The sequence below is a fragment of the Zychaea mexicana genome (genome assembly GCF_025766255.1).
Source record: "Zychaea mexicana strain RSA 1403 chromosome Unknown BDB00scaffold_25, whole genome shotgun sequence".
Lineage (NCBI taxonomy): Eukaryota > Fungi > Mucoromycota > Mucoromycetes > Mucorales > Lichtheimiaceae > Zychaea > Zychaea mexicana.
The window spans coordinates 261,480-482,798 of record NW_026516688.1 but is presented as its reverse complement, the minus strand read 5'-3'; the positions used below and the strand labels follow the sequence as shown (position 1 = coordinate 482,798).

General features: G+C 43.7%; 59 protein-coding genes and 2 non-coding genes across 61 annotated transcripts; 27 read left to right on the top strand and 34 right to left on the bottom strand.

Moving 5' to 3' along the window:
* Positions 1-9,291: 9,291 nt before the first annotated feature.
* On the top strand, positions 9,292-9,762 carry BDB00DRAFT_738137 (uncharacterized protein; the record flags this gene model as incomplete). The annotated part of the gene is made up of 1 exon (XM_053118419.1): positions 9,292-9,762. A coding segment is annotated over one exon (471 nt), but the record flags the coding sequence as incomplete, so codon positions are not given.
* Positions 9,763-22,550: 12,788 nt separating this feature from the next.
* On the bottom strand, positions 22,551-22,621 carry BDB00DRAFT_t42. Its single transcript has one exon. It is a non-coding gene; the product is annotated as a tRNA-His (tRNA).
* A 28,519-nt stretch (positions 22,622-51,140) lies between these two features.
* Positions 51,141-53,594, top strand: BDB00DRAFT_817312 (glucosidase II beta subunit-like-domain-containing protein). Its single transcript, XM_053123061.1, has 9 exons — positions 51,141-51,297; positions 51,382-51,504; positions 51,619-51,714; positions 51,803-52,048; positions 52,121-52,513; positions 52,657-52,779; positions 52,875-53,034; positions 53,105-53,179; positions 53,261-53,594. Exons 1-9 carry the CDS (start codon positions 51,210-51,212, stop codon positions 53,538-53,540), a joined length of 1,584 nt encoding a protein of 527 aa, XP_052981116.1. The 5' UTR covers positions 51,141-51,209; the 3' UTR covers positions 53,541-53,594.
* Positions 53,595-53,795: 201 nt separating this feature from the next.
* On the bottom strand, positions 53,796-59,999 carry BDB00DRAFT_761240 (uncharacterized protein; the record flags this gene model as incomplete). Its single annotated transcript, XM_053119252.1, has 21 exons — positions 53,796-54,013; positions 54,093-54,581; positions 54,674-54,806; positions 54,872-54,955; positions 55,176-55,205; positions 55,344-55,561; positions 55,671-55,991; positions 56,072-56,107; positions 56,172-56,207; positions 56,283-56,321; positions 56,517-56,564; positions 56,629-56,685; positions 57,205-57,295; positions 57,375-57,595; positions 57,713-57,999; positions 58,090-58,319; positions 58,525-58,872; positions 58,968-59,034; positions 59,122-59,202; positions 59,301-59,824; positions 59,955-59,999. 21 exons carry the CDS (start codon positions 59,997-59,999, stop codon positions 53,796-53,798), a joined length of 3,603 nt encoding a protein of 1,200 aa, XP_052981115.1.
* Positions 60,000-61,992: 1,993 nt separating this feature from the next.
* On the top strand, positions 61,993-63,815 carry BDB00DRAFT_786947 (uncharacterized protein; the record flags this gene model as incomplete). The annotated part of the gene is made up of 6 exons (XM_053120656.1): positions 61,993-62,162; positions 62,255-62,339; positions 62,435-62,711; positions 62,792-62,887; positions 62,980-63,181; positions 63,257-63,815. The coding sequence occupies 6 exons, from the start codon at positions 61,993-61,995 to the stop codon at positions 63,813-63,815; spliced, it is 1,389 nt and encodes a 462-aa protein (XP_052981114.1).
* A 91-nt stretch (positions 63,816-63,906) lies between these two features.
* Positions 63,907-65,905, bottom strand: BDB00DRAFT_293394 (Alpha/Beta hydrolase protein). The gene is made up of 4 exons (XM_053116817.1): positions 65,682-65,905; positions 65,101-65,557; positions 64,562-64,963; positions 63,907-64,469 (listed from the first exon to the last, which is right to left on the bottom strand). Exons 1-4 carry the CDS (start codon positions 65,690-65,692, stop codon positions 63,999-64,001), a joined length of 1,341 nt encoding a protein of 446 aa, XP_052981113.1. The 5' UTR covers positions 65,693-65,905; the 3' UTR covers positions 63,907-63,998.
* A 548-nt stretch (positions 65,906-66,453) lies between these two features.
* BDB00DRAFT_786945 (uncharacterized protein) lies at positions 66,454-67,593 on the top strand (the record flags this gene model as incomplete). Its single annotated transcript, XM_053120655.1, has 1 exon — positions 66,454-67,593. One exon carries the CDS (start codon positions 66,454-66,456, stop codon positions 67,591-67,593), a length of 1,140 nt encoding a protein of 379 aa, XP_052981112.1.
* Positions 67,594-67,842: 249 nt separating this feature from the next.
* Positions 67,843-70,574, bottom strand: BDB00DRAFT_882690 (uncharacterized protein; the record flags this gene model as incomplete). The annotated part of the gene is made up of 5 exons (XM_053128171.1): positions 67,843-68,436; positions 68,503-69,252; positions 69,351-69,452; positions 69,521-70,033; positions 70,134-70,574. The coding sequence occupies 5 exons, from the start codon at positions 70,572-70,574 to the stop codon at positions 67,843-67,845; spliced, it is 2,400 nt and encodes a 799-aa protein (XP_052981111.1).
* A 922-nt stretch (positions 70,575-71,496) lies between these two features.
* On the top strand, positions 71,497-73,552 carry BDB00DRAFT_817290 (cytoplasmic protein). Its single transcript, XM_053123060.1, has 5 exons — positions 71,497-71,792; positions 71,865-72,012; positions 72,182-72,303; positions 72,371-72,950; positions 73,041-73,552. Exons 2-5 carry the CDS (start codon positions 71,868-71,870, stop codon positions 73,262-73,264), a joined length of 1,071 nt encoding a protein of 356 aa, XP_052981110.1. The 5' UTR covers positions 71,497-71,792; positions 71,865-71,867; the 3' UTR covers positions 73,265-73,552.
* Positions 73,553-73,554: 2 nt separating this feature from the next.
* On the bottom strand, positions 73,555-75,010 carry BDB00DRAFT_973935 (uncharacterized protein). The gene is made up of 6 exons (XM_053129892.1): positions 74,834-75,010; positions 74,416-74,722; positions 74,177-74,299; positions 74,066-74,096; positions 73,773-73,968; positions 73,555-73,700 (listed from the first exon to the last, which is right to left on the bottom strand). Exons 1-6 carry the CDS (start codon positions 74,972-74,974, stop codon positions 73,632-73,634), a joined length of 867 nt encoding a protein of 288 aa, XP_052981109.1. The 5' UTR covers positions 74,975-75,010; the 3' UTR covers positions 73,555-73,631.
* Positions 75,011-75,906: 896 nt separating this feature from the next.
* Positions 75,907-80,149, bottom strand: BDB00DRAFT_292994 (uncharacterized protein). The gene is made up of 15 exons (XM_053116816.1): positions 79,765-80,149; positions 79,510-79,566; positions 79,328-79,426; positions 79,173-79,245; positions 78,906-79,076; positions 78,703-78,806; positions 78,368-78,595; positions 77,787-78,281; positions 77,559-77,701; positions 77,196-77,463; positions 76,979-77,107; positions 76,766-76,915; positions 76,543-76,674; positions 76,296-76,460; positions 75,907-76,183 (listed from the first exon to the last, which is right to left on the bottom strand). Exons 1-15 carry the CDS (start codon positions 79,909-79,911, stop codon positions 76,010-76,012), a joined length of 2,535 nt encoding a protein of 844 aa, XP_052981108.1. The 5' UTR covers positions 79,912-80,149; the 3' UTR covers positions 75,907-76,009.
* Positions 80,150-80,459: 310 nt separating this feature from the next.
* On the bottom strand, positions 80,460-82,313 carry BDB00DRAFT_817279 (uncharacterized protein). Its single transcript, XM_053123059.1, has one exon. It carries the CDS (start codon positions 82,209-82,211, stop codon positions 80,652-80,654), a length of 1,560 nt encoding a protein of 519 aa, XP_052981107.1. The 5' UTR covers positions 82,212-82,313; the 3' UTR covers positions 80,460-80,651.
* Positions 82,314-83,714: 1,401 nt separating this feature from the next.
* BDB00DRAFT_817276 (26S protease regulatory subunit 7) lies at positions 83,715-86,403 on the top strand. The gene is made up of 9 exons (XM_053123058.1): positions 83,715-83,890; positions 83,953-83,997; positions 84,125-84,162; positions 84,262-84,343; positions 84,443-84,534; positions 84,638-84,780; positions 84,894-85,518; positions 85,605-85,841; positions 85,937-86,403. The coding sequence occupies exons 1-9, from the start codon at positions 83,863-83,865 to the stop codon at positions 85,952-85,954; spliced, it is 1,308 nt and encodes a 435-aa protein (XP_052981106.1). The 5' UTR covers positions 83,715-83,862; the 3' UTR covers positions 85,955-86,403.
* A 2,955-nt stretch (positions 86,404-89,358) lies between these two features.
* Positions 89,359-89,837, bottom strand: BDB00DRAFT_817264 (uncharacterized protein; the record flags this gene model as incomplete). Its single annotated transcript, XM_053123057.1, has 2 exons — positions 89,621-89,837; positions 89,359-89,559 (listed from the first exon to the last, which is right to left on the bottom strand). Coding segments are annotated over exons 1-2 (402 nt in total), but the record flags the coding sequence as incomplete, so codon positions are not given.
* A 41-nt stretch (positions 89,838-89,878) lies between these two features.
* Positions 89,879-90,383, bottom strand: BDB00DRAFT_817261 (uncharacterized protein). Its single transcript, XM_053123056.1, has 2 exons — positions 89,996-90,383; positions 89,879-89,934 (listed from the first exon to the last, which is right to left on the bottom strand). The coding sequence occupies exon 1, from the start codon at positions 90,371-90,373 to the stop codon at positions 90,200-90,202; it is 174 nt and encodes a 57-aa protein (XP_052981104.1). The 5' UTR covers positions 90,374-90,383; the 3' UTR covers positions 89,879-89,934; positions 89,996-90,199.
* Positions 90,384-92,575: 2,192 nt separating this feature from the next.
* Positions 92,576-93,508, top strand: BDB00DRAFT_786937 (uncharacterized protein; the record flags this gene model as incomplete). Its single annotated transcript, XM_053120654.1, has 5 exons — positions 92,576-92,937; positions 93,049-93,153; positions 93,223-93,337; positions 93,401-93,445; positions 93,476-93,508. 5 exons carry the CDS (start codon positions 92,576-92,578, stop codon positions 93,506-93,508), a joined length of 660 nt encoding a protein of 219 aa, XP_052981103.1.
* Positions 93,509-93,776: 268 nt separating this feature from the next.
* On the top strand, positions 93,777-94,269 carry BDB00DRAFT_871109 (uncharacterized protein; the record flags this gene model as incomplete). Its single annotated transcript, XM_053126791.1, has 3 exons — positions 93,777-93,917; positions 94,024-94,124; positions 94,251-94,269. The coding sequence occupies 3 exons, from the start codon at positions 93,777-93,779 to the stop codon at positions 94,267-94,269; spliced, it is 261 nt and encodes an 86-aa protein (XP_052981102.1).
* Positions 94,270-96,497: 2,228 nt separating this feature from the next.
* Positions 96,498-97,752, bottom strand: BDB00DRAFT_817259 (uncharacterized protein). Its single transcript, XM_053123055.1, has one exon. It carries the CDS (start codon positions 97,576-97,578, stop codon positions 96,802-96,804), a length of 777 nt encoding a protein of 258 aa, XP_052981101.1. The 5' UTR covers positions 97,579-97,752; the 3' UTR covers positions 96,498-96,801.
* Positions 97,753-99,374: 1,622 nt separating this feature from the next.
* Positions 99,375-100,765, bottom strand: BDB00DRAFT_292696 (uncharacterized protein). The gene is made up of 5 exons (XM_053116814.1): positions 100,693-100,765; positions 100,478-100,628; positions 100,288-100,372; positions 100,024-100,166; positions 99,375-99,937 (listed from the first exon to the last, which is right to left on the bottom strand). Exons 1-5 carry the CDS (start codon positions 100,693-100,695, stop codon positions 99,741-99,743), a joined length of 579 nt encoding a protein of 192 aa, XP_052981100.1. The 5' UTR covers positions 100,696-100,765; the 3' UTR covers positions 99,375-99,740.
* BDB00DRAFT_292829 (uncharacterized protein) lies at positions 100,531-101,723 on the bottom strand. Its single transcript, XM_053116815.1, has one exon. It carries the CDS (start codon positions 101,582-101,584, stop codon positions 100,955-100,957), a length of 630 nt encoding a protein of 209 aa, XP_052981099.1. The 5' UTR covers positions 101,585-101,723; the 3' UTR covers positions 100,531-100,954.
* Positions 101,724-103,064: 1,341 nt separating this feature from the next.
* BDB00DRAFT_292692 (NUC185 domain-containing protein) lies at positions 103,065-108,609 on the bottom strand. Its single transcript, XM_053116813.1, has 21 exons — positions 108,560-108,609; positions 108,436-108,500; positions 108,236-108,348; positions 107,833-108,155; positions 107,700-107,747; positions 107,445-107,612; positions 107,041-107,365; positions 106,712-106,946; positions 106,518-106,624; positions 106,303-106,434; positions 106,086-106,233; positions 105,694-105,981; positions 105,556-105,621; positions 105,407-105,488; positions 105,251-105,345; positions 104,636-105,161; positions 104,444-104,562; positions 104,267-104,360; positions 104,048-104,181; positions 103,257-103,919; positions 103,065-103,173 (listed from the first exon to the last, which is right to left on the bottom strand). Exons 1-21 carry the CDS (start codon positions 108,570-108,572, stop codon positions 103,165-103,167), a joined length of 3,753 nt encoding a protein of 1,250 aa, XP_052981098.1. The 5' UTR covers positions 108,573-108,609; the 3' UTR covers positions 103,065-103,164.
* On the bottom strand, positions 108,595-111,591 carry BDB00DRAFT_817251 (uncharacterized protein). Its single transcript, XM_053123054.1, has 8 exons — positions 111,078-111,591; positions 110,835-110,899; positions 110,596-110,751; positions 110,471-110,530; positions 110,104-110,316; positions 109,905-110,031; positions 109,469-109,827; positions 108,595-109,370 (listed from the first exon to the last, which is right to left on the bottom strand). The coding sequence occupies exons 1-8, from the start codon at positions 111,539-111,541 to the stop codon at positions 108,778-108,780; spliced, it is 2,037 nt and encodes a 678-aa protein (XP_052981097.1). The 5' UTR covers positions 111,542-111,591; the 3' UTR covers positions 108,595-108,777.
* A 666-nt stretch (positions 111,592-112,257) lies between these two features.
* BDB00DRAFT_786932 (S-adenosyl-L-methionine-dependent methyltransferase) lies at positions 112,258-113,774 on the top strand (the record flags this gene model as incomplete). Its single annotated transcript, XM_053120653.1, has 4 exons — positions 112,258-112,341; positions 112,376-112,810; positions 112,888-113,002; positions 113,077-113,774. The coding sequence occupies 4 exons, from the start codon at positions 112,258-112,260 to the stop codon at positions 113,772-113,774; spliced, it is 1,332 nt and encodes a 443-aa protein (XP_052981096.1).
* Positions 113,775-117,520: 3,746 nt separating this feature from the next.
* On the top strand, positions 117,521-118,636 carry BDB00DRAFT_938124 (uncharacterized protein). Its single transcript, XM_053129270.1, has 2 exons — positions 117,521-117,914; positions 118,020-118,636. Exons 1-2 carry the CDS (start codon positions 117,593-117,595, stop codon positions 118,361-118,363), a joined length of 666 nt encoding a protein of 221 aa, XP_052981095.1. The 5' UTR covers positions 117,521-117,592; the 3' UTR covers positions 118,364-118,636.
* A 2,238-nt stretch (positions 118,637-120,874) lies between these two features.
* On the top strand, positions 120,875-125,524 carry BDB00DRAFT_761374 (uncharacterized protein; the record flags this gene model as incomplete). Its single annotated transcript, XM_053119262.1, has 18 exons — positions 120,875-120,986; positions 121,055-121,160; positions 121,258-121,537; positions 121,611-121,901; positions 122,037-122,168; positions 122,259-122,818; positions 122,892-122,988; positions 123,071-123,279; positions 123,400-123,550; positions 123,610-123,729; positions 123,825-123,971; positions 124,068-124,205; positions 124,297-124,415; positions 124,491-124,593; positions 124,676-124,834; positions 124,946-125,079; positions 125,159-125,228; positions 125,399-125,524. Coding segments are annotated over 18 exons (3,054 nt in total), but the record flags the coding sequence as incomplete, so codon positions are not given.
* Positions 125,525-125,948: 424 nt separating this feature from the next.
* BDB00DRAFT_817248 (cofactor of BRCA1-domain-containing protein) lies at positions 125,949-128,326 on the top strand. The gene is made up of 6 exons (XM_053123053.1): positions 125,949-126,221; positions 126,352-126,496; positions 126,587-126,747; positions 126,826-126,997; positions 127,086-127,222; positions 127,316-128,326. Exons 1-6 carry the CDS (start codon positions 125,971-125,973, stop codon positions 128,082-128,084), a joined length of 1,635 nt encoding a protein of 544 aa, XP_052981093.1. The 5' UTR covers positions 125,949-125,970; the 3' UTR covers positions 128,085-128,326.
* Positions 128,327-130,612: 2,286 nt separating this feature from the next.
* On the bottom strand, positions 130,613-133,537 carry BDB00DRAFT_871100 (uncharacterized protein; the record flags this gene model as incomplete). The annotated part of the gene is made up of 6 exons (XM_053126790.1): positions 130,613-130,652; positions 130,741-132,298; positions 132,415-132,587; positions 132,750-132,877; positions 133,023-133,223; positions 133,364-133,537. 6 exons carry the CDS (start codon positions 133,535-133,537, stop codon positions 130,613-130,615), a joined length of 2,274 nt encoding a protein of 757 aa, XP_052981092.1.
* A 487-nt stretch (positions 133,538-134,024) lies between these two features.
* BDB00DRAFT_817237 (thiazole biosynthetic enzyme) lies at positions 134,025-135,567 on the top strand. The gene is made up of 4 exons (XM_053123052.1): positions 134,025-134,273; positions 134,352-134,878; positions 134,950-135,034; positions 135,161-135,567. The coding sequence occupies exons 1-4, from the start codon at positions 134,086-134,088 to the stop codon at positions 135,276-135,278; spliced, it is 918 nt and encodes a 305-aa protein (XP_052981091.1). The 5' UTR covers positions 134,025-134,085; the 3' UTR covers positions 135,279-135,567.
* A 2,553-nt stretch (positions 135,568-138,120) lies between these two features.
* On the bottom strand, positions 138,121-138,471 carry BDB00DRAFT_292411 (uncharacterized protein). Its single transcript, XM_053116812.1, has one exon. The coding sequence runs from the start codon at positions 138,432-138,434 to the stop codon at positions 138,243-138,245; it is 192 nt and encodes a 63-aa protein (XP_052981090.1). The 5' UTR covers positions 138,435-138,471; the 3' UTR covers positions 138,121-138,242.
* A 1,180-nt stretch (positions 138,472-139,651) lies between these two features.
* On the top strand, positions 139,652-141,608 carry BDB00DRAFT_817226 (ATP-dependent protease La domain-containing protein). The gene has a single exon (XM_053123051.1). The coding sequence runs from the start codon at positions 139,940-139,942 to the stop codon at positions 141,464-141,466; it is 1,527 nt and encodes a 508-aa protein (XP_052981089.1). The 5' UTR covers positions 139,652-139,939; the 3' UTR covers positions 141,467-141,608.
* A 1,056-nt stretch (positions 141,609-142,664) lies between these two features.
* BDB00DRAFT_817219 (tubulin beta-1 chain) lies at positions 142,665-144,813 on the top strand (the record flags this gene model as incomplete). Its single annotated transcript, XM_053123050.1, has 5 exons — positions 142,665-142,695; positions 142,833-142,849; positions 142,947-143,086; positions 143,151-144,277; positions 144,351-144,813. The coding sequence occupies 5 exons, from the start codon at positions 142,668-142,670 to the stop codon at positions 144,389-144,391; spliced, it is 1,353 nt and encodes a 450-aa protein (XP_052981088.1). The 3' UTR covers positions 144,392-144,813.
* A 1,111-nt stretch (positions 144,814-145,924) lies between these two features.
* Positions 145,925-147,111, bottom strand: BDB00DRAFT_817218 (Golgi transport). Its single transcript, XM_053123049.1, has 5 exons — positions 146,993-147,111; positions 146,798-146,889; positions 146,520-146,698; positions 146,274-146,355; positions 145,925-146,199 (listed from the first exon to the last, which is right to left on the bottom strand). Exons 1-5 carry the CDS (start codon positions 147,009-147,011, stop codon positions 146,158-146,160), a joined length of 414 nt encoding a protein of 137 aa, XP_052981087.1. The 5' UTR covers positions 147,012-147,111; the 3' UTR covers positions 145,925-146,157.
* Positions 147,112-147,952: 841 nt separating this feature from the next.
* On the top strand, positions 147,953-149,593 carry BDB00DRAFT_817214 (uncharacterized protein). Its single transcript, XM_053123048.1, has 2 exons — positions 147,953-148,413; positions 148,496-149,593. Exons 1-2 carry the CDS (start codon positions 147,992-147,994, stop codon positions 149,553-149,555), a joined length of 1,482 nt encoding a protein of 493 aa, XP_052981086.1. The 5' UTR covers positions 147,953-147,991; the 3' UTR covers positions 149,556-149,593.
* Positions 149,594-149,745: 152 nt separating this feature from the next.
* On the bottom strand, positions 149,746-151,516 carry BDB00DRAFT_871094 (uncharacterized protein; the record flags this gene model as incomplete). Its single annotated transcript, XM_053126789.1, has 6 exons — positions 149,746-150,004; positions 150,116-150,398; positions 150,504-150,551; positions 150,651-150,860; positions 151,053-151,204; positions 151,350-151,516. 6 exons carry the CDS (start codon positions 151,514-151,516, stop codon positions 149,746-149,748), a joined length of 1,119 nt encoding a protein of 372 aa, XP_052981085.1.
* Positions 151,517-152,628: 1,112 nt separating this feature from the next.
* BDB00DRAFT_817192 (ras family-domain-containing protein) lies at positions 152,629-154,446 on the bottom strand. Its single transcript, XM_053123047.1, has 5 exons — positions 153,964-154,446; positions 153,377-153,473; positions 153,220-153,272; positions 152,750-153,125; positions 152,629-152,650 (listed from the first exon to the last, which is right to left on the bottom strand). Exons 1-4 carry the CDS (start codon positions 154,019-154,021, stop codon positions 152,869-152,871), a joined length of 465 nt encoding a protein of 154 aa, XP_052981084.1. The 5' UTR covers positions 154,022-154,446; the 3' UTR covers positions 152,629-152,650; positions 152,750-152,868.
* A 4,840-nt stretch (positions 154,447-159,286) lies between these two features.
* On the bottom strand, positions 159,287-160,835 carry BDB00DRAFT_786921 (uncharacterized protein; the record flags this gene model as incomplete). Its single annotated transcript, XM_053120652.1, has 6 exons — positions 159,287-159,692; positions 159,800-159,876; position 159,948; positions 160,003-160,343; positions 160,617-160,790; positions 160,824-160,835. 6 exons carry the CDS (start codon positions 160,833-160,835, stop codon positions 159,287-159,289), a joined length of 1,011 nt encoding a protein of 336 aa, XP_052981083.1.
* A 189-nt stretch (positions 160,836-161,024) lies between these two features.
* BDB00DRAFT_291904 (FAR-17a/AIG1-like protein) lies at positions 161,025-162,493 on the top strand. The gene is made up of 5 exons (XM_053116811.1): positions 161,025-161,329; positions 161,404-161,426; positions 161,523-161,598; positions 161,677-162,241; positions 162,339-162,493. The coding sequence occupies exons 1-4, from the start codon at positions 161,204-161,206 to the stop codon at positions 162,082-162,084; spliced, it is 633 nt and encodes a 210-aa protein (XP_052981082.1). The 5' UTR covers positions 161,025-161,203; the 3' UTR covers positions 162,085-162,241; positions 162,339-162,493.
* Positions 162,285-164,481, bottom strand: BDB00DRAFT_817181 (uncharacterized protein). Its single transcript, XM_053123046.1, has 8 exons — positions 164,313-164,481; positions 164,187-164,235; positions 164,022-164,102; positions 163,928-163,945; positions 163,484-163,846; positions 163,237-163,372; positions 162,815-163,166; positions 162,285-162,726 (listed from the first exon to the last, which is right to left on the bottom strand). The coding sequence occupies exons 1-8, from the start codon at positions 164,340-164,342 to the stop codon at positions 162,454-162,456; spliced, it is 1,302 nt and encodes a 433-aa protein (XP_052981081.1). The 5' UTR covers positions 164,343-164,481; the 3' UTR covers positions 162,285-162,453.
* An 861-nt stretch (positions 164,482-165,342) lies between these two features.
* Positions 165,343-165,942, bottom strand: BDB00DRAFT_761332 (uncharacterized protein; the record flags this gene model as incomplete). Its single annotated transcript, XM_053119258.1, has 3 exons — positions 165,343-165,454; positions 165,536-165,669; positions 165,778-165,942. Coding segments are annotated over 3 exons (411 nt in total), but the record flags the coding sequence as incomplete, so codon positions are not given.
* A 1,712-nt stretch (positions 165,943-167,654) lies between these two features.
* BDB00DRAFT_741753 (uncharacterized protein) lies at positions 167,655-169,367 on the top strand (the record flags this gene model as incomplete). Its single annotated transcript, XM_053118465.1, has 6 exons — positions 167,655-167,794; positions 167,878-168,104; positions 168,290-168,442; positions 168,527-168,935; positions 169,059-169,110; positions 169,338-169,367. Coding segments are annotated over 6 exons (1,011 nt in total), but the record flags the coding sequence as incomplete, so codon positions are not given.
* Positions 169,368-170,604: 1,237 nt separating this feature from the next.
* Positions 170,605-172,600, top strand: BDB00DRAFT_817177 (uncharacterized protein). The gene is made up of 9 exons (XM_053123045.1): positions 170,605-170,672; positions 170,755-170,835; positions 170,938-170,988; positions 171,071-171,294; positions 171,404-171,508; positions 171,610-171,756; positions 171,839-171,971; positions 172,075-172,193; positions 172,262-172,600. Exons 1-9 carry the CDS (start codon positions 170,648-170,650, stop codon positions 172,589-172,591), a joined length of 1,215 nt encoding a protein of 404 aa, XP_052981078.1. The 5' UTR covers positions 170,605-170,647; the 3' UTR covers positions 172,592-172,600.
* Positions 172,601-172,689: 89 nt separating this feature from the next.
* Positions 172,690-173,534, bottom strand: BDB00DRAFT_761271 (uncharacterized protein; the record flags this gene model as incomplete). Its single annotated transcript, XM_053119254.1, has 2 exons — positions 172,690-173,356; positions 173,437-173,534. The coding sequence occupies 2 exons, from the start codon at positions 173,532-173,534 to the stop codon at positions 172,690-172,692; spliced, it is 765 nt and encodes a 254-aa protein (XP_052981077.1).
* Positions 173,535-173,783: 249 nt separating this feature from the next.
* BDB00DRAFT_291636 (uncharacterized protein) lies at positions 173,784-175,324 on the top strand. Its single transcript, XM_053116810.1, has 3 exons — positions 173,784-174,088; positions 174,161-174,253; positions 174,424-175,324. Exons 2-3 carry the CDS (start codon positions 174,197-174,199, stop codon positions 175,129-175,131), a joined length of 765 nt encoding a protein of 254 aa, XP_052981076.1. The 5' UTR covers positions 173,784-174,088; positions 174,161-174,196; the 3' UTR covers positions 175,132-175,324.
* On the bottom strand, positions 175,290-178,022 carry BDB00DRAFT_817165 (uncharacterized protein). The gene is made up of 3 exons (XM_053123044.1): positions 177,346-178,022; positions 176,773-177,277; positions 175,290-176,703 (listed from the first exon to the last, which is right to left on the bottom strand). Exons 1-3 carry the CDS (start codon positions 177,931-177,933, stop codon positions 175,400-175,402), a joined length of 2,397 nt encoding a protein of 798 aa, XP_052981075.1. The 5' UTR covers positions 177,934-178,022; the 3' UTR covers positions 175,290-175,399.
* Positions 178,023-178,762: 740 nt separating this feature from the next.
* BDB00DRAFT_817163 (nucleoporin complex subunit 54-domain-containing protein) lies at positions 178,763-181,557 on the bottom strand. The gene is made up of 10 exons (XM_053123043.1): positions 181,319-181,557; positions 180,940-181,194; positions 180,512-180,814; positions 180,348-180,404; positions 180,142-180,278; positions 179,943-180,055; positions 179,749-179,842; positions 179,568-179,678; positions 179,260-179,493; positions 178,763-179,162 (listed from the first exon to the last, which is right to left on the bottom strand). Exons 1-10 carry the CDS (start codon positions 181,380-181,382, stop codon positions 179,016-179,018), a joined length of 1,515 nt encoding a protein of 504 aa, XP_052981074.1. The 5' UTR covers positions 181,383-181,557; the 3' UTR covers positions 178,763-179,015.
* Positions 181,558-181,898: 341 nt separating this feature from the next.
* BDB00DRAFT_871081 (uncharacterized protein) lies at positions 181,899-182,190 on the top strand (the record flags this gene model as incomplete). Its single annotated transcript, XM_053126788.1, has 2 exons — positions 181,899-181,988; positions 182,065-182,190. 2 exons carry the CDS (start codon positions 181,899-181,901, stop codon positions 182,188-182,190), a joined length of 216 nt encoding a protein of 71 aa, XP_052981073.1.
* BDB00DRAFT_291358 (Alpha/Beta hydrolase protein) lies at positions 182,052-183,525 on the bottom strand. The gene has a single exon (XM_053116809.1). The coding sequence runs from the start codon at positions 183,206-183,208 to the stop codon at positions 182,231-182,233; it is 978 nt and encodes a 325-aa protein (XP_052981072.1). The 5' UTR covers positions 183,209-183,525; the 3' UTR covers positions 182,052-182,230.
* A 279-nt stretch (positions 183,526-183,804) lies between these two features.
* Positions 183,805-185,012, top strand: BDB00DRAFT_871079 (thioredoxin reductase; the record flags this gene model as incomplete). Its single annotated transcript, XM_053126787.1, has 3 exons — positions 183,805-183,853; positions 183,953-184,438; positions 184,567-185,012. The coding sequence occupies 3 exons, from the start codon at positions 183,805-183,807 to the stop codon at positions 185,010-185,012; spliced, it is 981 nt and encodes a 326-aa protein (XP_052981071.1).
* Positions 185,013-185,932: 920 nt separating this feature from the next.
* BDB00DRAFT_786910 (uncharacterized protein) lies at positions 185,933-187,600 on the top strand (the record flags this gene model as incomplete). Its single annotated transcript, XM_053120651.1, has 4 exons — positions 185,933-186,979; positions 187,066-187,152; positions 187,243-187,258; positions 187,347-187,600. The coding sequence occupies 4 exons, from the start codon at positions 185,933-185,935 to the stop codon at positions 187,598-187,600; spliced, it is 1,404 nt and encodes a 467-aa protein (XP_052981070.1).
* A 572-nt stretch (positions 187,601-188,172) lies between these two features.
* BDB00DRAFT_786909 (uncharacterized protein) lies at positions 188,173-189,078 on the top strand (the record flags this gene model as incomplete). Its single annotated transcript, XM_053120650.1, has 3 exons — positions 188,173-188,317; positions 188,409-188,503; positions 188,584-189,078. The coding sequence occupies 3 exons, from the start codon at positions 188,173-188,175 to the stop codon at positions 189,076-189,078; spliced, it is 735 nt and encodes a 244-aa protein (XP_052981069.1).
* A 304-nt stretch (positions 189,079-189,382) lies between these two features.
* On the bottom strand, positions 189,383-191,176 carry BDB00DRAFT_882674 (uncharacterized protein; the record flags this gene model as incomplete). Its single annotated transcript, XM_053128170.1, has 2 exons — positions 189,383-190,676; positions 190,800-191,176. 2 exons carry the CDS (start codon positions 191,174-191,176, stop codon positions 189,383-189,385), a joined length of 1,671 nt encoding a protein of 556 aa, XP_052981068.1.
* Positions 191,177-193,013: 1,837 nt separating this feature from the next.
* Positions 193,014-194,789, top strand: BDB00DRAFT_871076 (uncharacterized protein; the record flags this gene model as incomplete). Its single annotated transcript, XM_053126786.1, has 1 exon — positions 193,014-194,789. One exon carries the CDS (start codon positions 193,014-193,016, stop codon positions 194,787-194,789), a length of 1,776 nt encoding a protein of 591 aa, XP_052981067.1.
* Positions 194,790-195,128: 339 nt separating this feature from the next.
* On the bottom strand, positions 195,129-196,400 carry BDB00DRAFT_786907 (MT-A70-domain-containing protein; the record flags this gene model as incomplete). Its single annotated transcript, XM_053120649.1, has 6 exons — positions 195,129-195,202; positions 195,281-195,510; positions 195,620-195,765; positions 195,830-195,910; positions 196,025-196,095; positions 196,199-196,400. The coding sequence occupies 6 exons, from the start codon at positions 196,398-196,400 to the stop codon at positions 195,129-195,131; spliced, it is 804 nt and encodes a 267-aa protein (XP_052981066.1).
* A 370-nt stretch (positions 196,401-196,770) lies between these two features.
* BDB00DRAFT_927986 (Gar1/Naf1 RNA binding region-domain-containing protein) lies at positions 196,771-198,096 on the bottom strand. Its single transcript, XM_053128910.1, has 4 exons — positions 197,939-198,096; positions 197,782-197,844; positions 197,402-197,680; positions 196,771-197,269 (listed from the first exon to the last, which is right to left on the bottom strand). Exons 1-4 carry the CDS (start codon positions 197,991-197,993, stop codon positions 196,944-196,946), a joined length of 723 nt encoding a protein of 240 aa, XP_052981065.1. The 5' UTR covers positions 197,994-198,096; the 3' UTR covers positions 196,771-196,943.
* On the top strand, positions 198,050-199,145 carry BDB00DRAFT_817142 (uncharacterized protein). Its single transcript, XM_053123042.1, has 5 exons — positions 198,050-198,207; positions 198,279-198,320; positions 198,413-198,475; positions 198,611-198,747; positions 198,862-199,145. Exons 1-5 carry the CDS (start codon positions 198,180-198,182, stop codon positions 199,066-199,068), a joined length of 477 nt encoding a protein of 158 aa, XP_052981064.1. The 5' UTR covers positions 198,050-198,179; the 3' UTR covers positions 199,069-199,145.
* On the bottom strand, positions 199,146-201,843 carry BDB00DRAFT_817127 (general substrate transporter). The gene is made up of 10 exons (XM_053123041.1): positions 201,692-201,843; positions 201,524-201,628; positions 201,317-201,435; positions 201,207-201,230; positions 200,983-201,127; positions 200,717-200,887; positions 200,358-200,570; positions 199,755-200,260; positions 199,441-199,641; positions 199,146-199,373 (listed from the first exon to the last, which is right to left on the bottom strand). Exons 1-10 carry the CDS (start codon positions 201,786-201,788, stop codon positions 199,332-199,334), a joined length of 1,623 nt encoding a protein of 540 aa, XP_052981063.1. The 5' UTR covers positions 201,789-201,843; the 3' UTR covers positions 199,146-199,331.
* Positions 201,844-202,049: 206 nt separating this feature from the next.
* On the bottom strand, positions 202,050-208,266 carry BDB00DRAFT_817115 (uncharacterized protein). The gene is made up of 22 exons (XM_053123040.1): positions 208,139-208,266; positions 207,659-208,024; positions 207,390-207,526; positions 207,237-207,294; positions 207,000-207,131; positions 206,701-206,928; positions 206,569-206,629; positions 206,102-206,481; positions 205,815-206,035; positions 205,223-205,705; positions 205,049-205,147; positions 204,947-204,970; positions 204,759-204,870; positions 204,515-204,681; positions 204,240-204,443; positions 204,072-204,149; positions 203,813-204,014; positions 203,426-203,748; positions 203,048-203,349; positions 202,780-202,956; positions 202,420-202,671; positions 202,050-202,345 (listed from the first exon to the last, which is right to left on the bottom strand). Exons 2-22 carry the CDS (start codon positions 207,888-207,890, stop codon positions 202,285-202,287), a joined length of 3,933 nt encoding a protein of 1,310 aa, XP_052981062.1. The 5' UTR covers positions 207,891-208,024; positions 208,139-208,266; the 3' UTR covers positions 202,050-202,284.
* Positions 208,267-209,586: 1,320 nt separating this feature from the next.
* BDB00DRAFT_938098 (uncharacterized protein) lies at positions 209,587-211,522 on the bottom strand. The gene is made up of 4 exons (XM_053129269.1): positions 211,127-211,522; positions 210,980-211,029; positions 210,523-210,829; positions 209,587-210,396 (listed from the first exon to the last, which is right to left on the bottom strand). Exons 1-4 carry the CDS (start codon positions 211,206-211,208, stop codon positions 209,879-209,881), a joined length of 957 nt encoding a protein of 318 aa, XP_052981061.1. The 5' UTR covers positions 211,209-211,522; the 3' UTR covers positions 209,587-209,878.
* Positions 211,115-211,789, bottom strand: BDB00DRAFT_290895 (uncharacterized protein). The gene has a single exon (XM_053116808.1). The coding sequence runs from the start codon at positions 211,652-211,654 to the stop codon at positions 211,205-211,207; it is 450 nt and encodes a 149-aa protein (XP_052981060.1). The 5' UTR covers positions 211,655-211,789; the 3' UTR covers positions 211,115-211,204.
* Positions 211,790-212,564: 775 nt separating this feature from the next.
* BDB00DRAFT_786900 (uncharacterized protein) lies at positions 212,565-213,568 on the bottom strand (the record flags this gene model as incomplete). The annotated part of the gene is made up of 5 exons (XM_053120648.1): positions 212,565-212,601; positions 212,732-212,771; positions 212,953-213,121; positions 213,399-213,499; positions 213,559-213,568. The coding sequence occupies 5 exons, from the start codon at positions 213,566-213,568 to the stop codon at positions 212,565-212,567; spliced, it is 357 nt and encodes a 118-aa protein (XP_052981059.1).
* A 1,878-nt stretch (positions 213,569-215,446) lies between these two features.
* On the top strand, positions 215,447-215,528 carry BDB00DRAFT_t43. The gene has a single exon. It is a non-coding gene; the product is annotated as a tRNA-Ser (tRNA).
* Positions 215,529-221,319: the final 5,791 nt, after the last annotated feature.

Here is a 221,319-nt window from a genome sequence, read left to right as displayed (position 1 = left end):
TCCCCAATAATTAATCCCAATAGAACTTACCTTATCCACACCTTCAATCCGCACTACTACATAGTAAGCGTAAATAAGTAGCGTTGACCATATAGTTATTGAGTGCCGTATACTGAAATACTGTGTAGATGCCCACAATAGGAGAACGCAATGCTGCCAGACAGCAACGCATCGAAGAACGTCGGGTTGCTGTTGAGCGGGAAAATTCCGCCAATGCCATGTTGGCGATGGAAGATCGTATAAGAACGCTGGAGGCACATCGCGCCACGCAAGAACACCAACTGCAGGCTATGGCAAACGTGGTTGCTCGACAGGCGCAGGTGCAACAACAAGCAGCAACACAAGTTGCGGATAACCTAGCTGTGGTCAGTACTCATGGCCAAGGCGCGCAAATGACCCGTGCACCAGATATTTCTGTAAGAAAGTTGATAACATCTTCTTAATGGAAGTAATTAGCATGATATCCTGATATAATTATATAAAGGATGCGATACGCCATCATCACAGCGTTTTGAAAGAGGAAGGCTTTCGTTGGAACGAAGGTTTTCGAAGCACCCATAACCGTAGCGTTCGTGCCAGTATCATCGAGTACGTACTAGGCCTCGGTCAGTTTGAAATCACGTATGATGAACTGGCCAAAAAGGTGTACACGTACTTTGACAATACGCGCACGAGTAATCGTCAGTCAGCTGAGCGTACAGCACGAAGAAATGTGATCAACCGCCGCAATGGTCGTCGTCATATGGTAATAGATATAGTATGTATGCTGTTAGTATTTGTCTCATGATATATGTTGAGTAGAAGTTCAAGCGACGTCTCGCAGTCTTCCGACGGCATCAGGTCCAGTTGGAGGCGTCCTACGCAGGAGGGGAGGCATTACTCCAAGTTGAGTTTATGTCTGAAGAAGAGACGGACGGTGAATACACTGGTGAAGTAGGGAAGCGCGTTGTGGTCCGTAAGCAGCAATGGCGCAATGAAAGGGTATGTATTTTGGAATGGTTCGTCGTGGCTTCTTTGACAGAGATCTTGACAAACTGTTTGCAGGCCAATTTGTTTTTACAGCATCTCGATGCGAACAGTCCTGCTACTGAGGCCAACAAGTTGACGAGAGTGGACGGTGTTGATCCTGTTGCCTTGCCTGACAGCGCTCGTGAGAAGCTGGCCGGTTGGGTAAAAGATGTTTAAAAAAATAAAAAGAATAAAATGGTCGCATGGCTGTATGCCGTGTGGGTTTGGGGTGGGCACAAACACAGTGATTTTGCAATTGGGGGTAAGCAAAGAAACGCGGGACAGATTGGTTGGGGTACTGATGGTACACTTATTTTTCAGCCACTTCGAAAAAAAAAACGGGGTTTCCCTTTTCACCTTTCATATTATCCACGCGTTGTTTTCTTACACTTACTCACATTCGCACCATCAAACTGATCACTTGCAAATGCTGGTAAAAAGGCTACTTGCTCTTCCCATCCGCAGCCCCTGGAAACAGATCATAGTCGTACTTTGTATGGAAAGCGTATGTCAAGAAGAATTTTTAAAACGAAAAAGATGAGAAATAGAGGAAAAGCAGTGAGTGAGATGATTACGCTAACATTTTCTTTGGCAAAGGGATAACAACTGTTCTTGCGTTTGCGCTTGACTGTGCGCCGAGTTTCACAACAGCGATTTGCCCATACAAACGATGAACAGGTAGAATGCAATCCCACACTGGAGCTCGAAACCGACTACGCCAAGTTTCAATGAAAGGGTCTGAGAATCGTTGGCCGTCGTTGTCTCCGTGGATGCCGTACCAACGGACGTACGCAAAAATATGCTCAGTTTGCTGACCGTGAACAAGCTGCATATGGCGAAAGAAAAATTGGATTTCGCAAGGCCAAGCCATTACTTCCCCACGGTCGTCAGCATGGAAGAGAACCTGCGCATATGCACCCCGTCGCGATCTCGCTTCGGTACTGCGGTAGGTCTGTCCCATCATTGTTATTGTCTTGATTTTCCAGTATTGATCACTGACAAAACCTTGCCCATCACCAGCTTGGTTATGACGACGGAAAGGCACACCATATGCTACTTGGTAGAATTCGAACAAGAAATCATACAGTTGAGCAGGCATATATGCTATCCGTCCGTAATCCAAAGGATATGCGTCTGGCGGTAGCGGCTCGCTTCCTGTGACAGAAGTGACTCTAACATCGGTAGACAAAGCCAGAAACGCATGGACATCGAACTGATGCTGCATAACATTGACGGCTTGTGGGATCGGCTGCACAAGGTCCAGAAAAGCATTCAGAAAGCTGAAATGGTGTTGGCGATTTTCGAAGAGGGCTTCAAACGATCGGACAAAATCGCGAGCTCCGGTCTTCTGCAAGAACTTCTTCATGAACGTCACCTCAAAAGCATCCTTCTGGTTGGTATCAATCTCCTTTAGATACCCGTTGTACCGTTCAAAAGAAAAGAGCCAGTAAGCATACAAGGGTCCAAAATCTTCAATCGTTGCGTCCAAATGCATGTGGAGGTGCATGTTAGGTGTGACTTCCTCCGCGCCGTACAGTCGCTCAAAACCGGTGCAAAACTGCTGGAGCAGAGTGCTTGCTTTTGCAATTTCGTCCATAGTTATTGACGGCTTAACCAACAAACGACATGCGTCCACGAATATCAACCAGTTTTGCAGATACATACGCGGGAGATGGCCATCGAGCACCAAAGGCGAGTACACGATGCACCACGATTTCCAATCGTCGGCGGTCATGAACGAGAATCCACTTTCGATTTTACGCTTCAAGGTAACATAATCGGGCGGGAGGACGATGCCGTTTGCGAGCACTTGCATTTGCTCCAAGTCGGCTCTTGTGAGCAGTTCTCGATCGATCCATATTTTGGTCATCCGCTTTGTCGTGCCAAGGAACAGATTGTGCATTGGATCGATGATCGTGCAACGGACTGGATCAAAGTAGTGAAGTCGGTGAAGCTCGGACCATCGTGTACCATTCTCACGTTCAAGCGACCGCCTTGCCGTCATCGTCGGCGCAGCACGCCACTGCTCAGCACAGGCTCTATTTCCCTCGTACGTCCTCAATGCCCAGTTGTCGACGTCGAATCCCGAGTAATCGATGTTGGTCGTGGCCGGAAAAACATTGAATCGACGATCGCATTTATGGCAGGCACAAAGGCTGGCATGAGACGTGAAGCCGCTTGTTTTCCGTGCAGCAGGGATATCACAAGCATTGATGAGCAAGGCCAAGCGGACCAATGTCCCTTGTCGGTGCTCACACGTCCTGATCAATTTGCCATTGTACCATTCCAACAATTCATCAACTAATGGACGGAGAAAATGATTCATGTCAGATGTACTTGCTTCTCGTGGGCCCGGCATAACACCAACGAGAATGACGTTTTCAGTTTTGAAGCGCTCGGACCGGGGAAGATTGTTGACAGATAAGTAAATGGCACCGCATGAGTATGTTGAGTTTAGGAATGGGCCGAACCAGTCTACATTCAACGTCAACAACAGGGAGCGAAGCTGCTCAACAAACGGTCTGCCATCACCGTCTCGAAACTCTCGCCACATATCACCATCAAAGATGTCAAAAAATGTGTCTGCAACTCGTCTGCGGTTTCGCCATTCCTCGATCTTTGCTTCAAATCCTGGTCGCATAAAAAGCCTCTCGATACTCGCAGATAAGGGCTGGTACGCATACACCTTTATGGGAACCCTTCGATTGCCACTGATCTTGAACAATGCATTGCCGCACAAATTACCATAACGGATGTCATCGTTGGTGCATGTTGTTGGGCAGACAGGGTCAGATAAAAGGTACAGGCTATGACAACGAGAGCAGCACACATAAATGCGTAGTCGGTCGGTCAGCGCAGAGAAGCCAGTAAGGCGACGGAGAGTTGCAAGTGAGCCAGGAATGGAAACATTGGGTTGCAGATCACCAAGAAGTAAAATACAAAAGTCAATGATCGTGCACGACAGATGCTCCGAGACGAAGTGTAATTGGAACAACACAAGGAAAAGAATGACAAAGATGAACGGATGCGGATAAGTATGGAGCTGAGGGACGGTAGGAGGAGGAGGAGGAGGATGATCAAGGTAAGTGTCTTTTTTTCGGGAAAAAAAAGCATTAATTTCTGTCATTTCGTACAATAAAACCGTTCTTTGCAAAACCAACCTTGTTCGATATTGCCATTTCCAATGTTGGCTTCATCATCGCCATACTCAACATCGTCAGCATGTACAACAAGATCATCGTCGAGATCTCTCTCGGAATCGTCTGTTTCTTCAAGCGAGAACACATTGTCCTCGGCAGAAAAAGGTGTGAAACGGCGGCCTGCAACAGTATCTATTTACTTAATGATAGTGAATCGTCTATTCCCATGTTTATTGCATTTACAAATCATCGTCATACCAGGGGAGGAGGGAGGATCATCGATCATGTCTATATCCATATCCAAATTGTCACCTAAAGGTGATGGCGATGGATTTTCTTGCTGTAAAGTACTCTCAATATCGGCAACGATAGCACTCACTGTATATACAGCACATAATAATGAGACTTATGACATTTCAATACTATGAGACGATTCTGTAAAAGTACCATTGTGCGAGTGCCTGTCTCTGGCTTGGTCAAAATCGCGGTTTCGGTGATATTCGCGTATTCTGCGGCTCACCATTTGATAGCCTCCACCAGCCGAAGAACACCGCGTGCAAAGACACGCAACTAAAGGCTCGTTGCGATCATGCTGCATTATGAAAAAAAAAAAAACGAAATGAAGACAAATGAGCGAGCAGCCAGCACCAGCACTAAACCGCTTATATTCTCTCAAGTGCACCCTTAAGTTTTTCCCTGGTATTTTTTCTAGTTGCTACTATAGTTATTGTCCTGCACTTTTCCGTATGTGAGTTTGCTATCTTTGACATTATGCACCGACAATAATGCATCAGGGGATCTAGTTGCTTTTTTGCTTTTCTTTTCTGTCTCCATAGTTTGTGTATATGCAAAAAATTAAGGAGATAAATTAAAATCATATATGGTCATTGCATAGCCGCGTAGTATTGATGCATGGCAATCCTCATCCCCCAGAAAAAGGATGATGAGGGGACTGTGTATGAAGAAATATTTTTGAGGGGGACTATCTTGAGGAAGCTAATGCCTTCATAAAGGATGCAGTGACATTCACTATATGATTTTATGCATCAACTTTTTTTTTCCCAATTGCATATCAGGTTGCTTTGTAAACTTTTGCACAGAACTACCGAATGTGGCAGCTGTAGGTGCCATAAGGTACATATCTGTTTTTTTATTTAATCTTGCCCCTTGCCAGATAATTATCAAGCTGTTTTTGAAGAACTTGATAATTCGTTTTTCGCGCAGTGGTCCCTACACTAACATATCCCATCTTTCTTATGCATGACTTTGGCTTTAGTAATATATAGCGTACAGCGGGCAGCATCTCTTTTTGGTACATATAATTTTCTCTCTTTCCTCCAAGCATCTATGTATTCTGTCATGTACTACGCACTCATGGATGTTATACAACAGACATGCCCCGAATCTGACAATGCTGTCTCACTTACTTCAAAGCAAAACTATATCTGCATCACATAGCTAAGAAAGAGAAACAACAAATACCATCCTCGTGCGATTAGATGCATCCCTGTCTATAATATATGTCTACTTTTCCTGAGACTTGTTTACAGATTTTACACATCAAGGCATATCATGCAAAAGTGTTCCGGATGGCCTGTACCGAATAGCTCATTCAGAGAACGGACATCTCAACTTATTTGGCCAAGACTTTTATCTAGCAGAGAGCTCGGTAACTTGGTGTCTGAATCAACCAAAGTATAAATAGATGGGCCATTCTCTAGCATTGATAGGCATCATAGCAATCTATATCGTCACTACTTTCTCTACTACCATGTTCCCAGCAGGTCAATTCCACCAACAAAGCTTTTCTCCAGTCAATAACAATGAAATCCAGTCATTACGCCAGCAAGTAGGACAGCTAGAACAGAGAGTTGCGGCATATATTCAGAGCCACAATACAAGCAGTGCTAGAAGTGATACCAAGAGCAATAGCAGTAGTAGTATGATGGTATGTATTTGTAGAAGCTTTACAAATCGACAGTTATTTTGCATGGGCTATTATAAACATCTCATCAATTATGATATATAGAGTCTTCTGCAAGAAGCCTATTCCTCTGTATCCAGACACCAAGGTCTCGCCTGGGATTACAGCCTACGCATCAATGATGAACCAAACTGTACCATCATAAATCAAGTTCTTAGGACAGTGACGGAGAGTCGTGATTACCAGCTTTTTAACTGGAGCACCCAGGCTATGAAGAGGGCGCTCAGGGTTTCTTTTTACAATAAGAAAAATTGGGAAACACAGCTGGACCATATAAAAGAAGCTCGCCGACAAAAAAGCAAGAAACGAGCTGCACGTGCAAGTGTAAGTTTATTTTCAACTTCTCTTTACAGCATGGATTCGCAATAACATACAATATATATTCGGTTGACAGTTGGCGAACAAGCGTAAGAAAACGTACAACGCAAATAAGACCCATCCGGCACTGTCCTTGTATCAAGATCCCGGAGACATCTTTGTTGCAGCATGCATGTCCGATATTGAGGATAGTGAAGTGATCTCTCGTCCAGCTTGGAGATCCGATAATGTAAGGACTAGCATGAGATCACTCGTACTCTATTCATCTTGATATATGCAGCATAGTCTAAATCAGCTTTATAGGCAACACGCTTTCTACATGAGATAGACAAAATCCGCGAACCCGGCCACACATCCTCCCGTGAACGACCTACAATAGAACTTAACGATCGAGCATTAGATGAAAAAGTTCGTCATGGCCTTACGCTCTGGACATATAAGAATTGAATAAAGCAGTTTTTTTTATATGAAAGACGTGTTTCTTCAAAAGCTTCTTCTGCGTGTATCTTTTTTTTTATGACTCTTCTTCTGGGTGTATCTTTTTGCCCCTCTTTTTGATTATTTAGTATTCCGCTCTGCTCAATTCAATTTCGTCACCTTTTTCTCTTCTACCCACTTTTTTTTACGTTTGCTGTGCATCTCCAACTTGTACTTTGAGCTTTTTTACTTGAACGGCCTCATCAGATTGTCACATCTTCGTGCTGAATGTGTCTTCCTTGAAGTCCTTCATACTAACACCGTCGCCTGAGCACCGTCACTTGAGCAACTTCACTTTCTTTCACTTCTGCCAATGAGATTGAGTTCACTTCACCAGCTATTCCTTCAACCTCTTTCATGTTACTAACCAGCTCGCTATAACCTCATCTATCTCATCCCTCCTTAGGCTACAGTGGTCCATGAAAACCAGACAAGATGATGTACTATAAGGTAAGTTTAAGGATGGGGGCTATAATAGCATAGAGCAATATAGTATAGGACGTATTCTAAATGATCATACTTTTTCTCTTTTTTATATATAGGAAATCTCTATGTACATCGCTGTAACAAGAATCCCTTAGTACTGCTGCTTTTTGAATACCATCAGCATGTGTAGTTTATAGAATAGTTTCTAAATGGCTCTTCTTTTGTATTTTTTTCCCCTACTATTTTTTGTATACTATTATTCCATCCTTTTTTTTACTACCTGTGCTGACGCGTCACCGTCAGTGCCGTGTGGTCTAATAAAGCACTATCATTGGCTATATGCACGTATGAGCAATATACTATATGCATGTGTGAGCAATTTTGAGCAAATGAAAAGGGGTGTATGAGTGGTTTTTGAGCAAATAGAATTGGATAAAGGGAATGGAAGTTTGTTTCTCCCAACGAATCATTAGCAAGCCTTAATGCACAGGAAGCCACGAACTCGCCAATGTCACTGTGCCGCTTAAACATCTCCCCAACCAGTAAGAAGCTATGAATGGCATGCAGGAGACGTGTATCACCCATAAACAAAACGGTCATTCAGTGTACTCTGAAAGTACTCTGAAAGCCATCATGAAAGCACTCTGAAAGCACTCTGAAAGTACCGCTTTCAGTGTGCTTTCAGTGCCTCTGAAATCGCTTGCCAACTCCAGTGTTATTATTTTCGCTCAAAACTCTTAAGAAAACTACAAAAAAACCCCCCAAAAATCAGTAAAAATAGCACCCTCAACACCTATACCACTGAACAGTACCAGCAACACGCCCACTAACAGCCAAGTGTCCAGCGACATTTCGCAATTGCACTCATCCCCATCTGGCGAAAACCATTCAGCATCAGCAGCCCCCATTCCATCACGCCCGAAGCGATTGCGCCAATCTCACATACCTGTGCGGCCATCAACAATCCCCGCATTCAAAAAGAATCGGACATCATCTCTGCGCTCAACAATTGTAAAAAATTGTCAAAACGAAATGACCAAAGCGCCGAAAACGAAGACAACAGCAGTAACGAGCACTATTGGTAAAAAAGGAGCTACCCCTTACAAACAGCCTTTGAACCCCGAGTTCATTAAAACTGTGGAACAGAACTTTGCCACTGGAAAACCCTATATTGTGTGCCCGAACACACAATGTAAGGACTTTGGTACCATTAACATGTCCGCTGACCTTAACACAGCTTTTGACCCCCCAGCCCCCACCTTCCACTGCATGCAATGCCGCAAAAAATTCACCCATAGCATCATGCTGGAACCACTCACTGTTGCAGCCCTTGAAGCAGGTATGTATCAACGCCAACAACCAAGGGTACAGAATGCCTCTCCTTTGCATAGTACCAAAAAGCCTATACAAACTACAGCTGCTACTGAAATGGAAACCGAACACGAGGAACATATCGACCTACCTGTGCCCCAGCAACAACAACAACAGTTTGATGAAAACAACTGGGCCGAGCATATTGAACGCCTTGCTACAGAAACTGCCAGAGAAGATAGTGATCAATATGACCACCTTCACCCTAATATGCCACAATATGTTATGGACATCCATAAGCGTATTGATAAAACTAACAAAGTGGTCGCACAGCTGGCAGAGGCCCTTGCCGAAAACAGCAAACTAATAAAAGAAAATGCTACACTAACACAAGAACTCCAAGCAGCACGAGCAGAGATAGCCAAGCTCCAGCAACAACATCAACCGCAGCAAAAAGAGCACGCAGCTATCACCAGTTCGGAGGACCCAGCACCGCAAGGATCGCAGGCATCCAAATATGCACCTGGCACTGAAAACCCCTCTTCACTACCAGCATCAAAAACTACCCCTAGCTACGCCAAAGTAGCAGCTAAAGGTGTCCGTGCACCCAAGAAGCGTGCAGTTGCAGCAGCAGCCCGCCACTTGACCGAAGTTCCAGCGAACCAGGGATATCAATTCATCTATATCCCTTGCCGCCATCGTATGACGATCACCAACATGCGTGGTCTTTTGCGCACGCTCCGGATCGAGAATTCGCGTGTTTTAGACATCCATTTTCCCGACCATCAAACTGCAGCTTTATTGGTTCATAACGAATATGCTGGTGCTATAGCAGCTCGCCTACTCAAGCTCGGTGTCAATGTCAAAGATGACTTTAATCCCTTGGATCCCAACCTACTAAAAGATCCAAAACTAGCTGAACTAACCGTGGAAGAACGTACACAGAAAATCACAGAAGTCCACCATGGTCACATACTCAAAGCCCTGGGTTTTATCCATGCACCGGTAAAGTATTCAGTTGCTCGTTCTTTCTTTCTGGAAAATTTGATCACACAGGAAGAATATGATGATGTCCGTGGATCAACTCGCTCTCGACAAACCACTCCAGAGGCCGAAGCTGCTGCAATTGCTGCTTTGCAATCGCTTGGCAGAGGCACTGATGATGACGGTGATGCCCCCATGGGTGATAGCAGATCGGCTAGCCCGATCATTGGTAACGAACAGCCTCAAAGTGGCAGCACAACAACTAACAGCGCTCATAACGATTCCCAATAATTAATATGACAAATACAAATAATATCAGATTAACATTATGGAATGCAAATGGTATGGTCCGTCAGGCCATACAACCAATTACTACTTTATTTTCAGATTCATCATTAATATTTCTAACAGAAACCTTTCTACTTTCCCCACATCGCTACCCTACTGACTGGATCCAACATCACACATATGGCCAACCGGTTAATAATAATAATCGTGGTCAAATGGGCGTTGCTCTTCTAGTCAATCCCTCCTTCCCCTACCCCGTAAATGTACTCCCTTCCACATCCTCTTATGTATTATCATGCCAGGTCATTGACCTCCTTATCTATTGTGTCTATCTTCCCCCCTTCCGCTCTTTCTCTGATACCGAGGCCATTGCAATCCTCCATTCCCTTCCTTTAGATCCTAATAGCACTTGCCAAAACACAATCATATGCGGTGATTTCAACGCCCGTGATATCCAACTACTTGGCGACAGCACTACAAATGGCCGTGGTGTGCTCTTCCGTGATTGGATCCGTGCACGACAACTGCATTGCTGGAATGCTGAACTCACCTTTGGCGAGAACACCTTTGAGCGGTTCCGAGAACGGACCGACATCTATGAACAAAGTATCATTGATTTGTTTGTGAGCACTAATACTTTGGATAATGTGGATTTGACTATAGCAACAGAGCAGGACCTTGGCTCTCCACATAAACCAGTTCATCTCTCCTTCACCACCCCGATCCCACCACCCGACCGCCTCGACCACCCACGACAACTATGGGCCCTCAGTAAATTACAAGAGACTAACAAACGACAAGAATACCAACAAAACTTTAAAGATCATGTCGGCAGTATTCATGAAAGTCTCCAAAATGCACTAACCCTTGATGTTGAGCCTGATATCGAACAGCTGGCCAACAGCCTCACCACAGCCATCCACAACGCGTTGGATGAGACTTTGGGTCGAAAAGCTCCGCGACTTCCAAAGGCCACCTGGTTTTGGAACGATAAATTGCAGCAGGCCTTCAATCATCGCGAACATTGTTATCAGCGCAGTCGCACAGCAACAGGTATACAAAAAGGAGTGTGGCTCACCTGGCACCAAGAAGCAGTAAAACGCATGAAGTCCTTGATCCAAAAACGGCGACGTCAAACCTGGCGCACCTTTTGTCACCAGCTTGCCACTGATGACTTCTCAAAGACAACCGCATCCACCAGGCATATTCGCCAAAATCATAAAGTACAGCCAACCTTTACAGATACCGCCGGTCCACAAGTCGCAGCCGAACGCATGAAACAGCACCTAGAAATGGTATATGCCGGTGCCAACTTACCAGCAAATCGAGATGAAGCACCCCTCCCAGCACATGGACCACATGAAATTGAGGATGATTGCCCGTTCACTCACCTTCAAGTAAAAACTGCCATTGAAACTGTTGCTCGCCGTAAAGCACCTGGTGTTGATCACCTGCGTGCTGAAATGCTCTCACCGATCCACAATGAACTGCTGCCACCATTAACTGCTTTGTTCCAACTTTGCTGGAAATGGTCATTAACTCCTGTAGCATGGCGTGTAGCATGGCGTGTAGCATAAGTCATTCCTATATTCAAAAAAGGGGATGCTACTATGCCCAATAACTACCGCCCTATTAGCCTGACATCAGTATTTCGAAAAATAATGGAAATTTGCTTATCCGACAGTCTTCATGCTGCTTCTCCCCCTCTTGATATAGCCCAAGGTGGTTTCCGTCCACAACGTAGTGCCCTCGACTAAGCCCTATGTCTACAAGAACTTGCCGAAAGAGACCGCCGTGCTGGTGGACGTAACCGATTGCCTGTCCTAGTTTTCCTTGACATCAAGTCAGCTTACGACACTGTTGATCGTGCGATTATTTGGCGTGCGCTTGCTCCTATGGCCTCTCCTGCTCTACTTGGTCTCCTCCGGAATCTGTTCGACGAGGTATCCATAGAGGTTATTCTCTCTGGTGTCAAATCCAGTTCATTCAAGCCAACAACCGGTGTCCTACAAGGATCAATTTTGTCCCCTCACTTATATTCCCTCTACATTAATTCTCTTCCCGCCTTTCTACGTACCCACATTTCTTCCTTTCCTACTTCTTCTTCATCACCATTAGATGATTTTGTTTCCTCTTCAGTTCAGCCTGTGTTTCGACCGGTAGGTGGGCAGTGGGTTAACTGCTTGTTGTATGCTGATGATGTAGCTCTTGTGGCCAACGCTGCAGAAATGCCACGCTTACTTGCCAAGGCTGAGGAACATTCCTACCAGCTTGGTTATCGATGGAACCCAGAAAAGTGCGTTGCCTTGTATCCCCATAGCTCCTCACCAAATTCTCAGCCACTCCACTTGTACGGCCAACCGCTTATTACCCAACAACAGTTCACATACCTGGGCGTCCCTTTCAACACCAGCAAGAAAATCGACACCAAGGCCCTGATCCAACGCAATACGGGTTCGGTTCGTGCAGCAATGTCCACCCTCAAAACCATTGGTTGCAATCCTTCAGGGTTTCCGCGTCTCCTTTCTACCCGCCTCTACCAACAGTTCATCCGCCCAAAAATGGAGTATGGCTTGGCACTCTGCAACTTTTACAAGTACGAAACGAAAGCCCTCAACACAGCACAAGATGAATGTTTACGTATGATCTTTGGCGGGCATCGCACTTCCTCAACAACCGTTTTCCATCATATGACTGGGTTACCAACTATGGCCGAACGGGTGCAGATCCTTGGCGTCAAATTCCTCATCCGTGCCCACTTCCTGCCTGCCGATGCTCTATTGTCCAAGCTTCGTCCTCTCCTCTGTGCAAAAGACCATCTTTGGTGCAAGCTTCTTAAGCACAACCTGCTATGGTCCCAGCTGCCTGACCCACCACAAGACGCTGATAAACGCGCACTCAACACTGTCATCCGCACCCACCGCATGGAAAACCTGTAGATGCTTCGCAGTGATCAGCACAGCGGGAAACTGCTGAAGGCCGCACATCCCTCCCTCGGTATCGATCCCATTCTTTGGTTACCAATGACAACCCGTGACAGGAGCCGCCTATTGCGCTGGCGCATAGGTTGGCTACCAGGTCGTCCAATTTCTTGCCTTTGTGGCACCACTCGCACAAGTCGCCATCATCTGATCGACTGCCTCCAAGTGGCGTCGTGTCTTGGGGTGCCTGCTGACGCGGAACCAAACCCGATCGACTTTCTGTTGAACAAGCTGCCTCGCCGGAAACCGCGCTCCCCCACCATCATCGACTATTGGCAACGCCACTGGCCAAAGCTCATGGCAGTAATGGCGGATATCGACCGAACATGCCACCCGGATGATGACTGGCCGGACTCCGACGACCTCGGACAAGAACTGTTGGACTGGTTGTCCCCAGAACCACCACCACGACTCGACCCCGACACGCTTCTTGCAACAGTCGATCGTCTCTTTTCATAATGAGCGCATTTCGTTATAGTGTTAAAAATATACAAAAACTGAGAATAAGAAAAAAAAACAAAAAAAAAACAAAAGAACTGAACCATAGACAAAAATAACCAAAGAAACAAAAAAAAAGAACGCAAAACCGAAAAAAGTCAAAAAAAAGAGACAAAAAGAAAACAGTCAAACAAGACAAAAAAAAAGATTTTCCCGCATACACCCCCTTCTCCCCACACACTCTCACACTAACGCTCACACTCGTATTTCAACTCAGATTGTACTAACCAACTGTGCACGGACCATCGAAACACAGGCTGCTGAACTTCTTTATTTTATACTTCTTTAGCGCACTCCTACACTTACTTTGAATTTCGCTTGCACTCTCTTCCCACCTACTACTTTTTTCCCTGGCAACTTGCAGGGTTTTTATATCTCTAGACTGTTACATAATTTATTTGTATATAAGCACTTCAGGGCGACCATATGCTCCATTGAGCGCGGGTCTTCATGCTCTTTAATAAACAAACCCTTTCATCTCGGCTATGTTACCGGCTTCTTCCACTCTCCATCACTTTTTTTGGATAGTGACCTACATACTTTTTACACTAGAGTTAAAACCCGATTTCAGAGTGCTTTCAGTGTACTCTGAAATTTTTCTTTCAATGTGCTTTCAGTGTGCTTTCAGTGAGAATTTACTTTTAGAGCACTTTCAGTGCGCTTTCAGAGCTGTGATGCAGCAAATAAATTAAAATTGGCTCCCCCACTAAAATCCTTCTCCCCTAAAACCATCTGGGATGACCCCTTTTTTACACCACCTGGACTGCTGTGCTTCTTCCCACTTTGAGACTTTTACTACCACTATGCTTGTCTCCACCACTTTGCTTTTTTCTCCTTTTTTTTTTTTTTTTTGCCAATTACTAAATCAAATTCTTCTATTGATATCGACTTTGTCTTCTATTCATATCCAATCAGAGTAATATATAGCATCCCCTTATTTCACCCCAGTTGAGTTTGAAAAAATTGGAGGGTAGGTGGCTGAGGCGGGAGGAAAGAGTGGGGTTCAATAGCAGCAGTAGGGAGGGAAAGAAGCAATAACCAAAGATTTTTTTTTCTCATCAACAACCACTATGGCAAATCAACAGCTACGAACACACTTGTATATGACTTTTTACTGTCTCCATGATGAATAGAAGAGAAAACGAAAACAAAGCGGCACAATCCACGGATTTGACAAAAAAGGGAATCATGGTAATTGTATTTTTTTTAAAAAAAAGCATGTGCTCATTTGTAAGGTGTAGACCGCTGTTACTGTAAAAAAAACGATAGCCTTTCAAAGCTGCATAAGTGATCAAGGGAAGGAAAAGGTTGTCGGTTGTGCTTGGGATATAGCTTTGGTGGATACTTGCTCATTCAGAATTACTGATTCTTTCTCTTTTTTTTTTCTGTATATACTTAATGCAACATCTTACACCATTCCAATGTCAAAATTACGTATGTATTACAACATCGTCTTCTACTTGCACATTCAATTCGTACTCACAACAACAACGACGCAACAATCTTCTTCTCCCTTACTCAAACACAATCGTGTACAATATGACGCGGATTCGCCATTGACTTGCAAAACATACAACCTGATGCAATTACTACACAAACATCGCCGGTCTTAATGGATGAAGGGGCTAAAGATAGCAGGAAGGACAACTGATCAGTTTTTCTCATATTTGTAAATGTGGATTAATTAGAAATAAAGAGCGATGACAGATATACAAAGAAGACAAAAAAAGAGGTTCTATGAGTGTTATATAAGTGCGAAGGATGTTGTTGTGTGGGGATGTGTGGACATTGTAATTATTGACGTTGTGTAGCAGAGCGTCTGATGTGATTGTACTTTCTCATGATGTCTTCATGGAAAAGAGCTAATTCTCTTAAACGCTGTGCATATTGTTCAGCCACTTCTGGTGGTATTGTAGAGAGCTGTAATATGCTGTTTCGCTCATGATGCATTGATGTTAAGGTTTGGGCAATACATTGCAGATTGTCGCGAAGGTCGTCAACAATATCTACTGTTTCTTCAACAGCTACGTTCTCAACAGTTTCAGCAATTTGCAACTCACCTTGCTAGTTAGGAATCATATGTGGAATCAGCTCAAGTGCTCTAGTCTGCTCTGTTTCAAAACCAAGCATCATATCTGTGAGTCGCTTTAACAAATACAAGTACTTGCAAGGAGCTTGTCTATGTATAAAATCTTCACAGGTTTAAGATAAAATAAGCTTATTAGCATTGACAGCTATCTTGTATACCTCTGTTGATTGAGACTGAAATGAGTTCACTTCACAAGTGCCCATCATTGGAGTACTGATATGTTCCCCCTCAGGATTGAGGATCATTGTTGCAATAGCATCAGCAGGTACTAGAGATGCAGTATATCGGCGCAGTGATAGTTGATTTTCGACAGGACCCATACGACCGTTGTTGCCTATAACTCATTCGCGTTCGCATTTAAAGTAAAACTCGACTTCGTGCGTAAGAACAAAAAATAAGCGGTCAAGTCGTTTGTTGCGGATGTGCTTGTGATAGACAGTTTTTAGCTAGTTATGCCATGATTCGATAAAGTTGTTGGTCGTCATAAATCTGTTGTTGGGATGGACGTACCCCGTTGACCAACGCTGGATGATGTTCTCATGCAAATAATGCCGTTCCAAATAATCCTGGAATTCCTCTTGCTCATAGTACTTCTCCTGAAATTCCTAAATGGCATGGTACAGATCATCGATATCCTATTTGTGCAGCATTGCTTTTAATGCAGTCATCATTTCGTTACGATACTCCTTAAGGTCATCGGCTGTCTTCGATGCATCTAAGCAAACTTTGGATTTCAGGTTGCGGTTCCATGCTTGGATGACATGAAACGCGCAGTAATGGATGGCTGCCGAGGGGAATTGGGATTGGATGGCATTAACTTTGGGAATGCTGCAATCAACGGTCATCATCTCAATCACCATGCCACAGGTATTGTGAAGAAATTGTAACCATTGAGTGATTGGACCACCAGAGTGATCGTTCGTGAATATATATGCAATGGGGTAGCCAGTTCCTGTGTGAGGATCGCGTGTTACAATGGTATACATAATATCAGCAAGACGACTTGTGATGCTATGGGTAGCATCCATGCAAACAGACGTTGAGTTTTGGAGCTGGGCAAGCTGCATTTGGGATAGGAACCCGAAAGAGTAAGTGTCGATGGAGGTGGTGTATTCGGATGTATTGCCATTGTATATAAAATAGTTCTCATTGGCAAGGCGTTGATCTAGCCAGACTTTTGCTGACAGCATATCATTTGGGTTGAACTGGTAAAGGTCAGTTTTCAACTATATTAAAATGTTTTAGTAATGTAAGATTACTAGATTGATGTGTTTAAAAAGTACATCAATCTGTTGACATACCTTCAGCATCATGTTATATACATCCTCATTATTCACACGTCGTTGCCCAGTACTGTACACAACTTGGGGTCCTTGCTGTGTTGACGAGCTCGCATTAGCATTGTTTCGTGCCTCATTCACAGTGTCAAGTTGTTGCAAGATGGACATACGGATATCCCTACAATTTCTTCTGTCCTGCAGCTGCCAGGTGATGCTGTCGACTGTCAAGGACGTCAACGGAAGAGTGCGCACGTCATCACGATCTCCAGGAACGTGATTGATGTGAGGACTTGTCATTTCGATCTCATACGTGGTTGGAAGATCGCGCCAAATGGTGACCTTCAACTTGCTAGTACAGCCACACTTCTTACTATCCTTCTGGGCAAGTCGTATATTACGCTTTAGGGTATAGCTGCTGAGACTATGACAATAGAAAGTCTCGCTATAAAGGACTCTGGTGCCATTCACAGTCTTGCGTTTGTGGACCCATTTGTAGCCACACAATTCCGAGATGCGATCCTTGAAGATTTGCCATTGAGCAGCAGGAACGCGCACAACTTCGTTAGGAACGAGTGCAAGTACGCCAGGTACAGTCGAGTGCGAGAGAGCGTAACGAATGTTGTCAAGGGTAGTAATGTGTTGGTTGTTCATAGTTGTTGGTTTTCAATGAAAAAATAAAGTTGCTGTTGTAATAGCAAAGAAATCTTCCTCCTTTAAAACAACAAACGCCTTTTCTTCTTTGTCCGTGCCATATTATCATCACCGCTCATAACCATATCTATAGTTTTTATAGAAGCACTTGTAATAACATACAATCCCATCTCACACCCGTTTATGCAGACAACTGAAACATAATGGCGACATAAGGTATGATCTTTTACTTTTATTTTTTTTATCCCAACCATAACATCTACAGTGACAATAATAAAGCCCCACATTCCATCTATCATCATATATAACTACCTTATCCAGCAAGACCAGCGACATTTGTATTAGCATATGCAAAAGGAAAAAGGTAATCGTCCTTGTCACTGTGTCTGTGCAAGTACAGCAAATTGCCGAGGAGGATTATTGCTGTGGTGGTGTGTCATCATAGTAATATAACTACCATCGCATTGATGCATATACATACAGCAAAGAAAGAGATGCCTGTCATTAAGATGATTTTGATATGCGTGTGCGTTCAATTATAAAAACAAAAGACCGGCGTCATAGTCGTCATCATGTAATATAAGTGTACATGATAGTGGAAGGTAATTGCGTCAGGTTGTATGTTTTACAAGTCAATGGCGAATCGGCGTCATGTTGTACATGATTGTATTTGAGTAAGGGAGAAGAAGATTGTTGCGTCGTTGTTGTTGTGAGTACGAATTGAATGTGCAAGTAGAAGACGATGTTGTAATAGACACGTAATTTTGACGTTGGAATGGTGCAAGATGTTGCATTAAGGTTGCTCTCATTTCGCTCCGAACAGAGAACCCAAGATAGTTTTGCAAGAATTCAAAGTCCTCTCTACTCGGATCGAACATAAAGGCGCACCGCGCCGAGAAACTTCCTTTTCTGTACATACCCCGAGGTGTTGCATGAATAACAACGCGATTGCCATAAGAAACTTTGTACCCGACTGTATATATATATATATATATACGCTGTGAATATAGTAGAAGCTAATAAATAAAATTCTCTATTATTTACTTCATCCATTGCCTCTCTATTTTTTCTAATACCTATTATGCCAAACAACAACAACAACCACAACAACTTTCAAATCTTGATATGGACACCCGCCAGTTCATCATCGGATCCTCAGCAACAGCAGCAGACACAGCAACGGCAAGATTCAGAAGCACCGATGTAAGCATAAGAATCCCAAGTTCAAGATGCATTACCTGCATCAGCGGCCATTGATGGTGATGACAATGATGGCAGCAACGACATGACATCAACTCCACCCGGTTCGTAGACACCTGTTCGTACTTCTACACGACGCCATACATGGGACGAGGCTCACATCGACGCTCTCATTACTACTGTTAGGACTAGATATGATAGACTGAGGACTGTCATTGAAACATAAGTCAAAGACCGCATCTGGAACGAAATACTTTCTGAATATGTTGCAGCTGATTTGTTGGGTCGAAGTAAAGAAGCATTGCAGAAGAAATGGCAAGATCTGGTCGATGAATATCGCGATGTTAGGGCTATAATTCGCAACAGTGGTGAGAACGGCCCTTCAGGTCAGGAGCGATGGTACTACTACGACGCTGTAGACAGAATTGTGGGAACTGACCCTGCAATTGTACCTCCTGCCACGATGGATTCCCTCGATGGCCTCGTTGTCAATAGCACCTGACGAGAAAGGGATAACGATAACGATGTCAGCGAGCGGCCCACACAGCAACGACGAACAGCGGCATTTCAAGAGCTTGTCCTTGAGAATGCCGATCGGCAAACCGATCGCCTCATTGCCAGCATCAGCGAGGCATTCCAGCGGTTTGAGGAAGCAGAAGACCGGTGTTCGCGAGAGGCGTAGGAAGCAGAAGACCGCTGGCATGATATGTACTTGCAGACACTAAGAGATTTGTTTGGTAGCCCTACAAACACAAATAGAAGTAGAGAGCCTAGTAATTATAACGAAGAAGAACAATAAATTTTTTCATATTATAATATGACATTTATTCAGAATTGTTAAAAGTGTATCTAGAATACCCTGTGTGATGATTAATATCTTCTAATATAGCACTTTACTGCACTTTACAGAATGTGAAGAAGAAAACTAGTCATGACATTACAGACAATAACTGCTACGAAAAGATGCCCAATTATTTTATACGCGAACGTTTAATACTAAGCAGCACTTCATGTCAATATCTAAAAGATATAGAGTAGATATACTGGAGCAATGTATAAGGTATTGCATTTATTGATTTGAGGACAATGATTCTTTAAGCATATCGCGTTTCTGACGCCCTTGTGCAAACAACCTTGTACTGTCTTCTCTAGCACTAGACTGTCTATCAGTATCTATTATTGATATACGTCTGGTTTGTTCATCCTCTTCTGTGTTCAATGGAAACAGTTCGTCAGAGTGCGGATCGAGCTGCTCGATACAGATATTATGGAGTATGCAACAGGCATAAATCACCAGCGTCAGGTTTGTATGATCCATGAGGTACATGTAATGTCGCATGAACCTCCACCGGGAAACAAGACGACCGAATGCTCGCTCAATAGCCATTCACATTGAAGAATGGACTTTGTTGAATCGCTTTTCCGCTGGATCAGTTGATGAGCTAGGATACGGCGTCATGATTGTTGGCCGCAGAGGAAAAGCAGAATCTATGAATAAGTTCAAATGCAGAATATAAGCAAAGCTGTAGAACATCAAAAGTACAGGACTACTAACCAGCAAGAATGTATGTTCCATTAGGACACCATTGTTCAGGATCACTCAGCAGTCTGGTATTGAGCGCACTGTTATTGAAAGCGCGGGCGTCGTGAGTTCGCCCTAGTGAACATATATTTGTGATGCAGTTGCAGTCAGCAACGTGTACGTTAAAGACATTAATAAATCTCTTGTAGATTACTGTACCTGATTGACCCACGTCAATAAAAGTAAAGCGCCCATCTGCAGCACACACAGCAAGCAAGTTTATCGAGTGATGCAGTTTGCGGTCAAAGTACCGTTGACCTTGCTTCGTTGGTTTGTGGATCACCACGAGCTTGCCATCCATAGCTCCAATCGCCCCTTGCAGCCTTGCTGAGGCATCTCGAGAGGTAGGTAAACCAGAGGGCAAAGAAAAGGCGTTAGAAGCTTCACAGGCTTCTTCTGGAGAGTGTGGCCACTTGATCTTGGAGCCATGGATGTCGCAAATAGCTTTTATGAATCACACAGTAAAGTTGTGGTACGATCCTTGAGAAAAAGCCAAATTGCGTCTCAAACATTCTGTATCCAATGTGAGTATTTGCAAAACGCCATAGTATGTAGCAGACTTGAATATAAACCGGTGTCATTCTTGATGACTCTGACACAAATTCCTGATGCACAGACAAAGTATTGACAAGCCATTCCAATGTGGATTTGCGCATGCGGTAATGATATTTATAGCTGCCAGGACCGTCGTCATCGCGAAGATTCGAGTGGGACAATGTGCAATATTCCGTGCTGTGAATTCTTAGGATCTTGGCTGCTCGAAAATGATGCAGCGAACCAGCGTAAGCTGCGACGATGTTCGCATTGACCGAAGGAAGCATTCCTATGGCAGGTGCTACAAGTTGCGTCAAGAGCTTGATAAATGCTACTCGACGACGTTTTTTTTCTTCAAGATGATTGTGCGTTGGGCGGCGAATAATGGCTGATGGTGGAATATTGTTCATTTTTATGATAAAAGCAGTAAAATAGATAAAAAATAGAGGGTGTATTTTTCTTTCAATACTTTTATTATTCATGAAAGTGATAGTTTCCTTTTATATCGATCCAAGCGAGCCACCACGGAGGCCTTTCCATCGGAGAAGCCACTACCAAAATTGGAGGCCTCCGAGAAGCCCTCTTTTGGAAGGAGAACGGAAAATGTATTTTCCATTACTACATTAGGGTATAGTGTTCTCTGTTCGGAGCGAAATGAGAGCAACCTAAGTATATATAGAAAAAAAAAGAGAAAGAATCAGTAATTCTGAATGAGCAAGTATCTACCAAAGCTATACCCCAAGCACAACCGACAACCTTTTCCTTCCCTTGATCACTTACGCAGCTTTGAAAGACTATCGTTTTTTTTACAGTAACGGCGGTCTATACCTTATAAATGAGCACATGCTTCTTTTTAAAAAAAATACAATTACCATGATTCCCTTTTTTGTTAAATCCGTGGATTGTGCCGCTTTGTTTTCTTTTTCTCTTCTATTCATCATGGGGACAGTAAAAAGTCATATACAAGTGTGTTCGCAGCTGTTGATTTGCCATAGTGGTTGTTGATGAGAAAAAAAAATCTTTAGTTGTTGCTTCTTTCCCTCCCTGCTGCTGCTATTGAACCCCACTCTTTCCTCCTGCCTCAGCCACTTACCCTCCAATTTTTTCAAGCTCAACCGGGGTGAAAAAAGGGGATGCGTAATATATATGTCCACTCTGCCTAAGATTAAATCCCTTCTGCCAAATTAAAAGCTCAAATGTCTGCTATGAGATGAAAAATCCTATATATACTTTATAATATGCATATAATATTTACTATAATCCTTATTTTACTTCTTCTTCTTTTTCTCCTGTTTTTACTCTCACTTATTAGTTATTATTATTAATTTTATTAAATAAAAAGCACGAACTCATATATGCATAGCTAAATATAAAAATCAAAATTTTTGAAAAACTTTTTATATTTTAAGAAAAAGCAAATATGAAACTGATCTTGATGTACCAAACTTCAAATGTTTTGTTCTCGCCTTCTACTGGACACTAAGCCACAAAATTAACACTACCTGATAGATCACGAGTCAATGTTCTTCTATATTAATTTGGGGCCCCGATGGTACATATGATCACAGAAAACTGGATTGGTTCTTATAATGTACGATAACCCTCCCTTCTCCCAGTATAAATGCCCCCCTCAAATCCTCTTTTCTCCCGCTCAGCAACCAACCTCTACTTTTTTTCAAACTCAACCAGGAAGAAATAAGGGGATGCATGGTAGCTCTGCCAAAAGGATTTGACACCACCAAAAAGCAACTCAACACTCTTTTTTACTAAAAAAGTTCTTTACTTATATGTTTACAGACTGCCGTGACCTGGAATCGAACCAGGGTCAGTGCGGCCACAACGCAATGTACTGCCACTATACTATCACGGCATGCTCTCTTTCCCCTATTCCTCACTTTTTTGAAAAATTACCAAATTGAGCGAAAACAACACCAAAACCACCCAAAAACCACCACTTTCACCAACAAATTCCCCAAAACTTCTAGCAACGATAGCTCCAGCTACACGCACCGTACAGCCAAAAGCAATACAGCGTCATACTCCCCAGCTCAAGCTCGACACGCTACTACCTTCATCTGCGAGTAAAAAGCGCATTCGTCAATCGCTCATTCCATCTCGCCTATCTCGAATCCCCTCAGTCAAAAAGAACCGCCTCAACACCTCACGCCCCTCACCACCAAATTCACCCTCCGACATGGGCGCAGACCTGCCAGTCAGAAAAATACGCCAAACAACGAAACCAAAGCCCTATTCAGCAGGCAATACAGCTGAAGAAAAAGAAAAAACCATGGTCTCAACCAAACAGGCCTTTTGCAAAAAGAACAGCTTGCTACTAATTTTAGTGTACAGTTCGCAGCTGATTTCACTAGCACCCAGGCCAATATTGCCTGTCCCACCTGCAAGACTCTAGGTAACATCGTGCTTGCACAGGATACTAACGCCTTGTATGAGCCCCCTGCCCCAATGTTACACTGCAATAATTGCAATGGCCATTTCGGTCATCTCCCCTTTGTAGCCGCCATTGCTGATGCTAAGCAACAGATGGTACAGGAACCCCAACAGCAGCAGCAAGAATGGGCAGAGGATATGCCCGAACAGGTAACAGAAGGCATGGACACCTTCATCCATGACTTCCCCCAGTTGCCAGAATATTTGCAGGCCATCCATAAGCACCTTGACAAGCATGACGAGCAGTTTGCGGAAATTGCTACCCTCCGTGAACAGGTATCACAACTGACCGATACTAACAAAAAGTTGCAGCTACAGAATGCGGCACTGGAGCAAGAGCTTGCACTTTTGCGCGGTCAAAAAACAGCCATAGCTAGTGGATCATCAGCATCCAAATACGCCACTACTTCACCACCCGCAGCACCTAGTGATAAGCCTGCTTCCACCACACCCTCGAACCCCCAACAACAACAACGATCATCGCCACCTCCAACATCTACCACCACTACGGTATCCTACGCACAAATGGTAGCACGAAAGGTTGGCCCTAAAAAGCCTTCCACTCGCCAAGTGCGCGCTGCAGCTCGTCGCCTCGCCCCCACGTCTGAAAGTGGATTTAAATTTCTCTACCTTCACAGAAGCACCGTATGACGATTAAACAGCTGCGTAATACCTTGCGCCAGCTGAAAATAGACAACTCGCGCGTGTTGGATATTCACTTTCCAGACCGTGGTGTAGCAGGTATCCTGATTCACAATGACTATGAGGCTGAATTTGTTGCTGCCCTCAGCCGTAGAGGAGTAGAACCATTTGACGACTTTGATCCCAAGAGCCCTTCTGTTGTGCGTGATCCTGCATTTGCAGAGAAAACGAATGAAGAGCGTACTAACCAAGCTGCCATCATTTTCCGTAACACATGTCTTCGTGCTATTAACTTTGTTAAAACCCGCCACATTAAAGTAGCCATCGCCCGTAGCTTCTGTCAACAGCAATGGATCACCGAAGAAGATGTTGAGGAGTGCTTAGCATCTCCAAAAACAGACGATGATGCCACCACCTCTCCCGCCACCAACAATGCAGCAGCATTGCTGCAACCACAATCTCCCTCCTCTCAACAAAAAGATGATGAGGATATGGATGATGCATCAACAACCTCCGAATCCAACACCACCCCCCAATAATAATAATCATGAGTAATATTAACAATATAGACAATAATATTACGATTACATTATGGAATGCCAATGGGCTCGAAAAACAACTCATTAATACCGCCACCTCCTTACTCTCAACATCCACCCTCATCTTTTTACCCGAAACCTGGCTTTTGTCACCAAGCAGGTACCCCACAGACTGGACGCAGTATCATATATATGGTAAGAAAGTAGATAACTCCTATCGTGGGTCGATGGGCGTGTCTCTTTTAGTTCATCCCGATTGCCCGTACCCTATCACCGTCCTCCCCAACTCTTCCCCTTATATATTATCTTGTCAAGTCGCAAATACCCTCATCCACTGTCTCTACCTCCCTCCCGATGGCCATGGCACTTTAAGTGACTCTGCTGCCATCGATATCCTAAACGATCTCCCACTCACTACTAACACCTCACAAAACACCATCATTTGTGGTGATCTCAATGCTCGTCATGAGTTATTTGGTGATCACACATCTACTAACCGAGGATACGCTCTAAATAACTTTGTAATTGAACACGGCCTTGAATGCCTCAATAGCTCTTTATCGTATGGACAGTATACTTATATTTCACGAGATGCAGCTCAATCCCGCAGAAGTATCGTCGATCTTTTTTTAGCAGATAGCCCTTTGGATGATGCAACTATGTATGTAGACACCGACATTGACCTCAACTCGGATCATAAACCAGTCAGTCTCTCTTTCCGCCTTCCCTCTTCTGTCCCCTAATTCCGCCACCAAATCATCCAAGACAGCTATGGAAGCTCAGCCGTCTTGCTGATTCAAAATACCTGGAAAAGTATCTAGCCAAATGCAGTGCTAACCTTGAACATGTCCGACAGTCCATCCAGCTTGCTTTGGATAATGATACTATCCAACCGGATTTGGATCAACTAGCAGTAGATTTGACATCAGCAATCCACTCCTCACTAAATCAATCTGTGGAGGTGCAAACCAAAAGCAAAATAGGTAACAAATGGTTTTGGAATGATGAGTTAGAATCAGCTTTTCAGGATCGAGAGCATTGTTATCGCCAATGGACACGCAGCAACGGCCTCACACGAGCAGCATGGTATGAAAAACACCAAGCAGCCGTAGAAAAGTTCAAATCCCTCGTACGGCAACGTAAGTATCAGACGTGGAAGGATTTCTGCCACCGTCTTGCCACCGATGATTTTTCCCGCACCACCGCAACCATCAAACGGATCCGCCACCACCGCACCAAAAGTCCCACTTTCACTGATCCAGCAGGACCTGAAGTGGCTGCCACTAAAATGGCACGTCATTTAGAAACGGTGTATGCTGGTCAATTTCTCCCGAACGTGCGTGCTGGATCACCACCTCGTTCCCCTGGCCCCCATGATATAGATGATGATTGTCCATTCACCGTCCAATCCGTAGAAAGTGCACTAACCTCAGTAGCTAGAAGAAAAGCCCCTGGTCTTGACCATTTACGAGCAGAAATGCTGTCACCCATTGTTTCTTTGCTTTCCCCCATCCTCACACAGCTCTACCAACTCTGCTGGCGCTGGTCTCACACACCGGTGGCATGGCGAGTTGCTCAGGTAATCCCGTTGCACAAGAAAGGTGATACCACTGACCCTGCGAACTATCGACCCATTAGCTTGACTTCGGTCTTGCGAAAGGTCATGGAAATCTGCCTCACACCCTCCCTACACACTGCTTCCCCTCCGTTGGATTTGGCTCAAGGTGGTTTTCGTCCCCAGCGCAGTGCCCTGGATCAAGCCCTCTGCCTGCATGAACTTGCTGTCCGCCATCGCCGTGCCACTGGCCAAGATCCGGTTATTGCCTTTTTGGATATCAAATCTGCCTATGACACAGTCGATCGTGCTATTGTTTGGCGCGCTCTCGAATGTGATGCTCCCCCTGCTCTCCTTGGATTGTTGCAAAGTCTATTTGATGACGTATACATTGAAGTCCTCATTGCTGGCTCTGTTTCTCGCCGTTTTTCTCCTCGAACTGGTGTCCTACAAGGCTCCATCCTCTCCCCCCACTTGTACTCTTTATATATTAACTCCCTACCAGCTATGCTGCGTGACCCTCTATACACATCCGATTCCGAACACGAAAGTGATACTGATTTCCTCCCCTCTCCCCCTCTCTCTTATAGTCAAGCCTCTCGTCCAATTGCGGGCCGCTGGATCAATGCACTTCTTTACGCCGACGACGTTGCCATCATTGCTACTCCCGATACCATGCCTCGACTTCTTGCACGCGCAGAACGACATTCCTTGCAACACGGATATCGATGGAACCCAGCTAAATGCATCATCATCAACTCGTCATCAACACCCGCCACTTATCACCTCTACAACCACCCGATCGTCAACGCCGCATCCTTTGTTTACCTAGGCATACCTTTTAATGTCCATGGTGCAATTGATGCTGGCATGCTAATCCAACGCAACACCAGCAGCACACTCACCGCCATGCGTGTCTTACACCAACTCGGTTGCAGTCCTGCAGGTTTTCCTCGCCACCTCGCCGTCCGCTTATACAAAACATTCATACGCCCAAAGTTCGAATACGGTCTCGCGATCACCCGCTTCCTCAAACGCGAAGTCGACCAACTGAACCGCGCACAAGACAACTGCCTACGAATGCTCTTTGGTGGCCACAGCAAAGCCTCAACCATTGTCTTCCGCCACATGGCCGACCTCCCCACCATGGGTGAAAGGATCACCATCCTCGGTACCAAGTTTCTCCTGCGCTTGCAGTTCTTGCCTGATGACGCACTCCTGCCGATTCTTGCACCTGCTACCACCAACAAACGTTTCCACTTGCTTCCTAAGCTTAAACAAAATAAGCTATGGCTCGCTCTTCCAGAACCACGGGACTCTCTCCCTGCTGGCGCTTATAAATCAGCTGTACGGGATATGCGCTTGGAACACTTGTCTCGCCGCCGCAATGCCCACCACGGTGGTATCCTCATCTCTGCTTGTCGTTTGGATCTTGGTGTTGATCCTATCTTGTGGCTTCCCATGACTTCAAGGGAAAGGAGTCGACTCATCCGCTGGCGGATGGGTTGGCTGCCTGGAAAACCTCAGCAATGCTTCAATTGTTTCGACAACCGCACCAGCCGCCACCACCTCATCTATTGCTTGGACGCTGCAACACGTCTTGATCTCGATCCACAAGTAGAGCCAAACGTCATCGACTACCTCCTCAACCGTCTTCCTCGCCGCCAACCCCGCGCTCAAAAACACGACGCACCACCACACCCTGCTCTCACCTTCTGGTCCACTCACTGGCCTGCCCTTGCCAAGTTGATGTTGGATATTGACATCCTCTGCCATCCTGAAGAGGATTTCACAGCAGCAGCAGACGACCCAGAACTCGGCCAACAATTTTTGAAATGGCTCGACAACCGCCTTCCACCACCATCACCGCCATCCGATTCCGCCTCCAACATTGTCACCGATTCCGCCGATTTCACCGATCTCCATCTTGATTCCGTAACCACCTCCACCAACATTCCCGAAGTGCTTGATCCTTTGGTCCCTCTTGGCGAGTAGGTAAGCTCCATTTATTTGTATATACTATTATTTATATCAACAAAAAAAAAAAACAAAGCAAAAAAACCGAAAAAGCAGAAAATAACAAAAAAAAAAAAAAGAAAAAATACAAAAAAAAAAAAAAAGATTATATTTTATCCCCCCTCCCAACGAATTTTCTACCACTCTTCCGTGACACCGCTCACTTGTCTCCCCCCTTCCAATACCCCCTTAACCTTTTTCCCTCTCGTCCGTGCACCCAGAGGTTTTTATGCAGCTAGCTGTGACACCATCCATTGTTCTTTCGTTTGGGCGAGCATATGTCAAGTTCTTGACGCGGCTCACTATTGCCCTTTAATAAAACACTTTCAACTATACTATCACGGCATGCTCTCTTTCCCCTATTCCTCACTTTTTTGAAAAATTACCAAATTGAGCGAAAACAACACCAAAACCACCCAAAAACCACCACTTTCACCAACAAATTCCCCAAAACTTCTAGCAACGATAGCTCCAGCTACACGCACCGTACAGCCAAAAGCAATACAGCGTCATACTCCCCAGCTCAAGCTCGATACGCTACTACCTTCATCTGCGAGTAAAAAGCGCATTCGTCAATCGCTCATTCCATCTCGCCCATCTCGAATCCCCTCAGTCAAAAAGAACCGCCTCAACACCTCACGCCCCTCACCACCAAATTCACCCTCCGACATGGGCGCAGACCTGCCAGTCAGAAAAGTACACCAAACAACGAAACCAAAGCCCTATTCAGCAGGCAATACAGCTGAAGAAAAAGAAAAAACCATGGTCAACCAAAAAGGCCTTTTGCAAAAAGAACAGCTTGCTACTAATTTTAGTGTACAGTTCGGAGCTGATTTCACTAGCACCCAGGCCAATATTGCCTGTCCCACCTGCAAGACTCTAGGTAACATCGTGCTTGCACAGGATACTAACGCCTTGTATGAGCCCCCTGCCCCAATGTTACACTGCAATAATTGCAATGGCCATTTCGGTCATCTCCCCTTTGTAGCCGCCATTGCTGATGCTAAGCAACAGATGGCACAGGAACCCCAACAGCAGCAGCAAGAATGGGCAGAGGATATGCCCGAACAGGTAACAGAAGGCATGGACACCTTCATCCATGACTTCCCCCAGTTGCCAGAATATTTGCAGGCCATCCATAAGCGCCTTGACAAGCATGACGAGCAGTTTGCGGAAATTGCTGCCCTCCGTGAACAGGTATCACAACTGACCGATACTAACAAAAAGTTGCAGCTACAGAATGCGGCACTGGAGCAAGAGCTTGCACTTTTGCGCGGTCAAAAAACAGCCGTAGCTAGTGGATCATCAGCATCCAAATACGCCACTACTTCATCACCCGCAGCACCTAGTGATAAGCCTGCTTCCACCACACCCTCGAACCCCCAACAACAACAACGATCATCGCCACCTCCAACAACTACCACCACCACGGTATCCTACGCACAAATGGAGCACGAAAGGTTGGCCCTAAAAAGCCTTCCACTCGCCAAGTGCGCGCTGCAGCTCGTCGCCTCGCCCCCACGTCTGAAAGTGGATTTAAATTTCTCTACCTTCACCAGAAGCACCGTATGACGATTAAACAGCTGCGTAATACCTTGCGCCAGCTGAAAATAGACAACTCGCACGTGTTGGATATTCACTTTCCAGACCGTGGTGTAGCAGGTATCCTGATTCACAATGACTATGAGGCTGAATTTGTTGCTGCCCTCAGCCGTAGAGGAGTAGAACCATTTGACGACTTTGATCCCAAGAGCCCTTCTGTTGTGCGTGATCCTGCATTTGCAGAGAAAACGAATGAAGAGCGTACTAACCAAGCTGCCATCATTTTCCGTAACACATGTCTTCGTGCTATTAACTTTGTTAAAACGCGCCCCATTAAAGTAGCCATCGCCCGTAGCTTCTGTCAACAGCAATGGATCACCGAAAAAGATGTTGAGGAGTGCTTAGCATCTCCAAAAACAGACGATGATGCCACCACCTCTCCCGCCACCAACAATGCAGCAGCATTGCTGCAACCACAATCTCCCTCCTCTCAACAAAAAGATGATGAGGATATGGATGATGCATCAACAACCTCCGAATCCAACACCACCCCCCAATAATAATAATCATGAGTAATATTAACAATATAGACAATAATATTACGATTACATTATGGAATGCCAATGGGCTCGAAAAACAACTCATTAATACCGCCACCTCCTTACTCTCAACATCCACCCTCATCTTTTTAACCGAAACCTGGCTTTTGTCACCAAGCAGGTACCCCACAGACTGGACGCAGTATCATATATATGGTAAGAAAGTAGATAACTCCTATCGCGGGTCGATGGGCGTGTCTCTTTTAGTTCATCCCGATTGCCCGTACCCTATCACCGTCCTCCCCAACTCTTCCCCTTATATATTATCTTGTCAAGTCGCAAATACCCTCATCCACTGTCTCTACCTCCCTCCCGATGGCCATGGCACTTTAAGTGACTCTGCTGCCATCGATATCCTAAACGATCTCCCACTCACTACTAACACCTCACAAAACACCATCATTTGTGGTGATCTCAATGCTCGTCATGAGTTATTTGGTGATCACACATCTACTAACCGAGGATACGCTCTAAATAACTTTGTAATTGAACACGGCCTTGAATGCCTCAATAGCTCTTTATCGTATGGACAGTATACTTATATTTCACGAGATGCAGCTCAATCCCGCAGAAGTATCGTCGATCTTTTTTTAGCAGATAGCCCTTTGGATGATGCAACTATGTATGTAGACACCGACATTGACCTCAACTCTGATCACAAGCCTGTTACCCTATCTTTCCGCCTCCCATCCACAGTTCCTATTATTCCGCCACCTAATCATCCAAGACAGCTATGGAAGCTCAGCCGTCTTGCTGATTCAAAATACCTGGAAAAGTATCTAGCCAAATGCAGTGCTAACCTTGAACATGTCCGACAGTCCATCCAGCTTGCTTTGGATAATGATACTATCCAACCGGATTTGGATCAACTAGCAGTAGATTTGACATCAGCAATCCACTCCTCACTAAATCAATCTGTGGAGGTGCAAACCAAAAGCAAAATAGGTAACAAATGGTTTTGGAATGATGAGTTAGAATCAGCTTTTCAGGATCGAGAGCATTGTTATCGCCAATGGACACGCAGCAACGGCCTCACACGAGCAGCATGGTATGAAAAACACCAAGCAGCCGTAGAAAAGTTCAAATCCCTCGTACGGCAACGTAAGTATCAGACGTGGAAGGATTTCTGCCACCGTCTTGCCACCGATGATTTTTCCCGCACCACCGCAACCATCAAACGGATCCGCCACCACCGCACCAAAAGTCCCACTTTCACTGATCCAGCAGGACCTGAAGTGGCTGCCACTAAAATGGCACGTCATTTAGAAACGGTGTATGCTGGTCAATTTCTCCCGAACGTGCGTGCTGGATCACCACCTCGTCCCCCTGGCCCCCATGATATAGATGATGATTGTCCATTCACCGTCCAATCCGTAGAAAGTGCACTAACCTCAGTAGCTAGAAGAAAAGCCCCTGGTCTTGACCATTTACGAGCAGAAATGCTGTCACCCATTGTTTCTTTGCTTTCCCCCATCCTCACACAGCTCTACCAACTCTGCTGGCGCTGGTCTCACACACCGGTGGCATGGCGAGTTGCTCAGGTAATCCCGTTGCACAAGAAAGGTGATACCACTGACCCTGCGAACTATCGACCCATTAGCTTGACTTCAGTCTTGCGAAAGGTCATGGAAATCTGCCTCACACCCTCCCTACACACTGCTTCCCCTCCGTTGGATTTGGCTCAAGGTGGTTTTCGTCCCCAGCGCAGTGCCCTGGATCAAGCCCTCTGCCTGCATGAACTTGCTGTCCGCCATCGCCGTGCCACTGGCCAAGATCCGGTTATTGCCTTTTTGGATATCAAATCTGCCTATGACACAGTCGATCGTGCTATTGTTTGGCGCGCTCTCGAATGTGATGCTCCCCCTGCTCTCCTTGGATTGTTGCAAAGTCTATTTGATGACGTATACATTGAAGTCCTCATTGCTGGCTCTGTTTCTCGCCGTTTTTCTCCTCGAACTGGTGTCCTACAAGGCTCCATCCTCTCCCCCCACTTGTACTCTTTATATATTAACTCCCTACCAGCTATGCTGCGTGACCCTCTATACACATCCGATTCCGAACACGAAAGTGATACTGATTTCCTCCCCTCTCCCCCTCTCTCTTATAGTCAAGCCTCTCGTCCAATTGCAGGCCGCTGGATCAATGCACTTCTTTACGCCGACGACGTTGCCATCATTGCTACTCCCGATACTATGCCTCGACTTCTTGTACGCGCAGAACGACATTCCTTGCAACACAGATATCGATGGAACCCAGCCAAATGCATCATCATCAACTCGTCATCAACACCTGCCACTTATCACCTCTACAACTACCCGATCGTCAACGCCGCATCCTTTGTTTACCTAGGCATACCTTTTAATGTCTATGGTGCAATTGATGCTGGCATGCTAATCCAACGCAACACCAGCAGCACACTCACCGCCATGCGTGTCTTACACCAACTCGGTTGCAGTCCTGCAGGTTTTCCTCGCCACCTCACCGTCCGCTTATACAAGACATTTATATGCCCCAAGTTTGAATATGGTCTTGCGATTACCCGTTTCTTGAAACGCGAAGTCGATCAGCTCAACCGCGCACAAGACACCTGCCTGCGCATGCTCTTTGGCGGCCACAGCAAAGCATCAACAATCGTATTTCGCCACATGGCCGATCTTCCGACTATGGGCGAACGGATCACCATCCTTGGCACCAAGTTCCTCCTGCGTTTGCAGTTCTTGCCTGATGACGCGCTCTTGCCGATTCTTGCACCTGCCGTCACCAACAAACGCTTCCACCTGCTCCCCAAACTCAAGCAAAACAAGCTTTGGCTCGCTCTTCCCGAGCCCAGAGATTCCTTACCTGCTGGTGCCTATAAATCCACAGTACGGGATATGCGCTTGGAACACTTGTCTCGCCGCCGCAATGCCCACCACGGTGGTATCCTCATCTCTGCTTGTCGTTTGGATCTTGGTGTTGATCCTATCTTGTGGCTTCCCATGACTTCAAGGGAAAGGAGTCGACTCATCCGCTGGCGGATGGGTTGGCTGCCTGGAAAACCTCAGCAATGCTTCAATTGTTTCGACAACCGCACCAGCCGCCACCACCTCATCTATTGCTTGGACGCTGCAACACGTCTTGATCTCGATCCACAAGTAGAGCCAAACGTCATCGACTACCTCCTCAACCGTCTTCCTCGCCGCCAACCCCGCGCTCAAAAACACGACGCACCACCACACCCTGCTCTCACCTTCTGGTCCACTCACTGGCCTGCCCTTGCCAAGTTGATGTTGGATATTGACATCCTCTGCCATCCTGAAGAGGATTTCACAGCAGCAGCAGACGACCCAGAACTCGGCCAACAATTTTTGAAATGGCTCGACAACCGCCTTCCACCACCATCACCGCCATCCGATTCCGCCTCCAACATTGTCACCGATTCCGCCGATTTCACCGATCTCCATCTTGATTCCGTAACCACCTCCACCAACATTCCCGAAGTGCTTGATCCTTTGGTCCCTCTTGGCGAGTAGGTAAGCTCCATTTATTTGTATATACTATTATTTATATCAACAAAAAAAAAAAACAAAGCAAAAAAACCGAAAAAGCAGAAAATAACAAAAAAAAAAAAAGAAAAAATACAAAAAAAAAAAAAAAGATTATATTTTATCCCCCCTCCCAACGAATTTTCTACCACTCTTCCGTGACACCGCTCACTTGTCTCCCCCCTTCCAATACCCCCTTAACCTTTTTCCCTCTCGTCCGTGCACCCAGAGGTTTTTATGCAGCTAGCTGTGACACCATCCATTGTTCTTTCGTTTGGGCGAGCATATGTCAAGTTCTTGATGCGGCTCACTATTGCCCTTTAATAAAACACTTTCAACTATACTATCACGGCATGCTCTCTTTCCCCTATTCCTCACTTTTTTGAAAAATTACCAAATTGAGCGAAAACAACACCAAAACCACCCAAAAACCACCACTTTCACCAACAAATTCCCCAAAACTTCTAGCAACGATAGCTCCAGCTACACGCACCGTACAGCCAAAAGCAATACAGCGTCATACTCCCCAGCTCAAGCTCGACACGCTACTACCTTCATCTGCGAGTAAAAAGCGCATTCGTCAATCGCTCATTCCATCTCGCCTATCTCGAATCCCCTCAGTCAAAAAGAACCGCCTCAACACCTCACGCCCCTCACCACCAAATTCACCCTTCGACATGGGCGCAGACCTGCCAGTCAGAAAAATACGCCAAACAACGAAACCAAAGCCCTATTCAGCAGGCAATACAGCTGAAGAAAAAGAAAAAACCATAGTCAACCAAAAAGGCCTTTTGCAAAAAGAACAGCTCGCTACTAATTTTAGTGTACAGTTCGGAGCTGATTTCACTAGCACCTAGGCCAATATTGCCTGTCCCACCTGCAAGACTCTAGGTAACATCGTGCTTGCACAGGATACTAACGCCTTGTATGAGCCCCCTGCCCCAATGTTACACTGCAATAATTGCAATGGCCATTTCGGTCATCTCCCCTTTGTAGCCGCCATTGCTGATGCTAAGCAACAGATGGCACAGGAACCCCAACAGCAGCAGCAAGAATGGGCAGAGGATATACCCGAACAGGTAACAGAAGGCATGGACACTTTTATCCATGACTTCCCTCAGTTGCCTGAATATTTGCAGGCCATCCATAAGCGCCTTGACAAGCATGACGAGCAGTTTGCGGAAATTGCTGCCCTCCGTGAACAGGTATCACAACTGACCGATACTAACAAAAAGTTGCAGCTACAGAATGCGGCACTGGAGCAAGAGCTTGCACTTTTGCGCGGTCAAAAAACAGCCGTAGCTAGTGGATCATCAGCATCCAAATACGCCACTACTTCACCACCCGCAGCACCTAGTGATAAGCCTGCTTCCACCACACCCTCGAACCCCCAACAACAACAACGATCATCGCCACCTCCACCATCTACCACCACCACGGTATCCTACGCACAAATGGCAGCACGAAAGGTTGGCCCTAAAAAGCCTTCCACTCGCCAAGTGCGCGCTGCAGCTCGTCGCCTCGCCCCCATGTCTGAAAGTGGATTTAAATTTCTCTACCTTCACCAGAAGCACCGTATGACGATTAAACAGCTGCGTAATACCTTGCGCCAGCTGAAAATAGACAACTCGCGCGTGTTGGATATTCACTTTCCAGACCGTGGTGTAGCAGGTATCCTGATTCACAATGACTATGAGGCTGAATTTGTTGCTGCCCTCAGCCGTAGAGGAGTAGAACCATTTGACGACTTTGATCCCAAGAGCCCTTCTGTCGTGCGTGATCCTGCATTTGCAGAGAAAACGAATGAAGAGCGTACTAACCAAGCTGCCATCATTTTCCGTAACACATGTCTTCGTGCTATTAACTTTGTTAAAACCCGCCACATTAAAGTAGCCATCGCCCGTAGCTTCTGTCAACAGTAATGGATCACCGAAAAAGATGTTGAGGAGTGCTTAGCATCTCCAAAAACAGACGATGATGCCACCACCTCTCCCGCCACCAACAATGCAGCAGCATTGCTGCAACCACAATCTCCCTCCTCTCAACAAAAAGATGATGAGGATATGGATGATGCATCAACAACCTCCGAATCCAACACCACCCCCCAATAATAATAATCATGAGTAATATTAACAATATAGACAATAATATTACGATTACATTATGGAATGCCAATGGGCTCGAAAAACAACTCATTAATACCGCCACCTCCTTACTCTCAACATCCACCCTCATCTTTTTAACCGAAACCTGGCTTTTGTCACCAAGCAGGTACCCAACAGACTGGACGCAGTATCATATATATGGTAAGAAAGTAGATAACTCCTATCGCGGGTCGATGGGCGTGTCTCTTTTAGTTCATCCCGATTGCCCGTACCCTATCACCGTCCTCCCCAACTCTTCCCCTTATATATTATCTTGTCAAGTCGCAAATACCCTCATCCACTGTCTCTACCTCCCTCCCGATGGCCATGGCACTTTAAGTGACTCTGCTGCCATCGATATCCTAAACGATCTCCCACTCACTACTAACACCTCACAAAACACCATCATTTGTGGTGATCTCAATGCTCGTCATGAGTTATTTGGTGATCACACATCTACTAACCGAGGATACGCTCTAAATAACTTTGTAATTGAACACGGCCTTGAATGCCTCAATAGCTCTTTATCTTATGGACAGTATACTTATATTTCACGAGATGCAGCTCAATCCCGCAGAAGTATCGTCGATTTTTTTTTAGCAGATAGCCCTTTGGATGATGCAACTATATATGTAGACACTGACATTGACCTCAACTCTGATCACAAGCCTGTTACCCTATCTTTCCGCCTCCCATCCACCGTTCCTATTATTCCGCCACCAAATCATCCAAGACAGCTATGGAAGCTCAGCCGTCTTACTGATTCCAAATACCTAGAAAAGTATCTCTCCAAATGCAGTGCTAACCTTGAACATGTCCGACAGTCCATCCAGCTTGCTTTGGATAATGATACTATCCAACCGGATTTGGATCAACTAGCAGCAGATTTGACATCAGCAATCCACTCCTCACTAAATCAATCTGTAGAGGTGCAAACCAAAAGCAAAATAGGTAACAAGTGGTTTTGGAATGATGAGTTAGAATCAGCATTTCAGGATCGAGAGCATTGTTATCGCCAATGGACACGCAGCGACGGCCTCACACGAGCAGCATGGTATGAAAAACACCAGACAGCCGTAGAAAAGTTCAAATCCCTCGTACGGCAACGTAAGTATCAGACGTGGAAGGATTTTTGCCACCGTCTTGCAACAGATGATTTTTCTCGTACTACCGCAACGATCAAACGGATTCGCCACCACCGCACAAAAAGCCCCACATTCACAGATCCAGCAGGACCCGAAGTGGCTGCTAATAAAATGGCTCGTCATTTAGAGACGGTGTATGCTGGCCAATTCCTCCCAAACCTGCGTGCTGGATCACCACCTCGTCCCTCTGGTCCACATGACATAGATGACGATTGTCCATTCACCGTCCAATCCGTAGAAAGTGCACTAACCTCAGTAGCTAGAAGAAAAGCCCCTGGTCTTGACCATTTACGAGCAGAAATGCTGTCACCCATTGTTTCTTTGCTTTCCCCCATCCTCACACAGCTCTACCAACTCTGCTGGCGCTGGTCTCACACACCGGTGGCATGGCGAGTTGCTCAGGTAATCCCGTTGCACAAGAAAGGTGATACCACTGACCCTGCGAACTATCGACCAATTAGCTTGACTTCGGTCTTGCGAAAGGTCATGGAAATTTGTCTTACCCCCTCCCTCCATACAGCTTCCCCTCCCTTGGATCTGGCCCAAGGTGGTTTCCGTCCCCAGCGCAGTGCCCTGGATCAAGCCCTCTGTTTGCATGAACTTGCTGTCCGCCATCGCCGTGCTACTGGCCAAGATCCGGTTATTGCCTTTTTGGATATCAAATCTGCCTATGACACAGTCGATCGTGCTATTGTTTGGCGCGCTCTCGAATGTGATGCTCCCCCTGCTCTCCTTGGATTGTTGCAAAGTCTATTTGATGACGTATACATTGAAGTCCTCATTGCTGGCTCTGTTTCTCGCCGTTTTTCTCCTCGAACTGGTGTCCTACAAGGCTCCATCCTCTCCCCCCACTTGTACTCTTTATATATTAACTCCCTACCAGCTATGCTGCGTGACCCTCTATACACATCCGATTCCGAACACGAAAGTGATACTGATTTCCTCCCCTCTCCCCCTCTCTCTTATAGTCAAGCCTCTCGTCCAATTGCAGGCCGCTGGATCAATGCACTTCTTTACGCCGACGACGTTGCCATCATTGCTACTCCCGATACTATGCCTCGACTTCTTGTACGCGCAGAACGACATTCCTTGCAACACAGATATCGATGGAACCCAGCCAAATGCATCATCATCAACTCGTCATCAACACCTGCCACTTATCACCTCTACAACTACCCGATCGTCAACGCCGCATCCTTTGTTTACCTAGGCATACCTTTTAATGTCTATGGTGCAATTGATGCTGGCATGCTAATCCAACGCAACACCAGCAGCACACTCACCGCCATGCGTGTCTTACACCAACTCGGTTGCAGTCCTGCAGGTTTTCCTCGCCACCTCGCCGTCCGCTTATACAAGACATTTATACGCCCCAAGTTCGAATATGGTCTTGCGATTACCCGTTTCTTGAAACGCGAAGTCGATCAGCTCAACCGCGCACAAGACACCTGCCTGCGCATGCTCTTTGGCGGCCACAGCAAAGCATCAACAATCGTATTTCGCCACATGGCTGATCTTCCGACTATGGGCGAACGGATCACCATCCTTGGCACCAAGTTCCTCTTGCGTTTGCAGTTCTTGCCTGATGACGCGCTCTTGCCGATTCTTGCACCTGCCGTCACCAACAAACGCTTCCACCTGCTCCCCAAACTCAAGCAAAACAAGCTTTGGCTCGCTCTTCCCAAGCCCAGAGATTCCTTACCTACTGGTGCCTATAAATCCACAGTACGGGATATGTGCTTGGAACACTTGTCTCGCCGCCGCAATGCCCACCACGGTGGTATCCTCATCTCTGCTTGTCGTTTGGATCTTAGTGTTTATCCTGTCTTGTGGCTTCCCATGACTTCAAGGGAAAGGAGTCGACTCATCCACTGGCGGATGGGTTGGCTGCCTGGAAAACCTCAGCAATGCTTCAATTGTTTCGACAACCGCACCAGCCACCACCACCTCATTATTGCTTAGATGCTGCAACACGTCTTGATCTCGATCCACAAGTAGAGCCAAACGTCATCGACTACCTCCTCAACTGTCTTCCTCGCCACCAACCCCGTGCTCGAAAACACGACGCACCACTACACCCTGCTCTCACCTTCTGGTCCACTCACTGGCCTGCCCTTGCCAAGTTGATGTTGGATATTGACATCCTCTGCCATCCTGAAGAGGATTTCATAGCAGCAGCAGACGACCCAGAACTCGGCCAACAATTTTTGAAATGGCTCGACAACCGCCTTCCACCACCATCACCGCCATCCGATTCCGCCTCCAACATTGTCACCGATTCTGCCGATTTCAACGATCTCCATCTTGATTCCGTAACCACCTCCACCAACATTCCTGAAGTGCTTGATCCTTTGGTCCCTCTTGGCGAGTAGGTAAGCTCCATTTATTTCTATATACTATTATTAATATCAACAAAAAAAAAAAAAGCAAAAAAAACCGAAAAAGCAGAAAATAACAAAAAAAAAAGAAAAAATACAAAAAAAAAAAAAAGATTATATTTTATCCCCCCTCCCAACGAGTTTTCTACCACTCTTCCGTGACACCGCTCACTTGTCTCCCCTTTTCCCATACCCAAATTAACTTTTTTCCCTCATACGTCCGTGCACCAGAGGTTTTTTTATACAGCTTGCTGTGACACCACTATTGTTCTTTCGTTTGGGCGAGGATATGTCAACTTCTTGACGCGGCTCATTATTGCCCTTTAATAAAACACTTTCAACTATACTATCACAGCATGCTCTCTTTCCCCTATTCCTCACTTCTTTGAAAAATTACCAAATTGAGCGAAAACAACACTAAAACCACCCAAAAACCACCACTTTCACCAACAAATTCCCCAAAACTCCTAGCAACGATAGCTCCAGCTACACGCACCGTACAGCCAAAAGCAATACAGCGTCATACTCCCCAGCTCAAGCTCGACACGCTACTACCTTCATCTGTGAGTAAAAAGCGCATTCGTCAATCGCTCATTCCATCTCGCCCATCTCGAATCCCCTCAGTCAAAAAGAACCGCCTCAACACCTCACGCCCCTCACCACCAAATTCACCCTCCGATATGGGCGCAGACCTGCCAGTCAGAAAAACACGCCAAACAACGAAACCAAAGCCCAATTCAGCAGGCAATACAGCTGAAGAAAAAGAAAAAACCATGGTCAACGAAAAAGGCCTTTTGCAAAAAGAACAGCTTGCTACTAATTTTAGTGTACAGTTCGGAGCTGATTTCACTAGCACCCAGGCCAATATTGCCTGTCCCACCTGCAAGACTCTAGGTAACATCGTGCTCGCACAGGATACTAACGCCTTGTATGAGCCCCCTGCCCCAATGTTACACTGCAATAATTGCAATGGCCATTTCGGTCATCTCCCCTTTGTAGCCGCCATTGCTGATGCTAAGCAATAGATGGCACAGGAACCCCAACAGCAGCAGCAAGAATGGGCAGAGGATATGCCCGAACAGGTAACAGAAGGCATGGACACTTTTATCCATGACTTCCCTCAGTTGCCTGAATATTTGCAGGCCATCCATAAGCGCCTTGACAAGCATGATGAGAAGTTTGCAGAAATTGCTACCCTCCACGAACAGGTATCAACACTAACCGATACAAACAAAAAATTGCACCAACAGAATGCGGCACTTGAGCACGAGCTTGCACTTTTGCGTGGTGGAAAAACTGCCACACCCCCTACTGGCTCATCAGCATCCAAGTACGCCCCAACAACAACAGCAGCACCTAGTGATAAGCCTGCCAGCAGCACAACACCCTCGACCCCTCAACAACAACAAAAGTACTCGCCACCCCCACCATCTGCCACCACCATCTCCTACGCACAGATGGCTGCAAAAAAGGTTGGCCCTAAAAAGCCATGCACCCACCAAGTTCGTGCTGCCGCTCGTCGCCTCGCCCCCACGTCCGAAAGTGGATTTAAATTTATCTACCTTCACCAGAAGCATCGTATGACAATCAAGCAGCTGCGTAATACCTTGCACTAGCTAAAAATAGACAACTCCCGTGTTTTGGATATCCATTTTCCAGACCGTGGTGTAGCAGGTATCCTAATCCACAATGACTATGAAGTAGAATTTGTAGCAGCCCTCAATCGTAGAGGAGTAGAACCCTATGATGATTTTGATCCAAAGAGCCCTTCTGTTGTGCGTGATCCTGCTTTTGCAGAGAAAACGGTTGAAGAACGAACTAACCAAGCTGCCACTCTTTTCCGTAACACTTGCCTCCGCGCTATTAACTTTGTTAAAACCCGCCACATCAAAGTACCCATAGCCCGTAGCTTCTGTCAACAGCAATGGATCACCGACAAAGATGTTGAGGAGTGCTTAGCACCCCCAAAAACAGACGATGATGCCGCCAACTCTCCCGCCACTAACAATGCAGCAGCATTGCTGCAACCACAATCCCCCTCATCTCAACAGAACGATGATGAGGATATGGATGATGCCTCAACAACCTCCGAATCCGACACCACTACCCAACAATAATAATCATGAGTAATATTAACAATATAGATAATAATATTACGATTACTTTATGGAATGCCAATGGGCTCGAAAAACAACTCATTAATACCGCCACTTCCCTACTCTCAACTTCCACCCTCATCTTTTTAACCGAAACCTGGCTTTTGTCACCAAGCAGGTACCCCACAGACTGGAAACAGTATCATACACATGGTAAGAAAGTAGATAACTCCTATCGCGGGTCAATGGGAGTGTCTCTTTTAGTTCACCCCGATTGCCCTTACCCTGTCACAGTTCTCCCAAACTCTTCCCCCTATATAATAACTTGTCAAGTCACAAACACCCTCATCCACTGTCTATATTTACCCCCCGATGGTCATGGCACTTTAAGTGACACTGCTGCCATCGATATTCTAAACGATCTCCCACTTACTACTAACACATCCCAAAACACTATAATTTGCGGTGACCTCAATGCTCGTCATGAGTCATTTGGGGATCACTCCTCCACTAACCGAGGCTATGCCTTAATAACTTCCTCATTGAACACGGTCTAGAATGCCTCAATAGCTCCTTAGCATGTGGACAGTATACTTATATTTCACGAGATGCAGCTCAATCCCGCAAAAGCATCGTTGATCTTTTTATAGCAGATAGCCCTCTAGATGATGCCACTATGTTTGTTGATACCGACATTGACCTCAACTCGGATCATAAACCAGTCAGTCTCTCTTTCCGCCTTCCCTCTTCTGTCCCCTAATTCCGCCACCAAATCATCCAAGACAGCTATGGAAGCTCAGCCGTCTTGCTGATCCAAAATACCTGGAAAAGTATCTCGCCAAATGCAATGCTAACCTTGAACTTGTCCGACAGTCCATCCAGCTTGCCTTAGATAGTGATACTATCCAACCGGATTTGGATCAACTAGCAGCAGATTTGACATCAGCAATCCACTCCTCACTAGATCAATCTGTAGAGGTGCAAACCAAAAGCAAAATAGGTAACAAGTGGTTTTGGAATGATGACCTAGAAACAGCATTCCGGGATCGAGAGCATTGTTATCGGCAGTGGACCCGTAGTGATGGCCTAGCACGAGCATCATGGTATGACAAGCATCAAATCGCCGTAAAAAAGTTCAAATCCCTCGTACGGCAACGTAAGTATCAGACGTGGAAGGAATTTTGCCACCGTCTTGCCACAGATGACTTTTCTCGTACCACAGCAACCATCAAACGGATCCGCCACCACCGTACCAAGAGCCCCACGTTTACCGATCCAGCAGGACCTGAAGTGGCTGCCAATAAAATGGCACGTCATTTAGAAACGGTTTATGCTGGTCAATTTCTGCCCAATATACGTGCTGGATCACCGCCTCGTCCTTCTGGCCCACACGACATAGATGATGATTGCCCCTTTACCATCGAATCTGTAGAAAATGCACTAACCTCGGTAGCTAGAAGAAAGGCCCCGGGTCTTGATCATCTCCGTGCTGAAATGCTGTCACCTATTGTTTCTTTGCTTTCCCCCATCCTCACACAGCTATACCAACTCTGCTGGCGCTGGTCTTATACACCGGTGGCATGGCGAGTTGCACAGGTAATCCCGTTGCATAAGAAAGGTGATACCACTGATCCTGCAAACTATCGACCCATTAGCTTGACTTCGGTCTTGCGAAAAGTCATGGAAATTTGTATCACACCTTCCCTTCACACAGCTTCCCCCCATTGGATCTGGCCCAAGGTGGTTTCCGTCCCCAACGCAGTGCCTTGGATCAAGCTCTCTGCCTGCATGAACTTGCTGTCCGCCACCGCCGCGCAACTGGTCAAGACCCGGTTATTGCCTTTTTGGATATCAAGTCTGCCTATGACACTGTCGACCGCGCTATTATCTGGCGTGCTCTTGAGTGTGATGCTCCACCTGCTCTCCTTGGATTGTTGCAAAGTCTATTCGACGATGTATACATTGAAGTCCTAATTGCTGGCACCGTCTCCCGCCGTTTCTCTCCTCGCACTGGTGTCCTTCAAGGCTCTATCCTCTCCCCCCATCTATATTCTCTTTATATTAATTCTCTTCCAGCTATGCTGCGCGAACCATTATACACCTCAGACTCTGAACACGAAAGTGACACTGATTTTCTCCCCTCTCCTCCCCTCTCTTATAGTCAAGCCTCTCGTCCAATTGCGGGCCACTGGATCAATGCACTTCTATACGCCGACGACGTTGCCATTATTGCCACTCCCGATACCATGCCTCGACTCCTTGCACGTGCAGAACGACACTCACTACAACATGGATATCGCTGGAATCCAGCAAAATGCATCATCATCAACTCGTCGCCAACACCCACCATCTACCAACTCTATAATCAACCGATCACCAACGCCTCATCCTTTGTCTACCTGGGCATCCCCTTTAACGTCCATGGTGCAATTGATGCAGGCTTACTCATTCAACGCAACAACACCAGCACCCTCGCCGCAATGCGTGTCTTACACCAACTCGGTTGCAGTCCTGCTGGTTTCCCCCGTCATCTTGCCGTCCGTTTGTACAAGACATTCATCCGACCAAAGTTCGAGTATGGTCTCGCCATCACCCGTTTCCTCAAACGTGAAGTCGATCAGCTAAACCGTGCACAAGACAACTGCCTGCGCATGCTCTTTGGCGGCCACAGCAAAGCCTCAACCATTGTCTTCCGCCACATGGCCGACCTCCCCACCATGGGTGAAAGGATCACCATCCTCGGTACCAAGTTTCTCCTGCGCTTGCAGTTCTTGCCTGATGACGCGCTCCTGCCGATTCTTGCACCTGCCGTCACCAACAAACGCTTCCACCTGCTTCCCAAACTCAAGCAAAACAAGCTTTGGCTCGCACTTCCCGAGCCCAGAGATTCCTTACCTGCTGGTGCTTACAAGTTTGCCGTAAGGGATATGCGCTTGGAACACTTGGCCCGCCGCCGTAATGCCAACCACGGTGGTATCCTCATCTCTGCTTGTCGTCTGGATCTTGGTGTTGATCCAATCTTGTGGCTTCCCATGACTTCAAGGGAAAGGAGTCGACTCATCCGCTGGCGGATGGGTTGGCTTCCTGGCAAACCTCAGCAATGTTTCAATTGTTTCGACAACCGCACCAGCCGCCATCATCTCATTCACTGCTTGGATGCTGCTACTCGCCTCGGTGTTGATCCAGCAGTTGAGCCCAATGTCATCGACCACCTTCTGAACCGTCTTCCTCGCCGCCAACCCCGCGCTCAAAAACACGACGCACCACCATCCTCCGCCACTATCTTCTGGTCCACTCACTGGCCTGCCCTTGCCAAGTTGATGTTGGACATTGACATCCTCTGTCATCCTGAAGAGGATTTCACAGCAGCAGCAGACGACCCAGAACTCGGCCAGCAATTTCTGAAATGGCTCGACAACCGCCTTCCACCACCATCACCGTCACCTGATTCCGATTCCACCATTTTCACCAATTCCGCCGATTTCACCGATCTCCATCTTGATTCCGCTACCACCATCACCAACATTCCTGAAGTGCTTGATCCTTTGGTCCCTCTTGGCGAGTAGGTAAGCTCCATATATATTATTAATATCAACAAAAAAAAAAAAGCAAAAAAAACCGAAAAAGCAGAAAATAACAAAAAAAAAAAAAAAACTATCTTTTATCTCCCCCTTCCCAAGGAATTTTCTACCACTCTTCTGTGACACCGCTCACTTGTCTCCCCCCTTCCCATACCCAAATTAACTTTTTTCCCTCATACGTCCGTGCACCAGAGGTTTTTTTATGCAGCTAGCTGTGACACCACCATTGTTCTTTCGTTTGGGCGAGCATATGTCAACTTCTTGACGCGGCTCATTATTGCCCTTTAATAAAACACTTTCAACTATACTATCACGGCATGCTCTCTTTCCCCTATTTCTCACTTATTTGAAAAATTACCAAATTGAGCGAAAACAACACCAAAACCACCCAAAAACCACCACTTTCACCAACAAATTCCCCAAAACTTCTAGCAACGATAGCTCCAGCTACACGCACCGTACAGCCAAAAGCAATACAGCGTCATACTCCCCAGCTCAAGCTCGACACGCTACTACCTTCATCTGCGAGTAAAAAGCGCATTCGTCAATCGCTCATTCCATCTCGCCCATCTCGAATCCCCTCAGTCAAAAAGAACCGCCTCAACACCTCACGCCCCTCACCACCAAATTCACCCTCCGACATAGGCGCAGACCTGCCAGTCAGAAAAATACGCCAAACAACGAAACCAAAGCCCTATTCAGCAGGCAATACAGCTGAAGAAAAAGAAAAAACCATGGTCAACGAAAAAGGCTTTTTGCAAAAAGAACAGCTTGCTACTAATTTTAGTGTACAGTTCGGAGCTGATTTCACTAGCACCCAGGCCAATATTGCCTGTCCCACCTGCAAGACTCTAGGTAACATCGTGCTTGCACAGGATACTAACGCCTTGTATGAGCCCCCTGCCCCAATGTTACACTGCAATAATTGCAATGGCCATTTCGGTCATCTCCCCTTTGTAGCCGCTATTGCTGATGCTAAGCAACAGATGGCACAGGAACCCCAACAGCAGCAGCAAGAATGGGCAGAGGATATGCCCGAACAGGTAACAGAAGGCATGGACACCTTCATCCATGACTTCCCCCAGTTGCCAGAATATTTGCAGGCCATCCATAAGCGCCTTGATAAGCATGACGAGCAGTTTGCGGAAATTGCTGCCCTCCGTGAACAGGTATCACAACTGACCGATACTAACAAAAAGTTGCAGCTACAGAATGCGGCACTGGAGCAAGAGCTTGCACTTTTGCGCGGTCAAAAAACAGCCGTAGCTAGTGGATCATCAGCATCCAAATACGCCACTACTTCATCACCCGCAGCACCTAGTGATAAGCCTGCTTCCACCACACCCTCGAACCCCCAACAACAACAACGATCATCGCCACCTCCAACAACTACCACCACCACGGTATCCTACGCACAAATGGCAGCACGAAAGGTTGGCCCTAAAAAGCCTTCCACTCGCCAAGTGCGCGCTGCAGCTCGTCGCCTCGCCCCCACGTCTGAAAGTGGATTTAAATTTCTCTACCTTCACCAGAAGCACCGTATGACGATTAAACAGCTGCGTAATACCTTGCGCCAGCTGAAAATAGACAACTCGCGTGTGTTGGATATTCACTTTCCAGACCGTGGTGTAGCAGGTATCCTGATTCACAATGACTATGAGGCTGAATTTGTTGCTGCCCTCAGCCGTAGAGGAGTAGAACCATTTGACGACTTTGATCCCAAGAGCCCTTCTGTTGTGCGTGATCCTGCATTTGCAGAGAAAACGAATGAAGAGCGTACTAACCAAGCTGCCATCATTTTCCGTAACACATGTCTCCGTGCTATTAACTTTGTTAAAACCCGCCACATTAAAGTAGCCATCGCCCGTAGCTTCTGTCAACAGCAATGGATCACCGAAAAAGATGTTGAGGAGTGCTTAGCACCTCCAAAAACAGACGATGATGCCACCAACTCTCCCGCCACCAACAATGCAGCAGCATTGCTGCAACCACAATCTCCCTCCTCTCAACAAAAAGATGATGAGGATATGGATGATGCATCAACAACCTCCGAATCCAACACCACCACCCAATAATAATAATCATGAGTAATATTAACAATATAGACAATAATATTACGATTACATTATGGAATGCCAATGGGCTCGAAAAACAACTCATTAATACCGCCACCTCCTTACTCTCAACATCCACCCTCATCTTTTTAACCGAAACCTGGCTTTTGTCACCAAGCAGGTACCCAACAGACTGGACGCAGTATCATATATATGGTAAGAAAGTAGATAACTCCTATCGCGGGTCGATGGGCGTGTCTCTTTTAGTTCATCCCGATTGCCCGTACCCTATCACCGTCCTCCCCAACTCTTCCCCTTATATATTATCTTGTCAAGTCGCAAATACCCTCATCCACTGTCTCTACCTCCCTCCCGATGGCCATGGCACTTTAAGTGACTCTGCTGCCATCGATATCCTAAACGATCTCCCACTCACTACTAACACCTCACAAAACACCATCATTTGTGGTGATCTCAATGCTCGTCATGAGTTATTTGGTGATCACACATCTACTAACCGAGGATACGCTCTAAATAACTTTGTAATTGAACACGGCCTTGAATGCCTCAATAGCTCTTTATCTTATGGACAGTATACTTATATTTCACGAGATGCAGCTCAATCCCGCAGAAGTATCGTCGATCTTTTTTTAGCAGATAGCCCTTTGGATGATGCAACTATGTATGTAGACACCGACATTGACCTCAACTCTGATCACAAGCCTGTTACCCTATCTTTCCGTTTTCCATTCAACATTCCTATTATTCCGCCACCAAATAATCATCCAAGACAGCTATGGAAGCTCAGCCGTTTTGCTGATCCCAAATACCTAGAAAAGTATCTCTCCAAATGCAGTGCTAACCTTGAACATGTCCGACAGTCCATCTAGCTTGCTTTGGATAATGATACTATCCAACCGGATTTGGATCAACTAGTAGTAGATTTGACATCAGCAATCCACTCCTCACTAAATCAATCTGTAGAGGTGCAAACCAAAAGCAAAATAGGTAACAAGTAGTTTTGGAATGTTGAGTTAGAATCAGAATTTCAGAATCGAGAGCATTGTTATCACCAATGGACACGCAGCGACGGCCTTACATGAGCAGTATAGTATGAAAAACACCAAGCAGCTGTAGAAAAGTTCAAATCCCTCGTACAGCAATATAAGTATCAGATATGGAAGGATTTTTGCCACCGTCTTACAACAGATGATTTTTCTCGTACCACCGCAACAATCAAACGGATTCGCCACCACCGCACAAAAACCCCGCATTCATAGATCCAGCAGGACCCGAAGTGACTGCCAATAAAATGGCTCGTCATTTAGAGACAGTGTATACTGGACAATTCCTCCTAAACGTGCGTGCTGGATCACCACCTCGTCCCTCTGGTCCACATGACATAGATGATGATTATCCCTTTTCCATCGAGTCAGTAGAAAATGCACTAACCTCAGTAGCTAGACAAAAAGCCCCTGGCCTTGACCATTTATGTGCTGAAATGCTCTCACCCATTGTCTCTTTGCTTTCTCCGATCCTCACACAGCTTTATCAACTCTGCTGGCGCTGGTCTCATACACCGGTGGCATGGCGAGTTGCTCAGGTAATCCCGTTGCACAAGAAAGGTGATACTACTGACCCTGCGAACTATTGACCAATTAGCTTGACTTTGGTCTTACGAAAGGTCATGGAAATTTGTCTTACCCCCTCCCTCCACACAGCTTCCCCTCCCTTGGATCTGGCACAAGGTGGTCTCCGTCCCTAGCGCAGTGCCCTGGATCAAGCCCTCTGTTTGCATGAACTTGCTGTCCGCCATCGCCGTGCTACTGGCCAAGATCCGGCTATTGCCTTTTTGGATATCAAATCTGCCTATGACACAGTCGATTGTGCTATTGTTTGGCGCGCTCTCGAATGTGATGCTCCCCCTGCTCTCCTTGGATTGTTGCAAAGTCTATTTGATGACGTATACATTGAAGTCCTCATTGCTGGCTCTGTTTCTCGCCGTTTTTCTCCTCGAACTGGTGTCCTACAAGGCTCCATCCTCTCCCCCCACTTGTACTCTTTATATATTAACTCCCTACCAGCTATGCTGCGTGACCCTCTATACACATCCGATTCCGAACACGAAAGTGATACTGATTTCCTCCCCTCTCCCCCTCTCTCTTATAGTCAAGCCTCTCGTCCAATTGCGGGCCGCTGGATCAATGCACTTCTTTACGCCGACGACGTTGCCATCATTGCTACTCCCGATACCATGCCTCGACTTCTTGCACGCGCAGAACGACATTCCTTGCAACACGGATATCGATGGAACCCAGCCAAATGCATCATCATCAACTCGTCATCAACACCCGCCACTTATCACCTCTACAATCACCCGATCGTCAACGCCGCATCCTTTGTTTACCTAGGCATACCTTTTAATGTCCATGGTGCAATTGATGCTGGCATGCTAATCCAACGCAACACCAGCAGCACACTCACCGCCATGCGTGTCTTACACCAACTCGGTTGCAGTCCTGCAGGTTTTCCTCGCCACCTCGCCGTCCGCTTATACAAGACATTTATACGCCCCAAGTTCGAATATGGTCTTGCGATTACCCGTTTCGTGAAACGCGAAGTCGATCAGCTCAACCGTGCACAAGACACCTGCCCGCGCATGCTCTTTGGCGGCCACAGCAAAGCATCAACGATCGTCTTTCGCAATATGACCGATCTCCTAACCATGGGCGAACAGATCACTATACTCCTCAGCACCAAGTTTCTCTTGCGCTTGCAGGTCTTGCCTAATGACGCACTTTTGCCAATTATTGCACCTGCCACCACCAACAAACGCTTTTACCTGCTCCCCAAACTTAAACAAGATAAGCTTTTGCTCGCTCTCCCTGAGCTAAGAGAATCCTTACCTGCTGGTGCCTACAAGTCTGCCGTAAGGATTATGCGCTTGGAACACTTGGCTCGCCGCCGCAACGCCAACCATGGTGACATCTTGATCTCTGCTTGTCGTCTTGGTCTTGGTGTTGATTCCATCCTCTGGCTACTAACGACTGCACGTAAAAGGAGTCGACTCAGCGACAATCTATTGAATCGTCTCCCTCGCCACCAACCACGTGCTCATATACATGATGCCCCAACTCATTCTGCCATTATCTTCTGTTCCACGCCGGTCTTTGCCAAATTGATGTTGGATATTGACATTCTCTCTCATCCTAAAGAGGGTTCCGCCGCAGCAGCAGACGACCCTGAACGCCTCCCCCACCGTCACCACCACCCTATTCCGATTCCAACACTTTCACCGATTCCGCCGATCTCCCTCTGATTCCGTTACCACACCACAAACGTTACTGAAGTGCGTAATCCTTTGGTCTCTTTGGGAGATTAAAAGAAAACAAACAGAGAACAGAGCAGAAATACGCCCCTCCTTTATTAATTTTTTTCCTCTACGTCCGTGCACCTGAGGGTTTTAAACAGCTAGCTGTGACACCACCATTGTTCTATGTTTGGGCGAGCATATATCAAACTCTTGATGCGGCTCATCATTGCCCTTTAGTAAAGCACTTTCAACTATACTATCACGACATCTGAATGGTTTCATCTTATACTTCAAAAGCGCTGATATATTTAACTGTTGAAAATTGACAAATCACATTGTACTGCAAGTATCGTTCAATTCACTCTGTAAATTATATTTTTATAATTTTATCACAGATCGACTAGAAAAAATAGTTGGCAAAACCTAATTTCTGTTATAAGCTATTGAAGAAGAAGTCCTATAGTAGCAGTGGCACTACTTAGCTAATAATGTGTTGTTACCAGCTGAAAAAAACGCAATGTATAAATTGAAAAGCATTAATAAGCAAGAGGTAGAGGAGGTTCGTTGATTTGACTACTTCATAAACTGCACTGAACTATTAATTTTGAAGAAACTGTCAAAACAGTATCCTTCCAAACTCTTTTTGTAAGTGGAGATCACTAGCATGGGTATAAAGCGTACTAGCAGGCTGCTAAAACATGATTATTTAGAGGAAACGGTAGTAAGGAAAGGATTGGAAGGTTGTACGAATGTGTGTGTTGTCCTGCTCTCATGCGTCGATTATTATAGTTCCCGCAAAAACCGGTTCGGTTGTTCAAAGATTAGCAGACAGTCATTTACGCTTTTCGTTCTCCAAGGGAAAAAGCACGCGTTATTCACCTGATGGCACCATTGCGATACGCACTTCCTTGTATCCTAGCAGCTATAGCAGTTGTACAGGCTTCAGAATTACGAGGCGTTGCGCCTGAACGTATGAATTGAGTTTTGCATTTGGAAAGGTATCAATTTAAAAGAGCACACTGACGGTTTACTGTGTTTGCTTCTTCCTTAACAGAAAAACCTCTCTATACACCTCATTCGGACGGCCACTGGGAATGTCTCGACAGTTCGAAAAAGATTCCTTACACAGCAATCAATGACGATTATTGCGACTGTCCTGATGGTTCGGATGAGCCAGGTAAACACTATTTTGGCTGGAAGAGAGCTACAACGGTTTACAAAGGAGGCAGGGGACTGATATTCACACGTATACGCATGTACACACCTGTCTGTTTGACTCACTACTCTTTAGGCACCTCGGCTTGTCCAAACAGTTTGTTCTACTGCAACAATGAGGGTCATATTGCTGCTTATATCAAGTCGTATGCTGTCAACGATGGTGTATGCGGTACGTTTATAGCTCAATTGCCTATGTATATTTAATGTGTGGGAAAATGAGTGTTTGTTCTAAAAAATATATTATATAATTCTGATAGATGATGCTTGTTGTGATGGTTCGGACGAGACAAGTGGTTTAATTTCTTGTCCAAATCGATGCAAAGGTTTTGCTGCCGAATATGCTCGTGAACAGGCGGTACTACACAAGATTCATAGCGCAGGCATCGCTGCTAAACGCAAGTTGATTCAGCAAGGTCTTGAGACGGTCAGCGGCTGGCAAGAGGAAAAGTCAAAATTAGAAGATGCACTGGCCATCAAACGCGCCGAGCTTATCCGCCTCCAGCGTAAGCTATTTTCTTCAATTTATCAAATTTATTTTATTATTAGCTAAGCAAACAGCTTGCACAATTTCTCAGGTGAGGTCGAAGCAATTGAAGCCGATGTAAAGAGTCACTCGAGCAAAAAGAAACCATCGTCGAAAAAGATCAAATGCCCACCTTGTAACTCTCTCACTCTTCGCGACCATATTGAGACGCTTGAAGACGAGATCGATACATTGGTTACGATTTTGAAAGACATGAAGCGCGACCACAACCATAACTTCCATGACATGGCTGTCAAAGCTGCTATCGCTGGGTACAATGATTTCATTGAAGGTTATGACGAACTCAAGGCCGATATAGACAAGGATTTGGCCAAGTACAGCAACGATGAAGATAGCGGTTTTGATATAGAGCAATATGACGATAATGGCGAAGAAGGTGGTGATGTGGAGGAGGATACACCAGAGGAAACGGCCGAAAAAGCTGGTAAGTTTATACATTCTGAGCGAGCATCATCATCTTTCGATCAGCTACGATTCTAATGGTCATACCAATCTCTCTGTACATATTTACTTCCATTTTGCACTTTGCTCCTACCAAAACATCCTATGACCGCTCACCATCAAAAGGTAAAGTATCCTTTATTCAAACATGGCTTCAAAAGCTAGCTGCTGTAATCCCACCTGATTGGAGAGGCCTGGTTCCATTGGAAAAAGCCGAGAATAATGGCAGTGTTAAAAGCGGGGGCTCAGGTGGGACTTTTGGGATTTTTTATTCTAAATTTTTAAATGATGGCGTTAAACTTCTAATCAATTACGATACGATTATTCTTTGTCTTTCAATGTAGCTCTGGAAGCAGCCAAGAAAGCACACAGCGATGTCAATAGCGAGATTCAATCTACAGAAAAAAAACTCAATGCAATTAACGACGACCTCGGCAAAGATTATGGCAAACACTATGAATGGCTCAGGCTTAAGGATGTGTGCACGGAAAAGAACGAGGGCGAGTAAGTACAGTAATATATTCTCTCTACCTTCATGTTAAATATGGTTTAACAACTTGATACCTCACTATAGATATACCTACTCAGTCTGTATTTTTGGCGATGCCTACCAAAAGTCCAACAAAGATGGTGCTCGCGTGAAATTGGGGTAAGCAGAATTGATTGATTTACTGCAGAGAAACACCATCATTGCTAATATCTGTCAATATTCCATATTGTCAAATTCTAGTCGCTTTGAAAAGTTCCTCGATGATGACCACATGAAGCAAATCTATCCTCGGGGTACCAAGTGCTGGAATGGACCAGAACGAAGCGTTCACGCTGCATTCGAATGTGGTGGCGAAACCGAAATCCTTGAAGTGACCGAACCGGAGAAATGTGAATACCGATACAGAATGAAGACTCCCGCTGTATGCCCTATACCAGAAGAAGCAGCAAAAGATAAGCCTGTGGTGACACCCGTCAAAGGACCTACTAAGCCAACCACGCGTGTTCACGAAGAATTGTGAAAGGGGCTTTCATAAAGAGTAATAATAAATAAAACAAGAAAGAATGATATACATACAACTTCGTCTCTGTTTTATGTAATATTTTACTACTGGACAATGATGATGGTATTTGGTCATACTGTTGAAATAAGCAGCTTTACAATGGATGTATGTGATGACGGTACGGGTTATTTATAGGAGGAAAGGGCAATAATGTTAAAATGTGGTAGTTGTAGTTATTATTAATATTCTAACGCAAAATAATTTTATGTGCATTTAGTCAGACTGTAAGCTTTTCAGCAGATTCTCAGCCAACATATGATCATCATCCTCTCCTTGTTCTGGAGACTCAGTTTGCTCTTCCTCTTCAGATTGGTGATGTTGTCGCTGACGTCGCTTTCTTCTTGCTCGTGGTGCTGCTTCTGCATCTCCAGCACGCAGCTTGGCGAGTAAGTTGTCCATCATGCGTCGATCATCCTCGGTACCAGTAGTTGCTTCTAAACAATTCAAAAAGACGCATAAGTAAATATATATTACCCTCCCCAAAACACACACGCAAAAAAAACAGTTGACTCCCATTACCTTCGCTAAGATCAACGTTTTCGACACCGTTTTGATCATCCTTGGCAGCATTCTTTTCAGCTTCCTTTGCACGTTTGGCACGTAAGCGTTCTTTTCGCAGCTCTTCCTCTTTACGGCGACGCTCTTCACGTTCTATCTTTTGCGTATGCTTTTCTTCTGCCAGAGCTGCATCTTTCCAGTTGCTAGCAAATCTGGCAAACGTACCAAAGAAATCGTCAGGACGCATCACCTTGGGATTTTCACCATAATACACCATGACATCTTTCCATTTGGCATCCATATTGATATACACTGTTTGCAAATCTTCAAACTTGTTGGCAGCCTTATCCCGGTACTCGGTCATGACTTCTGCAAATCGATCGCCTTCTTCCAGCTCAACATCTTCAGGCTGCCATTGTGTGCCAAGTTCTAAATCGAGTTGCTTTAAGCCCTGACGTATATCGGTATATTGCTGTACCATATCATTGATACTAGCCATGACTATATTGAATAAAGGTATACCCTTGTGGTGAATAATCCAAAGATAAATATTATCTATTTATTATCTCTGACAAGAAGGCAAGATCACTTACTGCGCGCGACTTGGCCCACATCCTTCAGTTCATGTAGAAATTCGGTCAAGTGGGGAAACTGTCGTCTTGTGACACCTGTCAACACATGCAGTAATGTCAAAGAAGAAACGTTCGATGCCTTGGTATCCGCCAGCTGTGGAGTAAAAAAGTTAGTAAAGTTTTATTCTATTGTGATAAACAAATAAAACTCGTAATTACCTTATTGATACTAGAGATGCGCATGCCAAATGCGCCACCTTGTAAACTGGTTGCGTTCATGTAGTTACCAATAAGCAAAATCAACTAACAATCACCATCATGATATTTCAGTCAGCAAAAAATAAAAATGTTTCAAAGTGTGTATATGTAAGAACATACTCCTAGTAGTTCTTTGATCGATTCAGAAGATCGAAGCCTTTCCGATACTTCGAGTACAAGCGTCATATTCTAAGTGAACATTTCAAAAGAAAAACATTGAGAACTAGTAATCATACAGAAAAACTGGGTTAATCTGTTTGCTTACCTTTAATAACTGCTCGTACTTATCCCCGAACTGGATACGGAATAGCATGAATTTTAGACGTGCTTCATAGCGATAAATAGTCATCATCTATATATACACAAAAGGAAAAGACGATGTTTTAGCAGCGCGGTAAGAGATTCGAACTGCGATACAATATTAAGTCTTTACCTCAACCGTGAATTGTTCAGGATAATCAAGCTCTTCACGTTCTTCATCCGAAGCATCAAGGTACTTTTCCATCTTTTTGAGGTCGTCGTCCTTGCTAGGGGTATATTGGATTAAATTGCTCACAAATATTTCTGTACAAAGCTCATCATCCATAAACAGAATCTGCCTTCGCACTTCTTTATAAGTCATGTGTTTAATCTTGGAAAGAATTGCAAGATCTACATTAACAAGTTTATAAAGGTCGTTAGCATCATGTTTTATCTCTCTATCTTGAATATGCCAGTCGATAATCGAGGCAAAGAAGATAACAAGAGGGGGTCAACTTACTGATACTATGACTCTTTTCTTTTGTCAAGAACTTGATAGCATCCTTGCGTTCTTCAAGTTTGGCCTTCATGCGTTTCTCAAAGAACAAATTAATCTTGGCTGGGAAAAGGTCTTCGATCTTGGCAAAAACACCTGTTTCGCTGAGAACATCTTCCAGCTCGTCTTCGTTGACACCTTCAAGCACCCAAATCGTCTTGTCAACTCCACGATGGTCCAGTTTTTGCCACTGTAAATTCTTGAGCTTGACTTGAGGATAGTGTCTCAGTTCTTTACGGACAGGGCCAGCCAGAGGTGCAACAGGAGCGTTTGGTCCTCTTGCTCCTGGAAATACACGATAGACAAGTTGTTTTTGTGTGTCAGGGAAACATACGCTTTCGTTCTCTATTTCTATCCGAAATTACCTGGAGGTGGTGGAGGTGGCGGTGGTGCACCAGGTCCTCCTAAAGTAATAGGTGGAAGATTAGTATCTTGATTGCTATCCAACTTTATCAATATATTTACCTGGCGGCGGGGGAGGTGGAGGTGGAGGAACACCACCTGAATGTCATTTTATACTTAGTATCTAACACTGTATATATAAATAGCCGACACAAGGAAAGAAGTACAACTTACCTGGGGGAGGAGGTGGAGGAGGTGGAGGAGGAGCACCGCCTAATACAATACAGCACGGAATAGATTAATGCCAAGGGGGTAATATTATATGTATTTTTCTATCTTTTCTTTCTCTGGATTATTATAGTTACCTGGAGGTGGCGGTGGAGGAGGTGGAGGAGGAATACCTGCAGAACACTTGCAAAGTTATTATCCAGTTTAATAACAGCATCGCTATATACATACCAGCTGAACCAGGCGGAGGGGGCGGTGGAGGCGGGGGCGGAGGTGGAGGAGGTGCTCCTAACAATGACAAAAACTGTTAGCGACTAAGCCAAAAGTGAAAACGCATTTGTTACAGACTTACCAGTTGATCCTGGTGGCGGAGGTGGAGGCGGCGGGGGAGGCGGCGGGGGTGGTACATCTATTTCGTTTTGAGGATGTGAACAAGCATGTAAACGATTGTGTATCATGTTTATTCACTTACCAGAAGTTGATCCTGGGGGTGGAGGTGGAGGTGGTGGAGGTGGCGGAGGAGCGGCAGTATCTGCTTCGACATCGTCTACAGAGAATGTGCTTTAGTTTTGCAGGTTTGCACATTCGGATTTTTTTCGAGAACTTATATACCTGACGTTGTATCTTCTGTCGATAACGGTGTGCCATCTAAGAGAAAGTTTGTAAACATCTACAATAGTTGAAGCGTAAACATTGCTGAGCTGATCTCTATGCTTTTACCTTTCATATCATCCACTTTTTGTTCATCCTGTTGTTCGTCCGATCCTTGCTGTTGCGATGGAATTGGGGAATCGGGTGCTAATGGTCGATGGGATGTATGAGTAAATATATAAAGCCAGTGCTTTACTCCTCGATACTACGTTTCAAATACCTGTAGGTTCAGCGGGGTCTGTAAGCTCGATACCAGTAGGCTCACCACCAGCACCACTATCTGGCATCATCGTTCCAGGAATAATAAATCCTCCTGGCTCACCGGGTATCATACCACCTGGAGGCATGTTTTGATTCGCGGATGGTGGCTATAAGGTCATTGTGTTACTTATTTACTAACAGGTCATACACGATTGAAAAATCTACAAGAGACACATGTTTACATACCATCATAACACCATATCCAGGAGCAGGTCGAGATCCAGCAGTTGTCTTCCAATTTCCACCTAACACCAGGCCAGATGATTGAGGCTGACCTCCAGCAGCTGCCTCGGCATTGTCATCCTTTTGTTTCAGTTGCTCTTGCAACATCTCAATTGTGCTTCTAGACGTCTTGAGAAGGGCACGTAGCGCCACAACCTCCATTTTGTATGTGTTTGCCATCGATCCTATATTTTTCAACGCAAAAACAAAACAGAACATTGTGTGAGATCCCGTAGGGTTTCTACGTGGACTAGAGGATTAGTTAGAAAGAGAGCACTAACGACGAGACGATCTGCTTAAACCGACATCCGAAGAAGGTTTGGTTGATGCTGGCTGTCCCGCTTGATTTCGCCAATGCTCCAACTCTAACTTGAGCTCTTTGTTTTCTGCCGAGAGTCGAATCAGCTGTTCGCGGTTCTCTGTCGCTTCTTCCTCGAGTTGATGGAATCGATCCAATTCACTGAACTTTTCGATCAAATTGCCGACTGATACACCATATGTAGATGTAAAGTCAGAGGCAGTAACGCTCCCGCGTCTATCCATGACAACTTGGCTCACAAGCTCACTGATCATGCGATGGTAGTGTGTCCTGATTTTCCACAAGAATCAAAGTAGAGGGTTTCAGTCCAAGAATGTGTCGCGATCTAAAGTATTAAGAAAAGCAACAGATTTCGCTTACTTGTTTTCTGGATCGCCCTTAATCAACAGCATGCTCCGTAATGTCGATACCAGGTTATCCTGTGCGCGCGGTGCATCCGCAATGCTATCCAAAACCATATCGAACAATTCGTTGGGCTGAGACACATCTGAATATACCGACAGCTCGTCACCGAATGCATCTTCCAGGTCATTTTCAGCAGCAATTTTGTACGCATCAATTTGAATATTCAACAGCCGATAATCAAGTCGCTCCAGTTTAGGAAGCACACGCAGTAGACCAGCAGCATTGAATTGGTTGCGAAGATGTATACGTTCGTGTACATCGCTGGGTACTTTGGTTATGACATTAATCAGCATCATATTGGAAAGCTACACGGCAGTCATTATAATCGTTATTTCGAAAATGCTTATAGTGTCCCCCCCCATGATGAACTGGCGCTCGTCCTATACAAACTGCCTCCGAGCTTACCACATATTCCATCAAATGATTATCGGGAGCGCTATACAAGCCCATACGCTTCAAGTCATCGCTTGCTCCAACGAGTGAGCCCATGCGACCACGGCCATCCACTGTTTGGTCCAGCTGCTTGATCCATGCGTTGAAAGGTCCCATATCCTCATTATGCTTTTGCAGTGCTTCAAAGCCTTGCAAAACATGCTTGTGACCGATGGGTACTTCACAATGGCAAAAGAAAAACAGCATATCGCAAACGAGTTTGCGTGTTTGCCAATGGGGACAGACAGCAGAAAATACGAGCGACTCAATGTAGTTGGGATTGGCAATAGCTTCTCGGACACCCCACTATTACACGTATTTAAAAAGAGTAGATTCATTAATCACCTTAAAGCAAAGAGATTGTTTAATAAGCAGGGTCCGCATCTTATCAAGATACTTACTCTCGTGTTAATAAGGACTTTGACACACTTGACAATCTCAATTTCGAGCTCCAAAACTTTGTCCTTTCTACACCGTGATTTCAGTTTATTAGCTCTCTGCCTTCCCGTCTTTTTTTCAATGTCTGGTTTAGAGTCAGGACTGATTATCCTTTACCTTTCTGGTTTACGGTTTACGAAATTTAAGCCGTTACATAGTACATAAACGCCCTTCAAATCAATGAATTTGATGACCCAGCTATTTGCCATGGTGTTAAGTTTTTAGTGACATCATATGATAGTAATTGTAGTCGATATCCAGTTTGCACAATCGCCACCATCGGCACAACAACATACTCTAAAGGTCTTGTTCTCAAGTTCACCTCGAGATGTCCCACCAGCGTTGGTGTCACTGCCCGCAAATCGGCCTCCATGAATTTCCGAATGAAAAATTCAGGTGCATAACGATCCTGCTCGGGCGCTGTTGTCACATTGATTCCTGCAGGCGGAACCACACCGCCACCTGCAGCTCCACCAGTACCAGCGCCACCAGTAGTGGTCGACGCTGTGCCTGTGCTTGTTGACGGACTGATTGAGATAGATGGCGCGTGTCGATGTGGGGTTTGCTGCATACGTTGTGCGTGCTTGTCGAGTTTTCGAGCACCTGCATCCCATGTTGCTGTCCACATTTCACCTGCCTTTTCTGCCAAGATATTGATAAGAGGCGCTGGCGCGTCAGGATCATCAATATCCAACGCACCCTTTCGCCCCGAAGCAAGCTGTTCAGCTTGTCGATCCTGTACCAGCATCAACCATTTCTTTTCAACGTCCCACGCAAGCATGACAGCTTTATATTGTTCGTCACGGATACCTCGTCGTCCCTATCAGCCGCAAGAAAAATAAAACTGGTCAAGTAAACATATAACGTAGAAAGATACTTTTCTTATGCTGTGTCGGTCTCCTTTGTTTCAAAAAAAAAACACCAGGAAGCTGACACTCCCTTTTTCCTACCAGCATTTGTTCAAACATATCATTGACTTGCTCAGGTGGAGGCATAGCCTCACGTCCAAAGCCAGGAGGTACACCGTCTAATGACGATCGAACATCATGAGAAGCTCGCCTTGGCATATCGATAGATCCGCGAGCTTTGAGATGCTTTTCAATTCAGTAACCAGGTACCCGAACAATATTGTTTCAGAACTGAAAATGAATTGTTCCGTGTTTTTGTAAGTGAAAAAAATACCTGTCGACAAGTGGTCGTTACCACCTATACCTCGAGTCGTTGCTGCGATCGTATTGTTAATACCAGTACTGCCGGATGACGAAGCCGAGGATTGCGATCGTGTAGGTGAACCAGGTCGAGCAAGCGAGTCTTCAGGTGGCCGTGGTGGTGTAGGTGAAGGCGCTTTAGACCAACGCCTCCCGATTTTGTCGAAAAAATCAGACATGTCAATGTTCTTATGGAAAGGAAAAGTAAAAGTGCTACCACTAGTAGTAGAATAGCATATGAAAACGAGAGAGAGGAAGAGCGGGCGTGGGAGCAGCAGCAGTAAGGCATTGCATCTCAGACCCGAAAAGCCTATTATCCTCCATTTGGTTTGGTTTGCGACGCCACCACCACCAGCCTCACTTTAGATCAGGTCCAGCCTCTTCTCTTCTGATCTCTGGACTGCTGTGTCTGCTTTCAACTCAACCCACAGCTCATGGCACTATTGCAGTGTGCATTCTACCGGCGACAAGGGAGAAATAAAGTTTAATGCTGGCACGCGCTGCTCTCTCTGTGTCTCTCCGTCCACTCTGACTATAAATATACTGTTATTCACCCGGTGTCGTCTTATTGGGGCTGAGTCGCGTGGATGCGTGTGCACACAGTAGCTACAGATGAATGCACATAGTTGAAGTATCTTCTTTGCACGACAACAAACTGGGCTTATTTATATACTCGGCGGAAAAAGCCATTAAAAGCCGCGCATGCGGTGTGCGTTATATGTCTCGCCATATTAGGCTATTTTAAATTTGTTTTTTTTATCCATCTTGGATGTGCTGCGATTAACGAGAGAAAGAAGAGCCGGTGAAAACATTTACCACCATTAAGCTGTTGCTGTTAATAGGTCCCCGCACCACCTTTTTTTTTGGTTCTTGCCCGTGTTTGAATCAAAGTCAGCCATGCGTCGTTGACGTTTACGGTTCTGGATTAAAACATAAAGTGGCGCTCCAACAGTAATAAGCTAGCAGAGAAAAACGGTAGCATTTCTAGTTAGCTTGCAAATTTCTGCTGAATTAAGCAAGGGCCGGGACAATTAATGATCTTATATGATATTTCCTCAATACCTTTTACATGCTGCTATTATACTCACGCCACACTTACTACTGGCCATGATGATGATGACGACGGGTGCAAGGAGGCACAGACCCGGACATTCATTAATTCATTATTCTTCCGTGAAAATGCGAAAATCGATAAAAATAACATCTGGTGAATGAAATGGAAGGTTGCAAAACAGCGTGCTCTCGTTACAAATTAGATCGCGAGTCATGTTAGCTGTTCTCCTACTGCTGTTGGAGTAACCATAGTATCGCAAGTGAAAAGCAGCATGCTGTCTATCAGTAATCGCCCTTACCTCTCCCTTTTTCTATTCAATTTAATAGCCTTTTAATGTTACGATAACGAGCAGCAATGATCATTGGGAGAGAAGGAGACAAATGAACCTAAAAAGCTTAATGCGCCAATATAACATCTAAAATGCCCTTTTTCCATTTACTCTCACTGTGTGCGTATGTAGCACAAATACACATGTCGTACCATAAGGGCCTTTCTCTCCACTGTCCATGTTGCACAGCGTAGCACAGCAGAATATTGACCCTGCTATTGACGACAACAAAAGAGTCCCCTCTCTTTTCTTTCTCCCACTCTCTTTTTTTCCCTTCCCTCCAACCCTCTCCTTCCCTGATTCTTGTTAATTAGTGTCGATTTCTATCGACTTCTTTACTTGGCTTTCCCCTCCCACTCCCTTTCTATCTTTTACTCAATTTTTTTTGACTTGATCCCATGGCTGGCCATGCGGCCAAACGTGCTAGTCGTTTGATCCAGGAACGAACAAACGACTTTATAAAATCACAATCAGGTCCAAAATGGAAGCGTGAACTTGTCCCCGATCACAAGTGGGACTATATCGACGTGGAAGAATTCCGCAAGCACTCATGCTATGTAGGCTTAAGGTACCATCGCCACTCCTACTAGTACTACCGCTGCTGTTGCTACTATGATTACAATCGAAATTGTACCCTAACGCATATATACAATCAAACAGATACCTGTTACTATACTGCGCGATCATATTGTCCGCTCTCGCCTACTTTGCCGATTTATGGACTGCAGGTCTCTTACTCTCCGACGTACGTTTTTATATATTTCTATACCACCACAACAATCTACCACGCACCATCAGCAAACACCTTGATTGATGAAGCGCTCATACTCTATATAATAGACATGGTCGTTAGCAGAAGAGCCAAAGATCCCATTCTACATTAGTAAATGGATTTTCGTCGCATGTATCATTCTTTCTTTCCTGCTACTCGCTTGGGACGTGTACAAATGCCGGGCCGTACTAGCAACGCGCGATATCTCGCTTGGAGCAACCAACACCATGGCGTATCGTTATTATTCAGTTCGGAACTATGCAAAGTTCTGCTTGTTTCGCAAGATCAACGACTCCAGAAAGGCCAGCGACACATGTGCGTTTTTTGTTTTCTACACTCTGAAAGGTATAGCATCTCTTGGCTAGTCTCAAGCTTTTACTTTTTCTTACTAAACCAAAACAAAAAATATAATTAATCGCATAAAGGTTGGAAGAAGCTCTTGTTTGCTCAAGGTCCTCGTCAGATCATTGCCGGTGTGACACTTTATGCCATGTTGCGCTCAGCTTGGACAGCCCAAGGTGGTAAGTATTACAGACCGATCCACATTACAGGAATTCTTTTGTGCTTGCATAAATACCCTCTAGCTCTTATTGACACGAATACATGCGAATAGGTGGATTCCAAATCAGTTCCGACTGGGAAGTCTATGGTAAAAACTGGCAGCAGCGTGTCGCATTGATCTCCATGAGCTTCACATGTATTCTTTGGATCTTGTCCATGTTGGAATTACTTGCTGCCATTATTCTGTATATTCCCGTGTTCTGTCAGATCCAAGGCAATCTAAAGGAGTACTGCTGTCATAAAATAGATAAGCGGTAATTGTTCTTCAAATTAGACTTAGCACAAAAGAATATAAGAAAAAGATAATTGACGCTGACCGCTTTACATAGCATCGCTGAACTACTTGAAAAGCAACGACGAAAACGGATGCGAGACCAAGAAAGACGACTTGCCAAAAAGAATGGTGGCAGTAAAAATGGCAAGAACAACTACAACAACAGTGCAAAGAAAGGCGGTGACGAGTATCAAGACATTTACGACGAAAATCTACCTTTGCGATCCGCTGCCGCACCGCCTTCGTTAAGCGACCAGTACATAGATGCAAAGAGCGAGATGGCACCTGTATATCACAACGGTTATCCGGCATCACCGCGAAGGCCTGCTTATCAGCAGGATCCATATTCTCACTATCCCAACGACCATCAGTCGGGCTATTTTGAGATGCAATCCTACCGTTCTCCAGCTCCTCCATCAGCACCAACACCAGCTTTGACCCCTCAATGGAGCATTTCTACACCTTCCAGCTACCATACGACACCTCATACTCCCATGACCCCCGCACAGCATCATTACAGCCCCAATCAAGCAGCCGGTCCTGCTCCGCCACTGCCGAGAGCTCCGTATGGAGACGGTGGCTATCAGCGAAACAACAGCAATTCATATTTCTAGTGTATAGTTTTCTTTTTCTTCTTACCCTCTTCTATCCCCGTCACCTTTTACATTCGATAATCCCTGCCTTTTATATATACAAAAACTTACTACTACCCCGCACGAAAGTATAACAACTATTATCTAACAATCCAAACAGCAAAGAAGAAAGGACAATTCGCTCTTTCAAGTTTTATATATTGTCTAGTCCTGATTTCCAAGCTTCCTTGCACTTGTGCTAAGCTCGTCATCATCACTAATAATTCTACTGCTGCTACTCGTACTGTTGCTGTAGTCGAATACTTTGGCATCGAGTGGAGGAATAGGACGAGGGGTGACAGTGCTATTGGCTGGGCTATTGAAATGTTGCAACAGTTTTAAAATATCAGGAAACACAATATCTTCGATCTTTTCTGCCCATAAAAAGTCAAGATGCTCCCATCGTTTGATCGCCTTTACGTAGGCAAGTGGTGACGGCAGGTCAGCAGAGAGCACGTCAAACTGAACTAGAGAATCAGAGCCGCCATAGAATATGGCGATAGGAGTAGTAATCTGTTTGGTAGTGAATCGTGGAGGAAGATGGTCTGCAACAGCGTTGGAAGTGTGATAAGGAAGGCGGCTTGGTAGCTCATCATACATCTGGAATCGGCCTGTACGGATGATTTGGAACCAGTGCTACATACACGAGACAGTTAACACACACAAAACGCAGCCTTGCGGAAGTGCACAAAAATAGGAAAGAGAGAGAGAGAGAGAGAGGCATTTACCACGAGCGACTTGACACTTGTCAGACTATAAAGATGTTGATAGCTAACCAGCTTTTGATCGGCAGTCATGTTTCGTCCAGTCCATCCGAAAAGGAACCCGACGCTGGCGTCAATCACTTTAACAAACATGGGCGGAGATATAATGCGTTGCCAGAACAATGCAAGTTTTAGCGGCGTTTTCCTGCCAAACAAGAGGTAAATGACAGAAGGCGTTGCCTTGACGAATGCGTCAATCAGCGGGTGATGAAGCCCCTTGGGCGTAGTAGCAGGCGCCATGGCAATAAACAGGTTAATTTTGCGGTTCAGAGCCGGGTTGATGGAAAGACCCGCAAACGCTTGGGCAGTGCCTTGCGAGAATCCAATGTACGTCAAGTTGGGAGCACCTGTATGATCTAGGATATACTGTGGTAGTACATCATCGACATGTCATTATTAGCTCACGTGAGAGGAGGAAGCACCTACTGTACCACCAAAACAACAAGCAGCTGCCTTCCTCTTGGACGCACATTCTCGCTGATACTAAAGAGACCAAGACTTACATCCACTACGTTAGGAAGATCGTATATAGCGTATTCGTTTAGAGAAAACTCCCAAAACTCGTGGTACCGTGGATTACGCCACAGATGGTTCTGGCTGTACTTATTTCCACGTGCGTTTCCTAGCCATACGTCATAGCCCTTTTCTGCCAACAACAGTGGCAAGTTTCGGTGCTCGTCTACATTGCACACCCACACTTCGGACGACATCAGGAAGCCATGATAGAGCAAGACAACGGGCTTGTAGGTTGCATTGTCGGGTACGGGTGGGAATTGCTTGTCGAAATTATCGAGATTGTCTATCACATGAATTTTCGATGTCGTGTCCGACGATTGTTTTGACGGTTTCAACGTCCGTTGCTTTGTTGTTGTTTGCTGCTTTACTGCTGGTATCCGATGTACACATAAAAGATAATCGTCCTTTGTTCGAACCACGTGCTGTTCAAAGTCATATTTTTGCCTATACACAGCGTGAGCAATTCAAGACTGAAGTGTGTGTGTGTGTGTATACTGGAAAAAAAGGCTCGAGAAGCTTGACGTTGGGGGTTTAAGGGAAGCTTTTCCCGTCTCGGTCATACACTTACCAAATTCGCATCAAATGGTCGAAAGATTCAGCTTTCTCTAATGGACTGACATGAGGGTGGTCATCATTCTTGGAAAGCCATGGGAATACGCTTATTTGTATATAAAAGGTATAGTTTGAGGTGATTAGCAACAACAACCAAAAGCTTGAACATTGTATGTTCTGAAAAATGTTAAATGGGGAATCATTGGAACTAACGTTGCAATAAAGGCATCGATACCTTGAATTACAAAGCTGGGAAGAATAGTAACGATTACGCGCACAAGACTTTCAAAAGCAAAGAACAGGACAGTGAGGATAAGCCTAAATGAAGACAAAGAGAATTGTTCGTGTCAGAGTGCCTGCAGTAGTAGTAGTAGTAGTAGTAGTAGTAGTAGTAGTAGCATGCAGCGAAAAGACGGACCACGGTGGACATACCCTTGGTAGTCACGAAACGACAGTCGATCAAGGATAGGTATCGAAAGCATGTTACCAAATGTAGAGAAGGTTAAAAGGAAGAAAGACGAAAGAGAAGGAGGGAGGAGGTGTACTAACAAGTGATTATCGATCGGACAATAGAAAAAAGACGCTGTTGCATGGATTTTTTTGGTCGTCGGGTCGACGATCCAAGCGTTGGTGCGTCTCTCGGGGCGCTTGCATTAGCTGCTTTTGTATTTTTGTTCATTCGTGGTTATACCCTTCCTAGCACTCTAATTTTTCGCACATAACCTTCTCCTTCTTTTTTCTCTCTCTCCCTCCTCTTCCTACAGCCTTTTTCCCTCTCTCTGTCTCTCATGCATATATTTTGGATCCCTGACAAAAAACCCAGCAACACAAAAGTACCACCGCTGCCACCAGAGCTGATATCGACCATACTCGATCACACACCGCGATCTGATTTAACACAGCTCGCCCAAGTGTCCAAATCATGGTACGCCGAGGCCATGCCACGACTCTATCGCCATCTCTATGTTTCCACACCGCACCACTGGGATTGTCTCGTCCGTACCATGGCGAATCCCGACTTCACCATGGGCCAATACGTCCAATCGCTCGTTCTCCGGCCGTCACCGAAACTTGCTCCGTCTTCTCGATTCAGTAAGGTGTGGAAGCAGCACGGCGCACCACCCGGCTACGTTCGAGTAGAAGCTATTGATTTCAATCGTACTGGCTTGGAACATATCGACGACAATTACCCAGAACTCGACACGACTCAAAAAGAGGCAGAGTGGCTGGGCAGTAGCGTATCGCCTAAAGATATAGCCGTCGTTCTTGGCCGGTGCGCATCTTCGATTGCCTATATCGACGTGGGCGGTTGTGAACGACTCGGTGATCAAGTTTTAGAATATTGCAGCAAAAACGGACCACCATCATCATCATCATCTTCTTCTTCTATAACACAACTCAAGGGATTATGGGTACCCTTGGTGCGTGGTATCACGCCGGCGGGCCTATCTCACCTGGCCACCAAGGTCAATCCACATTTACGCCACGTGGATCTCTCGTTTTCTTTGAAAATCACGGACGATGCGCTGATTAATGCCGTGGAATGCTGGCCCAACCTTACACACCTACGCCTCAACTCGCTGTATCATATTACGGACGCCAGCATCGTTGCTATTGCACAATCCTGCCCAAACCTCCAGCTGTTATATCTCGTCCGATGTTGGCACGTTACCAACGACGCACTTGCGGTGATTGCACAAAAATGCCCTGAACTGGTCTATGTCTCGGTGGCCTTTCTCAATAGGACAACCGAGGAAGGCGTCGGACAGCTTATCAAGCAGCTCCCAAAGTTAAGATGGATCGACATTACCGGATGCGGGATCAACTCTTTGTTCAAGCCAATGTTTATTGGATCTTGGACAAAGGCTAGACAGGAACGCGGGTGGGATACAATCGAATTTAATGATTCAACAGTTGCTCTACTCTAAAGGATAATACTGCATTTTTTCCCTACTACATCTACAACAGCAAAATGTCTCTCTTGATTCTATTAACTACATACTGCATAAGATAGAAAGAGGCAACATGGTATTAGTGGGTGGGTTGTCGAAGGATAGATGCAAAAGAAACAACAGTTGTGTACAGTATATATAGATTATGTGTAGTGAAATGGATTGTATGTGTAGAAATAGAACTTGTATGTATAAAACTTGCGTTTGAGTACACCTCCTATTTTTTTACAATCCAACGCGCAACAAAACTTGCTTGTTCTTCTTTCCCTTCTTTTTCTTGGCCATCGTCTGCTCATCTGGAGCTTCGGCTGGAGATTCTGCTTCAGAGGGTCGTTCTCCTCCCCAAGCGTTCAACCGCGGATTGGAAGCGTTGCGACGCATGCTGACCAGGGGTTGTCGCTTGGATACGGTTGGCAAGGATGGGAAATGGTTTTTCGGGGTCGCTGCTGCTGCTGCTGCTTTGCTGGACGATCCCCCCAGAGATGGGAAGCTCTCACCCTTCTTGGCAGCAGCCGAGCTAGTCGAACGGCCGCCGGCCCATGCAGTGCGTGGGCCAGTGATGTTTGGTGTCGGGAATAAAGCCGGTGCGGGTGAGCTAGGTCGTGAGGTGTGTGGAGATGACCGTGGTGATACGCCACTTGATGCGCCACTTGCGGCTGATGCTACTCTGTCCCACACACCGGCCTTGGACTTGCCTGTCGAACGGGTACCACCAGCTCGGGTGTTGCGCGACTTGATAACGAGCACACGCGAGGACGTACCGTGACCAGCAGGTGCTGCTGCTATTGAAGGCGAATCCAAGACTGGAAAATTCTCCATCTAATAAATGCCATATACACATGAGCTATCATTCTACAGAAAGTGCCATTTTTAACAACAACTTACCGCTGTGTGTTTGTTGCGCCAGGCACGCACGACCTCCCATTTTTTCTCCTGGTTATCCATCAAATCCTCTACACCCTTGAAGATCTTGCCCGCATGTTCCGCGTTGGAATCGCACAAATCAACCACTGAGCTGACATAGGTATCCACATCTATATTTGAGTTTCGGTAAGCGGTGGTCAGTGCGCGGAATCGATCGAGTTTGTCATGGCTTTTGAACATATCAAAGACACGCTCCATAAATGCTGCATGACGAGAAACAATTTCGGGCGGTGCTGCTGCTGCTGCTGCCGCTGAAGAAGTCGAAGATGAAGAAGATTGTTGTTGTTGGGTGTTGTTGGAGGTAGAACTTTGACCTAAAGTAGGCCAGTTGTCAGACAGTGCGCCAAAACCTGCTGGCTTTTTAAATGTCGATTTTTGTTGTCGTTTGCTGCCACTACTATTGCTTGTAGTGTTACTACTTGATCGTGTTTGTTGTTGATGTTGTTGTGGCTGAGAACTTGTGTGAGGCTGACCGCTGATACCAGGGAAATCGGCGTCATTCAAAACATTGTCACGCGATGAAGGTTGGGCTCTTGTTGGTTGTGGTGTCTCTAAATCCTCATCTCCACGTGGTCTATTTCTTCTATTTCGTTCGTTGTGTTGATGGCCTCTTGAGCTTGAGCTTCCATAATCAAAACCGACATCCACCCGACGTGCTTCAACTTGCTTGGAGCGAGGAAGACGGTTCATGGATGCACCATGTTCCTCAACCTAATTTTTAACCCAATCCAAAAAAAAACGCACCCATCAGTTGCCGTTCCCATGGGAACCAAGCGCAATTTCTCCTTCTCCATAACCCTGTGTCGTACCTCGTGCGCCTTCAGATCAATATCCGTATCAAAAACTACAAACTTGCGATCCAAACATTCTCGATAGACACACAGAAAGTGTTCCTTCTTGAAATGTTTTTCCTAATAACCGAAGAATTTGGTTTAGTTATAGTCCACTACTACACCATAGAGCTCTCGTTAACCCTTACCAAGGCATCATAGTCATCATAGTATTCATGACGAATACCTTGACGAACACAGATATGGCACTGTTCGTGCTTATCGCGACAATGTTCATAGAGTTCGTCGTCACCGTAGAAGCTCACACGACAGAAATGACACTCGGGATGGCCCTTAAAACCTGTATCATCGTTGGGGTTAAAGGACTTGTCGCCGTACTTGCAATGCTTCTGATAATGTGTATAAGTATACAGGGTATGTTCATGAGCAAAGATCTTTTTGTGTCGAGTGCACAAGTCGCACAAGAATCGGTCATGGGCCTTCTTGACGTGCCGTTTCAACTCGCCCCATCCACCATCGCAGGCTACATCACAATCTGGATCAGGGCAGTTGTACTGCAACAGCAACTTTGTGTCCTGCTGAATCTGCTTGTCCTCGAAACGAAGGCCAAGTTTCTTGTCCACAAGAGGAGCATCCTTATCGCTGTAACTTTCAAATGGCTTTTCGGAATCTTTGGTAAGGATCACAGTCGTTTGTTCGGACTACAATGATATATCAATCAAATATATTTGTTTAAAGTTTAACAAGTCTATCAATATACACACACACATAAGAAAAGCACTATTATACAAACGCCCATACCTTACACAAAGCACAGTTTTTCGTCTTGTATAAAGCTCGTAATCGAAGTGCGCAAAGGTGGCAAGTACGGTGATCGCAGTTACCAACGGCATAGGTGACAATGGGTTCGGTACAAATGAAGCACAGATCGCCACTGGCTTCAGACGACGCGTCGTCACTATCATCGTCATTGTCACTAGCAACAGAATCCTTTTCCTTTTCCTTTAAAGAAGCAGAGGCTGGCTCTGATTCCTTTTTGCCCTTTGCTTTGTTCGCCGGCTTGCGGTTATGGTGCTGCTTTTTAGCAGGAGCCTTGCTGCCGCTTTGTGAAGGTTGACGATCCTGGCCATCGCCTAGCTGTTGCTGTTGTTGAGGTCGACGACGATGTTGTTTAGGACGATTGTTCTTTTGTTTACCGTCCTTTTGATCGTTATTGTTGTTGTCCTTCTTGTCAGCGTCCATTTTGAATGTATCAGACGGGGTGTGAGACAAAGAAGAATGTTCTATATATCTGAAGGGTTTTGAAAAAATATATACTTGATATCAAAATTGTTGTTGAGTTACTCCGCAAATAATGAAAGGGTTGGTCAGCAAAACCATGTTGGATTCCCTTTTGTATACGTACTGTGTAGAAGAAGTGGCGAGCGGATAACAAAAGGATGTATGAAAAATCTAGTGAAAGCAGGCAAACGTCCCTGCAACAGACTGGTATTTATAATCCTCAAAGATTTACCCGCTGTTGCTGCTGCGGTATCTTTAGCATGTTTGCGCAGCCCTTACGAATCTGTATTACTGCTTTTGTGCCTGGAGTTGCGTCTGTTTATGGAGCACAGCAGCACTACCAAGGCCTTTTTTTAGAGCTATCATAATTGTCTGAACATGCTACGAGGTACTCTTCTCAAACATTTCTTTAATAGTAGGTAGATCATCATCTTCATTATGTCCATAGATAGCTTATTACTCTATAAACACACAAGTAGCGAATATGTGCACTGATGCCAGCTACTAGGAACCGAGGTTTTATACGTAGCAAGCGGAACATGGTAAGGAGGAAGGAGTCCTGTTACAATTATTGTTGCTGTACATCATCCATCTAAGGCCCAGAGTAGGATAGCAGAGATTATAAATGTGTTATAGAAGGTTATCTCAATCATAAATAACATCTTTGTTTTTGTTTTGATCGACAAGATCAACTACTGCCGTTCCATCTGATAGTAGCAAGGTGATTGATTGTCTCATGAAAGTCTCTGACGCAAACAAGAAGGGTCGGTCCCGTTGATCGGAGTCGTCACGTAGTGCGAACTTTCATAAACTTTTTTTTTTGTGACGGTGCAACACGTTGGAGAGGGGGGGAAAAAGATTCGCGTCGTTTCAAGAAGCTTTTCTCACTTGACAAACTCGTTGACATTTTTTTTTCACCTCTTCTCGTCCATCTCTTCCTTGAGCGACCTGTCACATTCTCTCTCTCTCTCTCTCTCTCACTCTCACACACGTCCTTTTTCTACGCGTCTCTCTCCTCCACTAGTTCCGTGTTCCTCTTTGTAGCCTTATATACACACCACTCTTTTATTCCTCTCTCTCTTCCTTTTCAACATACACATAGTGTAATTTCGTAAAGTCACTATCGTCTACCACTGCTTTCTCAATTCCGACCTTACTACTAACATCTACTGAATTACTGTAAGTAAATTAAACTGGAGAGATTATTAAGAAAAACACGAAAACAATGGTTCTCAATTATAAATCAAACAGATCATGTCTCAACCTTCTAACGGAAGCATCGAACATATTGATGATCACACAATTGAAAACGTTGATAACGAAATTCAACAAGACGATGGCCAGCTCACTTTACGTGCTTTAGTATCGACCAAAGAAGCTGGCGTTATCATTGGCAAAGGTAAACACTAAACTCACCCAAAACCAAACGATTACAGGAACAGAGCATATGAGAGAGTGTATGGGTGTGAGGAAGAAAGAGAGAAAGGGATAGTGGTAGAAGAGGGATATATGAGGGATACATGAACTTGATGGCCTGGTTGATAATTTCTAACAATAACAAAAAATAGCTGGCAAAAATGTGGCGGAGCTGAGAGACTCCACCGGCGTCAAGGCTGGTGTTTCCAAAGTGATCCAAGGAGTCCATGACCGTGTCCTGACCGTCAGCGGCTCACTTGAAGGTGTTGCCAAGGTAAATTTGCGGACTGGTTAAAAAACGTGCTATTGCTATAATCGTAACTAAAACCCTCATTTGACAGGCCTATTCTTTAATCGCCCAAACACTTCTCGACAACCCCATTTCGCCCGCCACTCCCCCTACCTCTCCCATCTCCCCGTCGTCCAGCAACAATGGCAGCGGCGGCGTGATGGCCACAATCCGTCTTTTGATCTCGCACAACTTGATGGGCACCGTTATCGGCCGTCAGGGTGCAAAGATCAAGCATATTCAAGACACCTCTGGTGTGCGCATGATTGCCTCTAAAACGTTGCTTCCCCAGAGCACGGAACGTGTTGTTGAAGTCCGTGGTACTGTGGAGGGTGTCAACTTGGCTATCTTGGAGATTGGTCAGTGTCTCATTGATGACAAGGAGCGTGCCTATGGCACCATCTTGTACAACCCCACCAAGGTCGACACTGCTCAGCAACAGCAACAGCAGCAGCAACAACCTCAATCCCGTCGTACTTCCATCACACGCACCGGCAATGGTACCGACTTTTCCGATTACCAGCAGCCCCGTCGCACCTCCATCTCTTCGCAGCAACAAAACTTTTTGAACAACCCTAACGTCCGCACCCAACACATCTCCATCCCTAGCGACATGGTCGGCTGTATCATTGGTATGTGTATTCAATAACGCTGTAGTGGGTATGTAGGAGTGAGAGAAGGCAAGAAGGGAGGACTCACGCAGAAACGTATTGGAATTCTAGGCAAGGGTGGCGCAAAGATTTCGGAAATCCGCCGACTTTCTGGATCCCGGATCTCCATCGCTAAATTGCCGCATGACGAGAGTGGAGAAAGAATGTTCAGCATCACCGGTCCCAGTGAAGCAAACGAGCGTGCCCTGTACTTATTGTACGGTCAGCTTGAAAACGAAAAGGAGCGCCGTCTCAGAGGAGCCTTGCAAGAAGATGCCATCCTTGAAGAAGAGTAAATCAACAAAAGTATCGCACACACACACACCACACATAGCACATACTAGCTCTAACCCTACTGTACTTGTTCTTTTACACACACCTTTTAAAAAAAACACAAACCCTCTTCTTAACCTCTTTCTATCTACTTGTCGTGTTGTTGTATATCTTTGCCACCCTTTTTCTCTTCTATTATTCTCTCTATCTTGTCGTTTTCCCCCTCTTTTTTTCTGGATTTCATTTTCCACAACAACAAAAAAAAAGTTCTCCATTTCCAATGTTTCTAAAAGTATTACTATTACTTGATATGCTTGTTTTTATAAATGCTGTGAGTTGTTATTGTCTAATAGGAATGATGATGCTTTTTGTAAAGTTAATGCAAATGGTTTATATGTCGTCGCTATCACAAGATCCTCGTACTGGCAAGCATGAGATATATCGGCAGTATGGACAAAACTGTACGGATTCAGAGAAAGATTACCTGGGTTAGCATTTCTTCCAGAAGACATACACACAAAGTGGAATTACCTCGTCTGGTTCATCTGCTGCGTAGAATCGTCTTGACATGATGATAAATAAGCATAGTAAGGTTCCAAAGGCAATCGTGCGTGTAATCCATAGACAGAACATGCTCCGTCGACTTTTTCGTGGCAACGGTGGTACTACAACTATTCCCAACAATAATCCAGCGATAAAACCACCAATATCAGAGTAGTTATCGGCCCTATACAAAATATAATGCAAACAATTAGAGTTAATAAAACAATAGAGTGGTCCTAGCAGACAGTAATACTGCCGTTGCTATGTAGATGCTATGTTACCCTGGCAATAGTCCCAGCGTAAAGCATAAGGCTAATATAAAAGCCTTTAATTAGATTTCTGATAGAATAAGCAGGATAACGCATGTGAGAAGATGAAAGCTTATATTTTACCTGTCAAAACAATAACTTTGGCAAGATGTCGCACAGGTTGTATCAGCTGCTGCCACGATAATATGAGATCAACGAACAAACATGCTGCCATACCGAGAATGGCGCTACTGCATCCCGTTGACTCTATAAACAGTTTAGTATGAAGAGATAGGTTGTATTCTCTTGCAGGTACAACTATGCATGATGGTTCATCATAATAGTGATAAAGGTGAGGTTTTTTTTTTACTATTTAAACTTACGTGATGTTATAGGACCAAAGTTTGCACCAAACAAGTTCCCGAACACTCCAGAGACAAAGAAAACAAGAGTCAACTTTAAGCTGTTGATAAGACGTTCCAGACGTACACCGATCACTGCATGGCCAATCATATTGCACCCAAGTTGGATGAGACCAGAGTTGACAAAGAGCGGGGTAATGAAACGGAAACCCTGATCAGGTATCGTGTCGATCAAAAACCCACCCATGCCACATACATCTTGCAGCGAACAGGTTGAGCGTACAGTGACTCTGCGGTTCGATAATGCAAATGCTGGATTGATTAAACTCTTCAGATCTTCCTCGGGCTCGTTATCATCATCTTTGCTTCCGGCAAAGCCGTCCTGTGCTGCTCCGTAGGGTTTGCTAAAGCATACATAGCGTTCGTCTGGTGGCATGACTGTGGTGTTTTTCATACAAGGGATGTAGCGAGCACCAGACTGTATCATTGTTTGTGTCGAAGGTCCCAGCATTGGATTGAATGGATCAAACTCGAAAAACTCGCCAGACAGTTCACGATTCATGATGAATTCACCCGACATGATGGCTAGCGAGAAAAGAACAATGATGTATGTAAAGACGACAGGCCATTGGCGTTTTCGTGGAACGGGGGCAAGACGGGTGCTGAAAAATATCGTATACCAGTCTCCCGCATTTCTGTCATAGTCTTGTCCTGTTCCTCCTCTTCGCTGCTGTTTTTGTTGTTCTTCGTCGTCGTCGTCGTCATATCCATCTGATGTGGTGCTTATGACTTTGGTCGCACGATCCCAGTAAGCTGCATGTGGAGGTTCGCTTGCTGACGGGTGGCGCCATGAAAGACGAGAAGATGTATGGATGGCAGGGTTGGTTTGGCAGCACGATGACGATGGTGGAAAGTCCACAATAGAGCTGCTGTTAGGAACGCTGGTTTTGACGGGGTCAGAGGTTTTGCCATAGTATAGGAAAGAGGGTCGATGATGTGGATCCGGGTAGGTTTTTGTCTTTTCAGTGTCAGGGTTGCTGGTTTTGAGCATCACGAAAAGAAGGAAAAAGAAGAAAAAAGCAGGAAAACTTAAGGTGGGAGTAAGATGAAGGGGTGGTGGAAGGTGACGGGATTCTCATAATAAATCCCCCTTTTACACACAAGGAGTGCATAAAAGTCACTCGTAATATATACACATGTCGCGGCTAATAGAACTACTACATGGCACCAATCCGTAGCAGCAGCAGCAGCAGCAGCAGCAGTGAATTTTCAGTATCCAAGGATGTGTGCATGCTGCAGCTAGATAGGTCTTGGGATTATCATCATTGTCACCAGATACTTCGTACTAACGTATGTATAGTGACAAGAAAACGTACTATATTGCTGTATATATCTATAAGGATACGATGAAGGAATTAAGGGTAATGAACATAGAAAAAAAATAACGGAAACAAACAATAGGGGGTGGGGGAAAGGACACAAAGAATTTACAGCGATGATAATTCATAATAAGCTAGAAAAAGAAGGATTGTATATACACGAAGATAAAAGAGAGAGAGAATGTGAAGAAGGGACGGAAGGAGAGGGGATGATCTTTTTTTTTAAGGATAGAAAATTAAAAATAAAACTGCTTGACGTCGTTGACACCAAACGATTCGCCGCAAGAAGGACATCGTCGTTGTCTGGTTTCGATGCGAGCATCCAGACAGTTTTTACAGAACGTATGCATGCAACGCATAATTACGTGCGACTTTAGTGTTTGTCCACAGGAACCGCAATATAGCAGTTGCTATTACGAAAATAAGAGTTAGTCACTTATCATCACCCCATAAGCCAATTAGACTACCTGCTTTTCTCCACACCACCTCTCACCCATCATCTCCCACCAGAAAAATACTTACTCTATATTCCTCTTGTTGTTCACGAAGCTGGATTTCAGCTGGCCTCTCCACCCTGGTTGCTGCTTCAAGTTTCCGCCGCAATAACTCACTGTTCTCTTCTAATCGCAGACGCTCGTGTGCTCCTTGTTCTATCAGACGTATCTTTTCCTTGATCGACTTTTCAAACTGGGAAAAAAAAGCGTATTTATAGTGTTAGAACCACATTCGCCTAACCGAATGATTAGCAAAAACAACGTTGGGTTCATACCTCAACAGCCTTTTCCTTGGCAAGATTCGTCTTTTCTTTGAGGTCTTTTAATGTTTCATCAAGTTCGTCTCCTTTCGACTGATAAGTCTCCAATGCCGCGTTGCTTGCTGTCAATTCACGTTCCAAAGTGGTCTATTTTATACGCATTGCATACTTTAGTCACTCATCTTGTCCACCAGCTTTGTCACTTTTTACATAGTCTGGATATATAAGGTTGACTTACCAGCTGACTGTTCATATTCTTTTCACGCTCGTTTAACTCCTTAATATAAGCAAGTTCCTTGTCGATCTGTTTTTTAAGAGCAACGGCGACCATGCCATTTGAATCCTTGGCCTTGTTCAGATTCGTAAAAGCTTGATTATATCTAGAGCGCTGTTGATACGTGTTAGATATACTCATTTTAGAACCAATCCAGAAATCAATATTACTACATACCTCTGATCGCAGCCTTATGATCTCTTCCTCAACATCCACCAAGTCTTTAATTTTCGCCATATTCTGCTCGTCAAACATAGTGCTGCCTTTAAATGCATCTGCGACCACACTCGCTGACTCACTCTCACCCTATTAAATAAATCGGTTCATTTCGTCAGCATACACTCTGTACTAAGCATCTTTTGCCTAACTTTTGCTTTTCCGCCTTTACCCTTACCAGTTCCAATGATTTTAAAGTCTTTTGTGTTTCACTGATTTTGGCTTCTGTGGATTCGAGCGTCGACTCCAGTATCTTCAACACCGCGTTTTCGTCCGAATTCATAACATCAAAACCGTATTTCTTTTGAAACTCTTGTACTTTGTTCTCCACGTTTTGAATCTCTAGCATCTTCTCAATTTCCTTGTCCAAGTTTTGTTGTTGATCGGCGGCATCGTCTTGTCCTGCAAGCTGAGCCCGTAATTCGTCGATTGTGCTTTCTAAAGAACTGCGTTTTTTTTCCAAACAATAAAAAGGGTGTAAGTATGTCGATCAACTAAGTGTTAGTGGTCGCAAATCTGTTAATATCAGTGTTCCTGTTACCTTAATTCCCTTTGAGCCGGTTCGATGGTGATATCACCTTCGTTAATCGACATGGCCATCTCATAGAACGCACGGTTGCCGGTCAATGCTGCACATTTTTTACGCAATTGCAATAGTTGGTTCTCCATAATAGATCCCCGTTCCTAGAAGAACCATGTCAGCATAATCATAGTAACAAAATTATACACCCTTCTTTTTACATGCTATAAAACAAGGCTTTTTTCTTACCCGTCGTGTATCTGCAATCAGCTGTAACTCCGGTAACGACGCTCTTCCACCGCTTTCACGTGTCGACTTGTACTCATCCACCACAACCTGTAACGCATCACGTTGGCCACGCACATCATTCAATTCTCGGTCTAATTCACGCAGCTGCTTCTGCAGTTTTTTGATATGATGTAGCTGATCCGCATCATGTTCTTGAATAAACGGCCGTCGTTCAATTTGGAGACGATCGCGTTCTTGTCGCAGTTCTCGGCATATTTTCAACAAACGATCGCTTTTTTGACGAAAATACGCAACGGATTCTTGCGATTGGTAGATGTGTGGCAACTTTCCGATGCGTGCTTCTGGTAAGATGATCAGATCAATCTCGGCTTGCGCAATCCTTTGCTTCAAAGTTATCCGTTCTTCTTTGATAGCTTCGATTTCTTGCAGTTGCCGATCCAGCATACGCTGGATTTGAGTGAGCGAGTTTTCTTGTTGCTGCTCTGCAGCAAAGTTCTAATAAAGAATGGCCCTGAATGAGTTTGATAGTGCCCAAATTATAGACGCTCCCTTCCCTTTTTTTATTTTCATGCAAAATTTACCTCGTCAGTTGTTGCTCTTCCGGAGGATCCGCTAGATGATTGCTGTTGCTGATTGCTACTACCACCTATATCCAGGCATTGTTCTTGCCAATTACCGCCTGATTCGGCGTTCTTTGGCGCCAGCCGATTTTCGGCATTCACTAGCTCAAGACGTGTATCGCGCACAATAGCATCAACCACTTCCAATTTCCGCGTTAAAAGCTGTAACTCTTCGGTCAAAACAAGATACTAACCTCATATAACTTTTGTTAATTTCCTTGTTGTTACATAATATTCTTTTATGGGCAAGTGACCAATCCACATTTTTTCTTAAAAAAAAAGAAAGCCAAGTGTACCTTCATGGTGTGTAACTCGAGGTTATCCTTAGCTTTATTAATTGATTTTTCACCAGATTGCCAACGAGAAAGCGCGTCTTGATATTCGTCTTGCAGCGAGGAGTCTACAGGGTGATTTATGATTCCATGTCAGCAAGAACAAAGAAAAAACCATATTAGACTTTTCCAGTAAGTTCCTAACATGATTCTTTGTCATAATATACCTAACAATGGCTTGATTTTTTCAGCAAGTCTTTCTCGTTTATATTTGAATGATTGTGCAGACCGCGTTACTTCACACGCTGTCACCTTGGAAGCTGCTTTCATTGCAGTAGCCATAGCAGGAGCATCGTCAGCAATCGAATCTAATATGCTTTGATACCGGCTATTTTCATCTAGAGTTATTGTACATAGAGGGAAAATAAGCTTTTATTCTTCGTTTCTTGGTCACACGCCTAAATTATTTCTCTCTCTATCCTCCTTTTACTTACCACGCTGGTGCATCGCTGCTTTTAATGATTCGGCATGTTCTTCTGAAACAAGATCACTAAGTGCTTTTCGTAGCTATGACAATTTGGACCGTTTAGAACCTCTCATAGTTTTCTTTATCTTCAGCTTTACGTAGTTTATTGAAATATTCCGTTACCTGCTGAAAATGAGAATCCCACACACTCAAAGAAGCTTCGTCTGCTTGTTGTCGCTTTTCTGCAGATATTTTGCGCTTTTTATATCTTTTTCCAAAGCGCTACGAATAGTAAGAATAACAAGTTCGCTTTTTGCTCTTTCACAGTGTATAAGAAAATTACGATGGTTAATGAACAAGCATACCATATATTCTTTCCACTGCCTAAAGATCGCGTCCCGCCGAAATTCCTCAAACGGTTCCTATATTTTTTGATTCAATAATTTCAAGGTTAATTATAAGTAGCTTTTGTTATATATACACAGTAATTGTTATTGTACGTCGATGAACGAACATGTAGGGTATAGAAAAAGAATTATTTTCTTTATTGCTGTTACGTTAACAACAACAATGCAGGCTGATAGAGATAATAGTAGTAAGAGAAAAGCAATAAAACTCACCATGAGAGGATCGGCAGCATCTTCTTCAGAGGAAGCAAGGTCTTCGTCAATGGATCGCGCTGGAGACGACGACGAAGATGACGCTATGAACCGCTTTTTGGGGGGACGAGGGGCAGAGCTTGGTTCCTCAGACTCTCTAGTTGCCATCTCACACAAGATTACAACGTTGCAAAATTTATAGTAGACAAAGACGCTCGGATATGTGCCAAAAGTTTCAAACGTTGGAAGGTGGAAAAAGGGGGGGGGTGTGGGAGGGTTTGGTGATGGAGGTGGTAAGCCGGTTTAAAGTTGTAAAGTCGAAAAATGAGCCAAAGTGTTGTTCACCGGCAGCGGGCTCAAACTCAACGTCACATTAGTCACGTGCTTAAATAAGTGTGTGTGTGGGTGCTGTTCGGCTGGTGCTGGTTGTAGGTGTGTGAGAAGACCAACAGTAATAGGCTAGGTTTTTGAGTCGTTAAAATAGCTCTTTCTTTCTCCTCTTTTAAGCTCTCGCTTCTTTTTTAGCCGAGACAAATGAGTTGTCATGAGTGTCGTCTTTGGTTTTCATTGAGTTTGCATATAGATGAGAAGACTGTGATAAAATAGCTGATGCTTGGTCGAAGTTGTTCTTTTATAATTGTGGTATGATGGAGACGACCAGGAAAAAAAAACCGGCTCAAAAAAATAGAATTTTTTATACTCTTATTCAAGGTTCACTGGCCCCTCTCCAACTCTCCCGCGTTGAGTGGGGTCACACACACAAACAGCTCACACATCCAGATTCACACACACGCAGCGACAATAAAGCTGTGCTGTAAAGAAGCTCTTTTTTGCAGGTATCTTTTATGTTTGTTGAGTGCAGGCAATTAAATTACAATAAAACGAAGGAAAAATCAAAAGAAAGAGTTCTAGTCGCTATCTTCAAGCTCGTCCTTGGCATCTTCAGGTAAGATTGTAGGTCCTGCCTTTGCAACCCTCATGTCTTCATCGATGTCGTCTTCACTACTGCTCCCCAAACTCTCACTCCCTACATCATCGCCTTCCTCCTCCTCTACGTCGTCCTCGGTTGCAGCGAACTCTTCTTCTACTTCTTCGTCACTTTCATTGTCGGTCTTGGTGATATCTTGCTCACCATCCCTATCGTCATCGTCCTCCTCAGTGACTAGGTCTCGATCGCTGGCGTTGCTCGTCAGCCGTGACCCGTCTATCTCGTCTTCGCCGGTTTCTTCTGCAATATCTTCGCTTGCGTTGCCATTGTGTTCGTCATCATCTTCGTCCATCATCTCTTCGTCCTCGTCCTCAACACCTACACCATCTTGTGAGCTCCCAGCATCGGAATCGTATTCAAGTGGATCATCGTCACCATCGCTCGGTTGAAAGTCGGTATCGTCTTCCTCGTCGTCGTCTTCCTGGTTATGGTCGTCTCCAGGTGCGGCCGCCGTTCCATCATCATGGCAGTCAGCAGCAGCAGCCATTCGTGCTTTTGTTTCTGGTGCCATGTTTTCTTCGCTCATGCTCTTGTCGTTGATTCCGACCTTTTTTATATATGCATCGATACCGCCATATTCCGACTGTTCTATCATTGAGAATTCTACCGTCGCCTCTTCGTCATCCTTGATGTTGAAGCCTGTTATTGTCGAACCAAGTGGCCGTCGTGACTTGCGCAAAACTAATGACAGATCGAACGTATGCTGTGTGATGCCGCTATAAAATGTGGAGGCGAGACACGATAAGGGAAAGAAAACGATTGGTTTCTTGAAGCCGAACAGGATTCCTTCTGGTAAGAAGTAAAGGCATCCCTCTTTATTCTTCAAATGCACGTTCGCATAGAATCGATCTTCATCGAGCCGTTTACCGGTGGTAGCCGATACAACAGTTGATAGATACACCTGTTTAGACGGACTCATCGTCCGTAATCCACATTCTTGAAGCAATTGCATGATGGCTGTGTGCTTGTTGTCTTCTGATACGGGCTGCTGCTGTTTCTGATCCGGTCGTTGAATAAGCATGTCACCCTTTTGCTGGACTGCAAAAACAATTGGATCCGTGTCTGGCTGGTTGAAAAAAAGGGCAAAGGTATGACCCTTGGCAGGCGCCGGACTAGGCACGCAATAACATGACTGAATATTGCTTATGGCAAACTTGAACTCGCTTTCATTGTTCTTTGGGTTTATAAGCACCAATTGTGTTGATGTAAGCAAAAGATTGAACTTTCTCCGTCCTGGCGATTGAAATGAAATGTCTGAAACGGTGGCTATAATGTCGTCTTGTAAAGAATCGATCTTGGGTTTTTTGCGTTCGCGTTCTTCCTCTTCTGTTGTTGATCGATCAGCGGCGGACGCGAGTTTGTTGTTATAATAGGTTATCAGGTTTTGGACGACCTGTAAACTGTCGGGATAGGCTGCTATTAACTTTTCGACAGATTCGCGTAGTTTGGCATTGTCAACACTGCTAAGCCAAGAAGTCATTATGTACAGTTGCGAAGAGGAGGAGAGGGGTTGTGTGGGAAGGGAGCTGTGTGTTTTTCTGATAAAGGGATGCGCGATTTCAATGTTGGGTTGAGTAAAAAAATGCTCTCGATGTCGGGTTTTATCCATAAAAAAATGTATTAGAATTTAGGCATATACACGTATGCATCCAAGAACACGATATTTCTTTTAAGCAGTCTGTCATGTTCTCTCTGATAGAAAAAACTTCCATTGTAAGCTGTTGACATTAGAACAGGAATCCAACAGTGCATGTAGATACAGAGCGTAGCTTAAGGTATCTTGGGGACATTGGTAATTCTTCTATGGTCAAATATCTAACAGCTCTTTGTTGTTTAGGAACGCGTTTCCAAGAGTTCAGGGAAAACCTAAGTGTAGCCTTGGCAACAGCATTCTATTCTTTGTTTTACGTTGTCAAACTCTTCCCGCCACTTCTTCTGTATACTCTTTTGCAGAATGCCGCGCAGCGTTGATAATGCCTCGTTTTACGTACACGGCATCCGTAGAAACTCCAAAAGTTCTACAGCGCTAGACGAGAGTTAGCTTGATTGTTACGTAAAGATCTTTCAGAGTCTCCAAGGATCTGTGTCAGCCTTTCCTTTAAAGATTTCTAAACATTCCCTTCGTTTATCACCGCTGCTATACTGTTCCATCAGTGTATTAGGTTCTGTCTCCAAGCTTTGCGTCACTTGTTAATATTGCTAGTATATCAGTTGATCGCTCATACTTTGCCAAACTCGTTTTGTTATAATTAATTTTGTTAGGGATAATTTTATTTACTATTGGCCTTCTTCGGTATGTTTCAAATGATGATTTGATCCTGACAAAGATGTATAAGTAGAGTTAAAACCTGCACCAAGTAGATATTTTGTATACTACACATCAACAAGCGTCAGTAGAAGTGTTTCAAATCACATCGACAGCGTGACAACAAGGGATTACAGAATAAAAGATGCATTAAATTGCTCCAAGAGTCATAGTATAGATGGAGGCGCATAAGTTCTCATAAGCCAGCATTAATGTATTATTATCATTGTCACTCCATTATTGACTCTTAAGAGTGTAAAAGGTGTACAGAGAAGGATTGGTTGCATGACCATTTATTTTTGACAATTCACAATCAAGGCGAGGTGACACAGCTGGACTACATGGTTGGTTAAGCAATAGTTTTTTTCCTTTTCCTAAGTTGTATCATTTCTTGTTGTTGTATGCCCCATCAGCGTCTCTTCTATCTAACAAATTACATAGATAATGCTACCAGAAAGAATCACGGAGAAAAGGTGTTTCCTAATAATCACATCATCAATAAGTATGATACCAACTTGAAGCCACTAAGAGCATATGATAGTCTTTAGGCTTACATCAGAGAAAATCCAGTGAAGTTCATGTCGAGTCAGCTATTATCGTTACTATGCACAGCGATTGATGGTAGGCACACCCCGCTTGTGCTGCTACAGGTACCTGCAGAAACGATCAGCCAATAATATTTTAGGTGACGTAGCCTCTCTCCGTCTTTCTGTCATGAACATATATTAGTGTCCGCGGTACGCGTACGCAGGACACACTTTTTTCCATCGATCCGAACCTTACATCCTTTTCTTTCTTTCTATCATTTTTACAAATCAACGAAACAATGCCTCCAAAACAAGACTGGGAAAAATGTAAAATGTCTACAATCTGGGTAAATTGCCAATGGAAACATCACTGACTATTTTTTGTTCAGACGATAAACCTCTTGAAGATGAGAACAAGGACGAGAAAATAGTCGGTAAGAGCAATTTTTGGCTTCGACCATGGACGACGATAGTGAAAGCAACAACAACAGCAGCAACTTTCGGTACACATACGCTTATATTAATCCACTTGTCAATTGCCTCTTTATGTATATCAAATAGCTCTTGACGAAGGCGATATTAAGCTTCTCAAAACATACGTATGTGGTCTTGTCAGGAATTGAGAGAAAAAGAGCGATCGGGTATTTAGGTGTAAGAATGCCGTAATCAACAACTGTACTGTCTACAAATATTTATAGGGCCAAGGTCCATATGCAAAAGAATTGAAAGAACTCGATCAAGACATCAAAGATATACAGAAGCGTGTAAACGAAAAAATTGGTAAGCGGTTGCGAGAACCATATACGTGTCAAATGGATTTGTTTTATATAAAAAAGACAAGTACGGTTGCTAATAGCAGGTCTAACTTTATAATTACAGGTGTCAAGGAGTCAGATACTGGACTTGCAGCTCCAAATCTTTGGGATATTCCTGCCGACAAGCAGCGAATGCAAGAAGAGCAGCCATTGCAGGTAATAGAATGGAGAAAACCGGGGTGGGATGAAATATATCCAGGGACATATGCAAGTGACCGATGAAGGGAATACGATCTGATACGGGTTCAATGTATTTTAGGTCGCTCGCTGCACTAAAATCATCCAAGGTGGCGATAACGAAGACGCCAAATACATCATCAACGTCAAACAAATTGCCAAGTTCGTTGTGGAATTGGTTCGACACGTATCTCCCACCGATATCGAAGAAGGCATGCGTGTTGGGTGAGTCGTCAATTTTTGTTTCATCGACAGCGACTTTGCCCGTGTTGTACATCTTACTTACACCGTGTGTATATATCCATGCTTACTTATACTATCAACTTACGGATGAATAGTGTGGATCGTACAAAATACCAGATCCAGGTACCATTACCTCCTAAGATTGATCCTTCAGTAACAATGATGCAAGTCGAAGAAAAGCCAGATGTGACATATAGCGACGTGGGTGGGTGCAAAGAGCAAATCGAGCGATTGCGTGAAGTTGTTGAACTGCCACTGCTGCAACCCGAACGATTCGTGAACCTTGGTATCGATCCACCAAAGGGTGTTTTGCTGTATGGTCCACCTGGTACTGGTAAAACCTTGTGCGCTCGAGCCGTCGCCAACCGAACAGATGCAACATTCATCCGTGTCATTGGTTCAGAACTTGTCCAGAAATACGTCGGTGAAGGTGCCCGCATGGTCCGTGAATTGTTTGAAATGGCCAGAACCAAGAAAGCATGTATCATTTTCTTTGATGAAGTCGATGCCATTGGTGGTGCTCGTTTCGACGATGGTGCCGGTGGTGACAATGAAGTGCAGCGTACCATGTTGGAATTGATTAATCAGTTGGACGGTTTCGACCCACGAGGAAACATCAAGGTGCTGATGGCAACCAACAGACCTGATACCCTTGATCCTGCCTTGTTGCGACCGGGTCGTTTGGATAGACGAGTAGAATTCGGTTTACCAGATTTGGAGGTAAAAATTGCTTTTCGTGTGACGCGTAGTGTGTATGTGTGTAGGGATGGGTGATATGAAATTAAACGCTTTTTATGATATTTTAGGGCCGTGCACATATTTTAAAGATTCACGCAAAAAGCATGAGTGTCGAGCGTGACATTCGTTACGAACTTATTGCACGATTGTGTCCGAACGCAACGGGTGCTGAATTGCGAAGTGTCTGTACAGAAGCCGGTATGTTTGCCATCCGTGCAAGAAGAAAGGTGGCCACCGAAAAGGACTTTTTGGAAGCGGTCAACAAGGTTATCAAGGGTTATCAAAAGTTCTCCAGTACTCCCAAGGTAAACTTTATAACCATGTGCATATTGTGTGTGTCTTTATATGTATATTCAAAAATAGATTATCTAACATTCTATTCTTCTTTTTTATTATATAGTATCTTATGTGGAATTAGATCCAGTATTATCATCATCATCAATAAACAAAGCTCGCGTCCCAATGAAACTTTCTGCTTTCGTCAAAACATGTTGTTGGGGACTGGATGGAGAAATGAGAAGGATCATCACTATGAGGGAACTGATATGATATCACTCTAATAAGTAATGAACGATCGAGTCTGTGTCAGGCCTTAAACCTACTGTCTTGTTTAACATCATCTACATTATAAGGTTAATTGCTCTATTGGTAAAACAAAGAATAGACGAAAAAGAAGAGAGTAAAGTGGCATGTAAATCAGCTGTTGTAGGAGCAGTTTTCATCGTGACGCGGATAGATGCTACTGTTTAACTAAGGGATCGTGAAGTATTTAATACTGCATAAAGTCCGGCAAGTACTGCAAAAGATTACTGCAATTGCAGTACTGCAAATTTACTGAGGCCCGCGCAAACATATATATAATTGCACTGTGGTAAAAAACACATTATTACAGTGCCTGAAACATCATCAGCATTTAACAGCATACACAGCAATTACCACGGCAGCCAGCTAAGCACTGTAGCATAGAGACAATCCAAGCGAATTGTAAACATTATACTCGGATGATCCAGCTTATGTAAGGCTATAACCTGATATGGACTGACGCGATATGATGCATAGACGTAAGTCATTTGTGATCTCTTAAATCTCTTAAACGATTACTTACCAAGAAAAGGGCGGCTGATGATGCACTCAGAATGGATGTCTTGTCACCACAAGTTATATTCGCGAATTAAAATCCAAAAAAAAAGGAAAAGTATCTGGAAAGGAGGGGATTGAGGTATGATAGCGGATAGCGTTATGCAAGTTGTTTAATATCTTATCACCAGGATGACTGAGCGTGTATTGGGTTGGGTTGGAGTAAATATGCGCTGAACGCCGCACCCAGCGTCTTCATGGGATCCAGTGAAACATTGTAGAAAGTCTCGGCCATTGTTGTATCAACTGTGGTGGCGTGTGTAACAAAAATAAAAAACGCTCTCTTATACGAGCATATGCACACGGCAATCAGCGATTGCCGATCCTCCAAGCCCGCAATGATGGATGGGGCAGCTTAAAATAGATTGTCAAGAGCAGATTATAGAGCAGCATAGTATTATGCGCGTCATCCTAGAGCTACTATTATCCATACAGGCTGCTTCTTCAGGTTGATACTGTTGTTTGGTTTGCTCGTTTTATCCACCACCTGCCTGAGCAGCAGCGATACAAAATCAATCAGACGTGTGTGACTTCATCGGCGTATGTGTGGGTGATGTACGATATATGTGGAAAAAAAAAACAAAATACAAAAAAAAGCAGGATGGTCGGCTCGTACGAGAGTCAAGCATGCATAATCTAAGCCTTGCTTCTGAGCACATGAGTTCGTCTCACGTGTACTCTCATGTTCTATGTGAAAGTTGTGCCAACAATGTTTTTGGTTAATCAAGGGGTTGAAAGGGGCGTGGCAAGCGAAACATACCATTAAACCGGTTCTCTCAGCTTAGAACAGCTTGCCTTAAGCACCGTTGTTGCTGGTGTGCATAGCCTCCCAGCAAATACTTCCTTTCGATTATTTTCGCGAGCAGAACTACGCGACCACAGAAATGTAAAAAAAAAGAAAGGTGAAAAGCGCGTACCAAAGTGTGATAAAGCGCGTTGTGATCGTGTTACTGTCGGCTACAATACAGAAGATCTGTCATTGTTCCCCGCATTGTTAGCCTGGACCTGTGGAGGTATTTTTACTTATTTAGCAGAGAAAAAAGGGAAGCGGGATGCATATAAAGGCAGTCATTTTCCGCAGCGTGTTGCTTCCTCGCTTTTTCTCTTTTTCACGATCAGGTACTTTCTTTTTTTGTGGACCTAACGCGGGTTTTTGTAGGTCGTGGGTGGGTGATGATGCTTGTTCTGTAGGCACGGGTCGACTAAGGTAGGTGGCGCAGGTAAGTGATTGCAGGTAAGTGATTGCGGGCAAGTGGTCGCGATTGGTGAGACGGGACTGGGCATCTCAATACCAATCGACCTTCGATGATTTACAAAGCAACCAAGACAAGACCCTAGCTTTGAGGTAGAGGGTTACGGGAGCAGATGTCGATGTACCATCCTGTGGTTGCTCCTGTCAGTACCTGCCTAAGAACAGGGAAGCTAAGAAGACATCGACACCCTTTAATTGATTAGTAGTATAAAGTATCAAATAAAAATGTTTTTTTTCTCTTCCCGTTCGTTGAACTTGTTTGTGCGTGTTTTATATTGTTGTTATACTTCTTCATATACGAGCGAGAGTCGTCATTCTCGCTCCTGATTGCACAGTGGAGACTTTTGCAACGAGCAATATAGTTGCCACGAGATCGTCGACAAAGTGATATTGATAACAGTGTTGAGGTTCGGGAACAGTGGAGTCGACATTTAGAACGCTCTATGGGAGCGATGGCAAACACTCTATGGGAGAAATGGCAAACGCTCTATGGGAGAATTGGCAAACACTCTATGGGAGAGATGGCAAACACTCTCTGGCAGAGATGGCGAACGCTCTATGCGAGACAGCCAGCACTAACCCAGCTTTAATTGTAAAAGGCTATTAACAAATAGAAGGGCTTCAAAGACACTCTCATTCTACCGTTACCGAGCTTCACCACTTGTCCTTGGTATACACTTTTGCTTTGCATCACGCGTACTTCACGGTCGTCAACTTCTGCGCCATTATTTCTAGGTGTATATGGCTTCTATTTATGTGAGCTTCTTGTTACAATATCAGTAATTTTTATTTTCTACAATGTCAACCATTCCCGGCACCTGCCATTTACTTTTTCTCTGGGATCTTGTTGCTGATACACTGTAAACCGTGTCTGTGCGCCTTGTGGCCCGACAGGCGGCGACACTGTCGGGGCACGCCCTGCATGATACCGGTGAAACATATTTCGTAGGACTATCAAAACACGCAGACCACATACGCCTTCTTCTTGACAGCTTGATCGTGTCTCTTCAACACCTCTACTTCACATAGTATCTTCCCTGCCATTTTACTTTCTCACCTGCTGATTGAATGACGAATTACAAGTCACGTGACGTGTTTTTGAATGACGAATCACAAGTCACGTGACGTGTTTTTTCTAAGCGGCGGGGTCAATCCAAAAAGCATAAATACGCCCACATTTTTCAGACCATTTCGTTTTTTCTCTTCACTCTTTCTTTCCTTCATTTTTCTTTTTCCTTCACTCCCATGCCTCCTCCTGGTCTTCTCTTGGCTCTTCCCTTGGCTCTGGTTCTTCCCTTGGTTCTGGTCTTCCCCTGGCTCTGGCTCTTCCCTTGGTCCTGGCTCTTCCCTTGGTCCTGGCTCTTCCCTTGGTCCTGGTCTTGCCTCTGTCGGTCCTGGTCTCAGCCTTTTTCCCGTGGTCCCTGGCTGCCTACAACCGGTCCCTGCTTTGGGCTGTCCAGTCTGGCGTTCAACGGTGTTGGCCACAACCGATCTTCAGGCGAGATCAGAGGACGGAGAAATCCTTTTCGGTTTCTCGCCATAGAAATATGGTAGTGTCCTTTCGGTTGGATGCCTTGTCTGCTGGTCTGGTCTGGTCTGCCATGGTGGGGGTCGCAATGAGGAGCCAGGTGCCACTGTAGATTGCGTTGGACTCTCGGCAATCAACTCTCTGGCAATCGACTCTCGGCATTTGACTCTCGACAATCGACGCTCGGCATTCGACTCTCGGCATTCGACTCTCGGCATTCGACTCTCGGCATTCGACTCTCGGCGATCAACTCTCTGGCATTCGACTCTCGGCATTCGACTCTCGGCAATCGACACTCGGCAATCAGCTCCCAGCTTCAGTGTTCGGCTCCCAGCATCCGAGTATCCAGTAAGCAGCTCCTCCAGCATTCGACAACAGCAGCAATTTTTTTTTTCTTTTTTGGGTGTTTCGAGAGTCAATTCTTTCCCCTACCCCCACCCCTTCCCTTTCCTCTTCCCCCACCCCTTCCCTTTCCTCTTCCCTTTCCTCTTCCCTTCCGTCCTTCCCTCCCTTCCTTCCCTTCCGTCTACCCTTCCATCTTCCTTCCGTCCTTCCCTTCCCCCTTCCCCACTCACAGGCAATCCACAACCGATTGCTTGCACTTGACTCTCGAAACGTAGCGTACGTCATGGTTCCCACTCGTTTGTACCATGATGGCTGGGTTTGTGGTTGATTGACCCAGCCAAATGTGTGGGAGACTGGGACTCCCAGGCCGAGGCATTGGTGGCTTTCTTTTCCTCCCCCTTTTACATACTTCTTCTGTTTCTTCTTGCTTTCTTCATGCTTTTTGTATAGCCTACGGGTTGTGCGAACTGCTTGTTGAGGTCACTTTGTAAAATCGCGTTCTTATTATTTGTCTTTATTGTCCACTGATTGTGTTCTTTTAATAAAATTTGTACCCTTCGACTATTGATATTCATAACGATAACTTTTGTCTTTTATAAAATGTTTCTTTACTCTAATATTACAATGAATAAAAACCTGCTCTTTTACTTTATGTCCTGCTTAAACTCATTTACAATTTCTTTCCTTGTGAAGATATTTGCGTGTCGCTTCACCTTGCAATATCCATTTTCTTTCTGACTGTGTTCAATCGTCTTCGCCGCTTCATTTGACAGTTAGGAAAGAACTCATGTTTTGGCGTGCTGTGTCCTTGTTCTTATACAATGCTGACAATGTCAAATGGCTCACATTAGATTCGTAATTACTTTTACTTTGCAATGACTCGATCGATTCTAAACATAATATCTAGGCAACCGTTTGACGCAAGCATAATGGAAAGACCATGTAATACAATGTCAAATTGTTGTGAAACCCGTTGGGTATGTAGCAATATCAGTACTGGGCACATCAGAAAGTTTCTTGCAACAGCAGGAACTCTTTTAGACTTGGAACAAGTTGATCGAGCTTTGTGTGCTTAAACTATCGTTTCTCTTAAAATCTGCACGACATGCACTCTACAGTCAAGATCAAATCTTTTGATATCGAATACTGTAATGCTCATACTCAATAGTAGAATTGCTTTACAAACGTTTTAAATGGCTTTCTATCAAAGCCTAAATCCTCGTGGATGTGCCCATCTGTTTGGGAGATCGCCTGAGATTGAGCTGCATTTGGAGCGCCATATATGTTTCCAGGTGGAGGCAGTTCGACACATGTACAGCAACGCTTTTCTTTATTATTTTTTCTTGGTAATCGTGCTTGTCCATACAGTTACGATAAAAATAGCTGCCGTGGCATACCTTTCACTTTTTGTCGAGGTATGGCATGGAACATAACAATGACTGTAATTAATTGGCCCACGAAAGCTTGGGACAGTACAATATGATGGCTTTCAAGCTTCGGACCACCTTCCGATGTTTTGCCGTATAAGACTAAACTACATATACCAAAAGAATCTTAATATCAATGACTAAGTTTCTTCGAAAGCCCTTTTGCTTTGTTTCAGTTCAAAGTGAGTTTGTACAGCATCTTACCGTCGCCGTTTGTATTGCACTTTTCCTAATTTACAAATACATTGGCTACCCAGGCCAGTATTGATCGAGCGGTCTGTATACTTTAAAAGTACCATACATCATTCCTTTGATGGATGATGAGGGGTAGCAAAAGTCAATTTTCTAGAAGAAGGTCGTCAACTGATAGCGGGGGGAGCTCACCAAACGGGCAAGCCTCAGTGGACATGGCCATATCTTGTCCTCCTGTACCAGTGATCTCGTTTGAAACCGTCGCGAAAACGCCAGTTGGGACGATATCGAGAGAGGTCATTCCAACGCTATGAAATGGGTAAAAAGCTCGGATCATCCAATTTTAGGTAAGCCATTGCCTGCCTATAGCAAGAGACGTAAATCTGTTTCTGTTTCTTGAGGGAAATTTATATACAAACTTACAACCAAAAAACAAGCTTATAAACCGCGGCCTTGTTATCGGTTTTAACGAATTATATATCTCAGTCTCGCTAAATGGTCGTCTACACACTCCCATGGCTTTTCACTCCACGTGGTCATCGACACCTGTGCTTGTCTCGAGAGCTCTAAGTATTCTGTGATCCCAATATGTATGTCAAGCGCACAATCATATACGTTGCGATACATTCAAAGCACACAATATTTATGGCACCAACTCACTACAAACTATACATACAGCACATTGTATATATATGTATATGTAACTTAGATAGAAATAGCCACTACTTCACTTAATAAGAAATTGAAAAGTAATTGATCAACACCACGTCTCACATGTGCCGACTCATCTTGGTATTTCACGGATTAACTAGGCTAAGGAAGAAGTTGTCATTATGTTGGCACGCAATTCGCATTAGCTACTATCCGAGGCATTGAGCCAAATGGACCCTTTACCCACGCACCCCCTATTACTTCATCCTATATGCTTAATCAATAATAATGCATCTGTTCAATGTACAGTACATGCTGTGTGATAGTTACGCAGAACAAGTCTTTGCTATAAATAGTGAGAACTTCTGCTATCATAATAAACCGGTTTATTTGTGAACCTAACATGGATTAGATCCATCGCCATTAAGCAAGTTTCGATAGATTGAACAAAAAGTGGATAAGTCGGTAGAAGAACGACAGCTTGTCGAGGCTTTGAAACTGCAGGATATGATCCACCATAAATCGGCACTGCGATGGGGTGAAGCAAAGGATAGGCTGAAACAAGGATATGTACAACGAGAGAACTATGAAGAGGCTGCGCAATGGGTCATGACATCCCTCAAGAATGTGCGTGATACTTTTGGCCCTACGAGCATTGAAACATCGCATGAATTGCTTAAGCTCGCAATAATGTTTGCCGTGCGCAGCTCTCAAATAACGGAATATAGTTGTGTCTTTGATGGGGTATACTTTAAGCTTTACAGTAATCGAGTGCAAGACAGGGATGACAAAGAAGTTAAAGATATTTTGGGGCTCAAATATACCAAGACCAGAGACGAACAGCTGGCTTTACGAGGCATTGGCAATATGTAAGAAAGGAGCAGTTTGACGACTGTGTAATTTCTGGGTAATTTTGCAAACTTTGCCAATCTACGTCGATATGATAATATGTATGTATAGACTTATCGAACCTACGACAGCACTGATTTGCTAAGCGTTGATCAAGATCGTTTTGGGAATACTGTGTTTAAGCCAATATTCGATGAATTATTGCGTAACATTCCGTACACAAAAAGCGATGGTAGGTAATACTTTTAATTATTTCAACTAAGTGAGTTTATGTATTGTAATGCTGACCATGAATATCAAATTAGCCAATTCACTTCGTTAAGCAATCGGTACAAAGTCAAAGCAGATGCGACTCTCTCTGTTCTTATCAACGATGAGGAACTGCGCACACTGGTAGTCGAAGTAAAATCGTCTTTAAAAGTAAGCGAACAGGACTTTTCAAGTTGGCCGTAGAGATAAAAATCATGCTTGATGCAATGATAGAAAGGCATTTTTTGCAGCCCAGTTGTTTATGGAGTTCTGGTAGAGGTTAGTAGTATATATGATGTGCATATTTAGCAACCTCATTGGATTGATGCTAATAGAATCTGATCAAATATACTAGGGTTCATCTTGCTCACAATTAAGATCTATCTTCAATATTCTTCACCTGCAATGGTTGCTCTTCTTCTTGTCAGCAGGGGATATGCTATATATTTGGTGCCACAAGTCCAGTCTCTGATTTCTTGAACCTGTAATGCTTCCGTTAGACCTGCTAGTAAAACCTTTCCCTTCTTCTTTTATCGATAACGACTTTGCTCGTGTTGTACACCTTACTCAAACGTGGATGTAACCATGCTTACTAACTGTCTACTTACAAATGAATAATGTGGACGGTTTCGACCCACGAGGAAACATCAAGGTGCTGATGGCAACCAACAGACCTAATACCCTTGACCCTGCCTTGTTGCGACCGGGTCGTTTGGATAGACGTGTAGAATTCGGTTTACCAGATTTGGAGGTAAAAATGCTTTTCGTGTGAGGCGTAGTGTGTATGTGTGTAGGGATGGGTGATATGAAACTTAACGCTTTTCATGTATATTTTAAGGCAGTGCACATATATAAAGATTCACGCAAAAAGCACGAGTGTCGAGCGTGACTTTCGTTACGAACTTATTGCACGATTGTGTCCGAACGCAACGGGTGCTGAATTGCGAAGTGTTTGGAAGTACTTAACAAGGTTATCAATGAGGGTCAAAAGCTCATTTTGACATCATGTGCATATTGCTTGTGTCTTCGTATTATTTGCAAAAGTATATACACTGAGATCCTATCCTTCTTTTTGATTATTTAGTATCTCTAAGCGGAATTAGGTTCCATATCATCATCAATTAAGGAAATCCGCGTCCCATGAAAGTCTTTTTGCTCTTCTCGAAACATGTTGGGGATTGGGGAAGGAATCACAATAGACCGATATAATTTCATTTTAATAAATCGGTGTAATCTGTGTTAGGGTCTGAACCGAATCCTCCTGTCGTTCAAAATCTTCCACAAAATGTATAAGGCTTAGTTGCTACATTGAGACGCGCACACAGAGTGAGAGAAAGAGAGTAAGAGCTAACCACCTTCTTTATCTTTGTCTACGCCACCTTCCGACTGCGGGCGGTTTTCTTATTCCTCGCTGTATTCACATTTTTGTTCACTTCCGTCGCCACCCAACAAACCACCTATGATGAGCTCAGAGTATTATAGTAATAAGTTTCTTTCTTCCCCAAAAATTCCACAAAAGAAGGCGTGTGGAAAATGCGAGAATATCTCTACACGAGAATCTAACGGCGAAGAATGACTATGCGTTTATTAATAACAATATATTCAGAATAGCTATAACACTGGTAGCTCAGAACTCTGAGAAAAAATTCGAACCGAGGTAATCTAAGGAATCGACAAGAGTCACGTCTACAATACACTTGGTATCATTTAAGCGTTCGGCATTCAAGCCAAGGGACCATCGCGTTGGATTGATCCATACCAAGTAACCCACCACCACTGCTTTTATCAAGACGATGAAAAAGGAATAGGGATTGCTGAGCTCTTGAGGAAAGGAACCATAGCAGCGATAATACCGAGAAGAAGGGTGACAAAGAAGAATACAATACGAGGCATAATAAAAGGAAGTATCACAGAAATAGCAGTAGGCTTATTCTCTTGGATGAGATGCACTACGCCATCTTACATAATTCTGTTAACCATTCTCCTTTTGATATATTCTGTGGCATTTTTTGTATAGCAAGTTGAGATACGGCAGCAACATCGCAGAGCAGCGCATGTCCTGGTCAGTTCTTGGAAAAGCGACTAATGGTAGATATTATACGGCAGCGACAACAAATGGTTTGCTGCTATTACTTAATACAGTACTACAGAGAAAGAGATCGATCTATATTCACGTAAATAGTAGCCCCTTAGCCAGACACAGAAATCTGTTATGCTCCGCTCTCTGTCGTAATGTCGCTCTTGAAGCAAAATTAGCCTCAATTTGGCATTACTACTGAACACACATAAACCAAGAAGGTGGCTGTCATTGTTTGCCGTTCGCACTCTTTTGTTATGCATCCAAAATATATATTGCCTTTTCAAAAGCATCTATTTAGGCGGCTAATGTTGAACGAGAAACGGATACGAACGCCGTAGATATTTAGCGCTTGCTCGCTCGCGCTTCAAATCGTTAATTTTCACGATCCAACATCTCTTTCGGCCAACAACCCGAGTACAGTTACATCTACTATTGCACAATGATACATTGCAATAAATACCATCCCTACATTATCCGTACACTACTACTTATATCTTTCTTGATAATATGCTATCGTCAAAAACATCACGCGTATACTTTTCTTTCGGCTTACCATCCGTTCTTTTCCTCGTGGTGTTGTGGAATACGCACAAGATCCTCCTATAATCAGTCCATCCAGTTTTTGTCTTTGTTCTCAATAAATTTCTGTCTATCGTACACTTTCCCTATCTATCCGGACTTGTTAGAGCTCCGGTAAAGAAAATGCCTGGGGAACTCTGTTTCCTTCCGGCGAGACAAAGCGGTCTGGAACGAATCTAAAGACACGGTCCCCCATCACAAAATGCGAAGCGCTTAAAATACTCCGCTCCGCTCTAGCACGTTGTCGGGTGGCCCGTTCGCTTTCCACTGTAAAGACGATTCTTCTCACGCGACATTGAGGAACAAAAGAAAGAATCGCACAATAAGACTTCACAATGCGATCAGTATGATAAAATCCGGACATCACTATAAAGGCAGTATGGCTTTTGCTGTGGTACGAAACTTTTTCCTCTGAAAGGCTGGTATATAGACGAGACAGACTCGAGTCCCTGATTCGTGTAGCATTCCCCTAGTATCCCTTTTTTTTCATAGCACAACGCTGTCTTGCTCTGACTTCCCCCCCCACGCCCACGTTGGCCTGGTCGTTTGCCCAGGACCCAGTACTACTTGGGCAACTGCACGTTTGCTAATCAAAAGATGCTACTTTGACCGGGGCATTCATCTAACACTTGCAAAAGAAAGTCACATCATTGTCATATGGAGACAGAACATCTATTGTTTGTTATATTTGTGAAGGCTAAATATAAGAATATAAGATATGTTTGTATATTTATAAATATGTGATAATTATATGTGATGAGAATTGGGATATCTATATAGCTGAGTGTAATATGAGACTGAGGGATAAGTATAGCATGAAAGAGAAATAGCGTATATATAGTAGATAATTATAATAGGGGAATCGTAACAAAGAATATAAGAAAAAATCGGTTTTTGTACAGATTTGAACATAAAAAAAGGCTGAATGTAATGGATCGGGGATTGAGAGGGGAAATTGGGGGAGAGGAGATGGTTTTCAAGCAGCAGCCATGGCCAATGCGGAAGGGGGTGGTGGGTTTGCTCTGAATTGGCTGTACCACACAGGCGATCCTTCATTTAGCCGGCACGTTGCTGCTGTTAAAGTAGTAGCAGCCGTGGTAGCTGTTGTCATTGATGCTGTTGGTAGCGATGATGTGGCGATGCTACGCTTGGAGGAAGTGGACAGTGATGATGATGATGAAGCATGTGCTTTTTTCTTTTTTAATTTGATAGTAAGCAGTTTAGAAAGCCAAAGCCACCAGGACCGAGCTTTTTTTGGAGTGGTAGCACTATCTTGACAATCTTGCTTTGCGAATTTACGTGTCGTGGCTCGGTCTAATGGTGGAGCACTTGCTTGACGTCGAGGAGGAACTGTTGCGAGTGGACTAGGACGTCGCTCAGCGGCACTAGCTCGTCGTACTCCTGGATAGCTCGAGAATGTGTCAATGGATGGCGTAGGACTATTACTACGTCGACTGCTAATGGTGCTGTTATGTTGCTGCTCTGCAGTTGGAAGGAATAAGGAATCGTTGTGGTATGGAAATGGAGATAGACGTGGTGTGGCCACGACAAAATCCGAGGATGTTGTGTTGGATGAATTGCGTCGTTCGCGCCGTGCGGATAATACAGGCGAGGGTGGTGGCAAGTCGTTGTAGTAGCGGCTCATTAATGTGAAGGAAGGCTCGGTTTCTTCTTGTTGGTGCACATAGCGCGACAGATTTTCCTTGGTTAAAGGAAGTGATGGACGGTGACTGTGGTAGTAATGTGCGTCCATTTTTTTGTTTATATATATGTAAAGCTCTGGTTATATATGTAAATATGGTGGATTGTAAAAGAGGAGGGGTATATGGTATGTATAAACAGAAGATGGTATGTAAGCAATGAATATGTAAATAAAAAATGGAAGGAAAGAAGGAAAAGAAAAACAAAATGTCGAGTTGGGTTTATATACTAGATGTAATATAAGTTTTGAAGGATCACGATCGGCTTTTTATTTTTTTTGAGTTCGAGACAGCCCGGGTGCACGAGTAGGTCGTGTTGCTCAACAGGGGCGACCATGTAGTGGAATTACCGTAAAAGTCAATGTGTTCTTCACTGTAGTACTGCGCCCACAACAACCCAACGCGACGACCGACTCCGTTCAGTATGACAGCTACCGGTACCCGGCCTGAATCGTGGCGATGGCCTAGTTCTTCGTCTTGTACTGTGTGTATGCGCGTATACGGACAGGCGTCTTCTTCGCCGTCTTGATGGTACCCCGTCTATTTCTTTCATCTACAACGTATAATCTTTTAACTCCTCTCTCCCCCACTTTGTTTTAATAACCATGGAAAGGTTCATCGGAAGTTGGGGAAAGAAAAAATTCTTTTTTCTGTTCTTTTTTTTTGTCGATCACAGAAGCAAGCAACCCACGCAAGTTAGGTTGTATAAATGGCAGATCCAATTTACATGAGAATGATGGTGGTGTTTCATGATAAATTTCATTCTTCTCCTCTAGTATAAGTGCTCCTCTATCTATGCAACTTTAAAACAGACCCCCTTCACGCATGTACGAGATACGCAGGTACTGGTTTATCACTATCGGTCTCCCTCTTCTCTACTGTCACCCAGGTTAGGGCGCAGTAACAACACATTCTTCTTCATCTTCAAAGCTAAACGACATCCAAAAGAAAGATTGGCATTTGAAACTTAACATCAACAATCCATTTCTCGTCCCCCCAAAAAAGCAACTGTCTGTGTTACACCTTTTGAAGTGAGGCTTTTCTATGACAAAAGTTCGTTGCCAAGACAGCAAATTTTGTCCATGGCAACTGTATGCATAGAAGAAAGTTCAACAGGTTGCCCTGGCAAGTAAAGATCCTGTTGTTGTTATTATGCTTATGGTAGATGATGACTTCATTGTCATTTACTTGTCATATACAAAAAATTAAAAGCAGGGTCTAAGGAACTGATGTGGTAGATAGAGAGTCTCGACCCTGACACTCTTATGTATGCTTTGCTGCAAGCAGCTATCCTACTGCGAACAATGAAAGAGAAGGAAGAAGGTTGTGCTGATCATTACTTATTTTTCCAACCATTTGATTATATTATTTTACGATGAATCTATAGCAATATCGCCCACTCATTGTTTCATCCGTTGTCTTACATTACCTAATTTAACATTTAGCACTGCGTCAACGACGAGATGTGATGATAAATTCGCTAGAACCTATAATGCTAAAACCAAATGACGCCCATGCGATGGAGCAAATATTTACATCTGTCCGAGGGTGCTGATTCGATATAGATGGATCATCCCCCTTAAAGTATGGTTGATGCGCCATCATCGCATAGAAAAGCAAGGACGGAGTAAAGAAAAAAAATGCGGAGAGAGGGAAGGGGAGGTGTGAGCGTGCGTGTGTTGTTGTGTTTGACAAGCGAGAACTCTCGGGATTTCCAATTTGGTACATGCGCTTGTATATCACTTTTATCCCGACAATATAAGCATACAAGCGTGCTATACACAATCTACGATCGATCGATTATTTACTAGATTTGCGATGGCCATCATATCTTCCTTAATACTTGCTCTATTTCTTTCACTTTCGAAAGCCTTTACTTTTATTATTAGTGCTATGGGATTTTGTATTCATATACCGAGGATAGTTTAAAGAGGAACATTTCCAATATATAGCGACAAAGTGGTGGCACAAACGATGTTTTTGTCGTGCTCGTACTCGGGAGTATCGGATGAGCCGACGATTACACAAAGAATACAAAAAAAACAAGGTATGAGCTCCCTTTGGGTGGCGCCATTTCATTATGTTTGAACAACAAAAAACAAACTTGATCGGCTATTCGACATATTAAGCAGGATCCGAGAAAAAAACACAAATGCTAAGAAAGGAAGATACGTTTAGGAGGAGAAAAGAGAAACGGGAGGTCTGGTAAATTTGTTTATGCTGTGTCCATGTCATCCATCGAAATATCGGTTTTCATCGTCGTCTCCGTACTTGTTGTGGCCGTGTTCGCGATGGCAGTGGGTGCGTCCGATTTGCGATACAGGGTTTGCCTTATCCTTGGCATGCCATTGACATCGCCGTCCCATTCTCGTAACATCCGTACGTTTTTCTCGACCATCAAATCCGGTAACTCTGTAAACAACATTGATAAGCTTGATCTTTCTCTCCCAGCTTCAGCTTCACCCCCAGTTTTGGGTCCGGAAGTCTAATTCTCTTACCAAAGCCAGATGCATATTCGCTTTCTTCAGACGCCCTCAGCGCCGTCAAAATGTCGTGGCGTGGCACCTTCTTCCGATGCCCGCCCTTTTTCTTTCGGTCTAGCTCGAGTTGTTCAAGCTCATGGTCGTGTCGCTTCAAGTACCTAAAATTAATCTTGAGTTTCCTTTTTCTAATCCTTTGTTTTTCTCGCTTGCTGCTCTTCATCTACTAGTAGTATTTTAACTCACTACTGCTACCGCTACCCGGATGTACCGTAAACATACATGTCAATTAATTCGTGAACTTGTTCCTTCGTTGCACATGTCTGTGACTCCTCAAGTGCGAACCGAAACCATAACCATCGTTCAACTATATACAGCCAAAAAAAAAGAAACACGGAGTTAGGTCTCAAGCAGCAGTAACTAAACTATGATAACAGCGATGTGAGCAGGCTGAAACACAATGTCTTTTTACCTTTCGTGTTTCCAGTCGAGCGTCCTTCTTTTTTGCCGGCTAGTTTCTGGTTTCGTAAATGAATACGAGTCAATTGTCTTGCTTTCCGTGAATATGGATGCAGTTCATCGCGGTTCTTGACGTTTTTTAACGTGTGTCGTTTGTTGTTGGGCTACAAGGATTAATGCCGTAATTAGATTGCAAAGGCCACGATCCACACTTTTTGCGAAACTTACCATGATCTATTAAAGTGTCACCGAACAAAAGAAGAAAAAACCTTTTTTTTTCCTTTGCGCGGAATCTAAAATTATCCCGAGGAGTCGCTGGTTCGCTAACTGCTCTTTACCTAGCATTAACTGCAGCCTCTTTTGGGCATCTTTATTCATATTGAAAAGCCAAAGCAAATTATGAATGCGAAATAAGAGGGTATATGTGTGATATATATAGACTGGTTTTGCGCAAAAGAGATCGAATAAGTCTGCATCTTAGAGGAATTTTCTAATGCAGAGGATAATGTGATGGTAATACTGGACAAAAACAGTGATGATGGTAAGCAAATGCTATCACGAACAAAAATAGCTCCATTAAAGATCGCTTTCGGTACTGATCCCACAGGAAACGGTTCAAATAACCGGCTTCGTCAATCTCGTTTCGGCACCGCTGCACAAGGGAATCATCATCCGGTGATGTGTTGGGCCGCTTCCGCTTGCGCGACAATGTCGAGTCTTTGAAACCAAGCGAACGTTCACATTGTTCCCCACTAAGTTTGACAAACTTTTCACCTGGGATCGGGCTCACAACGGATGAATCATCCACTACCAGTTCCATCGATGGGCCATTATTATCTTCTTGTTGTGGAAGGGAGGTGGGCCAGATACCTGGTACGAGATAGTAATTGTCGTACAGAGTGCGTCGTTGTTGTTGAGGAGAATAAGAGGATCCAGCCATGATTGAAGCGATCACCGTGGCTCGGAGAGACGGCGAGCCCTGAAATGATGATATGGAAGGTCGACAGTGAACCGGGCCCCTGCGTGGGCAAGCAAGCTTTGAGGGCCTGTGCACCGAATCATGTGAAGATGTAAAAGTTGGGGATAGCGTTCTGACACAAAATTCATCAATGAGCCGCATAGGAGATTGACGTTGCGCAACCGAAGCGTTGTCAGTGATGGGATATAAGGCGCGTTGGGGTCGTTGATTGTGTCGACCGGGTCGGCTTTGGCACACACACCAGCAAGCGTGAGATTCATAAGGACAGGGGACGACTTCAAGACGTGATCGACCATTACGGTTCCTGGCTCGTCCCACGATCCCACCTGTACCACTTTGAGCTCCACCAGGTGGCTGAACGTCTCGAAAGAGCGTTTGTTTTGGGTTGTCAAAGAGTGTCCATAAATGCTGCCGGAAGTTAAAACCCGAGATGGACAACTTTGTCTGCGAGTAACTGCATCAGCTCTTTGAATCCATCAATACCCCCCACGTTGCAATTTTGTCCCTCGATCGATACGTATCTCAGTTCTCGGCCTGAAAAGATATGCTTCATTGCGTTCAAGGGTAACGAAGTGTCGCTTAGTTTGATTGTGTGCAATCTTGGACAGCGCTCAGCCAGCAAGCAGTAGCTTTCGTCATTTGGATATGTCGCGTATATCCACGGTCGAGGTTTGCGGGTTCCGGATGAAAGATAAGAGCATTTGTTAAACGACAGTGTCCGTAAGTCTGGGTATCGAGCAGCTGCATATCTGATCCATCTTTCTAAAGCATCCACCATATCTACGTCATACACAGAGAGATGTTGCAGTGGCACCTGACCAGGCCAGTGAGGCCCATCCAAGTCGCGTAATCGCTCGTCTGTTTCTCCTGATGTGTTTCGTGCTGCTGCCAGGTTTATGAGATTGGAATAATAAATATAGTCGACCTTAATGATAGGAATCGCAAGCTGAATCAAGTTTGGGCACGCTTCGTGAATCATGTCCATCTGCTTGTAAGTCAATACGCGCAATACGTGTGTCAGCGTCAACGACCGCAAGTTCTGTGTGCTGGATAAGTAGACGGAGATGCTATCGAGCCATCGTATTGATCTGGTGCTGCGGCTTTTGCTCTCACATTCCAGAGTCAGTTGAGTGATAGTAGGGAACAGCTCCAAGATGCGCTTGGGAGTGCCAAAGTAGCGTCGGCTCCCGGTAGCATTGTTGATGCTCCTGCTGCTATGGATAACCCTGCTGCGACGTGTGTCGTCACTGATGTCGTCATCCGCGTTACTGTTGGCCACGTGTTGTTCATGGGCCTTGCTGTTCTGCCACCGGAAAGTCAGGGAGGTCACAAATGGGCACAGCTGATGCAATTCCGTCATTTGTTTCGCTGTCATAAAACCATCGCAGATCTTGAGTTTTTTAACGTAATAGCCAAGAGGTCTAGCCGATTGAGCCGTTGCAGTCAGCTGTCGTTTACACGAGAGAAACATTGCGCGTTCGCGTGTATCGATGCTTTTGTAAAGGTGACGTTCAAAAACTGACTGCCATTCGTGATTGACACATAGACACGTAACAAGCTCTCTTAAAGAGACTCGATCTGCAATGAGATCCAATAGTTCCAGAGGCAGATCACTGATCGTAGAGGGCATACTTTTTATTATCCAGAATAGTGATTTGGAGAGAAAAAAAGAAAGAAAGAAAGAGAGAGAGACGAGGCAGGAAAATATGACAGGGTGAGCACTAGAAATACTGCAAGAAAAGATAAATTCTGCATTAATGCAAAAAAAGCAAGGATAATACATAGAATTCAATAAAGCACAACAACGACTTACCAAGCTTGCCGCAAAGACGATATCTCTCTTGATATCCTGTTCTGCCTGCTCCATCTTTTTGTACAGATTGGTATCGCCTACCATGCGTGCTGCACTCAACACCTCACGTGTTGTTTCATCTAGTCGGCTGATGCATCGAACAATCGAGCCTTCTAGGACATCCGTGAGATCCGTGATATGTTTGAACGGTAATCCACGCGCCCATTCATAAACAGCTTCTACCAAGCCAAAGTGCAAGCTATTCACGTAATCTTCGACAGAAATGGGCAATCCACAATCGACTTGCACCTGAGCCACCTTGCGTGCATAGGTCAACACGGTTTCTTTGGCCTTGGTTAGCTTGGGTGTCAATCGTGGTTCGCTAGCATTACGTTCTTGAAACACAAATGCGGACAAGATGGCAACAACTTCTGCAGGCTCATAATCCGCAAACACATTGTCCAGCACAAGTTCCGTAAGTAGCAGTTCGTCGGCAGAGTTGATTTCACATGCCACTCGGCCCTTGAGCTGCACTGTGCCTTGCTCATCTATGTAGTGCATTTGTTTGAGCACTTCAATGCGCTGATGATAATCTGGCAAGAGTTCAAGGTTCTGGTCCGAAATGGTCAACTTGAGCATGTCGATTTGGCTGGAGATGCGTTTATGCGCATGAATCAGACCATACTAAGTTTTTCGTGTAACATCAAAGCATGCACGATGGATATGCCGTCATTCAGAAAAATGCCGTTAATTAACCTCTTCTCTCCCACCCCGCTAAATTATACAATTTACTTTATGTATACTTCACTTACGTGCTCATCTAAATCAGGACATTTGGTACATTGGAACTCGTTTCGCAATCGCTTCAGATGATTCGCTTTGGTCCGTAACATTTCTTGAAACTCGATATCCCTGATCTTTTGCCAATCGAATTCCGCCAAAGAACCTTCAGTCGTCAACCCCCCAAAAAAGCATTAATAAATCATTAATTTGCCTCACTCAAATCAACATTAGCATAATCAGGTAGTCACCATTTGAAGCATCCATGGCAAACTTTTCCAGCTCCTGTTTGATCCTTGTCATTTCCAGCGAGTCCTGACTCATCATCACAGCATCCACGTCAAACTACACACAATAATAAGAAGAGTAAGTAATTTTTCTTTGCCAATGGAGACCTTTGAGCTATGTATATTAAGCAGGTCGCTAACCTTGATGCTCGTTCTAGTGACAGTCAATATATCAGAAACACCAATCGTTACTATTTGCGTGACGCTATCTGCACTGCTTGGTACATTGACCACAGTTACTGGCAATGGTGCAATTTCATCTTGTTAAAAAATAATAATTATTATCAGTAAATTGCTAATTCAGTGCACGAAGAGAGCTTGATTCTTACTTACCAGCAGCAGTCGCACCCTGAAGAGTGGTATTTAGATCCTTGGATGTAAGCACAAGGCAGTAAAACATCTTTTGTCCTGAAGAAGCAGTAGCATTGCCCGGGGCAGTCGACATTGGTTTTAGCAAAACTGCGGGTGCATTTCTATAGAAGTTGTTATTGACTAGAACGGCTCTGCCTGGTGTCAAAGCACGGTGACCAGCTGGTGATTTCGATATATGTTGGAGCATCATGGCGCAGTTCAATTGTACAACTTCGCCACAAATGTCATAGAACGTATTCAAATCAGGGCCACAGATCGTACAATCGAGTTGTTGCAAAGCACTCTTTTTCTGTTCGTTCTCGTCGACCAGCCGTTTGGTATCAGGCAATAGTCTTTGCGTACTGTTTTCGGAAAAGCTTCGCTTGATCATTTCTTCAACCTTGAGCGCTTCAACACGGAGCAGGTTCAAAATCATGTTGTATGTCAAGCGGAATTGGGACTCAAGCTTGGTTGGTTTGCCCAAAATCATCGTAGATAATGTGGATGCCTTTTTTTCACCCCAAATCGTATGTGTTGATCGATTAGTACCTATCCTGAAAGATGTATATTACGCACCTCCTTGTTAAGCAATCTTACCTGGGGTGCTTCGTCGCCACTGCATGCAATAATAACCATACCCGTATTGTCCAAACCACGACGGCCGGCTCTACCCGACATTTGCGTATATTCACCTAATATATAATCGTTTATTAAATGTGCAGTTTCTTCTTTGCTCATGCGTCTTTGTATTACCTGGCAACAAATCTCGGAAGCTGCGACCATCATGTTTGCGAAGACCGGAGAATACAACGCTTTTAGCAGGCATGTTGACACCCTGTATCGAGTAAGTTAGTAGCTGCTATCTATATTCAGGATTGTAACTGCATGAAAATAAAACTTACCATAGCAAATGTTTCAGTTGCGAATAAGACCTTGACAAGACCTCTTGCAAACAGAATTTCTACTATCTAATTAAGATACAAAAAAAACTTGATCAATACCCGGGTACCATGTTATGCTCATAAAAACAAGGAACTTACTTCTTTGATGATTGGCAATAGACCACCGTGATGAACTGCAATACCACGGCTTAGCAACTCGCGCATACGCAGAATTTGCGGTAACTCCTTATCAGTACCGCGCAAACGGACCAGACTCCGTTCAATAAAGACGTGGATTTCACTCTTTTCCAAGCTTGTACACAGATCCGTCTTTGACAAGCTACTAGCATATTCCTCACATCGTTTCTTGGAGAACGTGAAAATAACAACAGGCAAAAGTTGCTTCTTTTGCAATAGACCGATAAGATGAACAAATAGATTTCTGTCCTGAGATCGAGAAAGAAAGAGGGGAAAATTGCAAGAAGAATCATCGGGTGATGAGTATTCAGTCGATGTAGGTATGAGTACTGCAAACGGCTTAAAGAGCTTACTGATTGCATAGAAGCCTGGTAGCTACGACCAATAGGTTTGTGTGATCCACGAACGACGCCACGACCACCACGTGCACCGCCACGACCACCTCCTGATGTCTCTCGCTGCTCTTTACGTTTTGACAATGCGTCGGACGCGGCCTTATAACTAAGTATCCCCGATATAAAATCAGTTGTTTGTTTCTTTTAGTAACAGACATTTTTATGATGTATGTACCCTGATCCATTGAGTTTCGTCTCATTGGCGCCGACGATTTTGAACAAGTCCTTGCCAGCATATAAATGGTGTTCCAATGGAACTGGACGTTTCAGCGTGCTGATAACATAGATATCTTTCTTCTTTGTTCGGCTGCAAAAATACACGATGCTTTAGTTACATAGGCGCTGACCTAGTAAAAATTACGTTTCATAAAAATCAACAATATACATTACCCAACCCAATCGGCAAACTCTCTGGTGTTTGGTACTGTAGCCGAAAGTAGGATGATATTAACATGAGCAGGAAGCATGATGATAACTTCTTCCCAAACAACACCACGCTAAATGATTATAGAAAGAGGTTATTGTTATGTTTTCTGGTAATACAGTAGCACAGTCTTTAACTTTCATTGTTATTTTTCGTTTACCTCAAGGTCATTGACATAGTGGACTTCATCAAAGATAACAAACTCCACATCACGGATAAGGTCAGCACCACGATAAAGCATGCTTCGCAAAATCTCGGTTGTCATAATCAGACAGCTTGCTTCGGGACGAATCTGAACATCACCCGTCAATATACCAACATCATCACCAAAAGTATGCTTAAAGTCTCGAAACTTTTGGTTTGACAAAGCTTTGATAGGCGAGGTATAAATGGCTCTATAAAAGAGACCCTTAGCTTTAGAGGATTATTCTCTTTATATCCGTCATCTTTTTCCTCCCTTCAGCCTGCAGACGAATAAAAGAAACCTACTTGGTCATATGTTTGGAAGCCAGAGCAATAGCATAATCGGCAACAACAGTCTTGCCTGCCGACGTATGTGCAGCAATAAATACTGAATCACCCATTTCTAGATGGTACACTGCATGCTTTTGGAAAGTATCAAGTTCGAATGGAAACTGCTGGGCCATCTCAGGTACCAGTTCGTGAAAGTTATCAAAGGGTTGATTGACATTAATCTCATGAGCCCATTCACGTCGTCGATGGGCTTCGTTGACCGTTTTGAGTTTCGGAACAGCGTCGGATACGAGAGGTGGAATAAGTTGTTGAGGTAACAAGGCATCCACTTCTTGTTTATCTACAAGTCCCGAGGCACACTTCCTCTGTCAGCTTCCCTAGATGATCGTTTTAAAGATACTGATAGTTTATATACATACCCTCCGATGAAGCTTCTTGTTGAGTTGATTCTTGCTTGGTCTCTTCATCCACAGTCTTTACTTGTAAGAAGTCAAATTCATCTTGTGATGAAGGTTTGATGATATCTTCAATGTTAAACACTGAGGAACTAGCTTCCTTTAAGCGTGCATCGTCTGCTTGAGATTCGTCTTTTACAATAGAAAACATGCATGAATTTTTTAGTATCGCACCTCGTACACTGACATATATCCAAGTTCCAGCATACAACATCATACCGTCAAACGTAAGGCCTCGATCCAGTCCTGGAGCAACAGCCGATGAATCTAATAACAGAGATTACTATATCAGGGCTCATGCCCATTTTTCTTTGACTCTTCTGATTGATTATATCCCAGTACCAGCAATTACCATCCTGCAAGAAAGCCAGATCGATATCCAGCGATTGTTCGATCGCGTCATCATTCTCTGTGGCTACTATAACTTCTGTTTCCAAACCACCAGGAGCGAACGGGAACTGAGTAGCGTTTCCGCGCACAAAGTCCTTGACAGATCCAAACGGCCGGCTGAAACTGGTTGAGTTCGTCGACGATATATTGGGATCATTCAAAATTGCTTCGTTATAGCCTACAATATCACCATCATAACCACGGCGTGCTACTTGGATCGTCGTACGTGGTTTGGATATTTGTGCATGCCCGAAACTTGGAAAGTCGGGCGTTTCAGTCCAGTGTCTGTATGCAGTGGAGTTTTTGTTGTCAGGGCAAATCTAAACGCGAGCGTGTTGTCATTGAGTAAAATGCTTTATGCTTACTCTTGACATTTAGCCAACCATGAAGTTGGAAAGTTGCGTTGTGGCGTCAGGAATTCTTGTTCGAGTTCACGTCGAATGTCTTGATCCGATTGTTTCTCAAATAACGACGATGGCTATACAGACACATACGAGTAATTGCAGAAGCGTTCAGCTCGCGTTTTGTTTCTTATTCGAAAGGCGAAAAGTTCATTTATACACACCTCGATCGGCTGATCTGTCTCGTTTCGAAGGATCGCAAAGATTTCTTCAAGGTTTTCGCTATTTACTAGAGCAAGTTCAGTTCATTGTATACGTAAATTGAAGAAAGGGCAGTTTCTAGCTTACATTCGTTTGCCATTGTCGGTGCAGTTTGAAAATAAAGAACGAAAGGATTAATTTATAAAGCAGCCTTTTAATGTAGAAAACACGTTGTGATATGTTCTGTACTTGACACATGTGTGTATATGTATGTGATAGTAATGATGAAGAGAAAGAAATAATACAATAAGTAATAAGGAAGAAGCAAATGGGAACGTCATCGTCTCTTCTGAAAGCGCGTAGGTCTATCCAGTGTAGCCATATTGTTTTCTCCACATATCAGACACCTTTCGGTTATTGCCAACTTGAGAGTTACGCTCAAAGGTGGCTTCTTCATCGAGCAGACCTTTACTACCACTGTCCAATCCCGCTTCGTTCGTGAGCTCAAGACACAAGTGGAGCCAGCCAATGCTATTCCATACAGTAAAGAATTCCTCGGTCACTGCCTTTTTGGCTGCAGCACCCATCTTGTTGCGAAGGCCATCGTCTGTAGTGAGCTCATAGAGACGGTCCGCGACGCCCTTGACGTCCCCAATCTTTTCCAGAAAACCGTCCACGTTACGTTGGATTTGGAGTGGAATACCACCGGCTTCATACGCAACTACAGGAACGCCCTTGTGCAAAGCTTCGGTGACTTTCACTTCAAAGCCTTCACGGTGGGAAAGTTGTAAGGCGACTCGTGCATTGCTGATTACCAAGTCTAGCAACTGATCGTTTGGCGGAAGGCGCGCAACAATGATATCCAAAGAGATGGCAGTAAACGCTGGCTTTAGTAGCGTACGGTGAGTCTGTTCGTAAATTACGGTGCCATCGGGATCGTCTACACTGCCGTGACCACCTATTTGGATAGCAATAGTAAATTAAAATCGGAAGCGAACATACTGTTGTCGGATAATTTCAAAGGTGGGAGCACGAAGAAAGGAGCCAGAAACTTACAGACAATAAGTTGAGGGGTATTATAATCATCAATACCATCGGCTGCAAGCTTTTCGCGCAGCAATCTATAGGACTCGAGAACGTCTGGAATACCCTTGGATGGATCAAACCGAGCAACTTGGACAATGTAAGGGCGAGACCAGTCAACCTCGTTGGCGCCCTGATCCATGCAGACACGGTTGAACACGGATTGGTAGTACTCTGTGCACCATCCATCGATCGGCTTGTTGAGACCGTCCAATGGGTCAGTAGTAGCGGGCATCAGTACAACGTTGCGTCGTGGGACGACGTCAGGGATAAAGTTATCCATTGGGTGCGCAATAAACAGATCGGCGTGCTGAATAAATTGCCACAGGAAGCTTCAAAATGTAGAATTGGTACAGTAAGTAATGTATGTTAAAACAGCCCCACACGATCAATTCCAAGAAGTACTTACTTCCATGTTTCTGCCTGAGGACCGTCCGGGTAATCTCTGATAAGATCGGCACGCATTTCAATGTGTGAACGGAAGATCACGCGGCACTTTGGATTGATTTTCTTAATGTGAGGAATGATGCCAACCACTAACAGCAATGTGAACATGTGTCAGTACTTTTAAAAATTCGTATGCACCATCTCGCAGATAAACAACATACATTGGGGATCGTCGATGATAATGACGTTCGATTTAAGCAGAGGACCACCGTCTTTGCACCAGAAACGGTCGACGTTCTCGTTGGACCAATCAATGAACATCTGCTTGTCATGATCGTTCAGTCTGACATCAGGTGGTGCTACACCTTGGAGCACGTTGTGGAACTTGCGCTTGGTAATATCAAACACTTCAGGCTTGGGACGTGCCACAAACCCTATATAGATTGTTACAAATGAGGAAAAGTGCATTTGTTGAATGTCAACACATCATGATGTAAAGATTGACAGTTGTTCCTGTTATTGTTGGTGTTCTTCCGCGGAACCGCTTTCTACAAACAAAACAGCGAACATTGATGATATATCACTTACAGTGCACATCCAGATGCAGCAGACGGTATAGCCGCAGGAGAGCATGGCGCATGAGGGCAACTGTTGTTGTATATGTTAGCTGCTGCCTTGTTGTCTGATAAAGGCATTGCATGAGTTGTTATTACCTCCACCGCCTTGGGGCGTCGAATTGAAAAACGAAACACTAAGGTTGCGATCTTTGTATTTGGTCGCCATTTCTTGCAGAACACGCCACGTGTCCTTGCATACGGTTCTCTCATAGTCGACCAAGTCAACCATGTGAATCAAGCCGTTGAAGTCAACTGTCGGCGAATGTAGTAGTTATTGAGTCTCTCGTTTTTCTTTTCGCCTTCTGGCACAACAGAAACACAAAGATGTTACCCACCTTCGACTTCATGACGATAGCCAACGCACACACGTGGAATGTTTCCCGGATACTGGGGCGACATCCTGCAAAAGGCAACCAGCTGTTGTCAGTACCAATGGGAAGGCATTCTCTTTGTTTGTTTGCTTACAACAATGCGTTGCTGCCACACACACACACACACACACACACACACACACACACACACACACACACACACACAATTGACTGATATGCGCTGTTGTGTTTGTTTCTCGTAATTACCATATGACCGCCTTGCGTACAGCTGCGCTTGCACGTTCATCGAGCGTCTCACCATGTGTGCGGATATGGAAAGGAATAGCATCGAGCTCGCGCCAAAACGCACTCGCAGCTGTCAATGGAGGCTCTTCTCCCTTTTTGAAATAAGCGTCATAAAGCGTGTTGGACAAGGCAATGATCTGGACCTTGTAGTGCTGCGCCAGCGAGTATTGTTTGACAACCTGGAGCAGCTTGCGGAGACCTTCTTCTAGACATTCCCTCTTGCAGGAGCTGTTGGCCATGACCTTGAACTCGCCGGTGTAAAAGTCGGTGGTGTACGAACCATCGTGGACGGAAATCGCATAATTCGCGGTGTTTGTTTCGGTGTCGACCTCGACGTCCAGTCCGAGATAGACGGCCTGCGGGACGTAATACTGCGAGAAACGACGAGTCGTCGGGATGGTTGGCACATCGGGTGTAGGCGGCATGTTCTAGTTTTGTATAAAGAGATGGAGAAAAGACGTATGTGTGAGTAAAGGGAAAGAAGAGAAGAAAACAAATCACGAAGAGCAGGCAGCTCTATAAAATATTTTTTCTGTGCTGGCTGGGCCCGACGTGTCCGGCGGTTTTTCCCTCTTTTTTTTTTCTCCCAGGGCGTGACAAGTGAACTAGTCTGAAACCCCAGCACTCGTGTCTCTCTTTTTGACAGGCCCCCTCCCCCCAATCCCCTACGCCTCTCTTCTGCTTTTCCACGCAATCCTCAACTTTGTTACCAAGGTCCCGGTTATTTATTTTTTTCTGTTCTCTGTTTGTCGTCGGTCAACCCACAAACTTGGACTTTTTTTTTTAAATTTACATGGGGAACTTGCACTCGTCGTTCAGCCATCGTCGTAATAGTAACATTTCCTCAGCTTCAGAACCATCATCGCCTGGCCTTGTCCGTCGCACAACATTACGCTTGCAGCAAAGGCTAAGCACATCGTCGTCTCCTGGGGCCCGTGCACAAAAGGCCTCCAAGCAAGGGCCTAGTTGGCACCGGGCAAAGAGGCAAAAGAAGCAACAACAACAACAACAACAACAACAACAACAACAACAGCAGCAGCAGCAGCAGCAGCAGCAGCAGCAACAAAATACTGTGATCACCGACGATACAAACGTGTACCGCGAAGGCCGAAGGCATCAAAACATCAACAGCAAATATATCATGCCCAATGACGAGCAAGAGCAAGATCGACTTACAAATCTGGTACACAAACATTCATGCTGTGCCATTCTTGAGTACGTAGCAGTAAGATTGCCATGCAACTGATATGTTCTTCTAGCACTTTGTACTGAAGCATTGCTTCAGCGGTAATTACTCTGCGCCTGTCCAAGACCTGTTGCAGCAGCCATCCTCGTCTTCACCAAGATGGTACAACAATGTATCGACCGCATCCTTTTCGTTGGGCGGCAGCTCTAACACGCTCAGTACCGGCTCAACGCAATCGTCTGGACGCTCGCGCGGTAGAAATATCCAACCGCGCGTGTTGGACGTTGCCTGTGGTACTGGCATTTGGATCCTCGAGATGGCCACGGAATTCCCACATGCACAGTTTCACGGGATCGATTTATCGACAATGTACCCGGCTGACATCAAGCCCCCCAATACCCACTTTTGTCAAGGCGATGTGTTAAATGGACTGCCTTATACGGATGCCTACTTTGATTACATTCACATGAGTCTCGTCTACAACTGTTTTTCGTATGAGGATCGCAAGGTAAGCGACATGTGAAGGCTAGCAAGAGAGCTCTATACGGAAGAAAAAAATACTAAATCATCATGCCTTGTGTCCAGCAACTATTGCTAGAGATTCGACGTGTCTTGAAGCCAGGCGGATATGTCGAGTTTCGCGATTTAGACCCGTATCTTCGAAATACAGGTCCAAAAACCAGAGAAGCCCTCAAGCCATGTGAGTGTCTCTGTCTTTCTCACATGCACAAAGCTTAATACCAAGGCTAATCAATTATACTATGCAAATGTCAGTCCATCAAGCCATGATGGATAATCTCGATGTCGACATAACATGGACAACACACATGTGTGAGAATTTACAGCATACTGCCGGCATGACCGATATCCACCATCAAGTCGTTTCGATCAATTTCATATCGAGCAGCAAACTAAGCGAAACCTTTAACGCCACTGTTTTCGCCGAATGGGAAAGCTATCGCTACTTTTGTGTGAAATATTACAACCTTACCAACGAAGAATACAACGCAATGATACAAAGTGTCATGGAAGAGTGCAAAAAGCAACGATCCTTTCTCAACTATGTCATGTGCTGGGGTCGTAAGCCGATCATTGATGTGCCAAGCAGTGCAAATATTCAACGCGACTATGTGCGTGCGGGTAGTTGTACACCGCCACCAGCAGCAACAGCAGCAGCAGCAGGGTCATCCTCATCCTCCTCCCCGACTTCACACTCGCAGCATCATCACCGTCATTCCCACACTCCACCATTTCGTGCACCCTCATTTATCAAGTCTGTTTCATCTCCAGTACCTGCTACCACAGTGAGCACACCCATGTCTCGATCGTCACCGAAGTCCAGAACACAAAGCAGCGGCATGATACCCTCAAGCAAAAATTCGCCGGGAAGTCTTAAAGCAAGAGAGGACGCGAGGAGAAACAAAGAAAAGACGTCGGATATTTACCAGTTTGCCCATGGCTACGTCGAGTAGTAACCAGCAGACACTCTTCTTTTTTCTACTTTGTAGCTTGTTCTGATTTTGCAATATACCATCTACCTTTGCCGGGGATGTATTTACCGTCGACAGATTATAAGCAGTTTCTGTTGGCTAGGTGCAATCAGATTGATATGTACAAAATTAAGCAAATGACATTTCGCATCACCAATACCGAGGCCAAAACAGGCGCGTGGGCCTCTTTCTCAAAGATGGCTGCGTAACTGTTTCCAACTCATGTTGGCATGTACAAATATGCAGATATGTCATTGAATATCTTGAAGCATATTGCTGTTGATCTTTATCTTGTATTATTCTATAGCGAAAAGTGTGTCGCCTGCACGTAAGTCCCTGGCTTACGGGATTATCGTCGGCATAGGATCAAGAATTCCTTTTTATGCAACGTGAAATAAACTCAGTCGCCGATACATGGTCCATAAAGAAAACAAACACAGCAGCATCCAGATATCAACAGCAAGAGAGGGAGGAGCTGACGAAGACAACAACAAGGTCCTTTTTGCATCTGTTGGCTCTCGTTTTGATGCTTACCGGACGGATAATACGTAGACTCATAGCTTAGAAAGCTCCTATACATCCTTATTGACATAGCTTACAGGATGCTATTGACAATAGAACTTTTAAGTACTATACCCTGGTACTTCTTTAAATATGTTACACGCACCGCATCAACGCCAGTAACAAACGAGCAACAGCAAGTTTTGCATTTACCCGCGCCGGCGCAACCCCCGTTCAAATGTCAATTTTGCACATACACAGCTGCTTTGTATTTGTTGTGAGGCCCTAAAAAAGATCACCACAACAATTCTGCTTGTCATTCGCCATCGTATGTACGATGGCGAATCAACAAGGCACCCTGCGCATATGTACGTGTGTTTGTGTGGTAAAGATGCAACATTTTTATGTCCGTCATTACTACACCCAACATATTTGGCGACGACAAATCAATTAGGTTGACCTATGCCCTCCTTTTACACGACACGTTCACAACTTTTTTTTTCGGGAGCCGCCTTATCTCCAGGAGGAAACCCCTCCTCATCCCCGGATTTAATTCCCTTTTAAAAGAGACACTTCTGAAATCCAATCAAGGGTTGATAAACCAGTTTAAACACATGGAAAGGAGGAAAGAAGGAAAAGAACAACACGTATATTGAGCCGTTTTTACCAGGTATAATTTGAAATACATATACATGCACACCTCCTGCTGCTACTAAAATTCTTGGTTGCTGTTGTTGTATCTGTGTTTGTACGTAGTGGTGCAGTGTCAGCAACAGCAAGCAAATTGTAGCGAAGAAACAAAGCAGCAGCATACCTAACTGCTAAACTTGTCTTCGTTAACACGATAATACGACAAAAGTAACATACGAGCATTATAAAGCAAAGTCTGAATGCATGCGCGCGCCATAATCGTGCAGCGGTATAATATTTTATTTGTATAGTAACGTTGCTGTTGCATGTAATACATGGTGGATCTAAACCCCCCTTCGCTTTCTAATAACAGGAGCAGTGATGTATTTCCGATTTTCTAACATTACATCGCTTGATACGTATATATATATCCCGTCCACATCTTTCGCCATCATAGTATTAGCACTACAACAAATAACAAAATAAAAACCGAATTCGTTTCAACTTCAAGAAAGCGGGAGTAGCATTGGCAGCAACAGCAGCAGCTCCAGTAAGGTTTGCTACGCCTGTCACATGTATGAGACCGTTCCTAGAATATCAAAGCTTGTCGCAGTAGTACTTTGGAGCCACTCTGTTCTTCTCACGAGAGGCAAAGCGCCAATAAAAGGTTTTTTTATTCATATGGGCTAGTGTAAAGCCGAATAGGAAAAAGAAGACAGAGGGGGTAGCATTTTTCATCGGACGAGCGTGCTATTGTGCGTCATGGCCTGAATGTAGACTTTATTATGTGATTCCCACTTACTGCTATATGGTTATGTATGCTGTGTTCCTGATGGTGAGACACTGATCCCAAAATTTTAGAAACCTCAAAAGAACGGGTCTATTCGATTCAGTATCAAAATAGGAGAACGACGGCGATCATTTGTTGAACATGCCCTTTTCTCTAGTGGTGCATACTACTTTCATACAAATAGAGACACAGCGCCCGAGCAGATAATGGGAGCAATGCGTGATCATAGACACACAAAAAAAAGTAATCCATCTTTCTGTTTCGCATGGTTGCAGCAGATGGATGGTGAAATCTTCTATGATACATACAGAAAAATTAATAATTGATCGCATATTCTATATCTGTTCTGTGTCGACGACATCGAGACTAGTAATATTTAGTAATAGCGGGTATCTATAGTGTAGCAGCATACGTCATTTAGGCCATTACATGCTACCTCGGGACTAAACTCGAAAGCTGCTCCGTTTATAACTCCATTTATCATTGTTAGAACGTAAACATAAATAAAAAACATGGATGTATTTTCAATAGACAGTGAAATCAAGCAAACCCAGAGTTTCTGAACGAGGCTAAAATGCAAGGAGAACGAAAAGCTAGAGTGGACAAATTATAACAATAATTCAAAAACAAACACAAAAAAAGTTTTTTCCATGGGAATCCAAAATCGCGTTCAAAAACCTGATAGAAAAGAGTGAACAACCATGTGCTAGGCACTGATGACTACAGTAACGCAATCTATCATTGTTGTCGCCGTCTACATTATTACAATCACTACTATATACGTAGTGCATATACTATTTGCATGAATTCTGCTTATCCTGTATTCTCTTCGCTAAAGTGCTACTTCGATGACAACTTTAAAGAGGAGGAACGAATTTACAGAAATCGATTAATCGAAAAGGTCACTACTGTATGTCTGTATAGGACAACATGAAGAACACGGACATAGTAGCATTTACAGTATCTCAAAGAACAGATACACGTTCAAGGCTAATTGGAGATCAGCCATCTTCTTACTGCAACTAGTTATTTCAATACAAGAGGCTTGAAAGGGGGTGTTGGAAGGAGTAGTCGTAGTAGCTCCAGTTGGATGAAGTGTTTCCTATCAGCTGTTGTTGCTGTATACAATTTGCTGTTTCGCGAAAAGAGAAAAAAAGGAAGCAGACTCCTTAAAGACATCGTATCTATGTGTGTGATGAGGATCTGGATCTGTCCCCTCCCCAACTTCTTTTTTTGACGTCGCACAGTATGGCGTGCATAAACCGCCTGCATTCCAAGTTATTGACGATACGATAATAAATCAAAAAATAATTGTGCATGTTTCATCTCAACAAAGCGGCAAGTGCTGTATTTATCTGCTGGCTGCTGATCAAGGTCATCGACAGGAATTTTCGATAAAAAAAAAGGTAACGGTGGAGTATGTTATTTCTGCTCTTAGGGAACCAAACAGAGTAATAAAAGGGGAGGAATACCGGGCAATCCGAATAAAATGTATTTGAGGAGAATGGGAGGTTGGGTTAAAGAGTAGCAACGCATCTACAGAAAAAGTATGTGTCAGACTATCCTGGGGTGTGCAAAGAGCGAGAGTAAAAAAAAAGGGAGCTGGTGTAGTATGGATCAGGAGAATGAGTAACGTCCCTCTCTCTCTCTCTCTCTCTCTCTCTCTCTCTCTCTTGGTGCTGCTGCTGTGTGTGTGTGTTACCCCTAGTATTTCTAATTTCCATGCATCCCTCCTTTTGTCTGCAAGATAAAACTGTATAAATACGGTACCCTTTCTTAAACAAACGCCCATCATACAACACTTTTTCTTTTCTATTCTACTACTACTACTACTACATCTTATTATTACTACTACCACTACTACTACTACTTAAAAATCATGAAGTTCTCCGCTACCGCTATCATCTCGGCCGCTCTTATTGCCGTTACATCCGCCCAAGCTCCTGCTGCTGCTCCCGCTGGCGGCGGTGGCGGTGCCCTTGTCTCCATCACCTCGCCTCTTACTGGCACTTCCTACAAGGCCGGTAGCAAGGCCATCATTTCGTGGATCAACCCCCAGGTTCAGACTATCCCTCAAATCACCTTGGCCCGCGGTCCATCCACTGCTTTGCAGCCCGTTGCACAGATCGCCCAAAACGTTAATGCTGCTGCTGGTCGATACGAATGGGAGATCCCTTACGACTGCACAAACGGCAACGACTGTAAGTTTGCCCTTCAAAAATTCTTAACATTCTTTCAATATGCTGGTATCATTCAGTGAAGAGAGAGAAAGAGAGCTGACAATGATGAATTGATCCTTTTCACAGATGCTTTCGAGCTTGGTCAATCACCCGAACTTGCTTTCGCTGGTCCTTTCACCATTGAGGGTTGCACTGGTGGTAACTTCTCTTCTGCTGGCAGCAACTCCACATCTTCTGCTCCCGCATCCAGCGGCGCTTCCGCTGGTGCTCAGCCTTCTTCTGATGGCAGCACGAACAACGCCAGCTCTGGTGGCTCCACACCTGCCGGTTCTTCCTCACCCAACAGCTCTGGCTCTTCTGACTCATCCCACCAGTCGCCTGCTTCCACCGACAGTGCTGCCAACAATGTCATCCCCAGTGTCGTGGCTGTCGCCGCAGGTGGTTTGGTTGCTGCTTATCAACTTTTCTAAATGTCCCCAGGTCTTCACATCCATCTCTCTCCTCATGACATCTCTCTTCCCCTTTAACCGATCATATTCACCACTTTCGTGATGCGGTTTTATTATTGAGACGAGCCCTTTATTTCTGTACTTAACGACCATCTTCTTTAACCTTCTCTCTCTCTCTCGCAACAATCTACACACTCATGTCCCAATCGTCCGTCTTTTTTATTCGCTGGAGTATTTCTTTTTTCTTTATAATCATAGTACACTATAACAAATAAAAGTTATTTTAGTTGCTGGTGCCGTTGATACCATTTGAAATTCTGATCTGCAATAATGTTTTTCCTTGCTGCTTTTACTGACATGTCGCTCCTTGTTTCGATCTAAGGGACAATTGGAAGTATCATCGTCTATTATTGCATACAAAGCTGTGTTGTACCTGCCCCTCCCTAAGATGGTGATATGATTGCCATGATGATCCATACTCCTAACCTCTTTTTTCTACTCCTTGTTTATTAAAAAGTAAACAGATCCTATCTACTAAATACACGCTTTCTAGTGTAAGGTTGACAGCAACCGACGGACATAGCAAGCATGAGTAATGATCGATGATGATTGTCCTCACATCAATCATTATCGCTGTTCTTGATTACAAAATATTATTGTGTTAATCCGTTGGTCAAACTCTAACTTTAACTTACGACGATCGGCAATTTGTGTGTGCCTGTGTCGTCGTATGAGGTTTCGAAATGGGGTTTTCTTTTCAGGGGTTTTCATAAATAATGTAGCAAGTTCTAAGAGTCTCTATAGAGCATGCATAACATCGACAAGAACCAGGTCAAAGATTCCTCGGCACTAATTTCATCTCACTGTGCCAGCACTAGCAGGTATGGTAGCTTCACAACCTTTTTATATAATCTAATGGATCGGGTTATTGATACCACAACTGTCTGCGTTTCAGGATCATTCGATAAGCACCAGCAGGCATTACGTGAACTATGCAAGTACAAGCAATAGGTACAAATTGGCGCTAAAATTAAAAAGACCGACGATGCAGCAATCCCAAGAAATGAGAAGTTAAAAGACAGCCAAAAAAGAGAGGTGAGGTGGCGTGAGTTTGCGTATGGTGCGTAGTTTAACTAATACTCATTCAATGGAAAAGCGAGAGGTCTTGAACAAAGACGAAAAACAAAGATGCTGACCTACAGAAACTTTGTTTTACCAAGCTATGGTGGGGAGCGAGAGTATGGATGCTGGAACGAGGAGAGAAGGATGCAGACATGTTTACACAGCAAAACTTTTCAAATATACAAACTTTATTCTGTGAAACTGCATATCGTAATGTCACTATCAGAGTGACACGTTAGCTGCATTAGTGTTGCAATGACGATCGCTATGGAGTAACAAATGAGATATTCAAAAAAAGTTAATTCAAGGAGCAAGCAGAATTCTATGAAATACATGATATCGTGCAATACAGTGCCATGAAAACCATCACCATATGTAACATTAGAAACAAAGATGCATTAGTTACGTATGTACCTTCTAAAACTACTGTATTTTCTTATTTTCATGTAACAATCGTATTTTGGTTGAGACTGCCCCATGTATATCTCCTCCAACTTCAACGACTCCATAGTAGATAGACGAAGAGTCCATAAGTAAACCTTCCAGAATGAAAGTAGTCCCAGAAATAAATAGATATAGCATATATGTAGGATTGCATTAAAGTATGTGTTCTCGCCATTATACAGCAAATTTTACACGCATTTTGTGTTTTGTGAGTGCTTTTGCTATGTAGGCCCAACTCACTTCCAGCTTGAGATCCCGTAAAGAAAGGATTCTTTACCAGCAAAACAACATGCACGACACACTCTGGTACACATAAAGCTTGATTGGACCGTATACATGAATATACAATATATGCTACCGGCAACAAGGAAGTTGATGGGACAGTGGTCCCTGAAGACGCGTTGAAGAACTCAGATCGCGCGTCGACAGCCGGCCGAGCAAATCCTACGACCCCATTCGCGGTCGCGCGAGCTGTTAATTTTTGACACAGATAAAGCTTCACTCTACCAATGCCACCAGCATTAAAGCGAGCCTTCACCTCTAGCGAGAGCTTGAATGGCATATCTGACGATGAAGCAACGGTTTGTAATATATTTTAAAACAATTGCTGATTTAAACTTGACTAATTACTTTTGTCGTCTCTTTTCTTTTATTAAAAAAAAAAGGACGCAACGCAAACAAAACGACAAAAGCCTACTCGACGCTCACGTACCATTCGACCTCCAGCTGAAGAAGTAGAAGAAGAAGAAGAAAAGCTGATAGAAGGTCCAGACGATGACGAGTTCGAAGAAGAAGACCTTGACTTGACTGGAAATGAGATCGCCACTCAAGCCTTGATTCCAGAAGATGCCGCTATGGTAAGTTTAAATGAAGTGCAAGAAGAGGGAGGAGCGTCTGCATGCGTGTCCATGAAGAGAAGCCTTTGTATAACTAACGTCTTTATATCGAATAATAAAAAAATAGGACATTCCTGAATCTGGCACCATCGCGTGTGTCGAAATGGTCAACTTCATGTGCCATAAGTATTTACGTATAGATCTTGGACCAAAGATCAACTTTGTTATTGGTCACAACGGAAGTACGTAATAGTACTAGTAGTGGTTGTATTATCAAAGTGTGACTTACGAGAAAACATCTTATCATTAGGTGGTAAAAGTGCTATCATGACGGCCCTCACTATTGCTTTGGGTGCAAAGGCCAGCTCAACGAACCGTGGCAAGAATTTGTGCTCTTTTATCCGTGAAGGTGAAAAGTAAGTTGGGAGAATACTGCAGGAGAGAGAGAGAGAGAGAGAGAGAAGGTTATGCTTTTGGCAGAGGTACTAAGTCAAAAACTATCAAACATCGAAGCGCTGCTTTGATCACTGTTACTCTTACAAACAAGGGCCCTGATGCATACCGTAATGATGTCTACGGTGATAAAATTGTCATTGACCGCAAGATTATGAAGGACGGCACTGGCCAGTACAAGATCAAAAGCGCAGCCGGCAAGATCATCTCGTTCAAAAGAGAGGAATTGACAGCTGTTTGCGATCATATGAATATTCAAGTGGACAATCCCCTTACCGTACTCAGTCAAGACAATGCCCGTGAATTCCTGAACGCTAGTTCTCCCAAAGATAAATACAGAGTAAGTCAGTGTGAACCAGGAATAAAAAGAGAAAGAGATCATGCTAATAAGGGACACACTGGTTTATCTCTAGCTATTCATGCGTGGTACTCAACTCTCCACGCTTGCAGAAGATTATGACGACATTGGAGAAAAACTCAACACAACTTGTGCTATTGTGGACCGAAAAAAGCGCGTTCTTCCTGATCTGAAGAGAAAAGCAGATGATGCAAAACAACGTTACACGGAGGCGCTTGAACGTGATAAACTAGAAGAGCAGCTTGAAACGCTTGGCAGCGAACTCGCCTGGGTGCAAGTGAATCTCAAGGAAAAGGAGGCTGAAGCGTCGAGACAGAATGCAGAAGCCGCTGAGCATAAAGTCAGAGTGGCAAAGGAGAAGCTTGCCGCAGCTAGGGTTAGAGTCCTTAACCACTTAGACAGCTGTATACTTTTTGAAGCTCTAGTAACCTCATTGCATATATTCTTTCATTTTTAGGGTAAAGTTGAGCAATTTAATGAGGAGATCGCTGAACAACAACGACAAAGCGACGAGTATCACGCAAGCGTCACTCTTAATGTTGAAGGAAAACAGCGTGAGAATCAACTGATGATTAAGGCCCAAACGAGACGAGAAGAACTCAAGGTATTTTCTGTTCTATAAATTATTCAACTTTACCGGACCACAACAGTGTAAATTATATTACTGACTCTTCTGTGCTCTCTGTGTGTGTGTGTCGGATAGTCCGATGCCCAGAAGATCAACGCTTTCGTCAAAACCACAAAACAGGAAGTAGTCAACCTTACTAAAGACATCGATGCTGAAACAGCGAAGCAAGAAGCTAGCTCACAAGCCGAGAACGATGCGCGTCAAGCAAAGCTTGACGAGTTGGAACAAGCAAAAGCAGAGAAGGAAGAGCAAGCACGCAATTATCGGACAGAAATTGGTGATTTAGAAGTCCAAGTTGGCGAATACAGTGCTGAAAGAAATAGTTTTGCAAACAAATTCAGTATGCTGGAAAAACAACGACGAGAAACGCAACAAAGACTCGACGCTTTGACGAACCAAAAGGCCGACAGATTACGTGCGTTCGGCAGGTTTGTGCCGGAGGTGCTTCGTGACATTGAAGCTGAGCGACGTTGGACACGCAAACCTGTTGGACCGTTTGGCCGTTACCTCAAATTGAAATACCCCGAATATACGGAAACGATGGAAATTGTACTTGGAAAAGTCCTAAACTCGTTCGTCGTGGAGAACTATGATGATCGCAAACTCTTGTCATTGATTCTAGAACGCAGGAAAATGTAAGTATTGAATCGATTGTCCCTCTTTATTACGTCTCGTTAGCTCATATATTCTACGAAACAAAAATACTAGGGGTGATACTCTTATTATTGTTTCCAAGCATGATTTGTTTGATTTCAGCGAGGGTGAGCCAGATGCTAGATATCTGACGATGCTGCGTGCTTTAGAGGTGTGTATATTTACAATTCGGATGGTTCGTGGTAGCAAACAGAGCTGTTAAGATTGCTTCCTTTTTGTGCCGTAAAATACAGTTTTCAGACGAATGGGTCAAGCGCCAGATCATTGTTGCAAGAGATATCGAGAAATTGGTACTGATTGGTGAGCGAAGAGAAGCCGATGATTTAATGCTAGGCGGCGGCCCGAGAAACGTTAAAGCTTGCTACACAACCAAGGCCCAAAAAGTGACTGGTCAACATGGTTTGAAGACGGAAGCTCTTCAAAGATATAGGGGCCCTCCACGGTTCAAGCAAGATATTGAACCAGAGATCAGGCAAGTAGTACAAATCTGCAATACATCTTTGTGTGTACGTATGTGACAGCGCGACTGACAATTGTGGGTGTGTTCTGTCATAAATCATAGAGAGATGATGGCAGAATTGAGAAAGCTTGATGTGCAGTCTAGTGAATTAAAGCAAGCTCGTCAACAAGTACAGAACAATCTTGAGCATATTCGAAATCGCTTAAAGGAACTGCAGGTAACGGTCGAAAAAGCTCTTTATCGTATACTTTGCGTTGAAATTTATACGAGTACGTGTATCTTTCCCACAAACAATACTGACTTGCAGAGTAGCAAAAACTATATGCTATTGATAGAGAGATTCGAGCCATCGTCTTTAATATCCGTCAGGTCCAAGAATCGATGAAAGAGGAGGAGCCGGTGAACCTCCAGATGTTAAAAGACAGAAGAGACGTAAGTAGTTTTGATTCTTTCCTTTATTTGTTCCTGTGTGTATATGCCAGCACCTCCACTGACACAAACTCAACTTATTTGGCTATTACTTCTAGGAATTGCAAGGACAAATTAACGGTTATGTTGGCCAGTTTTCAGAGATTAGGAAACAAGACGATGAAACTCGAAAAGAAATCGCAGACATTACTGTCAGACTCCAGCAATTTGAAGCAGACGAAGAAGAACATGCACAAAAAATGCGAGTATTCCAGGTATGCTACTATTTTCCCTTTGATGATGAAATATGGGAAACGTGTGTATATATGAAAAATGGCTAATATCTAGAATTTGTAACGCAGAATGCTATCAATGAAATTGATACCTTGCTTCATAAAGCACTTCGACATCAAAGCAATATGCAAGAAAACCTTAATCAGTCTCTTGTGCGCGTTGATGAACTGAATAAGAAGGCAGATCTTGATGAACGAACCGTGGAGGTATGACAAATAGTATGCATTTCTTATATACTCATGGGCTGTATCGGATATACGTGTACTGAACATTGTGGTATATTTGGTATCTATCTAGGAATGGACAAGACAAGTCATGGCGGAATGGCCCCAGCGCGTTGATACCAGGCGTACTCCAGACCAGATTCAGAGACAAATCCGACATCTGGAGATGCGCATTGAAGAAAGAAATAGGGCGTAAGTAGTTATCACTCTTATCATTGTCACTTGTGAAGAGACTAGATTCTTATCGTAACACTTAATCATGTAAAGTATCGGAGCCACTATGGAAGAAATTGAAGAAGAAGCCAGAACAGCGTTAGAGGCTCTTAAAAGTGCCAAAAATACCATAGGGCTGCTGGATAGATTGAAGAGGGTATAGTATCATTTGATATTTGCGTAATATGTAAAGATATACATAGGGTAAGTGACAGCTCTAACTAAAATTAACTTCTTAGGAACTTCGGTCAACTTTGGAAGCACGCATGGATCACTGGACTTTGTTCCGCATGTACATTTCACTCAGTGCCACCGGGCATTTCACTTATTTCATGCACAAACGAGGATACAATGGCTATCTAAAGTTCAATCATGACAAAGAACGCCTTGATGTTCGAGTAAGTTTCTGACTCTTCATTCTTTTATGCGTGTGCATACATAGCCACTTTATAGAGTAGATTCGTTGCTTACTGCTCCTGCTATTTTCATATTGGCCTTATATGAAATAGGTTTCTACCAGTGATCAAATGAAAAGAGGAACAAGACACAAGGATTCCAAGACCCTTTCGGGTGGTGAGAAATCATTCTCTCAAATCAGTTTACTCTTGTCTTTATGGGAGGGCATTTCTTCCCCTGTCTATTGGTGAGTAATCAGATTTAACTTTCCTATCTTATTACGAGCGATTTTATAACTTCTAAACATTATACCATCATTCAAATAGTCTGGATGAATTCGATGTATATATGGATGCCGTTAACAGAAAACAAAGCATGCGTATGATGGTAAGCGATGTTTCTTTTTTCTTTTAAGAAGTGTATACGACTTTTTATCAAGAAACGCTAATCCGGACAAATAAATTAGATGGAAGCTGCAATGGGCAATGACTCTCAATATATCTTCATTACCCCACAAGGTACGTTTAAATATTATTAAAGGGAGTCTAATCTTCAATAGACGAAAGATTAGAATGCAAGATAAACAAACTTACGTTAACCTTTCAATGATAGACGCATCCAACATGGTTCCTGGTCCATATATCAAGGTGCACCGTTTGAGCGATCCGGAGCGACAACAGCCGCATGATTAAGCTCTTTCTTTCTTACAGTTCTCTCATAAATAATCCCTCCCATCGTCCATTGTAAAATACGCATAAGTCTTCCAGCTCTTTTCTCAAATAAAAGTGTAGTATAACAAATACAATAAATGCGATATAACGTCCACCTATCCAACGGGAAGGTGTCTCGGTCTTCGTGCTCTATTGTGTACACAGATAGTCATCATACCGCCAAGCGAGAAACACTCTTTTCGACGCGCTACAAACAAAGCAATCTTTCGCATTACTTACGAAAGTTGCTATCATACAATAACTTGGCGTGTGCTTTTTACGTGCGTCTATCGTCAATTTTATCAGTCAAACACAGTCAACAGTTATCCCTGCTGCGCGATTTTCTGTTGTCGCAGCTGAATATAAAGCACTTGACCCCACTGACCTGAAATTTATTTTCCTTTCACACCTTCCGACGACAACTAGAAATGAGCGAGTTATTGGGAGCTGCCGCTGCAGGGCAAATCAGAGATCGATTTGCACAATCAAGCAGTCCCGAAGAAGCCATTCGCGATATTCAACGCGACTATGGTCTTAATATGCTACCAGGCATGGAAGCCATTTACATGCTCCTGGATCTTTCGGGTTGCAAACGCGCAGAAGTCCATAGTGCATGTCTCGAAGCACTCAATCGAGCCGTTGTTGCACGTATTCAAAGTCCTGAATTTGGAGAAGAAGAGTGAGTTTCGACTTGGTCGTTTTCCTTCCTTTTTCTTCTTTGCGCTGGACATGGTTGATTATCAATCTTATGGAGTTTGCGATCAATGATGGAATAAAACAGTAGAAACTGATCTTGCAAGTATGTATAGATTCATTCAAGTTTTTCAACGCTCGCTTTCATATATTGCTATTTCAGAACTTCAGCCTATTCCTATGGCGTTATTGGAGAAATTTGCATCGTATCTCGACCAAGACACTTTGGAAGCGTTAAAGCAAAATCTAGACGTGTTCGAGGTATTTTAAAGTGTTGAGGGACCTTCCTTGTTTTTTAAAAAAAAAACATCAATGCTAACATGAATGCGCATTAACACGATGTCTTTGTAGCAATGCCCTGTTAATGTCAAGCAGCGTATCTGGAAGCAAGACGAATCATTCTTCCAGGAACAAATTCTGCAGATGCTTAACATGTATCATTATGACGACGATTTGCAGGAAGCTGCCATGAATCTAAGACCCGACAGTTATCAGGATGTTTTGTCCACGAGGTACGTATAGCATATCGTTACATTTTTATAAAATCAGTGAAAGTAAAACAATGACTTATATCTATATATTTCTACTAGACGATTACATCCAATTGTCAATAAACTGATGGAAATCATTAATGGCGATCCCAAGTTGTACTCTATGGTCCTAAACACGATCCATATTGTCTTCCAGTCATCGCCCTTCCCCAGTTTGTGTTCGATCCGTGTCGATTTACTGATGAACTATCATGAAAAAGATAATGCTGCTGTAAGTGAATTTGGAGGGAGGATACAAATGATGCAAAGTCTGTAATAGAGGAAAAAGGAAGTTACTGACCTTTCTCTTAAATAAATAGGTACTGAAAACAGACAAATGCCATCGACTTATTTGGTCACTCGACACCTGCGTTCGTACGCAGAATATGGATGGAGCCATTATCGAAAAAATTAAGGAATGCTTTGACGATGTCAAAAACGGCACTCCTCTATACACGTGAGTGTCTTAAGAAAGAAAAAAAAAACATATACGAAAAAGGAACACCTAAACATTGTAATGCTAATGACAATTTGTTTAAACTACGATTAGTGATTATGCCATGGTATTGATGGACCCAATTATCTCAAACTTTCTCTCTGCCTGCATTATGAAGTGGCTGCGCATTAGCGTGGATGACGACGTACCCGAGGACTTGGAACAACTCATCAAATACAGCGCCAAACTGCTTAACTTGGCTGAGCAGGCACCCATGGCAGCACGTACACAACAAAAAATTCCAAAAATCGACAAAAACTTAACTGATTGTTGGAGCTCGTTATGCGCAATCATGCTTATGGAAAACAACAACAAAGGTTCTGTCAAGCCGTCAGATACAGAAATATTACGGGTGATGCTGAGTAAAAGTGAGATTGCGCGCAAGGTGTTTGTCCAATATTGCATCGACAGAACTTTCGAAGGTGATATCATGTCGCTCCAACGATTGCTGCCTTTTATCCTCGAGACATTGCCTGTTTCAAATGATACCAACGCCGCGCATGTGTTCATATACGAAAGCTTTATTCATACGTTCATTGGTATTCTCAACAAAAAGTGGTTGGTCGAATGCGTCATGGATGATAAGTGGAAGACAGCTGTGTTCAATGGCTTTTTAATACACATTGTTCGCTGGAGCGCTATCGCACACAAGGAGGTCGTGGTGTTGCTGACGAAATGCTTTGCCGGCCCAAAACTTCAACGACTTTTGGATGAAAAGATTGGTTTGATTGCTGAATGGGTTGATCGTGTCTGTCAAGAAGGATACAAAGATGAAAAGGTAAAGCACACCAGGTTTATAAATTTTAAAGAGTACGTTGTCTAATTTGAATTTGGGCTGTAAACAATAGAATATCCACGAACTACATAAAGTCTACAGCAATCTCTTATCACTGTCAGAAACTACGTTGGATGGTCAATTTCGAATTGCGCCTCCTGCCGTTTTGCATTTTCTGAGTAACAACCCGTAAAAATAGTACTTCATCACGAAGCTCTGTACATAGATGATTGGCTGTATATACATTTTTTATAAACCAAAGGCTTTTCTTTCCTTTGCGTAATCATCCAATTGTCTCTCGAATTTGCACTGTTTGCATGATTTTGCTTGAACACTCACATTCACAGATGCGCAGTACATACTTGTATATGTATTTACTAGTAGTGTCAATAATTCGAGCTGCCACAGAACATTTATCATGCATTTTAAGCAGTGTGATACAATATGATCAGTTATACATATTTTGGATTGCAGGGTCCCACTAACTGTTAGTTAGCGGTGGTTGCTTTATCTGTATTGCTTGTCTGTCAAGCTCTAAATGACATGATCAATGATGTCGGTGACGAGTACATTTAACTTTTGAGGTTCTCCACTTGGAAGCAAATCACTATAAAGCGCATGTAGTAATGTCTCTTTCCGGGTTTTACAAAACGTTTGCTATCGTTTTAATTCTCTAATTTATTTTTTTTTCAACGGATTTAATATCATATCAGGATTAAAATTATCTTGAATTTCTATATATTCACTACATTCCAATATCAATACAGTGATATGGTTATAAGATATGACAATTAATTATATAGAAAAAGTGCTATAGTTCTGCTTCCATCCATTTTTCAACGTGTTTGCTCATCCAATCCAACAATTTGTTGTTCAAATTAACTCTCTCTTGTTCGATTCTGTACTTGGCCTCGTCCTCGGTGATGGCTTTCTCCTGTGCATATCGCTTGATGCCTTGGATGATTATTTTGCGACGGTTGACGAACTTGGAATCATCCCTGCGCCATTGCGTGCCCCACCGTAACTCGAGGCTCTCAACAGATGGGGCACCACCTAAACCTTCATGCCATTCACGCCACAAGTCGTGGATGGTTTGGATGCCACGGCTCATGCGGTAGTTTGGCGGTGTATCCAGTTGTTGCTGTGCGGGAGAAAACGGTGTTGCAGCGGAAGGGCCTGTGATAACTGCAGTAGATGCATCAGTGGGAGCAGAAGCAGAAGGACCAGTAGATGCATATGGCGGCTGGTGTGCGTGGAGTTGCACGGTTAAAGGGATCCGCCCAGATGTCAAATCCCGTAAGTACTGTTGAGTAGCTTGGGATTGTTGCTCAACAGCCAAAGTAAGTGCGGCAATCTTCGCTGAGACATCAGTATGCATGGTACGGACAGAATCATGTAAATGGGGCATAGCCATTTGGAGTGTCAGCTCTTGGGGTCTAGGCGCCTCGCTGACAGCACTTGTCACAGCTCTAGATACGATAGGCAAACAAATACAATACGTATACTTTTAACGCAACACGAGCAATTACGACCAGCTTTATAAATCACTAACCCTTTAAATTCCAAGTAATGTGTATCATTGAACAAGGAAGCGTTCCAAATGGAAAGACCTGGATGGCGTTGTTGCATTAAAACTGAATCTTGTAGAAATGTGACACGCAAAACACGCAACATCTTCAGAAATCCATCTGCCGCCATCGTACTATCGCCTTCGTTCTGATCTATCCTTTCTTGCCATTGTTCAATCCAAGGGAAAATTCTGCGGCAGAGTTCTGGCGAAGGCTATACAATGTCACGGGGGAGGTAAAAGCGACCACCATCCGGGGAAAAATCAGCCATATTTCGTAGCAACCTTCGAGGGAGGTTTGTCAGATATGATCCTTCCATGGAATCACCTGTCCAGCGACCAGCTCGACGGATATCCGAGTCACCAGTGCCTCCAATATCCGCCATTTTCGCACCCGAATTTCGTCCAGCGTGTGTCTTGGCTTTGCTACGAATACCGGCATGCCTGAAAGCGTTGTCAATGGTTTTGTAGTGCGCAGCATGGGTGATCGCTGAGGTCAAATCGTTAGGCTTGGACTTGCATAGCTTGATATCATACCAAGTCTCGGGCTCAGTCATGGCCGGAAATCGTTCGCCTTTGGGACATCAGTCAATTCCAGATCCCGGACGTTTTCGCCACGCATCAACGCAAAGTGGGAAATCAGTAGCATCAATGTGTTTCTGTAGTGTTCACTCTTGTCCTTTCGAAAACAGTAGTCGACAATCGTTCCTAGTTCCGCGAGGGTCGAGTAGCCATCCAAGAGTGATGGGGCAACCCTTCCGGATGATTCCGATTTGCGTATGATACAATAGTATTCCGAAATTTACAGGTATAGGCTCCGATATCCAATATACTTGATTAAACATTCGAAAGCACTTGTAAATATGATGTGACTGCAGGACAAAGGATCTTGTACGCATCCACCTCACAATGAAACGTTAATAAAATGCCCACGGTCAATACATGAAAGGAAAACAGAAACTGCAAACGATTTATTTAAGAACAAAAAGAAACAAAGGGATGGGCATTTTTAGATGTTCAAGAAAAGCTCGGTGTACTTGGGGAAGGCCCTATATTTAAAAATAGTAAAACGAATAATCAACACAGGCGCTCTTTCTCATTCCCTCACATGCACACACAGTTTTCACAATAACTTACCATAGCTTATCAGCAATAGTCTTCTCCAGGGAATCTGCAAGCTCACGGACAGCCTCCATGGCAGGCAAGACCTTATCACCAGCATAGACAGCCAACTTGCTGACGTCCTCGATGGAAGTCATATCGTTGGTCAGCTTTTCCAACTCCTGGGTGCGGTCCTGGAGGTTCGAAACGATGGGGGACAATTCCTTGATGACACGGGCCTCAGCAGTAGCATCCAAGCCAATAGCGCCAATCTTGGAAGCGGTCTCGGCTAACTCACCACGGTAAGTGTAAGCAGCGGGCAAAACGTGCTGGATCACCATTGTAATCAAAGTCTGTGCCTCAATCATGACGTCCTTGGAGTACTTTTCCATCAAAATATGGTAACGCGAGGTCAACTCGGCGTCAGAGAAGACACCAGTCTCACGCAACATGTCGGCGTTCTCCTTCTTGAGCAGACGGGTGAAAGCATCGGGGCTCTTTGTGATGTTGGGCAGACCACGCTTGGCAGCCTCTTGGACCCAGTCATCGGAATAGTTGTCGCCCTCGAAGCGGATAGCCTTGGTCTTTGTGATGTATTCGCGGATGACAGCCAATTGGTCCTCCTTTGAGGCGATCTTCTTGTCGCCCTTTTGCTTGCGCAAAGCGTCTCTGATTTCCATCAACGAGGAAGCGACGGCCGAGTTGAGGAGGGTGACAGGGAACGACGTAGATTGCTTGGAACCGACAGCACGGAACTCAAACTTGTTGCCAGTGAAGGCGAATGGCGAGGTACGGTTACGGTCGGTCAAATCACGGGCAATGCTGGGAAGGGTGGCGACCTTGAGATCGAGGACGGTGCCCTTGACGCGAACGTTTTGCATCTGGGTGCCGGTAGCGCCATAGTTGACGGGTCGGTTCTCCTCAATGGCATTGAGAACTTCGTTCAGCTGGCTACCCAAGAAGACGGAGATGATACCTGGGGGAGCTTCGTGGGCACCGAGACGGTGGTCGTTTGAAGCAGATGCGATACCAGCACGCAACAAATCGCCGTGGTCAAGAACAGCCTTCAAGACAGCGACCAGGAAGATCAAGAAGCGGACGTTGTTTTCGGGGTTGGCAGAGGGATCCAAGAGGTTGTCGCCCTGGTCAGTGGACATACTCCAGTTGCAGTGCTTGCCGGAGCCGTTGACGCCGCGGAAAGGCTTTTCGTGGAAGAGCACCTTGAGCTTGTGGCGATGGGCAACGCGGTGAAGGACATCCATGGTCAGCAAGTTGTGATCGACGGCCTGCATGGCTTCCTCGAAGATGGGAGCGACCTCAAACTGGGCAGGGGCGACTTCGTTGTGGCGGGTCTTGATGGGGACACCGAGCTTGGCGAGCTCGTGCTCGCATTCGCTGATGGCGGCCAAAACACGGGTGGGGATCTTGCCAAAGTAGTGATCCTCGAGCTGCTGGTGACGAGGGGGCAGACCACCAAGCAAGGTGCGGCCAGTGATCTTCAAATCGGGACGCAGCGTGTACAGACCACGGTCGATCAAGAAGTATTCCTGCTCGGTACCCAAAGTGGTGAATACGTTCTTGGCACGTGGGTGATCTGTGTGCATCGTTTGATGTCAGCCATACCGACTGAGTGTATTTTCCACTCCACTCCACTCCACTCCACTTCACCGCAAAGAGACTGATCATCCCTCCTTTTTGTTCTTTTCTAACCTTCATCGACCTCATCAATCAGCGACAAGATCTCCAAAGCAGTCTTGTTCAGCACCTCGGAGGAGCGCAACAAGACACTCTTTTCGTCCAAGGCCTCGCCGTTGTACGAGATGAAGACGGAGGGGATGTACAGGATGGCCGTGCCGTGGGGACCTTCTTGGATAAACATTGGGCTGGGATACAAATTAAGTCAGTTAAGAGTCATCGTCGCTATTTTTAGGCCGGTGATTTGAGGGTATGTACGCGGGGTGTGGATGGATGGATCGATGGGATCGATTGATTGGGATTTGTGTGTGGAGTGGGATGCTAAGCTTTCACTACTACTGAGACTCTACCTCTTGGTGTCCCACACGGTGTAACCGCGCGCTTCGAAGGTGGTACGCATACCGCCGGATGGGAACGACGAGGCATCCGGTTCAGATTGCAAAAGCTGGGATCCCGAGAATGTCTCGAGCGCAGTAACCTGTCAAAGAAGAAGACCGCTTTTCATTAATCTCAATGTCCCAGTCGGCAACCCCCTTCCCATCCCATCCCTTGCTGTGCTGCATGGCGTTGCAGTGCGTATGCCGCATATGTTAATTTTTCCTAGTGCTGCTAAATAAACAAACCTCTTCAAAACCATTGAAGAAGCTGGATTTCAACGTCAAAAATGAGTCATGCTTCTCTGCCGTCGAATCGGTCATGGGCTGGAACCAGTGCGTGAAATGGCTGGCGCCCCGTTCAATAGCCCACACCTTGACAGCGTGTGCGATCGCATCGGCTGTGACCTTGTCCAACGTCTGGTTGCCACGCAGCTGCTTCATGAAGCTCTGGGATATTAAAAAGTACCACAAGAGCACAGTCAGTTTCCTTTCATTCTTCCCGTTCCCCAACCAACCCCCCCTACCCCTTTGTCTCCTCTGCATGCACATCACCCTCTGAAAGCGATCGTGCTTTCCGTTGCTGTTACCTTAAAGATGGGCTTGGGCAATGTGTGCGACATTTCCTTCAGTGAAAAGACATTGCTGCCAAAGACCTCGGTAATGGTCTTGGCCTTGCCGGTAGCGCCTTCAGATAGGCTAATGTTACGAGGGGCCTTGGTAAGGCTCTCGACAACAGTGTTTATACGTGCTTGGTGGGTCATGAGTGTGTGGGGTGTGGAGAGAAGAAAATAATAAAAGAGAGCGAAAAAAAATCCCGCGCGTGTTGTGGTTTGAACCATTTTGTCGCGGTCGTTGAAATGAGTAAGCTGTGTGTGTGTGTGTGTTGTTTGCTGTCAATCTCAAAGCGTACTTAGCGCAGTTTGATGTGAGGCTATAATTGTGATCCGTTCACACCCACCATCTCTCCTTCGCACCGACCCACAGAAGATCGAAATCTTTTTGTTTGTGTTTTTTCTTCCATTGGTGACCCGATCACACCCGGAACGACCACTATCCGTCGAAATGCATAAACGTTTGATTTCCTTTTTTTTCCCCTTTGTATCACGCCCCATCTCTTACAACAGTCATCTGAGCTTGAGATAAGATATGATAGCGATCTAGTACTGCATTTCCCTTGATCCGAGAAAGTACCACCCAATACCACAGTCCCGGGCCCCCAGCAGCCAGACTGAGGATATAAATACCTGTCCCCCCTCCTGTTCTCTCTGTTCTCTCCATCACTTCAACTCTACTCTTCCAAACCAAAGCAATGTCCTCTACCACTACTATTACCACTACCCCTACTGCCACCGGCTACCGTCTCAACGGCGACGCCTGCCAGGACTACAAGTTCAAGCCCATCAGGGAAGCCGAGGTTAACCGCGAAATGACCCATCGCTACTTTACCGACATGATCGAGTATGCCGAAAGCGACGTTGTCATCGTTGGTGCTGGCAGGTAACCCTATGAAACAACCATTATATGCTGGATATTTTGTTACTTCCGAAGCAACTAACACGCGACTGATGCCATTAGTGCTGGCTTATCGTGCGCCTGGGAGCTTTCCAAGGACCCTTCGATCAAGATTGCCATTATCGAGCAATCTGTCGCCCCTGGCGGTGGCTGCTGGCTCGGCGGCCAACTCTTCTCGGCCATGATTGTTCGCAAGCCCGCCCACACCTTCCTCGAGGATGTTGGTGTGCCCTTTGAAGAAAAGGAGAACTATGTTGTCGTCAAGCATGCTGCCCTGTTCACCTCGACCATCCTGTCCAAGTTGCTCCAGCGGCCCAATGTCAAGCTCTTCAATGCCACTGCTGTCGAAGACTTGATTGTCAAGCAGGGTGAGGTCAAGGGCGTCGTCACTAACTGGGCTCTCGTTACGTTGACTGGCCATGACACCCAGTCATGCATGGATCCCAATGTCATTGAGGCCAAGGTTGTAGTTTCCGGCTGTGGCCATGATGGTCCCTTTGGTGCTTCTATGGTCAAGCGTCTTCAGTCCATCAAGTTGGTCGAAAAGGGCTGTGGCATGCGCTGCCTCGATATGAATTCAGCTGAGGATGGTAATGATAATATTGACGCGTGCTTCTTAACAGTAGTGGTAGTGAGCTAACGTTGTCTGAATGCCTTATAGAAATCGTCAACCAGACCCGCGAGATTGTCCCGGGTATAGTCATGACTGGCATGGAACTGGCTGAACTTGATGGTGCCAGCCGCATGTAAATATCCAAGATCTCTTTTTTTTCCCTCTCTCTGTGCTTGTTGGGACCCTGGGAAGATCTATCTCATTTCACGATAAGGAAGAAGCGTAACCGTTGCGTCACTGTTTGTTATTTTTCTATTAGGGGCCCAACATTTGGCGCCATGTTGATTTCGGGCCAAAGAGCCGCTTTCGCTGCACGTGCTTCTCTCCAGAGACAACGGGATGCTGAAGAGCAGACCCAGAACAAGATTTCTCACTAAAGAAATGAGGTACGTGCTGATTGTGATATCGTGGAAAACTATTAGTCCCTGTGTTTTTCTCGATTGCAATTGGCACTAGGGGTGCTTGGATCTTTTAAGGAACTTTCCTTCTCCTTCGTGGAGCGGGAGGGATCTTTAACTTTTTCAGGCTGAGACTTTACCCTTGGAACTTGACTCTGGATAATACCAGCGAAAGGAAGTGTCATTGCGTGTTTATTAACGCATCTTTATTCTCTTGCTTGTAATTTTGTGGTAATAAACGCGACTTTACCTTTTCCTTCTTTTAAAACCTTTAATGTGTACATACATATTGCATGCACTGGCTGTTGTTGGGTTTTTGTGCGTTTAAGCAACATCTGTCGCGTAGAAAAAAAACTTTTTTTGGGGTAGATGAAGACCCGGATTTTCCCTTTTGCTTTCTCTGACGTTCAAGAAATGCATATGTACGTTGCACAAAGGACATGAACCGTTGGTATATCTCTCGCCTATCCTAAAAGTAGCTTGAATTTCAAGGGAACTCGGATCACCATTTATCAGCTATGAATGATGGCCCTCGTTCGGGTAGATACGCTTAACGCCGTATTGTTTGGACGTGGAAAAGTGGGTCTCCATCTGCATTATGACTCACGATAAACAATGTACTATCCCTGTTGAAGCTAAGATCCGACCATCCATTGTTTTGGTTTATCACATTTCTCAGCTGTATAGCTCTTCTGATGTTTCTGATGAGAGGATGGAAGATTGTACTACAGCCATCTTGAAGATGTTCAAAATATACGATACAGTTTTGTATCATGAAAATCTGGATCGTTCTCTTCTGCTATTCCACGCTGATTTGTTATCCCTATTAGTTCTGCTCAAAACAGATTGGATATGGTCAAAAATATAGTCTGCGGAAGGAGTGATTGAATCTGTCATATTCTCACTACGCTTTTATGTGCTCTAGAGGGCATTTGTAGCATGAATAGTATTCCCCGTCGAAAAAGCTATTCTTATGGACAGCACCCTAAACTAAAACTGAATAACAAAGTAGAAAGTCGCGTGTTTTGCATAGACGTGTAGGAAAGTTCGTGCAGGCGTCTATCATGCATGAACCGGTATATACGAATCCTGTTATCATGACTACTACCGACTATCATAGAAACAATACACGTATTCAATTCTCAAACAAGATGTTCTTTTTGATCCAGGGCTTAAATACTACATCGGAAACACTCCTGGAGTACATTCTGTTAGCATAAAAGATATACCCAGCTGAGGTGCCCGAGACAGCTGCTCATAGTAAACATATGTATGCACTGCATTTACGCCACTAGTTCTACATAAATAGCACATATGAATTTGCTTCCCCTGTCGTGACACTGATAGAGACCATATCATGGTGCAGATAATGACAAGCTAATTGTGCGATTTTTAGTATTTGGGTTAGATTTTTGAGTACTTTTGTATCGAAGCCAAAGTGTAACGCAGTGACTTTTTGTATGTTTTTACTGCTGTATATATGCAACTTCAATAAGCACCAAGTTCTTTTGGTTGTAGTTCTGTTTACAGAAGTTGCGTTTCAATACAGAGTTCGAGTTTTAAAAAGAATGTGTTCGCGTTCGCGTCCTCGTTCTCGTTTTGCGACCGTGTTACAGATACCAAACATCGAAACTGGCAGTGAGCGAGCCCATCTGCTTCAACATCCTGCTTCTGCTTTGTTTTATGATACATTTTTAAATAATACGTATACATGTCATATTCGACCCGATCGGATATCGAAAACCACCGGCTCATCAAAGAGTGCGACAGGAATGAGGGGAAAATGTTCCAGCAAATCTATATCTTTTGAAGTCTGACAAAAGCGCTTGACAGCATTGTGTACAGTAATATCGAGGTCTTCAAGAAGACTGCAGCAAAAGTTGTAGTTTTCCACAAAAAGCGGTGATAGAAGAATCAATAGTGATAAAGCTACCTTATGAATCAAAACAGAAAAGAAGAATTACCGAAGCTGGTTTTCTAGAATTATTGACACTCACCACAAGAGGGTCACTAAAGCTTAGTTGCGAGGAAAAAAAGACATGATATTACACATCTGTGCCTACGGTAAGTTACTGTTAGAAATATGCTTCTACTGATGCCCTATCGCTAGTAAGTTGTGCATTTAATAAACCGTATGATTTACTTGCCTTCTCGTGTCGCTTTTAAAACTGATAAGCCATTGTATTCGCGATCTCTCCTTTTTAGATACTTTTGAAGCCCGGTCCGAGCGTCAAGAGCAGCATAAGCGATTTTGATAAGGACTGCTCGCTCCATTATTCGCTTGTTCGTACATTTTCTTTTAGAAGAAACTGATCAAGATATGCAGCACATATATCAGTTAAGCTCATCATGGCATCGATGATAGCACCTTGGTTGCTTGCGATATCTCGTTACGTCACACCCTCTGATACCGTGACTGATGGCGAAAAATAAAAAAACTCAAAGATGCTGAATGACACAGGATGTTAACAAGCTATTCAAGAGCACGAGTTCCTTCAAGAAGAGGAGCGAAAAAAAAAAGTGGATGCACTCAATGATGTACAGAATACAGTAGGCTTAAAGAAGCAGGTCATGCAACCGTACGGAATGGTCCAGGTAATCAAGATAATCAACAAGCAGACCGAAAAGATAAAAGGTCTACTCGATGCGTTACAAAAAAGCCTTTTTATGGTGTCGAAATCTAGTAAGCTGTTCTTCATTTTCGTAAAAGGTGTACATAGAGGATGTAGATGGTGTTGCTACTGGTGACTTTATTTATAAGCACGATACACAAATAAAGAAGAAACTGAAGGATCATCCTCAAATAACCGCCATTGTACCGCTCGTACTACGCTTCTCCTCGACTGCTTGGAAGTTTCGATAATCCAAGAGGCCATCAACCATCATAGAATTTGAGACAGAAAGACATGCACGTTTTTTCTAAAACATGCAGTATGTTACGGCTTACTTATAAAAGAGGACACCAGAGCCTCCGATAAGTGTATACAAGCCCTTGAAGGAAAGATTATAGATGACATTTTGTGTTCTAAGGTATATAGCGAGTGCTGCAAATACTACCGTGGTATACATATGATAGTGTAGAAGATGCACGCACGTTAACGTTCTTTTGTTGTTTTGATTTTTTTGCAAACACATGTCGGTATCTGCCCGATCATGCAAAATTCGAAAATGGGGCTTGAGTGTCAATTAAGAGAAGCAAACAACAGGTGTTCTGACATCATGCGTAATTGCTTTGTTTTTATAAGCATGTGATATGTGTGCAACTTGAAAAAATAAACAAGCACCACAGACATTCTGTAAACAAAAAAAAATATCGAGACGTTTACTACATCAGGGGATATCATCATAGTATAACAAGCAATCAATGCTTCTTCTAGCAGCAAGAGGAGAAAATTGGTTAGAATGAAAAAAAGAGCCTATATACAGATCGTGTACAGGTTTTCCACGACCCGCTTGAGCCAGGAACAGATCCTTTGAGAGAAATCGGATCACACTATATCCGCATCTCGACTTGTTGGGGTAATAACTAAGCATTTATTACTTTGCATGTTATACTTATTTAACATGAATTCTCTTATTCTTGCCTTGGTGCTTTGCTCGTATTATATAATACAAACACATTTTATGGCTGCATAAAAAGCAGAAACTGCTACTACAATGAAGGTGGAAATTTGGACAAGGGATTTTGATTGCAGCTATCAAGGTTCCATCAAAGAAGTATTACACGTACTGTTTTGGGGGGGGGGTTCGATCATCGCGTGCTTCTAGACTGTTTGCTATACCTTTTACTATTCCTTTCTGTAGTTATGCCTTTTGATATCATAGCTATTGGTAGCTCTAATAGTCCCTGCATTAATAAAAGATATTACTCTCTTGCTTGTCATCAAAAAAAAAAAATGCGTCATGTGGTAAGATGAACAAAGACACCTGTGATGATCACGGATGCATAATAAAAGAAGGGCCGATCTTTTGGTTCGGGTTTCTTCTGATCACACTAATCGAGCAATTGGGAACACTCCCTCTGCCCTTCGATTGATGGACAGTGATCTGTAAACATGGAATGGATTTTTCGATCATACTCTATATGGTGGTATGTTGTAAAGAAGATCAAGGGTTTGGAAGGTGTCACTTTATGTATGTATAATAAGCATGCCAAGACCACTAGGTCGACCGCATAAAATGTTTATCAGCCCACACTTTCATACAACTCAGCGATTAATAAGGAGGAAACACGCAATGATTACCGATGTCATGACCCGAATTTGTGGATGTTGAATATGCAAGGGGAAGAGGAGAGGAGTGCGAAATGGGTTAAAAAAAGATAAGTCGAGTCAACGGCAATCACAAAAAGGCTCGCAGATCGTGATGCCGGCGGGGCGGACGGAACGACAAAGTTGCGCCCCCCGATATAAAGTGCATGTGTGTATAGGTGATGTGCTGTACTCATATGTGTTATATGCGGTCTGACAGAGAGCTGTGTGTGAGTGGATGAAATTCTAGGGCGTGTGATACCAAATCGAGAAACCCAGCGAATCCAAACTGACCATCGAAATCAGCGTAGTAGAGATCTCGATGAGCGAGGACAATGGGCAGTCTTTAAAGAAATATAACCTAAGCGATTATTCAAACCGTATTCCATAATGACTTCTACCTTTCCTTTTTGTTCCCCATCACTAGTGTGGCCCGCACATTCCACCTCCAACACCACGCTTCCAGCTACTACTCTTCCTCATACTAGTAGTGGTGGCTATCTGGATTATCCTTCCTTGTCGCCGCCAATGGATTTGTTTGTCAACAGTCTCACCGAGCTGCTCCAATGTCCTGTTTGCAATAATGACCTGCGTGACCCAGTAACGTTGTCGTGTGGTTACACTGTATGCCAAGTATGCATTCCAGTACCTATTCAAGATCGCAACATCCACCAACCTGTCTTTATATGCCCCGTTCCTGACTGTCGGTACTCGACGCATCTTTTTGGACGTTCGCAAGAATCGTGCATTGATTCGGTCGTACAAAGTCTGTGCTTGATCGCGCACCGCTCAGCATTATCAATATGTCCACGATCATCATCATCATCATCAATCAATATTATGTCAACACCTACATCCGCCTCACTAGCATTACCGATCGCTAAGGGTAAACAGCTCGCAACGACAGCAGCCACAGCAACGACGGCAACCGATGCCCAGCAACAGGTCTCTAACTTGTTGCAATGCCGAAAATGCCACGACACGTTCCATCAGCCATTGACAACACACTGCGGCCACGTGTATTGCCGTCTTTGCTTGCTGAAGCTCAAGATTGAAGGTGAATCGTGTCCTGAATGCCAACGACCGTTGCCACGCTACAACCACATCCAAAACCAAGCTGCCGACAACCGAATTCTCGCACGGCTTCTCCAGCTACTCCAACAACACGAACGAATTTTCCAGGCGCCAAATACGTCGGCCATCCCCATGTTCGTGACAGGCCAAGTGATTCTACCGCATCAGCACGCACGGATCCCCGTCTTTACACCGTCGCATATCCGCATGCTCCGCCACGCCATTTTCGCATCGCGTCAGCACAACGCGCTCTGTCTACCAGCAGTACATCGTGGCCGACCCAACCTGTCACAATACGGCACGATTGTCCAGATCGTCTCGGTGGAACAAAAGACGGATGGATCGACTATCCTCGACGTCCGTGGCTGCGAACGGTTCCGCACCTACACCGCCGATCACGAAGAGGAAAATATGGAGGATGTGTCGGTCTTGATCGCCGATATCGATCTTGTTCCCGAAGTCGCTGTCCAAGACGCTTGGACTGACGAACTTGCGCTGCAAATCCACACGTTTATTCAAGAGATAGCAACAGTGCCACCGCTGGAAGGCGTGGTTAGCACCAGCACCATGGGATTACTGGGTCCGCTCTGGTTTGAAACAATGGAACGTATCCATGGACCGATGCCGGCACGTCATCAAGCAGCCGCACTTACATGGTGGGCGGCCGTGATTCTGCCTGTCAGCGGGGCGGAATGCTATGCGCTATTGCGGACGATCAATTTGCAGGACCGTCTTGAGCTTGTACTCTCGTGGATCAAGCAACTTGATGGCCAGTGGAAACGATGTCGTCAAACGGCTGTAAATACCGTTGCTGCTGCCATCCAGCCGCAATTGGAGAACTAGTCCACAACGACAACAACCGCAGCGTACTATACACTCGTTCCTCTTCTATGCTGCTAATCTACAACCGCACACACTACCAGCACCCATAACAACAACACGTTTGCCCCACTCATTCCTACTTTTTTTTACCAACACTATCATTCATTTTCATTCTCGTTATCTTCATCCACACCCACAAACCCTCTTTCTAAACCGCAAAACAGAGAAAAAGGAAAAAAAAAACAGTTCAGTCTTTAACAATATGATTCCTCTTTATATACATTGGACATCTCACAGCACACACCTAGTGCCCTCCTACTCCTTCTTCATCATTTATCCCCATCTCGTATATCCTCAATAATGATCCCCTGTCTATAGTTTTCTTGTTCTTACCATGCACAAATTATCTTTACGCATCTCTTATATACTGCACCGCAACCACACCCTATACCCCGCTTTTGTTTATTATGCTTCTGTATGCTAATCTTTTTTTCGGGCAAAGAAATAAAGGAACTCATTCATGGTATATAGCCTGTTTCGTATCAAGTGTTTCTGCTGTTGGAAACGAAAGGAAAAAAAGTCCTTCTCTCTCAGCAGCACGAGGAGTCGCTCCCCCTAAGCTTTCTATAGAGAGAGGGTCTCGTCGTAGTATTATGTATGCATGTGGGATCCAAGGTAACACATGTGTGTTTCCTCGTGCTTCAAAGTCGTGCACACTGCAGGCTCCACACATACACACTCTCTCTCTCTCTATCTCTATCTCTATCTTTTAGACTGCCACCTAGTACTTACCGCAGTGCATACACATAACCTCGTCTTGCGCCGACCCAAGCAAGAGAGGCCTGCTCGTTACAGTGTGTATGAGGGAGGCATAGTAAACTCAATTACCGGGATCCAGAAAGAGAAGAAACAGCCCAACCCCCTTCAGTATCCTTCCCCTGACGGTGAGTGAAAGGGACTAGCAGACGGCAAGGGCATCAAGTATAGTATAAAGTGTATACGGTTTTACCAAAGAAAGGTGCGTGTGCGTACATGATATAAGCTCCGCTGGTAAAGCAAAGGGCTCTTTTCCTTTTGCATATTCTGTCCCCTACTACACCCCCACCCCCCCCCCAACACGCCTTTTTTTTTTCTTTCTTTCGCTTCTTCCTTTCTTACGTTTCGTCTGACACCTTTCTTACTGCTTTCCTTAACTTAACATCCTTTTCCTTTTCATTCCATCATGAGAGAAATCATTCACGTTCAAGCAGGTACTGTTCTTGGTTGTTTCTTTTTCGTGAGAGCGCCGCTCTTTCTGCTTCGCGTTTACGCACCGTTGGGATCCGACCCGAAAAGAAGATTAGATTGAATGCTCATCTGCCTTTTGTTCATCTTTGTGTCTTTGTAGGCCAATGTGGTAACCAGGTAAAGATCCTGAGAGGCGAGGGACTCAAGAAGACGCGTATTACTGTCGTTGTAAAGCAACTAACAGTAACTCGTGTGATGTTTTTCCTTTTCTTAGATCGGTCAAAAATTCTGGGAAACCATCAGTCAAGAACACGGTATTGATGGATCGGGCGCCTACGCCGGCGACAACGATCTCCAATTGGAGCGTATCAACGTCTACTACAACGAAGGCTCCACTGGCAAATATGTGCCAAGGTGAGTTTGGTCTCTCTCTAGTCTCGCTTTTTTTTTTTCTAAAAGAAACTAATGGCCAGTGTAGAGCTGTGTTGGTCGACTTGGAGCCTGCCACGATGGACGCCATCAGAGGAAGCACCTACGGCAAGCTGTACCGCCCCGACAACTTTGTGCATGCACAGTCCGGCGCAGGCAACTCGTGGGCCAAGGGATACTACACGGAGGGTGCAGAATTGGTCGAATCGGTGCTTGATATCATCCGCAAGGAAGCAGAGCACACCGACTGCTTGCAGGGCTTCCAGCTCGCCCACTCGCTTGGCGGTGGCACTGGTTCCGGCATGGGCTCGCTCTTGCTGTCCAAGATCCGTGAAGAATACCCCGACCGCATGTTGTGCACCTACTCGGTGGTGCCTTCGCCCAAGGTCTCTGACACTGTCGTCGAGCCCTACAACGCCGTCCTCTCTGTCCACCAGTTGGTCGAGAACTGCGATGCCACCTTCTGTATCGACAACGAGGCGCTGTACGACATCTGCTTCCGCACCTTGAAGCTGTCCAGCCCTGGCTACGGCGACCTGAACCAGCTGGTCTCGGCTGTCATGTCCGGCGTCTCGACCTCGCTGCGTTTCCCTGGCCAATTGAACTCGGACTTGCGTAAGCTGTTTGTCAACATGGTCCCCTTCCCTCGTCTCCATTTCTTCATGGTCGGCTTTGCACCCCTGACTGCATTCGCCTCGCAGCAGTACCGCAACCTGTCCGTCCCTGAGTTGACCGCCCAGATGTTTGATGCGCGTAACATGATGGCTGCTTCCGACCCCCGTCACGGCCGCTACTTGACCGTCGCCACCATGTTCCGTGGCCGCTTGTCGACCAAGGAAGTCGAGAACCAGATGCTGGCTGTCCAGCAGAAGAACTCGTCGTACTTTGTCGAGTGGATCCCCAACTCGGTCAAGACCTCCCTGTGTGACATTCCTCCTGTCGGCTTGAAGATGTCGGGCACCTTCATTGGTAACAGCACCTCGATCCAGGAACTCTTCAAGCGTGTCAACGAGCAGTTCACGGCCATGTTCCGTCGCAAGGCTTTCATGCACTGGTACACCGGTGAGGGTATGGACGAGATGGAGTTCACTGAGGCCGAGTCCAACATGAACGATCTTGTCTCCGAGTACCAGCAGTACCAGGAGGCCGGTGTTGAAGATATGGAAGAAGAATTGGGTATGTAACATTCTAGCATGCAGGCACATTTGTTTTGTATGGTTTGTACTAAAACTGGCATCCTCTTCTGCAGATGACGAGTACCTCGAGGAAGAGCAGGTCTTGGAAGATTAGAGAAGGATCCTCCTGTCTCACTCTCTCCGCAACCAAAAATAACCAATCTTACCCCAACCCCCCCGCATACACACACACACACACACACACACGAAAAATACAAGAACAACAGCAAACAACAGCAAACAACAGCAACAACCATAATACCCACATCGTTTTCTTTTCTACTTTACCCTCTTCCACACACAACAGACCATGCTATCTTCTTTCCTCATATCCAAATGGTTTTCTTCCTTGCCGAACAAACACCTTTGGAATGCACTCCCCCCCCTTTTTTTTATCCTTCTAATAAAATGGCGAAAGTGTTCTTCTTTGACTGGTTGTTGTCGCATCAGTTACACAACGTGCTTCGATCGGTCGACCGCTTATAGAAGTTACACTAAGATGTGCTACACAGTGGCGCATCTGCACTTGAAAAAAAAAACCAGTGTCATATCACCGTTCTGTAGCATCCAAAATTCTTCTTGAACTCCAGTGCGGTCATAAGGAAGGCAATTCCTTCAGAAATCTGCAGCACATGCACTGAATCAATCAATTGCTTAGTGCATTAGAAGAGTGTCTTTTTTCCACTGGAAGTGAATTGTATCACATAGGCCATGTCAGAAGAGGTGAGGGTGATTCTCTCTTTTTCCGTCAAGTCCAAGTCAAATGAAAAAAAGTTTCCACGGCTCCGATGGCTGTGCAAGATCGTGCAACCAAAACAGATTCTCCTTTTGAATTTTGACATGTATTAATGCGATACGAATCGGAATCTTGTCAAAACGTCGCTGTCAAAGGGCTGACGTTTCAAGATATGCTTCGATGTCATTTACAGGATCCTCAGGACATGGACGATGGTAGATCATATTGCTTGAGCTGTTTTCTTTGGGGATACGGAACAATAACATCTTTCTTCGTCAGGAGACCGTAGAATTGAAGCCATCAAATCGAGTATTGACTGGCCCGTGGCAAATCTTTAATGATGTTCGGAAAAAGGTTCGCAAGCGCAAACAGTCGGTCATGCTTCTTGCTGCTAGTGCGCATACGTGCCTACCACAGTATGCATACTGCAAGCACTTTTTTAATGTGTTTTCGTCGGTTAACTACATAGTTCGCGGCAGGATATCTAAAGTGCCAAGTATGTACGAGTCGACTGAAGTGACGCACTGATTAATGGTTTGCGGGACTAAGCGTTTTTACTATAGAGAAGTGAAGGCACAAAGAAAAGAAAGGGAAGAAATGCGACTTTACAAAACACCATCCGTATATCTGAAGCTTTCATATGTATATGTGTGTGTATCATGTATCTAATGTGTAACGCTGTCACAGGTACATAATATCCCAAAAGCCAAGCCGAAGGCTTTTTTGTTCCACAGCACCCAGAATGTCTGAGCAATCCGCACTATTCCAGTAGTATACTGTACAATTAGAAAATGATATAATACAATTTTTGCTGTTGTCAATGTTTTTGTTGATCCAAAAGGAAAGCAGTGTCGTACTGGTTAATAACTACTAGATGTAATAATTACCATTTCGTATCATCAGAAAGACCTTATTTAGGTTTCATGGATTTCTGATTTATTAATAGATATAGAGATGTAATAAAATTAGTGTAATTACCGATAATGCAATGAGCCGTAAGATTGTAGTGTATCATTATATAGAAAGAAGGGAATTGTACACCATTGAGAGTATATAAAAAGTAGAGGATGGATGATTATTAACAAAATAGCAAGTATGTAAAGGGTTAGCGAATATGGCGGTCATTGTAAGTTCCGCTTTTCTTATTAAACGGGTAGTGCAGGGCCAGCAGTGAATCGATCAAATGTCTAATACGGAATAGCGACATTGTTAGAACATTATAAAGACTTCACTATCCGTTGTCTCCGTCTCAAATACTTACATTGCTCAGTCCAGGATGGTTCAAAAGAGATCCAATGATTGGAAGTTGTCGCAAAAATGCAAAGACCAGCGGGAAGAAATCACTATCGCGACACATTTCATAACAGTCAGCATCTCTGGATGTGTCGATCTCGATCCAATAACCCCATACACCCGTTTCTTTTATTGCATGATTGCATCCCCCCTTCATCAGCCCACACCATCCGAAAAATCACGACGACGACTCGTAAAGTAAATCATCACATACCCAAACAAGTTTAAAATGCCAAATACTTCGATAGCAATACCAATCATGGCCCACTTGCAAAAGACTAATAGAATGCCGCCGAGGAAGCAAATAGTGCCGCGGATCTTGTTCTTTTGAGCGAAAAAGGTTACTGTACGTTGAACACCAATCGTCAGGGTGATTCCTGCTAGAAATAAGATCTATGCTCGCCCACCCCAAAAAAAGAAAAAAGTGGTTAGTACACGTCCTGCACCAAACCTTACCCCCCCCCCTTCTTCCTTTGGTGCATTTATACTCACATTGCCCACGGCCAATAATCCAGCATCAAAAAAGGTAAAAATGCCCATCAACATGAAGAGGACACCCACTGCTGTGAGGCCTACGCCGATCTCTACATTGAAGCAAAGAAAAAAAATAAACACCAGCGGGGTGTTGTTTAGACATTTCCGAGAGTTCCCCTCTTTGACTCTGAATTTCTTGCGTAAAACACGAACTTTGACCATCAGAAAGCATCAAGAAACGAGACAGAAGGAGAGGAAAAGAGAGAGAGAGAGAGAGAGAGAAGACTAAAGGTAGCGCGATCTAGAACACCAAAAAAAAAGTGGGTATAAAAAGAAGAGGTGTTGCGGAGTGCGTCTTGGTGTTTCGCGCACTATAAGAGTTTTTTATATAAATATAGGCATTCTCGGTAACACAATCATATGAAGGTTTTGGATCCATGTCGATCCTTGAGAATACAATCTGCCTTTTCAAGGGACTTTTGATAAGGAGTCTCATATTGCATTTCAATGAATCATCTACGCTATCGCCATCAAATGCTCCTCAATACAGCGAAAAGAACAACTTGGGCGATGCTAAGAAACGCAGGGCCGGCGAATACTTCTTGTGGCCCTGAATTACTGACACAGCACTTGCTCCGACCCGCCACTGTGTGTTTCACTTTAATTTTAGCATGTGCTTGGGTTCCTCACTGCAGTGTTCAGGTACGGTAAGTTGCTTTGTCTAGAAATAAAAGTATCTAGTTTGAGAATGGGCACTTGAAACTAACGAAAGTAGACAAGTGAAAATAGATGGTGCCACCGAATCAGGATAAAAAGCTGCTATATGACCCTTGCGTCACACTGCCAAATAATCTATTTCTCTTTTATTAACCTTGAAATTGCGTTTCGGCCTTGTTCCGGCCATGAGCTCATAATTTAAAGAGTGCATATATATATATATATATATATAGAGCATTTGTACTTTTGTTTCTACAATAGTTTGTTATCAATAACAGCCACACCGAACGACCAAGGACAGGTTAAATAACCATTGTTACTCCGGGCAGTGTCTTTGGTGGTTTCTGTGCTACATACCTGGCCAAAAATCATGCGCCTACAGAGAGGAATAAAGAGAGAGGGCGACTACCACCATACATATACCACCACGGTTGCTAAACACGTAGTGTGCACAAGTTCCCACACACACACACACACACACACACAACACCAATCATGATCACCATCCTTCCATTCGAATTGCTGGCACAAATCACTGAAGAGCTTTCACAACAAGAGTTGCTCAGGTGCATGTGCGTCTGTCGCAGCTGGTATAGCACCTTCACGCCGATACTCTACGGCCGCGTTATACTTTCCAAGGACCCGAAACAATTTCGACGATTCGTGGACGCACTAGAGAAATCACCCGACTTGCGCAATCTCGTCCATTCCTTACGCTGGTGTGCAGAGATTATCACCTATGCCAACGTCGACAATCTTTCACAGCAGTGTCAGAACATTGGTTGTATGTCTATAACATGGAGTTCGAGGGCAATTCTGTCTCCATTGGCCGTATCCTTGGAAACCTTTTCTGTCCTGACACGACTTACGCTGGAATACCATGGCAATGGGCTCGGTCCAAAGACGGCAGAATATGGGTAAGCAGTAAACGCTGGGACATTTCATACAAAAAAACATATGATTAGAAAAAGGGGCAAGCTTAATTAGCTGACTTGATAGATCAACAAAACTTGCTGCGTTCCTAACATCCGTACCCCGCTTACAAGCTCTATCGCTCATTCATGTTATACCGCTTGTCCGTTGTATCGAGCTCAACAGCATCCATAAAGCATGTACCGAGTTGCGCTATTTGGATGTGACATGTGTCCATTGGGATGCCAAATGCACTGATATTCCAGGGATTGGTCCTTTTCCGGGACTACGTACGCTAAAAATCACGTACGAACGAGCAGGAAGTCAATGCACTCGCTTTTTGTCAGAATATTTGCAAGAGCACCTTGTACCACGATACCCGAACCTAAGACATGTCGAGTTTCGACGGACCAATAGCTCGGATGTTTTGGCTACTAGCACCTACTCCTCATACGCAGGATCACAACAGCAGCGACACCAACAACAACAACAAGCGGTTGAGCCGCCATGGCTACTTTGGAACGACACCATAAAACGAGCCAATTTTCGAGGTTTACGTAAAGCACTTGCTTTTCTGGCCAATGGTGCCGACAATGCACGACTCACTCGCATACTGTGCTCGACGTTACCTCGACGATCAACCTATCATCTACTGATTACCACCACATGTCTATCCTTCACAGGATTCCTTCACTCGGACCACAACTGCATTGAAATAGACACATTGATGGATCGCTTTGCTATGGTGAACACACTTTTTCTCGAAACGAGCCACATCAAAGTATCCAGACATAACAAAAAATCCCGAGCACCATTGTTGCGATTACGAACTATAACATGCAAAAACGTTCAAATGGACTTTTCAGCCATTGAATACATTCATCGACATTGCCGTCATGTTGACCAGGTTAATTTTTCTATATGCCAGTCGCATAACTGCAATGCCATCGGACCTCCTTCCTCTCCATCACAAACAAGTACGTATCATGCAACAACATCATCGTCATCGAATCACCATATATGTGAGCCGATAGAGGCACATAGTGTCCAAGACCTGCGAACGCTTTGTGAAAACAGGTCAACAATCATTAATCTCTTGGCTGCATGCTGGTCGATATCATCAGCCTCCACTATTATCAACAATTAAAAATGAACATGCCATTTTTTTTGTACATAGTAAAAATTCTCTACTAATTTTTTTTCCCTTTTCATACTTGTTAATACATAATAAGTGTAATGATCATCTTACTAAATTATAATCTACGTGATTTTCCGTTATGTATATAATATAATGGCATAATTTGTTTCTAATCCATTTTATGCTGTGGATGGGCTATTCAACAATGACGATCAATCGCTTCGTTGTTGGTCAATTCTGACAAGAACGAATCGAGAGTATTTGATCGGAAAAGTCCCAACTGTTCTTGGGTGATATACTCAGAAAAGTGACCGTTCATATACAGTGCATGGCGATTACGGAAAATGGTAGTATCAATGACGCGGTTCGTACGAGGCAATAGCCGATACACCAACTGATTCTCGTAGCTGTCGTTGTACAGAAATGCCCGTGCACCACACACTTCATCAATCGGACATCTTTGCATTTTTTATAAAAGACAAAAAATGAGTTGGCGGCATAAAAAAAACAGGCACAGCAACTACTCATATTGATCTTAAGATGCGGGTAAAAAGTTGTGAGTTACATACCTAAATACCAAGCCGCAGTCTTGTGCCTTTGTCATCATCCATCGCAACGAGTGATTAGATAGGACACGAGAAGCTTTGGGTCCACCAATAACATCAGAATGTGTTCCAGGGAACCATATCTGTTGGAGCTCTTGATCAGATTTTTTATGTGATCCATACTTCATCAGCGTAGGACGAAACCATGCGCGTTCCTCGTGAATCGCAAGTGCATGAAATGCTGATTTGACTTTAGGAGACAACTTGGTGTCATGAAAATTATGCAATCCATGAAATAAGCTCCACACTGGTGTAATAGAAAAGAAACGAAAGCGGTCATTTCTCTTTTAGTGACACTCTTTCCCATCAGATGATATCGTCAATGACATTCCTACATCCATCCTTTTCTTACACAAAGAGCCACCTAAATACCATGGGAGACATGGCACACCGAGACTTCCTACACAATAATCAAATGCAAAGAGAAAAAGGGGTTTACTAGTTGGATACAGTAGGTTTATTTCTCAAACAGAGATACGATGGATAACATTGCTCGTACCTACTGTATCAAAACAGCCCAAAAATCTGATCTCTGGCTCTCGGCAACCATATTTGCGACGAAACTCTACAGCTTCAGAGTCGCTTGGACGGCTTTTTCGATCCGCCCGTTGATAGAGATCATAGGCCTCGTGAAGCGCCACAGTGACGTATTCGCACGGCAGTAGACCCACATTATGTATCATACCAGCCAAGCTACGTGCGGCATAAGCTTATTCCGTAGAGTAGTAGGATTATTTTTCCAGATTAGCCTCAGTATACAACAAGTCATCAACGCAGCAGCATTATTTTACATCACTTTTGTAATTTGTGATGTATATGCTTTTCATTACCTCCGCGGGATACTCCAAGCAACCAAATTTCGTCTTGTTCTCCTTTGCAATTCTCGCTCAAGAACGCATACGCTGTAAGATTTGATCACTGATGCCGAGCCCAAATGCGCCACCGAGATATTTTTGCAAACCATCTTCATCTGCGCCGACGCCCTGGAAATAGTGTGCTATTTGCGACCATGTTTCGTTCGTCGACATTTGTTGAGGATAGGCGGTTTCTAAGCTAGTATAAAACTTATAAGCGTTGGTGCGTGCTACATGATAGATGTAGGAATTCGTAATTAATGTTAGCTATGTATATGTACTATGTGACCCTTTGCATATGTTGTAAGCAGTGGTTACTGCAGTAGTGTGAGTATTCTTGCTACGTGCCGCTTGCAACATCCCAAGTGCCGTCCATGCATGCAATGATCCGCTGCCTGCATAGAGGTGCAGCAGCATCCGTCTTTGATGTTTCTTCGGACAATGTGGTATTATTGTGGCTGTTGTTGTTGATGTTCTTGCGATTACTGCTTCTTGTGCTTGATGACGGCATCGCTGTATTGCTTTTTTCCACAGAGCTGGATACTTTTCTAGCTTTTTTGCCTTTGGACAAATAAGTTGTGCTTAAAGTTATCGCCATTTGTTTGCTGGTGTATAGAAGAAACCCGGTGTTACTTTGCTCTACTAAATGCTGCTTTAAATAACGAAATCCCAAAACCTTACAGCTTTTCCCAAGTATGGAATTGGTATTAGGGCGATGTGTTTTTCCATTTGCTGAAAAAAATGACTATCAAGCATTCCTGCTGCGTTACCCTAGTGTCTCGTCATTTGGCTAAAAAAATAGAGTTCATGCGACAGCGTGCTCGTCGCCGGGCGCACGTCCCTAAAATCCACCCTATCCCAGCACCTTTATGGCGCCCTCGAGACTTTGCCATATCTGCCTATCATTTAAAACGCAAGTGAAATCTATACAAGACATTTATTTTCGGGCCATATGATTCTGGTAGTGTGTTTAGCACGCTATTGCTCTCATGGCTGTCAGCAGCTTCTTCTTCATAATAGCATAGCTTGTCAGCAGATCTAGGGGAACCAACAATACTTTCACACCTTTTGATACGATGATTGATGCATCATTTCATCCTACAAATAAATGAGTGGTACATAACTGGCATAACGTATTGTATGTAAAACATCATCTATTAACCCCATCTATGAACAAGTCGCACTAACTTCAGTTATACAGGGCTGGTGCGAAATTCTTATACCATTTTACATCATACGTAAATCAAGATAAGTCAATGATACATAACAAAGGATATGCACGTAATTGCACAAGCATTTTGGATCCACAACATCTGCGATATAGAGAAATTACAGATAATAAACAGCCATCAAGTACATATGTACGTACAAAGTGATCTTGTATTTTTTTGTTCCAAAAAAAGAAAATGCGGTCAAAATTTTAAATTGGAGTTCAAGGAGGTAAAAGAATATATGGTAACGGGTAATAAGAGGGATTAGAGTAAGAGACGATACTAACACACCGGATGCTAACAACAACTTGACTTGGGGCTGGGCGGCTGTTCTTCAAGTAGTTGGCTGGTGGGCTGCTTCCAGGTTACTTCGTGTCCGTACTTCTTCCCCACGAGGATTTGCGTCAGCTGAAAAAAGAGCTCTTCTATCTCGCCTATGATGCGCAGATTATGGATATCAGTAACCAAGTGTCAAAAACCAATGTAGACAATACACTGCCTTATTCCAGCCATTGTCGTTTGTATGTACTAACCATCATCCTCTTTTGCTGATACTTCATAAACGGGACACTCCCGCCCCAAGATTCGTCCTGCATAATCCTCTGCTTTGGAAATTGCAACGGCTCGCTGGTGCGCAGCCAGATCAAGCTTATTACCGACAATACATATGACCATATCGTCCGTCGTTGCTTTTTTCAGCTCTAAAGAATAGTTTTGGTTTTTTTGGGCTGAGTAGGAGGATTCTCAAGTTCATTCTGAGTGTCAGTGTGGAAATATGGGTCTGTGTAAAAATTATACCTTCGACCCAAGTGTTCATGTCTGAGAAACTTTCTTCTGATGTAATGTCGTACACGAGAATGGCAGCTTGCGCCCCGCGATAATACATTGGCGCCATTGCCCTGAACCGCTCTATATATATTTTTCCGGTATTAAAATGAGTGGGAAAGTAGAGTATCAGCATATGTAATAATGGTTTGCATCCACTAAGTCTTTAATAGCTAACCTTGGCCTGCTGTATCCCAAATTTGGAGACGGACATGGCAGTCATCGACGGTTCTAGGAGGTGGAGCAAATATATGATTATTGCGTTGTTGTTGTTGTTATTTGTGAGTTTAATATTCCCTTTTGTGCTACACATTTACCCAAAAGAAAAACCTTACAACTTCTTTGTCATAAATGACGCTCCGATTGTGGAGGTGCTGCTGGCAGAAAAGGTTTTCTGCACATATCGGATCACCACAGACGTTTTCCCCACACCTGGAATAAGATAAGCATGGAACATAAACAACAAGAAGAATAATAAGAGCCATGATGGATTTTTATAGACTTGTCACTGGAACAATAGTGATATAGCATATAGAAAGAAAAAAGAAGCCCGTGAAAAACAAAGACACGCGTCAAAAGGAAAGCGAAAGGGATGATTTCAGTTGCTTTGCGTTAGCTGCCAATCTCTTGATCCAAATCCTTATTGACAATAACGTCTTTTTCACTTCACCAAAGCCATTTGGCTGTGATTGTCAGCCAAAACAACATGGATGGTTTCCCAAAAGAACAAAATTCTTTTTCTTCCTCCTCCGCTCCATATCCGGTCGATCAAATCCTTCCCATCCATATCTTCCTTCTCTCCACAGATCCGACTTGATATTAGAGTAAAGGAAAAAAGAAAGGGAACATACATGTATAGAAAAAGAAAGAGTTGAAAAGTGCGAGAAAAAAAAAAAAAGAAAAAGAGAAACGCTACACGAACCTGTTGCTCCTAACACAACGACTTTGGCTTCCAATGTTTCTCTGGAAGAAGCATACATTTTTCTTTTATGTTTGGTTCGAGAAAGTGGGTATATATGTGGTGTGAGTGTAGAGTGAAAGGGGTATTTTTTTTTAGTAAAGGTCAGAGTGTGATCTGTTTTTCTCGAATCGCAAGGTGCCAGGTTACAATGTCACCTAGGTAACAAGGACGTCCGGGTTTGGCAAAGTGGTAGTTGTTGTAAGCTTTGAAGGAGTTGAATTCGCCCAATCGTTAACGCACAGAAGAGAGGGGGGGGGGAAACAATTTTCTTTAAAAGTGCATGCACAATGGAGAAGAAGGAGGAAAGAGGATCAATGTCAGTTCGATCGCTTGTTGTTGTTCTTGTTGTTGAGAGATTTCTGGGCGACACACCAAAAGAGAAGAAAAAAAAGCAATATAAAATAAAAGAGTAGGATATTAAATAATAATAGTAATAATAATAATAATAATAAGCATTTTGTCCCCCTTCTTTCAAAGTAGCCACTACCGTGTGTCAGCTACTTAATTTAGCAAGCTACTAACATGACGGTTACGTCTTGGTTCTCTTCCATGATCGGCTGATAAGTACCTGACAGTCATGGGAGCAATGAGGCGTGCTAAACACACAAACTGTTATTACATTATTGCAGATCACGAGGCACGATATTACATTAGCACACTTTAGCATCATCGTCATCGTCACCATTATTCTACCGCTCCGTTACTGTCACTGAACGACATACACAAAGAGCAGGCAGCTATGGGATAAAATGACGATGATGCCAGGTTCAACAATATTTGGGATACCTACCTATATGATTTACAAAACCATTTCCCGCCCATCTACCACCCCGCCCCCTATTTTCTTTTTCTTCGTTTGAGGGAACGTGCGCGTATTGCATGAAAATGGTTTAGATGCAAACAATATAAAAAGACACATTTTGCGCGCATATGAGAACTGTAATCATTTTGCTTGACACAAACTGAGTGACAGCTATTCTTTGCTTTATTTGGGGAAAAGATGCCATCCTTATTAAAAGCTAAACTTATTACTGATAATACCCATAGTGAGTTGCTATTCCTCAGACTGCAGCCTGTTCGCAATAGCGCCATCTAGTATGATAGCAATAAATGTTCATAATAGGCTGCTAGTTGTGCATTGATTTTTTCACCTTGGCGTGACACAAATTTCCATTTGGCGTTGCTCAAATTTCATCTTGACCGAAGTTGTTTAATACATGGCACTCTGTCATTTTCAGCTTGGCGCTGCCACACTTTATGCATGGCGTCCACTTTGGCGTGATCCGCATAACATTTTGGCGCCCCACTACTTTAAAACTGGCGCGGATAAGTAAATCAAATAAGCAGTCCGCTGTTTCATGGATTGGTCTTCCATTGTCTCTTCTTTTGGTGTAATTTTATCTATCATGTATGTGGAAAAAAGGTCAATCCAGTCAGAAAATGTATTGGATAATAGGCTATGTGAATTACGTGATCTATATAGTGACAACTTCATGAGCTTTGGTATTCTATGTAGCATTAAGATGCGTCTAGATAAAGAAATATCCGTACACGGATATTTTTGTCCTAGTATCCGTTAACTTTCACAATCCATTATTTTCACAAAAAAATATTGGGATTTCAAGTTTGAAACTAACGGAAATCCACTAATAACACGTACTCTATTGCACTGTGCCCTTACATACCCAATCCATGCCGAGCACAGATAATTCCAACGCTCGTAGAATCGCCTTGTTCGTCCGCACATCTAAATTTGCTGTCGCTGGCCCATGCTTAGTGCTACTTTTACCTTCTTCCACTTTAAGGAGCCTAGCTCAATTGCCATCTTGCTTATAATAAGGTCAATCCTGCGCCCAATCACAGTTTGCTTTTGCTCGCTATCGCCGCACATATCCATGTCGTACTGCCGTGCAGCCTTTGTTGCTTTGCTGGATGTTTCCCCACTAATTTTTATATCATTAACACGATCAACGAGCATATATGTGCTGTATTTAGCACGTCCATGAAGTGACTTACTCTTCCATTTCAAAGCTGGTGTCGGGAAAGATGATATCCAGCAAGTTCGCAACGTGCCGATAATGCGTAAGCTCGCTTTTGTGTGCACAGTGAGGTTCTTGTTCTTATGATTCGCGATAGCTACAATAACAGCATCCATCTGCAACAGCTCATTGTCGTTCACACCAGTATCGAACACCTCCATTTTCTTTTTGCAGACGAGCTTCCTCGCCTCTAATTTACCCAAAGCTGCCTTCTGTACAATAAAAATCATGAGAACGGATCACTGATCCCAATCATTAAAACTCTTTACCTTCACAGTCTCGTCAAGGATCTCATGCATGTTGCCTGCCATACCTCGACCAAGCTCCGGTTTCTGGCTCGTCGCCTCCAGCCACTTGTTTCTGATGGATGCCTTGTTGTAGCGAAAGTAGTTTTCATACAAGGGTGCTGTACCTCCTCCGACCAGATATACAATTTTTAAAAGTGAAAGCCTTTTGATTTTCAGCAAACACGAATCATGTATAGCCAATAACCAATGTTAACTTACTTCAGGGCGTTCCTTCTTGTTTTTGATAGATCTGAGTTGGTAAGTGCATGAATTATATGCTCTGGCAAATAATTGTCTTCCCAATAATCCAAGAATGCCTCTTGCTCGTAGCAGGTATCCTTAAAGGATTCAATTGCTTCGTACATCGTGTGAAGATCTTTTTCTTGTAAGATCGCCTTCAATGCTGTCATCGTCTGTCCGCAGTAATCCTGGAGATCCTCTGCGGTTTTGTCTGCAGCTAGGTGAGACGGAGAACACATATAACCATTCTCCCAGTGACGCTGGCTTCATTTGACGCGCCATCGTATTGAGTTTAACGAGGGATACGAACGACAGTTGGCGTTTAAACTTCAAAAAAACATAGGAAGGATGAGGACACTAAGTTGCTACTTCAACCATAGAATAATTCACTTACCGACTGGTACCCAGATCAGAAAGCAGTGTTACTAAATTCCTCGGAGGTAGCTCCTTCTGCTGGAGGTTCAAGACCTTTGATGCCATCGTCCTCGACTGCCGTTTGCCAATCCAGTGTTTGACCACCAGTTGCTTTAACAAGTACATCCACGTTAGAAATTTTTTTCGATGATTATGCAAGCATTTCATACTCACACGCTTCTTGCAAGATATGATGTTGTCCAAAACTTTTGTTTACATCTTTGTACAGTTTCAAAATCACACAAAGTCGAATCCGTCTGCGCCTGCTTCTTGTCGGGTAGAATCTCATTCTGGCAAAAGCGCTATGATCAATAAAACTTTGCTGAGTCATCATATTGCATAGTTACCTCGACGAGGCGAGAGTATAATTTTGTCCAGTCATCCTGCGACACGTTGAAGTCGATCTACGTGGAGAACGTCAGCACGTACATTTTGGCATATCGCTTTAATTTCGTAAATCACTCTTCATACTCTTAACACTTTCGTCGGTGGAAGATAGATGGTCTTACCAAGCATTTTAAGTCATTGAGATCAGTGACCGTCGGCGATTCAGAAACGATGGTGGAATTAACGGCCTTCAGAGCTCTGGATAGCTTCACAGCGCATCCCTTTTCAGAACAAGCGTTGACATAAGTCGTAAATGCTACAACAGCGATTAAATAAAGATTTAGGTAGAAGAAGCAAATCCTTTAACGAACCTTTCTTATAACACATTATAACGGCGTGAGGAGGTGGATGCGGACACCTTATTGAGGGCTTAGCTATTTGCATCATATAAAGTGCGCCATACCAGTTACACCCATAGTGCACCACATGTAATATCTGGATTGACCCCGCGATACTTGCACTTCCACTCCAGCTTATGCAAACGTTTGTATTTACCATTACATTTTCCATATTTTATCATAGCTGTAAGGAGCCAACTTGAGAGTCCGTTTAAGACAGCCGTTCAAGACAGCCACTGGCATCTGGTGACATCTGCCGAGAGGGAGTGGTCAGTCTTGATCTGGTATTGTTAATAACAACAGGATCTCCTTATTCATGCTCATAGATTTTAACAGAACGTATACCGGCATTTTCATCATCCTCTTCCTTGACATAACCCAAAAGGTGACGCTCAACTGTACGGAAGCTACTCAGTAACTTCGTATACCACCACGTACAGCTCAACGATATTGGGCTCGTTTTCGCGATGATCAGCCTAGCACACGATAGCATTGCAACGGCTCTATGATGACCCCACGACCACGCTCAAGGATGCTCAAGATGTGCTTTGGATGCGCTTAAGCATCTCGTGAAGCTTTGCAGTCTGATGCATGACAGTATTCTTATGTTGGATAACGTCAGCATTCGTCATACCAAGGAAGCTGTGGAAGCGGTTAAGGACGTGAATTCAAGATACTTTATCTTATTTCTTACCCTCTGTTCTTGAACCTTATCGAATTTTTATAATCCAAATTGAAGGCTGGTGTTGCGCGCGAGCTATTAATAAAGAATGACGCCCTCACACCACGCATCCTTTGCTCTGCTCAGCGAATAACTGCCAATGAATGTCAACGTGAATAAATCATTCATTATCTTATTTCCCAAGGTGCCTCTTAGAAGAGCAGAAGTTGTAGCTTTTGTTACCACGATCAACCAAGATACTGATTTGATTTACTTATCCGCGCCAGTTTCAAAGTAGTGGGGCGCCAAAGTGTTATGCGGATCACGCCAAAATGAAGGTGATGGGACGCCATGCATAAAGTGTGGCAGCGCCAAGCTGACAATGACAGAGCACCATGTTTTAAACAACTTCGAGCAACGCCAAATGGAATTTTGTGTCACGCCAAGGTGTAAAAACAATCAAGCGCCATCCATGAGGAAAAAACAGATAATATGACTCTGGATAGAGCAGTAATAGAGCCACCATGGCACCACGGCGCGCCGCGTCGGAAGTGAAATCAGATGGATCTGTATGCAAACAACGAATCATTGCATGCATGCATAGCACGCAGTGTATTTGATTTGCTGAGCTTCTATGCACTATGGGAAATGGATATGAAAAAATATGAGAAAATATGAACATGGGGAAAATCTACTGAGAATATGGGAAAAATATGAGATGAATAAAGAGACAAAGTCGAGAGTTTAATTTGGTAGAAGAGAAAGTAAGGTCGGTGTGTTAATTTGCGGAAATAATGTAATTGAGGTTGTGATCGAATGGAATGGAAGGGTTGGTGCCGTACAGCTCGCTGCTTGGCGACCGAGTAAAATGGAGGTGGGTTTGTTTGTGATTGCCTGGAGTTTCACTCTTCAAAAGAGCTACAGAACAATCAATGTCATGCACGCTGAAAACTTGTATTTTGATTGACTGTTTTCAGTCATGCGTGGCCAAGGATGCCCAGTGACGGCTTCGGTTTTGTATACCTCGGCAAGTACAAGTAACCTATGGTCGCCCTCGAACTGATGCGAGAAGAACTGTTTTACAGTACCGAGATACTGACGCTGCTCTTTGGCGTTGCGCATTCCGGGGGCGTTGTTTGTGTTCACCCAGCATGTGAACTTGACAAACGAGGTCGAGGGAGCACGCACAGCACTGGTGAAGACATTATCACGAATGAACAACCGAGTAGCAGTGTTAACCTTACCCGTGTTGTCCACCGTGAGCTTCCAACTTCCTTTATCGAACGCCCAATAACCGAGAAGAGCCTTTGGATGTCCAAGTTCCCTTACCGTACAGGACTTTAAGAAAAAAAGTAATTGTTTGAGCACTCTCATATAACGTCACCAGCAATAACATATCACTGGTATTGTATATTGCTAGAGAGTATTTACCTCGGACGACTGTTGTCCTCCTCCTCTTGCTCCTCGTCGTCACCGCTGCTGGATGACTCGTCGTCGGTCGTTTCCAGCTAATAATAAGTACGTGATGATAAATGAGTATCATTGTATAAAGCATATGAAATGTTGTTTTGTAACTTACACTTATACGTTTGTGGTATTGGTGCTTGTTGCCCCATTTGTATTGCAACAACTACCTCGTTGCCCACGAATTGACGCATTGGTCAAAGTGAACATCAAATGCTTTGCAATTGACCTCTAGCATCAAAGCATACTTTTTTTGTATGCTAGGGTCAATTGAGCTCCATGCCGTTGCAAGAGAAATGCCCTCCTCGGTGATGATCTCTTGGATGATCATCGTCGTTTCGAGCATTATGTTCGTCATGGCGTTGCCGCACAGCTCTTCTTCGTAAACGGCAAAAAAGTGTAAGGCAATGAATTGCCTCAGAACGTCTGTGCTCAAATCTTGAGCCTGGCGACGGTTGTTCACCACAACGAACGGGCGGACAAGTGTTCGTCTTGTGGTATTGACGTCTCTCTAAATAGTAAGAACAAACATATCAGCATTGACAGCAATACACTCTATGGCTCTCTTTGTACGCGATCTTCCTCCCTCTTTACTGTCTACATAGATACCCTTTCTATGTAATTCTATGTTGCTACCAACATAAAGTCGACAATACTACCGTCTCCATATCTCTCTCTCCCTCTCTTTGTTTCTTCTTTACCAATGTTTCCAATCTACTCTTTCATTAACTGACAGCACCACTATTACACCGCCTTCTGTAATGTAAAATCCATCTAAACATACTGGTTTTTTTTCAGTAGGCTCCTTTCGATCTCCTTGCTGAAGGTGTTCAAGGATTCGATCCACTGTTACTTGGATCGTGTCGACTTTCTCTTGCAGCTGGGTTGCGACTGTCTTCAGCTCTTGCAAATCAGCGTCGACCTCCTCGTTTATTTCATCGATTCTTGTGATGAAGCTCTGTATCAGATGATCGTTATCAGCAAAACTTACATTAGCACACATTATATTCATAATACTCACTATCTTGCCGGGAATATGATGCTAAAAACGATCCAGCATATGTCTTGAAGGAAATGGGGCAAAGAGCACGTCGGTGGAATACAGGTATAACGAAATTTTAGTTTTAGGATGAGGTTGATTTCTTTCACGGAACAGGGTGCTGTGGGACCAATCCATAGCTAAGTCCAAATCTATTGCGCTCTACAAAGGGAGATGATGGTAATACTACGCATATGCGTGATCTTTGGGTGATACAAACTTCTGAACTTGTCGGCGCGTATTTCGGCTGAACGAACGGTCCGCCGACGATTGGCCGGGAGTTTTGCAACAGTAAAGGATAGCGTAGAAATCTGTCACTACTCTTTTTCTCCATGGCGACTACAAAGGAATTAGCACGGTTGCTACTTAATGTAGTAGGCCTTTTATCCAATGCATATGGTTTTTCGTTTGTAGTGGGCGCTTTTCCGTCCGATATCGGATTCGGCGGAATATTCCAGGTTTGTAATAATGACACGAAAGAAAGAAAACGAATCAATTCGGAAGTTAACAAGATGTGCTTTAAAACAAAAAGTTCCTCACTATCATTGGTTTAACGTTGGCAACTGCGACATTTGCACTGAAAATTCTCCGGTTCTTTGTTCCGGGTGCATTTGAAGGTATGTTTGTAACATTTTGCATTTTTTTTCTTAGGTCTGTAAAACTTAAAACGAAAAAAATAAATCATTTTGTAGCTATTTACAAGCATATCGCCTATGTTGCCACGCCGGTAAATACGAAAACAGTCATGCACATGTGATTTTAATTATGCATTAAGAATACCATTGACACTAAGTAAAATCTTTAGATGGAAGGATTGATAACAATCTTGTACTGGCCAATGGTGCTTTACAGTAAAGAGTTGCTGCAACATCAAGAAGTACCATTCTTTCTCCCGTTACCTCTGGATATGTCGCTCCATCTATGGCCTGCTGTCTTGTTATGGATCGACTTCTTGGCGTTTGATGTCGAGTTCGTGCGTTCCAAGACGCATATTGTTGTGATTTATGCATTCACAGTATGGTACTTGGGCTGGTCGTCGTATTGCTTTGCCCGAAATGGATTTTGGGTTTATCCATTCTTGTCAGAATTCTCAACTATCGGACGCGCTACGTTCTTTATGTTTTGCGGTAATGTGTGCGTGGCCATGTATGAAGCAGGTAAAGTATTTATAAGGATGGTAGTAAGCGGGAATAAACTAGCAGGGGATTGCTAATTGCCAAAAACCACGATAAACCGTATGTGTAGGTGCATATATCCATAAAAAGGTGAATGAGTCTCGAGTCGAAGCAGCCGGGACGAGAAAGGCCAAGAAGGCACAATAAGTCATTTAAATAAAGTCGACACTTTTGATATTGTAACTAAAACAATGTGTAAGTATAATAAAGATTATATCGGATCTAATTAGAGAAAGCAAGTAACCCAGTTTTTCTTGTGAAATGCTTATGAGAATGGATGTATTTTTAAAAGGGAAGTGGATATACAACAAAACAAGCAATCTAGCATAATGTCTTTTTCTTTTCTTTTCTTCTTGTGATAGTAATGATCGTAAATTATGTATAAATGTAATTTGGCTTTTTGTTATCTACATTTCCATTGCATTGGATTCCTCTCCCTTTTTTTCGTTGGATGGCGGTGATGAGGATGTCGTTGTATCCTTTTTAATAATATCTGCACTTTCACCCAGTACAACACGCTCAACCTCATCATCATCTACGACCGAGAACTGTCTTTCGCTCAGACTTCCAGGTTCCTTCTTATTAAGAACAAGTGATCGATTCCCCCCTGAGAATGACTTTGGCGGGACGGTGTGTTTGTAAAAGCATCCTGGTCTGGTGCATGCGCCATCGTATTTACACTATGTTCCGCCAATCCCATCATGTTAGCTAACGATCCAATTATATTTTGTGGGATTCAACACTTATTCCCAGTAACAACTAACTTACAAGTATCTCGGATACCGGCTGCTGTTCCTCGTCCCCAGGGTGGATGAAATGACAACCAGGCCGCTTACATTTATCACCCATTTTGCAGGGAATTGGAACGCGCTTGACTGGACCAGATGGAACGGGAGCACCAGGTGCGCCGGTGGCGCCAGTAGGTTGTTCAGGATGCATAAATGGACACATGGGGTTTGTACAATACGGGTAGAATCTGCAAGGGATGGGTCGCTTCATTGGCATTTGGGGCATCTGTGGTGTAGCCAACGAAAGTTGTGGCTGCTGCTGTTGAGGTGCTGACACCTCTGGATGGATAAACATGCACTCGTTTGCTGGCTTGGAGCATTTAGGGAAATCGCTACAATATGGAATTATTAGTACCAAGCTCCTCTGATGCCCCTTTGTCCCATACTTCCTCATCAACTTACGGGCAGATGGTCTTTGGATGAAAGTACACGCAGCTTTCACCCTGTGAGCATGATGGCCAATATTTGCATCGTTCCGCCTTTTGCGTCGCTGTTGATGGTCTGGATGTGCCAAGTCGATCAAACACAGATGGTCGCGCTATGTTTATAAGAACAAAAAGCCCATATTAATTTCCTCAAGCCATAAATTAAAACGAAGACCAATGATAGTACACGGTGTCCAAACTATTTTCCCCTTCAGGAAACGTACAATCCTGCTTTCCATTCGATTCCACAAATTGTACTTGACGTCCACTTGATAACCGTTGATTGATTCCTTGACCACGGCCCCGATCGTCATGGCCGTTACGGTACGGAGATCGTTCACGTTCTTGACCTCGTCGCTGTTGCTCAGGCGATCGCGATCGTGAACGATTGACTCTGCTATTATGCTGTGTTGATCCGTTGAGATTGCCAATAGCTTGAGCAAAAATACGGTTACCCCGTGGACGACTGCCGGCTTCGCTCGAGCTTTTCGCAGGAGTCGCTGATTCTTGTTGTTGTTGTTGTGTTGCAGTCGATGGATTTTCAAGCTCATTCGCTCTTGCAAAGATCCAACCGGTGAGATCGGTGTCTGATAATGACACGTTAGTCCTTCTCTCTCTTAATCCTCTTCCAAGCATAAAAAGCATTTCCTTCACCGTCGACTACTTACTGTAATCAGATCCAACCACTATAAACAAAAAAACGTTTTTTGGTAAGGTTAAAAAAAATAAATCATAATCGGTCAGTATACATAGAACACTTACACTGTTGAAGTTCCTGGTTCACGTGATCAGGAGAGCTTCCGATCTTGAGTAGATTAATTATGTATTGCGCAAGAGTGGTATCTATTATGCAAAAGATATTAGATCAGATCGGCTAGACAATAAGGAATAACTTGCTACAACCCAAAAAATAAAGTTACTGCATACCTCCTGAATCGGCATATTCATAAGTAATGCATTTTGCTTGGATTTCGTTCTAAAATAACAGTAGCGCAAATAATAAGTAACCTTGAGTATTTTTAAAAAGATGTACTGAGCAAAAACTCAAATTACCTGAAGTGTGTTCCAGTCTTGAGGCTGCATTAGAATGTGGTAGAGAATTAACAAGTCAAGGAAACAGAAAAAAAAAGAGACGAGCGTCAATTGACTTACTATCAGCGTCAATACGGGATTTTAATTCGCCGAAACAGCAGCAATTCTGTCATGAATGCCAGGATCAAGGACCTATTTGTGTCCCATGAACGTATCACTTGTGAAGAAAATTATGTTAAACACATACAAACGTAAAGACGGTACCTATCACCATTTTTTGATAAAAGCTTTTTTGTATTTACAAGAATTTGTATATGTGAGATACATTAACCAGATACTACTTATTGCAGAAGATGCTTATGCTGCTATGTACCATATATACAGTGAGGCGATGGTCAATCAATTTCAAGATAGCATTATTAAACAATATATAAAAGCTATGCTACTCTCCGTTTGGCATCAGTTTTAAAAATATACATGGGACTAATATGGGTGGTGATATAAATGGGGGATGGGTATTATGGTAAATAGTTCTATATTCCACTAAGTATGTACACCATCGACCACATCCTTTAACTAGCCCTCGGAAACCTCGACTACTTGCCTCCCAACGGCAAGTAATTGTTGCTGAAACATGCAGTTGTTGAGGATGATGGTGGTGATCAACTGCTGTTCTGCTGTTGTGTTGTTGTTTATGCGGCAGGGTCATCCATTCAGATTCCGCAGGCTATGTTTTTTCCAAGAGGTTTTGGAAAAGACAAATGAATATCCGGGAGACCATGCTGTCATAACTATCTTGTACCGCTCGTCGAATCGTTGATTACAGAACACTTATGGCTTGTTCATGTATAGTAAGAGAACTGTAGGAAATGTCTAGCAAAATAGGGAAAGGAAAACGAAGAAAGAATAACATGACGAAACAAGACGAATGTCTTGATGCGTTTTTGATACTTTCAATGACGTCCTTGCAGCCAATACTGTATTTAAACGTACCTTGTGGGGTAACGAAGATGTATTGCGAGTAACTGCCCATTGCAGCTTCCATCTAATTTTATTTAAAGAGTTGTATACACTTTATAAAAAAAAAAGAAACATCGCTTACCATCATACGCATGTTTTGTTTTCTGTTAACGGCATCCATATATACATCGAATTCATCCAGACTATTTGAATGATGGTATAATGTTTAGAAGTTATAAAATCGCTCGTAATAAGATAGAAAGTTGGATCTGATTTGAACTCACCAGTGGACAGGGGAAGAAATGCCCTCCCATAAAGACAAGAGTAAACTGATTTGAGAGAATGATTTCTCACCACCCGAAAGGGTCGTGGAATCCTTGTGTCTTGTTCCTCTTTTCAATTGATCACTGGTAGAAACCTATTTCATATAAGGCCAATATGAAAATAGCAGGAGTAAGCAACGAATCTACTCTATAAAGTGGCTATGTATGCACACGCATAAAAGAATGAAGAGTCAGAAACTTACTCGAACATCAAGGCGTTCTTTGTCATGATTGAACTTTAGATAGCCATTGTATCCTCGTTTGTGCATAAAATAAGTGAATTGCCCGGTGGCACTGAGTGAAATGTACATGCGGAACAAAGTCCAGGGATCCATGCGTGCTTCATAAGATGCAAGGCGCAATTTATTATAGTAGCACGATCATAAAAGCAAAAAACAGACGTAATCGCGATAACATCAACATCAAATATCACCTCAAAAAAGTGCACGCGCGAAGGGGACTTTAGCAGCGACACCAACAGCCTGGAATGAACAACATCTGACTAGGCAAGTACAGATTATCTTCCCCTTCACACATACACCCGGCTCAGGTAATCATTGCTATTGGATGATTGAGGGATATGTATGTAAAACAGATGAGAAAGGAAAAGAATAAAATGGATTGATTAACACATCCTATTGGTCGATATTGACGCCTGCGCACAAAGGACAAAGCGGAGCAAGAAGAACAAAACGCGATCAAGGCTATCGAATAGAAGAGACAACGAAGGGGCACCCAGAAGAAAAGCGATTCGATATACGATATAAACATTTTGTTTGATATATTACTACTATATACGCGGAAGACTATATAGCTAGTACTTCAAAAGCAATTGCAAAAATCGAGACACATGATGTATGGTATAATTGCTACCAATATGGTTTACAAGAAGATGCTGTTTGAGTAAGCATCATTTCATTACATTCAGCGACGCGAGAGTACAGGAACAGTAGCAGGAATGAAACCAAGGACAGGAACAACAGATCTGATCCTCTTTTGCGACATCTTTCCTTTTCCAGCTTACGTGTATATGTGTAAACAAATGGCTGTTTCTCTCGTTATACCCTTTGTGTCAGCTTCTTTAATGGGTTAATGGTGATAGAAGCGAACAATTTCACGTTGCTGGTGCGCGAAAGTCTTTCATTTGCTTTTCTCATTATGCATTGCATTGAGTACGTTTCTCAGCAAAAAGGCAGATTTGCGTATTTTCTCCTTTCTGTGCGACCCGCATGCGCCTTTATGGTCTTTATGCATCGTAACGTCTGTCATCGGAGATAGGCGCGCTGTGTGTGATGTGAGGTTCGAGAGAGCGCGGTTAATTTGGTGGGAAACAAGTACAAGGACAAAGCTTCCGCTGTATATAGATCAAGAAGCATAGAGTAAGAAATCCAGAGTGGACGCGCAGTATGTGTAGCTCTCGGAAATCGGTGTTGCTAGGGCACGTGGTCTGCTTTTCTTGCTGCTGTAAATCTTTGTTTTGCTAATGAAAAGCTTGTTTAACCTGTATGTATTCGGAAGGATATCAATGGAAGTCTATATGCTGTGGTGTTAACCATATATCTGCGCAATATTCTGCCATTTCTCTCAGAATCATTTTGATATACAAAGATAAAAATAGGGTAAAGATCGCCATTGTTTACCAAATGTACTTTTACTTTATTATTGAAGCGGCGCGATATTCTTCTAAGTGGTTGGAGCATTTTACTTTTCATTAAGTCATTGAGAAGATTTGAATAATATTTCACACGTTCCTTTTATTACTTCCCAAGCAGGCGGCTTCGGATCCTGCGTAACAATCGACATGATCATACAACAATGGACATTCTCTTTCTCTATCCGTCCGCAAATTTACTTGCTTGAACGATGATCCTTTCATCGATGGCGGCGTTACATAGGCGTTATTTTTTTTGACGTAGGACAAATAGGGAGGTCGGCCGAAGCGGATATAAAATGACGATTGTGGAAAGCAGTTGAATCGTTGTTAATAAGTCTTCTTTCCAAAATGTCTTTTTCATTCTCAATGTCCAACAATGCCAGCAGAAGTAGCAAGATTTTTGCTCTGTTTACCCTGGCTCTCTCTCTGTTTGCACGCTATGTAGCTGCACTTTCCGCATCAAGCATAAGCAAATGTCCACAGCTCGCTGCGCGTGCCTCCGGACCAGCGGGTGCCTATGATTTGCGTCCAGATGATATCAAAGTAATTGGTGCCATGGGTGATAGGTAAAATGAATATACCTCTATGCGCCCTCTCAATCTCAAGCAGTAAGCTAATGATGAGCCCTATATACCACTATCTGGAACAGTATTATGGCTGGTTATGGTCTTGAAGGTATCAATGATGGTCGTGGTGGATCTGGCCTCCTGAATTTAAGCGCTATTACTGAATACCGTGGCAAGAGTTGGGCTATTGGTGGGGACGATGGTCAAGTTACGGTTGCAAATCTCGTCAAGCACTATAACTCAAGTCTCGAAGGTCCTGCAGTAGGAAAGCATTTACTTTCCCTTTGCCCTGGTATGAAACATGAAATATGTTTTTGAATACATGCTGGAGTACGAAAAGCAATATGTGTTATTTTGAGACTTATTACTCTATAATCAAATGTTTTGTATATGTAACTGAAAAAAAGACAATGAAAACTGCGATTACGGTAAGTGCGATATACTGTAATATACGTTTGTATGTACTTCATACTTAAATCACCATATATTAAGTAGATTACCCCAATATTGATATCTTGAATGCCGCAATCAGCGGTGCCATCGCCAAAACCTTGAATGCTGAACTGGATTATCTTATTTCTCGAATGAAGGAGCTTCCAAACGTGAATTTTCAGACAGACTGGAAGATGATTACCATCCAGATCGGAAGTAAGTGTATCCTTACACATGTGTGTGTCTTTTGTACAATTACTTTCATATGCGCGTTTAGACTACTGACTAATGTAAATTTAGGCAACGACCAATGTAAATCATGTTCGGATGATGAAAGTGCCGATGTTACTCCTGATGCATACGCCGGCTATGTTGAGGCCGCTATCGAGCGCATTCGAAAGGAAGTCCCACGCGTTCTTGTCAACCTTGTTGGTACCTTCAATGTCTCCGGTTTATATGATCTGACAATGGGTCAAGATTACTGTCGCCCATTCCTCAACGATCCTGACTGGATTTTGAATCGTATTCTGTGCTCCTGCTTCCGGGGATCAGAAAAAGACCGTGCCTATATGGATGTATTATCTGTTCAATACAATGAAAAATTGTACAAAATCTACGAAAAGTACAAGATACAGCAATCTGAAGGCTTTGCGATCACTTACACACCCGCTCGTCTCAACGTTAATGGTTTTCCTTTGGAGACATTGAGGTACATATAGGCACTTTACCGTATTAAATAGCTATTAATTGGACGACCCCGCAAAAATAGCACATAGTTTATTGAACAGTATTCGCTAAATCTAACGTACTTTAAATTTCCTGTTCAACATAGCAATATCGACTGCTTCCATCCCGGAAAACTTGCACACGAGTGGATTGCAAAGGTACGTACATAGTAGTGATATTTTATATAATCATGTCGATGGTATCCAAATTTAACGCCTTATTTATCTCCTTTAGGTTATCTGGAACAACCTCTTTTTCACCCAGGAACAAAAGCCTACGGTGGATCTGAACTACGATGTAAATGAGCAGGTACTGTATAAGATGATGGCATACAACAACAGCCTATGATAGAGACTAATAGACTGTATACATGTGGTCGATTTAGATTTACTGCCCCACTGAAGACGACAGAATCCAAGTTAACTAAGAGGAAACATAGTTTCCCAGAATTGATTACTGCACCTTGCAGCTGGCTAGAATTTTCAATGTTTATTAATAAATTACCTTCTTGTGTGATATTATAACATCTTATTACAAATATCCTATTTCGACTTGTCTAGCTGTTGCATTAATCCAAATCTACATACGTCTTTCTTTGTTACGCCAAGGGGCTCTCCAAGCCAAAGCTGTATATGCTGGCGGTCCTCTTGCCGAGCGCACGTACACCAATTTGTACAACTTTCACCTTAAAATGGTATTTTAGACGACAGCGTATGCACTATAAAATGATCATCCCCCCTGGATGCGATCCGACTCATATGACGCGAATAAGCTTTTTCTTTTTTCTGTGTAAACGCGTGGACATAGTCCGATGGGCGCAATACGTTTCGGATGAATTAAAATCTTACTATATAACTGTTAAGCCCGGTATTATCCCACGACTCGTTTCGGATTGCAGTGAAGAATCGTCAGTATATGTACAATATATGCCGATTTGATCGTTATTGAGGAAGCATTACACATCATAAATAAGTATGCATAGCGGAGAAAAATTGCATCTCAAAATGAAACGAACTATAATAGCTTATATTGATGGTTGTATATGATATTTAGGGGTAGAGACAAATGAAAGCGGCGAGCAAGCGGAAAAAGCAAAGGCTGATTTCAACAAATTACTTGATGTTAGTGCTCGGCTTTGCATATTGTTTTCTTGTTGGAAACCAGCGGCGTTTGCTACTTCCTACGCCGCTTAATGAAACACTTTTTTCAATAAGCTCACTGTTCTGCGTTTATTAAAGAGAAGTAGCATATTTACCTATCAAGCGCTATAAACCACTACTATATGCAAATGATATCAATAGCATTCCAAATGGTGGATACAGCAGCGATCTTACTTTGCCCCCCTGTATGCAAGAGTGTTATGCAACTTTTGAAGAACTTCCTACTAGGGATGAGATGTCAAATAGTAACAGAAAAGAAGCCCAAGGGTTGTTCTAAGAGCAAGAAAGATGATCGCTTTCAATAGAAGCCTTATTGATTGCATGTCACTACAGACATGTAGCATACATGATCACCGGGGAAGGGCTTATGTAGGGTAGAAAATGTAAGGTCCCCGACCACCGGTGGTGATGTCGAGCACTGACGGATAGGAATATATTTATAGTAACAATAATATGCGACCGAGTATAGTAGCTAAACTCCGAGGAAAGAGAGAGAGAGAGAGCGAGTACCTTTTCTTATTGCAAAACGTAAAACATGTCGCATCAAAGTGGAATTCGAGGCATGCTTAAAGTTTAATCTCGACGAGAAACGTGTCTAACGAGAGTAGGAACAGACAACTTACTATTCACTATATTATACAGTGTCCGAAGAATTAGCAAAAACGTTTGCGGATGCCGTCGCTAGTGGCAACACTCGTATTCTTCGTGTTTCAATTGTCAAAGGTAAACATGAAGATGACACGCGCATACTATGTTAACAACAACAGCTTTTCGTGTGCTTTGTTCGGTATTGTATTATACGCGACTCACTTTTATGAATTCTAGAGTCGCTGGAGGCCAATGGCACCATTCCTGTCGACGCATCTTTTGAACAAGGTTCGAGCCGTTCTGTCTATCTTTTTTTCCCTATTTACAGAAATTAAAAAGGCAAACTCAAACTTTGTGTATATTGATGCAGATTACAACAAGGTCCTTGAGTACCTTGAAGATTCGACACCTTCTTACATTTTGATCCGACTCGATGACAAGGCCAGCACTGGGGAATACAACTGGCTGCTTGTCAGTTACGTTCCTGACAATGCCAAAGTTCGCGACAAGATGCTCTATGCTAGTACACGTGCCACTTTGACCAAAGAGCTAGGTGACAACCGATTTACTGATAGTGTCTATGGTACTACCAAGGTAACATTCTAACAATATATGTTTTTAAAGGAAGCATGTATGAATGAGAGGCTGGGTACCTATTTGAGTGTATGCGACAATTTTAATAACATGTAGTGTAAAACTGTAGGACGATGTGTCGTATGATGGATATAAAAAGCATGTCGCACACAAGAAAGCCGAGGCACCCCTGACACAACGCGAGCGTGAATTGGCAGAAATTAAACAGGCAGAGGTAATAAATTAGAGGAATGTATTATACGAGGTGGCCTCTTTGTTATCATCATCAGACCTCGTGTATAGTGTATATTAAAAGAGGTGAAAAACTACTGCTAGGCCAATACTGCATCGGATTATCAAGGTTCTAGCTCGAGAAGAACCTATGCACCCGGTATTACATTCCCCTTGACTGATAAAGCACTCGATGCCCTGCGGGATTTGCAGAAATCAAAAGACGAGCGCAAACACAATTTTGTATCCCTGGTAATAACCTCAACGCTTGTCTCGTATATAAGCCAAGAGATATCCCTTGATTTTGATGATGTTTTTGCTGTGATCCATTTAGTATCTAGAAAAAGAAACCGTCGAACTCGACACTGTCTCCGATGTCTCTATCAACGCCGTTCACTCAACCGTCTCCGCAAATGCTCCGAGATTTACATTCTACGCACTCACCTGTGATGGCAACGAAGCTGTCTGTAAGTTTTTCAGTTTTGTACTTGGCAATTATAGATAGATATGTATACTGTAGTGACCAGGGAAACAAATCCATGTCCAACAAATATGTATGTGTGTGAATAGTGTTCATCTACACTTGCCCCTCATCCTCAAAGATCCGTGAACGCATGGTTTACTCTACTTCCAAAGCGAACGTCATCACCAACGCCGAAACTGAAATCGGTCTCCAAGTGACTAAAAAGGTAAGGGAGTATGTATATGGGCATAAGCATTTGATTGATATGGGGACTAACAAAAACTTAAATAATAGCTCGAAACCAGCGACCCATCCGATTTGACAGAAGATTATTTGTTGGAAGAAGTGCGTCATATAAAGGCTTCAGCAGGACATACATCTGCTGGGGCGGGTGTTAGTGTTGTCGAGCAGCGAATCCAGATGCTCAGTGGACCCAAGCAAGGAGGTTTCAAGCGACCTGTTGCCCCCGGTAGACGAAGACCAGGCGGTACGGGTAGTGTGGCTGCTGCAGTAGCTGCCGCTGCCAACAACAATAGCAACGATGACGATAGCAACAACAACAACAACAACGATACTACTACGCCTACATCCTCTACTACGGATGAAACAGCATCAAACGAATAAATAAAGAATACATACGAATTATTTATTATTACAACTAAAGAGTAGTAAAAGGAAAAAGAGGACATGGGTTTTCTTATGAAACATATATCAAACGAAATCTAATTATATTGACCAGTCTGTGGCATCTGGAAGGGTCTAGCAGTCGACATGCCAGTGGATGGGCCGCTCATCGGAGGAGGTTGCTGTTGGGGTGGAGGAGCAGCTGGTTCAGGACCGGGTGCAGCTGTCTTGGAAAATCGGTTCTTTTTGCCAAACATGCCACCGCCACCCGCTGTTTCTGGATCCGTGACACGATTACGGTTTCGAGGAGGTCCACAGCAGGTGCCATTGAAGCACATGAAGCCGACTAAAAGAGCGCCCATGGCGCCTAAAAGAGTCCAGATCGAGTTGCCCACCTTACCTGACCAACCGCCGGTCAATGCTTTGTTGAAAGAAATGGCCAAGACGAGACCGATAATGAACGCACCCATGGTGCATAAAAAGTTAAGGAGTGTCAGTGTGGACATGGAAGCACCAGGGAGTCGATGGAACCGCTTGCCGCAGCACAACATGACAGGCAAGCTCAAGATCCATAACAAGAAGCTGAGGCAAGTGCCGGCCATGGTCAATGAAAACAGTGCGGTAAACAAGTGTCGGTATCTGCCGCCAGAAGGCTGATATTGTTGTGGCATCATCTGGCCAACGACGGGTGTGTTTCCCCAGTTGTAGGATTGTTGTGGACTGCCGCATTGATCGACTGATTGAAGCGAGCCTTGGCAGGAGTTCCTATATCCAGTAATAACAAGCACTATCATATTAGTGTCTGTTTGATTCCATGATGGCATTCTGCTGTGCTCTTTTTTTACCATAATCCGTTTTTGATAGCCTGGTTTTCGCCTTGGTTAGAGGATTCCTGGAAGGCCATGCTGGTTAAGAAGTTGCGGTTTGAAAGCTGCCCAATCATAGGGAAGAGGTGTAGCAAGAAGGAGAATAATAGCAATAGCGAACCCAACAGGGTGCAGCACTTGAACAACATGTTGGATTATTATTGATTAACAGTATTAACAAGTAGCGAGAGTGGGAAACTGGAAAAAGCGATAAAGAATTGTGCAAGCCTTTGCCTTATAAACGGCCATAACCCTCATCCGCTGTCATTATTAAACACAGGGCTTTTATCGCTAGGGTTAAAAAGCCATTGCATAGCTTGGAACGAGACGGGCCATTGGAAGGTGAGAAGGCGTAGTAGATATCAAACCCATGGATCCTTAATTTATTTGCTTCGAATCACACACACACACACGAAGTGGGCTTTACGTACCCCTCGCCTTGAGTCTGTCGACTGCCAAGTACCTCGCAGGAAGCAACAACAATAAAAGCAGTAATATCACAGCTCAGTACGCAGTATGTCGGCGAGCTTATTCTATATGCGAGACTGGGCTGTAGGAGGTGATGCAGTGACCGTGGCGCCAAGCAAGAAGCTGCGTGGTTATTCTCCTACCCGCAAAACAGATAAAGGAGGTCTATTTTTATATAGCCCAAAAGTAATAGTAGTGGCAATGATAAAATACTTTATTTATTGCGAGTAATTAGGTAAACAAGTCGGTGCAAGATCGGGCAGTTCTTCTGATGGAGAGCGAGCAACTATCCGCAGGTTGCACCGAGTGCAACGAGCACGTTTCCAATGTCACCTGATTACCAGTTTTGTAATATGTGCAAGGAGAAAGTGAAAGGGGAACACAACAGAAAGGGAGTTTGGTTTTTACAACAGCAGCAGAAAGCACGCTATTCTTTTTCTCGCTCTTCTCTTTCTTTCAACTCACACTGCTTTTGCAACCACAATACCCTTGCGACAGATACCCATGGACTCCGTCTCTCACTTTGTTTCTCGAATCTTTGTGCGTCGCTCCAGCAAAAAACATCAGCGACGATCTGCCGGTGCTGCTGCCGGTGCTACGCCTTCTGCTGCTGCTGCTCCTCTTCCTCCTTCTCCTCGGCAACCTAATAACGCCGCCACCAACGCCACATCTTCCGAGCAGAACCCGATAGCCGAGCCCACCACTACCACAAATACCACCACTGCCACAGTCGACAACCAACAACCGCAACCACAGCCGCTTCGCACCACCTTTAGTACTCCAGAGTCTTTTGAAAGTGACGAATCGCCTGCATCACCAAGGACAGAGAATTCCGTCAATGTCGACACCCTTGAATTCGATGCGTCGCGTGACCTAGTTTCTTTCCTCGACAGCGGCTGGTCCTCATCTGTCAAAAAGCAAAATGAAGCAAAACCCCAGTTGGCATTTCCGGCTTTCGAATACTTGCTGCACGAGCCACAACAGCCAAAACAGTCTGAAGAGCTGCAGCGTCCAGCAACGTCAAGTGGCATGCGGAATTCTCGACAGTTATTTGGCACGTTGTCAAAGAAACCAATAAACCTGTCGTTGAACAAACCAAAATCAGCCGTCAATTTAATCAAGAGGATCCGGTCTACGCCGAACTTTAAAGAACAACAGCGGCAACAGCAGCAGCAGGAACAGCAACAACAACAACAACAAGCATAAAAGATACTCCTTCTTTCTCTTTTCTATCATCTTACGTCATATATATAATTTATCCTTCTAGTGTATACCTCTCTTTTCCCTTACTGTTTGCATCTTATATGAATACATGATTTGAACACAAATATTTATCCCACCTTGTCCTCACAGACACGCGCACGGATTTCTGATCCCATTACTGCTGCTGTGGGCAAATACTATGTTTTAATGGACAAACCAAATCTGCGTTTAATTGTTATATTGCATACATAGAAAAGGCTACATACAAAATTTATACATCGATGCCCCAGTCACCAACCGTTCGCATGGACTGCTCATCACCACTTGCGATCCGCTCAGCGTCTTGTTCGCCTAATACATCCGCAACACACTGCCATGGATCACGTGCACCACCCCACTTGAGCAACTTGTCTCTAAATGCGAGTCCCTGCTCACGATTCAACGGATCCTGCAAAAAGCATTTCTGCCACACGCGTCTCGCCACTGTGCGATCAAACAGGTACGAATAGTATCCTGCGCCATAGCCAAACAAATGGCCAAACTGGACTGGCCACATGGTACCCGGCGCGCTTGGGAACAAGCCAACCTTATCTTGAAGGGAATGCCAGGTCTTGACGCTCGAAAAGTCCGGCTTGGTCGCCAACGTCGAATGGTATTTTTGATCCAGCAGTGCCATCAAGATCTGACTGTTGGTTTCAATGCCATTGAACCGTCTTCGTTGTTGGAGATAGGATTGGATCGTGCTGGCTGAAGGTGCTTTGCTTGGATCTTTACATAGAAGTGGAATCACTTCTGGATGCCAGATAAAGTGCTCCATCAAGATTGAGGGTAGTTCCACAAAGTCTGTTGCGCAGCGTGTGCCAGCAACATTATGGAAATCGGTCCGGCCGAGCATCGAGTGCATCGCATGTCCCATTTCATGGAACAGTGTCTCGATCTCAAACATCGATAGCATCGCTGTGCCGTTCTTTGTATTGTTGAAATCGCACGTCAGCGCAATCACTGGAAGTTGATACAGACCGTCTCGTCCGCGGATCGTGCTGGCAGATTGTGGTACAGGTGGCATGAAATGCTCGGCCGAAATGTTCTGTTGTGGGAACGCGAATTTAATATCGTGATCAGCGTCGTCGTCGTCAACGCGTCGTGATGTGCGGACCGTGTAGTGTGCTGCATTAGTCGTCTTACCCGCCCGAGAGTAGAGGTCGCAGTAGATGGTGCCGATTTTACCTTCTTGTTCACAAACAACGTCCAGTTTGCGCACATCATCGTGCCATAATTCGCCCGGGTTCACTGCACCAGAAACAAACTGAATACCATACAAGTGGTTGAATAATCGTGATAACCCTTGCATGACAGAGCCCACGGAAAAATATGGCATGTGCGGCGCTGTGCCTTGCGATTGGCGATCAAGAACGTCGTACACGTGCATATAATAGTCTCGATCCCATGCGTTGACAGTGGGGAGACTTGATAGCCGCATGGCACGTTCTTTTGTTTCTTGCAACATGCGCACGTCGCTTTCCGATGCTGGCTCCTGATGGCGCAGTAACGTTCGTAAAAATGCATCTACGTTCTCTAATGAAGAATCTCACTACGTATCAGCATACAGCGTCTTTTGACTATATAATGCCAATATGCTCATACCTGGATTTTTTGCCATCTTATCCTGTAATTGCAGCTCTGCAAACGAGCTCTTGCCCACTAGGTTGGCCAATTCTGCGCGAGTCTTCATGAGATGTTCCAAAATAGCCACGCTGTCTCCGTTGGCCGAGTTGACTGCTTCATAGACCTGCCTTCGGACATTTTCATTCTCGCCATACTTGAGAATTAGCTGACACTCTTGCGAATCCGTCGGGAGATGCAGATAGCCGTCCTTGTCCAGACTGCCGGCGCGTGCCATGCTTTGACCGAGACCGTTCAATGATTTTGGATCGATTCTTATACGCTGTACCCCACGCGGGTCGCGTTGTACGAACTCTCTGCCCAGTTGGATAATTTGATCGGATAGTTCGACAAACTTTTCTCGTTGCTTATTAGGTAAGTGAATGCCAGATTTTTCGAAATCGCGCAAGAATACAATGGCGGCTGCGTGTTCGTCTGCTGTGAATTCTTGTACAATGCTTGGATCGGCCAATACTTGGGCCAAGACCTATATTCCCCTCCTACTTAGCCTCATCTTAAGAGCTTTTCATCCAAGGTGAGATATTTGCTATTTACCTTGTGCATCCGGGTATCGGTATTCAGTGTGTTCATATAATAGCACAAATCCATGTATGCCTTGTTGGCCGCTTCCATGGTTTCTTCGCCCGGATGTGCGTTCCGTAAGAATTCAGCCAAATCAATCACACTACAGAGCGTATCGGACAAACGATCGAGATTCTTAACCACTCGACGCATTTCAGATCGTCCGTTTTCTGGTGCATGCCAGATACGTTCAACAATGAGCTGTGCACGCTGGATCGCTTGTTGTGCTGCATATTCAAACCCGGCAATGCTTGTGAAATGCGGGTTGCCCAATAAACCAACAGGATGTTCATTAGCGTATGATTGACGCTGCTCGTTCCAAACATTTTTATCGTCGAAAATTAATCGTAGGTATTCATTGTTGGTGCTGTCTGTGCTGTTGTTGTTGTGGAGTTCATGACGCTTGGTATTGGAGACTGTCGAGACATGTCGACAATAGCGACTTTGAAATCGTTGTGTAGTAGTAGAAGAAAAAGAAGTTGCTGCTGGAGTTCTAGTGGTTGTTGATCGTAAGAGTAGGCGTGGTCGCAGCGATCGGACACCTTGTCGAGAGAGTGACATTGAAGGAGGAAGAAGAAGAGAAGAGGGAAATAGAAATATATGTAAATTATGTGCCTGTCTGACAAAAGACACTAAAAAGGCATGGGTGACCACAATTTTCCACGGACAGGCGAATGCCGACCAACCGAGAATTAAATAGTCTGCCCTGGGAAACCGAAACCGAATAACATCTCTTACAAGGGTCAGTTCAAATATATATCAGTATCATGCAAGAGCATTAGGCACAAGAGCTACAGGCGCTGATTCTTTATATATGCGACACTCTCAATAAGCAAAATAAATACGTACAAAAGTAATGTTTAGAATTCGAATAACGTTTCCACGACAAACAGGTTCCCGTAGGATTTGTATTCATGATGCAGCAAACTTTTGCATGAAAAGATAACAGGGCGAGTTTATGTAATGAATTCATGCAAACAACATATGTATTGACTGTAATATAGTATTAGAGGTATAAAGCTACCTAAGAAGCAGCGAGTCTGTAAACAGACCATTTGTAAAAGTTTATATATTGAATGACAGGTAACAGTACCACAACAAAAAGGAGATGTCGGCAGTAGACTACTGTTATGTGCACAGTGAAGACAAGTCATATATAAGCTAAAAGGTCAAGGCAGTGTGATGGCTTCGGTCCAATTAAGGGACATTTTTAAAAAAAGAAGAGTGTAAACGATAAGAGAGTGAAACAATGTTCCTGCTCATCCATATTGTTGTTCTCTCAGCATCTGCACCGTTAACACAAGTTACATCTGCTGCAGCAGGCGAGTCTTCTTCTATGATGATAAGCGCACTACATACATATAGCAATTTACCATACACTTGCTGATCCGCTAGTTTGACTGAAGACAAGTCTGAAATATTTGACCAATACTGCAGACATCTCAAGGAAATCGCTGCTCATTGTCGATATCATCAATATCGGCAACACACATATCTCCTGACGATGACATGATTAACTAAAATTCTTTGGTCATGGGAGTCTAGACATCATATCACCGTAATGGGTACGTTTTCGTTGTCTTTATATTATTATTATTTTTGATCTCCTGTTTCTTTGTGGTATTATGCTTTAAATCACTCTCTCATGATCCCGTCAACATAGAGTTCCGTTCCCTTTCTGCCCGCTTGATATGATTTCGGAGACTCTCCTCGATATTTTGAGCTTCTTCTACATCCTTTGATAGTGTGTTTGAAACATGACGCATGCCTTCTTGCTCTTGTGCCAAAAGCTAAAATATTTAAAATAATATCGATTAAGTCAATATACTTTTCTTTTCCTTTCTTTTTCACTTTTCAAGAAAAATTAGGTTTTCATGGAGTTGTTACCTGAGCAATTGTTGCCACATCCTCACTGCTTGTTGCTTGCCACGAGTCCTCGGGTGCTGCCATCCTCTTTCGCTTGATATGTTGTAAGGAAGCCCAAGTGTCTCGCAATTTGGCATTCAGCTGCTCCGGGTTAGCAGGCTGTTCAGCCAACAGTTTCAGGTTTTGCATAAGTTTCTCTTCTTCATCCTCCAGTGGGAAGCCCTTGTAACGAAGTACTTGAACAAAACGTAATAGCTATAAAGTTTTCGTGGGAATATTAGTCGTGTAGGAGCCAAAGAAATCATTTCCGAAGGAAACGAAACACTTACTTTTATTAATCGCTGAGTCAGGTCTATGTTGCGGCGCCGCAGTTCGTCGATCTTGACGAGGGTGCCAAGTGCATGTTTTTGTTGGATTGTTGATAATCGCTGACCGATTTCCTAATGGTGATATAGGCATATGGTTAGATCAATTGGGCCTAAGTCAGTTGGATCACGTTGATATACTTACGGCAAGCTTATTTCTGTGCATTTCTGATGCTTGATCTTGGATATCCATACGCTTCAATACATCGCCATAACCGACTGCTAACACAGGAACCAAACTAACCAAAAAAAAGGACCCACATTAGTATCCCTTTCTCTCTTTTTCCCCCATGAGTCCACTTTGCATTTTAACCTATATCCCACTTGTAGACGACATACGTGTTCGGATCTGGGTTTTTACGCACTGCTTCATTCCATAACTGCTCATCCTGGTCTGGCGGGCGAACGTACAAGTGTCGCTCGTTTGGTGGTACGACATTATAAAAGTAGTGCTGATAGAGCATAATGAATCAGATGCATGTTTCTAATAGCACTAGCCTTCCACAAAGTACTCGTCTCCCTCCTGTCGTTTACTTACTCTGAATTGACATAGATGCGACGAAGGGTCCCAATGTGCACGTATTAAAGCTAATTGTTGCCATGTATTGTGAGGGGGTTGTTGTTGCTGTTGTTGTTGTAGTTGTTGTTGCTGAAGTTGTTGTTGTTGTGGTTGACCTAGAATACACACCATGTGTCAATTAACGTTATTCATATCGCGTATTCCAAGCAAAGAATAAGCATTACCAAAGCCTGTGCTACCAAAACCGCCGAATTGTGATTTGTTTTGTTGCTGCTGTTGGCCTGTATGAGTTCAATGTTCAGTAAGATCGCGTTTGGAAGAATAGCCCATCCTGGTAATCTCCACCTTACGTTTCCCCTGTAGAAATCACCATCCTTTTTCCACATACCAATACCACCGAACCCAGTGGATGCTGTGTTGGTTAAACCAGTTCCGAAACCAGACGTTGGACGTGCTCCTGCACTATTCGCACCGAATCCGCCAAATCCAGTGTTTGTGGTATTTGCATTGTTGTTATTCGCGCCAAAACCAAAGCCTGACGTTTGTTGCTGTTGTGGTTGTTGTTGTTGTTGTTGACCTCCAAAGCCGAATGAAGACGTTCCGGCCTGTTGCTGTTGCTGTTGACCGAACCCCGTACCAGCCGTCGAAGTGGGAGTGTTAGTATTTCCAAAGCTGCTGAAAGAGCTCAGTCCTAATTTTAAAAAACGGTCAATTCGTTTAGCGTACTTGAATAAATGGAATTGCGGACGCGTCGTCCCCTTCCTTCTTGTCTTTTCCACTTTTGCAGGATAATGCCAAAGATCTCGTTGTACAAACCTGGAGCCGCTGTCGTCGATGTAGATGCAGCACCGAATCCACCAGTAACAGTATTGCCAGGATTTGCTCCGAATAAAGTTCCAGCTGAAGTTGTTGCGTTATTGTTGCCGCCAGCACCAAATAATGTGCCTGCCGATGTGTTACCAGTGTTGCTGTTACCGGCACCAAACAAAGTTCCTGCCGCTGATGTGTTGCTCGTGCCCGCCCCAAATAAAGTGCCTGCAGACGAATTGGCTGTTGCACCAAATGCTGAACCTGATCGTTATATAATATTCAAAGAGAAATCAACGTTGATGGATTAGATTCGACGAGAGAGGTACGAGCATAAAATCGTTTGTCGTTGGGGAAAATTTTTCGAATGAGATTTTGTTTTGAATACCTGTGCCAGCAGTGGATCCGAATCCAGTGGAGGGTTGGCTCGTGCCGCCAAAAGAGAATGCCATTATTGATCGAATTTATAGATTATAGGCTCTAGATTCTTTAATATTTGGGCAGAAAGAGAAGGAAAAGGGGAGAGGAGAAAAATATAAAATCGCGCGCGTGTGTGTGTATCGCCGCTTGTTCTGCAAGCAAGAAAGGGCGGCCCAAAAAGTCACAGACGCGAAGCGGAAGGAAAAAATGAAAGGCAGAGAGAGAGTGGATCCTTATGCATTTATAATATATGGCGTCGTTTATCCCTTCTGCCGTACTTTCCGGCATCTTTGCTTCCCTGTCATCTGTCTTTGCAAAACTTTTTTCAGATACTCGGACTGAAATCTTCCACGATGCCTTTACAACATTCGTTACCGAGCAAAAATTATTGACAGCCGTTCCTTGGACTATTGATCCACAGGTAACAGCAACTAGGATGCTTGGAGGAAATGTATAGCACAGATAACTCATAGCAAGTTTTCGGTTAGCACTCGCTCTTAGCACTAAGAGGAGTATGTTTTGGGCTGATATTTGTCTGCAACTCGCTCATGTGGACACTGTTCACCAAATCGCTTAATGCCGCACCTTCCTCAGTTCAGACGACTACCGTGAATGGTGCTGTCAACTTTAGTATATCGGTAAAATTCTCTAAGAAGTCTCTCCAACAGAAAGGATAAGCGCATATCCGCAAAAAACTAATAGTGTTGTATACAGGCATTACTAGGCTATCTCGTATTCGACGAACCATTGGCATTAGGATGGTGGATTGGCGCAAGTCTTATTTTGACAGGCAGCATTCTACTTTCTCGAGCACAAAATCGGAAAGAAAAGACAGAATAACTTGTTATCATTTTATTAAAATGAAGACCCGTATACCATCCTAATTTCTTCGAAACATATCTACAATGGCATTTCCAACTAAACCTCCTTGATCTAACGGCACCATGTGACCAGCATCTTGTATGACTTCAAACACACTATCGATGTTTCCTTCTCCTTGATAACCATCGCTCAATTTTTTCCACGCCGACATGACATTGACCGTATGGTCGTCGGATTGACCCGTGATCAGCAGTTGTCGCAAACGGATAGGATGCCCATCAAATCCAGGGACTTGTTCTCGAGTAGGCACCGGAGGCAATGCATCAGCACTTGAACGTAGACACTGAAATAAGGCCTTGTCACTGATCAAAGCCATGGCTCGAACAGCTTCTTTCTTGGCATCATCATGCACGGCTGACTCGGAAATGGCTTGTCTTGCTGCCTGAAGAATAGCCGGATCGATCGATTCTGCGTTCCGATACACATCCATCCATGCGATCCGTGGCCACACCATGTGGATCGACGGTGTTGCTATAGCAATCAGACCTCGCAACGTGTATCCTAGCAATTCCCACTTGGTTGGCTGGTCGACACATGTCTGAGCCAGTATGCCACCCATGGACAACCCACCGAAGATAAGGTCACCGCTGCTGCATGATTGATGCTTGTTGTTTTTGAGCCATACCAGAACATGATGGATGTCGTCGCACAAGGTCTGCATATTAAAGACCAAGTCATCGTCGTCCTGGATATCTTGTTGAGGTTGCGATTCGCCATGGTACCTCAGATCGCATGTCAGCACTCGAAAACCAGATCGGACAAGGACAGGCAGAACAGTGTCAAAGTGATAATGATCTCCGCCAGCTCCATGGAATAGTATCACAAGTGGTGGCAGCGGGAACTTGTTGGAATAATTTAAGGATGTTTCGTCTGGTTCTGAAACGAATGCATGAAGGGCGATTTCCGTGTGGCCATGATTAATGGGAATAATAAAACGTTGTGTAGAAAAAGTAGTGGTAGTTGTGTTAGTCATCATTTACACGCTAACTACACAATCTTTTGATGGCTTCCATCGTCACTTGGAGGGCCTAAGATGATGTATATTTATGCGATACACATCTTTTGTTCGATAAATATGGTAAAATTTCGCATATATTGGAAACTTACATATAACACAAGAAAAGTTCGGAACTCCCGTATCATTGGCCGACAGCAGCAAGCAAAGCAGCAGCAGCAGCGGCAGCCAGTATAATGAAAACGCAGTAAATGAATATGGCAATACATGGAAGGAAAAAGAAAAAGAAACCCAGCATGCCCCGCTCGGCTCACACACATTGGTATATCATTTCATAGCACCCCTTTCCCAAACTTCAGCTAGTAATCTGTCCACTATATACCTGACAAAGAAACTCTAGAAGCTGCGATTGGTTGGCAATGTCAGATTCGTCAGCGCCGTATTGATTGGCTAGGACGATTACTAAGAAAAATACTCAGTCACAATCATTGGAAATCGACAAGAGGAACAGAGCGGGGCACAATGCACATATAAAAGCGAACGAGCGTGGTATTTTCCAAACTCCCTTGTCAATTTTTTTATCCCTTTTTTCTTTATTACTTTTTTGTTTTACAATAATGGCTCCTCAACATCATAAAGTTGTTATCGTCGGCTCGGGTCCTGCCGGTAAATATCATGTTTCATTTATTTAGACTTGTCCAAATAACATAGATGTGTGATATATCGTTTTTTCTAAAACTAAACGATCCAAATACTATTATCTAGGCCACACCGCTGCCATCTACCTTGCACGCGCACAAATGAGCCCTATCATGTTCGAGGGCATGATGGCCAACGGCTTTGCTCCCGGCGGCCAGTTGACGACGACGACCGACGTTGAAAACTTCCCCGGTTTCCCTGAAGGTGTCATGGGCGGTGACCTGATGGACAAGATGCGTGCCCAGTCGGAACGTTGCGGCACCGTAATTGAGACCGAAACTATCACCAAATTGGATTGCCAGTCGCGACCCTTCAAGCTGTGGCGCGAAGGTGCCGAAGATGGCGAGCCCACCGATACCGCTGATGCCGTTGTCTTTGCTACCGGCGCTTCTGCTCGTCGTATGAACTTGCCCGGTGAGGACAAGTACTGGCAGAACGGTATCTCTGCATGCGCCGTCTGTGATGGTGCTGTCCCCATTTTCCGCAACAAGCCTCTTGTCGTCATTGGTGGTGGTGACAGTGCTGCTGAAGAAGCCATCTATTTGACCAAGTGTAAGTGGTTACTTTTTTTTTTGTTTTACATCAGATAGGGTTGCAGATGGATGTACGGCTTTGTGAGACAGGGCTGATGATTTAAGATTCTGATCGATCCCCGTTTCTAAATGTATGATGTAATACAGACGGCTCGCACGTCAATGTCTTTGTCCGCCGTGACGTCCTTCGCGCCTCCAAGGTTATGGCCAACCGCTTGTTGAAGCACCCCAAGGTCACTGTCCACTTCAACACCGTTGCCACCGAATGCAAGGGTGACGGCAGCTTGTTGACCTCGCTCAGCACCAAGAACACCAAGACTGGTGAGACTAGTGAGATTGAAGCCAACGGTCTGTTCTATGCTATTGGCCACGATCCCGCAACGGCTCTTGTCAAGGGCCAGGTGGATTTGGATGATGAGGATTATATCAAGACTGTGCCCGGTTCTTCTGAGACCAGCGTCAAGGGTCTCTTTGCTGCCGGTGATGTTCAGGACAAGCGATATCGCCAGGCTATCACCAGCGCTGGCTCTGGTTGTATGGCTGCTCTGGACGCTGAACGGTACTTGACTGAGCTCGAGGAAGAGGAAGCTTAAACTTTATGCTGCATGTTTCTCAAACACCATGACGACAACGACGACGATGACGACGACAACACGACCTATCTGCCGATTTAATCGATCGATTCCGTATATATTTTCGCATATATATATTATCCTTATACAACATATATACAACTCTCTTCTCACATCATCCTTCACTACCCTCTCTCTTACGCTGTAAAGATTCACCACTCTGTTCATCATTTAAAATACTGTATCCACACCATACACACACCACACACACTCAAAAAGGAAAACCGCTAATGATATCTTTCTCTTAGAAGCGGAAATAGTTCTAGAAAACAAAAAGATATAAAATGATTTTTTTTTGGCACCAAAATATCGTATCATACCACACGCTACACGATAGATCATGATCTGCCGCTGTCAGGAGTAAATATAGGGACTCCAATGTCATTGACTGACTGACTGCTGTTGCTGTCCACGCAGCACACTTTTATAGTACTTTACCCCTTATTTTCTGGCTTCATGTATAGTACTGGTATAGACATATTGAAGCACTGTGCTATTATGGTTAGCAGAGTTCTGATATGAAAGAGAAAAACAAACATGCATCTATGGTGAGGCAATGTTGGCAGGAAAATGGAAAAGGCCATTGTTTGTTTTTGTCATTTGACCAAGGAAGAAAAACACAGTTCCAGGTTTGTGCGGTTCCTGGCCACTTTCACGTTGCACAATGGGGCGAAGAGGGAGGCGCGTATATTTTATATCATACACACGGCACTCCTATACTGTACAAGGCCACAGGCACACGTAAAGCGAGTTTAAAAAAAGAAACCATTTTCCCTCGCCTCCCTTGTTGTCACACACACACATATTCGCAAACATATCTCGTTCTTTCTTTCTTTCTCTCTTTCTCTTTTTCTCCTCTTGTTCTTTCTATCCACAAAAACATGTATCCAAAACTTATACTACTTGTACTCTATATTGCTGCCATTACATGCCATGCGGCTATAATTCCTGAATACGGCGACGCCGTTGACAGCAATAGCAGCGGTGACCTTGAATCCGACGCTGCCGCATTTTTGAACGAAGACGTGCTCATCAACAACAACAACAATAACGATATTGTTAGCGAACAACAAGAACCAGCAGTGATGATGTCTTCGATTACTGACAGCACTACTGAAGACCAGTTGCAAGAAGATGATACTGCTGACGACGAATTCCTACATGTACATCAAAAAGATGGTGAGCAGGATATCGTTTATGAAGGTGTCCATTATACGCTCAATGAAGATGGCCGTTTTGTCATTGTTCAAGAAGGTGTTGTGCCAATTGCTATTCATACAACAGCGTCATCTGAGCAAGAAGCCATCCGGCTCTTTGAAGAATACGCTGTTGCCGGGGCTACGGATGACGATGATGACGATGGCGATGAACTGGAATTCGCAGACGAACAAGACGATATCAGCGGTGAGCAAGGACCATCTTATGCAAAGTCACAACAAGAAGACGAAGAAGGCGAAGATATCAGTGAACACGTCGAGAGCATTCTCTTTGACAATGCCGATTCGGTGACCATTGATCCAGACACGGGCCTGCCCATGTTCAAGAACAAGAATACCGATGACTTTGACTTTTATCGACAAATTCCTGAGCCTGGTGAATCATTGGATACCATCGACGACGACGACGACGAACAAGTGGGCGCAGCAGTAGTAGCAGCAGACGAAGCACCAGAAGAGGCATTATTTGTTGATCAATCATCCGCAAACAACCCAGCCATGGTGATCCATCGCCGACCTCACAAGGACAAGGTCGATCCGGGCAACTTTTACCAGCACACACGATCTCGTTACCAATCCCCACCTTCAAAGAAGTCTACTGCCGCTGCCGCTGCTGCTGGTTCACACTGGCAAAGGCATTTTTGGAAATATTTCGCCGGTGTAGCCATTCTCGTACTAATTCTTGTGAGACGATCCTCAGGAGCAGCACAGGTAACACAGGATTACACACATACCACTCTCTTTGATTTCACATTCGTGAAAGAGTTAACCCGCGGCCCTCCAACCCATATAATTAGTTGTCGTCATCTGAAGCCATTGCGACACACCATGACTGGCGAAAGCAGTTGAATTACAAGTACGATCAAGCTGCTGCCCGATTACCCGTAAGCTTATTCTGCACACAGCGCATTTTATTCAACAACATATAAAACGTATGAATGCTAAATGACTCTCCCCCTTTATTACGCTTATAGGTTTATTATACCCAGGGTAATATATCTTTTCCGCTCTTCCTTTGTATCACAATTGTGAGACCCTGCTTATTTTTAACCCCTTTATGTCCATCTGTAAAATATAGACTTGGGCCGAGAATTTACTACCACTCATAACGATTCATCACCAGTCGTTTTAGACGAGAAAAGCGGCCTTTCCGCGGGATACCATCATAGCAGCAACGCTCGAAGAGCATCCGCGGGTCATGTTCGTAAGCTTTCCACTGGTTCAGCAAGCGCACGATCCCAAAATGTACGACTTCAGCATCAACGACACACTTCGCTCAGCAGCATTAATTCTGCTGCGCTGTACAGATACTCCAACGGTGGTACGCCGTAATTCACACCAACACACTATCTTTTGCCCGCCCTTTCTCCTCTTTCTCTCTTCCTCGAATATTCCCGAGAACTACTACTTAGAGTAGTAAGTAATCGTTCTACTACACAATCCGCAATACATTTACACAGCAACAACATCACTCAAAGCAAAATATGTATATATACAATCCTTCCGTTACATTCATTCATTCATTCATTCATTCTTCCATTGCTATTACTCTTAACTCCTATTCCTTTACAAACTAATCCCTATTTTACATTTAATTCACCCGCACACTCTTCTCACAAGCACGCACAGAACCTTTTTAATATCGCATTGCACAGCAAAGCGTATAGCAGTGCATAGTGGTAGCACAATCAATTCCACCATTTCATACTACTATTACTACTACCGTTACCACTATTACAACTCAATTAAAGTCCTTCTGTTCTGCTTTCAAATTAACGAGTCGTTTTGGCATTTGAAGTGACTAAAGAGAGAGCTAACCCCACAACCAAAAATCTTTAGGTGACACAAGCACCAGCGAAATTCGAAACTGCTTTTACTTTTTTCAACTCCAACAACAAAACAACATGGGTGCTACGACATCGCGAGAAGCTGCTCGTCGACTACCGAAACAAGTCAAAAGCGAGAATCTTTCAAAACCTACGGCATCACCTTCAACCATTCATGACGATTATAAGCAAGCAGCTGCAGCACCCGATGCACCATTACCAGGTTTATAAATCATTTCCTTTTCTAAAACAAAAATTAAGCGATCGATTACTCAAGCTTTGTCACTAACGGATTCGCATATCGAACCCAACAGAAGAAGAGGAAGAACAACGCGATCCTGAATTACACAAGAAGCTCACAAAAATAGGTCCAGTTAAAGTAGAACCTACGGTTACGCGTATGCGAACTGTAAGTGTAGCTTGTTCTCTATGTTTAAAATGCATAAACAAAATTAAATAGCCATATGCTGACTGACACACACCATGTAGTCTGATAATATGCTACATATCATCCGTGAACGACAACGGATCGAAGAAGACGAAGACCTCGGCCGACTATCCCAAGTTCCTAATCGAACCACGATTGATGTCATTTTCTCTGCCTTGGAGCAACGTAAACGATTAGCGCCAGGCGACTTGAATAACGAAAAGGTGCTGCAAGGCCTGTCGCGAGACTATGGATTGGATGTGCCGACATTACAAAGCTTGTACAAGTATTATAATACCATGGCTGTATTGCCTGCTAGACCAGACGACCAAAAGAATCGCAAATACGGTATTTGGGCTGAAAATAAACAAGAATGGCAACAGGCACTGGATACGGCAATTGCACGCAACGAGGAAATCAAGCAGAAGATCCGAGTGGAAAAGTCAGAAACAGCAGCAACGATTGGTAGTAGTAGTGGCAAAAAGGAACAGGCAGAACGGACATTGACAGATGCAGAAAAGAAAGAGAAACGTTTACAAGATTTGTTTGAAGACTAGAAAGTTGTAATCAATAAGTTAACAAAAAAAAACTTTCTTTTTTTTCCATCTTCTTCATAACTATAGCAAAAACGTTTACACACACAATAGAGATGGGGAAGAGAAGCATTTACATTAGGCGAATGGTCAAGAGATAGAGTGAGGACGTATGTATATGAGAAGGTGTGTGCGCGCGTATGTGTGTGTGTGTGTGTGTGAGTTGAGTATTGATATTCTCTATGGAGTGGATCAAAAGGAAAATCAAAAGGAAGGGAGTGGCGGTATCGACTGCTTTGGTTTAGAGAAACAGTATGAGTCTACATTATTATTCAAACGATGGGAAACGGGATTCAAAGCTAGGATCTACATCGGGTGCCTTTGCTGTAGCCGTTTCGAACGACAGCTGTTGAATGAACTCCTTCAAATCGGCAGCAACACCTTCGCCAGACTCGAATCGATGCCGTTCATCAATGGCACGCTGGTCTTGCTCGTGTTTGCGGATATCCAGGCCAAGCAGACTTGTCTCCATGCGGATTGAGTCGATAGCATCTTCCCATTCGCTCAAACATGTCGATACAGAGTCGGCATGAGCAATAAATGCCAACCGCTCTTCTTCGGCCGCTTCAATTTCTGCAGTGACATCCACCTTATTTGATTTGCCGGTGATCTTGCCCATACGGGCTGCAACCATAGCCTTTGCCTTGGCGCGGATCTTGTCATTTTCTGTCACTTCACCATTCGGTCCTGTGCCCACAATATCATACGATGGCTCTGCCGTACTGGCCTTGGCGGCCTTGTTCTTTGCCAGCTGCTTTTTCTTTTCAGCTAAATCATCCTCTGTTTCATGCAACTGTCGCACAAGGCCGCGTATAGACGTTTCAATCAAGTATTGGACCTCGGATTCCAAGGATTTCTCTTGCTCTGCGGCCTCTGCCAACTCGCTTGTCCGTGCCGTGTATTTTTCCCATGAAATCCCAGCTTCATCACCGCCTGATCGTACAATCTCTGACTGCAACTCGCGTACTTTTGCCTTGACGTCGTCGATATCTTTTTGCTCGGTATATGACAGCTCCTTGTAAGGCTTGGCCTTTCTGGCCACTGCCTCGTGTTCCAAGTCTTTTATCCGTTGCTGATGCTCCTTGACTTGCTTGCGCAGATCCGAGATACGGGTCTGTTTGCCGCGGTACCCGTAGCTGGATGTTGCTCCAGATGATTTGGATGCTGTAGGTGTGACGCTGCCTGACCGGCTTCGATCAGGGCCCATGCGTCGTGCGCTCGACACATAAGCTGTGTCTGCACTGTCGTCGTCTTTGTATTTCTCTTTTGCAGGTTTGCGTCCAGGGCTGACAGAGCGAGCACGTGACGTACGTTGCGTGGGTGGCGAGAGTGATGGTGATGAGCTGAAATTGCGAATGCCGCGCTTTTGCGCAATGTCATGCAAGATGGATTTCTTCAGTCCGTCGACGCTCTCTTTAAGCTCGCGCGTGGATGGAGGTATCAGTTCGGTTGGTAGGTGTGTTGGCACGTCGTAGCCGTTCAGTTTTCTGTAAATCAAGTGCATTGCGACCGAGAATTCGTCCACATTCAATTTGCCCTGATTGTTTGGATCCGCCAAGTTCCTGCGTTTGTATATAGAGTCAATTTTATCTAATACTTATGCATAGTGCCTTTCCCCACTCCTTATCGCTATCGCTGTATGCTAAATCACACGTTCACGCTAACCCCTCTTTCCTTGAACTTACCAAATTTGCATCAATACATTCTGAGCAAGTCCTGACTGCGTAAAGATTTCCTTGGCCTTGTCGCCTGTCAAGTATCCCTTCTTTTCCTCGTCCCAGGCCTTAAAAATCTTTGAATAGCGCTGCTTTTCCTCGCTCGTCACCGCCCAGGGTATCTTGACTTTGCTCGATACAGCTTGGAATTCCTGCGGTTGCTGACCACCAGACGGAGCTGCACCGGGCATCATTCGGTTCATGAAATCGAGATTGTTGCCGTACATGCCTGTTGGCATAGCAATCTGCTGGTTGCCAGGAGCCAACATGGGCGTAACGCCTGTCATCATAGGCACCTGCATACCTGTCGGCTGTTGCGATTGAAGGCCACCGGGGAGCGAAGTCATGCCAGTCGGTTGTGATTGAATACCCGTAAAGCCAGTAGGTTGCGACTGCATGCCGCCACTACCACCACTGCTGATACTACCAAGTGAAGGCGTGCCCGTAGACTGTGATTGGATACCCGTAGGCAATGGCTGCATACCCGTCATTTGTGCTTGTAATCCGGTAGGAAATGATTGTTGTAATTGTTGTTGTTGTTGCTGCTGCTGCTGCTGTTGTTGATGGATAGGCTGCTGACCGCCTGCCAAGTTGCTAAGCATCGAAGTCGACAAAGAACGCTGAGGCGATGCTCCTCCTACTCCCATGCCTGTAGCCATAGGTTGTAAGCCACCGCCGTTCCCGTAAACCGGTGAAGGGGTACTATTGCTACTGGTAGTCGATTTCACTATAGCAGTAGCTGTTTCTATTTCGTTTCGTATTTGGTCGGGCAATGCAGATGGAATGTCGCGACCCGCCATGCGCATCGATGTCAAATACATTGCCACAGCAAATTCCGGGAATGTGAGTTGTGGTTCTTGGGTGACATTCGAAAGGTCCCTAAAGAGTTCATCAACTTCAGCGGGAAAATCGACCTGTGTAAAATAGTAAGGAAAGGGCAGAGAGCGACGATTACCAAATCCTTGCCAAAGAGTTGCCATCCAAACCCGAACGAGATAATACATTTCTAGCCGTATCAGCTACAAAGTATATATATATAGATGACCGACGATGCGACAAATTGAGCTTTTATATTGTTAAACACATACACACGAAAAAAAGACAAGTAGTTGCATACCCGACATGAATGGGCTACTTGGCGAAGCTTGGCTGAAAAGCGATTGGTACTTGGACTGGTCAGCTTGAGCCAAGAAGCTGAGCCGTATATCTTTTTAATCAGTTAGATATAGTTGTTGTTAATGTCGATTCTATCAAAGCTAAGGCTACTATGCAAGTTCATCATTTTACCCGTCATTGTGCAGCAAAGTCAAGAAAGTAGTAGAGTGTTACAACGTTCTTAAACAAAAGGTCGAATTTAATCCACAACGTGAACTTAAAATTGTGTGGAGATTACCCAGGATTACTAAATCGAGCCATCAAGCATGAACTGCAAATAATCAGGTCAGACAGAATCCATGCATTCGCCCACAATATACTATCATTTTCTACAAATTACTTAATGCAATAAGCTACTTTCTTCACAGGTATAGAATGCTCTTACAAATTCGTAAGTTAATCATTGCACTTATTTCTGTTACTGCTATTTATCATTTAAATGTTGACAGCAGTCAGCCGTTGCAAGTTTCAGGCAAGCTAAGGAAAATAGAATCCGTAGTGAGATTTCAATAGACGATGTTGATACACACGCTAGATTGACTTCTTTACGGGAACAGGGTGCAGAGGAGTATGTATTAATAAATTACGACTATAACCATGTGGATCTATCTTGCTATTTAGATTTGCGAATCACTAGTGGATGTACGTTGAACGCTGTAAGCTTTCGGCTTGGCTGTTTGAAGTTGTACGAATACGCGGCGTGACGTTACACACGGTTGGAAAATAGAACAGCAAAAATTATCTTGACGATTAACCTCTTTCTTTTCCTCTCTCCTCGATATATCTCGTCTTCGACCCCTTTTCTATTTAATTGCCTCCGTTATATCGTCATTGCTTTATCTTTGCTAAATTCTATACAAAAGCATCAAAAATTGGTATCTGTATGCTGGAGAGCCCAAAAGCGATATCAAGAAGTACTCTTCATCAGCTCATACATTGAAGTGCTTATAGCGTTTATGAAAGTTAGTCCATTATACATTAATTTAACCGTCTCTAATGGCCAGTACTGTAACAATAAAATCATAGATAATGTACGTTACCTACAGTACCCGACAGTACTCTGATCATGACCAATGGTATTCAGAAACTCAGTATGGTTTATTTCGATTTGCCCGCCCGCCTCAACGATTTTCTACTCTGCCAAAACCACAATTTATGCCAAGCAAACTTCTTCGTGTGACCGACATGCGTATAGTTCAAGGCTCTACCGTGAACGAGGGGTATTGTGCGCTATCATATTCTTGGAATTGGTCTGGCGATATCATCATGGACGAAGCAAATGGTAAAACAAAACGGGTTGATCATAAAAAGCATAAGATCATTTTTTCAGCCAAACGAGTGCCACGAAAACCAAGAGGTCGGAAACGCAGTCCGCGTCGAGTGAAGTTTGTTGAATTCGAAGGCATCATACAACAAATATGCAAAGACTTTGATGTCAAATACATATGGTACGATCAATGGTGCATCAATCAGAAAGAAAAAGAGGAAAAGCTGCGAGAGATACGTCAGATGCACAAAATCTATCGCAATGCATACTGCACTGTAGCACTGGTCCCGGAATTCTGCTCCCGCCGCTATCTCCAAACAAGGGCTCTGAGCCACCAACAACCGAATTATCCCAAAATATATACCTCTCAATGGATGAGACGTGTCTGGACTCTAGAAGAAGCACTACTATCACCAAAGATACTTTTTGTCGGCCGCGATATACATTCTTGGGGACATCTGGTCAAGAGAGTAGCAAACTTGCACACTCTTTGTCAGAAGCTTCCAAACTTGGACGTCAGTACTGTTTTATATTATGCGCACATACGGACAACGACAAAGGAGCACGACCGAGTATTCGCACTTGCCAACCTTTTTCCTGATTTAATGAAGAGTATCTCGATCAGCTACGATGAGCCCGTAAACGACTTATTGCTTCAATTCTACCGACTTTTGGCGCAAAAAGATATATCTATCCTGTGTTTTGGACGACACAAAGATTACAGACGCATCGGCCGACCTAAAGAAGAGTTAGCGCAAGCTTCGGATGTGTCCCTTATCCTTAAAGAATATTTGTCGGGATACAAGCATCGCTACCGCTATCCATACAGTGTCCCAATCCAGGTCCATGACAAGATCTTGCCATCTTGGACTGGCGTACAAGGGGAGCATATACTACCTCTCCGCCTCGAATATAGCGATTATCCGAAAACGACATTTAAAAACTACATCGTTACTGAAAAACTTATGCAAGTGACTTGTGCAAGTATTTCGGTAAACGAAGACATCCGAAGCAGGATGTTTTTTCCACTCAAACAGGAAGATTTTCCACCTGTGCCTCAGGGCCCCAGTGCTGATGTCAACGGAGTGCTTGTTCGCTGGATCCTTTGTCTTTCGGTTCATTTACCTGGCCAAGAGAGTAGTAAAGTACTATCTCTTCCATTGTCACTCAACAGCCAGGATTCTACTTACGATCTATCGAAATTTAACCAAAAGCTCCATGAAACACTTTGGTTAATGGCGCAATTTTTCCCGGTCAAAAAGGAGAACTTATTCTGGTGGGACGCTGCTTGGCCACAGGACTCCGTTGCACGTTTTGAACACTTTTCTCTAACTGAGGGTGTCATAATTGGCTGCAATTTGGTGATACTTACGGGTGTGCGCTTCAAAGACAACTGGCCTGACTGGAAACGCTGTCCGGTTATTATAAAGGATCAAGGTGCTAAACATTACAGAGCTATTGGAACATGCAGAATTGGAAACATAGAGTACTTTCTCTCTGGTGTTAACTTGCCGGAAAAAACCTTTATTATTAAATGATGACCCCTATAGTTTCTTTCTTGTATTAATGGTGGAGCCGTGACATTGACTTTAAATCAAAGAGGGCACAGAGGACACATGTAACGGTTTTTCGTATTTTCCAACCAGCAATGTGAGTATAAAACTTCCTGGTCCCTTGAAAGTTAGAGTCTTGTAAAACCAATTATTCATCTAATACGCGTAACATCTGCTGTGATGGGCGGTTTATTTTATAGTGGAAGTGTCAGATAATGCGAGTGTATAGGTACAATGAACGTGAGCGCGAAAATGAGGAAGAAAGGGTTGAGAGAGAGAGGGAGAGAAAAAGGATCAACTGGTAATTTTGCTTTATAATGCACGTTATAATTCATTGCCGATGGTAACCCAATAATCGCGCAAGTTGTTCTTTCGACCGAAAATTTCTAGATATTTACCTAAGGTCATATCCAAGTTAGCATATCATGTTTTATATAGTCACGCGAAGTTCCCAGTACGAAAAGTAAAATCGTTACCATCGGGTACTAATTCCTCGATTAGCTCATAAAGCTCTTCTGGCTTTTGACTTTGTCCTCGTCGTTCCGAGAAGATCACATCCGAACCGACCGATCGTCGACAGTTTGGCGGATCCTCTCCCTTCTTTCCAACCAAACATGTCTCCTTTGCGTGTTGCAAGTAGTAACCGTGACCCTTTGCCATACGTCTGTTAACCGTTTGCTTCACCCATGTAATATCATCCACATACCTAAAAGTAACAGATTGAATATGTTTGTAAAAGAGCGTCACATCTGTCTGTTGCATATACATGCATCCCATTAAACCATTCTTTCTCTCTGCTGTCGCCTCAAACTTACGTGTATCCCCATCGTTCCATCAACTGGAATGCCTTGGCGTACTTGTTGTTGATCACCCAGATAAAGATGAAGCCGTTCTTTTGAAGCTTTGGGATGGGAATTTCTTCAATACAGACATCAGGCAATTGTTGATATGCAATAGCAACCTATTATGTTCAAGTCAAGTTAATATAAACATTTTGCCGCGTATTTTTCCTTGAATAAACTTACACCACGAGTAGGAGCATGGGTGGCCAACTGCCACGGTGGATCGGCAACAATAACGTCAAACTGTGTTTCTGCTGCTAATGACTAGTAGAATGTCGAAAAGAAATTCAGTCATTCAAGATTCACAAGCACACAACAGACAGCTACGAAGTCACTCTTGTTATCTATTTAGTTATCTTTTGCACTTTTAATACGTACGTCCCAATCATAGCTCATTACGTTGGCCTTGATAGGCACACACCATTCCGGTGCCTCGAACTCTTCGAGATCTTAGAAAAAGAAAAAGGAACGTTCATGCAAGGATATAAGTATAACACACAACAAGAAGAATGAAAAAAGTTCAATATAAGAAATAAAGAGTCGATTCCTTACCTTTTTCATCTAACTCTTCTTGATTGCCTTTATCTTTGCCACCATTATTACGTTCTTCGAGTTGTGCAATTTCGGTTTGAAGGGCGTCAATCAAGAGTTGAAGTTCGAGTTCTTTTTGAAGTAGACCCTTCAGGGCGTTATCGGGAACCTCGTTCTCATCGAATTCATCCGAGCTTAGATTAGGGCTGCTTATGTTTGACATATTTTCTTTATATATTATGCGTGGTTTGTGTAAAGAAAGGGGAAAGGGGGTAGGAACGCGTGAACGCGAAAAAAAATAAATACCACGCGAAATGATTTCCAAGTCAAAAGTCACCATCAAAATCGGTTGTCAGTTGCATTCACCGTCCCAGCATTGTTTGGTGCAATCATTCTTCGAAGGACCTATCACCCACATATAACAGTATATATCGTATTGCTATATAGCAAGACCTTTCTTAGCAAAATATGACAGCTGGATTTTTATTACTACAAAGTACGCCGAGACACCGAGCATTTTACACCGTTTTACTGTCTTTGAACAACTATAAACTACTATTAGCTACAACCTCACTCTCTACAGTAATCAGATTGATATAATAGGTCAAAACACATACAAAACAAGTTTTATTTTTTAATACTATTGATGAAAATGATGATGCTTCAGCGGCAATGAAAAGGAAAAGAAAGGGATAGGCATTTAATGAATCGTTTCGGTTAAATCATGTATATTTACAGAATCAAATGTGTGAAAGAGCAATGACATTTATCGCTGACCGAAACCGCCGCGACCACCACGGCCACCACCGAATCCACCACGGCCACGGCCTCCGCGATCGCCACCGAAACCACCGCGGCCACCGCCACGGCCTCCACGGTCACCACCGAAGCCGCCACGGCCGCCACGATCACCACCGAAACCGCCACGGCCACCGCCACGGCCTCCACGGTCACCACCGAAGCCGCCACGGCCGCCTCCAAAACCGCCTCGGCCACGGGGAGCACCGCCACGGCCGCCTCCAAAACCACCGCGACCACCGCGGCCTCCACCGCGCTTTTCGACTCTGCCTTGAAGACCAGTGGCCTTACCGCCTATCATACAGAACATTGGGACCATCAGAAACATTAATGCCATTATCCTTCACATAGCAAAGGACTATCCCATCTGCATATTTTCTGTAATGCCCGCTTTCTCTCAGCTTGCATTTGCAAATGCTTATTTACCTTGGTTGAGAACCTTGGGCTTTGGCAGGAAGCGTTCCAAAGGCAATAATCGGTCAGTGCCAATGAATACTTTATCGTCAGCCTTGAAAGAGGAGGCTTGCATGCCTTCTTGCATTTTCACAGTAAAGTAAACCTCGTTCAAAGGACCCAAGATTTCGTCGACCTTGCCGATCTGGGCCTTATTTTCCAAGAAAATAGGAGCGTTGAAATAAGGGATCTTGGGGTTGATCGACTTGCACACCATTTCACCTTCGCAAGCATGCATAAACGTTCCCATAGCTACACATGTCATTCCAAGAAAAATTTTTTAGCATTCTTCTTTTCCACCGTTTCTGTCTAGATATGTAGTATATGACTTGAGGTCAAAACTGTTTTCGTACCAACAACTTCGTCGGGAGGTCCTTGGGAAGCACCATGGAAACCGCCACGGCCACCGCCACGGCCTACATTCAAAAAAGAATATAAGTTATGTCAATCGTTTCGTCACGGGTTCAATGTTGTTTTATCCTACAAGCTCCTTGTAAATGTAATTTATACCTCCACGAAAGCCACCTCGACCGCCACCTCGATTACCGAATCCGCCTCGACCCATTTTTAAATTGAATGCTGATTTTATTTGAGTGTAAAGGTGATGTCAAAAGAAAATAACTTTTTTTTTCTCTACTCTCCAATTTTTTTAGATTCCGCTTGTGGTAAGAACGTGAGCGGCTTATATATGGCGAGCCTACATAGCTCGCTGACGTTCAACCTACCTCCTATTACATAAAAAAAAGATACAATGGGCGATCGCATGGCCATTGATGAAGGTTTGTTAAACCGATTACGTACATAAAGTAGCTTTCTCTACTAGTTTACTAAGCACCTTTCTGCTCTTCAGAAGCACCGGTCAGAAAGGGCCGTGGATTCACAAGCAACGATGGTACGGTTTCCTATTTTCTATTTCTGCAAGTGCAATAAATGCGTGTTTCATTTGAGTCACTCACAGCGGAACTATATTACGTGTTCTATTAGAATCATCTCGTGCATCACGCGATGCTAGAATGGATGTCTCCAATGGTGTCACACCTGAGCGATGTGAGTTGAATTGTTGGCTCAACTAGAAGCGAATCAAAAGTTAAGCAAGGAAGCGAGACTCACTATGGCAACACGTTCTTTGCAAACGAAAACGCGCCACAACCTTTTTACTGCTTTATTACCAACAAATTGTAGCAATTGAAGGATGGATCATCATTGTACGTGGTGTTCACCCTGAAGCTGATGAAGAATCACTCACAGAACGATTCGCTGAATACGGAACGATCAAAAACTTGCACTTGAATCTCGACAGACGAACTGGTTTTGTCAAGGTACGGTGTCAAAAACAACGACAGCAACAACAACTACGACAGAGGGCGTCAGCAACGACGAAAAAAGAATCACCATATTGACTTGAACTGCATACTGTGTTGCATTTTATATAGGGTTACGCGCTGGTCGAATACGAGACATTAAAGGAAGCACAATCCGCCATCAACGACGCGAACGGCACAACATTCTACGATCAAACCTTGAAGGTCGATTTCGCTTTCTCAAAGTCTTCCGAAGAAACACGCGGCTCGCGACGGACGAATGACCGTAGAGGCAGAGACAGAAGCTTGAGCCCTTTGGATTATGATAATGGGAGATAAAAAATAAAAGGGAAAATACAAGTTATGGATACCGTCTTCTTTGGATCCGCTGGGCGTTCCTTGTATGTTAAAAGAGATTTCAAGTGTAATTTGCACAAATATATTTGTGTATACGTGTGGATGTGGTTGGTATTAAGTCGGATACATATTGTAGCTAAGTGATGAAGAGGGGAATGTGGATAATTATATCCAATGGTGACTATTTACACATCTTTTAAATGAAAGCAACTGGGACACGAGTGCTCGGGAAGAGTTAGGTCTCTCTAAAATAATTGTTCCGTTTCTTCTAATGATTTTCCCGCAGTCTATATAGTACACATTTTGTGTTAGTAGAGAAATGACCATGCCGCATAGATAGAGAGGGACAGCTACCTCAGGAACATATCTAATGATCAATGCCCAGAAAATAACTGACAGAACTGCATAAAACCAAAATGCACCCGCAGCAGATAATGCATTGGTCAAGGACAGAAACGAGATAGCAACAAGCAAATTGCAGAACCAGTTGACAGAAGTGGATACCCCATTGGCTCGGCTGCGTGCTCGCATATTAAAAAGCTCACTTTGGATTAACTAACAATGCAAACATAAAAAGGTGCCATCATTATTCCCTTGACGATTTCTTTTCTCTTAGCAATTATTCATCTGCCTTGCCATTTCATACACTTCATTCAGCGGAATCTTACCCATGGAGCGTATCCAAGACCAAGTGCGTAACTACCAACATAGACAAAGAGCGCAAACAACAGGATTATTGATGTGCCTCGATCTGTCTTGTCCGCTGGGCATTCTGATTCATAAGCAGTATTGCCAAGGACGAGTGAAGTACATGAGTTCGTCTCCGTTGACCATCCGCATCGATCATCCAAAATGCAACGCGCACAAACGTCGCCGTAGAGGTCGCACGAATTTTGTTTGGGCGTAATACCTTGAAGTGCAGCAAAAGAACCTCCAAGTGCAACCAGCCCAAGAATCATGGTAAACATAGTGCTAATAAGCATACGACGGCGTCCGATTCTATCAATCAGCTTGATCGCCACTGCAGTAAACACCATGTTCGTCAAAGCGACGATAATAGCTACACTCGTTGAATCGGCATGGTTACTGAAACCTGCCATTTGCATGATAGTGGCTGCATAGTACATGGCTGTATTGAATCCACATAATTGTTGAGCAGCTTGTAACAAACACGCTGTCATGTACGTAGGTTTCAAAAGAATAATTTAGAGATCTAGCAATCTCATAAACGCATACACATATACGAAATTAACAGACTACGAGCTGCTTACCTATCAGAAGAGGTCGCAAGTTTTCAGCTGAGAGTAATTCTTGAAACGATCCAGAGGCACTAAGCTTAACGCTCTGCTCAATAGCAGCTAGTTCTTGTTCAATAAATTCATCCGATGTTGAGGTGGCATATATCTTCCGCACTACAATTCTCGCTTTATCAATTTGACCAGTTGCAACCATATACCTCGGCGACTCTGGAACAAATGGCAATGCTGTTTATCCATAAGATAATCAATTGTTGTTTTTCGAATTGATGGTAAATGTTAGTCAAAACCAGGTTTTTGTACCAATTGATCCAACAAGCTGGATTGTTTCAACAGCAGCGCCTCGTTATTCAGCCCTCTTTGGGTATACTTGCTCAAACACTGGACAATTGCAGGAAGTGCTGCTACGGCAAACATGTGTCTCCAACCATGTGGAACGTCAACAAAGATAATGTTGACCACATATGCAACCACTTGACCGAAGGTGACCATGAGAGTGTTTAAGGTAGCGAGCTGCCCACGAAACGATTTCGGTGCTACTTCACCTATGTGATAACATCCAAAAGAATATTTGCTAAGAATACGCGTATAAAGGTGCTAGCACCCCTCGATAGCGTGAGCGAATGATTTCTCCACTTACTGATGTAGACTGGGACAATCATAGATGCGATACCAACCCCCATTCCAACGATCAATCGCCCAGTGACCAGTGCGCTATAACTTTGTGCTGCTGCAAGCACTAGCGAACCTATGATAAATACAATCGAAGCCAAAAGAACCAATGGCTACAAAATATGGCCTAAGTAATTCTAGCCCCTTCCCCTTCTTTATTATCACGCCAATCATATATTCATTTTTCGTTACCCTTCGTCCCGCCCGATCTGCTGTCTACAAAATATATTTCCAGGATAACCAAAACGAAAATAGTATGAATTGAGGGTTGGCACATAGCAAAGCATTTGATTCAAACTTACTATGCCAGCAAGTAGTCCGCCGCCTATGGCACCCACAGTGGTTCCACCCACAACTATTTCCTTTTCAGCCGTGTCCATTGTAAAGTCACTGCTAAGAGGTTGCAACGCACCGGAAATGACTGTAATAGAGTGTTTTAAAATGACAGAAAAAGACATAGCACTCACTGTGTATCACAATAACACACAAAAAAGAGTATGCATATATACCTCCTGTGTCATAGCCAAACAGAAATCCACCAATACAAGCAGAAAGAACCAGCAAATACACATAGCTCGTTAGTTGTGCTGAAGGGCTTAGTAAAAGATGACTGGCTTCATTGACTTGATTATCAAAATTGTTTAAATCGTCGTTTATTGTTGATGTTGTGGTTATACCAGTAGTTGGTTGCTCAACAGGAGAGTCATTTTGTTCGATGCGGGTATATCCCCTTGTTGTGGGTGTTACTGCGGAATCAAATGAATGCAATTGCATAGTTCCAATACATTTATGAGTTTATATTGAAAGACGTTCAATTAAGAAACAGGTACCAAGGAAAAGGAACCTGCTTTATCATTATTCTCCGCATATGATGTGCCTCTCACTCGTTGTGCAACTGTCATGCAGACATTTTGTATTGCCTCTGTCGTAAAAGGTGCAACTAGTCGTTCAAACCCATACTATTGGGTTTCTGTATTTAAGAGATGCATGCAAACTTTCAATCAAATTTCCACAGCATCAGTAGCAAACGTGCACAGAATATAAGCCATTATTGATATAATAACAAGTAGGAAGGGTGTGTGTAATGTATATATTTATATTATGATATATAAAAATGAAATTTTCTTGTTGTGTAAATGGATGTATGTAAATCGGTAGAAAGCTTTGTTCTGTGGAAGGACAGGGTAAAAGAAAGAGAGGAGGAAGGGGAGATGATAAGAATGTCTTATAGAGGGAAGAAGGCAGGGCTTTAGGAAATCGATCTATCACATCACATTGCACTAGCAACTTTCTGCTTGATTTCCAAAATTGTATCTACAAATTCCAAATTACTGATGTTTTTTTTTCCGGTTGATGAGTTCAATTTGTTCACCAATGTTCATACTCTTCTTTATCGTCAACTTACTTTAGGTTCTCCGAGTTGGCGTTCGAAAGACTGTATATACCAGCCATCATTTGCTCGGCTACAGCAAGGGTTACTGCTGGTGGGAAATCTCGCAGGACCTTGAGGCACTTGAGAATGTCTTCTTGCATGTGTTCTTTCCCTGAGAAACAAATGCATAGTCGTAACAAGGCAACCACTGTTCGTTCGACGACCAAGACACTCTGTTTGTCTGCATGCTTAAGTACACCGAATATGTAATCTACTGCATATGGCCTAGTGAATATAAAATTATATTTTACAGTGAGTTGTTTTTTCAGCTTGCAATCTCTTATATTATCACACATTCCGTCGTTCATTTTTTCCTTTAAGATGGACTCTTACCAAACTATTTCTATCCGTTCTTGATTTCGCACTGCAACGGTCACCATGAATTCGAGAAACAGGACCGTTACTGGGTTGTAGGGAATACTTCCCTTTGTTTCTTCAATGGCTTTGAAGTCGTATCCAACTTCTTGCATTGATGTCAAGAGAGACTTGAGCGGGTCCAGATCTAATGAGCTATATAGGTTCATAAAACCAAAGATGTTTTTAAAAGTTAGTATCAAGGGATAGTGCCGAGCAGCAGTCTTTTGAAGTATTCAATTATCACCTCATATCTGAAAAGAGTTCTTCAAGCTTGCATGCCGTTACACAATCTACTGCACACATTGTGCTTTCGATTTCATCTTCTGTTGGATCTGCTCTATATCCTTCATCATTAGAATAGGGTGATAATAGGTAGGACGACAGTGTTGATAACAGCGATCCGTCTCGACGATTTTGTTGTTTGGAAGGTGGGGGCGTTTTAGGTTTCAACGGAATACTTGTGGTTCCGGACAAGAAATCTTCCACTTGGAGCATAGAGCCAGGCAACAGTGAGTTGATAAATAGGTTGCGAATGATCTCGAGGATCTAGTCCCAATTTATATCAATCAAGACACTTGCATTAGCATATATTAATTGAGAAAATCTTCACATATGTCATTACCTTTCCCCATCCTTTTCGCATCGAGTTGCCATGTCGCGTGACAACAGCAAATGCTACAACAGCAGCCAATTGTCCTTTGTAGTTTCTACCAAATCGTACGGCCAAATGGCTTACAACATATTTCTGACCGGCAACGTCCACAATCGGATCAGGAACCATGTTGCGTGAATTACTTTCTTCCAGCAAGCCAGTCATGTTCGCCAAGTTGACGACGATAGCATCGAATACTTCATATAACTTAAAGTGGGAAGCTAGCATGGCGCATTGATGGAAGCCGGATATGGCCTTTTGTAAGGTGGCATCGTCTTGAGCAGTGTCGAATGCTATCATTAATTGATGAATAGTTTAGCAACTCGTGTATATTTATTAGCGCGTTCAATAACTTACCATAGGCGATAGCAGCCAAAGCTGGTTTCCAAGCCAACTGGAAAATATTCTTGTCGTATGCTGCAGTATCGCAGACAACAAATGGACCAGATGACTTTGATCGCTGCAATAGCTGTTTCCAAGCATAATTAAATCCGAGCTGTCCCTCATGTTCTTCTGGCATGACAATTTCGTCGTGTTTGATACACTCATATATTTCTTGCTATATTTGCAGGTCAGCAGTGATTATAATTTTCAACAGTAATGTAGTAATACCAACCAAATGTTCTTTGGGAAAGTCCTTGCCATCATTAACACCTCGCAGGTTTCGCATATAATCTTCCAAAGTCATACGGCGCTAGAAATAGCAATCGACCGAGATATTGGTGAGTGAAGACTGGTTGAATCATGTTTCATTCGATGAAAGAAAATATAGAGCGGAACATACTCTGATCTGTGGATTATGCTGGTCGGTATTCAACAAAATAATCGAGTAGGCCAACAACTGAGCTGCTTCAGGATTAGCAATCTCAGTAGGATTGGACTCAAAGAAAACTTCAGCAAAGGTATCGGTAACACGCATGATTTGCTGCGATTCACCAGGTAGACGGAAGGTTTCGAGAACCACGCGAAGAGCTTCATCCATACGTTTCTAAATATTTGAAAGAGAAAGAAATGAGTTGTGTGCTTTGAAGGGGAGAGGGTATCTTTTTTGGAACATACACCAGCAAATTCAAATTGTCGCATAAACACTTGTAGTAAGGGAAGTTTATCCGGCTTTCCAAGATATTCACCAAGACTCTTCTTGTTGAGTTGTTGAGTTGATCGCAAGAATTCTGCCAGACTTTCTGTGGTATCTCCGTCTTTGTCGGCTTCAATGACTCCGTTGTCTAATGGAAGCCAAAGATCAGGTTGGCTGACCCAGTGATATAGCTTGCTCATGAATAAGAATAAGAAAAGGACTTACCTATGAGGAATTTGATACCCTTCTTTGGACTTTCATTGAACAGACTGGCACCCTTGAGCACTAGTCGCTTTCTTGATTTGAGCTCTAAAAGTACATCTGATGATGTCAGATCCTATAAGCGTAAAGAGAAAATGTTTATTAGTCACCGAAGGAAAAGTATACGCATCCTTCTTCAACTGGATTATTACGTTGCTAAGCTCTGTGCCATGGTCCTGGAGAGAACGATGCGGAGGTTAGTATATATTTGTTTTGGATTGACCTATCACGCATATAGCAAGAATGAGACGTACAATTCGTTCGACCAATTGGTCGATAAACATAAGTAATGTATCGAGGCAAAGAGTATGTGAATCAAAGCCAGAAAATCCTTGAGGATCAGGGAACGAGTTCTTGAGATATCAAATAAACCAAGTCAGCCTAAAAGCGCACACATCAAATAACGATATAAGTCTTGTTTCTTTTACCTTGCTCAAAAACTGAATAATTTCCTCGAATAAATCGCCACATGACAGGTCGCAATCATAGTTGAACCAAAGGTCAACCATGAACGTGGGTATCCTTGCACACTGTAACAGACATTCCAGCAGCAGCTCTCGCACTTCAGGCGATACCATGGCATACTCAGATCCATTGTTTTTACCTGATCTGGCATAGACACTGGGTGACCCACTGCGAACGTCAACATGACTTTTTGCGGCGGCTGCTTTCTCTCCACTTGCAGCTGTATCTTTACTCGTCGATGATGGGACCAGTGAAATCGTGCCTTCCTCGTCCACATCAATCACCATACCTCGACTCCCTGCACCGCTGCTTGGAGATAGGCGTTCAATCAAGAAGAATAAGAATAGTTCTTGCTGAAGCTTCAAGTGAGGCCGCATCGTGTCAATTACTGTCGAAATAACACGTAGCGTCAATGTAAGTAATGGAGTTGTGTCGGTCTTGGCAAGCTAATTTAAGATAAAGAGGCAGTCCATTCAAGGAAAGAGGTTAGTCAATGAAACATCACTATTTTCTATGCGTGGTGCCACGTGGAAATTAGATTCCTGTGTACTGTACCTGGAATAAATATTTGCAAAACTCGTCCGCAACAAGGATCCGCAGCGTTTCGAATCGGCTGATACTTTTTCCTCCAACTTCGAAAGCGACATTCAGGATACTTAAAGCCATCAGTCGCATTGAATCAGTGTGTTTGTGTTCGTGTGGATTGAGAAGTGAAATCAATACGCGGAGAAGCTCCCGAATCGCTGGCAGACCATATGGTTTCAGTGGCGCTGGTCCTACTAGATATCAGCATGGAGAGACCAGTAGACTTTCTAAATGAAATGAGAAAAACGGTTTTTTACCTGTGCTTTCGGTATTTTCTGCCCCCTTCTCAACAACCTGGTCATCACTTTGACTTTGCTGATCTGTCGAGCCAGTAGATTTCGCTGCTGCCGCATCATTCGTATCCCCGGTGCTGTCACGCTCTACCACACCAAACTCAGTCGTGACGCCATCTGCTGCCTCGCCATCCTGCGATTCTGATGGTTCAGTCTGTTGCTGTTTTGCACCTGACGGTGTTGGTGACGGTGATGTACGTGGTGTGCTCATGTGAGGTGCAGCCGGAGAATGACTATTCTTCTGACCCTCCTTTTCCACTGTTGCTGCTGCTGCTACTGTTGTGTGGGTCGTCGTCTCCTTTGGCGATTCAATATATACCCATTCCTCCTCTAGCGTTTTCAATCTATTTCGTGCCCCCCACCAAATTCGCATAGTCCGTATGAACATTCATATTCGCGTAGATCCTTCCATCGCTTTGTGCTTTTCTTACCTTTCAAAAATGGATATAACCATATTTATCATCACGTGCTCTGCAGATCGTCGTAGCATTTCTGATAAAGAGTCAATACACCTGTCAATTCCTCTTCTCTCCATCCAGAGTAGTACACGAATCGTTTCTTACCGCTCAAACGCATCTGGCAGCACATGCTCAAGCCTGTCTCCATCATTTCGCACACAGCCTCATCACTAAGAACTTGTCCACACTCGCTCGTCAACGCCATTTGTAGAACTTGTAACATTCTCAGTAGTACTAATTCGTCTGATGCTGCATCTGAAGCTTCGAATTTACAGTGCGTTGCTGCTGAAGATAGTGCGTTCATGGCAAATGCAACGCTTGGATTTTGTAGACCTAATCATCACCATAGACTAAATTTAGCATATCTTTATCTTCTGGGTCATGATTTCCATCGTTCGACTTACCGACAATCCCATAATGCAGAAATTTTTCAATGCTGCCTAAAGCAGTTCCTGCAATAGGACCCGTGGTATTTCCAGATCGGATAACTTCAAGGAATGGATTCAATAACACCAGGGCATCCAACTCGCTAACATCTGAGGTAGAACAAGAACACCCACCCATTTCTCATCAGAAACCCAAAGATGTAAAAATTCACTTCAATCTTTCTCTCCCTCTATCATTTTTATGCCAGGCACTACCTTCCAAAGTTCCCAGGTATTCTCTCAAGTTGGTGAATCCTTTCATTAATGGGTTTTCCTATTTAACCATTTGCATTAATTATACTTTTTTTCCCGCCACTAGAATAATGAATTTCGTAATATGTGATGGGAAAGGCGAGAGGCGTGTGTTACCTGATTCCGCGTATGAGGCTCTTTTGCATTTGCCTGACCTTTGCGTAATCCCATACTCATTCCGAGACCACCCATATTCAATCCATTCACATTCATACCAGACCAGCGGGCATTCTTGCGCATAGCGCTAGTAACCGCTATTTGGCAATATTATATATTAGACACTCGGTAGGAGCAAAAGAGTCTGTCCATCCAGTCCTATATAGTCCAGCACCGTCCCCCTTTCCAACCCTCTGATGATAGGTCCTATCGTCTTTAAGTTTTCTTACCTATAATTTCCGCATGGACGAGCTGATACCAAGTGAGTTCAGACTTGATGCGCTGAGCCGAATCGACAATGGCAAAGGAGTTCCCGTGTGCAACGTGCTCCTCAGTGTTAGATAAAGGAGAAGTGTTTACACCACCAATGCCGGCTCCAGCATCGCTCGTAGTTGTTATACTGCCTGTAGTTGAGCCTGTTGTGTTGTTGGTTGGTGCGTTATTATTGTTGTTGTTACTCATACTGGACGATCGAGGAATAGACTGAATCCACCAGGTAAAAAGCAATCGTGTTGCTGACAAGACTTGGTGGCTCTCTGTAAAATGGAATGTCGGGATGATGTCACCGATGATGCGATGGATGAGAGATGTGGTTTCTTTTAGTCAAGAAGGACAGGAGAAAAGAGCATGTTACCAAAATTCAAAGTGTTCATCCTCTTTGTTTTGTTTTTCTGGTTGATTATGCTCTTCAGTAGGTGGTCAGTACTTACATTTTATAGGTTGTATAACAGAGAGAGGGGGTTCTTTATAACGTCCCTGGAGGAGAAGACTATACGTGTGACGAAAAAAAGAAGGTTGTAAAGTTCCTGCTTGAACCCTGTGATTTGGATGAACGAAGAGTCGCCACATAGTCCGACATGGTTCTGCTACGTGTCTCCAATTAAAAAAAATGCTACGCATTGAAGAAGACGCGCAGCACTTTATGCTTTTGCTGTTCAAGAAGAATACTCTCAGTTATAGCTGCTAAAGGTTAATTGTCGCAATTAAATGGTTTGAGCCTATAGAGGTATACATTTGTTGTTATAGATATTTTCAAAAAAAAAAGATTCTGTGCCTTCTATTAATTGTAAATTGATCGGAGGTGAACAATGACGAGGCAACCAAATAGCAATCGTGTCCACCGGTAATACGCTATTGGCTACTGCGAACTTCCTCATACTAGTTTGTTTCATTGCTGAAGCACATCCAAGTATTAGCTACACTGATAAGCTGACATCTGGAAACAACACTAGCTGTTTCTGTCTAGCTACATTCACAACTTTATGCATCATATTAAACACACCGGCCAAGTAAAAAACAAACAAGCTTCAATACTTAAATTGCTCGTCCCGGGAGGAGCTTACTCAGCTGCTATACCATAACGAACGAGTATTCAATTGTCGAGAAGACTTAAGAAGCTGCGTCAGCCAAGGAAGCCAGAGAGATGTGCTCAAGAAAATAGCGGAAAGTGGAGCTGCGAGATAACAATCCGTCAGTAAAGCGGATACAGTTGCTGATATCTACGAGGAGGAAAAGTCAATACATGTTGGACTAATTGAAAACTGTGTACAAGTACTTGCAGACGTGATCGTTTCTTATGAAGTGACAAGCGATATCAGAGTATCCTGTCAACATGCTTTACATATCGTATTCTTTAACAGTGCTCGTCTTTAAGACCTCTATCAGTGGGTGTCTGTGACATACGAACATACAGTCTTACCAATATTAGTGCAGCAAGTTCGTTTGATGTAATGATTATCGCACCTCTGAATAGTGAATCTTCGTAGAAGAGCTTACCGAAGAGCACGAGCAACAGGAGAAAAAAATCTTTGAGTTCCTTTCAGGTATGCATTACGAAATTCTCCCAATTGATTTTACATCGGATTTATAGTACTATAATGTGCCACACATAGTGCCAATATTCTCGGAGCGGTTGTAAGTCATGGCTGGTAAAATGAAGATGGGATAAAGAAGCACACTTAAGTGAATAAACTCGATTGTCACAATCAACCATTACTTTATTCTTTTCCGTAGTACAGTCATACAGCCTATAGTTATCCAATGAACAAGAGGTACAAAGTAACGTAGAAGCGCTATTTCGGCCAACAACTTCAGCAACTTTAACATCTTCTAATCAAGAAACGGTAAAAAAATCATTAAAGAAACTTATTTGGTAACACAGGGAGAGAATAACCCATGGAAGGCTGTTTTTGCCCACAATCCTTCTATTCTTATTTGATACACAATATTTGGTGAATACATATATAGTGAAATTATAGCTACTATACATAGAACAGAATACATTGTACGCGTCAAATAATGTGGAAGTGGCGCAAGCACGATATGTATTTATAAAAGACTGCTCAATGTTATTATTAAGGATAGATGAAAGCGAAGAATACTACACAGACAGGAGAGTGATAGTAATCGGTAGATGGATGAATGGCGAAACACTGATCTTTGGGTGCTTATTAGACCCGCGCGCCATCATGCGAATGGGGTGGCTCAGACGCGGATCGTTCCGAAGGCGTGGATGCCACAGCCACTTTCTCACCGTATGGGAATGTGTAACCTGGATTGCTTCCTCCGCCGGTATTATACAATGGTACTCCAGATCCGCTGTAATCTGTAGAATATGACATTTGACGCTGTGGAGGTACTGCATACGGTTGTTGTACGGCATTGGTGTCGTAATAATTATAGTAATTTGGATACGGCGCCGAGTTATCGTACTGGACTCCTGAACTACCACCAGCAGCGGGTGCGATATTTGAATATTGCGGTTGCTGCTGATGCAGGTCTGCCACCGCATAGGCGGCAGGCGAAGGAGTGCTGCCATGATCAATGGCCATGGGCGCATCTTCAATATAATCATGTGCGTCATGCTCATTGTATACTGTCGACTTTTTCTGCAGGTACGTGTACAACGCGAGAACGATCCATAACGCTGCCGCGATGATGATCCCCAGCCACGATCCATTCTGCAGCCCTACACAAATATAAAAGTAGAAGTTTATTTGTCACTAAAAATAAAAAGTAGCTTTTTTTTGGTTTCCAGCATAAGAACAACATGACGACATTTTGGCATCGTCATTTTCAAAAATAATACACTTACAGCATCTGTTGGTCGTTTTGCTCGTTAAGTCCGAGTTGTTGGCGATGGAATAATCCGAGCAATAAGTGGCAAAGCCCTTTGTTGATGGGAAATTCTGTTGGGCGTCGCTGGCAATATCGGACGGTAGCCATGGTACCACACCGGCTTCAATAGTATTGTAGACAATGACGGCGATCAAAAGTGCTATGCATACGACGCTGACGATTCGGTCACCGCGAATAGATCTGATGTTCGACATGCAGCTTACAACGAGTAGCGCGACTGAACATATCAAGGAGAAACCTGCTCCGACATAGTACAGAACGTACTTTTGTGCAAGAAAACACACACAATCATTAGATTTAATAACTACTCACTCTCTCTCTCTCTCTCTCTCTCTCTCTCTCTCTCTCACAGAGCATATTCAAGTGAAAGAACGCGTGTCGTGTCATGATGCGCGTCGGTAGCAGCAACTTACAACTTTATAACCTGGCCACCAATCACTGGTTCCTAGCAAGACAACTTGTGCTTTATGTAAATAAAAAAAGTGTCAGTCATTATTGAAACGCATAACAGGATTGCAAGCTCAGCCGCCCTGCCGCCACTATATTTTAAACTTCTTTACCAATATGACAAGCAAGTGTCGCCGCACTGACAATAAATAGCAGCAAGCGAATCAACACCAATATCGTTACGCGAATATTCATACTGACTCTGGGATATCTTTTGCTTTATCTGAATCTCTCTTGGTAATGACAATGTCGACAATGAGGCGAGGTGGAAATGGGGGGGAAGAAGTGCAGTGGCGAAAAGCCTGGTATACAATAGAGGAGTCGTTGCTTTCTGCAGAGGTGAAAAAAGAGTTAGGCGAGAAAGCTATTGCGAGTAACAAAAGGAAAAAGAAACAAGTCAGGAAGAAAAAAAGAAGGCCTACAAAGAGAATGGAAAGGAATTGCGTTGTCCTTTTGTGTGTGTGCCTCGATATATACGCTTTTGGTGGCGCACGAACGCTCCAGAACGGGTACGAGTCTGAGAAGATTTTTTTTTCTTCTTGTGTTTCCGTTCGTATGGCAAACATTGCTGTACCACTCCTCAATGATAGCACCTGAAAGGGCTCGGATCCTTTTTGATTGGAGTAGCATCGCCTCGTCATCTTTCTTCCTTTGTGCTATGACTACTATATTCACAACAATAGGTAGCCCCAGTTCTTTTTCACTTAGTTGTGTGGAACCATTTATTATCATCCCTTTTTTTCGCCATTACAACTACTAGCTCAGGCACAGTGGCGATCTCTATTACATTTATACTCCAACAAAGTAATAAGCAACAGGCAGATCAGTTTTGGAAAAACTTGAGGGAGTACAAACGTTGTGTCTCGGCTTAGTGGTACTGATAGATAGGTAGCGCAGAGTAGGGGTACAATAATTCACGAAAAGCAACAGCTGTGGGGAATATTCGTTGTGTATTTTAGAAAAAGAGGTGATAGATAAATAGTACTGCACTTGGCAACGTTGACATTGATGCTCCTTTTGTTGGATGTCAACAGATCAGTTTACTGTGAGTGCTGCTATGGTAACCAAGAGTAACCAGATTACTGGGGAAGCTGAGAAAGTATTATGAACAAGCCCAAAGTTACACAAAGCTGGTGCATAATGTTATCGGCTTAACCCCCGAATCGCGGTTCCGTCAGAGTATGGCCATCCAATTCAACAGTAAGACCCGTCTGTTTGTATGTGCTTTCAGCACAGAGAAGCTTGAGTCTAAATCTGAAGCCATATTCTTTTTCATAGATGTGGAGCACACTCTCTCTGCGTCTGATTAGCAGAAGATATTATCCTGTGGCACGATTTACCAACGCCTATAAGATTACTCAGACCGTCCGATGATATACAAAATAGCTAACTCCTATGCATCGCACTGATCGCCGTTTCTTTTTAGTGATTCATCGTCTAAAACGCATGTCGAGGAGCTTTTATTTAAATAATGAATGAAACACGGAAAGTTTCTTTGAATTCTCCCGAATTAAGTATAGCCCGAAGAAGACTTTCGTCATTCTTGTTAAATCAAGCAGTTATTCGATTGTTTTCCGGGAGAATGACGCTAAAGGGTATCGAAAAGTATAGTGTCATATAATATATGTGCTTTCAAATCGTTCTTTTTGCTTTTCTTATTGAGCTCGCTTTTTCTTCTCATGACCATACTCTTTTACATAGTCACCAATATGTTTTACCTCCACCATGTATAGATAGCTGCGGGTATACTGTTTGGAACTGTTACAAGCATTGTATGTGACATTCCCAAACAATTTTCTACAATCATTATCTGCACTAAGCATTCATTGTCAAGTAAGCATTGATACTAATAATTATGGTCTCTAACCAAGGCATGACAGAAAAAAGCAATGTCATCTCTCTCAGATATAATGATGTCATGAAGGCTGCTTGCTTCTACTTTTTCCGAGGTCGACGATAGTTTTTTTGTAGTCGGTTGTCTCAGTAAACTCCAGTGTCGCGGCAACGTAATCGAAATACGCCGAAAGTCCCTCTGCCTCTCCACTGCACAGGTTTTGGAGCTTGATCGTCGTCTTTGCGCCTTTGACTTCTTCTTTTGACATGCCCTCCTATGGCAGTTTGCTTTTCAGCATATGTATAAGGACGTATCCTGGCGCCTGCAAGTCGGAACTGGCATAGTGCTGTATAGAGCGGTATTTAAGCAAATAATAATAATTACTAGGAGTTATTAGGATATATTAAACACAGCACTAGTAGGCCGTGGCATACGAGCGTTGATGTGCCGCATTCGACGCGGGCGTCGATGCTTGAGAATGAAAGGGTGTCAAAAAAAGTGCGATTAAAACGCAACTTTACATGTTTTGCCTTTCTCGTTGACAAACTTACCGCTAGACCAAAGTCAATCAAAAAGGCCATGTCTTCATCAGCACCGGTGCCCATCATGATGTTCGCAGACTTGATGTCTCGGATAGGATCAGAGTGGATACCTGTAATATTTTAAGTCTTGCACAAGGGATCCCATTAGAAAATGGAGGGGCCGACTTACGTGGAACCATTTGGATAACTCACAAAGCCGAGATATTCGAAGAATTTGAATTTTCAATGCTGCTGATAGTTTCAATCTTCAACTATTCTCGAGCAGAGGCAGGAAAGAAAACAGTTAGAATGAGAGGAAGCTAAAAAAGATATGTGTAGTATAAGCTACAGTTAGCATCAAATGATGATACTGGAGTACAGCTATTATATGGGCTCACAGCACGTTTATGCTCTCTTGCAACAAGTTCGAATTTTCAAGTAGAAAAAAATTATTTACAAAATGCTGACAGAGTACGAGTTCTAAGATTCCAAAACTGTGCCTATTTTGTCTATGTCTTGCTGATACCTGTTTGACCTCGCTTCGTTCTTTTTTAGTATCTGCTGTATAATATTTACTCGTTCTTAATAGCGTCTTTATTCGACTTCGCCAAGGTGTTTCTCTCCTTGCTCCCATTTAAAGATCTGAAGGAGTGTACCGCTGAGTTCTGCAGGTACTGAGCCTGCCATAAAAACAAGCGGAGCTGCCTTGGCAGTTGTGAAACATTCATGATGCCGTGCCATGGAAATGGCATCCAAGACAACGACAAGCAATTTCTAATACTTGACAGCTTGTTGCTCCGTCTCTTTTTTAAAGAAAACAACACAGCAGCTCCACTATCAGTAGCTAAATAATCAACGACTTTCCACAACCCTGCTGTTAAGAATAAGCTTCGTAGTGGTAGACCAGCATCGATGAGTAGTAGTCACCATTAATGTGCGATCGTGTTCATGTCAGCTGAGATGTGTGGTGGCTAGATTGTGATGGTTTATGCTCCTACGTAAAAAAAGGTACAATATAGGCGTTCTTTACAGACAGAAAATCGTTTGGCGATAGGATGAACTTTCCGCTTTGTTTGTGATATGTTTGTGACTCTGTTGGTACACGCTGAAACGGGAACCATATAAAGCATGAAAAGCTGTGAATGACATTCCATTTTTTGTCGCAGGCATAAATTGCCCTTGATCCAGCATTAGTATATATTCAGGACACGAATTTCCCAATAGCCAGCTTCTGTTCCTTCATTCAATAGATCAAATGGCATGTGTGTAAAGCGTGGTCGTGCTTGTATTCGACAGATTCTTCTGTTTTAAGCAGATTTTTACTGTATGTGTGGTTCATAATGTTGTGTCTGTGTGCGGAAGTAAGTACAACACACTTAACCCCATAGCTGTAGTATATAAAGGACATCTGTCGCTACATTTTATTACCTTTTATCTGCACTATCCTTGTCAACTATTACTTTATCATTTTCGCTAATTGCCACCAGTTCTTCGAAATACGTCGTGTGCAATGGATGGATGGATGGATGGATGGGTCGATCGTTAGCAATTGATTGACATAAATTTTATTGATCATTCAATGAAAAAAATAAAAAACCTTTCTCTTCCATTTTCCCTATCTATCCTAGGGTTCCACACGAGACGATTCCCACCGATTATTTGAGGGAAACGAATCGGTATCTCTGTGATGATAGAGCTTTAATAAAGATAATAAGGGACAAGATTAAGTATCTTTGAGATGATGTTTTATTCCAACAAAAGATAAAGCTCTTTTATATTTTCTATCTCTTTTGGTTTATTGGATATTATACCTATAGACCTATTATATACTATTAAAAAACTACTCTTTCATAGTTTCTTTATGATATGCATAAGTATATACTGTTGTAATTTAATTACTATTGACTAAATAGATTATCTATTCAGAGTGCTTTCTGATTTTGATAGAACATAGTTTGTAAGTATAGACGCCCACTGCCCACCTATGATATAGTATACCTACGAATTTTGTCACGTGATGCTGCGTAAGAAAATGCGTACGTGATATATATTAAGTGTTATTTATTGCTAAAACATCTGACAGCGTGCCAGAGTGGTTAATGGGTGAGACTCGAAATCTCATGGGCTCTGCCCGCGCAGGTTCGAATCCTGCCGCTGTCGCAAATTAGACTTGTGTCATTTATTTGTTTTGTTTTATATTTTTTGATTGATGATGTTGTCGAGTCGCTTTTTGGCGCGTGGATCCGTAGCCAACGAGAAAGGATAAGAACAAAGGGTAATCAGAGGATAGAGGGTTGTTAAAAGATACTTTTTATTGCTAGTGATAGCGTATAATCTTTTTCTAATAAACCGCCTCGGCGCTTGCCCTATGATACAACAATATAATACGATACAACTACGATGCTGTCGAATCCCGCCTTCTACTCGTTGCTTGTTTGTATGTTGTCAACGTATTTTAGCGCGGCGGTATTCTGTTGTAATTCTTTGTTGTCTGGCAAAAGTGTTGCGCCGCCAAAACGGAATAATTAAAGGCCGGTTAATTTTACTACGACAATGTCGATGAAAAAGCAGCAAGAATCATCGTCATCATACTTTGTATTTCTTGAACTTTGCTTTTCTTTATTTTTCTCTTTGATTTACACATTAACATGGGTCGTCGAAGACCTTCAGGGGCAAAAACCTAAACCCATTGTACTAAAAAAGTTACGCAAGTAGTCTTAAAAGAGAGAAAAATATTTTCTATTATATGGAATAAAAGTTATCTGATGGTATGACGATGATGAATGCTTATTAGCTTCTATTAATGGTACAAAAAGTAGACAGCAGCTGTATAGTATGGCAATGTCGATGATCCGTGTAGTGATAAATTTCATTTCCAGTTGTTAAGATAACGGCCAAGATGTTATCTCGCTGGATAATAACACTACCACCATCGTTGTTACAATTGGATACAATAATAAGGGCGTGATAGTAGTGGTAAATCAATCGATACCATTAATGAGCTTAGGTAATCATTGTTCGTCGTCGTCTTTTTCGTCAGTTAGGATCGTGACGATTCTCAAATGGGGCCGCATCATGGTTCACGGATATGATGTTAGGTCAATTTCCTATCATAGTAGCTCAATTTAACAAACCTGTGGGCTTTTGTTGTAGACACAAAAAATATCAATACAGCTGTCCAAGTAGATTGCAGCTATTTTGCAGTGTGCACTGTGAGGCGACAGGGTATACAGACGATTCTTGAAAAATATAGTCACTCCAGGACAGCAGGACTAAGAAAATGGTGGAAAGGAAGAATTAGTTTAGTTTTATATTCATATATATTGCAAGGCTAATGACGATACGTTTATAGCGTTCTTGTCGCTTCCTTACAGAGCGGTGAATGAGAAGAGAAATAAAATACTTAGTAGGAAGTGGTACTTTAATTGAAATACCCTTCCAGAGGGGGAGAAAAAGTCAAGCCATATTAAGGTGTTTAGAGAGGAGAGGTAACGAAGTAGAGAAATCAAATAAGAAAGGAAAGAGAGAAGTGAAAATGTAAGAGAGGGGGAGGAGAAGAAGAGTTGTCCATAGACGCTATGAGTGTGGTGAGGGATGTGGGGATGATGATGAATCTACATTGCCCCAGGTTTAGCGCTTTCTCGGGTGCCGGTTCATTTGTGTCGTAGGCGGTATCCGAGTGGCTTAAATTGTCGATTTCACGCAGCACACGAAGTAATGCCGTGCAGGTCGTTATCCAATTACCGCGCGACAGTATTATATCGGAACGTGCTAGTTTGTTCATGATATAGTCGATGATATGTAGCTCGTTGTCTTGATCTGGTGGTGTAGTGCCGAAGGCCGTGTACAACTGCTGAAGTAGTGGTGTCAGGGATGGGGAACTGACGTAGCGCTCCCGTTTCGCGCGTGGTGCTCCGCAACGACAATCCTTGAGTAGATATGATGGTAGCCAGTGCATTCTCCATTTGATGAGGCGACGGCGGTCTCTTGGAAAAGCGGCCAGATAGAGTACGGGGTCAACTTTCCAGGAGGAAGAATTAGTTTATGTCAGAACAGTAGATACGGAACCTCTGAAATATAATAATGGATATTAATGTATACTTTAACTACACTCCTACTGGTTATCCTCTTGTCTTTCTCTGTCAGGGGATGACGGAACATACACTGATAGCCAAAAAAGGTTAGGAACGTTTTTGTTACATGATATTCCTCTTGTAGCGAATTTAAGACTAGGAAAGCACGCAGTAATTTATTTACGCTGCTCTACGGATCATCGTGTTTCATGATGCGACATATTCATAGGCTAAAGGGCCAGCAGAGTGTACATCATTATCTGTTATTTTTAGTTTGAAGCAACATGCCATTCGTGCTAAATTACCCATGTCAGTTGAGTCGTCTGAGTAATGCGACAGGATTTTGAAGCACATTTAGAAGGCGATCTTTAATTAGCCATATCGATGTTGAAAAAGGAACTGTATTCTTTGGCAAAATGAGCTTAAATCCAACTATGCTAGTTAGTAGTAGTCATGGCGGCCCTTTTCAGTCAGATAACATTGTTATAATGTTACTACTCAAACTTTAGGGCTCGTTATAAACATAGATGTCTCTAGTTTGAGAGCTGAAGCTCGAGGCTGTGTTAGGCACGTCGGATCAGCTTTGTTTTTGTTTTTAGTATGGCTAGAGATACTTATCGCAGGTACATACAATTAGGAAATGTGTATTCTTCTACGCAGCAACCGAATAAAAGTAGTGTAAGAATATATTCTTTTTGCAATTCTTGATTGACTTTGCGTAATCGGCATAATCAACCACAAAAAATGCATCATCTAATTTGGTGTTCAAGACATTTATAGCTTTCTTTTCCATATAGTTTCTCTTACCCGGAAAAAGGTTGAGGTTGGCAACGTTACTTGGTACTAGGTTCAGCCACACGGCGTAACATTTGACAGCTCAACCAACCGGGAATCCGGCACATTTGCTGAGTTGCCAACATGCATGCACTATGCAAAAGAATTTTTTTGTGAGCCCACCAAAACTCGCCTGTGTCACATATACCATATTTATTTTGATGTGTGCTAAAGAGGCGGTGTTCGCATATGTCTCTCTTACACTTTTCAGTCCAGTGAGGAGTGTGAGTGTATGCATGTAAAAGAGACGCGGGTATGATGCTACATGTTGTTATTAATATGCAGTAATTCTAAAGAACTAAAGGCGACGATCAAAAAATCAGCAAGAACTGGTTTTTGCATTCTCATACAATATATAGCGGATAGAGATGTCTATGAGGAAACGTGATTGCTATTGACCTTTTCCGACTACTAGTGATACAAAGTGGTGTTGAGTCTCGTGAAGCTTTTTTCTCTGAGTTTGACTAAAGTATGGTACGTTGTACGACGCGTATACTAAACATTAAAGAAGAAGGTAATCTTGGCGCTCGGCGGCTAGTTGGTATAGTTCTCTTCTTGGTACGTACATCTATGCGTGCACAAAGATCTTTGTAGCACAGCAGTTAGTCTTTCGTCGTCCGCAAGTCTGATGATTGTGGTTTGCAGAGAAACGAAAATAGTTACTATTTTCTACTAGGCATGAAGGAAACAGCGGATACGTTGAACTCTACCGGGGCACAACCCAGACCAAGCACTTTTTCTTGCCGCGGAATGCTAGAAAGGGTGAGATTAAGGGGAAGAAGCAAGGCACATGGACGTATATAACGACTGTTTATATGAAAGCCTGCCATAGATGTAGTAGCTAGCAACTACCCATAGACTTACTTTACATCTGCAAATAAAGGAGTGGTCCTCGTTATTATTGTCACAGTGGGTTGGAAGTGCTAAAATAATCATGTATAATGGACAAGGAAGTCAGATAGCATTCTATCCGATATGTTGAAAAACATACTCAAGAGATCATACGGGGTCTTTTTTAGTCTCATTTATTCTCTTTTATAATACTACGTACTTCAACATACCGGATCAAATTAGAATTGTTGCTGTAGATATATAGTAGAAATGACAAAAGCAGAGCCGTTTATTTTCCCTAAGGAAACACTCTTCTGCTATCAGCGTATTCCTAAAAGTCCCATTCAATTTTTTATCTACCATAATAATGAAAGCTATTAGCTACTCGCGCTCTATTTAAATACTTGGCGACTTTGCGTTGATGTTATATCCTAGCTGTACCAGAACACGCTTACTATCTACTGCTGTCAGCAATTGCACTCTGCCGACTTTTTATTTATTTCTTAATGAATAGATGTGGTTCTCTTATACAGCATATAAGCTGTATAAGAAACATTAGCAATAACAGCAACAACATACTGCGACCGAAATATAATAAAGTGCATGTTACTGCCATAAATACTATGCCTCGTCGATAACTAAAACGAGAAGCAAGTTTTTTAATTTGTTGAAGCTTTTCGTATCTTGGCGCTCATGCTAGTTTGAGTGGTACAGAGTATACTTGGCACATAGCCCGGTCATGTAGCCCCTAAAAATGAATTGAATATATTTAATCATCATCATCGGCATAACCGTAAGCATGCATCTTCTGTATTAATACTGCTTGGATTCTTTTCGATTCCCCTTTACTAACCTCAGAACGTCTATCTGTGAAAGAAAAAAAAGCCACTCCGAAATTTTTCAAAAGTGAGGCTTGACCTGTTATGCCAAGTATGTAAACCCGTCAACTATATTTTTGTAACATGTCCGCATGACAATAAATATAAAGCACTCCTTTAACCCATTTAGCAACTTCTATATCACTATTAGCAGCTATTAGCTGGTATTAGGAGGCTAGGTGATTAAATAAAGACTTCTTAACAGGGTAAATAATCGCCAAATTTCCTTGTTGTCAAGCACCAGAGTGAAATAAGGAATAGGAGATGATGGAAAGTGGGGTGGAGGGGCTTGTTGAGCAGAAAAAAAAACCCTTAAACCGCGGGAATTATGCGGGGGAAATATATATGATATTTTCGTCCATTAAGCAGGAAAATAAGAAAAAAGGCTTGGCATCTTACTCCGTGGCTGTGTGGATGCGTAGTAACAGTAATAGCAGCGTAAAGCGGCTTAGTGCGATGGTGGTCCGTCCAGGGTGATGATGTACTACATCCAAAGGTTTGGATGCTAACAAACCCACAACTTAGAAATTGACATCCAAATGGATCACTTCGAAAATCGACGTCCGTTCCATAACTCAATAACTACAATTTGGAATAACAGTTCCAAGCTCCGTTTTTCAGTAGAGTTTTGGCGTATTCCCCTTCAAAGAGATTAAAGTTCACTTTTATACGTTAAGGCTTCTAGCATGTCTTTGAATCAATAAGGAAAATGCGTAATTTTACCTTAATGTTAGTGTACATATTTTTTTATGGCTGGCGCATTAGTTTTTTTCATTGCGCCACGGGTTATACATGCATACGGCGAGAATGATCGTCGTTGTGCGCCCAGTGTTCCAATGTTCCAAAAAAGAAAACGAGAATGACCATTTGTAAGAGAGAGCAGCGCCATAAGCGTTTTTGATTTGCGTGGCGCTGGATGATAATTTTTTCCGTCTAAAAATAGCCACTGCATCAACCTGCATTAAAAATAGTAAAAATGTGGAACCACAAAAAGGCAACAGAGATAATAAAACATATATAATGAACGGTCTATTTTCTACCTTTTTTTCTTTTTCTTTATAAACAGCAAACATCCTTCCAGCATTCAACTTACAACGCAGCATACACCCAGCCATCAAAAATACTATGAAAACTGTTCGATTCAGCACCCATGACTTGGAGACAGTCGTACCTACATATAGCAATGTAGATTATGATCGCTCTTTGCAAAAGCAATGTTCATCATCATTGGCACGAACATTAGAGCAGACACAACTTTGCAGTAACAAAACCAAGAACGTCAAGGAGCAGCAAGAGCAAGGACGACGGTCAAAGCCCGCTTGTTCCCCGGCGAGA

Coding starts and splice junctions, on each gene's coding strand:
- BDB00DRAFT_817312 (XM_053123061.1), top strand. CDS start 51,210: ATGGCACCATTGCGATACGCACTTCCTTGTATCCTAGCAGCTATAGCA. Junction 52,049..52,120: donor CGAGCTTATCCGCCTCCAGC/GTAAGCTATTTT, acceptor ACAATTTCTCAG/GTGAGGTCGAAGCAATTGAA. Junction 52,780..52,874: donor TGTTAAAAGCGGGGGCTCAG/GTGGGACTTTTG, acceptor CTTTCAATGTAG/CTCTGGAAGCAGCCAAGAAA.
- BDB00DRAFT_293394 (XM_053116817.1), bottom strand. Junction 64,964..65,100: donor ATCTTCCTAACGTAGTGGAT/GTAAGTCTTGGT, acceptor GTACTACCACAG/TATATCCTAGATCATACAGG. Junction 64,470..64,561: donor CAAGTGTCAAGTCGCTCGTG/GTAAATGCCTCT, acceptor TCGTGTATGTAG/CACTGGTTCCAAATCATCCG.
- BDB00DRAFT_817290 (XM_053123060.1), top strand. CDS start 71,868: ATGTCTCAACCTTCTAACGGAAGCATCGAACATATTGATGATCACACA. Junction 72,013..72,181: donor TGGCGTTATCATTGGCAAAG/GTAAACACTAAA, acceptor AACAAAAAATAG/CTGGCAAAAATGTGGCGGAG. Junction 72,304..72,370: donor CACTTGAAGGTGTTGCCAAG/GTAAATTTGCGG, acceptor CTCATTTGACAG/GCCTATTCTTTAATCGCCCA.
- BDB00DRAFT_973935 (XM_053129892.1), bottom strand. CDS start 74,974: ATGTCGGGTGAATTCATCATGAATCGTGAACTGTCTGGCGAGTTTTTC. Junction 74,723..74,833: donor CTTGTATGAAAAACACCACA/GTCATGCCACCA, acceptor GAAGATCTGAAG/AGTTTAATCAATCCAGCATT. Junction 74,300..74,415: donor CTTTGGTCCTATAACATCAC/GTAAGTTTAAAT, acceptor AACTGTTTATAG/AGTCAACGGGATGCAGTAGC.
- BDB00DRAFT_292994 (XM_053116816.1), bottom strand. CDS start 79,911: ATGGCAACTAGAGAGTCTGAGGAACCAAGCTCTGCCCCTCGTCCCCCC. Junction 78,807..78,905: donor AAAAATCAAGCCATTGTTAG/GTATATTATGAC, acceptor ATCACCCTGTAG/ACTCCTCGCTGCAAGACGAA. Junction 76,916..76,978: donor TCATAAGGCTGCGATCAGAG/GTATGTAGTAAT, acceptor ACGTATCAACAG/CGCTCTAGATATAATCAAGC.
- BDB00DRAFT_817279 (XM_053123059.1), bottom strand. CDS start 82,211: ATGACTTCTTGGCTTAGCAGTGTTGACAATGCCAAACTACGCGAATCT.
- BDB00DRAFT_817276 (XM_053123058.1), top strand. CDS start 83,863: ATGCCTCCAAAACAAGACTGGGAAAAAT. Junction 83,998..84,124: donor CAAGGACGAGAAAATAGTCG/GTAAGAGCAATT, acceptor TATATCAAATAG/CTCTTGACGAAGGCGATATT. Junction 84,535..84,637: donor AAGAAGAGCAGCCATTGCAG/GTAATAGAATGG, acceptor AATGTATTTTAG/GTCGCTCGCTGCACTAAAAT.
- BDB00DRAFT_817261 (XM_053123056.1), bottom strand. CDS start 90,373: ATGAATATCAATAGTCGAAGGGTACAAATTTTATTAAAAGAACACAAT.
- BDB00DRAFT_817259 (XM_053123055.1), bottom strand. CDS start 97,578: ATGGACGCACATTACTACCACAGTCACCGTCCATCACTTCCTTTAACC.
- BDB00DRAFT_292696 (XM_053116814.1), bottom strand. Junction 100,373..100,477: donor CTCGACTGGAAACACGAAAG/GTAAAAAGACAT, acceptor GGCTGTATATAG/TTGAACGATGGTTATGGTTT. Junction 100,167..100,287: donor GTTCACGAATTAATTGACAT/GTATGTTTACGG, acceptor GATTAATTTTAG/GTACTTGAAGCGACACGACC.
- BDB00DRAFT_292829 (XM_053116815.1), bottom strand. CDS start 101,584: ATGCGGCTCATTGATGAATTTTGTGTCAGAACGCTATCCCCAACTTTT.
- BDB00DRAFT_292692 (XM_053116813.1), bottom strand. Junction 107,613..107,699: donor TCGAGGCCTTACGTTTGACG/GTATGATGTTGT, acceptor CTATTGTAAAAG/ACGAATCTCAAGCAGACGAT. Junction 106,234..106,302: donor ACGAAACTCAATGGATCAGG/GTACATACATCA, acceptor GGGGATACTTAG/TTATAAGGCCGCGTCCGACG.
- BDB00DRAFT_817251 (XM_053123054.1), bottom strand. CDS start 111,541: ATGCCGCCTACACCCGATGTGCCAACCATCCCGACGACTCGTCGTTTC. Junction 110,752..110,834: donor CTATCGTCATGAAGTCGAAG/GTGGGTAACATC, acceptor ATTCGCCGACAG/TTGACTTCAACGGCTTGATT. Junction 110,317..110,470: donor GCTGCATCTGGATGTGCACT/GTAAGTGATATA, acceptor CAATCTATATAG/GGTTTGTGGCACGTCCCAAG.
- BDB00DRAFT_938124 (XM_053129270.1), top strand. CDS start 117,593: ATGAAGTTCTCCGCTACCGCTATCATCTCGGCCGCTCTTATTGCCGTT. Junction 117,915..118,019: donor CTGCACAAACGGCAACGACT/GTAAGTTTGCCC, acceptor TCCTTTTCACAG/ATGCTTTCGAGCTTGGTCAA.
- BDB00DRAFT_817248 (XM_053123053.1), top strand. CDS start 125,971: ATGAGCGAGTTATTGGGAGCTGCCGCTGCAGGGCAAATCAGAGATCGA. Junction 126,222..126,351: donor CCTGAATTTGGAGAAGAAGA/GTGAGTTTCGAC, acceptor AAGTATGTATAG/ATTCATTCAAGTTTTTCAAC. Junction 127,223..127,315: donor AACGGCACTCCTCTATACAC/GTGAGTGTCTTA, acceptor AACTACGATTAG/TGATTATGCCATGGTATTGA.
- BDB00DRAFT_817237 (XM_053123052.1), top strand. CDS start 134,086: ATGTCCTCTACCACTACTATTACCACTACCCCTACTGCCACCGGCTAC. Junction 134,274..134,351: donor GTCATCGTTGGTGCTGGCAG/GTAACCCTATGA, acceptor TGATGCCATTAG/TGCTGGCTTATCGTGCGCCT. Junction 134,879..134,949: donor TATGAATTCAGCTGAGGATG/GTAATGATAATA, acceptor AATGCCTTATAG/AAATCGTCAACCAGACCCGC.
- BDB00DRAFT_292411 (XM_053116812.1), bottom strand. CDS start 138,434: ATGTGTTTGCAAAAAAATCAAAACAACAAAAGAACGTTAACGTGCGTG.
- BDB00DRAFT_817226 (XM_053123051.1), top strand. CDS start 139,940: ATGACTTCTACCTTTCCTTTTTGTTCCCCATCACTAGTGTGGCCCGCA.
- BDB00DRAFT_817218 (XM_053123049.1), bottom strand. Junction 146,699..146,797: donor GATTATTGGCCGTGGGCAAT/GTGAGTATAAAT, acceptor GGGCGAGCATAG/ATCTTATTTCTAGCAGGAAT. Junction 146,356..146,519: donor GGCATTTTAAACTTGTTTGG/GTATGTGATGAT, acceptor GTGTCGCGATAG/TGATTTCTTCCCGCTGGTCT.
- BDB00DRAFT_817214 (XM_053123048.1), top strand. CDS start 147,992: ATGATCACCATCCTTCCATTCGAATTGCTGGCACAAATCACTGAAGAG. Junction 148,414..148,495: donor CCAAAGACGGCAGAATATGG/GTAAGCAGTAAA, acceptor CTGACTTGATAG/ATCAACAAAACTTGCTGCGT.
- BDB00DRAFT_817192 (XM_053123047.1), bottom strand. CDS start 154,021: ATGTATGCTTCTTCCAGAGAAACATTGGAAGCCAAAGTCGTTGTGTTA. Junction 153,474..153,963: donor CGTTGTGTTAGGAGCAACAG/GTTCGTGTAGCG, acceptor ATCTTATTCCAG/GTGTGGGGAAAACGTCTGTG. Junction 153,126..153,219: donor TTGGGATACAGCAGGCCAAG/GTTAGCTATTAA, acceptor AAATATATATAG/AGCGGTTCAGGGCAATGGCG.
- BDB00DRAFT_291904 (XM_053116811.1), top strand. CDS start 161,204: ATGGCGACTACAAAGGAATTAGCACGGTTGCTACTTAATGTAGTAGGC. Junction 161,330..161,403: donor GATTCGGCGGAATATTCCAG/GTTTGTAATAAT, acceptor TAAAACAAAAAG/TTCCTCACTATCATTGGTTT. Junction 161,427..161,522: donor CTCACTATCATTGGTTTAAC/GTTGGCAACTGC, acceptor TTTTTTTCTTAG/GTCTGTAAAACTTAAAACGA.
- BDB00DRAFT_817181 (XM_053123046.1), bottom strand. CDS start 164,342: ATGCAGCCTCAAGACTGGAACACACTTCAG. Junction 164,103..164,186: donor TGAATATGCCGATTCAGGAG/GTATGCAGTAAC, acceptor TTTGCATAATAG/ATACCACTCTTGCGCAATAC. Junction 163,373..163,483: donor ATCGAATGGAAAGCAGGATT/GTACGTTTCCTG, acceptor TTATAAACATAG/CGCGACCATCTGTGTTTGAT.
- BDB00DRAFT_817177 (XM_053123045.1), top strand. CDS start 170,648: ATGTCGCATCAAAGTGGAATTCGAG. Junction 171,757..171,838: donor AACACAATTTTGTATCCCTG/GTAATAACCTCA, acceptor TGATCCATTTAG/TATCTAGAAAAAGAAACCGT. Junction 171,972..172,074: donor TGATGGCAACGAAGCTGTCT/GTAAGTTTTTCA, acceptor GTGTGTGAATAG/TGTTCATCTACACTTGCCCC.
- BDB00DRAFT_291636 (XM_053116810.1), top strand. CDS start 174,197: ATGGAGAGCGAGCAACTATCCGCAGGTTGCACCGAGTGCAACGAGCAC. Junction 174,254..174,423: donor GCAACGAGCACGTTTCCAAT/GTCACCTGATTA, acceptor CCCTTGCGACAG/ATACCCATGGACTCCGTCTC.
- BDB00DRAFT_817165 (XM_053123044.1), bottom strand. CDS start 177,933: ATGTCACTCTCTCGACAAGGTGTCCGATCGCTGCGACCACGCCTACTC. Junction 177,278..177,345: donor CCGATACCCGGATGCACAAG/GTAAATAGCAAA, acceptor AGGGGAATATAG/GTCTTGGCCCAAGTATTGGC. Junction 176,704..176,772: donor TAAGATGGCAAAAAATCCAG/GTATGAGCATAT, acceptor ATTCTTCATTAG/AGAACGTAGATGCATTTTTA.
- BDB00DRAFT_817163 (XM_053123043.1), bottom strand. CDS start 181,382: ATGGCATTCTCTTTTGGCGGCACGAGCCAACCCTCCACTGGATTCGGA. Junction 180,405..180,511: donor CACTGGGTTCGGTGGTATTG/GTATGTGGAAAA, acceptor GAACTCATACAG/GCCAACAGCAGCAACAAAAC. Junction 180,056..180,141: donor CGCATCTATGTCAATTCAGA/GTAAGTAAACGA, acceptor ATGCTCTATCAG/CACTACTTTTATAATGTCGT.
- BDB00DRAFT_291358 (XM_053116809.1), bottom strand. CDS start 183,208: ATGATGACTAACACAACTACCACTACTTTTTCTACACAACGTTTTATT.
- BDB00DRAFT_927986 (XM_053128910.1), bottom strand. CDS start 197,993: ATGGGTCGAGGCGGATTCGGTAATCGAGGTGGCGGTCGAGGTGGCTTT. Junction 197,845..197,938: donor TCGAGGTGGCTTTCGTGGAG/GTATAAATTACA, acceptor TTTTGAATGTAG/GCCGTGGCGGTGGCCGTGGC. Junction 197,681..197,781: donor ACCTCCCGACGAAGTTGTTG/GTACGAAAACAG, acceptor TGACATGTGTAG/CTATGGGAACGTTTATGCAT.
- BDB00DRAFT_817142 (XM_053123042.1), top strand. CDS start 198,180: ATGGGCGATCGCATGGCCATTGATGAAG. Junction 198,476..198,610: donor TGGTGTCACACCTGAGCGAT/GTGAGTTGAATT, acceptor AACAAATTGTAG/CAATTGAAGGATGGATCATC. Junction 198,748..198,861: donor GACGAACTGGTTTTGTCAAG/GTACGGTGTCAA, acceptor CATTTTATATAG/GGTTACGCGCTGGTCGAATA.
- BDB00DRAFT_817127 (XM_053123041.1), bottom strand. CDS start 201,788: ATGCAATTGCATTCATTTGATTCCGCAGTAACACCCACAACAAGGGGA. Junction 201,231..201,316: donor GCGGACTACTTGCTGGCATA/GTAAGTTTGAAT, acceptor TATATTTTGTAG/ACAGCAGATCGGGCGGGACG. Junction 200,888..200,982: donor GATTGTCCCAGTCTACATCA/GTAAGTGGAGAA, acceptor GTTATCACATAG/GTGAAGTAGCACCGAAATCG.
- BDB00DRAFT_817115 (XM_053123040.1), bottom strand. CDS start 207,890: ATGAGTAACAACAACAATAATAACGCACCAACCAACAACACAACAGGC. Junction 207,295..207,389: donor AGCCTCATACGCGGAATCAG/GTAACACACGCC, acceptor ATGGTTAAATAG/GAAAACCCATTAATGAAAGG. Junction 204,150..204,239: donor AGCATAATCCACAGATCAGA/GTATGTTCCGCT, acceptor TGCTATTTCTAG/CGCCGTATGACTTTGGAAGA.
- BDB00DRAFT_938098 (XM_053129269.1), bottom strand. CDS start 211,208: ATGAATATTCGCGTAACGATATTGGTGTTGATTCGCTTGCTGCTATTT. Junction 211,030..211,126: donor GACACTTGCTTGTCATATTG/GTAAAGAAGTTT, acceptor ATTTACATAAAG/CACAAGTTGTCTTGCTAGGA. Junction 210,397..210,522: donor CAAAACGACCAACAGATGCT/GTAAGTGTATTA, acceptor ATATTTGTGTAG/GGCTGCAGAATGGATCGTGG.
- BDB00DRAFT_290895 (XM_053116808.1), bottom strand. CDS start 211,654: ATGACGAGGCGATGCTACTCCAATCAAAAAGGATCCGAGCCCTTTCAG.